Source organism: Pseudophryne corroboree, chromosome 11, assembly GCF_028390025.1.
Source record: "Pseudophryne corroboree isolate aPseCor3 chromosome 11, aPseCor3.hap2, whole genome shotgun sequence".
NCBI classification, from domain to species: domain Eukaryota; kingdom Metazoa; phylum Chordata; class Amphibia; order Anura; family Myobatrachidae; genus Pseudophryne; species Pseudophryne corroboree.
In genome coordinates, this window is record NC_086454.1 from 326,566,453 (window position 1) to 326,854,810 (window position 288,358).

Genomic DNA, 288,358 nt, shown 5'->3' on the forward strand with positions numbered 1-288,358 from the left:
CATCTCTCTCTCTCTCTTCTCTTTCTCTCGTAGTCTCTTAAACGTAATAGTATTGTATTGTATTTCATGTGTAGTTATCTGGTTAGGTAGTCTATGTTATATTGTAGTGTATGACTTGTATTGTATTAATTCTTTTGCAAGTATAACATTCAGAATATATATTAGGCGTTGGACCCTAAGCACGGTATCTGTGTATTTCTTATAGTGTTAAGTATTCTCAGAGCGTCGGTGACGCTCAAACAGCTTTTAAGTTAATAAGGTTACACTGTGTTGCATCTACACCCTATCTCGACACTAAGGTTTTACAGCATATTACATTGTTTATGGTTTAGATATAAAGGTTTAACATTGTGAGCGTCTGCGCCGCTCGTGATCTCCTCGTGGTCTCGAGCGTCCGCTACGCTGATAGCGTAGCATTACGGTAGTCGCTCACCTATAAGTGTGCCCGATACCAACAGCGTATTCTCGTGAGCGTCTGTATCGCTCGAGCAGCCCGCTCCCGATACAGCGCCCGTTACGCTATAGTGAACCATTACGTTAGTCGGCAGCCAATAGCGTGCCTGCCTGTGATCTCTTGGCCGTGAGCGAACGTGACGCTTGAGCGTCTCGACCACGGCTAAGCGATTGTTACGCAACGAGCGTACCCTTACGGTACTCCATACGTAAATAGCGTACAGTGTTCTTAGACCTCATAAAGGGTTTTATATAAGATAAATATTTAGCTTTATCAATTGGCGGCTCGTCCTGTCCTTCACATATCTCTGCTCGGTAATTTCAGCAGACATTATCCATCAGCAAAGGGCGGGAGATCATATTCTTCGCAGTGCTGACGGGATAAGCGTCTGCTTCGCTTAGTAAAGGGTGCTGAAGGAATCCGGGAACCGGAGGTAAGAACAACACGCTAGTATCTTTTAAAACTGTTTTAGTTCTGTTTTGCGTACACACGCATATAGCTGCATTTCTTTTCCGTGTATTTTCATGTCACTCTCCTGTTTGCCATTTTCACAATTCATAAACGTGCTAATTGTATTTTTGTATGGCCAGCGTACACGTGTCTCTAACAAAAGGCTGAGACTCGCGAACGCAACACAAAGGCCGACGCACGCAGCGTATATTACGCAACGGAGCGTCTGGGTACGCCCACCGAAACTCAAATCGCACAATAGCATTGTTTTAGTGGGGGCGGTATAGCATAGCCACGTGATAATAGCACAAATTGATTTCAGTTTTTCCAAAACTTAGTTTAAATACCTTACTTTACTGTAATGCCTCTGGGGACAGCTATCAGACTACGGGAAATGATTTTTCTGATCAGAAAACTATAGAATGATAGTGGGTTGAAAACGGTATGAGTGTATTGAACTCCTCTTGGTGAAGTCTTTGTGAAATCTTGGTGAAGTAAATCTTGGTGAAGTAAGTCTTGGTGAATCACGGTCAAGGTGAATACGTGATGAGCACGGTCTGAGTGAAAACGTGCAACAGAGTGTGATAAAGTTTTCGGTGTATTACGCTCTGGCTGTTTTGGAGCACAGTAGGGAGACTCCAATGATCCTACCATTTATGGGCAACAAGTGTCTATAAGTGGTACGATTGGACCGCACGGTTGTATGTGTGACCAATAACGCAACGTGATATGAGGTAGTATATCCATGCGTAAATCTTGCCCTCATACGTGTTGTAGGGAGCACATGCAAGCGTGATTTGTGTAAAGAAGGGAATTTTCACTGGTCACAGGAAAATCTCTAGAGATAGGGCCTGCAACGGTTACACGTGTCTGCTAGAAGGCGGACCGGAGATACCCGGAGCAGAAGAAGTTCAGTGGAAGAGCTTTAAGGATTTTCACCGTAGACTGTGTTTGGTGCATTTTAGGAAGTTTTTTTCTGTGTTAAAAGAGGTCCACAATGGAAGCCAAGTGCACAACACAGGGACGTTCAGCAGTCAGGGTTCAGACTGCAGAGGCTTGCAGACCCCGAGGGTCTGCTCGGTTAGTAATGTGGGGGAGATATGGTCCCCACACTGAGACCTTTTGTGATGAATGGACATGAATGACTGCGGGGGATAAAGCACCATTTCCTGGGATAGGTAGTTTTGACTTAGAGGTATTGCATAATTTAAGGCGGAGGATCTGTCTCATAAAATCCTGGAAGCAACGGATCAGACATTATGATTGTTTACAGTTATGGCAACAGGAAAGTGAAATGCAAAGAAATGTAACTTACATACCTAACTTTCATCTTGAGAGGAGAGACATGGCAATGGAGAGGATTATGGTTGCGGAGAAAGGCACAATGTTGTACGATAAAAAGGCACTTAGTAACTGTATTAAAAATGAAAGTGTAAAACATAATAAGGTTTATAAAAATGAAAGTGTTAAATGTACAACTATTAACCCATGCAAGTCGCACCCCTTGTTAAACTTTCCTCAGGAACACCAACAAGAAAGTGAGCCCAGCACAATGTCGGAGCCTTTTCCAGCAGCCATCACACAAGACATCCAGGTGGACGCGACCAAATCGGTAAAGACTGTAATCAAACCCCCTAACGGAAGGTCAGGTGAGGTCGTGTCCACAGGTACGTATGGTATTATACATCATGCACAAACAAATGTACCTCATATCGTGGAATCAATTCAGAATGACGTTACTGGACTTAATCCTGTCAGGGTAATTGCAGTACCAAATGGGAAAACTGACTCTTCAGGAGTCACTCCTGTCAGGAACATCGCCATGTACTGCCCCTTTTCCCGAACAGAATTAAGAACAATTCTGTCTGAATTTCCTGATCCCAGGAAAGACTTAGTTGCTTGTCAAAAATACATAAGAGTGCTAGGAAACACTGCAGAGCCAAATAACAAAGATTGGAGGACAGTTTTGAGGGCATGCTTACCCCCCGATGTTGATTCATTGAAATTTATTGCTGACTGTAAGCTAGATGAGGAAGTACCACTAACAGACAAGTATAACCAAGATAATGTAAAAAGAATCAATCTACAGTTGAAAGAATATTTTCCTACAGTAGTAAAGTGGAATAAAATCTTTACAATAAAACAAAAAGAAGGTGAATCCGCATCAGAGTATTTTCACCGGGCTCTGCAGGATATGGCTAGGTACACTGGTATAGATGACATTGAAACTAACGTACACCACAGAGAGGTAGCTGTGTCTGTATTAATGGACAGCTTAAAAGACACACTAAAAATCAGGGTACAAACCTCCATACCTCATTGGAGAGGCATCTCGGTGGCTGCATTAAGAGAGTCCGCTATCGAGCATGACCGCAATATCCAAAGAACCAGGGAAGCGCAGGGAGAACGGTTGATGGCGATGAGCAACCGAGCGTTTGAGGAGGCATCAAATCAACCAAGACCTCAGGTCATTGACACTTGGAGAAAACCAAGGATTTGTTATCATTGTAGAAGAGAAGGGCATTATGCCAGCAACTGTAATAACCCACATAAAGTCAGACCCCCTAGACCAAGAAATGAGCAAAATTATAACACACACAATTATAATCAGGGATCATATAGGAAGAATTTTGAGCCACACCCATAATGTGCAATCAGGAAAGGTGATCATTAGGACTGATGGTAAGCCTGAGGTTATAGTTAATGTTTGGGAGGTCATTCCCTGAAGACACAGGAATGACCGGGTGAAACGTTGTAAATGTATCTGTGAAATGTTTCTTTTTCTCTCTCCCCATCTCTGACGATTATTGGTAGGATTCAAACATTGCATATATACTTGGTCTTTGCAGAAGTCTACCAAACCCCAGCATGACCTATCCGCATCAATGTATTCTGGCCAGATACAGACAGTGGAATATGGAAGTGCTGGGGGGAGGGACTGCGCAAGGGAACCATTGGACATGTAGATATGACAGCCTGATGATCTGACAATGTTTTAGAAAACGTTTATGTTTGAAAAATGTTTTTTTCCCTGTTGTTGTTCTCTGTTGATTTATGTGATATATACATATATGAATTGTTCTCTCTCTCTTTTGTTTTTTTTTGTTTTCTCTCTTCTTTCTCATGTTTTCATGTTTTAAAGATGGTATGTCACACCTCAGTTAGACAAATGGTAATGCAAGATTTTTTGCTCCTTACAGAGAGATCGCTGGTTTGGAAGGAATATTGCATCACCGGAATGTTCGTTTGGAAGACTGAGAGACAGAACCTTTGAGATGACAGCAGAACAAGAAGAACAACAAGACTAGAGAACTTAATTATCGTAACAAGTTTCTCTCCCCCTCAAACTGTTTTCTTGTACCCCCATTACAAATTTCTTCTTCTCTCCTCCTGTAAGATGGACTTGCCTCAAGAGACTGTGATCCGGATTTTCCTGTTGACCATGATGTTGACCAGAGCAGTTTGTTCCGGCGAGAGTACCATGGAGTTCGAGAGAGGTTCTGGAATGGGTTCTGATGACAGAGATGGAGGCGTAGGTTTCCGAGAACAACATAATCAACAAGCAAAGGCGAGTATCAGAAAACGATCCGATAGCATTGACCATAGAAGGAATTGTGAAGGATTGTTAGCTGAAGAAAACTGTATCTGTAGGCTCTGTGACAACGTAGTCGAGGATGGGTGCATTAAGAAATGCCAATCCAGTTTTAATATCCACATGGACCGGCATCCCTTGAGTGACTATCACTCCTTAGTGGGTAGTGTGCTAAATCAAACAGATTGTTGGGCATGCTCTCAAGTACCTCAAGGTCATAGCAAATCAGGACTAGTACCATTTCCTTTAACGATAGGGGAGGTACTTGAGCTAAGTGGTGGGAGGCCGGTGGACAGGAGGTTTAATATCTCCAGTCCTCCTAGTTTGAAGCTCCACCAATATCATGTGGATAGATCCCTCATATGTTTTAACATTTCCAATCCCCGAAAGCCGGGAAATTGGGAAGTGTCATGGAGTAACCAAACCATGACCTTTTCATATAGAGCAGATAGAATGCCGACAGATACAGAACTTATACGCCACATAGCCAGTAGAGGAAAATCTTTCCGATATAGGTATACCCTAGGAAGTAGGATTACGAGAGTTAGAGAGGTATCACCAGGATACTGTGCACATATCGTACAAGCTGATACATGTACTAGACAGATGGGAGAATTAGGGTTAGGAGATTTCACATGGAAGATGTGTAATATGGTTATGTCCTACTCCGTCCCATATGTTCTCCCCGATGATGCGTATTTCATATGCGGGAGGAAGGCGTATAAGTGGCTTGCCCCAAACTCTGAAGGATTGTGTTATATTGGAAAAGTACTGCCTGAAGTAATGACTGTATCACATGCCAAAATGAAAGATATACACCGTGTTGCCCAAGCTCCTTATACTCACACCCATTACGAGCACGTAGTTAAACGGCACCTGATAGAAAGAACAGAGCATCCGGCCTCTGACATGATCCATGAATCCACCGGGATTCAGGTTCTAATCGCGTTAGATTTCACTCGCACCGCCAGAGGAGTGTTGAATTATAAATACATATCTGCGCTCGCAAATTTGTTAGACAATATCACAGAAATGTATGATGACACGTTTAGGTATACTGGAAGAGAACTTCAAGCTTATAAAACAGAACTAGTTCAGCATAGAATGATTCTCAATTATCTCACAGCAGTAACAGGTGGATATTGTGTCACACTGGCAACGCAGTACGGCGTGAAATGTTGCACATATATTACAAATAGTACCGAGGACCCGGTCGAGGTCATAGACCAAAAGATGGACGATATTCTCCAATTGAAGTGGGAATTTCGAAGGAGACACAATCTCACCCTTGCTGCTGTGAGTAATGAGCTGACTGGTTGGGTGTCATGGTTGAACCCGCGAAATTGGTTCTCCGGTTTAGGAGAATGGGCTCAAGGAGTCATAATGGATGTAGGGAAGTTTCTCCTATGTATCTTAGGTGTTATCATAACGATTGGCTTGATATTTAGATGCGGTCAGGCTTTAACGAAGTGCAAACGAAGTACCAGGGTGATGAGTTTAAGGAGTGAGGAAATTGTAATTCCAATGGATTTGATTTATGACCCAAATGTAGAAACAATGATGTGATGAAAATGCGATTTCTACGGTCCGTTTCTTTCACCTGTTTTTCCGTTTTCTCCAAGGTAAAAAGACCCACTTGGACGAGGAATTTGATGAGCCGATATACAGACAACAGATGGATTAAAGAAGAAGTTTTGACAACCTGATACACAGATTTTTGATGAACTTTGCCATAGATCCCCAGTTTCCCTAGAAATTTTAAAATTACGCTAGCCCAACACTTTTGTAAATCTATGGACATTGACAAAGCTTTTGCTCGCACCTTATGGGCAAAAGCACAAAGAAGACTGCATTCAACAGACACCGAACAAGACTTCAACCGACAAATGTTCATTTACCTGACATAGAATACCACTGCATTTACCGTAATTATGTCTTTTCTTCATCTCTACAACCTTCAGGTAATTACACACATAGTATAGGGAATACAGGCACAGATATCAGCAATCACATATTCCCCCATTCATGTATCATCAACTAAAATGTGCTCCCCATTTTGTTACAACCACAGCCGAAAAGAGCTCGGTAAAGTTTGACAGCCCATCCACAGACCCGTACCGCGGGATAAGAAGGAATTCAAATGTATACTTCGCAATGCCTCGAAGCTTGATTTAAAACACGTACGGCACGATGATACATGACCCCCAAACACGAATTCATACACACATCCTTCTGCTATCTCACTAGGTCATACCCTTTTCCTACCTTCTCCTCTCCTCCCCTACCCAACCATGTAAATGTATTAACCCCTGACATATATTTTTCTCGTTTTGAAATGTTTTAGGAAGTGGCAGTTATTGTTGACTGCCAAAGGGTGGACTGTCAAAGTCAGAAAAATATCACGATGCACACTGCCATATTTGCACCTCACACAGGTCTGCGCTGCGCATGCGTGCGCTCTCCCGTGCGTGCGCATACTCGCTGTTGCGGGCACCCGCGGGCGCGCGGTATGTACATTTACGGTAGAGTTCATGTGTTCGTAGCGTGCGACTCAATCGTTACATATTTTCACTATATAATGTATTTTGTAGATCATGGTCCCTTTGATAGATTCTGAAAGTTTGGTTAATGTAGAATGTTCATGAACAGAGAAATCCCCCTTTGTTTGATACGAAGGGTCAGACAGGAGTAATACAGTGGTGTTTAGTATCCATCGGAAGAATATTTAATTAGCAATATTCCGGTGTTGGTTTGAAGCGGATTAATCGCTCGTGCGAATAGTTATGGACATAAGAAGTTTATGAACATTTACTGTATTTGCACTTACTTATCCATGCGGCGGGAAACCCAGTTTCCCTCCCACCTGAGCTGTTGGGAATAGTCACAGCCCACCTGTATGAATCAACCTATGACCTTTTGTTATAATGCGAGGAGGAATTCCTGTGTCCAGTGAACAATGAGATTGTAGGGACCATTGAATTGTATTGTGTGTGGGGCATAAATAGACAAGCCGATCACATCCAGCTCTCACTCTTCAACGGTTATCATTGCTGAAAATCGGGAGCTGGATGTCCAGAGGCGCATGCGATCGTTTCCTTTGTGCGTAAGTTTTCTCCGCAATCATATGTTCTTTCTTGTTGTTATGGGCCATCTCTCTCTCTCTCTCTCTTCTCTTTCTCTCGTAGTCTCTTAAACGTAATAGTATTGTATTGTATTTCATGTGTAGTTATCTGGTTAGGTAGTCTATGTTATATTGTAGTGTATGACTTGTATTGTATTAATTCTTTTGCAAGTATAACATTCAGAATATATATTAGGCGTTGGACCATAAGCACGGTATCTGTGTATTTCTTATAGTGTTAAGTATTCTCAGAGCGTCGGTGACGCTCAAACAGCTTTTAAGTTAATAAGGTTACACTGTGTTGCATCTACACCCTATCTCGACACTAAGGTTTTACAGCATATTACATTGTTTATGGTTTAGATATAAAGGTTTAACATTGTGAGCGTCTGCGCCGCTCGTGATCTCCTCGTGGTCTCGAGCGTCCGCTACGCTGATAGCGTAGCATTACGGTAGTCGCTCACCTATAAGTGTGCCCGATACCAACAGCGTATTCTCGTGAGCGTCTGTATCGCTCGAGCAGCCCGCTCCCGATACAGCGCCCGTTACGCTATAGTGAACCATTACGTTAGTCGGCAGCCAATAGCGTGCCTGCCTGTGATCTCTTGGCCGTGAGCGAACGTGACGCTTGAGCGTCTCGACCACGGCTAAGCGATTGTTACGCAACGAGCGTACCCTTACGGTACTCCATACGTAAATAGCGTACAGTGTTCTTAGACCTCATAAAGGGTTTTATATAAGATAAATATTTAGCTTTATCACCATGGAGCTAAAATATCTCACGTGGAAAGTGGTCATGCTATTGGCCTTAGCTTCGGCTAGGCGTGTGTCAGTATTGGCGGTTTTGTCATGTAAAAACCCTTATCTGATCTTCCATATGGACAGGGCAGAATTTCTTCCTAGGGTGGTATCATCGTTTCATTTGAACCAGCCTATTGTGGTGCCTGCGGCTACTAGGGACTTGGAAGATTCCAAGTTGCTGGACGTAGTCCGGGATTTGAAAATTTATGTTTCCAGAACGGCGGGAGTCAGAAAGTCTGACTCGCTGTTTATTCTGTATGCAGCCAACAAGGTTGGCGCTCCTGCTTCGAAGCAGACTATTGTTCGCTGGATCTATAGCACGATTCAGCTGGTTCACTCTGCGGCTGGATTGCCGCATTAAAAATCGGTGAAAGCCCATTCCACAAGGAAGGTGGGCTCTTCTTGGGCGGCTGCCCGAGGGGTCTCGGCATTACAGCTTTGCCGAGCTGCTACTTGGTCGGGGTCAAACACGTTTGCTAAGTTCTACAGGTTTGATACCCTGGCTGAGGAGGACCTTGAGTTTGCTCATGCGGTGCTGCAGAGTCATCCGCACTCCCCCGCCCGTTTGGGAGCTTTGGTATAATCCCCATGGTCCTTACGGAGTTCCCAGCATCCACTAGGACGTCTGAGAAAATAAGAATTTACTCACCAGTAATTCTATTTCTCGTAGTCCGTAGTGGATGCTGGGCGCCCGTCCCAAATGCGGACTCTCTGCAATACATGTATATAGTTATTGCTTAACTAAAGGGTTATTGTTATGAGCCATCTGTTACTGAGGCTCAGTTGTTGTTCATACTGTTAACTGGGTATGGTTATCACAAGTTGTACGGTGTGATTGGTGTGGCTGGTATGAGTCTTACCCTGGATTCCAAATCCTTTCCTTGTTGTGTCAGCTCTTCCGGGCACAGTTTCCTTAACTGAGGTCTGGAGGAGGGGCATAGAGGGAGGAGCCAGTGCACACCAGATAGTACCTAATCTTTCTTTTAGAGTGCCCAGTCTCCTGCGGAGCCCGTCTATTCCCCATGGTCCTTACGGAGTTCCTAGCATCCACTACGGACTACGAGAAATAGAATTACCGGTGAGTAAATTCTTATTTTCTGCTAATTACTCCTTTACTGCACAGATGGGGCTAAACTGGATAAGGGGGCAATGGGCTGAATGGAGGGGCCCTGGTACATGACATCCAGGGTGGTAGGGGGTGCTTAATACGTAGGGTAGGAGTTGATAGTGGAGAGGGCTTAATTTTCTGGTGGGAGGGCAGCTCGCTTGACTGCAGATATCTCAAGTTCCTGAAAATAGATTTCTTAGCTTTGAATGGGATCCCCAAGTCCCCAGCACTTCCTTTCAGGAGGTACTGGGGACTTGGGGATCAGAGTTCAGTAGCCAGAGCAATCCACCAACGAAAAAACAACAACTGCATATTAGGCATGTGGAGCTGGAGCAGGGACCAGCTCCTTGAAGGCTGATATCCCTGGTTCTGGGCATAGTAGAGACAAGCTGCCAGTGTGCACCAAAGGGGAGAGTCCCAGCTTTTGGAGGAAGTCCTCAGAAAAACTCTAAGTCAGACAGAAGATATATTGCTGGGAAGAGCAATTAACAGGCTTTGATGGGGACCACTGCTTTGAAGTCGGATATCTCCGGTTCCCTAGGGCCGATTTTCAAAAAGCAGGTACCCCTGGAAAGAGGGGACCCTCAGCTATCATCCTAGGGCCCTTTTACTCCTGGGGCCCTTGGGAAAGAGCCCATTGAGCCCATACAAAAAGACGGCCCTGCAGAGACCCCGCTACTGGGTCCACAAAGTTCTGTCTACGCCCCTGGTGGGTGGCCTATACACTTTTAAGATCATGGATAGAGATTTATCATATCTTCTAAAAAGGACATAATGTCATCCCCATAGCATCCAATCAGATCCATGCTCTTGTTTATGAAAAACATCCACTTAACCTATTTGGAAGTTTTGATAAACCTCCCCAATAGTATTTCTAGGAACGACAGACAGAGAAAGATGGATGATGGTGGTGACATTCAGCATTTACTCGTCCTTGTGGTACTGGTAGTAGTTGATGTCTCTGGGGGTAATTCAGACCTGATCGTAGCAGCAAAGTTGTTAGCAGTTGGGCAAAACCATGTGCACTGCAGGGGGGGTCGATATAACGTGCAGAGAGAGTTAGATTTGGGTGGGTTATATTGTTTCTGTGCAGGGTAAATACTGGCTGCTTTATTTTTACACTGCAATTTAGATTTCAGTTTGAACACACCCCATCCAAATCTAACTCTCTCTGCACATCAGAGGCGTATCTAAGGCAGGGTGAGCAGGGCACTTGCCCTGGGTGCCATAACAGGTCCGACAGAGGGGGGCGCAGCCGGCCAATGGCTGTGTTCCCTGTGCAGTGTCTGCACTGGACTCTCTTACTACTCCGCCTCCACCTCCGAGTTTACTGCCCAGGGTGGTGTGGGACTGGGTAGCCACGCCCGCGATGCATTTGCCGGGCCAATAGGTATAGGTAAGGGCGGGGATGGGGAAGTATCCACCAGAACCAGCATCAGTGGGTGGGCGGGATGTCCGGACCACGGAGGCTTCTGCTATGTGTGTGTTTGCGACTTTGTGCTGCCGCAGTCCCAGGCAGAGGAGGGGGGGGGGGGGGGCGGCGGCCGTGCTCCTGCGGGTGTGAGTGACACCAGAGTGAGTGGCAGCGCTGTCCACCGGCCTGGTATATTTGCTGATTCAGGCGTGCAGCAGCTGCCGGATCACACCACCCGGCACACGCGCCTTTGCTCTTGACACCACCTCCTCACTCACTGCTGCGGAAATATGCTGCCGCACGTCCCAACTCCCGCTCCTCCTCCACGGCATCCAACAATGCAGGCTGCACTGACTGGGAGATTAGAGCAAGGAGCGGAATTCCTTACTGAGGAGGTGGTTAATGTTACATTGCCCATGCTCTGTCTCTCCCTGCTGTCTCTCTCTGACTCTGCTGTCTCTTTTTCTTTCTCTCTCTCTCTCTCTCTCTCTCTCTATATCCCTGTTGTCTGCCACTTTATATCCCTGCTGTCTCACTCTGTCCCCGCTGCCTCTCTCTCTCTCTCTCTCTCTCGGTCCCTGCTGTCTCACTCTGTCCCCGCTGCCTCTCTCTCTCTGTCCCTTATGTCTCTCTCTGTCCCAGCTGCCTCTCTCTGTCCCTGATGTCTCTCTGTCCCCGCTGCCTCTATCTGTCCCTGATGTCTTCCTCTGTCCCCGCTGCCTCTCTCTCTGTCCCTGATGTCTCACTTTGTCCCCACTGCCTCTCTTGTCCTTGATGTCTTTCTCTGTCCCTGTCTTTCTCTGTCCCCGCTGCCTGTCTCTCTCTGTCCTTGATGTCTGTCTCTGTCCCCACTGCCTCTCTCTCTGTCCCTGATGTCTCTCTCTGTTCCTGCTGCCTCCCTCACTCTGTCCCAGAGTGTCTCTTTCTGTCCCCGCTGCCTCTCTCTGTCCCTGATGTCTTTCTCTGTCCCCGCTGCCTCTCTCTCTCTCTGTCCCTGATGTCTCTCTCTGTCCCTGCTGCCTCTCTCTCTGTCCTTGATGTCTCTCTCTGTCCCCGCTGCCTCTCTCTGTCCCTGATGTCTTTCTCTGTCCCCGCTGCCTCTCTTGTCCCTGATGTTTTTCTCTGTCCCCGCTACCTCTCTCTCTTTCTGTCCCTGATGTCTCACTCTGTCCCCGCTGCCTCTCTCTGTCCCTGATGTCTCTCTGTCCCCACTGCCTGTCTCTCTCTGTCCTTGATGTCTCTCTCTGTCCCCGCTGCCTCTCTCTCTCTGTCCCTGATTGGTCACTCTGTCCCCGGTGCCTCTCTCTCTGTCCCTGATGTCTCTCTCTGTCCCCGTTGCCTCCCTCGCTCTGTCCCTGATGTGTCTCTCCATCCCCGCTGCCTCTCTCTTCCTGCCCCTGATGTGTCTCTCTCTATCTCCGCTGCCTCTCTCTCTGTCCCCGCTGCCTCTCTTGTCCCTGATGTCTTTCTCTGTCCCCGCTGCCTCTCTCTCTCTGTCCCTGATGTCTCACTCTGTCCCCGCTGCCTCTCTCTGTCCCTGATGTCTCACTCTGTCCCCGCTGCCTCTCTCTGTCCCTGATGTCTCACTCTGTCCCCGCTGCCTCTCTCTCTGTCCCTGATGTCTCTCTCTGTCCCCACTGCCTCTCTCTGTCCCAACCAGAGGCATTACTAGGGCGGGGTGAGCAGTGCATGTGATATAGGTGTCATGGCAGATCCAGTAGAGGGGGCCGTCGCACCGGACTACCCATAGCCGGTCCACCATGTTCACCCAGTCCGGGCTCTGCCTCCCCAGTCTTCTAAAGAATGAAATCCGCCCCTTCTGATGACGTCGCCCGCGTGCACTCCATTGTGTCAGGGGAAGAAGAACCTCGGTGGAGCTGCGGACCCATGCCATAGAATGGAGGTCACCACACAGTTAGAGGGACTGCTGACAGCTGCCTGTCCCTGGCAGAGGAGAGCGATCTAGTCACAGAAGCCTCAGATTTCAGGTGAGTATATTTTGTTATCTGTCTTTTTTTAATGATTTTTTCATTGCTCTTCCTCTCCCCACTCATGTCCTCTGCTCTGTTTCTGGTCACCCCACAGCCTGTCACCCCACTCCCACTGACCCCGCTCACAGCCTGTCACCCCACCCCCGCTGCGCTCTCCTCCCCTCACATAGAAGACAGCACAGGCACTGTGGGGCAATGTTTATCTGGCACTGTGGGGCAATGTTTACCTGGCACTGTGGGGCAATGTGTATCTGGCACTGTGGGGCATTGTATATCTGGCACTCTGGGAGCATTTGTATATCTGGCACTATGGGGCAATGTTTATCTGGCACTGTGGGGCAATGTGTATCTGGCACTGTGGGGCAATGTTTATCTGACACTGTGGGGCAATGTGTATCTGGCACTGTGGGGCAATGTGTATCTGGCACTGTGGGGCAATGTGTATCTGGCACTGTGGGGCAATGTGTATCTGGCAATGTGGGGCAATGTGTATCTGGCAATGTGGGGTAATGTGTATCTGGCACTGTGGGGCAATGTGTATCTGGCACTGTGGGGCAATGTGTATCTGGCACTGTGTGTACTGTGTAAAAAGGGGACTCTGCTGCCATAATGTGCAAAAATTGAATGAAGGTATGCTGAGAGACGACACAAGGGGTAGGTGATAGTGTGCCGAGAGGCGACACAGGGGGTAGGTGATAGTCATGTTGGCACACCCCATTTTCAGTGGCCATGCCCCTTCTGGTGCGTCGTTTTGCATATATATATATAATATATATTTTATTTAACAAAAAAAATTATTTTATTTTTTTTTGGGGGGGGGGGGGGGGCGCGCCACTCTTCATCTGGCTCCGAAAACCCTAGTTACGCCTCTGCTGCACATGTTATATCTTCCTCCCCTGCAGTGCACATTGGCCCTCATTCCGAGTTGATCACTCGCTAGCTGCTTTTAGCAGCATTGCACACGCTAGGCCGCCGCCCTCTGGGAGTGTATTTTGGCATAGCAGTATTGCGAACAAAAGATTAGCAGTTCTGCTATTAAATAATTCCCTGCAGTTTCTGAGTAGCTCCAGACCTACTCCTAGATTGCGATCACCTCAGTACGTTTAGTTCCTGGTTTGACGTCACAAACACGCCTTGCGTTCGGCCAGCCACTCCCCCGTTTCTCCAGCCACTCCTGCATTTTAGCCTGACACGCCTTCTTTTTTAGCACACTCCCGGAAAACGCTCAGTTTCCGCCCAGAAACACCCACTTCCTGTCAATCACTCACCGATCAGCAGAGCGACTGAAAAGCGTCGTTCGGACCTGTGTAAAATTGCAACGTTTTGTGTGAAAATACCTAGTGCGTGTGCCCTGCGGCCCATACGCATGCGCATTCACCCATTTTTAGCCTGATCGCTATTCTGCTAAAAACGGCAGCGAGCAAACAACTTGGAATGACCACCATGGTTTTGCCCAACTGCTAACAACTTTGCTGCTACGATCAACTCTGAATTACCCCCTCTGTTCCCGAGAATTGTCAGAGAGGGCGCTCCAACTGATCAGGATTATGCTGAACTCTAGAAAGTTCTACTTGCTCTGAAAATACCGTCTGCATTTTTTTACACTTCTCATGGGTTTGACCTGTGAATAATGCACAAACATAGCTACGTGGCTGGACAAAGGGGGTCATTCCGAGTTGATCGCTCGCTAGCAGTGTTTAGCAGCCGCGCCAACGCGTTGTCGCCGCCCACAGGGGAGTGTATTTTCGCTTTGCAGAAGTGCGAACGCCTGTGCAGCAGAGCGCCTGCAAATTCTTTTTGTGCAAAACAAGACCAGCCCTGTAGTTACTCTTCGTGTGCGTTGATTCTAATGACGGAGGGACGGCTTTTGACGTCACATACCCGCCCAGCGTACGCCCAGGCACGCCTACGTTTTTCTAAGCATTCCCTGAAAACGGTCAGTTGCCACCCAGAAACGTCCACTTCATGTCAATCTGCCTGCTTTCGGCCGTACGACTGGAATCTTCATCCCACGATGCTCATTGTACCCGTACGACGCGCCTGTGCATTGCGGTGCATATGCATGCGCAGAAATGCCGATTTTTACCCTGATCGCTGCACTGCGAACAACTGCAGCTAGCGATCAACTCGGAATGACCCCCAAAGTGCGTGAAGCCCAATCTGTCCCTTTAACTTATTATTTTGTGAAGAAGGCAACCCCCCCCCCCCCACACACACACACACACACACACCTTCCCCAGATATTTATTCAGAAAGCTCTGAGCTATCCAGACAACTCCTGAAGGTGTCCACTGCATGAGCCGAGCAACTTTGTCACTGCATACACTACATAGGGCCTGAGTAGTATGCTAACGCCATGGCTTGTGAACTGCTCCATTAGCGGGTAGCCTGCACATGCGCAGAACGGGTCCTGCATTGTTGCTCACAGTGCTCCCAACACGCAGCACCTCTTAGCGGCGGAGCAGGGGCGGCAACGGGGACTGTTTTACAAAAAGGGTGCATGTGGCCCCGGTTTTGTAGGCCGCTTGAGGCCAAGGTTTGCATCTTTCGACGCAAATTTCTTGGCCCGGGCAGAGGAACCCCAACGGTCATTCTGAGTAAGAATAGGCTTACTCAGATCGTCGGTGGCTGCGACCAGATGGTCGTGATGGTGATCTGATGCTGCATCTTCGGATGCATCCCTCGGATCACATACGCCGGCAGGAGGCATCTTGTATCTTCAGACGTCTCCTGCAGCGTTATCATATTTGTGCATCGCTAAAGGCGTCCGTCACTGAATCGCCCCATTGTTATTGTACATGAGTGTATATAACTCCATAGAGGGTAAAAATGAGAGGTCCCAGCCAATGGCTATAGAATACTAATTACTGTGAATTGAATACGTTGTAACCTTCACTCTATGGGGAAGATGTACATATTAACCCCTTCAGTGGTGGGTATTATTAAAAAAATACACACCTCCCTTGGTGTGTTTTTAAATTTAGGGAGTGCAGGTGTTAAAGTACAGGGGGGGGGAGGGGGGGCATTGTCCGCGGACTTCGCCAGCGTCAGTGCTGATTGCAAAAACCCTTACACAGTGGGTTTTTATTTAAAAAATACACACCTACCATGGTATGCTTTTAAATACAGGGATGCAGGGGTTAAAGTACCGGTGGGGAGGTGAAGAGGAGCGATCGCCTGCATGGATAGAAAGTTGATTGATAACTTTTTGATAATTACCAAATGTAGTTTATTATACATTTTTATTTCTCTCCACCGTGTAGCACCGCAGAGCCCTGAGGCACATCTTACACATCTACTACAACAATAACAATAAGTAATTTCTTATTGGGGAAAAACTGTTTATCGTTTGTTTTTCTCCTCTGCTTTGAGCAAGAATGTTATAGCTGACAAAGCAACCCTGTACTGTACAATGCTGTGCTGTACTGTACTGTGTTGTGCTGGGCTGTTCTATACTGTGTTGTACTGGGCAATACTACATACCTCCCAACTGTCCCAATTTTCGCGCGACAGTCCCGTTTTTTGGCTGACTGTCCCACCCGCGGGCCGCAGTGTCCCTCTTTAGAAAATAGGAAATTTGGGAGGTATGGTACTATACTGTGCTGTACTATACTGTGCTGTACTATACTATACTGTGCTGGGCTGTACTATACTGGGCTGGGCTGGGCTGGGCTGTACTATACTATACTGTGCTGGGCTGTGCTATACTGTGCTGTGCTGGGCTGGGCAATGCTGGGCTGTACTGTGTTGTGCTGGCAGGCCCGGCGACAGTGGTGGACAAAGGGGACACTTTTGCAGGTCCCCAAGGTACAGGGGGGCCCCAAGGAACAGGGACACAAATAACAGGACCACAGTGCCAATATAGCTTTTTTAAAGTGCATGCTCCAACTGCTCAATTTAAGTAGGAAAACAAGTAACAGGCCCTCTAAACCCTCCCCCTCCTTTTACCCCATCACTTTGTCCAGTCCCTGTGGTCCATGCTGTATTGCCTCCATTATGCATGTCGCTGCGCTGGCGCTTTTCTGTATGTCCCTGCCACCAAAGAGCCGGGTAGCCCAGCAGGAAAACCACCTGCCGAGCTCAATGTAGATGGTAAAGATCCCCTCTGCCAAGTTAAGAGGGTTGTGGGGGCCCCAGATATATCGGTGTAGTGGGCCCCAAGATTTCTGATGCTGGACCTGACCCTAACCCTAACCCAGACCCCTAAACTTACCCTAATGCCTGCAGTAAAATTCTATGTATATAGTGTATTGTAAGACAATATCTGCGAATCCAACGGTACGGTAAGTGTGGTATATACTTGCACTTTTCCCCTAATTGAATTCAGCCCTATGAATAGAGGTTGTGTGATCCCTGTGCAGCAGCCCCAGAAAGGGTTAATCTCTGCAGCCTGTCACTCAAATTACATTGTTGCATTTTTTTGCAGAAGTGGAGCATACAGCAGCTGCAATAATGAAGCTGGGTACATACTAGACCAGTGGTTCTCAAACTGTGTGCTGTGGCTCACTGGGGTGCCTCAGGACACTTGCGGGGAGCCTTGGAATGGTGGTCCAGGACCAATTCAAGTTATTTATAGTCAATGTCATAGGCAAAATCAGTGCTGGTGGCCAGAAGCGGTTCTTGGTGCAGGCAAGCAGTGCCTGCGCCCAGGGCGCCGCTGCCTGGGGGTGTGGCCAAAGTTACCCCGCAGGCCCCCGCCACCTACCTGCACTCAGCTTCCCGTTCACCGGCTGCAGCAGATGCCGTGGGCTGTGTGGGCGTCCGTTGCAGCCGGTGCACCTGTCAGACGCTAGAGGTCATTATTGACGTCTCTCCCATAGAGAGGATCCCCGGGCGGCCAGACGGAGCAGCAGCGTTCGGGAAGCAAGAGTGGGGCTGGTAAGTATTGGTTTTTTTTTGTATGTGTGTTTGTAAGCGGCTACTAAGAGGCACAGCTACAGGGGGGGCACAGCTACAGGAGGCATAACTGTGGCCACGCCCCTCCCTTATGAAGCCACGCCTTTATTACTTGACACGCGCCTTCGGCGCCACTAACTGTTTTACCACTGGGGAAGCGCCAGTAGAAACTTTTGCACTGGGCGCCACAAGGTGTAGAACCGGCCCTGCTGGTGGCTGGCAATCGTTATATATGTGCACAAACAGAAGTAATCCTGTCCCCCACCATATAACTGACCCTAAGGATGATAGAGATATATAATATACTGTTTTTCAAAGCCACCCTCTGCCAAGTTAAGGGGGGGTTGAGGGGCCTGGTTACTGGCCCTGACCCAGACCCCTAAACTAACCCTAATGCCTTAACCCAAAGGGGCAGACTGATGACGAGGTGATGACCTCAAAACGTTGAAGCAGGAATAAACTGTTTTGTCATTTTGAGCTGCAGTGCCGTGCTGTATGAAGGTGGTCATACATCATTAAAGCCACTATATATATATATATATATATATATATATATATATATTATGTAAGAAGCACTCCAATGATTCAATCCAAACTATGTTTATACAGCATGGTTTGGACTGAATCATAGGAGTGCCGCTCCTCTCATACACACTGCATCCATCTACTTGTGAGGGCACCCAGTGCTGAGCAGTTTTTAAGTGACAGTGCCGGTCCCCTGTGTATATGTATGTATGTGTATATGTATCTATGTGTATATACACTGCTCAAAAAAAATAAAGGGAACACTAAAATAACACATCCTAGATCTGAATGAAATATTCTTATTAAATACTTTGTTCTTTACATAGTTGAATGCGCTGACAACAAAATCACACAAAAAGATGTGCTCAATTGGATTCAGGTCAGGGGAACGGGCGGGCCAGTCCATAGCATCAATGCCTTCGTCTTGCAGGAACTGCTGACACACTCCAGCCACATGAGGTCTAGCATTGTCTTGCATTAGGAGGAACCCAGGGCCAACCGCACCAGCATATGGTCTCACTAGGGGTCTGAGGATCTCATCTCGGTACCTAATGGCAGTCAGGCTACCTCTGGTGAGCACATGGAGGGCTGTGTGGCCCCCCAAAGAAATGCCACCCCATACCATTACTGACCCACTGCTAAACCGGTCATGCTGGAGGATGTTGCAGGCAGCAGAACGTTCTCCTTGGCGTCTCCAGACTCTGTCACGTCTATCACATGTGCTCAGTGAGAACCTGCTTTCATCTTTGAAGAGCACAGGGCGCCAGTGGCGAATTTGCCAATCTTGGTGTTCTCTGGCAAATGCCAAACGTCCTGCACAGTGTTGGGCTGTAAGCACAACCCCCACCTGTGGACGTCGGGCCCTCATACCACCCTCATGGAGTCTGTTTCTGATCGTTTGAGTAGACACATGCACATTTGTGGCTTGCTGGAGGTCATTTTGCAGGGCTCTGGCAGTGCTCCTCCTGTTCCTCCTTGCACAAAGGCGGAGGTAACGGTCCTGCTGCTGGGTTGTTGCCCTCCTACGGCCTCCTCCACTTCTCCTGATGTACTGGCCTGTCTCCTGGTAGCGCCTCCATGCTCTGGACACTACGCTGACAGACACAGCAAACCTTCTTGCCACAGCTCGCATTGATGTGCCATCCTGGATGAGCTGCACTACCTGAGCCACTTGTGTGGGTTGTAGACTCCGTCTCATACTACCACTAGAGTGAAAGCACCGCCAGCTTTCAAAAGTGACCAAAACATCAGCCAGAAAGCATAGGAGCTGAGAAGTGGTCTGTGGTCACCAACTGCAGAACAACTCCTTTTATAGGGGGTGTCTTGCTAATTGCCTATAATTCCCACCTGTTGTCTATTCCATTTGCACAACAGCATGTGAAATTGATTGTCAATCAGTGTTGCTTCCTAAGTGGACAGTTTGATTTCACAGAAGTGTGATTGACTTGGAGTTACATTGTGTTGTCTAAGTGTTCCCTTTATTTTTTTGAGCAGTGTGTGTGTGTGTGTGTGTGTGTGTGTGTATATATATATATATATATATATATAGTTGCTAAATTCTTATAAATAAGAATGAAGGGCGGCACTCCAATAGTTGCGTAGAAAAGTATAAACTTTAGTGAATCATCTCATATCATTGTCTCGTCAACGTTTCAAGACCCGTAGGCCTTTTCATCAGGACATTTACAAGCTGTAAAAAGTGGATCAAAGTGAAGCATACAGACCTGATGTCCTAAACATACCTTTATAGGATGTGCATCCCCACAGGTGTTGGCGTCCGCCGCTCCCATCCGATCAGCACGGGTGACGCACCTCCGGAAGTGACGTCAGCCTGGCGCCTGTCCGGACGGTAACCAAGCGTCCATAGCAACCACCGCGGCTCTCCTCGTGCTTCACAGGGGTTGGTGTGCGCCCCCTTGTGGGCAGCACAATGATGTATAAGTGTGCATATCTAACACAAAAGAAGAGACCTGGATGTTACAAGTGCATCTCTTGCACTACTTGTAACTATTTAGAGCCAGGATCATATTTTAAACATCCCCATACTGGCCATAAGTACAAAATTAACCATGTGTTAACATGCACCTCCCAGTACGTAATATACCTCATTATACATTAGGAGGGACGGATGGCGCAGGAGAAGGCTTTCATAGCCCTCCCTGCACTGCGTACACAGACCCGCCGCCTCCTCCACGCACATCCAGCTATCAGCTCCCCTGCTGTGACAGGAGCAGAGTGCTGCAGTGAGATAAACTCCGGCAGCACTCGCCTCCTGTCACAGATAAGACACACACTCCAGTCTCCGGGGGCTGCCAGCATCTTCAGGCAAGCTGGAAACACCCTCGAAACGAGAGAGAAAATGCCTGTGAGGCCACACCCCTTTTACATTATGCCACGCCCCTTTTCGAACACTGCACGGTACGAGCAGGGGGAGGGGAGATTGTGTGTAATTGTAGTACAGACTGCTCTCCGACACCCGGTGACGCCTCTGGAAAGTGTACTGTTTGCCAGCCTGCAGCAGCCGCCCACAGCCTCAACGGTGAGTCGCTCCGGCCATCCTAACCACTGATTCTATGTCTGCTCGCCACTTTACACAAGTCTCCTCTTCTGGTGTCCACCCCTCCATTACTTTCCCCCCTCTCTTCATCAGCTTCCTCACTGGGGACCCTCCCTACCGCCCCACGTCTGTGTCCCCTCCCTACCGTCCCGCGTCTCTGTATCCCCACCCTACCGCCCCGCTTCTCTCTATCCCCTCCCTATCCCCCTGCCTCTCTCTATCCCCTCCCTACCGCCCCGCGTCTCTGTGTCCCCTCCCTCCCGCCCCGCGTCTCTCTATCCCCTCCCTACCGCCCTGCGTCTCTCTATCCCCTCCCTCCCGCCCCGCGTCTCTCTATCCCCTCCCTACCGTCCCGCGTCTCTGTATCCCTTCCCTACCGCCCTGCGTCTCTCTATCCCCTCCCTACTGCCCCGCGTCTCTCTATCCCCTCCCTACTGCCCCGCTTCTCTCTATCCCCTCCCTGCCGTCCCGCTTCTCTCTATCCCCTCCCTGCCGCCCCGCGTTTCTCTATCCCCTCCCTACCGCCCGCGTCTCTGTATCCCCTCCCTACCGCCCCGTGTCTCTGTATCCCTACCCTACCGCCCCGCGTCTCTCTATCCCCTCCCTTCCCGCATCTCTCTATCCCCTCCCTACCGGCCCGCCTCTCTCTATCCCCTCCCTACCGGCCAGCTTCTCTGTATCCCCTCCCTACCCCCCTGTGTCCCATACAGGGTCCATACCACCGGCTCCTGGATAACTCCCTGACAAACCCTCACCAGGAGGACAGGACCCCCCTACGGTGCCCGCCGTAGTTACCGGTATATCGGTGATGCTCCGCTCTGCCGCCTCCTCCTTATCCCTCGCACAGCAAGTGCAGGCCGCAAGCCCAGCACCGAGCACATGACCACGCTGCCTATGGCCATTGCCCCTGGGAGCAGCTCCAGGCTGCGCCCCCTCCTCCTACTGCACCTGAGGGGGGCGCGCACATAGCGCATGCAGAGGGGACTGGTGCACCTGCGGCCGCGTGGAGACCTTGCGTGCGAAACATGTCCGTGTTGCTACACCTGAAGGATGGTACGGTGTAGAGCGAGGACACAGCTGCCCCTGTTCCTCATTGTACCAGCACTCCCCTCTGTGTCTAATGACACCACATACCTCTTCATGCGGGTATGTCTATACCCACCTGCATCCACCTCCACCCTACACCCGCTACATTCTGTACATCGTGCCCTCTAGGCACCGTTCACGCCATCGCAAGGGGCTACGCCCCCTACACCATCTGAAGCACCTTCGTCGTGCAATATTTAACCACTAACAAACCTAGGAATGCAGGTAATACTCATACAAATATTGAACCCCAGCAAGGAGTGTAGGGGTTAAGGGAGCGTAGCCCCTTTAGACGGTGTGAAGAGCGCCCGTGGGGCGCGATGAAGCGCCTAGTGTATATATATATATATATATATATATATAAAATGTGTGTGTTTAATACAGCATATACTATAGACCAGCAGTCGCCAACCTGTTGCTCGCGAGCGACGGGTGGCTCGCAGCCGCAATCCGGGTCGCTAGACCCATGCTGGCCACTGCCCAACTTCGGGGGGAGTCCGTATTTGACTCCCCCCATCCGGTCCCTAGCACTCCGCCCCCACAGAGGATACAGACGCTAGAGGTCATACTTGACCTCTAGCGCCTGTCATGCAGCACAGCGCTATAGATACTCGGAAGTGCCGGGAGCGCTCAGCGCTGGCGCTCCCGGTACTTCCTTTACACCCCACACACAGCGTGTTTGGAATCGAAGGAGGCTCCCTCCGCTAGTCCTAGTGTCCCGCTTGCCTGTAGGAGTCCTGTGCCCCTTGAATAAAAATGTGTCACGCTGCAGCAGTGGTGCCGGCGGCTTCTCAGTGACAGCAGTGCCACCAATCTCACACGCTCTGGATATGGACCTCTGGCGCTGAGCAGTCCCCCCTTCTGCATGACAGAGTATTACACCCCTGGCAACGAGCATGACACGCAGACCATTACACCCCTGGCAACAAGACCCCTGGCAATGAGTATGACACGCAGAGCATTACACCCCTGGCAACGAACATTACACCACTGGCAACAAGACCCCTGGCAATGAGCATGGAACCCAGAGCATGAAACCCCTGGCAACGACCATTATACTTGTGGCAACAAGCATTACACCTCTGGCAACAAGTAGGATACCCAGAGCATGAAACCCCTGGCAATGACCATTATAACTCCTGGCAACAAGCATTGCACCCTTGGCAACAAGTAGGATACCCAGAGCATGAAACCCCTGGCAACGAACATGAAACCCCTGACAACAAGCAGGTAATTTAAAATTAATTAGAAACCTTACTGTGGGCCATAATGTGTAATGGTGATTATGGTGTGTGGCATAATGTATCAAGGGCATTGCAGTAGGTGGCATGATGTGTCTGGCATTACGGTGTGGGGCATAATGTATCACGGGCATTGCGGTGTGTGGCATAATGTGTCAGTGGCATTGCGGTGTGTGGCATAATATGTCATGAGCATTACGGTGTGTGGAATAATGTGTCAGGAGCACTGCTGTGTGAGGCATATTGTGTAAGACGCATTACTATAAGGAGGAAAAATTACAACTAATGTAAAGAGCATGAATCAAGATTTTTTTTTTTCTTCCTGTGGTGGCCAATGTCTGGGCGTGCAGGTTGCAAAACTGGGGTAAAATGTAATCTCTTCCTGCAGTGCCACACTCCTTGCAGTGAGGCCACACCCTCTTTTAGAGCACGCGCTCCTACGGTGCACTAATGCTTTACTTTTAATATAGTAATGGGAGGGGCGCCAGAAACTTTTTTGGCCATGAGTCCAGTCTTAACACTGAGAGCGCGCCAGCAACCATTCAAGTACGGCTTTTTTTTTCCAAAAACTTTAGTAGCTCCTCAGGAGGTTTAATTTTTCTCGAGTAGCTCACACCCCAATAAAGGTTAGAGACCACTGCTATAGACCATCTATAGTAATACTGTATTTCATACAGTCAGCGCTGCAAGTATGTGGGTACGGTGTACCCTTAAGAATTTAGCCATGGGTACGCCGTACCCACACCGACGGGGCCCACCGCTCCTCCCTTCCCTCCCTCTGCTGCTCACCGCCAGTACCACTGATGTGAGGGGAGGAGAGCGCAGCCTGCGCCTCTCCTGCCACTCCGTGTCTTCGTTCCATTCTGCGCCGCCCTTGATACAGTCAGAGCCCGCAAGCTTTGATTGGCTCACGGATCGGCGCTGAATTGAACTCACCTGCACCCGCCGGAGACTGAGGGGAAGGAGAGGTGCAGGCTGCACTTTCCTCCCCTCACACACACACAGGACAGCAGCAGCAACGGTGCGCAGCAGGGGGCGGGGGAAGGGGGGGGCTTCATGTACACCTGGCACTGGGGGGCATATCTAGCACTGGGGGACATGTATACCTGGCACTGGGGGCATATCTGGCACTGTGGGGGCAATGTATAGCTGACACAGTAAGGCATTTGTGTATCTGGCACTGTGAGGCAATGTGTATCTGGCACTGTGAGGCAATGTGTATCTGGCACTGTGGGGGCAATGTGTATCTGGCACTGTGGGGCAATGTATATCTGGCACTGTGAGGCAATGTGTATCTGGCACTGGGGGCAATGTGTATCTGGCACTGGGGGCATTGTATATCTGGCACTGTGAGGCAATGTGTATCTGGCACTGGGGGCAATGTGTATCTGGCACTGGGGGGGCAATGTATATCTGGCACTGTGGGGCAATGTGTATCTGGCACTGTGGGGCAATGTGTATCTGGCACTGTGGGGCAATGTGTATCTGGCACTGTGGGGCAATGTGTATCTGGCACTGTGGGGCAATGTGTATCGGGCACTGTGGGGCAACGTGTATCTGGCACTATTGGGGTCATGTGTATCTGCCCCTCCCCCATATGTGTATTACGCCCCATTTTCATTGTATTGCCCCATGTGGCATTTGGTCACACCCATTTTTGGCACACGCGCCGAAGGCACGCGCACACAGTACCTGTAAGACATTTTTTTCTACTTGCACCACTACATACAGTTTCCATTGTCTAAAAAGACCATTATGTACATTAATGTAAAGGGTCACTACTAGATTATTCTACCACTCTCCCAGACTCCCACACTTGAACCAATGTTCCGCATAGCGTGAGATTGCGGATTGCACTTGGAAACCCCCCTCTGTAAATCCTGTGTTTGCCCCTGCAGGGAGCACTTTCCCCGTGAGTGAGGGTTCGCACACTTTATCACGCCAAACAAAGTGTTTTGTTTTTTTTTGCTTGTGAAGTGCCCCAAATAATGCAGAGAACGGCCTACAATAGAGCTATTAGCACACGGCAGATTTTCATCTCTGTAATGTATCCGGAAGACTGTAATTTCTGCCTTTCATATTCCTTGGAGGAAAAGACATTTTAATAACAGGGAGGGAGAGGAGAAACACAATGGTGGCAATATATGAGGAAAATGTTTGCCGAGTGCTTGACTTTGCCTGGCAACCGCGCTGATGGTGGCACTTTGCAGAACAACCAGCGCAGGAAGATAAAGGATTCCCGCCACGCGCTGACTGTAAAGTCAGGAGCTGAATGTGTTTCCTGCAGTGACACCTCCTCAGCATCGTCAGGGAAACACTTAGGATTATAATAATAATCACCGTGCTTTGTGCAGCTGCAAATAGTCCAAATATCACTCAAATTATCTGATTTATATGCGTTCTGGAAACTACAAATGTTCCTGTAATTAGTCCTGTGAGAGCTCCATCTTTCTGGATTCTGAAAGTTGATTATAAAACAGAAGATTAGTTCTAAACCTACATGACCACAGGGGAGCAAGGTATCCCACAGGAAGAATAAATTGTGGGTGTTATACGTGCACCCAGAACCCCCCCCCCCCCCCCCCCCCCACACACACACACACACACACACACACACACACACACACACACACACACACACACGCAATTAAAAGTCCCCATACTGATATATTATGCAGAGCATTACATTATTGACCTCTCTAGTGATCTGTAGTATATTGTTCTGTTCCATCTGGTCGGGTAAAAGAGGCCGACGGTCAGAATACCGACCTGGCATCACGAATGCTTGTAATCCCAACAGGAGCAGTAGTGGTTAGTATTCCTACCCCTCCCTCCCCGCCGCCTAACCCTAATCTCCCCTCCCAGTATCTTAAACCTAACTCTACCCCCGCAGCCTAACCCTAACCTCCCTGCTATACTTACATTTGGGATTCTGGTGTCGGCATTGTGAGTGTCAGTCCGACCCTGTCTGCAGAACATTGTTCTTACATACACTATAACAACTAATTGATGTTACTATTAAAGCAAAATCAATACAGGCGCTATAATAAATTAAGAACAATAAATGTGTTCACACTAATATATTAGTACATAAACTGCAGCTCCCATATAAGGTGTCTGCAACACCTAAAAACACAGTATATTTTTCGATATAATTATAATTATAACTATATAAGAGAGCGCAAGGTGCTGAATGGATAAATACAATTTATTAAAATGTTTAAAAAATAATAATACATGCAATCAATAAACAAGAAATTAACTGATTAAGGAGCATAAGATCGACTGACCATCCTAGTAATTAATAGGAATGTCCCATCTTTTGTGAAGCATGGAGTATCCAATTGATATTAGTGGAACTATTACAGAGTATTAATGAAGAGACGTCTCACTTCAAACTCTGTTTGGAAAACAAAGTCCACCGTGGATTAAAATGCCTCCGTATAGGTTGTGCTAGAAAGGTATGTATTAAAAGGGAAATTAGACGCCACCCTTGATGAGATTGATATTGCTATCTCCAAGCCAACGTACTGCTTCACTTTTCAACCCCCACACATAACACTAAAAGCTCACCGCAGAAAAGATGAACAGAAGCCGTGTCCTGTAGCAGTCAGGAGGCCAGACAGTGCGGGAGCAGCGGTGTGGAGACGATGGCAGGTCTCAGATATCGATAACACCGCAAGTGTGGAGACGATGGCAGGTCTCGGGTGTCTGCAGCACCGCAGGTGTAATGATGGAAACAAGCTGTATCCTGTAGCACTCAGGAGGCCAGGCGATGCGGGAGCAGCGGTGTGGAGACGATGGTAGGTCTCAAGTGTGGTAATGAGCAGACGTTGGCAGGTCCCGGGGGGGGGGGAAGCAGACGCGGCTGTTGGTGGCGGAGATGGTCGACAGTCAGCCCAGTAACAATTGTGGAGATGGTCAGGACCATAAAGTTGTAGCTCCAGCCCTAATTAACGCGTTTCTCCGACTTAAGGGCAGTCGGTTTCATCAGAATGAGTTCCTGTGCTTTGGAAATAGCTGATATTTAAAGGGATCATCCTCCAATGAAAAACGCCTCTTAAGCACTTACTTTCTATTAAAAGCACCTGAATCAATTAATACCAGTGTGAACCTAGTAATATATATAATTCAATATACAGACCATAACCATTATACTTTCAAATTTATGGCAAGACCATTACCATTCATTAGATAACATCTTACAATTTTTAACTAAACAAATATAACTGTCTAATAATTAATAAATAGTTAAGTAAATAAAATCTAGCAGGCAGCACGGAGAGATAAATAGCTTACATGATTCTTATATATTGGTGAAATATACCTATTGGAAGCACTGGTTGGTAAAAGTCCCTGTGGCTCACCACACTAATCCCCCGAGCCCCCAACCGCACAGACCCGGGTTCAAATACCACCACAAAGACACTTGCAATTAATCATTATTATTTTGTTTTATAATTCTATTATTACTATTATTAACAAAAAATAAAAATATAGAACCCAAGTTCAATTAAATGAATTAAATGAATCCCCTTACAGAGTCATAATCCATTGTCCATTACAATTCAGAAAGGACACATGAAAAGGATATTTTATAAAAATGATGATGCATAGCACCTTTAAATGGATATATAATATACATGCATAACATTTGCTTAATATAATGTCCACCACATTGATACAGCTCGCAATGCAGATATATTTGAGACCTTGAAAGTTGACTGGTATTCATCCTATGGCTCCCACTCATAAATTGAGGGAAATCATTAGTATAGATACGACCAATGACAACCACTTCATCATGTTTACATATTGAATCCCTTAAATCAGATGTTATTCATTTCGATACAGTCATTTAGACCATCTGGAAAGAGAGTACCAAGCGTATGTAAACAGGTCCTCCTGAAGAGGAAGAGGCCAGGGATCTTCTGTGAGCAACTCCTGAAGATCTGGATACCAGGCTCTTCTTGGCCAATCCGGAACAACGAGTATCATTAGCGATAGGAATACTAGACGTAATTTAATTTTCAGCAAAACTATGAATGTGGCAGCTGATGCTAATCCTTTGGATATGCACCAGCTGTTTGGTAAATTAGAGATTCTGCTAAAAACTGAGACTAGACATTGGTTGGATAAAATGTTATTAAGTAAATATAAAAATGAGAGGATGATACCGAGAGGTTTAAGAGTTTTTAAATCATGCTCTTTTAAGGATGATGATGTTCTTACGCAAAAATGGAACGATACCTTAGATGAGTGCTCTTTTGCTTTGATTGATTTACTGATCTCACACCGAGAGGAAAAAGTTAAATCCACAGCTGTGGAAGTGGGTAACATTCAAAAGCTGCTTGAACCTTTCGAGGTGAGATCGGATTTTAGGAATCATGATTATATTATTAACAGTAATATTGAAGAATTTGAACAGACCTTGATTGCGACTAAAAATAAGAAATTTCAGAGGGATCAGTTTGATTACAAACAGGGTGTCACGATCCGGGTATCTGGACGCCATTTCTTACCCATCAGATGCCTCCTAAGGCTGGCTCAGCGCTCCAGGACCGGATCCCATCTGTTATCCTGATGTGTACATTCCTGTATCCTCTCCTGTCACTCTGGGACGCTGTCACAGTAAACGCCATATTACACCTGGCATGGCGTCTCCCGCGGCCTCCGCCGCCGTCCCTGAACTTCTGCATGCAGAGTGTCTGAGTGGCGATTACGTCAGCCGCGGCCTCCGCTGTGTCCGCGTGGTTGGATGTGCATCTGTCAGCCTGGCGCCTCCTGTCTCCGGTGGCCGGCGCCGCCATTACTGTTTTCATTACCACATGGATTACAAACCAAACTTCCCTCCAAGTGTCTGCATGGGCGCAGCCATCTTGGATTCTGTCAGCTGATCATTTCCACCAATCTGTTCTCAGTATTGATAATCTGCATAATTGCCTAGCCAATCCCTTCCTTGCTGCAGGTATAAATACACTGTGCCTGAGCAAGGAAGGCGTCAGTGCTTTGGTTGTCAAACCTAGTTCCTGTTTGTCTCTCTCCTGTGATTGTCTTCCAGGTTCCAGCTCCTGTCTCAAGACTTCCACCATAGAGACCCGCACCAGCATTCCACCTGCGGTGTAGCCTGACTCTCCAATCCATTGTGGATTCATCTGTTTCCAGCTACAACATTATCTGCTCCCAGCTCAGCTTCCAGCAGAGTACAGCTTCCCTTAAAGGGCCGGTGTCCTTTCTACACTTTACCACTCTCCACCGGTATTATTATTTCTCCGCTCTCAAGTTCTACATTTCAGTTCATATTTCATCGCTCCCAAGTTCATTTATTATTTAACTGGTTCCAGCCAGTATCCACTCCGTGCTAACAACAGTCTGGTTCCAGCCAGTATCCACAGCAGCTGTTTTATCTTCAGCAACCCAGCTTTTCCTGGAACACCAGCTGGCACAATCCTGGGTTATCTCCATTGCTACAGTCGGGCCTGGTAAGGACTTTCCATCTAGAAGATCATAAGAACTATCTCACACTACCAGTGCCCTGTGGCTCCTGCCATCCTGTAGTACCCAGGAACTGTATTTATTCTTTGCTGACTTTTACGTTTTCTTTTACTGCTGCTGTGTTGCGGAGTTGTCATAATAAACATCATTGACTTTTATCCAAGTTGTCGTGGTCACGCCTTCGGGCAGTTATTATTCATGTTACTTACATGTCCAGGGGTCTGATACAACCTCCCAGGTTCCGGTACATCTCAGCCCCTACAACTGAGGCTGCCTCCCGTCAGCTCAGGCCCTCAGTTGTGACAGTAAGCACTGACCTAATGAATCCAGCCGGAGACCAGGATCAAGCGGCCAGGCCGATGCAAGAACTGGCAGCCCGACTAGAACATCAGGAGGCTGCACAGGGCCACATCATCCGCTGTCTCCAGGATCTCTCTACTCGGCTGGATGGGATTCAGACAACTCTCCGTGGATCAGGCGCGTCTGGTGCGTCAACCACAGTGACTCCAGCTATAACCCCACCCACCTTACCCATTTCTGCTCCACGTCTTCATCTTCCAACGCCAGCAAAATTTGACGGATCTCCAAGATTCTGCAGGGGATTTCTCAACCAGTGTGAGATTCAGTTTGAGCTACAACCTGGCAATTTTCCCAGTGACCGTACAAAAATTGCCTACATTATTTCTCTTCTCAGTGGCTCAGCCCTTGATTGGGCATCATCGTTATGGGAGAGGTCCGACACCCTGCTATCTTCCTACACTGCCTTCGTGTCAACATTCAGGCGCATCTTCGACGAGCCAGGCCGGGTAACCTCAGCTTCATCCGAGATTCTCCGTTTACGCCAGGGGTCACGTACTGTAGGACAATATCTGATACAGTTCCAGATCCTGGCATCCGAACTGGCATGGAACGACGAGGCCCTGTATGCTGCATTCTGGCATGGCTTATCTGAGCGTATTAAAGATGAGTTAGCTACCAGAGACTTACCTTCTAAGTTAGATGAGCTAATCTCACTCTGCACGAAAGTTGATTTACGTTTCAGAGAGAGAGCAACTGAGCGTGGAAGATCATCTGCTCCAAAACCTTCTGCTCCTCCTCCTCGTCAACTGTCACCATCTAAAGATGAGCCCATGCAACTTGGCCGTTCCCGTTTAACTCCTGCTGAGCGCCGAAGACGTCTCTCCGAGTTTCTCTGTCTCTATTGTGCAGCTCCGTCTCACACCATTAATGTCTGTCCCAAACGTCCGGGAAACTCCAAATCCTAGCTCGCCAAGGAGAGGGCCGGCTAGGAGTAATGATCTCCTCTCCATCTCCTCAAGATTGTAATCTCCCAGTCTCGCTTCAAGTTGCTCAACGTTATCGGAACGTCATTGCCCTCCTTGATTCCGGAGCAGCTGGGAACTTTATTACCGAAGCCTATGTTAAACGGTGGTCCCTACCCACCGAGAGACTTCCTTCGTCCATTTCTTTAACTGCCGTGGATGGCAGCAAAATTTTTGATGCAGTTATTTCGTTAAGGACTCTACCAGTTCGTCTGAGAGTGGGAGTTCTTCATTCCGAACTTATTTCTTTTTTAGTGATTCCAAGAGCCACACATCCTGTGGTCCTGGGCCTTCCATGGCTCCGTCTTCACAATCCTACAATTGATTGGACGACTACGCAAATCCTGGCATGGGGTTCCTCCTGTGCTGAGACATGTTTGTTTAAAGTATTGCCTGTCTGTTCTTCCTCCCCCAGGTCGTCTGATGTTCCACCTCCTCCATATCAAGATTTCACGGATGTGTTCAGTAAAGCTTCTGCTGATATCCTTCCTCCTCATAGAGAATGGGACTGTCCGATTGATCTCGTTCCAGGGAAGGTTCCACCTCGAGGCCGAACTTATCCGTTGTCTCTGCCTGAGACGCATTCTATGGAGGAATATATTAAAGAGAACCTAGCAAAGGGGTTCATTCGACCTTCTTCTTCTCCAGCCGGCGCAGGCTTCTTTTTTGTAAAAAAGAAAGATGGTGGTCTGCGGCCGTGCATCGACTACAGAGGTTTGAACGACATTACCATCAAGAACCGTTATCCTTTACCCCTGATTACTGAGCTCTTTGACAGAGTTAGCGGAGCTACCATCTTTACAAAGCTGGACTTGCGAGGTGCATACAATCTCATCCGGATCCGTGAGGGTGACGAGTGGAAGACCGCCTTTAACACCCGTGATGGACATTATGAGTACCTCGTCATGCCCTTCGGATTGAGCAATGCTCCAGCTGTCTTCCAGCATTTTGTCAATGAGATCTTCAGAGACATTCTATACCGTCATGTCGTGGTCTATCTAGACGATATCCTCATTTTTGCCAACGATTTAGAGGAACATCGTTTTTGGGTTAAAGAGGTTCTGTCCCGTCTCCGTGTCAATCATCTCTATTGCAAATTAGAAAAATGCGTCTTTGAAGTCAAGTCCATTCCGTTTCTAGGGTACATTGTGTCCGGTTCCGGACTAGAGATGGATCCTGAGAAACTACAAGCAATCCAAAATTGGCCGGTACCCTTAACCCTCAAAGGGGTCCAGAGGTTCTTAGGGTTCGCCAACTATTACCGAAAGTTTATACGAGACTTTTCCACCATTGTGGCGCCTATTACTGCTTTCACTAAGAAGGGTGCTAACCCGTCCAAGTGGTCTGAAGAAGCCATGCAAGCATTTCATCTTTTAAAACAAAGGTTCATCTCTGCGCCTGTTCTGAAACAGCCTGACATCGACTCTCCTTTCATCTTAGAGGTGGATGCCTCCTCCGTTGGAGTAGGAGCGGTGTTATCTCAGAGGGCTAAAGATGGCCATTTACACCCTTGCAGTTTCTTCTCCCGGAAGTTCTCCCCAGCTGAGCGCAACTATGCCATTGGCGACCAGGAGTTGCTAGCCATCAAGCTCGCTCTAGAAGAGTGGAGGTATCTGTTGGAGGGAGCTTCTCATTCAATCACCATACTTACAGACCACAAGAACCTTTTATACCTGAAGGGCGCACAATGTCTCAACCCTCGTCAGGCCAGATGGGCACTTTTCTTTTCCAGGTTCGACTTTAAACTCCAGTTCTGTCCGGGCTCTCAGAATCGCAAGGCCGATGCCCTTTCCCGCTCATGGGAGCAAGAAAATGAGTCAGAGTCTTCAGACAAGCATCCTATTATAAATCCGTTGGCATTCTCCACGGTAGGGATGGACTCTACGCCCCCATCAGGGAAAAGTTTTGTGAAGCCGATGCTAAGGAAGAAGCTCATGCATTGGGCCCATGCTTCCCGTTTTGCCGGACATACAGGTATCCAAAAAACCCTGGAGTATATCTCTAGGTCCTATTGGTGGCCAACTCTGAAAAAGGACGTCTTGGAGTTTATTGCATCTTGCCCAAAGTGTGCCCAACATAAAGTATCCCGCCAGTCGCCTGCGGGGCAACTGGTTCCACTATCCGTTCCCCGTCGACCATGGACCCACTTGTCGATGGATTTCATTACAGACTTACCCATGTGCAACAAGTTCAATACCATCTGGGTGGTAGTTGACCGGTTCACCAAGATGGCACACTTCATTCCTCTCACCGGTCTTCCGTCAGCTTCCAAGTTGGCTCAAGTATTCATACAAGAGATCTTCCGACTCCACGGTTTTCCTGAAGAAATTATCTCAGATCGAGGAGTTCAATTCACAGCCAAATTCTGGCGAAGTTTATGTCAAGTCCTCCAAGTCAAGCTAAAGTTTTCCACGGCTTACCATCCTCAGACCAATGGTCAAACCGAGAGGGTGAATCAGGACTTGGAGGCCTTCCTCCGCATCTATGTGTCCTCCTCTCAAGATGACTGGGTTCAATTACTTCCCTGGGCCGAGTTCTGTCATAACAACCAGTATCATTCTTCATCTGCTTCAACACCATTCTTCACTAACTTTGGATTCCACCCTAAAGTCCCTGAGTTCCAACCGCTTCCAGCAACTTCTGTCCCCGCAGTGGATATCACCTTGCATCAGTTTGCCAATATCTGGAAGAGCGTACGATCAGCTCTGCTCAAGGCATCGTTCAGGTACAAGAAGTTTGCGGATAAGAAGCGTCGAGCAGTTCCTGCTCTCAAGGTGGGTGATCGGGTATGGTTATCCACAAAGAATTTGAGGTTAAGAGTTCCCAGTATGAAGTTTGCACCTCGCTATATCGGTCCTTTCAAGATCGAAAAAGTCATCAATCCTGTTGCTTACAGACTCCAGTTGCCTCCCTTCTTAAAAATACCCAGGACATTCCATGTTTCCCTGTTGAAACCGCTGATCTTGAATCGGTTTCATTCCTCACTTCCTCCAACTCCGAAAGTCCAAACTCAACGAGGCGTTGAGTATGAAGTGGCCAAGATCCTGGACTCACGTCACCGTTACGGTCAACTACAATATCTTATTGACTGGAAGGGTTATGGTCCTGAGGAACGTTCATGGACCAATGCTTCTGATGTCCATGCTCCTGCCTTGGTCCGGAGATTCCATTCCAAGTTTCCTCAAAAGCCAAAGAAGTGTCCTGGGGCCACTCCTAAAGGGGGGGGGTGCTGTCACGATCCGGGTATCTGGACGCCATTTCTTACCCATCAGATGCCTCCTAAGGCTGGCTCAGCGCTCCAGGACCGGATCCCATCTGTTATCCTGATGTGTACATTCCTGTATCCTCTCCTGTCACTCTGGGACGCTGTCACAGTAAACGCCATATTACACCTGGCATGGCGTCTCCCGCGGCCTCCGCCGCCGTCCCTGAACTTCTGCATGCAGAGTGTCTGAGTGGCGATTACGTCAGCCGCGGCCTCCGCTGTGTCCGCGTGGTTGGATGTGCATCTGTCAGCCTGGCGCCTCCTGTCTCCGGTGGCCGGCGCCGCCATTACTGTTTTCATTACCACATGGATTACAAACCAAACTTCCCTCCAAGTGTCTGCATGGGCGCAGCCATCTTGGATTCTGTCAGCTGATCATTTCCACCAATCTGTTCTCAGTATTGATAATCTGCATAATTGCCTAGCCAATCCCTTCCTTGCTGCAGGTATAAATACACTGTGCCTGAGCAAGGAAGGCGTCAGTGCTTTGGTTGTCAAACCTAGTTCCTGTTTGTCTCTCTCCTGTGATTGTCTTCCAGGTTCCAGCTCCTGTCTCAAGACTTCCACCATAGAGACCCGCACCAGCATTCCACCTGCGGTGTAGCCTGACTCTCCAATCCATTGTGGATTCATCTGTTTCCAGCTACAACATTACCTGCTCCCAGCTCAGCTTCCAGCAGAGTACAGCTTCCCTTAAAGGGCCGGTGTCCTTTCTACACTTTACCACTCTCCACCGGTATTATTATTTCTCCGCTCTCAAGTTCTACATTTCAGTTCATATTTTATCGCTCCCAAGTTCATTTATTATTTAACTGGTTCCAGCCAGTATCCACTCCGTGCTAACAACAGTCTGGTTCCAGCCAGTATCCACAGCAGCTGTTTTATCTTCAGCAACCCAGCTTTTCCTGGAACACCAGCTGGCACAATCCTGGGTTATCTCCATTGCTACAGTCGGGCCTGGTAAGGACTTTCCACCTAGAAGATCATAAGAACTATCTCACACTACCAGTGCCCTGTGGCTCCTGCCATCCTGTAGTACCCAGGAACTGTATTTATTCTTTGCTGACTTTTACGTTTTCTTTTACTGCTGCTGTGTTGCGGAGTTGTCATAATAAACATCATTGACTTTTATCCAAGTTGTCGTGGTCACGCCTTCGGGCAGTTATTATTCATGTTACTTACATGTCCAGGGGTCTGATACAACCTCCCAGGTTCCGGTACATCTCAGCCCCTACAACTGAGGCTGCCTCCCATCAGCTCAGGCCCTCAGTTGTGACACAGGGTCAAGTAAGGACCTATAATAGATCCTTTAGGAGGGAGAGATTGAGATCTAGGGATCATTCTTATGGATCTCGGTCTATCCATAGACCTAGATCCAATAATAGGTATCAGGATCAAAAAAGACAACCACGGTATGGGGAGGATTTTAACCTTGTGAATAAATCAAATATGGATTCACAATGGCAACAATCCTCTAAAAATAAGAATCAAAACATCTCCAAAAGGAGTTCCCCGGTGAGGAAAACTCCTGTAGAACAGAGGGTGAGCCCCACTACACAGTTTCAAAGTAATACACAGGGAGCAAGATCTAAGGTACAAATTAATACTAAGAGAGGTAATTCCAATCATTTTTTAGATCAAGATGTTAATCCCATATGGAAACAAAAAAACAGATTCAGTGCATTACAACAGGACTCCCCAAAGAGAAAAGAGTTAGAATTGGAGGAAGAAGAGGCGGCAGAAGAAAACGTGTCCAAGAACGCAAGAAATTCTTGAGACAAAAAGGTCTGTTTAATCTATCTTCGCGGGTACTTACAGAGAGTGAAAAAGCTATTATAGCAAAAGGCCTTAAATTCGCTCCTGCACAGAAACCAGACATGTTTGGATTATTTATCGAATTAAACCGTTACACCAGGGATCTGTGCAGGAAAAGATACTTTATTTAGAAGGATCTAAAAAAGCGTAAAGAAATAGGTACACCCATTGTATTGGATTCAAGTGATGAGGTGGGGCTGAATATGCTTATAGAATTGGAAAAAGAAAGCTCCAACGTGGGTCCCTTAATTAAAATCTATAATGTTGATAGAGTGAACGAGAGAGAGGTAAAGTTCCGGAATAAATCGGAATTTTATCCCCTCCAACACATGAGTGGTAATATTCAAGCCTTTTATGATCTTATGTTAAAAGATATTCAAACACTCTGTAATGCTCCAAAATTTGTCTCAAAGAAGCGAGATAATTTACATCCACGGGAAAGAACTGCCTTAAAGAATCTTATGAAGGATGATAGTATTATCATTAAGGCAGCAGACAAGGGAGGGGGTACAGTAATACAAGATCGCAGCGATTATGTCATTGAAGCACATAGACAATTAAAAAACAACCGATTCTGAGGGGCGTGGCCTGACGGGATATGGAGTAGGACGTGTTCTCCTAGCTCCCCAGCCGACTACATCCTGAATATATCCTGCACCCCCTAAGTGACTGCATAAGTGGCCCTGTACAGGTACCTTATTACCTGCTGCCCGTTCTGGACCTCGTTTTGGGAAGATACAGTGCCCGGTGTCATTGCTGAGACCGTTGGAAAGGGTGAGCTGTCCCAGATCTACAGGCAGCCGGCGCCATCTTGGATTGCGCTGCAGGGGAGCTTCACCATCCACCTCCCAACCGACTTGCCCCGCGGCCGGTGAGAGGATAGCGCGGGGTCCCCGCCACCCGAACAGCGCCTCAGTCTGCTCCTCTTCCCCGCCGGACGAACAAGGCGCCTGTCGCGGCCGTGCTGTAACGGAAAGCCGCCGGGCGCCATCTTGCGGTTGGCGGGCCGCACACACGGAGCTCCGCTGCCCGCTCCTGACAGCTCTGGAATCACTTTGGAAAGGCCTGAGCGCTGACTGGGGGGCACCTCTCGCTGCCTAATATAGGAGCCCTTGCACCCCTAAGGGTATAATACCAGCTGGGCTGATTGTGGGATATCCCGGGCGCCATCTTGGGGTTGGCAACAGGCTCAGTTCTGTTCCTACCCACACCCCCCCTGCTGGAAGTGCCTGGAGACTGGTGCCTATTACAGTGAAAACCTGCATTGCTTTGCCTCATGAAAGTGCTGGCTGTTAAGGTGAGAAAGTGCCTGACTCCCTGATCCTGATCACAGCTCCCGAATTCTCAGTGCCGACACGCAGCAACACAATCAAGAACACTGGTCCTTTTATATATATATATATATATATATATATATATTTGTCCCGTGCCTCTTGGCCCTCACACGGCGTGCGAGTGCCTGCGTCCCCTCTCTCAGTCTGCATTGCTTTGATACATAATTGGACGTATACGGCGGCATTGTGTTGTCCAAGATGGTGAAAGGCCGCCAACAAAACGCGGCGGCGGGCGCAATGGAGAAGTTTGTCCGTAACCCCGGTCCCCAACAACAGAGGAGGGAAACTACGCAAGCTGAGTCTTCGCCCCCCTCTCCTGCATACAGCTCTGCCTCATCTGAACCGCCTGATGCTGCGTTACAAAGAGTGTTGGATGCCGTGACAGCTAGTGAGGCCCGCTTGGCTGACAAAATTGGGCAGGTGCAGTCTGATCTCTCCATTATCCATCAGGACCTACAACGGGTGAGAGAAAGGGTGGGTGAGGCCGAAACCCGTATCTCCAATGTCGAGGATACTATCACTCCACTGGGATGGCGTACGGATACTTTGGAGTCTCAGATGACTGATGTGCACAAAAAACTGACGGATATGGAGGGACGCTTACGTCGCAATAATGTCCGTTTCATTGGTTTGCCCGAGAAGGAGGAAGGCTCATCTCCTGAGGAATTTCTAGAAACATGGCTTCGGAAGGCATTTGGTCCCGATGAATTCTCGCCTCACTTCACCATAGAACGAGCTCATAGGGTTCCGATGCGCCCATTGCCTCCGGGGGCTCCACCTCGTACCTTCATCGCCAAGTTCCTTCACTACCGGGATACTGTTCTGAAACTTGCTCGCACGAAAGGGCCCCTAAAATGGAACGGGTCGCCAATATCGGTCTTCCCAGACTTTGCGGTGGAGGTGCAGAAAGATAGAGCTCAATTTCTGCCTGTTAAGAGGAGGCTCCGGGAACTTGACTTGCCGTACGCCATGCTCTTTCCATCACGATTACGAGTGGTAGCTGATGGTGAGACTAAATTTTTTGCGACTCCTCGAGAGGCGATGGTATGGCTGGATAGACGCTTCCCGGCGAGACGGGCTCTTGCTGATCCGTGATTAATTCCTGGGACTATGGGTGCAAGAGAGTTTATGTACAGGATAAGATTATCTGCATATATACTGGGGGGATGCAGGATGTGAAAAATGTTTAAATATCTCAGTGATGCTCCATGAGGGCGTGTGGGTGGTAGGGGGGATAATTGCCTGCCCTATTTTCTATCCTGTTAATCTTCTCACGCAGGCCAATCATTATATGCATATTGCTGGGATGCTGGGGAGGGGAGAGCTGGGGAGAGAGGAGAAATATATTAGAGGCCCGAATATACTCGATCATATTTTGTTCTTAAGTCCCGGGGGGTGACTTTGTATGTTTTGCCCCCTTTTTCTATTTATGGGGGCGATTTCGTCTAATGGCTGGGGATATTTTGTTTGTGTTTTGTTCTCTCTATCTTAGGGTCATTATATATTTGGCTCCACCCAGAGTATAACTGGTTGAGTGCTCTGGGTCTGAGCCGGTGTTAGGTTAAGGGATCCAAGTATGCTGCAGGTTGGGAGTAGTGTACAGGGTGGGGGGAGGGGGGAAGTTAATAGCTACGGTTGTCTATGGTATGGATACTTAGAATTTGAGTGTGTGTGGCTTACGAATCTATTAATTGAGCGGTGGTGCCCTTTACTTATATTCAAAGAGGGTAGATCTGGCTGGCTGTGGGCTGCAGCCTCTATTATTACCAAAACGACCACTCATGGCTGGGCTTAGGATGTTGTCATGGAATGTACGGGGACTCAATGACAAGATCAAGAGATCTCTGGTGCTTCGACAAATTAAGCAGTATGCCGCTGATGTGATATGTCTTATGGAGACCCACCTGGTGGGCAGCAAGACCCTAGCCATTAAAAGGCCTTGGGTAGGGTGGGCATTCCATTCTACACACACTTCTGCCTCTCGGGGGGGTCTCTATTCTTGTAAAAAGGACTGTTCCCTTTGTATTGGAGTCAGTACAAACGGACCCATGGGGGAGATATGTTTTTTTAAAGTGTAAGATCCACTGTACCCCTTTGCTTTTGCTGTCCGTGTATGTGCCTCCCCCGTACTCCTCCGATGTCCTGAAAAAGGTTGCAGGGTTTATGGCCTTGTCACCGGGAACACCCGTGGTTTGTGTGGGGGATTTTAACAATGTGTTGGATAAAACGATGGATAGATTCTCAGCTAATCCCTCTGGTCCACACTCCTGTAGAAATGATTTTGCGGATGTCGTGTCGGGGCTGGGCCTGGTTGATCCCTGGAGACTGAGACATCCATCTGTTAAACAATATTCATGTTTCTCTCACTCCCACTCCTCGTTCTCTAGGATTGACCTGGCCCTTCTCTCGAGCGATTTGATTCCTAGGGTCCGGGATAGCAAATATGAGACTAGGGGTATATCGGATCACTCCCCTTTAACATTGATCCTGGATTTTAATTGCTCTAGAGGCCAGACAGTGTGGAAGTTTAACCCGTTTTGGCTAGTACATATGGGAGATGGCTCCGATCTGGTGGCCGCGTGGCGGGAATTTTTCGAGATAAACAAGGTTGGGCAGCCTATCTCTAATCTATGGGATGCGTTCAAGGCCTTTTTGCGGGGAACCCTAATTAAACGAGTGGCTAATTTAAAAACATTTTTCAGGCACCGGGAGTCCGAACTAGAGACCATAAGTGTTGCTGCAGAGGCACAATATTTACAGGATTGCTTGGATAGTTCCAAATCTGCATGGTTGTCAGCTCAGGGGGAATGGAGGGAATATCTAATGGAAAAGACTCAGCATAGACTTCTCTTCTCCTTTTACGCCTCCGGGGATAGGCCAGGATCATATTTAGCCTCCCTGGCACGGGGTGAGAGGTCCGCTAATACCGTGGTTGAAATAGAGGCCCCAGACGGTACCACTTTACTGCAGACCCCACAGATTGCGTCGGAATTCGTGTCGTACTATAGGAGGTTATATAGCTCTAAACTAGACTGTACCCCGATGCAATTAGAAGAATATTTACAGACTATACAGCTCCCCTTGCTGACTTGTGAGGCACGTGACTTCCTCGAGGCACCTATTTCACCGGAGGAGATTGCGACTGCGATCAACGCTGCCCCCAATGGGAAGGCTTCGGGGCTCGACGGCATACCGTCTGAGTTATATAAACGCCATTTAGATTTTTTGTCCCCCAATTACTTGAGTTATATAATCAGATATTTACACAGGAATCCCTCCCGTTATCTATGGCGGAGGCATTGATTATTGTCCTTCCGAAGCCCGATAAGGACCATAGGAAAGTTGACTCTTACAGACCTATCTCCCTTCTTCCGACCGACATTAAAATCCTGGCCAAAATCCTAGCATGTAGATTAAATCAGGTCATTACGCAGCTCATACACCCAGATCAGACGGGATTTATGCCCAATAAATCAACATCCATTAATCTCAGACGATTATTTACCCATCTCCAGATCTCCCGTGAGGCAACCTCATCCATAGTAGTTTCATTGCATGCCGCTAAGGCCTTTGATTCCGTGGAATGGGAATATTTGTGGAGTATCATGCGCAAGTTTGGTATAGGCCCCAGTTTTATCAAATTTGTCCGTTTGATGTACTCCTCTCCCCTGGCTAGGGTGGCGGTTAATGGCTTTGTGTCGCACTCCTTTCCATTATCTAGAGGTACTCGTCAGGGATGCCCATTGTCCCCTACCCTGTTTGCGATGGCCATTGAACCACTTGCTTGTCTTCTGCGAGCGAACCCTGAGATTGTTGGCTATACAGTGGGCACCAGAGAGGAGAAAATAGCTTTATATGCCGATGACATCCTGCTATTTGTAGATCGCTATGCTGAGTCTATGCCTAAGATTTTAGATATTATTAATAAGTTCGGATGTTACTCCGGGCTCCTGATAAATTGGGAGAAATCCTCCATTATCCCGCTACAGGGCGAGGTCCCGGCCTCCCCAATGGTTGCTCTTCCTCTAAGGTGGGTGAATTCCTTTAAATATCTGGGCATTTGGGTATCCAATGACCCTCATAAATTTACTACTCTTAATATTACACCGCAAATATCTTATCTCCGTAATAAAGTGAAGGTCTGGGGGAAACTGCCCCTGACAGTTACGGGGAGGGTTAACTTGGTGAAAATGGTTTTTCAGCCCAAACTCCTGTACATACTACAACAATCCCCAATATATATCCCCCAGAAAACTTTCAAACAAATAGATGGTTTGATGTCCTCTTTGGTCTGGGCTAGTAAACGGGCACGGCTGAAACTTACTACTCTGACCAGGTCCAAAACGTCAGGGGGGCTGGCTCTTCCCAACTTTCGTTTTTATTACTTTGCAGCACAATTAGCACATCTATGGGAATGGGTTAATGATTCTGACACCTCAAGTCTGCACTCGCAGACGGTGCTGCAGGAGTATCCCGGTGGCTCCCCACTGAGACTACTTCTCTGTGGAGGCGTCAAGGGGTCGGCACTACCACTTATTAAACAATATATCACTATTTGGAGGCAGGCACACCGGATAATGCAGGGGCAGGGCATTGACCCTGACACTCCGCTGGACAATAAATACGGATTGCCGGAGTTGTGTCAGCTTCAAGTCAGGGAGGTGTGGAAAACCTTGAGGAATAACTTCACTGGGACACTTATACACTGGCGGGTTTTTTAAATCCTTTCAGCAGATTCAACAGGAATTTAATGTCCCATCAGCGTATTTTTTTCGCTTCCTACAATTACGACATGCTATGACTGCCCAATTCCCCGATGGCCCGCCGGTACTCACTGATTCCCCGGTCAAATTGCTGTTGCAGACGGTGGGATCCAGTCATTTAGTCTCCAAAATATATGGCCGTTTACTCCAAATGCACCATATAGACCCCCTTGGCGCCCTCAGGACCAAGTGGGAATCTGATCTAGGTCCAGTATCGGATGATATGTGGGAGGGTGCTTTGGGATCGAGCCGGCTTTCAACATCGTCTGTTAGATATCAACAAATTCAGTTGTTCGTGCTCCAAAGAGTATACATGTCAGCTCTGAGATTGTCACATATAGGGGGATCCCATAGTTCAAAATGTCCCAAATGTGGCAGTTTGGGAGCAAACTTTTGGCACATGATATGGTTATGCCCCTTGGTGTCAATCTTTTGGGAGGCGGTTATACGTGCCATTGTGGCTACGGGTATCCCCTCTACCATACTTACACCTATATCTTGTATGTTAGCAACTATAGATGAGGAGGCTCTAGATCCACCCAGTCGACGCTATGTTGTAAACCTCTGTGCTCTGGCCAAGGTTTGCATAGCCAGACTGTGGATGGCTAATGAAGCCCCAACACTACAATCCTGGATCGCTCTGGTTAATGCCTCTGTTATACATGAAAAATTTGTATATCTGGCCAGGAATGCGGAAAAAAAGTGTATTGCTATATGGGGAAAGTGGTTGAGCTCTCGCTATTTCGCTTCACGGATGAATAATGCTGATTCCTAGATTTATTTAACTAACCGATATGGGTGTTCTCTGTGTGGGATCCTTGGGGTGGGTGGCCCATGGCCAGCCGGATTAAAAGTTTCAAAGGCATGATACTGACATGACAAAAGATAATAAGTTGTGTGTATAATATATAGAAAATTTGGGTCATCACTGCTCTGTTGCTATTTATGATTTCGAATGAGGTACATAACACCACGTCACTCTATGTTATTTATGAAATACCGTAAGCATGTTGTTTTATTACTTTCTATCTGTATAAGTGTTTAAGTCTAGGTGGGCTATGTTTGTTATAGCTGCCCTGGGCATTGTTTAAATGTTAAAGCATTGTATAAACCAATAAAAATTTATTGAATTTAAAAAAAAAAAAAAACAACCGATTCTATACAACATTGAGCGAGAATCCTACTATGAAATTTCAGTGGGAAATTAAGATACTTTTGGATTCTGCGTTGAGGGATGGGACAATATCCAAGACCGAATATGCCTTTTTATTTAATAAATTTCCTATTATCCCCACGTATTACCACCTTCCTAAAATTCACAAATCACTCCTATCACCTCCTGGGCGTCCTATTATTTCTGGTGTTGGGTCCCTCACTTCTAATTTGTCTGCCTTCATTGATTAATTTCTTCAACCCCATGTCACTACTCTTAAATCATATATTAGGGACAATTTTTAAACATGATTAAGAACGTAAGATGGAAAAGCAATTATATGTTTCTTACTTGTGATGTGGAGTCCCTGTATAGTAACATACCGCATGGTTTAGGAGTATTGGCTGTTGAATATTATTTAAAAACAGATAATTCTATGGACGATCCACTGCGTCAATTCATAATTGACGCTATTCAATTTATATTATCTCATAATTATTTCACTTTTGATGGTTTATTTTATTTACAGGTCCTCGGTGTGGCGATGGGTGCCAGGTTCGCCCCGAGTTTTGCTAATCTATATATGGGTCGTTTGGAGGAGTCCCTTATTTTGGGGGGGCCCATTCGGGGCGAACCTGGTACTATATGGTCGCTACATCGATGACCTGTTTTTTATTTGGGATGGGGATTTACAATCCACTATATCTTTTCTCACGTTTCTTAATTCTAATGATTATGGTTTACAGTTCACGAGCACTGTTCACGATTCACATATTATGTTCTTGGATATTGATCTATCTATCAACGAGGATACAATTGTCACTTCTACTTTCCGTAAGGAGGTAGATACTAATAATTTTTTGAATTATGGAAGCTGCCATTTTCGCCCTTGGCTCAATAACATCCCTAAAAGCCAATATCTCAGAATTCGTCGTAATTGTTCCCAGTTAGTACAGTTTGAGAGTCAAGCCTTAGCACTTACTTCTGCATTTAAAGACCGGGGATATCCGGATAAATTAATGGAGGATGCCTTATTGGAGACACGTTTGAGGGATAGAGATTCCTTATTAGTACCAAAGTTGGGGGATGATCACCTCCCTAAGGTTGATTTACAACAGCCCAGATTCATTACAAAATTCAATACAGGGTCAAAAGAACTTCAAACCATTATAAATAAAAATGACTCTGTGTTGAAAACAGATAGAATTTTATCCACTATATTAGATGAGAAACCGTGTATAACATTCAAAAGAGCTGCAAATTTACAAACGTATCTTGCCCCTAGTCATTTCAAAACCTTGGCCACTAATTCAATAGCTAGTAAGAATATGTGGCTACAGAGATCAAAAAGGCCTCACGAGTGCTATAAATGTAAGAAACTGAGGTGTGATACTTGCTTATTCATTATGGATAAGACTACTAAAGTTTATTCACATACTTATGGCACACAATTTGAGATACGGGGCAGCATTGATTGTAGAACGGATTATGTTGTTTATGCTATAAGCTGTATCTGTGGGGTACAATATGTGGGTTGGACGATACGTTTGTTACATATTAGGTTTTTGGAACATTAGAACAATATTAAAAGAGGCACTAGTCAACACAGTCTAGTTAGACATATTTTAGATAACCATGATGGAGATGTTAAATGTATAAGTATACAGGGTATAGAACATATTGAACCTACTACTAGGGAAGGCGATAGATATAATCGCCTATGTAAGCGAGAGGCCTTTTGGATACATACGCTTGGTACTCTCTTTCCAGATGGTCTAAATGACTGTATCGAAATGAATAACATCTGATTTAAGGGATTCAATATATAAACATGATGAAGTGGTTGTCATTGGTCGTATCTATACTAATGATTTCCCTCAATTTATGAGTGGGAGCCATAGGATGAATACCAGTCAACTTTCAAGGTCTCAAATATATCTGCATTGCGAGCTGTATCAATGTGGTGGACATTATATTAAGCAAATGTTATGCATGTATATTTATATATCCATTTAAAGGTGCTATGCATCATCATTTTTATAAAATATCCTTTTCATGTGTCCTTTCTGAATTGTAATGGACAATGGATTATGACTCTGTAAGGGGGTTAATTTAATTAATTTAATTGAACTTGGGTTCTATATTTTTATTTTTTGTTAATAGTAATAATAGAATTATAAAACAAAATAATAATGATTAAATGCAAGTGTCTTTGTGGTGGTATTTGAACCCGGGTCTGTGCGGTTGGGGGCTCAGGGGATTAGTGTGGTGAGCCACAGGGACTTTTAACAACCAGTGCTTCCAATAGGTATATTTCACCAATATATAAGAATTATGTAAGCTATTTATCTCTCCGTGCTGCCTGCTAGATTTTATTTACTTAACTATTTATTAATTATTAGACAGTTATATTTGTTTAGTTAGAAATTGTAAGATGTTATCTAATGAATGGCAATGGTCTTGCCATAATTTTGAAAGTATAATGGTTATGGTCTGTATATTGAATTATATGTATCACTAGGTTCACACTGGTATTAATTGATTCAGGTGCTTTTAATAGAAAGTAAGTGCTTAGGAGGCGTTTTTCATTGGATGATGATCCCTTTAAATATCAGCTATTTCCAAAGCACAGGAACTCATTCTGATGAAACCGACTGCCCTTAAGTCGGAGAAACGCGTTAATTAGGGCTGGAGCTACAACTTTATGGTCCTGACCATCTCCACAATTGTTACTGGGCTGACTGTCGACCATCTCCGCCACCAACAGCCGCATCTGCTTCCCCCCCCGGGACCTGCCAACGTCCGCTCATTACCACACTTGAGACCTGCCATCGTCTCCACACCGCTGCTCCCGCACTGTCTGGCCTCCTGACTGCTACAGGACACGGCTTCTGTTCATCTTTTCTGCGGTGAGCTTTTAGTGTTATGTGTGGGGGTTGAAAAGTGAAGCAGTACGTTGGCTTGGAGATATCAATATCAATCTCATCAAGGGTGGCGTCTAATTTCCCTTTTAATACATACCTTTCTAGCACAACCTATACGGAGGCATTTTAATCCACGGTGGACTTTGTTTTCCAAACAGAGTTTGAAGTGAGACGTCTCTTCATTAATACTCTGTATTAGTTCCACTAATATCAATTGGATACTCCATGCTTCACAAAAGATGGGACATTCCTATTAATTACTAGGATGGTCAGTCGATCTTATGCTCCTTAATCAGTTAATTTCTTGTTTATTGATTGCATGTATTATTATTTTTTAAACATTTTAATAAATTGTATTTATCCATTCAGCACCTTGCGCTCTCTTATATAGTTATAATTATATCGAAAAATATTCTTACATACACCACCTCACAGATACATAGTGATATATTCTGCAGATTATTACAGTGCCGACTTCTCTAGAGATCTACAGAACATTGCTCTGTCTCATCCATCCTGACAGATACATAGTGAAACATTCTGCAGATTATTACCGTGCTGAGCTCTGTAATGATCTGCAGAACATTGCTCTGTACCATCTACCCCCTGGAAGGTACACAGTGATACTGTATATTTGGCAGATTATTATATTACGGACCTCTCTATTGATCTGCAGAACATTGCACTGTCTGTCTCATCCATCCTGACAGATACATAGTGATTTATTCTGCAGATTATTGTAGTGCCGACCTCTGTAGTGATCTGCAGAACATTGCTCTTTTCCATCTACCCCCTGACAAGTGCATAGGGATATATTTGGGAAATTATTTAATTATGGACCTCTCTAGTGATCTGCAGATCATTGCTTTGTCCCATCTATCCTCTGATAGACCCGGGCATATTTATCAATATTATCTTTTACTAAAATAATGTGAAAAAGGGTGATTTACATCTACAGATTTACCACATTTTTAACACTCCTTTATATGTACAACCGTGAAAATCCAAAACTCCTGTGCGAAGAACGGGTAGAACAGCTAGTAGTGATATATTCTGCAGATTATTACATCATTGACTTCTCTAGATGTTTGCAGAACATTGCTTTGTCCCATCTAGCCTGACAGATACATAGTGATATATTCTGCAGACTATTACATTACTGACCTCTCTAGATATCTGCAGAACATTGCTTTATCCCATCTATCCCCTGACGGCTACATAGTGCTATATTGCGCAGATTATTACACCACTGACCTCTCTAGAAATCCGCAGAACATTGCTCTGTCCCTTCCAACCCCTGACAGATATATGAGATATTCTGCACTCATTGACCTGTCTAGAAGAGAATCTCTTGCCTGGATCTTTCTACATCATCACACGAATGAATCATAGTGATTAATGGTCCATGTAAACCAAAATGCTAAAACCAGATGGAGGTCATTGCTCGGATGCTCAATTTAGTCCTTACGCACCTTGACAATAACAGTTGTGACTGAGGGGGTAATTCTGAGTTGATCGCAGCAGCAAGTTTGTTAGCAATTGGGCAAAACCATGTGCACTGCAGGGGGGGGCAGATATAATATTTGCAGAGAGCGTTCGATTTGGGTGGGTTATATTGTTTCTGTGCAGGGTAAATACTGGCTGCTTTATTTTTACAGTGCAATTTAGATTGCAGATTGAACACACCCCACCCAAATCTAACTCTCTCTGCACATGATATATCTGCCCCCCCCTGCAGTGCACATGGTTTTGCCCAACTGCTAACAGATTTGCTGCTGCAATCAACTCAGAATTAGGCCCCGAGTCTCTTCTTTGATTGCCAGTAATATCCAGGAGTGCGCCCGTCCCAACCACATGTTCTGGAAACCATAATGTGACCGTTGCAAACCCGACTTCCAGCCAGCGAGCATTAAACACCTGGAGAATGAATGCTATAATGGATTGGAAAAAGGACTATTTGGCGACCATTACTATAGAGGGAAGTCTCGCATTATTCCGCAGATGTGGAGATGGTGTGGGCAGTAATGGAAGAGTCTGTGTATTAGGGAAATACTCTCTTCTATTACATCTAGTACAGGGCAGCAGGGGGGTAACACTGCACATTAGGCCTTATTCAGTATGGATCGCATCTGAGATGTAATCGCATACTCCTGAATATTGGAGGTCATTCTGACCCGATCGCAGCGTGCTTTCGTTCGCACAGCTGCGACTGGGTCACTACTGCGCACACGCGGAGGCCGTAATGTGCACACGCCTCGTTGCCCGGCGACAGCTGTTGCCGGGCAACGATGCTGACAGAAGAAAAAGCGGTCGCAGCGGCGATCGCAAGAAGATTGACCGCAGGAAGGCGTTCCGGGGCGTCAACTGACCGTTGGAGACCGTTTTCGGGGAGTGGTAAGAAAACGCAGACATGTCCAGGCAAACGGAGGGCGGATGTCTGGCGTCAAAGCCGAGTCCATCATCGCTGGATCCGTCGCACAGGGTAAGTATGTCCAGGACTGGTCTTGCTTTGCAAGGAACTTTTTTAGCATAGTAGGGATGCACAAGCGATCGCAGCCCTGCTAAGCTAAAATACACTCCCCCATTGGCGGAGATTAGTTGATCGCACCAGCAGCAAAAAGTTGCTGGCTGCGATCAACTCGGAATGAGGGCCATTGTCCCAGTGCACACGCGCAGGCAGGAAGATGTGATCGAATCTCAGTAATGCGAACGCCTCTGCCTGATTGACAGGCAGAGGCATTCACGGGATGGTTGGGGGTGGCGACGCAGCATTGCAGGGGCAGAAAAGTGAAAATTGGGGCGGTAAGGAGCCATTTTCAAGGCAGCCATTTGATGTCACACATTGCTGCTGCAATGCAAAACATGGAGGCGGTACGCCTGCCTTCGCAGCTAGGCTGTGTAGGCAGGGGGCTACCCTTGTTTTCCAGGTACAGCAATGCTATTGCAATTGAATTGCAATCGCATCGCTGGGCGGCCATTTGCATGCTGGGCGGTCTTACCAAAACTGCAACTGATACTGAATAGGGTCCTTTATCCTCTGACAGGCTGGACCTGTGTACAGAGAGATACTTCCTTATGTGGCTCCAGGCACATTCAGGTATGGAACCCCTTCCCCCTCTCTGGGAATACAGTCACATGGCTGACAGAGACCATGTCGGCATAGTGTCACACTTTGTCGACACAGTGTTGACATTTTCAGAATGCTGAAGGTCAGGCTTAGGGTGCGGGGTGGGGGGAGTTTAGGGTTAGGCTGCATGGTGGGGGGAGTTTAGGGTTAGGCTGCATGGTGGGGGGAGGTTAGGGTTAGGCTGCATGGTGGGGGGAGGTTAGGGTTAGGCTGCATGGTGGGGGGAGTTTAGGGTTAGGCTGCGGGGTTGGGGGGGGGTGCTTAGGGTTAGGTTAAACTTCATTCTTATGGGAGTTTAGGGTTAGACTGTGGAAGAAGGTTAAGGTTTGGCCAGAGCCGGATAAGGGGGGTGCCCAGGGGACACAGTACCCCAGGCCCCACTTATATTGGGAGCCCCATGTCTACCACCAAGAACTGGACGTTTACATTTATTTATTTATTTATTTATTATTATTTTTTACAAAGTTCTGCCATTGGTGGCAGTGGTGCAGAACCTCCCCTCCCCCACCTCTCTCCTACATGGACCAAATTTGTTCTCCAGAGTTGTCTCCATCTCTTCACTGGCCGGGCACACCTGAACTCATGATCACAGCCGTCGCGCATGCACGGCTGCTCCTCACTGATTGGCAGAGCTCTCTGCTCTCTGCCGCACTGGACACATTGCAGACAGCAGAGGGAGCTATTGAGTATGTGCAGCAGCAGCTCCGCTCACATGGACTCCGGCAGTGACAATCTCCTCTACTTCTCTGTTGGTATGGTTAGTGCTTTAGTGTGTGTGTGTGTGTGTGTGTATGTATGGTGTGTGTGTGTTGTGTGTATGTAAGCTACAGTGTGTGTGTGTGTGTGTGTATCTAAGCTACAGTATGTGTGTGTGCTATTTGTATGTTTATGCATGCTATGTGTGTGTGTTGTGTATATGTACAGTATGTATGCTCTGTGTGTGTTTGTAGGTATGTTGTGTGTATGTACAGTATGTACGTTGTGTGAATGTATGCTATGTGTGTGTTTGTAGGTATGCTGTGCATGTATTAAGTTTTCGTCGTGAAGTAGGGCTGTCAGAAAATTAATTTCGTGACAGGCAGATTATAAAGAACTGTACTATTGTAACTAGTGATGTGCACCGGAAATTTTTCGGGTTTTGGATTCGGTTCCGCGGCCGTGTTTTGGATTCGGACGCGTTTTGGCAAAACCTCCCTGAAATTTTTTTGTCTGATTCGGGTGAGTTTTGGATTCGGGTGTTTTTTTACAAAAAATCCTCAAAAATCGCTTAAATCATAGAATTTGGGGGTCATTTTGATCCCATAGTATTAATATTAATAATAATAATAATAATAATTAATAATTATTTATAATTAATATTATTATTATTATTAGTGATGAGCGGGTTCGGTTCCTCGGAAACCGAATTCCCCCCGAACTTCACCCATTTTACACGGGTCCGAGGCATACTCGGATTCTCCCGTATGGCTCGGTTAACCCGAGCGTGCCCGAACGTCATCATCCCGCCGTCAGATTCTCGCGAGATCCGGATTCTATATAAGCAGCCGCGCGTCGCCACCGCCATTTTCACTCGTGCATTGGAAATGTTAGGGAGAGGACGTGGCTGGTGTCCTCTCCATTTATTAATGTTGATGCAAATATTTGTGATTATTGCTTAATTGTGGGGACTGGGGAGCAGCTGTATTATATAGGAGGAGTACAGTGCAGAGTTTTGCTGACCAGTGACCACCAGTATACGTTGTCTGCCTGAAAAACGCTCCATATCTGTGCTCAGTGTGCTGCATATATCTGTGCTCACACTGCTTTATTGTGGGGACTGGGGACCAGCAGTATTATATAGGAGGAGTACAGTGCAGAGTTTTGCTGATAGTGACCACCAGCAGGGCCGGTGCAAGGTTTCTCAGCACCCTAGGCAAGTAGTTAGCCCCCCCCCCCCCCCCCTTTTCCCTCTGCCAAAATACCGTGCCCTCAGACAAAATTTAGGGATAGGATATTAGGGTTGTTTTAGTAGTTTGTGTAAAGGCAGAGGATCCCAAACGCGGTCCTCAAGGCACCCCAACATGTCCTTCCCAAAATAGCAGCAATCAGTGGCGGCGTCGGGGCCCCCGCAACCCTGCGCCTCCAGGCGATCACAGTGGCTGCGGGGCCCTAGTTTCGCCACTGATTTAGCCTTTGAGGTTTTGAGACCCAAGTGCATGATTTTGCATTTTTTTGCATTAAACTGTAGTTGCCACGTTCTTGACCATTTCTCAAGCCTACCTTGGTCATCAATCATTTGTTTTACCCCTCCCGGTGTGTCTACCCTGTTGCAAATCTTTGTATCATCTGCAAAAAGGCATACATTCCCTTCAATACCATCTGCAATGTCACCAACAAAGATGCACTGCTCAAAAAAATAAAGGGAACACTTAAACAACACAATGTAACTGCAAGTCAGTCACACTTCTGTGAAATCAAACTGTCCACTTAGGAAGCAACACTGATTGACAAACTATTTCACAAACTGTTGTGCAAATGGAATAGACAACAGGTGGGAATTATAGGTAATTAGCAAGACACCCCCAATAAAGGAGTAGTTCTGCAGGTGGTGACCACAGACCACTTCTCAGCTCCTATGCGTTCTGGCTGCTGTTTTGGTCACTTTTGAAAGCTGGCAGTGCTTTCACTCTAGTGGTAGCATGAGACGGAGTCTACAACCCACACAAGTGGCTCAGGTAGTGCAGCTCATCCAGGATGGCACATCAATGCGAGCTGTGACAAGAAGGTTTGCTGTGTCTGTCAGCGTAGTGTCCAGAGAATGGAGGCGCTACCAGGAGACAGGCCAGTACATCAGGAGACGTGGAGGAGGCCGTAGGAGGGCAACAACCCAGCAGCAGGACCGCTAACTCCACCTTTGTGCAAGGAAGAACAGGAGGAGCACTGCCAGAGCCCTGCAAAATTACCTCCAGCAAGCCACAAATGTGCATGTGTCTACTCAAACGATCAGAAACAGACTCCATGAGGGTGGTATGAGGGCCCGACGTCCACTGGTGGGGGTTGTGCTTACAGCCCAACACCGTGCAAGACGTTTGGCATTTGCCAGAGAACACCAAGATTGGCAAATTCGCCACTGTCGCCCTGTGCTCTTCACAGATGAAAGCAGGTTCTCACTAAGCACATGTGACAGACGTGACAGAGTCTGGAGATGCCAAGGAGAACGTTCTGCTGCCTGCAACATCCTCCAGCATGACTGGTTTGGCAGTGGGTCAGTAATGGTGTGGGGTGGCATTTCTTTGGGGGGCCGCACAGCCCTCCATGTGCTTGCCAGAGGTAGCCTGACTGCCATTAGGTACCGAGATGAGATCCTCAGACCCCTTGTGAGACCATATGCTGGTGCGGTTGGCCCTGGGTTCCTCCTAATGCAAGGCAATGCTAGACCTCATGTGGCTGGAGTGTGTCAGCAGTTCCTGCAAGAATAAGGCATTGATGCTATGGACTGGCCCGCCCGTTACCCAGACCTGAATCCAATTGAGCACATCTGGGACATCATGTCTCGCTCCACCCACCAATGCCACATTGCACCACAGACTGTCCAGGAGTCGGCAGATGCTTTAGTCCAGGTCTGGGAGGAGATCCCTCAGGAGACCATCCGTAACCTCATCAGTAGCATGCCCAGGCATTGTAGGGAGGTCATACAGGCACGTGGAAGCCACACACACCACCGAGCCTCATTTTGACTTGTTTTACCCCACGGAGGAGTATGGTGAGGAGGTCGTCCAGTCAGATATGGATGGGATGATGGGTGGGGTATATATTGTGGACTTGGTTCTGGGGGAGGAGAAGGCTACTCCCTGGAACATGCGAGGGCACCTACAGACTGTGATAGTGGAGAACCAGCAGGTACAGGGCCTACGATACTCTGGGGCCTCACTCACGTTGATTGAGCCAGACCTGATTCCTGCCTCCCAGGTGATACCTGGACAGTATGTGCGAATTGCCACTGCCGGGGGACAACTGGCCGATATCCCAGTTGCCAAGATACATCTGGACTGGGGAGCTGACCAAGGAATCGTGGAAGTCGGAGTACTCAAGGGGCTACCAGCCAAGGTAATCCTCGGGAATGATCTGGGACAAGGACTAGTGACACACTTCGTCCAGGTGGTAACCAGAAGCCAAACACGAAGAGAGGTGACCCAGGCTACAGATATGGACCAGAACCAGCCCACCCAGACAATGGTGAGTGACTCTAGTTCATTATCCAGTACTTTAGAGGTAGACTTGGGGGAGGTGGACCGGAGTGAGTTCCGACAGGCCCAGCGGACTGACCCCTCCCTGAGCAAATTGAGGAGCGCAGCCGAACTGGGGTTGGAAACAGCTGATGGAAGTAAGATAGTGTGGGAAGAGGAATTACTGTACCGAGTGGTCATCCCTCGGCCCGGACAGGAAGCAGTCATGCCTACTAAACAGTTGGTGGTACCTACACAATACAGAGCACAATTACTAGCTCTTGCCCACGACATCCCTGCAGCTGGCCATTTTGGCACCCGGAAAACATTGGCCCGACTGTTGCGGAATTTCTTCTGGCCACGGATTTCTAGAGACGTTAAGCAGTATCGGGACACCTGTGATACCTGTCAGAGACTGGGAAAGCCCCAACAGAAAGCTTTTCTGCACCCATTACCTATTATAGGGGAGCCCTTTGCCCGTGTTGCCATAGACCTAGTTGGACCATTAGCTATTCCCAGTCACACGGGCAAGAAGTACATCTTAACACTGGTGGACTTTGCAACACGTTACCCTGAAGCCGTGGCCCTGTCATCCATTGACACGGAACATGTTGCGCAAGCACTGACTGACATATTCAGTCGGGTCGGATATCCACAGGAAGTCGTCACAGACCAAGGGCCTCAATTCCAAGGTGAACTAATGCAAACCCTGTGGGAAAAGTGGGGGGTTCGGCCTCTTCGGACCACCCCTTATCATCCTGAGACCAATGGACTATGTGAACGATTCAATGGAACGCTGAAAAGACTCCTACAAGCTTACGTACAGTCCGAGGGGAGGGACTGGGAGAGAGCCCTGCAACAGCTTCTATTTGCTTATCGGGAAGTTCCACAAGCATCTACCGGATATTCCCCGTTTGAACTTCTGTACGGCCGGAAAGTGCGTGGGCACCTAGACCTGGTCAAAGAGAGTTGGGAGGGAACTTTCCAAGAACACCAGCAGCCCATTTTACAATATGTAGAGAACATGCGGAATCGGATGAGAAGATTGCTACAATTAACCCAAGTGCATCTCCGGGAATCACAGGAGAAACAAAGGGAATGGTACGATGCCCACGCTCAAGACCGTGAGTTGAATCCAGGGCAAAAGGTCTTGGTGCTTATCCCAGTGCGTAGAAACAAACTGCAAGCCACCTGGGATGGACCGTATACAGTGGTAAGGCGCACCGGACCGGTCAATTATGTGATCGCCCTGGATAAGGGAGGGAAGCGCCTACGCACCTTCCATATAAATAGAATCAAAGCTTATAGAGATCGTCAAGTAGCAGCCATGATGGTATGTTGCCCTCCGATGGAGACACCAGAAACTGATCCATTGCCTGACCTTTTGGGAGCTGCTAAAGAGAATAAGGGGGTGGAATCAGTCCAGGTGGGACCACAATTGAATACGACACAGCAGCAAGAGATGCAGAGGATCTTAGAGGCTGAACAAGCCCAGTTTTCATGTCAACCTGGTCGAACTCACCTGACCACTCACCATGTGGACACTGGGAACAGTAAGCCCATCCGACAAGTCGCTTACCGAATGACCCCAGATGTTATGAGACAGGTAAAGACTGAGATCAAAGAGATGCTAGCTTTGGGGGTCATTGTGCCATCTAAAAGCCCATGGGCCGCTGGGGTCGTGTTGGTTCCCAAGAAAGACGGGACTACACGGTTTTGCGTGGACTATCGCAAATTGAATGAAGTAACCATAACTGATGCTTACCCTATGCCCCGTATCGACGAGCTACTGGACCGGATTGGAGGGGCCAAGTTCGTCTCAACGCTGGACTTAAGCAAGGGTTACTGGCAAATCCCACTTACCAAAGAAGCCCAGGAGCGTTCTGCCTTCATCACGCCCATAGGACTCTTTGAGTGTACTACCATGCCTTTCGGGATGAAGAACGCCCCTGCCACATTCCAGCGAATGGTGAATGACCTACTGGAGGGATGTCAAGACTTTGCACAAGCCTACCTCGATGATATCGCCATCTTCAGCCATACCTGGGCAGACCATTTAACTCATGTGGCAGAAGTGCTCAAAAGGATCAGACAGGCCGGGCTCACCATACGCCCAGATAAATGTCAGATGGGGATGGCTGAGGTTCAGTACCTAGGACATCGGGTTGGAGGAGGATCTATTAGACCAGAACCGGCAAAGGTGGAGGCTATTGTCAACTGGCCCCAACCTGTCAACCAGAAGCAAGTGCGGGCCTTCCTTGGGGTTGCTGGCTATTACAGAAAATTCATACCACATTACAGCACCGTGGCCAAGGCCCTAACGGACTTGACCAAAAAGAGATATGCTCGGAAGATCGAATGGACTGTTGAGTGTGAGCAAGCCTTCACCATCTTAAAAGACACGCTGACTCGAGCCCCAGTGTTGGCTACCCCTGACTACGATAAAAAGTTTATTGTGCAGACAGACGCTTCGGGGTGTGGACTTGGGGCAGTGTTGTGCCAGGTGGGAGAAGATGGTAGGGAACACCCAATTGTGTATCTATCTCGTAAGCTAGCTGACCGAGAGATAGCCTATGCCACTATTGAGAAGGAGTGTCTAGCCATAGTCTGGGCCTTAAAGAAACTACAACCTTATCTCTATGGTAAAGAATTCACTGTTATTACTGACCATAACCCGTTAAATTGGCTAAACAGAACCTCAGGGGAAAATGGGAGGTTGTTGAGGTGGAGTTTGGCGTTACAAGGTTTCAACTTTTCTATTTCTCACAAAAAGGGACGAGACCATCACAATGCTGACGGGTTATCCAGACGTGAGGAAACAAATTGCAGACTTCGCAGACCTTCGGGCCGAGACAACAGTCAGGACTCCAACATTGGGATCATGTCTGTCGCCTCGATTTAAGAAGGGGGAGGTATGTGAGGAGACCAGGGAAAGGGATGTCTAGGACTTGCTTTCATGTTAAAAAGGAAAGAGTTCTTAAATTGAAGCCCTCAGTCTGCAGAAGTCACACACAGGAAGTATCCCAGAAGCAGACAGCAGGGCAGTGTTCCTTGTAGAAAATCCCTCCTCCTTCCCCTCTGGAAAGACTGACAGCATGATCCACCAATCAGAAAGGAGGAGAGAGAAGAAACCAGCAAGGGAGAATTGTGGGAGGGAGGAAGTGGCTGGGAGAAGGAGACTGTGTGTGTGTGGAGGTGATGGTGCACAGCTAGAATCACTGGAGGTTGGGGTGTCGTCCCCTCTCAGTGTCATCAGTGACCAGCCACTCTGTGTGCCCTGCTACAGCTGTCATTACTGCCCAGGCCTGGAGGAGATATACAGCAGCTGGTAAGGACTTTGCTGAACTCTGAGTGGACATTATTAGTATAACCCTGCTTGCTGTTCACTGGATTTCTGGGTCTCCCTGAATAAAGATCACCTTGTTTTCATGATAACCGGCTCCACAGTGTGATCCCTGAACCCCAGGATACCCAGGTCACCCGGTATCCTCACATCCACCCCTAATGTAGTAGTAGTAGTAGTAGTAGCATTAGTAGCAGCTGTTGTTACTTGTTGTTTTTATAGAGCGATTTACAACTGGAAATCATTCCGAGCGCTTTTGTTTGCAAGCTAGGATCCCCCTCAGTGCAGGCAAAGTGGTGTGTTTGTGCAGAGGGCACTGATTAGATCATTTGCTAATGAAATGGCTTGCCGGAAAGGAGCTAATAGAGTTTGAAAAGGGAATGATCGCAGGCTGCGCAATGTCATGTTTCCAGGACGATGCTGGACTGGTATATAAAATAATGCGGTAAGTGTAACCCGGATGGACTGGAAAGCTCAGAGCCCAGATCTTGACCCCATTGAAAACCTCTAGGACGTATTGGAGTCACGGGTACGTTCTAGACAGACTCTACCTTCTTCAGTGTCGCAGTTGGTCATTGTACTTAAGGCAGAATGGCAAAACATACCGCCTGCTGCTGTCAGGGAACTTATGGACAGTTTGCCAAGAAGGGTGTCTGCAGTAATCACTGCATGTGGCGGACCTACAAAGTACTGACGTCAATAACATCTCGTTGATCTATTTGCTGTCTGTGTCCAATCGCTTCTGTCTATCTGGACAACCCCACATTGGGCCTAATTCAGATGCGGTTGCAAAATGGCTATTGTATGCAAATCAAGCGATGTTTGCATCTGAGGTGTAGTGTACAGAGAGTGAATGCGATGGCGGTCGCTCTGAAGAATTAGTCGCAGAGTGAGTGACTGGAAGACAGCATTTGGGGGCAGTAACGGGGAGTGGTCGGGTAAATGCAGGTGCGTGTCATGGCCGTTCAGACGGCATTTTCTGGGAGTGCATAAATTAGCAGTTGCGATCTAACTTGCTACTGGAGAGCCCACAGTATTCTAGGAGAGCAGCTCAGTCTGTGCATCTACAGAGGCACTCTGAATCTGCGACATGACTGATAAGCGACGATGGTATCGATGTATCAGCACTTCTATGCCGTTGGACAGAAATTATGTGACATCAGTGTGTGTCCCTATGCTCAGGTTAGCTTCTGCCCTTATTAACATAATCGCAATTGCATGCAGCAAAGGATAGCAACAGCAGCAGCAAGAACAACCACATCTGAATCGAGACCATTGTGCATTAGGGTGCAGCTATCGCACTGGCCTAAGGCACCTCTGTTGTGTCACCATTTTCCGTGCTTTTATCCATTTTGAATCTTGTACCATATTACAACCAGCTGCTAGCGGCAGAATCATTTCCATGAAGTAATGTCTATGGCTGGAAGGTTGGTCTCATTTACACATTCCTGCGCTCCTACAAAGGTCATTCTGCTGAAATGCTGGTCCCAACCAGACGTATTCCTCGCGGGAATAGGAGGCTTTACTGACTCTTCACCGTTCCAGGAGATGTTATTGTCAACTCGTCTGTAACCCCGTTATGGGTGCATCCTCATTTCCTCACATATTTCCTGCTCCGTCCTGGTACAGAACAGCCAAATTACCCCGCCTCCGCTCTCCCATTGAAGAGCACATCATTTTTTATCATTACGTAACAACTTATGTCTGTAGGCAGCACCACCGCACACTCCGGCAGCTAGCTGTGTACCGTTCAGCTGTCACTCGCCAAATCTGAGCTGGATCATCAGCGCCCACAACTGCTCTTGTTTGTATTAGAAATCTGGTCTATGTACTAAGATATCCTGTCTTTAATTTTACATATTCCGACATTTCTCTTATCCATGTAACTACAGAGATGATGGTTCTGCACCTGTGTACTATTGTGCCGTAACTGCTGCCTGCCCGGATGGCTGCTGTAACTGCTGCCTGCCCGGATGGCCGCTGTAGCTGCTGCCTGCCCGGATGGCCACAGTAACTGCTGCCTGCCCGGATGGGCGCTGTAACTGCTGCCTGCCCGGATGGCCGCTGTAACTGCTGCCTGCCCGGATGGCCGCTGTAACTGCTGCCTTCCCGGATGGCCGCTGTAACTACTGCCTGCCCGGATGTCCGCTGTAACTGCTGCCTGCCCGGATGGCTGCTTGTATAGGGGCACAACTGTCTGGATCAGTATGAAATGCCGTCAGCGGAATCACGGCCGCCGTAATGTCAACAGCGGGGCGCGCGCTAAAAAGACCCTCGCTGCGCTCGCCACAGGTTCTATTGTCCCTCTGTGGGTGTCATGGACACCCACAGAGGGAGAATAGGCTGCGGTGCCTCAGGTGGTGGCATTTCACTGCTAGCCAGGATCCCGGTGTCAGCATTGTGACCTCCAGGATCCCGACTAGCAGTATTTTAACCGCTTCCCCAGTTGTCTATTCTCATGGAATGTGTGGGCGGTGGGCATTAACCTGCGTGGTTCCTGACCTACCTGCAAGGTAGCAGCTGGGGAGTGTGTTCTAATGACAGAAACTGTGTTATCAGACCACCCCCGCCTTGGTACATAATATGGCTTAAAACTTAGCGCCGGTATGTACAGTACCTTGAAATTATAATAATATCGCAGAGCACGGCTTTCCTGATAAGAGCTATCCAAGGATGGTGCTGCCCAACAGATCCAAGCTCCGGAATATATTGCATTACTGGATCTTGGTATACATTATCAAAGTTTTGGCCGCATTTTCAGGTTTAATACATCCCGCCCATAGGATTGTACCACAGAACACATTAATGAAACCCTGGAGTGCACTGAGGGGGTCATTCCGACCAGATCGCTCGCTGCAGTTTATCGCAGCACAGCGATCGGGTCGGAACTGCGCCGGCATATGCCGGACGGCCGAAGGCCGTCTTTGCCTAGCGATCGCCTCTGCCTGATTGACAGGCAGAGGCGGTCACTGGGCGGGAGGTGGCTGGATGGCGGCGTTAAGCCGCCGTTTACAAGGCGCAGACCGGCCAACGCAGGCATGGGGGGGTGGGCCGCGGCGGCTGCGTGACGTCACGCGCAGCCGCAGCGACCCGTTCAGCGAAGAGGTTCTCCCGGCCAGCCGCAGGAGCTGCGATGGCCGGGAGTTACTCCTCAAATGCAAAAGCATCGACGCTGTGAGATGCTTTTGCATTTCTGGGGGGGAGGGGGCGGCACTGACATGTGCTGGGTGTCCCCCCGCAATTTAGCACAGCTACGATCAACTCGGAATGACCCCCTAAGTCTCAGCTGAGATACTACATGTAATATGCAGTGAATACAATTCTCTATGTGCCTTTCCTTTTCTTACTTACACTATCTTATACTCCATACTCCCTCTGATGGCATCTAACCCCTGGTTTTCCATTCCTGTCAGGGCCGGATCTAGGAGGGGGCGAAGGGGGCGACCGCCCCCCCTAACACAGTCATAGCCACGCCCACTTTTGAGCAGAAGAGAGCTCTCCCGGGAGAGCCTGAGGCAGAACGATGTGCTGCAGCGTATACCACAGCAGCTCAGAGGAGCCAGGAGAGCAAGGGTTACAGAGCATTTGCCCCTCACTTGCTGGTGTGTGGGTACTAGGGCTAATTAATACAATTATCCCATAGCACAGTCACTTGTACATAGAACAATCACAAAGCTCTATCTCAGTCTCACTCAAAAAGTTCAGTCAGAATTGAGAGAGGAGGAGTTAGGATTGCAGATGGGAGGAGTTGGGACTGTAGAGGGAGGAGTCAAGATTAAACCGTAAACCGCCCCCCCTAAAGAAAAGTCTAGATCCGTCCCTGATTCCTGTCCTAGATTGTACTGTAAGTGCTGTTTTCTTGTTTGCCCATTTGATTGTGCACTGTGTAATGGGCGCTGCGGATCCCTTGTGGCGCCATATAGATAAAGAAGAAGAATAATAACCACAATCTGGTTTTGCTTCCTTCATTGCCGTAATGAGGAGTGTGCAACTAGTGCCGCTGCCCAGGGTTCTTCCATGATGGCACCCAGTCACAATTTGTGGGATGCTTTGGAAGACATCCCATCTACACAGAAAACTGCTGAGCACATCATATCTGCTTGCCAGCGCTTGGTGTTTGGCATCACGTGTGGGGCACGGAGTATGCTGGCAGTGAGCGCCTTTTGTAAAGCATCAATTGTCATGAAATTATGGCACTATTGGGCCTGATTTTCAATGTGACGCAATGCCGATACTGACGCAAATGGTTAGTTTCTCAACTGCGCATGCTAAGCGGCTAAGAAGTCACACAGCGCCTGTGTCCCGTGGTGTGCGCATACAAAGGCGCAGTACTGATAGATGCATGACAATGTATTTGGCATTCCTGGGTGGTGACTGGGAGGTTGCTATACGGACGTACGGAGATGTACTGTTTTATGGGCGTATTATGGGAGTGACATGGGCGTGTCAGCCTGCCCAGGTCCTGGAAATGCAGGGGTCATGGCCTAATCACGGAGATATGGCCACGTCCCCTTTTAGAAACAAAACAAAACATGAAAGACCACTGCGGGACTGTTGCATCTAACGATGCACAAAGCCGGCGTCCCAGTGATTGCACAGTCACACATGCCTTGTACGGTTATGGCTAAAACAAAGTTGGAGACAGGACCTCTGACATCAGCAGGGGGAGGTGCAAGGCCCGAACAAAGTACCCGAAATGTACCCTCATGGGCTCACCACACTTCCGGCTCGGTGGCTCACTTGCCACCGGGTTACTAAAGGGAGTAGTTGGTGGCGTGGATAGTGAAAAAACTATTGCGCCAGCCTAGCTCCACCCCCTGACATCAGAGGTCCTTTCTCCAACTTGGTTCTAACATCCTCCGTGCATGTACACTGGCTGATGCAAGCATTAACACAAAGTTACATGTAATTTACCTCACACGTGATTTTGATAGTTACAAAACATCTCCTCTTGTGATACACAAAATAATGCATCGCACGGGTAATACAGTCTGCTCCACCTGTAAATTCAGTAGAGACACGCTGTGTAAGATATCTTCCCAGGAATAGCAGTGACAGAGTTAAATTGAAAGTGACACAGTAATATAACATAATAAACCCTCTAATTAGCTGTTTTATCCTGTGGATAAGGAACATTTTCTTCGGAAGAGACGGGAAGCCTTCTGCTGTTTCTGCTGTGTCATCTGTGTGAGGGTACAGTCAGCGGCCCACGTGTCAGGTGTCTGCCACTTCCAAGACGAGATTAATAACGTGCTGGCAATGGTGGAACTACTAGTCCCAGCAAGCTGCGGCAGACTGTTGTAGTCCCAGCTGCAGTTAGGATAACATTTTTTTTTCTGTAATGCGTCCAATAAACCGGAATACGTAAAGCTGATTAGTAATGGGGCAGGTGCTGCAAGTAAGCAAAAGTAATCCCAAGCAGATGAACGGAAGCTCAGAGCAGGTTTATGTAACTGGAGAGCAGATGGGACAGATCTCGCCGCCTGCTGTATACAATTTTATATCCCAACCTAGGTCTCCTATTTTTTTTTATTCCTCGTGTATATTGTCTTTGGGGGTCATTCCGAGTTGATCGCTCGCTAGCAGTTTTTAGCAGCCGTGCAAACTCATAGTCGCCGCCCACGGGGGAGTGTATTTTCGCTTTGCAGGAGTGCGAACGCCTGTGCAGCAGAGCGGCAGCAAACACATTTTGTGCAAAACAAGACCAGCCCTGTCGTTACTTATCCTATGTGATGATTGCTGCGACGAGTGACACGGTAATGACGTCAGATACCCGCCCAGCAAACGCCCGCCCATGCCTGCGTTTTTCCAAACACTCCCAGAAAACGGTCAGTTGACACCCAGAAACGCCCTCTGCCTGTCAATCTGCTTGCGATCGGCTGTGCGACTGGAATCGTTGCTAGAACCAGTGCAAAACCACAAAGGACTTTGTACCCGTACGACGTGCAGATTAGCCGTTTTTTTCACTGATCGCTACGCAGCGAACAACTCGGAATGACCCCCTTTGTCTCCAGAGAAAAAACTTATATTCACTTTGAAAAATGAAATGAAACTTCTGGGCGTACTGTATCGCAGCATGTTTCGCTCTGATCCCTCCCCCTCAGCCCGCACTCACACATACACGTGACTCACCGGGCCAGTAACTCATTTTGCATTTAATATTCGTACTAGTTTAAATGTAGGGGTCAAAACTGCAGAGAATCAGGTCACTGGTTAGTAAATGTAGCCCCCCATCCAACCAATACTATATCTCCTTTTCATAGATTCCAATTCATTGTGTAATATTAAAATAAGAGTAAACATGTATATATTTGTTGAATACAAGGAGGAAAATGTATAATTTGGGGGCATGTATAGAGCATACTCACCTACTCTCCCAGAAGTTGCGGGAGACTCCCGGGTAGTCCCCCGCACCCCTGAAGAGTGGGCAGCAATCTTGCATTCTGACCATTTCCCAGTGAAGTTGGCAGGATGGTGAGATAAAACGGGGATTCTCCGAACCATATGGAGGGGACGGGACTAAAAAGATGCAATTTGCTTCATTTTAGTTCTGCCCCCTCAGCATGGACTCATAAATTGCAGAACGTTGCTGGGGTGGGTGGGGGAGATTTCGCGGGGTGATGACGTGCAAGTTTAGTCCCGCCCCCTGAAGTGCTATGCAGCTTCTCCTCTACGGATAATTAAATGGTAGGTAAGTATTGTATAAGGGTGAATAAAGAGAGGTATAGGTGGATCTGACTAGGTTGGGCCGAATTGGTATCTTGCCTAGGGTCCCATGGAGTCTGAATCTGGCTCTGGAGATGGTGATATGTGTTGTATTGTGGCGTGACCACAGTATGGGGGCATGCAGTCATAAATATTTCATGTTCAGTACGTTATAAGATCTATCAGGGTTTATCCAGTCCCACTTCCAGGGATATGGAATGTTCTCCCATGGAGCTAAATTTTCTGGTGGCCAGGAAACTGCTGCCTGGGGATATTGTCTGCTTATCTCTGAAGAACAAATTTGGACACAGGTGATAAGTCCCCCCTAGCAGACTCCTGGAGCAGGTTTTTGAGGGAACCTCCTTCTCCTCCAGACTTGCTGGCACCTAGGTGATTGTTATCTGTCCAGGGCCAGTATTTACTAAAAATCTGAGTTTGGTCGATTTGTGTTTTTTTTTCTAAGTCCTAATCCGGGAATTTACTAAGCACCAATCTCGGCAGTGTCTGGTCTATTCGTAATGGTTTGAATGACAACGTCCCGAAATACGAATGAATAGACCATCGGTCAAACGCGGCTGTTATTTCATACAATACGGCCATTCACTATTCATTCGTATTTGGGTGTTAGTTTCTGAGTGCTCAAGTGCGGGTCTGTTTTTTTTTGGAATCGTTAAAAAAAGCAGCAAAAAAATAGACCTGCTTTTTCCAGTCGAGTTTGGATAACCATGCACGGATCAGTGAGATCTGTGCATGGTTATTTATGGGAAAGGGTCTGTTTAGTTTAAAATCAGAAAAAAAAAATTGCGTGGGGTCCCTCCTCCTAATCATAACCAGCCTCGGGCTCTTTGAGCCGATCCTGGTTGAAAAAATATGGGGGGAAAAATGACAGGGGTTCCCCCATATTTAATCAACCAGCACCGGGCTCTGCGCCTGGTCCTGGTTCCAAAAATACGGGGGACAAAAAGCGTAGGGGTCCCCCGTATTTCTGAAACCAGCACCGGGCTCCACTAGCTGGGGAGATAATGCCACAGCCGGGGGACACTTTGATATCGGTCCCTGCGGCCGTGCCATTAAAACCCCAACTAGTCACCCCTGGCCGGGGTACCCTGGAGGAGTGGGGACCCCTTCAATCAAGGGGTCCCCCCCCTCCAGCCACCCAAGGGCCAGGGGTGAAGCCCGAGGCTGTCCCCCCCATCCAAGGGCGGCGGATGGGGGGCTGATAGCCTTTTTGAAAAAATGTGAATATTGTTTTTAGTAGCAGTACTACAAATCCCAGCAAGCCTCCCCCGCAAGCTGGTACTTGGAGAACCACAAGTACCAGCATGCGGTGGAAAACCGGGCCCGCTGGCACCTGTAGTAGTACTACTACTAAAAAAATACCCCAATAAAAACAGGAGACACACACCTTGAAAGTATAAGTTTATTACATACATGCACACCTCCAAACATACATACTTACCTATGTTCACACGAGGGTCGGTCCTCTTCTCCATGTAGAATCCATGGGGTACCTGTGGAAAAAATTATACTCACATAATCCAGTGTAGATTGGTCCTCTTCTGTTCTCTGTATAATCCACGTACTTGTCAAAAAAATAAAACGCAAACCCGACCACGCACTGAAAGGGGCCCCATGTTTTCACATGGGACCCCTTTCCCCGACTGCCAGGACCCCCCTGACTCCTGTCTAAGAGGGTTCCTTCAGCCAATCAGGGAGCCACGTCGTGGCACCCTCCTGATTGGCTGTGTGCTCCTGTAGTGTCTGTCAGGCAGCACACGGCAGTGATACAATGTAGCGCCTATGCGCTCCATTGTAACCAATGGTGGGAACTTTGTGGTCAGCGGTTGACCGAAAGTAACATTTTAATCAGCAGAAGCTGCTGGTGCCCCTAAGCATACCAAATGCCCTAGGCATTTGCCTATGCCTAAGGCCGGCTCTGCACTCACAGTGCAGTGGGTGGTGTCAATAACATATGGTTACTGACAGTGGGAGCGAATCTCTAGCAGTATTGAAGTAAGCCTACTCAGGGACAAGTAACCATGGCTGCCAAGAGAAATACTGGGCCCCGGTACCACAACTTCCTGGGTCCCCCTGCGCCCACTGGAGGGGGTGTGAACACTCCTCTTTGATGGAATGGCATGCCTCCCAGCCAAGGCAGTAGAGAGCCTGGCTGGGCCCAGGTACTTTTAAGGGGGCATGGCCTAATCACAGGAGGCGTGGACCTGGGCCCTTCTATCAGACCTGAGCCCAGGTAATTTGTACCCTCTCACCCCCCTCTCTCGGCGCCAGTGCAAGTAACCATCTTCTTTTCAAGTCAGCGGACAAATGTTATTGCCTGGCGGAGCGAAGTAATCCGGTCACTGGGGCGAAAACTCTTTCAAGCCACTGTAGACATCCATCCAGCACTGGGGGGGGGGGGACCCCAATTATTCTAGATTTAAGGATTCTGCAGAATAGTGTAGACCTTCCCACAGTAATTACCTGAATGTGTGACTCTAAGGGTGGGGTGCGTGGATGGATGTCTGTGTTTTGGAAAGATCCAGAGTTATGTATATAGGGAAGGTAGAGCAACAAGATACCTCAGGGGCCATCCACCTCCTGAGATGTGCAGGAGCTATAACTGCTCAGATAAAGTATGGTGGGAAGATAGGTCACAGACTAAGGAGTATATTTACTAAAATGACGCTTTTTAGAAGTGGTGATGTTGCCCATATCAACCAATCAGCGTCTACTTAACATTTCTCTAGCACATTCTACAAGATAATAGCTACAATTTGGTTGCTATTGGCAACATCCCCACTTTCTGCAGCAGGGTACACTGTATTCCACAGGGAATAACATCAGGATGTAGAGTTGGATCTTGATCCGAGGCACCAACAGGCTAAAAGCTTTGACTGTTCCCAGGATGCACTGCACCGCCTCCTCTATATCCCAGCCTCCGGGCACTGGAGCTCAGTTTGTCAGTTGGTGCCTGCAGTGCAGGCAGCTAACAGGGAGGGCTGCGCTAGGCAGCCCTGAAAAGAGCTTTTCTGACGAGAAAGAAGACTTCAAGGGCTGCAGCATAGGCACTTGGTGCTATATGTCATACTGACATATCGTGCTGCACTCCCTCACCTACCCCAGCGGCGCTGCATATTCTCCTGTGCCCTGGTTGCCGGGTACTTACAGCGGAGGCACTCCGGTCTCATCAGGCACACATACCGCCGCTGCTCTCCTGGATCGCGTGGCCACACGATAGGGAGGAGGTAAGAGGGTTCCCCAGATGGGACCCGACGAAATCGCGATCTGGCGCGGTCTCCAGAGATGGACCGCGCCGCTGGCATGGACACTGTGGCCGTGCAGAGACCACACTATATCCACCAGGGCAAGGGGCACAGGTCAGATTTACTATAATCCGTTTAGTAAGAAAAAAGATATACAGCGCTCATTGACACAGTGTAATCTAAAAAGGTAAGTATTTAATAATAAGTTTTCTTTAAAAAAGACAGACAAAAAAACATGCAATCTAGGATATAATGTGTCTCAATAATGACTTCAAGTGGACTTATAAATCTATTAATAGTGACACCAACTGGTGAGTTTGGCACTCATCAACATATTTTAAAACCAGCACATATACAGTCATAATAACGGACCAGATGTATAATAATTCATCCAATTGGATGTGGTTACCAAGTCTGTGTTCCGTTTAAAGAGACTCCCGTAAGATACGGACCAGATGTATAATAATTCATCCAATTGGATGTGGTTACCAAGTCTGTGTTCCGTTTAAAGAGGCTCCCGTAAGATACAAGTCCGTATGGCAACGGCGACAGTTGTTGGGGTCCTGGTTCACAGTTCACTTGGAACTCCGTGTTCCACTGTGTGGGTTCTCCTGTGGATGTAATAGGCAATGGCAATGCCGGTAGGAGTCCTGGTTCACGGAGACAAAAGGAATGCAAGGTCCTGACTGTAGATGGTGGCGTAGTGATGGTGCTAGTTGTCAGATGTCCACATAGGTCTCAACCTAACGCGTTTCGCTGCTCCAGGCAGCTTTGTCAAAAGTGATTTGACAAAGCTGCCTGGAGCAGCGAAACGCGTTAGGTTGAGACCTATGTGGACATCTGACAACTAGCACCATCACTACGCCACCATCTACAGTCAGGACCTTGCATTCCTTTTGTCTCCGTGAACCAGGACTCTTACCGGCATTGCCATTGCCTATTATATCCACAGGAGAACCCACACAATGGAACACGGAGTTCCAAGTGAACTGTGAACCAGGACCCCAACAACTGTCGCCGTTGCCATACGGACTTGTATCTTACGGGAGCCTCTTTAAACGGAACACAGACTTGGTAACCACATCCAATTGGATGAATTATTATACATCTGGTCCGTTATTATGACTGTATATGTGCTGGTTTTAAAATATGTTGATGAGTGCCAAACTCACCAGTTGGTGTCACTATTAATAGATTTATAAGTCCACTGGAAGTCATTATTGAGACACATTATAGCCTAGATTGCATGTTTTTTTGTCTAAGTCTTTTTTAAAGAAAACTTATTATTAAATACTTACCTTTTTAGATTACACTGTGTCAATGAGCGCTGTATATCTTTTTTCTTCCTCTTGTTATTGAAAGGGTTTGACTACCCCTTATTTATTCAGCTGCTAGGAAAAGCACACTCATCACAGCGCCTGTATATATACTTGATATATATAACCTTTCATAATCCGTTTAGTATAGGCTCCGCAGTACCCAATGAAGTCCAACAGAAGGGATAAGGCTCGGACTTGTAGCCCCGCCACCAGCCCCAGGCGCCATCTACAGCAGATGATCCTGCCCTGGAGCTGCAACTCTCTCCCTCACTCCCTGTCAGCGTTTGGGCGCCATTACACAAAGCAGCGCTGATTCTGGGACTGCTGGGCAATGTCTCCTCTGTAAAGCCGCCTGCCTCATCAGCGCTGTGCATTTACACGACACTTAAGTATTCTACATGTCGTTTAGACAGTGTTAGTTAAGAACAAGTGCATAACTACAGGAATATTTAGTACAAGTACCCTGTGATATACATCCAGTATTTACTGTGCATTGTTATATCTGTATATATACTTAGCTTTACTTGCTAGTCCAGTGTAGTTTTATTGTTGTTTGTAATAATTACTGCATTTAACATGTGACTGTGTGTGCCAACAGCTGCTGTGTGGTTCCTATTCCGTGTATCTCACACATAATGCTATCCCTATATTCTGTACCCTGAGGGGGGCTAAGTGCATCAGGGATAGATATATATATATATATATATATATATATATATTTTGGAGTTTCACAGGATATACTACCTTGGTATTTTTCTCGGTGTATTTCAGTCACCATATACCACTTAAATCCTCTGTTTGTGCTCTGCATTTGCAATCACACTCCATATGGTTTTTTGTCAGGTACTGTGTCTGGATATATTGTACGGTTACGCCCTAAGGCTACGTTCCCATATAATGTCTGCTACACAGGGCAGAAGATCCATGGCTGATCCAGCGTCATGCAGTGCTGACGCCGCGGATGCACCTGAGGAAAATATTCCAGCGGAGGGTCCAGGTACCGGGGGTTCAATACCCCTCAGTCAGCCTGCAGCACCGGTGGCACACCAAGTCCCACCTTGGGCTGTTTTTTTTTTCTAATCTGCTGACTATGCTAGTAACGAGACTTATGCCCGCTGTGGGACCTCTTGTGCCATTACAGCCACATATCATCCCTACAGTTAATCCGCCATGGGCAGATACTCTGTCAACTCAGTTACAGCAATTAATCAGACTTTGGTTAAACAAAAACCTAACCCTCGCCCTCCTAGGACCAAAGGGTCATCTACGGGGGCCATTACTTCCCCACAATCCACGCATGTTACAGATACTTCATCTGATGAAGATGGCATATACACTGATCCCTCAGACACTGATGCAGATGCTTCTGATGGGGAATCTATTTTTCACAGGTGGATGTTCCTGACCTCTTGGAGTCTATCAAACTGATTCTTCAGATTGATGATGAATCTGAACCTCCAGATACGTCTAAGAAACCCGATAAGTTCAAACGTCAGAAGGTCACTAAATTAGTTTTGCCCCATCCTGACCATTTAGTTGACATACGTCAGGAATCCTGGGAGTATCCAGGAAAGAAATTCTCCCCGTCTTAAGAAGATGCTAGCTCGTTATCCCCTCGCTGCAGAGTTAAGTAAAACTTGAAACACCGCCGCCGGTGGACTCACATGTCGTGCGTCTGGTGGTGTCCTCTATTCTGCCTGTCACTACCGTCACTTCTCTGAAGGAACCAACGGATAAGCGCGTGGAGGGTTGCTTGAAGTCTAGTTATACCCTTGCAGGTGCTGTGCATAGACCCACTATAGCGGCTTCTTGGGCTGCAAAAGGTATTGAAGCCTGGGTTCAAGAAGTTGAAGCGGAGCTACCTTCTAATTTTTCTGATAATGCCAGACAGTGTCTTTCATATATTATCACAGCCTCTCATTATATTCAGGAGGCGGCCTCTGATGCCGGTGTCCTGGCCGCCAAATCGTCTACTAAGTCCATTCTGGCTCGCCGGATTCTGTGGTTGCGGTCCTGGTCTGTGGATCTGGACTTTAAAAAGACCTTGGAGGTTAGCCCTTTTAAGGAAGACATCCTGTTTGGGGAAGATCTTAACAAGATTGTTGCTGACTTAGCGTCTGCTAAAACTGCATGTCTGCCGAGTACTAATCCTTCGTCTCCGAAGGCTAAAAGTACCACCTTTCGTTCCTTTCGACCTCCAAGTAAAGCAAAGGGTCAGGCGTACCTGAAACAGGCACTTACTTCCAAATCCTCTAAGCCCAAACCTACATGTTCCTGGGCTGCACGACAGCCCGCTTCCAAACCAGACAAGCCTGCTGCATGATGGGGCGGGCCTCCCTCTGGGGGATCCCAGGGTGGGAGTCTGACTTCTACGGTTTGCCCAGGTATGGCTACAGACCACTTCAGATGCCTGGGTAAGGGAAATAGTCACTCACAGATACGCCATCTCTTTCAAGAAACGTCCCCCTCGCCAGTTTTGCTTAACAAATATCTCTTCGGATCTGGTAAAAGCAAAAACTCTCCATTTGGTGGTACAATCCCTCCCGGACACAGGAGTGATAGCACCGGTGCCTCTGGCTCAGAGGGGCAGGGGGTACTATTCAACGCTGTTTTTAGTTCCAAAACCAAATGGTTCCTCCAGCCCATTCTCAACCTCAAGTCTTTGAACAAGTTTGTGAAGGTATCCAAGTTCCATATGGAAACTCTTCGCTCTATTGTTCTGGCCTTGGAGCCCATGGACTATATGGTATCCCTGGACATACAGGATGCTTACCTACATATAACCATTGCCATATCGCATCAGCAATACCTGCGGTTTGCTATTGGCAACCAACATTATCAATTCCAGGCCTTGCGTGTTGGATTGACCATGGCTCCGCGAATCTTCACCAAGGTCATGGTGGTTATGACGGCTCTGCTCCGCCATCAGGGTATCAGGATTCTGCCGTATCTGGACGACTTATTGATCCTGGAGAACTCCCCAGAGGTTCTTTTTTCTGTCGTTTGGAACTGACGGTCCAATTCCTGCAAGCCCACGGGTTGCTCATCAACTGGAAGAAATCCTCCCTGGTCCCTGCTCAGAGCATGGTGCATCTGGAGGCATTGTTGGACACACACAACCAACGGTTGTTCTTGTCCCAAGAGTAGGTCCTGAAGCTTCAGGACAATATAAAATGCGTCCTTTCTCGTCCGCGAGTGTCGATATACTCGGCGATGCAAGTGCTAGGCCTCATGGTGTCTGCTTTCGACATGCTTTAGGACATCCCCGATGTTATTCCCTGTGGAATACAGTGTACCCTGCTGCAGAAAAGTAGATTTATGGTAAGAACTTACCTTTGTTAAATCTTTCTGCGAGGTACACTGGATTCCACAGGGCGCCCACCCTGACGCACTTGGTCTCTTTGGGTTTGTATGGCATTAGCCGCTGGTACCTTCTCCTGTTGTGAGAATGTGGTTCGCTGTGGCTACTAACTGTTATCGTCTTTTACCTGCTACTGCTTTGGACTGGTTAACAAAACTGAGCTCCAGTGCCTGGAGGCGGGGATATAGAGGGGGGTGCAAGGCATCCTGGGAACAGTCAAAGCTTTAGCCTGTTGGTGCCTTGGATCAAGATCCAACTCTACACCCTGATGTTATTCCCTGTGGAATCCAGTGTACCTCGCAGAAAGAAATTTAACAAAGGTAAGCTCTTAACATAAATCTCCTTTTTATAAACCCGCACTTTAGTAAATATACCCCTAAGACACAATGGGGCCCTTTCACATCCTATGTGACTTCAAAAAGGACACTTGGGTTGGAATAATCTATGCCCCTCAGAGCACAATGATCCCTAGGCGGGAGCATACGGAGCCTGTATCAGTGGTTATGATAGTCTTCTGTGTACCACGTATCTATAGTTTAATATGTACCCGGTCTCCGCATAGTCTTTGGTGTCGTTAATCCTCACTTGGATATCTAATATTTAAAGTACAAATATTAATGGCTTCTGATTTATGCCACAATGGCCATCTTTATTCTATGTGGGGGCATCCCAGTTGGTCACATTACGGAAGAGTTTAGTTCTATTAGCCAAGTGGATCTCAGAGATATTTTATATATTCTGTCCATGTTCCAATAAAGCAACTGTTTTTGTACATCGCAAAAGCTTTGACCTGCTTATTGCATCCCACATCTTCATGGTTAAGTAATGGTACCTCCTTGCATTGGTAATTAATATAGGAACCAATCTTGCATTCATGTTGCTCGGTACTGAGAAATTCTTGTGTTCATTGGCCCTCATTCCGAGTTGATCGCTCGCTAGCTACTTTTAGCAGCCGTGCAAATGCATAGTCGCCGCCCACGGGGGGAGTGTATTTTCGCTTTGCAAGAGTGCGAACGCCTGTGTAGCCGAGCGGGTACAAGCACATTTTGTGCAGAACAAGACCAGCCCTGTAGTTACTTATTCTGTGTGATGATTGCTGCGACGAAGGTCCCATAATTGACGTCAGATACCCGCCCTGCAAACGCCTGCGTTTTACCAAACACTCCTAGAAAACGGTCAGTTGACAACCAGAAACGCCCTCTTCCTGTCAATCTCCTTGCGTTCGGTTGTGCGAATGGAATCGTTGCTAGAACATGTGTAAAACAACGATGGTCTTCGTACCCGTATGTCGAGCGTGCGCATTGCGGCCCATACACATGCGCAGGTATGCCATTTTTTACAAAGATCGCTACGCAGCGAACAACTCGGAATGAGGGCCATTATCAGTAAGGGACATACTCATCTGTAACATCCAATAGTATAATTCACTTCCTGCCGTGTTCAGCAAAGACTTTCTATCTTCTACGGCTAGGCCATTAATTACAACACAAACTGCTCTGTGCATGCAGCTGCCTTCAATGCACAGGGTAGAGTTGAGCTTTGTCATATCAAAGGGTGATGAAAGTTACATCTCTCTGCTTAGACGACGAAGGCTTTGGGGACTAAAATGCCCAAACACACCAAATGAATCCCAGCCGACATTGGCGGTGGCGGGGTGCCGGCAACAAGTGCATACACACTTGACGATGCCAGCGGGGAAGGGAGCGACGACGGGTATGTCTGTACATGTTCAGACGAGGGAGGGGGTCATTAACAATGCACGGGAGCATGCATCGTTAACGACATTGAGTGTACACACTAGACGAGATTGTCTCTTCTGAGCGAGATCTTTTACAATCTCGTCTAGTATATCTTTTACTTTCTGGTCTAGGTTGTATGGGCCTTAACCCAAAGTTGCAAGATTATAAATGTGAGTTGACTGAAGTTGCAAAACCAGTTTAAGCCGGAGATTCCAATAGTTTGAGAAGTGAAACAGCAGATGGGGTCTTAGCTGAAAACCATTGCACTGTTTTTGTTCCCACAAATCAGAAGAATCCATTGATAGCGTCGTCCGCTGAGGCTGTAATGGCCGCTGGTGGTTTTGGACGTGAACACGATAGAAACTTCAGTTTCCCAAAACCAGGGAGTTGAAGAGACCACACAGTGCAACATAAACTACAAAAAAGTCTTTATTGTAAAAAGCAGATTATAACAACTAAAGTTTAAATGACGCTTCTGTCTTTTAACATTAAATAACTTAAGATGATAGCAATATCGCTTCTTCGGATAAATAAATCTACATTTCCCCAAGTTTTTATTTCTTAAATCAAGAGAATCAAACACAGATAATAAAAATAAAGACACAATTGTTCTATGGTTCTAAATAACCGAAGCACAATGAGAGTTCTGCAAGAATTTATACAAAAATAGTTCAACTAATCCATTTTTTTTATTTTTACTTTTTGCCGGCATAAAACTACTTTACATGATATACAAACTGAGCATATTACATCTCCTACAAAGTTGGTCCAAGTTCCTGGCCGAAAAGAAACCACTATATTCTTTCAAAGAAAATGAAAAATATATTTCTTAAAAGGAAAACTTAATTTAAGTCAACTTATATACTACAGTTAAGAAATTAGTTACAAATATAATAGTTCATGACGCAGCTTGTGATTAAAATACAAAGACACTGAAATCCTTTTATCTTACCTCTCCGTACATTGTCTGGTAGCAATAAAGATGTGACACCAAGTAACCATTTAGGGAAGCTACGGACACTGGAGGGTGCGGTGAATTAGGAATGGAGACAACATGGGACGCTGTGGGCGTGTGTACGCCTATCTCTTGCTTTTATAGTCTACTAACGAGTATGAGAACAAATGGCAGATTACAGCGGGATGCGGTTATGTGACCGGTGGACAGGAGACTGATTACAATACAGACGCCGGGATCCCGAACCCTCAAATGCCCGCCGGTCTAGTGGAAAGAGATGGGGCATAGTTGCGCTCGCCCCCCCCCGGCGATCTCCCAGTCGGGATTCCGGCGTCGGTATGGTGACCGGCGGTCTTCCGATCGCCGGTAACACAAACCCAACCCATTACAGCAGAAGCTGGTAAGTCAGTGATAACAGACCTGCAATATTACTCACAGCGCTGATGTGAGCCAAGAGTGCAGAATGGCATTTGGGAGTAGTCTATAGAGTTTATGCATGGCCACTTGGCATCCAATTAGGGAGCTTTAATATATAGATATTTATTTGGAAACTGTAGATTTGCGCAGTGTCTATGACAACTGCTGTCCTGTCTTGCCAAGGTGGGGAATTTCTACACTGATATCTGATGGTCCACTGAGGACCTTCATTCTTTTCAGTGAGATAGGACATTACGAGTTGGGGGAGAGAGGTTTCTTTCTATGCCAGCTACATGAAAAATGAGCAACCAATACCTAACATTTTTGTGGCTAAGGAGGACATTTACTAAGCAGTGATAAGAGTGGAAAAGTGGCCCTATCAACAGCTCTGTATAAATTTATAGTATGCAAATTATAGATGTTTCTTCAGTGTTTGCCATGGGCACTTCTCCACTGGCTCACTTCTCTGCCCTTATCACTGCTTAGTAAATGTCCCTCTAAGTCTTGTATTTTGCATTACCAACTTCCTTACACTTGGAGAAAACCAGAATACAGCATTTAGGGAGGAGTAGCCCGCCTTGGCTATCAGTAGTGTCGGTCAGTTAGACAAGCACTAGCCTTCATCTCCATACTTGGGAATAAGAGTTTTGGGATTTGTAGAGAAAATGAGAATAAACTGGAAATGATGTTCTGGGAAACGCAGCGGCTCCTCCGGCTGGTGTCACATACGGAGCAGTGTGGGAGGGACAACGGGTGTGAAACGCGTGGGTCTCTATCAGAAGATAACGGGATGGTGGAGGAACACATACAGGTCCTGAGCTGGCGCACTTTGGAAAAGCTTTATCTGGGGGAATCGAGGCAGCCAAAGCCAATATACACATATTAAAATATACACTGAGTAGTCACGTCAGCAGCGTGTATATAACAAGGTACACATTTTAAAAGACATGGTTTATACATTTCTGCCTTTATTTCCAGTGTCTGCTCGATGTGGAAGTGCATGGAATTAAATTAGATTGTCAGCTTTGTTAGGCAAGCATCATTAGATTGGAATAAACAAAATAATGACTATTTCATACAGATGCGTTTCCTCATATTCTTGTTGACATACAGGTACAGTAAAAGGATGTATCTCTATATTAGACTATAAGACCGTACAGGATGTGTGTGCACTAAGCAGCCTCACTCTCAATGATTTGTTCAGAAGCCTGGCTCTGCTGACAGACACTAAAGTCCATCACGTCCTATCACACCCTGACATTACCGCTCTTCCCAGCATTCTCCTGGGTTTCACCTTTCCAAAACTGGCACCAAGGGGAAGATGTATCAACAGAGGACAATGGCTGAAGTTACCCGTAGCAACGAACCAGCTTCTAGCTACCATTTATCTAGTACATTTTATAAAATAGAATCTGGTTGCTATAGGCAACACCAACTTGTCCTCTTTATAGGGTTTGATAAATGTTTCCCCAACGATCTATAGATATACAGTAGTTGTATTTATTACAAGAAGGGCTGACGCCTTTATTTTGAGAGGTCATGTCCACCGTTGGCCAGGAAAGCTGGACCAGCAGCCAGGAGGCTACGGAGTGAGCATTAACAAGTGTCTACCCATTGTGACCACAGAAACAAGTGTAAATGTGTCTGGTCACCTGAATACAGTAAAGGGTACAGTACAGTAATATAACACTGCACTGACGGCTGCCCCAGGAATACCTGCGTAGGAGCAGTGTTTGTAGTACTAGGATTACAATAAGACAAGTAATACTGAGGAACAAGGCAGGTGATATCCGGACAATACATTACATGGGGTGGAATAATGGTAGCCATGGGGGTCAGAGGTCACAGCAGGCTCTGCAACCAGCACACAGATCTAGTTTTCAAATATTCCTTTTAATTGGCACTTTTTGGGATTTACCTTGGACTGTGTATGATTCTGGCTGTGCTTGCGTACGTGATACGGGACATGTGAACCCAAAGTACTGCCATCGCATTGTACTCACTGTTGCAGTTCCTTTCATCTTTGTACATACATTTATTGCAGCGACTGAGTTGTGGGACTTACTGTACAATGTACATAGGTGTGTGTCAGTTTGCATGTTTTTTTGTTACAAGGCCTAGCGGTCTTTTGTAACACTTCATTGTGATGTGATCATAGTACACTATACTGAGCGGTACCAAGTGTCCTGCCATAGATGAAAGCACAGTGTATGTCTGGCCACCACCATACATGTATGTGGTGGTAACCAAGTGACAGCGCATAATATACAGATGGGGCCGCAGCCTGTGTGCTGACGTGTGACTTTATTATGTCTTGCTGTTCTTTATTATTGTAGCTACTGACCCGTCTATTACCTGTACATCTGGTGCAGAGAGAGTCATCAATGCTAAATGTATCTTTACAGCACAATACCTCTGGGTGTACAGCTGACAGTCATGCTGCAGATCTGTAGACGCGTGTGCTGGCTGGGACATGTATGTGTAGTAGATGGCTGGGACATGTATGTGTAGTAGATGGCTGGGAACCCCTCAGTCTATAGTTTGTCCCGGTCTTGATGATACAGTCGCATGGATCACTAATTAGCCCCCTGTTGTCTGAGCCTAAGTTTTAGGAATGGGGCACAAGGTGTGGCGGACGGCTGTGCCGCGTTCTTGTAGAGAGTCAGTGGGCCGGCGCATACAGCAGACATTTATTGGGGGATTTGTTTTTAATACAGGAAATAATTTAGAATTAATGAGGGAATCTGAGTGAAATTACATTATATGGATTATTATGGGACATTATAGTCACAGTTCCAGCTGGTCTCTCACACTGGACCTCATTCAGGTCCGGTTGTATCTGCTATGCGTGTTGCAAAGTAAAGATGATCAGTACTTTGCGCATGACCCGTTCCGTATGTGTGCACATGGATCCTACACCTGATGCCGTTTGGGGGCGGCGATGGCAGGGAGATTTCCTGGCCTCTGCAAGGGGCGCTTGGGTGCTGCAAGCCACCCAAAGGTGCCAGGGAAGGTCTGATAGAGTCCTTGGGTGCAGTTCGGACTAGTAATGCAGCAGGTGGTGTGACACCTCCTGCTGCATTAACATATTAGTGCTATTGCTTCCAGGGAAGCAGCATTGATAGCACCTCCAACTACATCTAAATTTGTCCCAATTAAAGAAAACCTTTCTAAACCCACAGCTCCCAGAAAGGGATCATTTACTGACAGGGTTCCGGTTACTATGCGGCAGAAATTCTCATGGGGTCAATACCGCCGACCCAACTGGATACAGCCATGGCGATTACTGGAAAATAAAGACTTATCTATTTATATACGAGACCCGTGATGCATACATCATGGTAGATCACGGTGCTTCATAATACTGGGGTAGTTTGTGTGTGGAGTTTGTATGTTTTCCCCGTGTTCATGTCCATTTGCTTGATTAGTCCACAAACAAGTTTGCTTTCTTACTAAATTGGTGTGTAAATCCAGATTGTAAGTTCTGCCGGTGCGGGACTGATGTGATTGGACAGCGCCATATAACATTACACTGCTCTCTGCACACATTACACAGTGTACATGGATAGATGGAGTGGTAGGTAAAGGACCAGCAGGAGCGTGCAATGAAGGGGGCACATTCTTGCTGCTGCACTGGGATTTGCGGGCATGAGAAAAATAAAAAACAGTCTTGGGCGCCCTCTGGTACACCAGCTGTTGTGGAACTAAAAACCTATCGTGCCTGCACTATTGTAGATTACAGCAATACGTGTATTCCAGCTACACAAGAAGTGATGATCGGCTTTCTGATTAATCAGTAAGGGGGGGGGTTTAGTGCCGATTCAAGAAGAGCACAACTACGCTGTACCCTAGTAATAGACGGATTATTTTCTGTATACAGGATATTCACCAAACTGGCAACCAAAGCCCAGTGCCGGCACTTGGGAAAGGGATTATGTGTAGTGTGTGTGTGTGTGTGTAAGAGAGTAATGATTACACCTGTGCACCTCCTTGGTGACCTGGGAAATGTGTCAGTGAGTCATGTATACACCTGTGCAGCTGCTGGGTGACCTGGGAAATGTGTCAGTGAGTCATGAATACACCTGTGCAGCTGCTGGGTGACCTGGGAAATGTGTCAGTGATGAATACACCTGTGCAGCTGCTGGGTGACCTGGGAAATGTGTCAGTGAGTCATGAATACACCTGTGCCCCTGCTGGGTGACCTGGGAAATGTGTCAGTGAGTCATGAATAAACCTGTGCAGCTGCTGGGGGACCTGGGAAATGTGTCAGTGAGTCATGAATACACCTGTGCAGCTGCTGGGTGACCTGGGAAATGTGTCAGTGAGTCATGAATACACCTGTGCCCCTGCTGGGTGACCTGGGAAATGTGTCAGTGAGTCATGAATACACCTGTGCAGCTGCTGGGTGACCTGGGAAATGTGTCAGTGAGTCATGAATACACCTGTGCAGCTGCTGGGTGACCTGGGAAATGTGTCAGTGAGTCATGAATACACCTGTGCCCCTGCTGGGTGACCTGGGAAATGTGTCAGTGAGTCATGAATACACCTGTGCAGCTGCTGGGTGACCTGGGAAATGTGTCAGTGAGTCATGAATACACCTGTGCCCCTGCTGGGTGACCTGGGAAATGTGTCAGTGAGTAATGAATACACCGGTGCAGCTGCTGGGTGACCTGGGAAATGTGTCAGTGAGTCATGAATACACCTGTGCAGCTGCTGGGTGACCTGGGAAATGTGTCAGTGATGAATACACCTGTGCAGCTGCTGGGTGACCTGGGAAATGTGTCAGTGAGTCATGAATACACCTGTGCAGCTGCTGGGTGACCTGGGAAATGTGAACTGTTTGGGATAGAGTTGGAAAACCACTGTTCTACATTAAAGGACAATAGAGTTGGATTACACTGATCCGCTTTCCTGTTTTGCCTTTGCAGATTAAACTCCTATAGATAATTATATGACAACCTATATTCAGGCCAATGTGATATGAGGGGACTGGTTGGACAGGTGTGCTGTAGTGAAATAATTCTGTTGTACGCTGTTAACAGCGGAAATAAATTAGTTTTTCCTTTTCAGAGGAATAAGGAAAAAAATAAAGGTTAATATATTACCTACAGATGTCAGATGCTGTGTGCACCCATAGGCGATATTTACACGCAGTACGTCTGGGTCGAAGCAATATTCAGAATATCAGTGTTCAGAGGCCAAGCCCACTCCTCAGGGTAATTACAGGCTCCTGCTAATCTCCAGTCCTCACTGCTCCTTTATCCATGGTCTTTTCCATCCCAAAACTATTTATATAATAACATGGAAGTGAGGGGGGGCATCTTCTATTGCCCACATGCCTTCTGCCAGAAATCAGTTGTCACTGCTACTAGCGCCCTCCAGTGGAACACTGACAGGTTACAGTAACACCCAGATTTCCCGCAATCAAACTAACCCATGGTGCAACTGCATATACTATTTACTAATCCTCCTTGGTACTACAGTATATCAACACTGTACAGCGCTCAGAGTTCAGCCGCATGACTTTCTGCTTTGGCACTAAAGCGTGAGCATATTAACAGCTAATTACAATGCAGCACAGGTACTGTACATGTATTTACGGTTCAACTGTGATTTATATTATCAAAGCAATCTCTCCTCTCATATAACCCATATAATCAGGGTTCTAGCAGCGAAGTGACTGCCCAGATAAAGGGGGGTGCAGTGCATTGTGGGTGTTGCTGATAAACGGGGGTGCAATGCATTGTGGGTGTTGCGATTAGTCTGTCTCTTAGTGGATGTCTCTCTGGTGCTTCACACAACATCGCATAATGGAAATTGTGGAGCTCTCCAAGGTTGTACTTGCTAAGAAGGATTTAATGGTTACCTCTATCAAACACTGGATTCAGAAAAATACCTCTGAAATGGACAAGCTGAGGTTTTGCGTAAGACCCTGTCTTTGTTTTTCCTACCACCAGAAAAGTGGTCATGAATTGGTGGGGGTGGGTCCTGCAGTCTGCATCAGTAGAACCCCTCTCAGTATTTCACCTGGTTGCGGAAGCAAAGTCTGTTCACACTGGAGACGTCTTCTGAAGGGGATTACTGAACCTCCGCCTGAAGCATTTGCACCAGTCAGCCGTAGGCAAATCCTTCCGGCAGCAAATGAATTAATACAGATTAAGTGCTAAGAATGACTATTTCCACTGGTGAACCATGATTTACACACAGCGTGTGGGTTCTGTAGATTTGCAGCCACTGTCAGGACAATAAATAATTTGAAAGAAGCTGTTAAAATAAACTTAATTTTCTTGAAACTACTCTCGCTCTCTGTAGAAATGCACTATAGACACTGGGAGTGGGGGCCCGCTTTCTCTCTAGGGTGCAGTGCTGACATAACCCTTGTCCAGTAAGACATCCCAAGCAGGGAACGTGTTAAACCCCCCCCTTTGTGTACACATGGTACCAGTAGGTGTTAGAAGATGGGACGATTACAGTCTCTCTCTTCTCAATCATCGATGCAGCAGATTCTCCTGTCCCGAGCACCAGCTCAGAGTTCTGTCACGTGCATAGGGTAATTGGGGGGGTGCGCTGGTGGAATATTAACACTTAAACGCCTTAGATGACAGCTGTGGCACAGGAGATGTCCTTCCAGGGGGTAACACCGGTGGCCTTCTTCATCATTCAGCTGCAGGTGACAGTCCTACAAGGACAGGAGACTGGTTAGTGCTACGTCCAGGAAGCGTCGTCGTCACCATAAGCATAACAATCAGTAAATATCAGTATCCGTGCATAATAATGAGCAGAAAGGCAGAAAAGGGAAAGTTCTCATCAGGCACATGTACAGAACACACAGTAAGCTCCATTATCATATACATATCAAGTGGGAAACATCATCATCATCATCATCAGCGCACATGTGTAGAATAACTATATCCCTCAAACCTCACTACCACGTTAGGTATTATGGATCAGCTCACAAGATCGCATGTGCTTTAGGGGGACATGTACTAAGCAGTGATAAAAGTAGAGAAATTTGCCAGTGGAGAAGTTGCCCATGGCCACCAATCAGCTGCTCTGTATACCTTTCTAGTATGCAAATGATAAATGTTACGTCAATGCTGATTGGTTACCATAGACAACTTCTCCACTGGCTCACTTCTCCACTTTTATCACTGCTTCGTAAATCTCCCCCTTAATCACTGGGATGAGGAGATCAACAAACCATGGGTTAGGTGTATTTGCCAGTAAGTAGATTGTGGTCTCAGGCCACTAGGGCTCCTCCGCCATCTATGCCCCAGTGGCTACATGGGTCAGGAATACAGCACCATGAGGAGAGGAAAATACAATGACCAACATGAAAAGAAACTAAACAAGAACTGAAATACAACATGAACACCCAGTGTTTCCAATGGCTTGTGAGAAAAAGCTTTAATATAAAAGAACCCAAATCTTATTTTATTTATTTTTCTACTCGTCCACAAAGGAACACTGACCAACCATGGCATTGTCCCTAAAAGAGGGTACACACACAATTTGTGGTGAGTTTGTTACTCTACTCTTCGGATGCAGAAGTATTGAACAAGTAAAATTGCACTGAAGGCCAGATAGCTGCCCGACAAATGTGCTCAGTGGAGGATCACGCCAAAGGTGAACAAATTGTTACCCTTATATGCAGCTGGATTTGTCTGCTTTATCCTTTTAATCATCACCATTGATACGAATTCACAATACAATTATGCCGCTTTCAGATCGCAAATGCCGGATCCCACCCGGTAAGAGAAACATGTCCTTACAGGTGGGATCCGGCGTTTGCGCTCCTTTGCTGGCTTTCTGACCCGGCAATATACCGGGTCGGTTGCCAGAGCAGCAGGGGCGAGGGTGGAGGCGGCGCCGGGAGATGAGCTCATCTCCTGCGCCGCCTCTCCCTATGCTGTGAATGGGAGCCGTGTCGCATCGGAACAGCTCCCATTCACACTGCACCTGACCCGGTATTCAACCCGGTAATAACCCTTCTTTTTTACCGGGTCAGGCGACCCGCTAATTCAGCAAAGGAGCTTTCACATCGCACACTGACCCGTTTCGACACAGCAATATGCCGTGTCGATACTGGGTTATTTGTGCGATGTGAAAGGGGTATTATTGAAAGGGGTTCACTACGGCTGGCCGGCGGTCGGGCTCCCGGCGACCAGCATCCCGGCGCCGGGAGCCCGACCGCCGGCTTACCGACAGCTTGGCGAGCGCAAATGAGCCCCTTGCGGGCTCGCTGCGCTCGCCACGCTACGGGCACGGTGGCGCGCTACGCGCGCCACACTATTTTATTCTCCCTCTATGGGGGTCGTGGACCCCCACGAGGGAAAATAATTGTCGGTATTCCGGCTGTCGGGCTCCCGGCGCCGGTATACTGAGCGCCGGGAGCCCGACCGCCGGCAAACAGAAGACCACCCATTGAAAGTATTATCTACCCCTGAAGAAGTCCGCTTGGACGAAACGCGTAGGATTTTGGCATGCAGTTCCCACAAAACCAGCAGAATGTTATCCACCTAGTGAGCCCATACCCCTGAGGGTAATAGGTCTGATTGTAACACCCATTTCTCTGGTATATGTGGATTTATTGCAGCTTATTGTATTGTGAAGTTTTATCTTTCTGTACTTTTATGGGAAAGTAATTTACTAAAGAATAAATTTAATTTTAGGCTAATTACTGTTGGGTGAAGAATATTGGTAAAAAGGGTATATACCCTGCTTTTTAAAGAAGATTGTTCTGATTAATCTATAAATGAATCGGCTCATCCAGTTTAGGATTTTTATCTATTCTACACCGGTGCCCTCTGATACTACATCTCTTTAAAATACATTATTACATATATTTACAGTACATGGCACCTAGCACCGATAGTTCATGTGAAGATGGCGCTCCGGCACAAGGTATTAACCCCCTCAGTGTCACAGCCACCATCTTGGACGGGTCCCTGGCCAAAGAACCCTTGCCCAACTGGGCTTGGGCCTGAGGGTGTTGGTTGGGGCTGTAGAATGCTGTGGTAGTCCTTTTTGGTTCAGGGTGCAAATCACCGACTCTGGATCCACCTAAAAAGCACCAGGGCATCATGCTTCCTCCTACTTGTTTGACCGTTACGTGTGGAAGTGGTTTAATTACTTAGAAAGTCACTGTTTCCCAGCATTGTTAGGCCCGAAATGTAAAAAGTGCAAGGTTTTAATGATGGCAAGGTAAAAAAAAAAAACTAGGCAGTCGCCTGGTATCTTGACATTTTGGAGGCAGACGTGGGATCATCTAATCCTGGGTCCAGACACAGGGGGCACTCTACCCAGTTTTGCATGTAGGAGAACAATATACCCCTGGGGGGGTGAGGAGAGGAAGGGGTTATTTTCCAGCAGCAATAGATGAAGCTACAATGGGGACATATGGCCATGGCGTGGTGCGCAACACTCCCTAGGTATAATTTTGTTTTTTAAATAAAATTTCCTTTTTTTTTCTTTTTTAAATGTTTTTAACTTCATTAAATAAAAAAAAAATGTTCGTTTTCAAGGACCATTTGGAAAAGAAAAATTTGTCAGTTAAGTGGTTTAAGGAATCTGTATTTGTGTATAACATGTCATAACCCATGGGCTCCTTGTTGCTCCAGTCCCCGTGCCCAGGAACACCCAACATGGCCACTAGCAGCAGCTCAAGTCCATGAGGTAAAGTGCAGCCTTCTGAGTATGAATGGACTCGGGAGCTACTGGGAGTAACAGAATCCATCATCATGTATGGGCCTCACGGTCGCCCATACATCATAAGTGTTCAAATTGCATTTCTATTTTCCCCTCACAAAATTATGTACTTTTTGTACCTTTATATATTTAGGGAGACATTGGGGTTTATAGTGTATGGCAGGCCTGGCCAACCTGTGCCTCTCCAGCTGTTGTGTAACTACACATCCCAGCATGCCCTGCCACAGATTTAGAATTTACCAAATACCAAAACTGTGGCAGGGAATGCTGGGAAATGTAGTTTCAAAACAGCTGGAGAGCCACAGGTTGACCAACACTGGTGTATGGCACTGGCCTCACCTCCTCCACTTCTGGTGTATGTGTGTACTGTCACTCTGATATTTGGAATTGTATTAGATTTTAGTCCTGTGCATCTTAATGATAAAAGGGCACATCTCACACACAACACACACAGTAGGTCTAGGTCAGGGGTGGCCAAAGAGTCGATCGCGAACGACTGGTCGATCGGAGACATGCGACCAGTCTATCGCGATCCGCCGCCCATCCACAGGAGGCGAGGAGAACGCAGCGCGCGCCTCTCCTGCCTGCTGCCCTGCCCCTCAGTCTGGTATCCGACAGTGACGGCGGAGTGTATAGCTCAACTCAGGTGGCGGTTCGTTAGCCAATCAGAGCTCGCGGACCGGCGCCTGATTTGAGATCTACACGCTGCCGTCAGCGCCCGAGACCAGACTGAGAGGCAGGGCGGCAGGCAGGAGACGCGCGCGCTGCGCTCTCTACACAGCAAAACGGTGAGCAATACTATGAGGGCATATGTGGCACTGTGGGGGCATGACTGGCACTGTGGGTGCATATGTGTTATTTCGTGCGAGACAGTCATTACACCCTGTGCAGCAAGGCTATGTCCCCTTTTTTTTGTTATGCCACGCCCCTTTTGGGGGGGCGGCGTGCTATTATCCCGCATAGGTAGATCACAAAAGCTTTTCAGCTTTCAAAGTAGGTCACTGACTCCAAAAGTCTGGCCACCCCTGGTCTAGGTGATTCATTCAACCCATGCCAATGTACTGGGAAGGTAAAGGGTAACGGCTAAGGCTGACCTATGGGCAGGGCACAGAGCTATACATTATCCTGACACATCCACCGCACACAGTGACCAGGATTAGTACAGGGTGGCCCATAAGTGTGGAAATACTCTTATCAAAAGGAAATGAGTAAGGAAATATGAATCCAGACCCTAAACCTATGATATGAGAGTGGGGGGAAACTTTTTTTAGTGTATGCCACCTGTATGGTGGCCATCCAGGACACAACTCAAATTTATTTATTTATTTTTAAACTGGGACGGTAGTCATGTGACACATCAAACAGATGCAGAATCTCATAGGAAAAAATAAGATTTTACTTACCGATAAATCTATTTCTCGTAGTCCGTAGTGGATGCTGGGGACTCCGTCAGGACCATGGGGAATAGCGGCTCCGCAGGAGACAGGGCACAACAATAAAGCTTTAGGATCAGGTGGTGTGCACTGGCTCCTCCCCCCACGACCCCCCCCCCCCCCCCCCCCCAAGCCCCAGTTAGGATACTGTGCCCGGACGAGCGTACACAATAAGGAAGGATAATGAATCCCGGGTAAGACTCATACCAGCCACACCAATCACACCGTACAACTTGTGATCTGAACCCAGTTAACAGTATGACAAACGTAGGAGCCTCTGAACAGACGGCTCACAACAATAACAACCCGATTTTTTTGTAACAATAACTATGTACAAGTATTGCAGACAATCCGCACTTGGGATGGGCGCCCAGCATCCACTACGGACTACGAGAAATAGAATTATCGGTAAGTAAAATCTTATTTTCTCTGACGTCCTAAGTGGATGCTGGGGACTCCGTCAGGACCATGGGGATTATACCAAAGCTCCCAAACGGGCGGGAGAGTGCGGGTGACTCTGCAGCACCGAATGAGAGAACTCCAGGTCCTCTTTAGCCAGGGTATCAAATTTGTAGAATTTTACAAACGTGTTCTCCCCCGACCACGTAGCTGCTCGGCAGAGTTGTAATGCCGAGACCCCCCCGGGCAGCCGCCCAGGATGAGCCCACTTTCCTTGTGGAATGGGCCTTGACAGATTTTGGTTGTGGCAAGCCTGCCACAGAATGTGCAAGTTGAATTGTGCTACAAATCCAACGAGCAATCGTCTGCTTAGAAGCAGGAGCACCCAGCTTGTTGGGTGCATACAATATAAACAGCGAGTCAGACTTTCTGACTCCAGCCGTTCTTGAAATATATATTTTCAATGCCCGGACCACGTCCAACAACTTGGAATCCTCCAAATCGTTAGTAGCCGCAGGCACCACAATAGGCTGGTTCAGGTGAAACGCTGACACCACCTTAGGCAGAAAATGAGGACGCGTCCGCAGTTCTGCCCTGTCCGAATGGAAAATCAGATATGGGCTTTTATACGATAAAGCCGCCAATTCTGACACTCTCCTGGCTGAAGCCAGGGCCAGTAGCATGGTTACTTTCCATGTAAGATATTTCAAATCCGCCGATTTGAGTGGCTCAAACCAATGGGATTTGAGAAAATCCAAAACTACATTAAGGTCCCACGGAGCCACTGGGGGCACAACCGGGGGCTGTATATGTAGTACTCCTTTTACAAAAGTCTGGACTTCAGGAACTGAAGCCAATTCTTTCTGGAAGAAAATCGACAGGGCCGAAATTTGAACCTTAATGGACCCCAATTTGAGGCCCATAGACAATCCTGTTTGCAGGAAATGTAGGAATCGACCCAATTGAAATTCCTCCGTGGGGGCCTTCCTGGCCTCACACCACGCAACATATTTTCTCCAAATGCGGTGATAATGTTGTGCAGTCACCTCCTTCCTGGCTTTTACCAGTGTAGGAATGACCTCTTCCGGAATGCCTTTTTCCCTTAGAATTCGGCGTTCAACCGCCACGCCGTCAAACGCAGCCGCGGTAAGTCTTGGAATAGACACGGTCCCTGCTGAAGCAGGTCCCGTCTTAGAGGTAGAGGCCACGGATCCTCCGTGAGCATCTCTTGAAGTTCCGGGTACCAAGTTCTTCTTGGCCAATCCGGAGCCACGAGTATCGTTCTTACTCCCCTTTGCCGTATAATTCTCAGTACTTTTGGTATGAGAGGCAGAGGAGGGAACACATACACTGACTGGAACACCCACGGTGTTACCAGAGCGTCCACCGCTATTGCCTGAGGGTCTCTTGACCTGGCGCAATACCTGTCCAGTTTTTTGTTGAGGCGGGACGCCATCATATCCACCTTTGGTTTTTCCCAACGGTTCACAATCATGTGGAAGACTTCTGGATGAAGTCCCCACTCTCCCGGGTGTAGATCGTGTCTGCTGAGGAAGTCTGCTTCCCAGTTGTCCACTCCCGGAATGAACACTGCTGACAGTGCTATCACATGATCTTCCGCCCAGCGAAGAATCCTTGCAGCTTCTGCCATTGCTGTCCTGCTTCTTGTGCCGCCCTGTCTGTTTACGTGGGCGACTGCCGTGATGTTGTCCGACTGGATCAACACCGGCTGACCCCGAAGCAGGGGTTTTGCCAGACTTAGAGCATTGTAAATCGCTCTTAGCTCCAGTATATTTATGTGAAAAGACATCTCCAGGCTTGACCATACTCCCTGGAAGTTTCTTCCCTGTGTGACCGCTCCCCAGCCCCTCAGACTGGCATCCGTGGTCACCAGGACCCAGTCCTGTATGCCGAATCTGCGGCCCTCTAACAGATGAGCACTCTGCAACCTCCACAGAAGAGACACCCTTGTCCGTGGTGATAAGGTTATCCGCTGGTGCATCTGCAGATGCGATCCGGACCATTTGTCCAACAGATCCCACTGAAAAGTTCGTGCGTGGAATCTGCCGAATGGAATCGCTTCGTAAGAAGCCACCATCTTTCCCAGGACTCTTGTGCATTGATGCACAGACACTTTTCCTGGTTTTAGGAGGTTCCTGACAAGTTTGGATAACTCCTTGGCTTTCTCCTCCGGAAGAAACACCTTTTTCTGAACCGTGTCCAGAATCATTCCCAGGAACAGCAGACGTGTTGTCGGTGTCAACTGAGATTTTGGAAAATTCAGAATCCACCCGTGTTGTTGCAGCACTAGTTGGGTTAGTGCTACTCCGTCCTCCAGCTGTTCTCTGGACCTTGCCCTTATCAGGAGATCGTCCAAGTAAGGGATAATTAATACGCCTCTTCTTCGAAGAAGAATCATCATTTCGGCCATTACCTTGGTAAAGACCCGAGGTGCCGTGGACAATCCAAACGGCAGCGTCTGAAACTGATAATGGCAGTTTTGCACCACGAACCTGAGGTACCCTTGATGTGAAGGGCAAATTGGGACATGCAGGTAAGCATCCTTTATGTCCAGGGACACCATAAAGTCCCCTTCTTCCAGATTCGCTATCACTGCTCTGAGTGACTCCATCTTGAATTTGAATTTCTGTATGTACAGGTTCAAAGATTTCAGATTTAGAATAGGTCTTACCGAGCCGTCCGGCTTCGGTACCACAAATAGCGTGGAGTAATACCCTTTTCCTTGTTGTAGGAGGGGTACCTTGACTATCACCTGCTGAGAAAACAGCTTGTGAATGGCTTCCAATACCGTCGCCCTGTCTGAGGGAGACGTTGGCAAAGCAGACTTTAGGAACCGGCGAGGGGGAGACTTCTCGAACTCCAACCTGTAACCCTGAGATACTACCTGCAGGATCCAGGGGTCCACCTGTGAGCAAGCCCACTGTGCGCTGAAATTCTTGAGTCGACCCCCCACCGCTCCTGAGTCCGCTTGTAAAGCCCCAGCGTCATGCTGAGGGCTTTGCAGAACCCTGGGAGGGCTTCTGTTCCTGGGCAGGGGCAGCTTGCTGTCCTCTCTTACCCCTTCCTCTGCCCCGGGGCAGATATGACTGTCCTTTTGCCCGCTTGTTCTTATAGGACCGAAAGGACTGCGGCTGAAAAGACGGTGTCTTTTTCTGTTGGGAGGGGGTCTGAGGTAAAAAGGTGGATTTTCCGGCAGTTGCCGTGGCCACCAGATCCGATAGACCGATGCCAAATAATTCCTCCCCTTTATACGGCAATACTTCCATATGTCGTTTAGAATCCGCATCACCTGACCACTGTCGCGTCCATAAACTTCTTCTGGCAGATATGGACATCGCATTTACTCTCGATGCCAGAGTGCAAATATCCCTCTGAGCATCTCGCATATAAAGAAAAGCATCCTTTAATTGCTCTATAGTCAATAAAATACTGTCCCTATCCAGGGTATCAATATTTTCAGTCAGGGAATCCGACCAGACCACCCCAGCACTGCACATCCAGGCTGAGGCGATGGCTGGTCGCAGTATAACACCAGTATGTGTGTATATACTTTTTAGGGTAGTTTCCAGCCTCCTATCAGCTGGATCCTTGAGGGCGGCCGTATCTGGAGACGGTAACGCCACTTGTTTTGATAAGCGTGTGAGCGCCTTATCCACCCTAGGGGGTGTTTTCCAGCGCGCCCTAACCTCTGGCGGGAAAGGGTATAATGCCAATAACTTTTTTGAAATTAGCACTTTTCTATCTGGGTTAACCCACGCTTCATCACATACATCATTCAATTCCTCTGATTCAGGAAAAACTACAGGTAGTTTTTTCACCCCCCACATAATACCCCTTTTTGTGGTACTTGCAGTATCAGAGATATGCAAAGCCTCCTTCATTGCCGTGATCATATAACGTGTGGCCCTACTTGAAAATACGTTTGTTTCTTCACCGTCGACACTAGATTCAGTGTCCGTGTCTGGGTCTGTGTCGACCGACTGAGGTAAAGGGCGTTTTACAGCCCCTGACGGTGTCTGAGACGCCTGGGCAGGTACCAACTGGTTTTCCGGCCGTCTCATGTCGTCAACTGATTTTTGTAATGTGCTGACATTATCACGTAATTCCATAAACAAAGCCATCCATTCCGGTGTCGACTCCCTGGGGGGTGACATCACCATTATCGGCAATTGCTCTGCCTCCACACCAACATCGTCCTCATACATGTCGACACACACGTACCGACACACAGCAGATACACAGGGAATGCTCTTATCGAAGACAGGACCCCACTCCCCTTTGGGGAGACAGAGGGAGAGTTTGCCAGCACACACCCAAGCGCTATAATATATATGGGAACAACCTTATATAAGTGTTGTATCCTTATAGCAGCTTAAATATATAAAATATCGCCAAAAAAAGTGCCCCCCCTCTCTGTTTTACCCTGTTTCTGTAGTGCAGTGCAGGGGAGAGTCCTGGGAGCCTTCCTCACAGCGGAGCTGAGCAGGAAAATGGCGCTGTGTGCTGAGGAGAATAAGCCCCGCCCCCTATTCCGGCGGGCTTTTCTCCCGGAGTTTGAGATATCTGGCATGGGTTTAATACATCCATATAGCCTCAAGGGCTATATGTGATGTATTTTTTAGCCATAAAAGGTATTATACATTGCTGCCCAGGGCGCCCCCAGCAGCGCCCTGCACCCTCCGTGACCTAAGGTGTGAAGTGTGTGACAACAATGGCGCACAGCTGCAGTGCTGTGCGCTACCTTCATGAAGACTGAAAAGCCTTCTGCCGCCGGTTTCTGGACCTTCAATCTTCAGCATCTGCAAGGGGGGTCGGCGGCGCGGCTCCGGGACGAACCCCAGGGTGAGACCTGTGTTCCGACTCCCTCTGGAGCTAATGGTGTCCAGTAGCCTAAGAAGCCAATCCATCCTGCACGCAGGTGAGTTGAACTTCTCTCCCCTAAGTCCCTCGATGCAGTGAGCCTGTTGCCAGCAGGACTCACTGAACATAAAAAACCTAAAAACTTTTTCTAAGCAGCTCCTTAAGAGAGCCACCTAGATTGCACCCTGCTCGGACGGGCACAAAAACCTGACTGGGGCTTGGGGGGGGGGGGGGGGGGGGGGGGGTCGTGGGGGGAGGAGCCAGTGCACACCACCTGATCCTAAAGCTTTATTTTTGTGCCCTGTCTCCTGCGGAGCCGCTATTCCCCATGGTCCTGACGGAGTCCCCAGCATCCACTTAGGACGTCAGAGAAACAATGGTATTCTTTGCTTTAACTTCTCTTTATTCATTCTCGAGTTTTGACAGTGTTTTTTTTTATTTTTGCAGGTAGTGACATTAATAATTCCTTTGTATAAGGGTGTTTCTACACTGATGGACCAGTACCCTGCACTTCTAGAAACATTTTACCAATTTGCCAGGACTCAGTGATTTCTATGAGGCATTACTGAACTGTGAGACAGAATGGTTATAATGACTGCTGTATATAGGTGATGGTAACCCCCCCCATAATGCACTGCAGTAACTTAGGCTGGTGACAGGCCTGCATCCTGCCCAGCATGGGGACTGCTTTTATCACCACTGCCGAGTAGGTGTGGGGCGAGGAATACGCTTTATATATAAGAGGGGGGGGGGGGTATAGCAGTCCAACGCTGGCCTTATCCCATATTATTCTACAGTTCTGACACCACACAAGTACAGTCACACAGATTAGGGTCACTTGCGCACAGTGCTGCATAAAATAGATTGAAATTTCTAGGTTTCTTTTTCCAAAGTGATTATATTCATCGCAAGTTGTGGCGGTGGATACTTACTAAGTACCGATTCAGTATTAGTCTGGTGCAAGGACATCTGCTATCCCTGTGGGTATGGGTCATTGGTTAAACACAACTTAGGTCAACAGTCATTAGGTCGACAGGTCAAAAGGATGACATGGTTTTTTTTTACTGTTTTTGGCGTTGTTTTCTTTGCAAAGTGACGGGAAACCCCAATGAGTGCACCGTGTCCGCTCGCCATGCTTCGGGTTACCGTTCCAATCGTAGTTCACTTGGATGGTTAAGTATGGAAAAATCCAAAAAAATTAAAAGTGAAAAACTCACGTCGACCTAATGACTGTCGACCTAACGACCATATCCCATCCGTGTAATCCCCAACCCTGCGACAGAAGCAGCAGCATTACTTCCCACTGCCTATCCGGCCGAGCTCCCGCCTGCACAGGGCATCGGCAGACCTGAATATGCTTTACACAAGCAAACCCTGGGGAAACTTTCAGTCGTCAAACTTTGCTGATTACTAAGCGACCCCATTGGGCCCCTAATAGTGAATAGGCCTGTTCCATGAAAAGATGTATAAAACTAGTTTCCATGTGCGTAACAAGCCCATAATGAATAGTGAATAGGCCTCCTAACCACTTGCTGACATTTACTGCAGACCAGAGCCTATAACATTTACTTCACAGAAAGGGTAGTACATAGGTGGAACAGCCTCCCATCAGAGATGGTTGAGGCTTAGACAGTAGAGCAATGTAAAACACACTTGGGATAATAGGCATATGAATCTTCAAACAAATAACTAAAGGATTAAAATAGGATTTTAATACCTACCGGTAAATCCTTTTCTCTTAGTCCGTAGAGGATGCTGGGGACACCAAAAGAACCATGGGGTATAGACGGGATCCACAGGAGACATGGGCACTTTAAGACTTTGAAAGGGTGTGAACTGGCTCCTCCCTCTATGCCCCTCCTCCAGACTCCAGTTATAGGAACTGTGCCCAGGGAGACGGACATTTCGAGGAAAGGATTTATTGTTAAACTAAGGTGAGATTCATACCAGCTTAACCATGCCGCAGAACATAGCATTCAACAGAACACAGGCCAACGGCATGAACAATTGCAGCAACAGGCTGACAATAACGTAACACAACATATGTGTAACCATAACTATTAACTGCAGATACAGTACGCACCGGGACGAGCGCCCAGCATTCTCTACGGACTAAGAGAAAAGGATTTACCGGTAGGTATTAAAATCCTATTTTCTCATACGTCCTAGAGGATGCTGGGAACATCAAAAGAACCATGGGGTTATACCAAAGCTCTAGAACAGGCAGGAGAGTGCGGACGACTCTGCAGCACCGATTGACCGAACTGTCTTCATCGGCCAAGGTGTCAAACTTGTAGAACTTTGCAAAAGTGTTCGACCCCGACCAAGTAGCTGCTCGGCAAAGTTGCAATGCCGAGACCCCCCCGTGCAGCCGCCCAGGATAAGCCCACCTTCCTAGTGGAATGGGCCTTCACAGATTCCGGTAATGGCAATCCAGCCGTGGAATGGGCCTGCTGAATCGTGTTACAGATCCAGCGTGCAATGGCCTGCTTGGAAGCAGGACACCCAACCTTGTTGGGAGCAAACAGGACAAACAGAGCCTCTGTTTTCCTAATCCGAGCCGTTCTGGCGACATAAATCTTCAAAGCTCTGACCACATCCAGAGATTTTGACTCAACGAAGGAGTCAGTAGCCACAGGTACCACGATAGGTTGGTTTATGTGGAAAGAGGAAACCACCTTCGGTAAAAATTGCTGACGTGTCCTCAATTCAGCTCTATCTTCATGGAAGATCAGATAAGGGCTCTTGAGAGACAAGGTCGCTAACTCAGACACCCGCCTTGCAGATACCAAGGCCAACAGGATGACCACTTTCCAAGTGAGGAATTTCAACTCCACCTTCCGCAAAGGTTCAAACCAATGTGATTGAAAGAACTGCAACACCACATTAAAGGGCCCATGGTGCCACTGGAGGCACAAATGGAGGTTGGATGTGCAACACGCCCTTCACGAACGTCTGAACTTCTGGAAGAGAGGCCAATTGTTTCTGAAAGAAAACCGATAAGGCTGAAATTTGTACCTTAATTGAGACTAATTTTAGGCCCGCATCTACACCTGCTTGTAGAAAATGGAGAAAATGCCCTAGGTGAAACTCTTCTGTAGGAGCTCCCTTGGCTTCACACCAAGAGACATATTTTCTCCAAATACGGTGGTAATGTTTAGCCATTACCCCTTTTCTGGCCTGAATAAGTGTGGGAATTACTTCACTGGGAATACCCTTACTGGCTAGGTTTTGCGTTCAACCGCCATGCCGTCAAACGCTGCCGTGGTAAGTCCTGATACACGCACGGCCCCTGTCGTAACAGGTCCTCGCGCAGAGGAAGAGGCCAGGGATCTCCTATGAGTAATTCCTGAAGATCTGGATACCAGGCCCTCCTTGGCCAGTCTGGAACAATGACGATCGCCCAGATCTTTGTTCTTCTTATGATCTTTAGAACCTTCGGAATTAGAGGAAGTGGAGGGAATACATACACCGACTGAAACACCCACGGTGTCACCAGTGCATCCACTGCTATTGCTTGAGGGTCCCTTGACCTGGAACAATATCTCTGAAGCTTCTTGTTGAGACGAGATGCCATCATGTCTACTTGAGGAACTCTAACGACTTGTCACCTCTGCGAAGACTTCTTGGTGGAGGCCCCACTCTCCTGTATGGAGATCGTGTCTGCTGAGGAAGTCTGCTTCCCAGTTGTCCACTCCAGGAATGAATATCGCTGACAAAGCGCTTGTATGTTTTTCCGCCCAGCGGAAAATCCTTGTGGCTTCTGCCATTGCCGCTGTGCTTTTCATTCCGCCCTGACTGTTTATGTACGCTTCTGCTGTTACATTGTCCGACTGGATCAGCACAGGCAGATCTCGAAGAAGATGTTCCGCTTGTAGGAGGCCGTTGTAAATGGCCCTTAACTCCAGAACATTTATGTGGAGACAAGATTCCTGACATGACCATTTTCCTTGTAAGCTTTCTCCCATTGTGACTGCCTCCCAGCCTCGGAGGCTTGCATCCATGGTCACAAGGATCCAGTCCTGTATCCCGAACCTGCGCCCCTCTAGGAGGTGAGAGCTGTGCAGCCACCACAGGAGTGATATCCTGGCCTTGGACGACAGGATTATCCTCTGGTGCATGTGTAGATGGGACCCGGATCACTCATCCAACAGGTCCCACTGGAACACTCTGGCATGGAACCTGCCAAACTGAATGGCCTCGTAGGCCGCAACCATCTTCCCCAGCAACCGAATGCATTGATGGATTGACACTCTTGCTGGTTTCAGAATTTGTTTGACCAGACTCTGAAGTTCCAGAGCCTTTTCCACAGGAAGAAAGACTCTCTGTAGTTCTGTGTCCAATATCATTCCCAAAACCGACAGCCGCGTCGTCGGTGTCAACTGTGATTTTGGCAAGTTTAGGAGCCAACCATGTTGTTGAAGAACTGACATGGAGAGTGCAACGTTTTGGACCAACTGGTCCCTGGATCTCGCCTTTATCAGGAGATCGTCCAAGTATGGGATAATTGTGACTCCTTGCTTGCGCAGGAGAACCATCATCTCCGCCATCACTATGGTCTATCCACGGCTCCGAGGATTTTCACCAAACGGCAACGTTTGAAATTGGTAATGACAATCCTGAATTGCAAATCTCAGGTAAGCCTGATGCGGAGGATAAATGGGAACATGTAAGTAGGCATCTTTTATGTCCACCGACACCATGAAATCCTCTTCCTCCAGACCGGAGATCACTGCTCGGAAAGACTCCATCTTGAATTTGAATCTCCCTAGGTAGAAATTCAGGGATTTCAGGTTTAGGATTGGTCTGACCGAGCCGTCCGGCTTCGGGACCACAAACAGACTCGAATGAAAACCTTCCCCTTGTTGTGACTGGGGAACCTTGACGATAACTTGATTTTGACACAATTTTTGTATTGCTTCGCAAACTACCTCCCTGTCGGGAAGAGAAGCTGGTAAGGTCGATTTGAAAAAAAACGGGAGGGGGGGGGGGGGGGGGGGGGGGAGGGGGCGTCTTGAAACTCCAGCTTGTACCCTTGGGATACTATTTGTAAAATCCAAGGGTCCAGGTTCGAACGAACCCAAAACTGACTGAAGAGTTTTAGGAACCCCCAACGTCATGCGGTGCAATTGGCAGAAGCCTGGGAGGACTTCTGCTCCTGGGAGCCTGACAAGGCAGGAGAACGTTTACCTCTTTCCCCTCCTCCAGTAGCAAGGAAGGAAGAACCCCGGCCCTATCTGTATTTATTGGGCCGAAGGAAATGCATTGATAATGTTGCGTTTTCTTTTGTTGTGGAGGAACATAAGGTAAAAAGGATGACTTACCCGCGGTAGCCGTAGATACCAAATCAGCAAGGCCGTCTCCAAATAAGGCCTTACCTTTATATGGTAGAGATTCCATACTTTTCTTTGAGTCAGCATCAGCATTCCATTGGTGAATCCACAACGCACGCCTAGCTGAGACAGCCATGGCATTGGCTTTTGATCCCAAAAATAAGATAAGATTTTACTTACCGATAAATCTATTTCTCGTAGTCCGTAGTGGATGCTGGGACTCCGTAAGGACCATGGGGAATAGCGGCTCCGCAGGAGACAGGGCACAAGAATAAAAGCTTTAGGATCAGGTGGTGTGCACTGGCTCCTCCCCCTATGACCCTCCTCCAAGCCTCAGTTAGGATACTGTGCCCGGACGAGCGTACATAATAAGGAAGGATATTGAATCCCGGGTAAGACTCATACCAGCCACACCAATCACACCGTACAACTCGTGATCTGAACCCAGTTAACAGTATGATAAAACGAAAAGGAGCCTCTGAAAAGATGGCTCACAACAATAATAACCCGAATTTTTGTAACAATAACTATATACAAGTATAGCAGACAATCCGCACTTGGGATGGGCACCCAGCATCCACTACGGACTACGTGAAATAGATTTATCGGTAAGTAAAATCTTATTTTCTCTGACGTCCTAGTGGATGCTGGGACTCCGTAAGGACCATGGGGATTATACCAAAGCTCCCAAACGGGCGGGAGAGTGCGGATGACTCTGCAGCACCGAATGAGAGAACTCCAGATCCTCCTCAGCCAGGGTATCAAATTTGTAGAATTTAGCAAACGTGTTTGCCCCTGACCAAGTAGCTGCTCGGCAAAGTTGTAAAGCAGAGACCCCTCGGGCAGCCGCCCAATATGAGCCCACTTTCCTTGTGGAATGGGCTTTTACCGATTTTGGCTGTGGCAGGCCTGCCACAGAATGTGCAAGCTGAATTGTACTACAAATCCAACGAGCAATCGTCTGCTTAGAAGCAGGAGCACCCAGCTTGTTGGGTGCATACAGGATAAACAGCGAGTCAGATTTTCTGACTCCAGCCATCCTGGAAACATATATTTTCAGGGCCCTGACAACGTCAAGCAACTTGGAGTCCTCCAAGTCCCTAGTAGCCGCAGGTACCACAAAAGGTTGGTTCATGTGAAATGCAGAAACCACCTTAGGTAGAAATTGAGGACGAGTCCTCAATTCTGCCCTGTCAGAATGAAAAATTAAGTAAGGGCTTTTATATGATAAAGCCGCCAATTCTGACACACGCCTGGCTGAAGCCAGGGCTAACAGCATCGTCACCTTCCATGTGAGATATTTTAAGTCCACAGTGGTCAGTGGTTCAAACCAATGTGACTTTAGGAAACTCAACACAACATTGAGATCCCAAGGTGCCACTGGAGGCACAAAAGGAGGCTGTATATGCAGTACCCCTTTTACAAATGTCTGAACTTCAGGCACTGAAGCCAGTTCTTTCTGGAAGAAAATCGACAGGGCCGAAATTTGAACCTTAATGGACCCTAATTTTAGGCCCATAGATAGTCCTGTTTGCAGGAAATGGAGGAAACGACCCAGTTGAAATTCCTCTGTAGGGGCCTTCTTGGCCTCACACCACGCAACATATTTTCGCCAAATGCGGTGATAATGTTTTGCGGTTACGTCCTTCCTGGCCTTGACCAGGGTAGGGATGACTTCATCTGGAATGCCTTTTTCCCTCAGGATCCGGCGTTCAACCGCCATGCCGTCAAACGCAGCCGCGGTAAGTCTTGGAACAGACAAGGCCCCTGCTGGAGCAGGTCCTTTCTCAGAGGTAGAGGCCACGGTTCGTCCGTGAGCATCTCTTGAAGTTCCGGGTACCAAGTCCTTCTTGGCCAATCCGGAACCACGAGTATAGTTCTTACTCCTCTCCTTCTTATGATTCTCAGTACTTTTGGTATGAGAGGCAGAGGAGGGAACACATACACTGACTGGTACACCCACGGCGTTACCAGAGCGTCCACCGCTATTGCCTGAGGGTCCCTTGACCTGGCGCAATATCTGTCTAGTTTTTTGTTTAGACGGGACGCCATCATGTCCACCTTTGGTTCTTCCCAACGGTTTACTATCAGGTGGAAGACTTCTGGGTGAAGTCCCCACTCTCCCGGGTGGAGGTCGTGTCTGCTGAGGAAGTCTGCTTCCCAGTTGTCCACTCCCGGAATGAACACTGCTGACAGTGCTATCACATGATTTTCCGCCCAGCGAAGAATCCTTGCAGCTTCTGCCATTGCCCTCCTGCTTCTCGTGCCGCCCTGTCTGTTTACGTGGGCGACTGACGTGATGTTGTCCGATTGGATCAATACCGCCTGACCCTGAAGCAGGGGTTTCGCTTGACTTAGGGCATTGTAAATGGCCCTTAGTTCCAGAATGTTTATATGAAGAGATGTTTCCATGCTTGACCACAAGCCCTGGAAATTTCTTCCCTGTGTGACTGCTCCCCAGCCTCTCAGGCTTGCATCCGTGGTCACCAGGATCCAATCCTGAATGCCAAATCTGCGGCCCTCTAGTAGATGAGCACTCTGCAGCCACCACAGAAGAGACACCCTTGTCCTTGGCGACAGGGTTATCCGCTGATGCATCTGAAGATGCGATCCGGACCATTTGTCCAGTAGATCCCACTGAAAAGTTCTTGCATGGAATCTTCCGAATGGAATCGCTTCGTAAGAAGCCACCATTTTTCCCAGGACCCTCGTGCACTGATGCACTGACACCTGGCCTGGTTTTAGGAGATTCCTGACTAGCTCGGATAACTCCCTGGCCTTCTCCTCCGGGAGAAACACCTTCTTCTGGACTGTGTCCAGAATCATTCCTAGGAACAGTAGACGTGTCGTTGGAATCAGCTGCGATTTTGGAATATTTAGGATCCACCCGTGCTGACGTAACACTACCTGAGATAGTGCTACTCCGACTTCTAACTGTTCCCTGGACCTTGCCCTTATCAGGAGATCGTCCAAGTAAGGGATAATTAAGATGCCTTTTCTTCGAAGAAGAATCATCATTTCGGCCATTACCTTGGTAAAGACCCGAGGTGCCGTGGACAACCCAAACGGCAGCGTCTGAAACTGATAATGACAGTTTTGTACTACAAACCTGAGGTACCCTTGGTGAGAAGGGTAGATTGGGACGTGGAGATAAGCATCTTTGATGTCCAGAGACACCATATAGTCCCCTTCTTCCAGGTTTGCTATCACCGCTCTGAGTGATTCCATCTTGAATTTGAACCTTTTTATGTAAGTGTTCAAGGATTTCAGATTTAAAATTGGTCTCACCGAGCCGTCCGGCTTCGGTACCACAAACAGCGTGGAATAAATAAGAATTTACTCACCGGTAATTCTGTTTCTCGTAGTCCGTAGTGGATGCTGGGAACTCCGTAAGGACCATGGGGAATAGCGGGCTCCGAAGGAGGCTGGGCACTCTAGAAAGATCTTAGACTACCTGGTGTGCACTGGCTCCTCCCACTATGACCCTCCTCCAAGCCTCAGTTAGGTACTGTGCCCGGACGAGCGTACACAATAAGGAAGGATTTTGAATCCCGGGTAAGACTCATACCAGCCACACCAATCACACCGTACAACTCGTGATATGAAACACAGTTAACAGTATGAAACAATAGAGCCTCTCAACAGATGGCTCAACAATAACCCGATTTAGTTAACAATAACTATGTACAAGTATTGCAGATAGACCGCACTTGGGATGGGCGCCCAGCATCCACTACGGACTACGAGAAACAGAATTACCGGTGAGTAAATTCTTATTTTCTCTAACGTCCTAGTGGATGCTGGGAACTCCGTAAGGACCATGGGGATTATACCAAAGCTCCCAAACGGGCGGGAGAGTGCGGATGACTCTGCAGCACCGAATGAGAGAACTCCAGGTCCTCCTCAGCCAGGGTATCAAATTTATAGAATTTTGCAAACGTGTTTGCCCCTGACCAAGTAGCTGCTCGGCAAAGTTGTAAAGCTGAGACCCCTCGGGCAGCCGCCCAAGATGAGCCCACCTTCCTTGTGGAATGGGCATTGACAGATTTAGGCTGTGGCAGGCCTGCCACAGTATGTGCAAGCTGAATTGTACTACAAATCCAACGAGCAATAGACTGCTTAGAAGCAGGAGCACCCAGCTTGTTGGGTGCATATAGGATAAACAGCGAGTCAGATTTTCTGACTCCAGCCGTCCTGGAAACATATATTTTCAGGGCCCTGACAACGTCTAGCAACTTGGAGTCCTCCAAATCCTTAGTAGCCGCAGGCACCACAATAGGCTGGTTCAGGTGAAACGCTGACACCACCTTAGGGAGAAACTGGGGACGAGTCCTCAATTCTGCCCTATCCATATGAAAAATCAGATAAGGGCTTTTACATGATAAAGCCGCCAATTCTGACACTCGCCTGGCTGATGCCAGGGCCAATAACATGACCACTTTCCACGTGAGATATTTCAGATCCACGGTTTTTAGTGACTCAAACCAATGTGATTTCAAGAAATTCAACATCACGTTGAGATCCCACGGTGCCACAGGAGGCACAAATGGGGGCTGAATATGCAGCACTCCTTTCACAAATGTCTGAACTTCAGGTACTGAAGCTAGTTCCTTTTGAAAGAAAATCGACAGAGCCGAGATCTGTACTTTAATGGAGCCTAGTTTTAGGCCCATATTCACTCCTGCTTGCAGGAAATGCAGAAATCGACCCAGTTGAAATTCCTCTGTTGGGGCCTTTTTGGCCTCGCACCATGCAACATATTTCCGCCATATGCGGTGATAATGTTTTGCCGTAACATCTTTCCTGGCTTTAATAAGCGTAGGAATGACTTCCTCCGGAATGCCCTTTTCCTTCAGGATCCGGCGTTCAACCGCCATGCCGTCAAACGCAGCCGCGGTAAGTCTTGGAACAGACAGTGGCCCTGCTGTAGCAGGTCCTGTCTGAGCGGCAGGGACCAAGGGTCCTCTGAGATCATCTCTTGAAGTTCCGGGTACCACGCTCTTCTTGGCCAATCCGGAACCACGAGAATTGTGTTTACTCCTCGCTTTCTTATTATTCTCAGTACCTTTGGTATGAGAGGTAGAGGAGGGAACACATACACTGACCGGTACACCCACGGTGTCACCAGGGCGTCCACCGCTATCGCCTGAGGGTCTCTTGACCTGGCGCAATACTTCTCTAGTTTTTTGTTTATGCGGGACGCCATCATGTCCACCTGTGGACGACCCCATTGATTTACAATCATTTGGAAGACTTCTGGATGAAGTCCCCACTCTCCCGGGTGGAGGTCGTGCCTGCTGAGAAAGTCTGCTTCCCAGTTGTCCACTCCCGGGATGAACACTGCTGACAGTGCTAGTACATGATTCTCCGCCCATCGGAGAATTTTTGTGGCTTCTGCCATCGCCGTCCTGCTTCTTGTGCCGCCCTGTCGATTCACATGGGCGACTGCAGTGATGTTGTCTGACTGGATCAGCACCGGCTGGTGTAGGAGCAGGGATTTTGCTTGACTTAGGGTATTGTAAATGGCCCTTAGTTCCATAATATTTATGTGAAGGGCAGTCTCCTGACTTGACCATAGTCCCTGGAAATTTCTTCCCTTTGTGACTGCCCCCCAGCCTCGTAGGCTGGCATCCGTGGTCACCAGGACCCAGTCCTGTATGCCGAATCTGCGGCCCTCCAGAAGATGAGCACTGTTCAGCCACCACAGAAGAGACACCCTGGTTCGTGGAGACAGGGTTATTAAACGATGCATCTGAAGATGCGATCCGGACCACTTGTCCAACAGGTTCCACTGAAAGATTCTGGCATGGAACCTGCCGAATGGAATTGCTTCGTAGGAAGCTACCATCTTTCCCAGGACTCGCGTGCAGTGATGCACCGATACCTGTTTTGGTTTTAGGAGGTCTCTGACTAGAGAAGACAACTCCCTGGCTTTCTCCTCCGGGAGAAACACTTTTCTCTGGGCCGTGTCCAGAATCATTCCCAGGAACATTAGACGTGTCGTGGGGACCAGCTGTGACTTTGGGATATTCAGAATCCAACCGTGCTGGCTCAGCACTTCCTGAGATAGTGCTACTCCCACTAACAACTGTTCCTTGGATCGTGCCTTTATTAGGAGATCGTCCAAGTATGGGATAATTAAAACTCCCTTTTTTCGAAGGAGTATCATCATTTCCGCCATAACCTTGGTAAATACCCTCGGTGCCGTGGAGAGTCCAAACGGCAGCGTCTGGAATTGGTAATGGCAATCCTGTACCACAAATCTGAGGTACTCCTGGTGAGAATTGTAAATGGGGACATGTAGGTAAGCATCCTTGATGTCCAGGGATACCATGTAATCCCCCTCGTCCAGGCTTGCAATAACCGCCCTGAGCGATTCCATCTTGAACTTGAATTTTTTTATGTATGTGTTCAAGGACTTCAAATTTAGAATGGGTCTCACCGAACCGTCCGGTTTCGGTACCACAAATAGTGTGGAATAGTAACCCCGGCCTTGTTGGAGTAGGGGTACCTTGATTATCACCTGCTGGGAATACAGCTTGTGAATTGCCGCTAGCACTGCCTCCCTGTCTGAGGGAGCAATCGGCAAGGCGGATTTTAGGAAACGGCGGGGTGGAATCGCCTCGAATTCCAGCCTGTATCCTTGAGATACTATTTGAAGGATCCAGGGATCCACCTGTGAGCGAACCCACTGATCGCTGAAATTCCTGAGGCGGGCCCCCACCGTACCCGGCTCCGCTTGTGAAGCCCCACTGTCATGCGGCGGACTTGGAAGAGGAAGCGGGGGAGGACTTTTGTTCCTGGGAACCTGCTGTTTGCTGCAGCCTTTTTTCCCTGCCTCTTGACAGAAAAGACCCTCCTTTTCCCCGCTTATTTTTCTGGGATCGAAAGGACTGAACCTGATAAAATGGCGCCTTCTTAGGCTGCGAGGGGACATGGGGTAAAAATGCTGACTTCCCAGACGTTGCTGTGGAAACTAGGTCGGAGAGACCATCCCCAAATAATTCCTCCCCTTTATAAGGCAAAACTTCCATGTGCCTTTTGGAATCTGCATCTCCAGTCCACTGGCGAGTCCATAAACATCTCCTAGCAGAGATAGATAGTGCACTTACTTTAGATGCCAGCCGGCAGATTTCCCTCTGTGCATCTCTCATGTATAAGACTGAGTCTTTTATATGGTCAATTGTTAACAGGATCGTGTCTCTGTCTAGTGTGTCAATATTTTCTGACAGGTTATCTGACCATGCAGCGGCAGCACTGCACATCCAAGCTGACGCAATTGCTGGTCTGAGTATAATGCCTGAGTGTGTATATACAGACTTCAGGATCGCCTCCTGCCTTCTATCAGCAGGTTCCTTAAGGGCGGCCGTATCCTGGGACGGTAGTGCCACCTTTTTTGACAAACGTGTGAGCGCTTTATCCACCCTCGGGGGTGTTTCCCAACGTAACCTATCCTCTGGCGGGAAAGGGAACGCCATTAGTAATTTCTTAGGAATCACCAATTTCTTATCAGGGGAAGCCCACGCTTCTTCACACACTTCATTTAATTCATCTGACGGGGGAAAAACTACAGGTAGTTTTTTCTCCCCAAACATAATACCCTTTTTTGTGGTACCTGGATGTAAATCAGAAATATTTAAAACCTCTTTCATTGCCTCAATCATGCAGCGAATGGCCTTAACGGGCATTAAATTTGACTCATCGTCGTCGACACTGGCGTCAGTATCCGTGTCGACATCTACTTGTGCCACCTGAGATAACGGGCGTTTTAGAGCCCCTGATGACTTTTGAGACCCTTGGACCGGCACGAGCTGAAGACTCGGCTGTCCCACAGTCGGCATGTCGTCAAATTTTTTATGTAAGGAGTCTATACGTGCACTCATTTCTTGCCATAATACCATCCACTCAGGTGTCTGCCCCGCAGGGGGTGACATCTCTGCTAAAGGCATCTGCTCCCCCTCCACATCATTATCCTCCTCAAACATGTCGACACAGCCGTACCGACACACTCCACACACACAGGGAATGCTCAAATAGAGGACAGGACCCACAAAAGCCCTTTGGGGGGACAGAGTAAGAGTATGCCAGCACACACCAGAGCGCTATATATATACACAGGGACTAACTGAGTTATGTCCCTAATAGCTGCTTATACTGTATACAATGCCAATTTAGTGCCCCCCCTCTCTTTTTCCCTCTTACTGTATTGTAGAAATGCAGGGAAGAGCCAGGGAGCTTCCTTCCAGCCGAGCTGTGAGGGAAAAATGGCGCCAGTGTGCTGAGGAGATAGGCTCCGCCCCTTTTTCGCGGCCTATTCTCCCGCTTATTTTGGGATTCTGGCAGGGGTATTTACCTCATATATAGCCCCAGGGGCTTTATATTGAGGTATTTTAGCCAGCCAAGGTGTTTTTATTGCTGCCTCAGAGCGCCCCCCCCCAGCGCTCTGCACCCTCAGTGACCGGAGTGTGAAGTGTGTATGAGGAGCAATGGCGCACAGCTGCAGTGCTGTGCGCTACCTTGGTGAAGACAGGACGTCTTCATGCCGCCGATTTTCCGGACCATCTTCCTGCTTCTGGCTCTGTAAGGGGGACGGCGGCGCGGCTCCGGGACCGAACATCAAGGCTGGGCCTGCGGTCGATCCCTCTGGAGCTAATGGTGTCCAGTAGCCTAAGAAGCCCAATCCGGCTGCAAGCAGGCGAGTTCGCTTCTTCTCCCCTTAGTCCCTCGCTGCAGTGAGCCTGTTGCCAGCAGGTCTCACTGAAAAAAAACAAATTCTAAGACTATAACTTTCTAAGAGCTCAGGAGAGCCCCTAGTGTGCATCCAACCTCGGCCGGGCACGAAATCTAACTGAGGCTTGGAGGAGGGTCATAGTGGGAGGAGCCAGTGCACACCAGGTAGTCCTAAATCTTTCTAGAGTGCCCAGCCTCCTTCGGAGCCCGCTATTCCCCATGGTCCTTACGGAGTTCCCAGCATCCACTAGGACGTTAGAGAAATACCCCTTTCCCTGTTGTAGGAGGGGTACCTTGATTATCACCTGCTGGGAATACAGCTTGTGAATGGCTTCCAAAACTGCCTCCCTGTCGGAGGGAGACTTTGGTAGAGCAGACTTCAGGAACCGGCGAGGGGGAAACGCCTCGAATTCCAGTTTGTACCCCTGCGATACTACCTGTAGAATCCAGGGGTCCACTTGCGAGTGAGCCCACTGCGCGTTGAAATTCTTGAGACGGGCCCCCACCATGTCCGAGTCTGCTTGTAAAGCCCCAGCGTCATGCTGAAGACTTGGCAGAAGCAGGGGAGGGCTTCTGCTCCTGGGAAGCGGCTGCATGGTGCAGTCTTTTTCCTCTTCCTCTGCCCCGGGGCAGAAAGGAGTGGTCTTTAGCTCGCTTGTACTTATGGGAACGAAAGGACTGAGTTTGAAAAGACGGTGTCTTTTTCTGCTGATGTGAAGTGACCTGGGGTAAAAAGGTGGACTTTCCAGCCGTTGCCGTGGCCACCAGGTCCGATAGACCAGCCCCAAATAACTCCTCCCCTGTATACGGCAATACTTCCATATGTCGTTTGGAATCCGCATCCCCTGACCACTGTCGCGTCCATAACGCTCTTCTGGCAGAAATGGACATAGCACTTACTCTTAATGCCAGGGTGCAAATATCCCTCTGTGCATCACGCATATATAGTAATGCATCCTTCAAATGCTCTATAGTTAACAATATATTGTCCCTATCCAGGGTATCAATATTTTCAGTCAGGGAATCCGACCACGCGACTCCAGCACTGCACATCCAGGCTGAAGCGATTGCTGGTCGCAGTATAACACCAGCATGTGTGTATATACTTTTTTTTGTCGGGGGAAACCCACGCTTTATCACACACCTCATTTAATTCATCTGACTCAGGAAAAACTATTGGTAGTTTTTTCACACCCCACATAATACCCTTCTTTGTGGTACTTGTAGTGTCAGAAATGTTCAATGCCTCCTTCATTGCCGTGATCATGTAACGTGTGGCCCTACTGGACATTACGTTTGTCTCCTCACCGTCGACACTAGACTCAGTATCTGTGTCTGGGTCTGTGTCGACCCACTGAGGTAACGGGCGTTTTAGGGCCCCTGACGGTGTCTGAGACGCCTGGACAGGCACTAATTGATTTGCCGGCTGTCTCATGTCGTCAACCGTTTTTTGCAAAGTGCTGCCATTATCACTTAATTCTTTAATACGATCATCCAGTCAGGTGTCGACTCCCTAGGGGGTGACATCACTAACCCAGGCAATTGCTCCGCCTCCACATCATTTTCCTCCTCATACATGTCGACACACACGTACCGACACACAGCACACACACCGGGAATGCTCTGATAGAGGACAGGACCCCACTAGCCCTTTGGAGAGACAGAGGGAGAGTCTGCCAGCACACACCAAGCGCTATATAATAAGAATTTACTTACCGATAATTCTATTTCTCGGAGTCCGTAGTGGATGCTGGGGTTCCTGAAAGGACCATGGGGAATAGCGGCTCCGCAGGAGACAGGGCACAAAAAAGTAAAGCTTTACTAGGTCAGGTGGTGTGCACTGGCTCCTCCCCCTATGACCCTCCTCCAGACTCCAGTTAGGTACTGTGCCCGGACGAGCATACACAATAAGGGAGGCATTTTGAATCCCGGGTAAGACTCATACCAGCCACACCAATCACACCGTACAACTTGTGATCTAAACCCAGTTAACAGTATGACAACAGAAAGGGCCTCTTAAAGATGGCTCCTTAACAATAACCCGAATTAGTTAACAATAACTATGTACAAGTATTGCAGATAATCCGCACTTGGGATGGGCGCCCAGCATCCACTACGGACTCCGAGAAATAGAATTATCGGTAAGTAAATTCTTATTTTCTCTATCGTCCTAAGTGGATGCTGGGGTTCCTGAAAGGACCATGGGGATTATACCAAAGCTCCCAAACGGGCGGGAGAGTGCGGATGACTCTGCAGCACCGAATGAGAGAACTCCAGGTCCTCCTTTGCCAGGGTATCAAATTTGTAAAATTTTACAAACGTGTTCTCCCCCGACCACGTAGCTGCTCGGCAGAGTTGTAATGCCGAGACCCCTCGGGCAGCCGCCCAAGATGAGCCCACCTTCCTTGTGGAGTGGGCTTTTACAGTTTTAGGCTGTGGCAGGCCTGCCACAGAATGTGCAAGTTGAATTGTGCTACAAATCCAACGAGCAATCGACTGCTTAGAAGCAGGTGCGCCCAACTTGTTGGGTGCATACAATATAAACAGCGAGTCAGATTTTCTGACTCCAGCCGTCCTTGCAATGTATATTTTTAAGGCTCTGACAACGTCCAACAACTTGGAGTCCTCCAAGTCGCTAGTGGCCGCAGGCACCACAATAGGTTGGTTCAGATGAAATGCTGATACCACTTTAGGGAGAAAATGCGGACGAGTCCGCAGTTCTGCCCTATCCGAATGGAAGATTAGATAAGGACTTTTATAAGATAAAGCCGCCAATTCAGATACTCTCCTGGCAGAGGCCAGGGCTAGTAACATAGTCACTTTCAATGTGAGATATTTCAAATCCACCTTTTTCAATGGTTCAAACCAATGGGATTTGAGGAAATCTAAAACTACATTTAGATCCCACGGTGCCACCGGAGGCACCACAGGAGGCTGTATATGCAGTACTCCCTTGACAAAAGTCTGGACCTCAAGGACAGAGTCCAATTCTTTTTGGAAGAATATTGACAGGGCCGAAATTTGAACCTTAATGGATCCCAATTTGAGACCCATAGATAATCCTGATTGCAGGAAATGTAGGAAACGACCTAGTTGGAATTCCTCCGCCGGAACCCTCCGATCCTCGCACCACGCTACATATTTTCGCCAAATGCGGTGATAATGTTTCACGGTGACTTCCTTCCGTGCCTTAATCAAGGTAGGAATGACTTCTTCTGGAATGCCTTTCCCTTTTAGGATCTGGCGTTCAACCGCCATGCCGTCAAACGCAGCCGCGGTAAGTCTTGAAAAAGACAGGGACCCTGCTGTAGCAGGTCCCTTCTCAGAGGTAGAGGCCACGGTTCGTCCGTGAGCATCTCTTGAAGTTCCGGATACCAAGTCCTTCTCGGCCAATCCGGAACCACTAGTATTGTTCTTACTCTTCTTTGCCGTATGATCTTCAATACCTTTGGTATGAGCGGCAGAGGAGGAAACACATACACTGACTGGTACACCCAAGGAGTTACCAGTGCGTCCACAGCTATTGCCTGTGGATCTCTTGACCTGGCGCAATATTTGTCCAGTTTCTTGTTGAGGCGAGACGCCATCATGTCTACAATTGGTCTTTCCCAACGGTCTATTAACATGTTGAAGACTTCTGGATGTAGACCCCACTCTCCCGGATGAAGATCGTGTCTGCTGAGGAAGTCTGCTTCCCAGTTGTCCACGCCCGGGATGAACACTGCTGACAGTGCTATCACGTGATTCTCCGCCCAGCGAAGAATCTTGGCAGCTTCTGCCATTGCACTCCTGCTTCTTGTGCCGCCCTGCCTGTTTACATGGGCGACCGCCGTGATGTTGTCCGACTGAATCAACACCGGCTTTCCTTGCAGGAGAAGTTCCGCCTGGCTTAGAGCATTGTAGATTGCTCTTAGTTCCAGAATGTTTATGTGAAGAGACTTTTCCAGACTCGTCCATACTCCCTGGAAGTTTCTTCCTTGTGTGACTGCTCCCCAGCCTCTCAGGCTGGCGTCCGTGGTCACCAGGATCCAATCCTGAATGCCGAATCTGCGGCCTTCTAATAGGTGAGCCTTCTGCAACCACCACAGAAGTGACACCCTTGTCTTTGGTGACAGGGTTATTCGCAGGTGCATCTGCAGATGCGACCCTGACCATTTGTCCAACAGATCCCTTTGGAATATTCTTGCATGGAATCTGCCGAATGGAATTGCTTCGTAAGAAGCCACCATTTTTCCCAGGACTCTTGTGCATTGATGTACTGACACTTTTCCTGGTTTTAGGAGGTTCCTGACCAGATCGGATAACTCCTTGGCTTTTTCCTCTGGAAGGAAAACCTTTTTCTGAACCGTGTCCAGAATCATTCCTAGGAACAGCAGACGAGTTGTCGGGATTAAATGGGATTTTGGAATATTCAGAATCCACCCGTGTTGTCTTAGCACCTCTTGAGATAGTGCTAAAGCTGTCTCCAGCTGTTCTCTGGACCTTGCCCTTATTAGGAGATCGTCCAAGTATGGGATAACTAATACGCCTTTTCTTCGAAGAAGAATCATCATCTCGGCCATTACCTTGGTAAAGACCCGAGGCGCCGTGGACAATCCGAACGGCAGCGTCTGAAACTGATAGTGACAGTTTTGAACAATGAACCTGAGGTACCCCTGGTGTGCGGGGTAAATCGGAACGTGTAGATACGCATCCTTGATGTCCAAGGATACCATAAAGTCCCCTTCTTCCAGGTTCGCTATCACTGCTCTGAGTGACTCCATCTTGAACTTGAACTTTTTTATGTAGAGGTTCAAGGACTTCAGATTTAGAATAGGCCTTACCGAGCCATCCGGCTTCGGTACCACAAATAGAGTGGAATAATACCCCTTTCCTTGTTGTAATAGGGGTACTTTGACTATCACCTGCTGAGCGTACAGCTTGTGAATGGCTTCCAACACCCTCTCCCTTTCGGAAGAGACGGTTGGTAAGGCAGACTTCAGGAAACGATGAGGAGGATCCGTCTCTAATTCCAACCTGTACCCCTGAGATATTATCTGCAGGATCCAGGGGTCTACCTGCGAGTGAGCCCACTGCGCGCTGTAATTTTTGAGACGGCCCCCCACTGTCCCCGAGTCCGCTTGAGAGGCCCCAGCGTCATGCTGAGGTTTTTGCAGGAGCCGGGGAGGGCTTCTGTTCCTGGGAAGGAGCTGCCTGTTGGTGTCTCTTCCCTCTTCCTCTGCCTCGTGGCAGGTACGACAAGCCCTTTGCTCTCTTATTTTTGTAGGAGCGAAAAGGCTGCGGTTGAAAGGTCGGTGCCTTTCTCTGTTGGGGAGTGACTTGAGGTAAAAAAGTGGATTTCCCGGCAGTAGCCGTGGCCACCAAGTCTGATAGACCAACTCCAAATAACTCCTCCCCTTTATACGGCAAAACCTCCATGTGACGTTTTGAATCCGCATCGCCTGTCCACTGTCGTGTCCATAAGGCTCTTCTGGCTGAAATGGACATAGCACTCATCCGAGATGCCAGTGTGCAAATATCCCTCTGTGCATCACGCATATAGATAAATGCATCCTTTATTTGTTCTAACGACAGTAAAACATTGTCCCTATCTAGGGTATCAATATTTTCAATCAGGGATTCTGACCAAACTACTCCAGCACTGCACATCCAGGCAGTTGCTATAGCTGGTCGTAGTATAACACCTGCATGTGTGTATATATTCTTTTGAATAACTTCCATCTTTCTATCTGATGGATCCTTAAGTGCGGCCGTCTCAGGAGAGGGTAACGCCACTTGTTTGGATAAGCGTGTGAGCGCCTTGTCCACCTTAGGGGGTGTTTCCCAGCGCGCCCTAACCTCTGGCGGGAAAGGGTATAATGCCAATAACTTTTTTGAAATTATCAACTTTTTATCAGGAGCAACCCACGCTTCATCACACACGTCATTTAATTCTTCTGATTCAGGAAAAACTGTTTGTAGTTTTTTCATACCATACATAATACCCTGTTTTACGGTATCTGTAGTATCAGCTAAATGTAACGTCTCCTTCATTGCCAAAATCATATAACGTGTGGCCCTACTGGAAAATACGTTTGAATTTCTACCGTCGTCACTGGAATCAGTGCCCGTGTCTGGGTCTGTGTCGACCGACTGAGGCAAAGGGCGTTTTACAGCCCCTGACGGTGTTTGAGGCGCCTGGACAGGCATTAATTGATTGTCCGGCCGCCTCATGTCCTCAACTGACTGTTTAAGGGAAGATAAACCATCACGTAATTCCACAAATAAAGGCATCCATTCTGGTGTCGACCCCCTGGGGGGTGACATCTGCATATTTGGCAATTGCTCCGCCTCCACACCAATATCGTCCTCATACATGTCGACACCACGTACCGACACACACCGCAAACTCACAGGGAATGCTCTAATGAAGACAGGACCCACTAGCCCTTTTGGGGAGACAGAGGGAGAGTCTGCCAGCACACACCACAAAGCGCTATATATACAAGGGATATCCTTATATTAAGTGCTCCCTTATAGCTGCTTTAATATATATATATATAGCCATTAATGTGCCCCCCCTCTCTGTTTTACCCTGTTTCTGTAGTGCAGTGCAGGGGAGAGACCTGGGAGCCGTTCTGACCAGCGGAGCTGTGACAGAAAATGGCGCCGTGTGCTGAGGAGATAGGCCCCGCCCCTTTTTCGGCGGGTTCTTCTCCCGCTATTTTTCCAGTCAGGCAGGGGTTAAATATCTCCATATAGCCCCTATGGGCTATATGTGAGGTATTTTTAGCCTTGTATAAGGTTTATATTTGCCTCTCAGAGCGCCCCCCCCCAGCGCTCTGCACCCTCAGTGACTGCCCAGTGAAGTGTGCTGAGAGGAAAATGGCGCACAGCTGCAGTGCTGTGCGCTACCTTATGAAGACTGAGGAGTCTTCAGCCGCCGGTTTCCGGACCTCTTCACGCTTCAGCATCTGCAAGGGGGTCGGCGGCGCGGCTCCGGAACCGGACTCCACGGCTGGGCCTGTGTTCGATCCCTCTGGAGCTAATGGTGTCCAGTAGCCAAGCAGCAAATCCACTCTGCATGCAGGTGAGTTTACTACTTTCCCCCTAAGTCCCACGTTGCAGTGATCCTGTTGCCAGCAGGACTCACTGTAAAGAAAAAAACCTAAACTAAACTTTCTCTAAGCAGCTCTTTAGGAGAGCCACCTAGATTGCACCCTTCTCGTTCGGGCACAAAATCTAACTGGAGTCTGGAGGAGGGTCATAGGGGGAGGAGCCAGTGCACACCACCTGACCTAGTAAAGCTTTACTTTTTTGTGCCCTGTCTCCTGCGGAGCCGCTATTCCCCATGGTCCTTTCAGGAACCCCAGCATCCACTTAGGACGATAGAGAAATATATATATATATATATATATATATATATATATATATATATATATATATACAGGGATAACCTTATATAAGTGTTATTCCCTTATAGCTGCTGTTTATATTATTTTTAGCTGCCAATAGTGCCCCCCCTTCTCTTTTTTACCCTGATTCTGTAGCAGGTCTGCAGGGGAGAGTCAGGGAGCCGTCCTTCCAGCGAAGCTGTGAGGGAAAATGGCGCTTGTGTGCTGAGGAGATAGGCTCCGCCCCTTCACGACGTCCTTATCTCCCGCTCTTTTCTGTAAAAATGGCAGGGGTTAAAATACATCCATATAGCCCAGGAGCTATATGTGATGTATTCTTTTACCAACCTAAGGTATTATCTGTTTATATTGCGTCTCAGGGCGCTCCCCCCCCAGCGCCCTGCACCCTCAGTGACCGGAGTGTGAAGTGTGCTGAGAGCAATGGCGCACAGCTGCGGTGCTGTGCGCTACCTTAGTCTGAAGACAGGACCGTCTTCTGCCGCCGATTTCACCGGACCTCTTCGCTCTTCTGGCTCTGTAAGGGGGCCGGCGGCGCGGCTCCGGGACCCATCCAGGCTGAACCTGTGATCGTCCCTCTGGAGCTAATGTCCAGTAGCCTAAGAAGCCCAATCCACTCTGCACGCAGGTGAGTTCGCTTCTTCTCCCCTTAGTCCCACGATGCAGTGAGCCTGTTGCCAGCAGGACTCACTGAAAATAAAAAACCTAAAATACACTTTTATTCTAAGCAGCTCAGGAGAGCCACCTAGCCTGCACCCTTCTCGTTCGGGCACAAAAATCTAACTGAGGCTTGGAGGAGGGTCATAGGGGGAGGAGCCAGTGCACACCACCTGATCCTAAAGCTTTTATTCTTGTGCCCTGTCTCCTGCGGAGCCGCTATTCCCCATGGTCCTTACGGAGTCCCAGCATCCACTAGGACGTCAGAGAAAGACCAATAACTCTCACAGCTTCCTTAAGGTATGCTGCAGCGTCCTTGATATAACCCAGCATCAAGAGGACACTATCCCTATCTAGGGTATCTATATCAGATGACAAGTTATCTGCCCACTTTTCGATAGCACTACTTACCCACGCAGACGCAATGACAGGTCGGAGTAGTGTGCCTGTGGTCACATAAATGGACTTCAATGTAGTTTCCTGTTTACGATATGCAGGATCCTTCAGGGCCGCTGTGTCAGGTGATGGGAGAGCCACCTTTTTAGACAACCTAGATAAGGCCTTGTCCACAGTGGGGGGTGACTCCCACTTTTCCCTATCCGTCGAGGGAAACGGATAAGTTGCCATAATTATTTTGGGAATCTGAAACTTCCTGTCAGGACCTTCCCAAACTTTTTCAAAAAGCATGTTTAGTTCATGAGAGGGAGGAAACGTTATCTCAGGTTTCCTTTCTTTATACATACAGACCCTTTTATCAGGGACAGCCGGGTCCTCAGTGATCTTCAATACCTCTTTAAATCGCCACAATCATGTACTGAATGCTCTTTGCCAATTTTGGGTCTAACCTGGAATCGCTATAGTCGACGCTAGAATCAGTGTCCGTGTTGGTATCAGTGTCTGCCACTTGGGCCAACGTACATTTTTGTAACCCTGAGGGGACCTGACTTTGCAATAGCATATCTTCCACAGATTTTTTCCATGCCTGGTCTGCGACTCAGACTTATCTATCCTCTTACTAATAAGAGCCACATTAGCATTCAAGGCGTTTAACACATTTACCAAATCAGGTGTCGGCGGTGCCGACAGGGTCACCCCCGCAGCCGTCTGCGTCCCCAATACAGTCATGTCCTGGGAAGAGCCTTCAGCCCCAGACATGTCGACACTCGAGCACCAAACACCCATAGACACACCAGGCATATAGGGGACAGACCCACAGTAAAGTCTGTCAGAGAGACACAGAGGGGATTTGCCAGCTCACACCCTGCGCTGAAAAAAACGGGTAAAAAAAATTGCCAATACAATGCCTCAGACCTATAGCGCTTTTATCACATATACACTGCACCAATTATATGCCTCCCCCCTCCGCTTTACACCCCTGGTACTTGTCAGTGTGTGTGGAGGACCAGCGTCTCTGCAGCCTGAGGAGAGGAAATGACGCCGTGAGCTGTGAGGGAGAAGCTCCGCCCCCTTAATGGCGCGCTTCTGTCCCGCTTTCTAGATGTTATACTGGCGGGGGATGGGACAGAGCCGCGGTACTAATGTCCCCTCTTGCCACTGTGTTAAATGAGGTAGTTTTTAGCTGCCCAGGCCCCCCCATCCCCTCCCACCCCGCAGTGCTGTGTGAGTAGGAGCTTGGCGCGCAGCGTCTGCCCGCTGTGTGGTACCTCGTGAAAATGCAGTCTCTGAAGAGAAGTCTTCTTTTCTTCGGTTACTCACACGTCAGGTGACGGCAGGCTGTGGGAGCGAGCATCTGAGCGTACCCAGCGATCAAACCCTCAGGAGCTAATGGTGTCCTGTCAGCTAGAAGCAGAGCCCTTGAACTCACTAGAAGTTGGTCATACTTCTCTCCACTAGGTTCCACGAAGCAGGGAGACTTGCCAGCAGCCTCCCTGAAAATAAAAAACCTAACAAAAAGTCTTTACAGAGAAACTCAGTAGAGCTCCCCTTAGTGCATCCAGCCTCACTGGGCACAATTCTAAAACTGGAGTCTGGAGGAGGGGCATAGAGGGAGGAGCCAGTTCACACCCTTTCAAAGTCTTAAAGTGCCCATGTCTCCTGTGGATCCCGTCTAAACCCCATGGTTCTTTTGGTGTCCCCAGCATCTGCTAGGACATATGAGAAATAGGGTTGAGGTTACCAAAAGCTTAAAAAGGGGCCAGACAAGATGGGCCCAAGTGGTTCTTATCTGCAATCAAATTCTATGGCTGCTTCTATGTCCCTCTATCTGCTGTGGAACTACATATCCCAGCATGCCCTAACAGCACAACTGTCTCAGAGCATGCTGGGATGTGCTGCATGTTGAATACCCCGATGTAGGAGGAATATAACATTATGGGCCTAATTCAGCATGGATCGCTCTTCAGAGAAACTGCAGTTGTCTGCGAGTAGAAAGGCGCAGCCTCAACAGGAAGTAAAACCGCCCTGTGCATAACTGCGAATACAGCGCAGATCGCTAGGCACCCGGAACACCAAAGAATCTTTACCGTCTGAGCAAACGTGAGTAGATCTGAGGCTGCCAATAAGCTGCGACAGAGGGGGCCTGGAAGTGGTCTGTGCTGACATCAGACACCCTCCCCAAAAACGCCTGGGCACGCCTGCACTTTTTCTAACACACTCAGATAACGGCAGGTTTCCACCCAGAAACGCAGGCTTCCTGTCAGTCAAACAGCGGCTACATTGCGATTACGATGATTTTCTGTCACTATTACCCCTTGTGCAGTCGTTCAATAATCGTTCGATTTGCGGTTTCTCTGAATAGCGATCCATGCTGAATTAGGCCCTAGGTCTCATTTACCTGTACTTTTGCCTAATAAAATTACATTGGTTTTATTTATTTTCCTATATCATCAATTCATTCAAATTCCACTTAGTGCAACTTCCTGCAGGTATTTTATGTACATGATTCAGACAAGCAGCACCACAATGATGATGTCACAGGGGGGAGGCGGCACTGCGCAGTCATGTGATCGCCTATTAGAACTGCATGTTGGATTGAGATAAGACGAGGATTTCAAGAAACCTCTATCATTGTGATCTCTGGGGTCACAATGCTAGAACCAGGACACAGATTTATGCTGTGCCATACTGTAACCTGTAAACACGATCTGCGCTCAGTACAACGTAGCAGGACGAACCCTACATGAAAAGCACACGATAGAGAAGAGGGACAGGCGGAGCCCGGGACTTACCTCACAGTGATAACACTCCACGTGGTAATCTTTGTCCATGGAAACAACCCTGATCGTCTCCTCCGACCCCTGTGAGGGAAAGGCAGGTAACAGAATGACAACCTGTCCGTCCCAAACCACAGCTGCCTCCTGCATTCCGCTGGGTCTATTTTTAGCCCCCATGACTGATTTCCTCGCTGGAAGGACCCACGCTGCCCCCCTCCCCCCAGTGCCCCCCGGCAGTACAGAACAATTAAACATGTCAGGCTGCTGTAAGAATATGAAGATCATGCAAAGCGGTGACTGAGGCTTGCGGAACGCTGTGATCTGTGAGACTTGTCTACACTAGTGCTGGGAATGCTTCTCACACTGCTCCTAAAATACCTATATCTAATCCCGAAATACGCAGCTCCTCTCCCCAGACCAATTACCAAGGCCTGACATGGCCGGGACCAGTAACTGATATCATCGCTGCGCTCGCCACAGGTTCCGTTACCACTCTACAGTGGTCATGGACACCCACGAGTGGGAATAGCCCGTTAGCCGGGATTCCGGCTGGCGGCATTGTCAGTGGTCGAGATTCCGGCGTCGGTATCCTGAACGGTGGGATCCCAACTGCCGGCAACATAACTACATCCCGTATGTAGTGAGGTGGAGGGGACATGTAGGCTCGGTCAGTAGGAAGCGGAACGTTACACTCCTGGTGGGAGGGGTGTAAGTGGGAACATGCGGAGTACAGCATTACACACCAGGGGCTAAATTGACTAAGATGGGAGTTCTATTTAAGATGGGATGTTTCCCATAGCAACCAGATTCCAAGTATCTTCTAGAAGGTGCTAGATAAATGAGAAGTAGAATCTGATTGGTTGCTATGGGCAACATCCCATCTTCAATAGAACTCCCATCTTAGTAAATTTACCCCCAGGTCGGAAACTCAGGAGCAGGGCATTATATACCACGTGGAAAGCTTAGGAGCAAAACATTGGTACCAGGTGGAAAGGAGTGTTGGAGGATCTGTAAGTGGGAAGTTCAGCAGTGGACTATTACGTAGCTGGTGGGAAGGATCATTTTGGAGAATCTGTAAGTGCAAAGATTCTGAAACCTAGTCCTCAAGGCACCCCAAAGTTCCAGGTTTTAGGTAAATCCATGGCTCAGCACAGATCGTTATATCAAATCGACTGAGGTGCTAATCAAGTCACCTGTGGCCAAGCATCTAGACCATTGGGTGCCTTGAGGATCACATCTGAGAACCTCTGTGTAAGTGGGAAGTTCAAAAGTGGAGCATTAGATAACACGCAGGAGGGATCACGTTGGAATATCTGTAAGTGAAACGTTCAGGAGTGGAGCATTATGTAGTGTGTCGGAGGATCGGTAAGTGGGAAGTACAGCATGGGTCGTCAACCTGCGGGCCTCAAGCTGCTGTGGAACTACACATCCCAGCATGCCCTGCCTCAGTTTTAGCATACCTTAATAGCAAAACTGTGGCATGGCATGCTGGGATGTGTAGTTTCACAGCAGCTGGACGGCTACAGGTTGAAGACCCATGATGTAGCGGGTGGAATGGGTCATGTTAGAAGGCCTGTAAGTGGGGAGTTCAGGGGTGAAGCATTATGTAGTGGAGAGGTTAGGAGCAGAGCATAAGTTGCCTTGTGGAAGGGGTTATATTGGAGCAGAGCATTATGTATTTGGTGGAAGGGGTATGTATGGAAATATCTAAAGCAGGATTGCTGTAATGGGTGTGGTTCATTAGGTCGACATACACTGGGTCGACATGCATTAGGCAGACATGATCGCTAGGTCGACATGGTCATTAGGTCAACATGGAAAAAGGTCGACGTTATTTTATTTTATTTTTTTACATGTTGTTTTCTTCAAAAAGTGACGGGGAAACCCAATTAGTGCACAGTGACCCCTCGCTTCGCTCGCCATGCTTCGGGCAGGGTGCCTCGCTGCGCTTGGCACAGGTCACCACTCCCAGTTTTAGTCCACGTGGATTGTGAAAAAGGTCAAAAAATAAATAAAAAATATTGTGAAACTCATGTTGACCAAACCCAATGTAAGTCGTACTAACTCATGTCGACCTAATGACCGCCATCCTGCCGTAATATCCCTTTAATTAGGTACACATGAACTACGGCTGTGGCTGGCTAAGTCTGCAATTCAGCATACTGAGTAGAGAAAAAGAATCAAGGGGGGGGGGAGGTGGGGGGGGGGAGTCGGGTGTTCCGCTTTTATATAAATGTAAGTCTTTTTGTATGCGTCACAATAGGAGGTACAAAATATCACAGGTAGATAATTCCACAAGAAACATAAATAGTACATATTGTGACATTAATAAAGGATAAGTTTTACATACTTTGATAAGAGCGTCTGTGGTTGTGAGTCTTTCCTTACTCCAGTACACTAACGTGTTACTCACTGGGGAACACTGTCTCTTACCATACAGGATAATTGTGTTCTTTTCTATTATAACAGTGGGATCTATTCTGTATGATCATTTAGCTAGTCCCTGTTGCCTGGCTTTAATCACACACAGAACCTGTGTAATTAATGCGAGTCCCTAATTAAAGGGATATTAGAGCAATTCCAATCACAAAAGGAGATTTCCACACGTAATAATCTAGAAGACACTGGGGATCATTCAGACCCGTTCGCTGCTTTGCGTTTTCACACAGCAGCGATCGGGTCTGAACTGCGCATGCACCGCAGTGCGCCGGCGCATGCCAGACAGCCGACGGCCGTCTTAGGCTAGCGATCGCCTCTGCCCGATTGACAAGCAGAGGCGGTCGCTGGGCGGGACGGCTGCCGTTTAGGGGGCGTGTTCCGGGCAACGCAGGCATTCGATGCTTTTGTACTTGTGCGACGGGGTACGGCCTGACATGCGGGGCGTACTAGCCCTGTGCTGGGGGTTTCCCCGCATGTCAGGAAAGTTGATCGTAGATGTGCTAAATTTAGCACATCTACGATCAGGTCTGAATCACCCCCCACTATTCAGTCTGCACCGGATGTTCCATGGCAGCTCTGGTAAGAAGTGTAACGGAGTATACATGCCCACCCCACCACAAGGATGTGAAGAGACACGGTGTTTTTGCCTATGATCACCATACACTGAACCCATCTGAGCAGGTCTGTGATTAATCCCTGTGTGTTTCTGGGGGAGATCCATATAACGTTTGCTGCTGCTGAAGCGCAAGACCCCAATTCCCTTCCTGTTACTGTGACATAACTACGCACTTATACTGATCAACGGTTCCCATTACCAGGAGACGCGTAACTGTCCCTCGCTGTCCACAAGAGATGTATGATGGCAGCTCCCATTTCATAAGAAACATTTTTTTTGGTGGGATAATGGCATCGGTCAGTAAATGTGTGGGTGGGATTCATTTTTTGAGGTCTTAGGTATATGTATACTTTGCTTCCTAATACCCAATGCTCAGTAGAGAAGTTACTTGCTGCGTGTAGGGAGGCCAGCACTACTATAACACCAGGCTGCATATGAAGGAGGCAATAACTACCCTACTATACATTATATGGTTATTACAGGCCATCTAGAAAATACACAGCAGAGAACCCGCAGGCATCTATTACACATATACACTGACCAGTCAGAAATATAATCACATACCCCCATCTGGGCCACATTCACTAAATAGGGCAGTGGTGAGCAGGAGCTAAGGTTTGCATGGCCATCGATGGGCCTTTGAAGGAGGGGAGAAGGTAAGAAGAAGCTGCAATATTGGGAGGTATGTATTATACACCGCTGTATGTAAAGCAGGAGTGAGGCCCCACCAGACATCATTATCCTACAATTCACAGACATTACATCGTTCTAGACCGTGGCGGCTGCAGCGCCGACCACACATAGCAGGGGGGAGGCGGTCAGCACACATATTACATACATACATGTATGTTTATATGTGCCTTCAGCACTCTGCTTGTCTATCATCTTCTGTAAGCCTGCCCCATGACTCCCATTGGCTCACAGGAGTCAGGGGCAGGCTTACAGAAGATGACAAACAAGCAGAGTGCGGTCTCCCGTGCCTCGTCAGCTCAGTGATACAGCGGCAGCTGCTGATCCCGAGTAAGGCAGCCAGCACATATATTACATACATCATCACATGTATGTAATATATGTGCCGACCGGCTTCCCCCCCTGCAATGCGTGGTCGGAGCTGCAGCCCAGGGCTACTGGTTGTAGACCTTCTGCTACTAGTTATAGACGGCACATTCCGGACGTTACCTGCGCTGGAAGAATTGGCTGGTTGCACGAGGCACATTTAGGTGCAAAGACTCTGAAATAGAACAAAGGAAAAAAATATATATTTAATAAAAGTGTGATTTCCGTCGTGGGCACAGGATTCACTGAGATTAGACCGCAAGTGAATGGGGGGGGCGCTGCGGCAGTAATATTTGCTGTAAGGCGGAAGAAGCCCATTGCAGCATCCCACATTTCTCTACTCAACATATGTAACAATGAGAGGGGTGTAGAAGTATTTATGTTTCCCATATTGTTCATTATTTACAGAACTGATGTTCTTGGTGTAAAATGTTTTCCCAATCATAACAAGTAGCAGCTAGACTGTGGAGCTAACACTTCAAGAGAGAACACTTAGGAAGTGAGAAGAGGGGTTTAACGTTATAAAAGTTTAAAACAAAGCAGCATTTCCTCAATTCATTCTAAACCCCTGGAAACGTGGTGTATAATCACCAGGGAAAATAGGCTGTTCTTACGTGTGGTAATCTTTCACGCAGTAGATGTTGTTTTCCACGTCTACGGTGAAGGGGACACCGTCCAGGCACTCGTTACATACCACGCAGCGAAAGCAGCCAGGATGATACGACTTCCCCAGAGCCTGCAAAATCTTACAAGAGACAGACAAATGAATGCCGGCAGCAGACACCAGGGTTGTCCTTACATTTATCTGTTCCATAAGCATTTAAATGCCATCTCAGCTGGAAATGCAACAGAGAGGAAAGGCCGATAATCTGGAGGGGCCGGTGAATTAACCAGATATTATAGATTACATAGCGCACACATATTCCGCAGCGCTTTACAGAGACTATTTGGTCATTCACATCAGACCCTGCCCCAGTGGAGCTTACACTCTATATTCCCTATCACATGTACACGCACACACTTTCACACTAGGGTTAATTTTGTCAGAAGCCAAGTAACCCAACAGTGTATTTTTGGATTGTGGGAGGAAACCGGAGTACCCGGAGGAATCCCATGCAAGTACGGGGAGAATATACAAACTCCACACAGTTAGGCCCATGAGCTTAGTGCTGTGAGGCAGTAATGCTATCATTACACCATCCGTACTGCTCAGATACGATACGCTTGGACTCTAAGCTCAAGCCACGCGTAACTGCAGACAAGCTCTTTGTGTCTAACAGAGGCTGCAACAAGGACAGTCTTTACAGAACACACACTTCCATATATCAGGGCTGGCATTCGTTGTACCTTCCATATATCAGACGTGTCAGTTGTTGTACCTGTAGTGCAGGGATGGGGAACCTTCGGCCCTGCAGCTGCTGTTGAACTACACATCCCAGCATGCCTTGCAACAGTTTAAGCATGGCCAAATAGCAAAACTGTAGCAAGGCATGCTGGTATGTGTAGTTAAACAACAGCTGGAGGACCGAAGGTTCCCCATCCCTGCTGTAGCGTGTTCCATGTATGATTCCACACACGCATGAGCTATGCAGAACGAGGAAGTTCGTCCTGCATGCTACTCTGAGACCTGTACATGTCTGCACACACAGGCAGAATATTTGAAAAATGCGTCTATGTTCGGGTGCCAGGACATGACGACATCAGACAGAGATTAAGGTGTTGTTTCACTTATTCCCAGCTTGTTCGGGCAGACGTTTCTCGCCCGTAGAAATACACATTACTATACGTCTACTATTTACACACGTCTCTGTTTGCCCCGCGGGCAGGTTCTTCTGAAATTCTGTTTAATGTTTTCTTACGCTCCGGCGGTGAAGTATAAATAAGCCCTTATAATAGGGACAATCTATCTACGCTTCGTCCCACAGGAGGCGGCCAGCTTTTTTGGAAAATGTGGGAAAAGTGGTTTAGGAAATATTTAAAGTTGACCCATCGCCTACACAGAGCGGAGGGAGGCATTGTGTGGGCGGGGCCAGTCAATGAGCTAGAATGCCGTGGTGCCACTAGTCACGAGGGAATGGATACCAGTTACGCCCACAACTTGATACCACCTGCTGCTTATACACGTTGGTGCATTTTTATTTTCAAATCTAAAATACAGGACAGTGTCAGATGGACATTACTACTGCCGCCCTCTGCAATGCAGGAAACTACCACGCTCACCATTTCCATTATAAGATGACCGCACACAAAACACTTGTCTGCCGTTTGCTGGAAGCCGGAATACTGAAATGAGAAGAGAATATCAGGTTATAGATACACCATCCATACCAAGCTCAGTGTCTTCTCACATTCTGTCATACGGTGCTAATGCCACGGGAGCCTCCTACACCCCTAGGAGAACATTTAACGTACAGTCCTGTATTCCAGCGCGATCAAGTACATGGAAATAGCGCAGGGACAATCGTTTTGAGAGTATCTATTCACGGAATCACTGTCATACATACTTATTAAAACTACCTGTACGTTAGATGTTCTGTTGTACGATGTATTTTTGAGGTTTAGGAACTCAATCCCTGTTATTCCTTAGACCGGAAGTGATGTAGTATACGTCTCAAATGCGTTCCATTCCAGATTTCTTTGTTTCAGAGCCATCCAATTCGTTTATTAATCGATTAACAGGAAATTGTAGAAGAGAGATGATATAGTAATTGCCCCAGTCTCTTTTTTTAATCGTAGAAACACGAAAACTAAGCTATTTCAAATCACTTCCTGGTAGGAATGAGAGGAAGTGAGGTCACGTTGTTTGCTCCACATGCCCCCTCCTTTTTCATTGCAAGGGGTATAAATACTTCTTATTGTACCTTGAATAGTGTCCCCATGATGAAGTCTTGTTACTGAAGACAAAACGAGTTTGGAAACTACCCTGGATCCTCTTATGATGGACAGATCAGCTTTTAAATATTTATATTCTTGTACGTTTGTTACCTGCTCAATTTATTGTGGATTTTGAGGTACTTTTTAATAAAACTGTGCATTACCTATGCCAAAGTATTGTGGAGTGTGATACATCAGGAATGCTATATAGCCCAATAACACTCTTTCTAGCAAAGTGAAAAATTTGTTATGCAGGTTTAATATATATATTTATATATTCTATCTATATATACTGTGCAGTGACCATCCAGGAAATCTCAAGGATTGGAACACCAATTTTATAATAAGAATTTACTTACCGATAATTCTATTTCTCATAGTCCGTAGTGGATGCTGGGGACTCCGTCAGGACCATGGGGAATAGCGGGCTCCGCAGGAGACAGGGCACATCTAAAAAAGCTTTTAGGTCACATGGTGCGTACTGGCTCCTCCCCCTATGACCCTCCTCCAAGCCTCAGTTAGGTACTGTGCCCGGACGAGCGTACACAATAAGGAAGGATCTTGAATCCCGGGTAAGACTCATACCAGCCACACCAATCACACCATACAACTTGTGATCTGAACCCAGTTAACAGTATGATAACAAAACGAAGTAGCCTCTAAAAAGATGGCTCACAACAATAATAACCCGATTTTTGTAACAATAACTATGTACAAGTATTGCAGACAATCCGCACTTGGGATGGGCGCCCAGCATCCACTACGGACTATGAGAAATAGAATTATCGGTAAGTAAATTCTTATTTTCTCTAACGTCCTAGTGGATGCTGGGGACTCCGTCAGGACCATGGGGATTATACCAAAGCTCCCAAACGGGCGGGAGAGTGCGGATGACTCTGCAGCACCGAATGAGAAAACTCCAGGTCCTCTGTAGCCAGAGTATCAAATTTGTAAAATTTTACAAACGTGTTCTCCCCTGACCACGTAGCTGCTCGGCAAAGTTGTAATGCCGAGACTCCTCGGGCAGCCGCCCAAGATGAGCCCACCTTCCTTGTGGAGTGGGCCTTTACAGATTTAGGCTGTGGCACGCCTGCCACAGAATGTGCAAGTTGGATTGTGCTACAGATCCAACGTGCAATCGTCTGTTTAGACGCAGGAGCACCCATCTTGTTGGGTGCATACAATGTAAACAACGAGTCAGTTTTTCTGACTCCAGCTGTCCTTGAAATATATATTTTTAATGCTCTGACAACGTCCAGTAACTTGGAGTCCTCCAAGTCGCTAGTAGCCGCAGGCACCACAATAGGCTGGTTTAAGTGAAATGCCGAAACCACCTTAGGGAGAAATTGAGGACGCGTCCTCAATTCTGCCCTGTCCGAATGGAATATCAGATATGGGCTCTTGTATGACAAAGCTGCCAACTCTGAAACTCTCCTGGCAGAAGCCAGGGCCAACAGCATGGTTACCTTCCATGTAAGGTATTTTAATTCTACCGATTTTAACGGCTCAAACCAATGAGATTTGAGAAAATTTAGAACCACGTTCAAATCCCACGGTGCCACTGGAGGCACTATTGGGGGTTGTATATGTAGTACACCTTTGACAAAAGTTTGTACTTCAGGCACTGACGCCAATTCCTTCTGGAAGAAAATTGATAAGGCCGAAATTTGAACTTTAATAGACCCCAATTTTAGGCCCATAGACAATCCTGCTTGCAGGAAATGTAAGAATCGACCCAATTGAAATTCTTCCGTTGGAGCCTTCTTGGCCTCACACCACGCAACATATTTTCGCCAAATGCGGTGATAATGTTGTACAGTCACTTCCTTCCTAGCCTTAATCAAGGTAGGAATAACTTCCTCTGGAATGCCCTTTTCTTTTAGAATCCGGCGTTCAACCGCCATGCCGTCAAACGCAGACGCGGTAAGTCTTGGAACATACAAGGTCCCTGCTGAAGCAGATCCCTTCTCAGAGGTAGAGGCCACGGATCCTCCGTGAGCATCTCTTGAAGTTCCGGATACCAAGTTCTCCTTGGCCAGTCCGGAGCCACCAGTATCGTTCTTACTCCTCTTTTCCGTATAATTCTCAGCACCTTTGGTATGAGAGGCAGAGGAGGGAACACATACACTGATTGGTACACCCACGGTGTTACCAGAGCGTCCACAGCTATTGCCTGAGGGTCTCTTGACCTGGCGCAATACCTGTCCAATTTTTTGTTGAGGCGAGACGCCATCATGTCTACCTTTGGTTTTTCCCAACGGTTCACAATCATGTGGAAAACTTCTGGATGAAGTCCCCACTCTCCCGGGTGAAGGTCGTGTCTGCTGAGGAAATCTGCTTCCCAGTTGTCCACTCCCGGGATGAACACTGCTGACAGTGCTATGACATGATTCTCCGCCCAGCGCAGAATCCTTGCCGCTTCTGCCATTGCACTCCTGCTTCTCGTGCCGCCTTGTCGGTTTACGTGGGTGACTGCCGTGATGTTGTCGGACTGGATCAACACCGGCTGACCCTGAAGCAGCGGTTTTGCCAGACTTAGAGCATTGTAGATCGCTCTTAGCTCCAGTATATTTATGTGAAGAGACGTCTCCAGGCTTGACCACACGCCCTGGAAATTTCTTCCCTTTGTGACTGCTCCCCAACCTCGTAGGCTGGCATCCGTAGTCACCAGGACCCAGTCCTGTATGCCGAATCTGCGGCCCACTAACAGATGGGCAGTCTGCAGCCACCACAGGAGAGACAACCTTGTTCTTGGTGACAGTGCTATCCGCTGATGCATGTGCAGATGCGATCCGGACCATTTGTCCAGCAGATCCCACTGAAATGTCCGTGCATGGAATCTGCCGAATGGAATCGCTTCGTAAGAAGCCACCATCTTTCCCAGGACTCTTGTGCATTGATGTACTGACACCGTTCCTGGTTTTAGGAGGTTCCTGACAAGTTCGGATAACTCCCTTGCTTTTCCCTCCGGGAGAAACACCTTTTTCTGAACCGTGTCCAGAATCATTCCCAGGAACAGCAGACGAGTTGTCGGGGTCAATTGAGATTTTGGAAGATTCAGAATCCACCCGTGTTGCTGGAGCACTACCTGGGTTAGTGCTACACCGACTTCCAGCTGTTCTCTGGACTTTGCCCTTATCAGGAGATCGTCCAAGTAAGGGATAATTAATACGCCTTTTCTTCGTAGAAGAACCATCATTTCGGTCATTACCTTGGTAAAGACCCGAGGGGCCGTAGACAAACCAAACGGCATCGTTTGAAACTGATAATGACAGTCTTGTATCACGAACCTGAGATACCCTTGGTGTGAGGGGTAAATTGGGACATGCAGATAAGCATCCTTTATGTCCAGGGACACCATGAAGTCCCCGTCTTCCAGATTCGCTATCACTGCTCTGAGTGACTCCATTTTGAACTTGAATTTCTGTATGTACAGGTTCAAGGATTTCAGATTTAGAATAGGTCTTACCGAACCGTCCGGCTTCGGTACCACAAATAGTGTGGAATAATACCCCTTTCCCTGTTGTAGGAGGGGTACCTTGACTATCACCTGCTGAGAATACAGCTTGTGAATGGCTTCCAAAACCGACGTCCTTTCTGAGGGAGACGTTGGTAAAGCAGACTTTAGGAACCGGCGAGGGGGAAACCTTTCGAACTCCAGCATGTAACCCTGAGATATTATCTGCAGGACCCACGGGTCCACTTGTGAGTGAGCCCATTGATTGCTGAAAATCTTGAGTCGACCCCCCACCGTTCCTGGGTCCGCTTGTAAAGCCCCAGCGTCATGCTGATGGCTTTGTAGAAGCCGGGGCGGGCTTCTGTTCCTGGGCAGGGGCTGCGTGCTGCCCTTTCTTACCCTTTCCTCTGCCTCTCGGCAGATAAGACTGTCCTTTTGGTCGCTTTTTATAGGAGCGAAAGGACTGCGGCTGAAAAGACGGTGTCTTTTTCTGTTGTGAAGGGGTCTGAGGTAAAAAGGTGGATTTGCCGGCAGTTGCCGTGGTCACCAGGTCCGAAAGACCGACCCCAAACAATTCCTCTCCTTTATATGGCAATACTTCCATATGCCTCTTGGAATCCGCATCACCTGACCACTGTCGCGTCCATAAACTTCTTCTAGCAGATATGGACATCGCGCTTACTCTTGATGCTAGAGTACAAACATCCCTCTGAGCATCTCGCATATAAAGAAAAGCATCCTTTAATTGCTCTAGAGTCAATAAAATACTGTCCCTATCCAGGGTCTCAATATTTTCAGTCAGAGAATCCAACCACACTACCCCAGCACTGCACATCCAGGCTGAGGCTATTGCCGGTCGCAGTATAACACCCGTATGTGTGTATATACTCTTCAGTGTAGTTTCCAGCCTCCTATCTGCTGGATCCTTGAGGGCGGCCGTATCAGGAGACGGCAACGCCACTTGCTTTGATAAACGTGTGAGCGCCTTATCCACCTTAGGGGGTGATTCCCAGCGCGCCCTAACCTCTGGTGGGAAAGGGTATAATGCCAACAACTTCTTTGAAAATAAGAATTTACTTACCGATAATTCTATTTCTCGGAGTCCGTAGTGGATGCTGGGGTTCCTGAAAGGACCATGGGGAATAGCGGCTCCGCAGGAGACAGGGCACAAAAAAGTAAAGCTTTACTAGGTCAGGTGGTGTGCACTGGCTCCTCCCCCTATGACCCTCCTCCAGACTCCAGTTAGGTACTGTGCCCGGACGAGCATACACAATAAGGGAGGCATTTTGAATCCCGGGTAAGACTCATACCAGCCACACCAATCACACCGTACAACTTGTGATCTAAACCCAGTTAACAGTATGACAACAGAAAGGGCCTCTTAAAGATGGCTCCTTAACAATAACCCGAATTAGTTAACAATAACTATGTACAAGTATTGCAGATAATCCGCACTTGGGATGGGCGCCCAGCATCCACTACGGACTCCGAGAAATAGAATTATCGGTAAGTAAATTCTTATTTTCTCTATCGTCCTAAGTGGATGCTGGGGTTCCTGAAAGGACCATGGGGATTATACCAAAGCTCCCAAACGGGCGGGAGAGTGCGGATGACTCTGCAGCACCGAATGAGAGAACTCCAGGTCCTCCTTTGCCAGGGTATCAAATTTGTAAAATTTTACAAACGTGTTCTCCCCCGACCACGTAGCTGCTCGGCAGAGTTGTAATGCCGAGACCCCTCGGGCAGCCGCCCAAGATGAGCCCACCTTCCTTGTGGAGTGGGCTTTTACAGTTTTAGGCTGTGGCAGGCCTGCCACAGAATGTGCAAGTTGAATTGTGTTACAAATCCAACGAGCAATCGACTGCTTAGAAGCAGGTGCGCCCAACTTGTTGGGTGCATACAATATAAACAGCGAGTCAGATTTTCTGACTCCAGCCGTCCTTGCAATGTATATTTTTAAGGCTCTGACAACGTCCAACAACTTGGAGTCCTCCAAGTCGCTAGTGGCCGCAGGCACCACAATAGGTTGGTTCAGATGAAATGCTGATACCACTTTAGGGAGAAAATGCGGACGAGTCCGCAGTTCTGCCCTATCCGAATGGAAGATTAGATAAGGACTTTTATAAGATAAAGCCGCCAATTCAGATACTCTCCTGGCAGAGGCCAGGGCTAGTAACATAGTCACTTTCAATGTGAGATATTTCAAATCCACCCTTTTTCAATGGTTCAAACCAATGGGATTTGAGGAAATCTAAAACTACATTTAGATCCCACGGTGCCACCGGAGGCACCACAGGAGGCTGTATATGCAGTACTCCCTTGACAAAAGTCTGGACCTCAGGGACAGAGGCCAATTCTTTTTGGAAGAATATTGACAGGGCCGAAATTTGAACCTTAATGGATCCCAATTTGAGACCCATAGATAATCCTGATTGCAGGAAATGTAGGAAACGACCCAGTTGGAATTCCTCCGTCGGAACCCTCCGATCCTCGCACCACGCTACATATTTTCGCCAAATGCGGTGATAATGTTTCACGGTGACTTCCTTCCGTGCCTTAATCAAGGTAGGAATGACTTCTTCTGGAATGCCTTTCCCTTTTAGGATCTGGCGTTCAACCGCCATGCCGTCAAACGCAGCCGCGGTAAGTCTTGAAAAAGACAGGGACCCTGCTGTAGCAGGTCCCTTCTCAGAGGTAGAGGCCACGGTTCGTCCGTGAGCATCTCTTGAAGTTCCGGATACCAAGTCCTTCTCGGCCAATCCGGAACCACTAGTATTGTTCTTACTCTTCTTTGCCGTATGATCTTCAATACCTTTGGTATGAGCGGCAGAGGAGGAAACACATACACTGACTGGTACACCCAAGGAGTTACCAGTGCGTCCACAGCTATTGCCTGTGGATCTCTTGACCTGGCGCAATATTTGTCCAGTTTCTTGTTGAGGCGAGACGCCATCATGTCTACAATTGGTCTTTCCCAACGGTCTATTAACATGTTGAAGACTTCTGGATGTAGACCCCACTCTCCCGGATGAAGATCGTGTCTGCTGAGGAAGTCTGCTTCCCAGTTGTCCACGCCCGGGATGAACACTGCTGACAGTGCTATCACGTGATTCTCCGCCCAGCGAAGAATCTTGGCAGCTTCTGCCATTGCACTCCTGCTTCTTGTGCCGCCCTGCCTGTTTACATGGGCGACCGCCGTGATGTTGTCCGACTGAATCAACACCGGCTTTCCTTGCAGGAGAAGTTCCGCCTGGCTTAGAGCATTGTAGATTGCTCTTAGTTCCAGAATGTTTATGTGAAGAGACTTTTCCAGACTCGTCCATACTCCCTGGAAGTTTCTTCCTTGTGTGACTGCTCCCCAGCCTCTCAGGCTGGCGTCCGTGGTCACCAGGATCCAATCCTGAATGCCGAATCTGCGGCCTTCTAATAGGTGAGCCTTCTGCAACCACCACAGAAGTGACACCCTTGTCTTTGGTGACAGGGTTATTCGCAGGTGCATCTGCAGATGCGACCCTGACCATTTGTCCAACAGATCCCTTTGGAATATTCTTGCATGGAATCTGCCGAATGGAATTGCTTCGTAAGAAGCCACCATTTTTCCCAGGACTCTTGTGCATTGATGTACTGACACTTTTCCTGGTTTTAGGAGGTTCCTGACCAGATCGGATAACTCCTTGGCTTTTTCCTCTGGAAGGAAAACCTTTTTCTGAACCGTGTCCAGAATCATTCCTAGGAACAGCAGACGAGTTGTCGGGATTAAATGGGATTTTGGAATATTCAGAATCCACCCGTGTTGTCTTAGCACCTCTTGAGATAGTGCTAAAGCTGTCTCCAGCTGTTCTCTGGACCTTGCCCTTATTAGGAGATCGTCCAAGTATGGGATAACTAATACGCCTTTTCTTCGAAGAAGAATCATCATCTCGGCCATTACCTTGGTAAAGACCCGAGGCGCCGTGGACAATCCGAACGGCAGCGTCTGAAACTGATAGTGACAGTTTTGAACAATGAACCTGAGGTACCCCTGGTGTGCGGGGTAAATCGGAACGTGTAGATACGCATCCTTGATGTCCAAGGATACCATAAAGTCCCCTTCTTCCAGGTTCGCTATCACTGCTCTGAGTGACTCCATCTTGAACTTGAACTTTTTTATGTAGAGGTTCAAGGACTTCAGATTTAGAATAGGCCTTACCGAGCCATCCGGCTTCGGTACCACAAATAGAGTGGAATAATACCCCTTTCCTTGTTGTAATAGGGGTACTTTGACTATCACCTGCTGAGCGTACAGCTTGTGAATGGCTTCCAACACCCTCTCCCTTTCGGAAGAGACGGTTGGTAAGGCAGACTTCAGGAAACGATGAGGAGGATCCGTCTCTAATTCCAACCTGTACCCCTGAGATATTATCTGCAGGATCCAGGGGTCTACCTGCGAGTGAGCCCACTGCGCGCTGTAATTTTTGAGACGGCCCCCCACTGTCCCCGAGTCCGCTTGAGAGGCCCCAGCGTCATGCTGAGGTTTTTGCAGGAGCCGGGGAGGGCTTCTGTTCCTGGGAAGGAGCTGCCTGTTGGTGTCTCTTCCCTCTTCCTCTGCCTCGTGGCAGGTACGACAAGCCCTTTGCTCTCTTATTTTTGTAGGAGCGAAAAGGCTGCGGTTGAAAGGTCGGTGCCTTTCTCTGTTGGGGAGTGACTTGAGGTAAAAAAGTGGATTTCCCGGCAGTAGCCGTGGCCACCAAGTCTGATAGACCAACTCCAAATAACTCCTCCCCTTTATACGGCAAAACCTCCATGTGACGTTTTGAATCCGCATCGCCTGTCCACTGTCGTGTCCATAAGGCTCTTCTGGCTGAAATGGACATAGCACTCACCCGAGATGCCAGTGTGCAAATATCCCTCTGTGCATCACGCATATAGATAAATGCATCCTTTATTTGTTCTAACGACAGTAAAACATTGTCCCTATCTAGGGTATCAATATTTTCAATCAGGGATTCTGACCAAACTACTCCAGCACTGCACATCCAGGCAGTTGCTATAGCTGGTCGTAGTATAACACCTGCATGTGTGTATATATTCTTTTGAATAACTTCCATCTTTCTATCTGATGGATCCTTAAGTGCGGCCGTCTCAGGAGAGGGTAACGCCACTTGTTTGGATAAGCGTGTGAGCGCCTTGTCCACCTTAGGGGGTGTTTCCCAGCGCGCCCTAACCTCTGGCGGGAAAGGGTATAATGCCAATAACTTTTTTGAAATTATCAACTTTTTATCAGGAGCAACCCACGCTTCATCACACACGTCATTTAATTCTTCTGATTCAGGAAAAACTGTTTGTAGTTTTTTCACACCATACATAATACCCTGTTTTACGGTATCTGTAGTATCAGCTAAATGTAACGTCTCCTTCATTGCCAAAATCATATAACGTGTGGCCCTACTGGAAAATACGTTTGAATTTCTACCGTCGTCACTGGAATCAGTGCCCGTGTCTGGGTCTGTGTCGACCGACTGAGGCAAAGGGCGTTTTACAGCCCCTGACGGTGTTTGAGGCGCCTGGACAGGCATTAATTGATTGTCCGGCCGCCTCATGTCCTCAACTGACTGTTTAAGGGAAGATAAACCATCACGTAATTCCACAAATAAAGGCATCCATTCTGGTGTCGACCCCCTGGGGGGTGACATCTGCATATTTGGCAATTGCTCCGCCTCCACACCAATATCGTCCTCATACATGTCGACACCACGTACCGACACACACCGCAAACTCACAGGGAATGCTCTAATGAAGACAGGACCCACTAGCCCTTTTGGGGAGACAGAGGGAGAGTCTGCCAGCACACACCACAAAGCGCTATATATACAAGGGATATCCTTATATTAAGTGCTCCCTTATAGCTGCTTTAATATATATATATATAGCCATTAATGTGCCCCCCCTCTCTGTTTTACCCTGTTTCTGTAGTGCAGTGCAGGGGAGAGACCTGGGAGCCGTTCTGACCAGCGGAGCTGTGACAGAAAATGGCGCCGTGTGCTGAGGAGATAGGCCCCGCCCCTTTTTCGGCGGGTTCTTCTCCCGCTATTTTTCCAGTCAGGCAGGGGTTAAATATCTCCATATAGCCCCTATGGGCTATATGTGAGGTATTTTTAGCCTTGTATAAGGTTTATATTTGCCTCTCAGAGCGCCCCCCCCCAGCGCTCTGCACCCTCAGTGACTGCCCAGTGAAGTGTGCTGAGAGGAAAATGGCGCACAGCTGCAGTGCTGTGCGCTACCTTATGAAGACTGAGGAGTCTTCAGCCGCCGGTTTTCGGACCTCTTCACGCTTCAGCATCTGCAAGGGGGTCGGCGGCGCGGCTCCGGGACCGGACTCCACGGCTGGGCCTGTGTTCGATCCCTCTGGAGCTAATGGTGTCCAGTAGCCAAGCAGCAAATCCACTCTGCATGCAGGTGAGTTTACTACTTTCCCCCTAAGTCCCACGTTGCAGTGATCCTGTTGCCAGCAGGACTCACTGTAAAGAAAAAAACCTAAACTAAACTTTCTCTAAGCAGCTCTTTAGGAGAGCCACCTAGATTGCACCCTTCTCGTTCGGGCACAAAATCTAACTGGAGTCTGGAGGAGGGTCATAGGGGGAGGAGCCAGTGCACACCACCTGACCTAGTAAAGCTTTACTTTTTTGTGCCCTGTCTCCTGCGGAGCCGCTATTCCCCATGGTCCTTTCAGGAACCCCAGCATCCACTTAGGACGATAGAGAAATTAGCATTTTTCTATCGGGGGTAACCCACGCTTCATCACACACATCATTCAATTCCTCTGATTCTGGGAAAAATACAGGTAGTTTTTTCACCCCCCACATAATACCCCTTTTTGAGGTACCAGTAGTATCAGAGAGCTGCAAAGCCTCCTTCATTGCCGTGATCATATAACGTGTGGCCCTATTGGAAAATACGTTTACTTCCTCACCGTCGACACTAGATTCATCTGTGTCGGTACCCGTGTCGACTGACTGAGGTAAGGGACGTTTTACAGCCCCTGACGGTGTCTGAGATGCCTGAACCGGTACTAACTGGTTTGCCGGGCGTCTCATTTCGTCAACTGACTTTTGTAATGTGCTGACATTATCACGTAATTCCATAACCAAAGCCATCCATTCCGGTGTCGACTCCCTAGGGGGTGACATTACCATCATCGGCAATTGCTCTGCCTCCACACCAACTTCGTCCTCATACATGTCGACACACACGTACCGACACACACAGCAGCCACACAGTGAATGCTCTATTGAAGACAGGACCCTCCTAGCCCTTTGGGGAGACAGAGGGAGAGTTTGCCAGCACACACCAAAAGCGCTATACAGTATATAACAACCCTAGAAGGTGTTGTTTTTATATATGCGCTCTCAATATATATTTATATCGCCAATTTATGCCCCCCCTCTCTTTGTTACCCTGTTTCTGTAGTGCAGTGCAGGGGAGAGTCGTGGGAGCCTTCCTCACCAGCGGAGCCGTGCAGGAAAATGGCGCCGAGTGCTGAGGAGAATAAGCTCCGCCCCTTTTCCGGCGGGCTTTTCTCCCGGTTTTTCTAATAAACTGGCCTGGGTTAAATACATACATATAGCCTTAATGGCTATATGTGATGTATTTATTTGCCTCTAAGGTACTCTATATTGCTGCCCAGGGCGCCCCCAGCAGCGCCCTGCACCCTCCGTGACCGAGATCCGTGAGCCGTGTAGCAACAATGGCGCACAGCTGCAGTGCTGTGCGCTACCTCTATGAAGACTGAAGTCTTCTGCCGCCTGTTTCCGGACCTCCGTTCTGCCGTTCTTCAGCGTCTGTAAGGGGGATCGGCGGCGCGGCTCCGGGACGAACCCCAGGCTGACCTGTGTTCCGACTCCCTCTGGAGCTCAGTGTCCAGTAGCCTAAGACTTCAATCCTCCTGCAGGCAGGTGAGTTGCAAGTCTCTCCCCTAAGTCCCTCGTTGCAGTGCTCCTGTCGCCAGCAGGAGACACTGATTAGAAACCTAAAAAAAACTTTTCTAACTAGCTCTTTAAGAGAGCCACCTAGATTGCACCCTCTCGGACGGGCACAAAAACCTAACTGAGGCTTGGAGGAGGGTCATAGGGGGAGGAGCCAGTACGCACCATGTGACCTAAAAGCTTTTTTAGATGTGCCCTGTCTCCTGCGGAGCCCGCTATTCCCCATGGTCCTGACGGAGTCCCCAGCATCCACTAGGACGTTAGAGAAAATATTATATATATATATATATATATATATATATATATATTATATATATACACACACATATATATATATATATATATATATATATATATATATATATATATATATATATAGATATTAGAGAGTGAAGAGGGTGCGCTCATAGTGCAGATCAATTTTTATTCAAAAACACAAATGAAAAATAAAAACATCAAGTAATTCTACAGGACTCGTACCCTGAACAACCCACACCGTGGGCAGGTTAGCAGATGGTATAATACATTCCACAATGGCAAAACTGCATACCGCTGACACATGGACCCGGGACCTTACACCGCGCCGGCTGAATATTTTCCAGACCGTACCAGTCAGGACACCGCGTCATGAACTCAGGGAGCCTGTGCAGTGCGAGTGGAGAAGATCAAGCGTCTGGCAAGCACAGCATCAACATGTAGATTACTTTGTCAGGAGAGTTTTTAAATAAAAATGGATCTGCACTATGAGCGCACTCTCTTCACTCTCTATTCAGCTATTTCATGTTCATCAGAGTCCTGAGCCTTCTAAGGTGTTTATGTACACCTGTGCTACAGCCCAGAGTGGATTACCTGTGGACTGAACTATTACCAGCGCACCTGTACACACTACTTTGCTTTTTGTATATATATATATATATATATATATATATATACATACATCCACCAGATCCGGCACTCCTATTGTCCCAGTGTAGAAACTTGCCAGGTGCCCTCCGTGACGGCCGTGTTGCAACGGCCCACAATATCCACACACCACTCGGCGGCACTCCGGACAAATAAATGAAGACTACAAAGTCATCTTGGATTAAATCGACGTTTCAGTGCTCGGCGGCACTTTTATCAAGATTATCAGACAGCATAAGAAACCATTGTGTATACACCATATATATAGCATCAGTGAAACCACACATTGCACGTCAGGTCCCACCCCACTACCAATCAATGTGGTGTCGGGCGTGGCGTGCAGGCAGCTGAATCAAGTTCACAATTACAAGAAATGCACATTATAAACATCACAGTGATCAAAAATGTATAAATCACAGAACTCACACATACATGTGAAAAAACATCTAGATAAAAAAGGTGAAAAAATGACCATATTAAAAACCAACAACAAGCACTAGACTTTTTAGAACAAGTATTTCCTCATGTAGCTATATACAAAAGTAGCTACATATCCAACAGAACGGAATGCCTGTGCTAATAAACACTCCATAGTCTAAGACAATTCCTTACCTGGAGATAGCTTATAAAGTAACATGCTGTGTGTCCATCTATACTAATGTATTAAAGATGCAACAATCTTATTATCACAAGAAACAGTGTAACCCTAGTGATTCATTTAACCCTCGAGGGGAAAGTGTACCAAGCCTTTCAATCCACTGTGTCTCCCGCTGTAAGAGCAGTTTTTTTCTATCACCTCCTCTGCTAAGGACAGGAATATGATCGATCATTCTATATTTAATTGCTGTTAAGCTATGTTTAGCAGTAACATAGTGGCGAGCTAAAGGCTGATCACTAGTGCCTTTAAGAATTGCGGCTTTAATCGCCGATCTATGAAGTGCCATTCTCTCTTTAAATTGGCGCTCCGTTTTCCCCACATATTGTAAAGAGCAAGGGCAAGTGATCACATAAATCACATATTGGCTTGAACAGGTAAGGTGGTGTCTAATGAAAAACTTTTTTCCAGAATAGGGATGATTGAATACAGCACCTGTTTGTAAAAAGCCACACGTCGTGCAGTTCGGGCAACGAAAACAGCCATGTTTAGGGGATCCCCAAAAGGTTATGCCCCGTACTGTATCACCTCCCATACCTGTAATATCCGTCCGAACCAGAAAGTTTTTAAGATTCTTGCCCCTGCGATAACAAGGCATTAATGAAGAATCAGACAGATTTAAATCCCTGTCAGTCTGGACAAGAGGCCAAAGTTTCTTGGCAGTTTTAGTCACAAAAGGACTTAAATGAGTATATGTGTTGGGCCACGCAAAGGGTATTTTCGCTATATAGATGACGTGCTCATTTTGTGGCAGGGTTTGGAATGTGAATTTGTGGCTTTAATGGAAGAACATAACCAGTCTAACAGCCCTGTTAAATTTACTTACCAGATTAGCAGAGATACAGTCAATTATCTTGATGTAACCATCACAAGAAAGGGTGACGTTTTGGATACGTCATTATTTACTAAATCTACTGACAGAAATAATCTTTTGTTGGCTTCTAGTGCACACCCTAAGGCGTTAAAAGATTCTTTGCCTTATAGTCAATTTTTAAGGGTGTTACGTATTTCCAGCAATAGAACTGAAGCTCTGATGCAGGTTGATCTAATGTATAAAAAATTCTTGGAGAGAGGTTATTGTCCCAAGAACCTTGAGTTAATGAAACGTAAAGCTTTAGCAGTACCTATTGATAAGCTACTAGTGGGCAATAAGAAGGCAACTAAGGCCACTAAACCCTTTGCGTGGCCCAACACATATACTCATTTAAGTCCTTTTGTGACTAAAACTGCCAAGAAACTTTGGCCTCTTGTCCAGACTGACAGGGATTTAAATCTGTCTGATTCTTCATTAATGCCTTGTTATCGCAGGGGCAAGAATCTTAAAAACTTTCTGGTTCGGACGGATATTACAGGTATGGGAGGTGATACAGTACGGGGCATAACCTTTTGGGGATCCCCTAAACATGGCTGTTTTCGTTGCCCGAACTGCACGACGTGTGGCTTTTTACAAACAGGTGCTGTATTCAATCATCCCTATTCTGGAAAAAAGTTTTTCATTAGACACCACCTTACCTGTTCAAGCCAATATGTGATTTATGTGATCACTTGCCCTTGCTCTTTACTATATGTGGGGAAAACGGAGCGCCAATTTAAAGAGAGAATGGCACTTCATAGATCGGCGATTAAAGCCGCAATTCTTAAAGGCACTAGTGATCAGCCTTTAGCTCGCCACTATGTTACTGCTAAACATAGCTTAACAGCAATTAAATATAGAATGATCGATCATATTCCTGTCCTTAGCAGAGGAGGTGATAGAAAAAAACTGCTCTTACAGCGGGAGACACAGTGGATTGAAAGGCTTGGTACACTTTCCCCTCGAGGGTTAAATGAATCACTAGGGTTACACTGTTTCTTGTGATAATAAGATTGTTGCATCTTTAATACATTAGTATAGATGGACACACAGCATGTTACTTTATAAGCTATCTCCAGGTAAGGAATTGTCTTAGACTATGGAGTGTTTATTAGCACAGGCATTCCGTTCTGTTGGATATGTAGCTACTTTTGTATATAGCTACATGAGGAAATACTTGTTCTAAAAAGTCTAGTGCTTGTTGTTGGTTTTTAATATGGTCATTTTTTCACCTTTTTTATCTAGATGTTTTTTCACATGTATGTGTGAGTTCTGTGATTTATACATTTTTGATCACTGTGATGTTTATAATGTGCATTTCTTGTAATTGTGAACTTGATTCAGCTGCCTGCACGCCACGCCCGACACCACATTGATTGGTAGTGGGGTGGGACCTGACGTGCAATGTGTGGTTTCACTGATGCTATATATATGGTGTATACACAATGGTTTCTTATGCTGTCTGATAATCTTGATAAAAGTGCCGCCGAGCACTGAAACGTCGATTTAATCCAAGATGACTTTGTAGTCTTCATTTATTTGTCCGGAGTGCCGCCGAGTGGTGTGTGGATATTGTGGGCCGTTGCAACACGGCCGTCACGGAGGGCACCTGGCAAGTTTCTACACTGGGACAATAGGAGTGCCGGATCTGGTGGATGTATATGGAACTTTCTCGCCAATATCTCAGGATCGTGAGTATGGGAGAAGTTTATTGATCAAGGCACCGATTCCTATATTGCCTGTCATATCAAGGCTCAGTGAACTGCATCTTTTAGTATCCACTTATATTTTCACTTCACGCTTTTATTGTGGGGGAACAGAGACACCTGCACTCATCACAGCGATTAAGCACTTCTGCACTTTTTGGAATTGTTCTACACTGACCTGTGCAACTTAAAGGATGTTTATGCTGTAATTCCTACCTGGCTTGTTTTTGTGACACAGTGAAAATGTCCAGCAATAAACCAGAGAAACCTGAAGTGGTTCATCAGCGTGTAGTACTAACACCCGGTAAGCTGTTTAGCTTTTCAGAATCGGAAGCGGAGAATATTCTTTTTACTGATAATGGGGAAGTTCATACAGGTAAAGCCAATACACAAGATCTTTACAGAGACCTTTTCAAATTGAAAAAACGTGAATTAGATTTTTTCTTTCACGGGTTAACACTTTCTAATTATTATCGTGATAAACGCATTCCACGGGGCTTTAGAATTAAAAACATTCCTACGATTGGAAGATATGACCCAGATTTTTGTATTAAATGGACATCAATTTTGAACAAATGTTCTTTTGACCTTTTACTTTTGGTCATAGAAGAAGCTAGACGGGAGATGGAATTGGCTAAAAGTAAAATTAAAATCTTTGAAGAGGCACATTTAGAGAAACTTTCTGGTGATAAGGATGGTGATTGGATCAATAAATTGGAGAAAGATGTTGAGAATTATAAACAAGATCTTATTAAATATAAAAAGGAGAAACGTGTTAAAGTCGATTTGGACTATGATCAACAGAGGGTCTATGGTTGGCTAACAGGGTCTTATGGGGATGAGCGAAGCAAACCACATTTTAGAAAACGCTTCACCAAAAGGGGTAATAAATTCCAGTCAGATTTAGCCACGACTGGGAGCGATAGTGATTCCTATAATGAAGGGGCTTTTTCCAGACGTCTCCCTTTAGGGATGCAGACGAGAGCTCAACTCCAAAACCCAAATGGGGATACACCCGCCGCGGCAGGCAAAACACGCGGCAGGGGAAGAACAAACAACAAAAAGCCACCAGTCAAACGCAGGACTTAATTTTTAATTTATCGTCACGTTCATTTTCTGAAGATGAAATGAACGTTCTGCAGAAAGGTTTATCCTTCGTCCCCACTACTCCTTTTGACAATTTGCAATGGAAGGTTGATCTGTTTAAACTTAACAGAAATATTAAACTTAAAGAACACTTTGGTAAAATGACTTGTTCTTTTGAAGCAAGTATGGTACCACCCCACCTTATGACATTCAGAACACGCTCTAAATTTGACCCCATCAGTAATAATCCATCTTTAAAGACATTTACCAGGTTACTTAACCATGAGGTAATGAGTAATCCAGGAGCGTTTAAACCTAATTATTGGAATTTACATAAAAATGAAAAATTGGCTCTAAAAACACTTTCCTCCTATGATGACATCATCATTCGTCAGTCGGACAAAGGTGGTTCTATTGTCATACAGGAAAAAAAGTGAAAAAAGTTTTTCATTAGACACCACCTTACCTGTTCAAGCCAATATGTGATTTATGTGATCACTTGCCCTTGCTCTTTACAATATGTGGGGAAAACGGAGCGCCAATTTAAAGAGAGAATGGCACTTCATAGATCGGCGATTAAAGCCGCAATTCTTAAAGGCACTAGTGATCAGCCTTTAGCTCGCCACTATGTTACTGCTAAACATAGCTTAACAGCAATTAAATATAGAATGATCGATCATATTCCTGTCCTTAGCAGAGGAGGTGATAGAAAAAAACTGCTCTTACAGCGGGAGACACAGTGGATTGAAAGGCTTGGTACACTTTCCCCTCGAGGGTTAAATGAATCACTAGGGTTACACTGTTTCTTGTGATAATAAGATTGTTGCATCTTTAATACATTAGTATAGATGGACACACAGCATGTTACTTTATAAGCTATCTCCAGGTAAGGAATTGTCTTAGACTATGGAGTGTTTATTAGCACAGGCATTCCGTTCTGTTGGATATGTAGCTACTTTTGTATATAGCTACATGAGGAAATACTTGTTCTAAAAAGTCTAGTGCTTGTTGTTGGTTTTTAATATGGTCATTTTTTCACCTTTTTTATCTAGATGTTTTTTCACATGTATGTGTGAGTTCTGTGATTTATACATTTTTGATCACTGTGATGTTTATAATGTGCATTTCTTGTAATTGTGAACTTGATTCAGCTGCCTGCACGCCACGCCCGACACCACATTGATTGGTAGTGGGGTGGGACCTGACGTGCAATGTGTGGTTTCACTGATGCTATATATATGGTGTATACACAATGGTTTCTTATGCTGTCTGATAATCTTGATAAAAGTGCCGCCGAGCACTGAAACGTCGATTTAATCCAAGATGACTTTGTAGTCTTCATTTATTTGTCCGGAGTGCCGCCGAGTGGTGTGTGGATATTGTGGGCCGTTGCAACACGGCCGTCACGGAGGGCACCTGGCAAGTTTCTACACTGGGACAATAGGAGTGCCGGATCTGGTGGATGTATATGGAACTTTCTCGCCAATATCTCAGGATCGTGAGTATGGGAGAAGTTTATTGATCAAGGCACCGATTCCTATATTGCCTGTCATATCAAGGCTCAGTGAACTGCATCTTTTAGTATCCACTTATATTTTCACTTCACGCTTTTATTGTGGGGGAACAGAGACACCTGCACTCATCACAGCGATTAAGCACTTCTGCACTTTTTGGAATTGTTCTACACTGACCTGTGCAACTTAAAGGATGTTTATGCTGTAATTCCTACCTGGCTTGTTTTTGTGACACAGTGAAAATGTCCAGCAATAAACCAGAGAAACCTGAAGTGGTTCATCAGCGTGTAGTACTAACACCCGGTAAGCTGTTTAGCTTTTCAGAATCGGAAGCGGAGAATATTCTTTTTACTGATAATGGGGAAGTTCATACAGGTAAAGCCAATACACAAGATCTTTACAGAGACCTTTTCAAATTGAAAAAACGTGAATTAGATTTTTTCTTTCACGGGTTAACACTTTCTAATTATTATCGTGATAAACGCATTCCACGGGGCTTTAGAATTAAAAACATTCCTACGATTGGAAGATATGACCCAGATTTTTGTATTAAATGGACATCAATTTTGAACAAATGTTCTTTTGACCTTTTACTTTTGGTCATAGAAGAAGCTAGACGGGAGATGGAATTGGCTAAAAGTAAAATTAAAATCTTTGAAGAGGCACATTTAGAGAAACTTTCTGGTGATAAGGATGGTGATTGGATCAATAAATTGGAGAAAGATGTTGAGAATTATAAACAAGATCTTATTAAATATAAAAAGGAGAAACGTGTTAAAGTCGATTTGGACTATGATCAACAGAGGGTCTATGGTTGGCTAACAGGGTCTTATGGGGATGAGCGAAGCAAACCACATTTTAGAAAACGCTTCACCAAAAGGGGTAATAAATTCCAGTCAGATTTAGCCACGACTGGGAGCGATAGTGATTCCTATAATGAAGGGGCTTTTTCCAGACGTCTCCCTTTAGGGATGCAGACGAGAGCTCAACTCCAAAACCCAAATGGGGATACACCCGCCGCGGCAGGCAAAACACGCGGCAGGGGAAGAACAAACAACAAAAAGCCACCAGTCAAACGCAGGACTTAATTTTTAATTTATCGTCACGTTCATTTTCTGAAGATGAAATGAACGTTCTGCAGAAAGGTTTATCCTTCGTCCCCACTACTCCTTTTGACAATTTGCAATGGAAGGTTGATCTGTTTAAACTTAACAGAAATATTAAACTTAAAGAACACTTTGGTAAAATGACTTGTTCTTTTGAAGCAAGTATGGTACCACCCCACCTTATGACATTCAGAACACGCTCTAAATTTGACCCCATCAGTAATAATCCATCTTTAAAGACATTTACCAGGTTACTTAACCATGAGGTAATGAGTAATCCAGGAGCGTTTAAACCTAATTATTGGAATTTACATAAAAATGAAAAATTGGCTCTAAAAACACTTTCCTCCTATGATGACATCATCATTCGTCAGTCGGACAAAGGTGGTTCTATTGTCATACAGGACCTTTCGTCATATCGGGCTGAGATCTACCGACAACTGTCGGACACTGACACTTACAAATTGTTGACGCAGGACCCGACGGCTATATTCAAGAAAGAACTGGATTCTGTCTTGGACAATGCTGTAAAAGAGAATTTAATTTCTGACCATGTTAGGAATTGTTTAGTGACTACCTGTCCCATTAAACCGATTCTATACACGTTGCCTAAGGTGCATAAGCACCCCACTAGACCACCGGGGCGACCTATTATATCTGCACGGGGATCGATCTTCCAGCCGGTATCAGTTTATTTAGATGGTTTTCTGCAGCCACTAATTCAATCTAAACCTACTTTTCTGAAAGATACCACGTCATTGCTTATGTCGTTGAGAAAGTTACCCTCATTACCTACTGATTTGTTGCTTATTTCTGTTGATGTATGTAATTTATACACATGTATTCCCCATACACAGGGGCTGTTGGCTGTGAGGTTGCTGCTGGCTAATAATGTGAAATATGTGGGTCCAGATATAGAGTTATTTATGTCTTTGTTAGAAATGATTTTATCCAAAAATTATTTCTATTTTGATGGGAAATATTACCTGCAGACATCCGGTGTGGCGATGGGGTCCTCAGTGGCTCCGTCGCTAGCAAATTCTTTTATGTTTATGATTGAGCAGGATGTATTTTTCACCAACCCCACAGTTGCTAGTAAAATATTTGCATATTTTCGCTATATAGATGACGTGCTCATTTTGTGGCAGGGTTTGGAATGTGAATTTGTGGCTTTAATGGAAGAACATAACCAGTCTAACAGCCCTGTTAAATTTACTTACCAGATTAGCAGAGATACAGTCAATTATCTTGATGTAACCATCACAAGAAAGGGTGACGTTTTGGATACGTCATTATTTACTAAATCTACTGACAGAAATAATCTTTTGTTGGCTTCTAGTGCACACCCTAAGGCGTTAAAAGATTCTTTGCCTTATAGTCAATTTTTAAGGGTGTTACGTATTTCCAGCAATAGAACTGAAGCTCTGATGCAGGTTGATCTAATGTATAAAAAATTCTTGGAGAGAGGTTATTGTCCCAAGAACCTTGAGTTAATGAAACGTAAAGCTTTAGCAGTACCTATTGATAAGCTACTAGTGGGCAATAAGAAGGCAACTAAGGCCACTAAACCCTTTGCGTGGCCCAACACATATACTCATTTAAGTCCTTTTGTGACTAAAACTGCCAAGAAACTTTGGCCTCTTGTCCAGACTGACAGGGATTTAAATCTGTCTGATTCTTCATTAATGCCTTGTTATCGCAGGGGCAAGAATCTTAAAAACTTTCTGGTTCGGACGGATATTACAGGTATGGGAGGTGATACAGTACGGGGCATAACCTTTTGGGGATCCCCTAAACATGGCTGTTTTCGTTGCCCGAACTGCACGACGTGTGGCTTTTTACAAACAGGTGCTGTATTCAATCATCCCTATTCTGGAAAAAAGTTTTTCATTAGACACCACCTTACCTGTTCAAGCCAATATGTGATTTATGTGATCACTTGCCCTTGCTCTTTACAATATGTGGGGAAAACGGAGCGCCAATTTAAAGAGAGAATGGCACTTCATAGATCGGCGATTAAAGCCGCAATTCTTAAAGGCACTAGTGATCAGCCTTTAGCTCGCCACTATGTTACTGCTAAACATAGCTTAACAGCAATTAAATATAGAATGATCGATCATATTCCTGTCCTTAGCAGAGGAGGTGATAGAAAAAAACTGCTCTTACAGCGGGAGACACAGTGGATTGAAAGGCTTGGTACACTTTCCCCTCGAGGGTTAAATGAATCACTAGGGTTACACTGTTTCTTGTGATAATAAGATTGTTGCATCTTTAATACATTAGTATAGATGGACACACAGCATGTTACTTTATAAGCTATCTCCAGGTAAGGAATTGTCTTAGACTATGGAGTGTTTATTAGCACAGGCATTCCGTTCTGTTGGATATGTAGCTACTTTTGTATATAGCTACATGAGGAAATACTTGTTCTAAAAAGTCTAGTGCTTGTTGTTGGTTTTTAATATGGTCATTTTTTCACCTTTTTTATCTAGATGTTTTTTCACATGTATGTGTGAGTTCTGTGATTTATACATTTTTGATCACTGTGATGTTTATAATGTGCATTTCTTGTAATTGTGAACTTGATTCAGCTGCCTGCACGCCACGCCCGACACCACATTGATTGGTAGTGGGGTGGGACCTGACGTGCAATGTGTGGTTTCACTGATGCTATATATATGGTGTATACACAATGGTTTCTTATGCTGTCTGATAATCTTGATAAAAGTGCCGCCGAGCACTGAAACGTCGATTTAATCCAAGATGACTTTGTAGTCTTCATTTATTTGTCCGGAGTGCCGCCGAGTGGTGTGTGGATATATATATATATATATATATATATATATATATATATATATATATATAAAAAAAAAATGTAATCTATATATACTGTGCAGTGAGCATCCAGGAAATCTTAAGGCTTGGAACACCCAACTTGCCCCATCACTCTATGGAGCAGATGTACTGGGACATCCAGAGTGCTGCATCCGTGCAGCCATCTGTGTGTGGTGTTGGGAGCACGTGGAAGCAGGGAGTCAGTAGCATCAGGATGGGACCATCTGGTCGTCGTACGATAAGAAATCTGAGGCTTGTTATTGATTACCAAATCAATTGTATCCCCAGAACACAAGAGAGAGAATAATGTCATGTGTGTGTTGGAGCAGTTAGTAACTCAGCGGGTGACATGTGCACAGACAATGACATCATTGTACTCAAACAGCAGCTAGGAGACCAGCCCAAGCTGCAGTCTTAGTGTAATGCCAGAAATAGCCAATATAGGGGCAGATGTATGAAGCCTGGAGAAGGGATAAAGATGTGATAAATGCAAGGTGATAATGCACCAGCCAATCAGCTCCAACTGGCATTTTTCAAGTCAGTAATGATTGGCTGGTGCGTTATCACCTTGCTCTTATCACTGCTTTATCCCTTCTCCAGGCTTAATACATCTGCCCCGTAGTCACATAGCATGTGCTGCTCCAAGGAGCAAACACAGCCTCCATCACAAGTGCACAGATATCCTGCTTTCCATTCACTGTAGTGACATAACCCCTCACTGGGGTCGTTCATCAAATCAAAAAGAGTAACTATTGTAGTATACAGCAGAAAGACATTGCCGACCCGACCCCCCCCCCCCCCCCCCTCTCAGATGCTGCATGTCACCAGTTTCAACTCCAATCCTCAAGTACTCACGAACAGGTCATGTTTTCTGGCTATCTTTAGCCATGCACAGGAGAACAGCAATTGAACACTCTGGGGCAGATGTATTAACCTGGAGAAGGCATAAGGAAGTGATAAACCAGTGATATGTGAAGGGGATAAAAGCACCAGCCAATCAGCTCCAATATGTAAATTAACAGTTAGGATCTGATTGGCTGGTGCCTTTATCACCTTGCACATATCACTGGTTTATCACTTCCTTATGCCTTCTCCAGGTTAATACATATGCCCCTGAGTTCTTGAAGATCATGTGTAGGAAGCAGGAAAATTGGGCAGGTATAAGGATCTGAGTGACGCTGATAAATCCCAAAATTGTGAGGGCTAGACGACTGGGTCAGGGCATTCCCAAAATGGCAGGTCTTGTAAGATGTTCCCGGTATACCTACCAATAGTGGTCCATAAAAGTACGAGCTGTGGACAGACGACAGGGTCGCAGGTGTCTAAAGGTGGGTACACACTGGAAAGATATATCTGCAGATCAATTGATCGGCAGATATATCTATGGACGGATCGGGCAGTGTGCTGTGCATACACACTGCCCGATCTGTCGGGGACTGACGTCATGAACTGGGCGGGCGTGTACACACGCCCGCCCAGTTCAGCTATCAATCACCGCCGGCCGCCGCAGCATGTGTACGGGCGGTCGGCCGTACACACACAGCGACGCGCCAATATATTGTTAGATATATTGGACATCGGCTGTGCTGCGGGACCAACGCGATACGTCTGTGAACGACGGGGTTCACAGACGTATCGGCCGTACACACTGGCCGACGGACCCAAGATATATCGGCCGTTTAAGAGAACGTCCGATATATCGGCCAGTGTGTACGGGCCTTAAGGCTACCTGATGCAAAGGCTGGTCTCTCTGGTGTAATCTACCAGAAGAGCTACTGCAAGAAATTGCTGCAGACCGCTCAGTTTGTCCAGGCTGACTCGTCTGCCGAATGCACTAACAATGGGCATGTGAACGCAAGAACAGGACCATGAATCAATGTGGCCTGGTCTGATGAATCGGGTTCTCATCAATTAGGTGGACGGCCGGGTGTGTCCCCGTCCTTTACCTGGGGAGAGATGGCACCAGGACGCACGGTGGGAAGAAGGCAAGCCGGCGGTGGCACTCTCATGTCTTTGTATATTTGTATTTGTTACCATACACTGGGCAACACTATAATGAAGTACCTGCTAGAAAATACAATATAATAGGGAGACAAGTTCTCATGACACAAGGAGGTTTCTGCTTTCTTTTCCCATGAAACGATATTTTACAAGTTACCATCCCCTTAATAACAAAAAAAAATAAGATTTTACTCACCGGTAAATCTATTTCTCGTAGTCCGTAGTGGATGCTGGGACTCCGTGAGGACCATGGGGAATAGCGGCTCTGCAGGAGACTGGGCACAACTAAAGAAAGCTTTAGGACTACCTGGTGTGCACTGGCTCCTCCCACTATGACCCTCCTCCAGACCTCCGTTAGGATACTGTGCCCGGAAGAGCTGACACAATAAGGAAGGATTTTGAATCCCGGGTAAGACTCATACCAGCCACACCAATCACACCGTATATCTCGTGATACTATACCCAGTTAACAGTATGAAATATAACTGAGCCTCTCAACAGATGGCTCAACAATAACCCTTTAGTTAGGCAATAACTATATACAAGTATTGCAGACAATCCGCACTTGGGATGGGCGCCCAGCATCCACTACGGACTACGAGAAATAGATTTACCGGTGAGTAAAATCTTATTTTCTCTGACGTCCTAAGTGGATACTGGAACTCCGTAAGGACCATGGGGATTATACCAAAGCTCCCAAACGGGCGGGAGAGTGCGGATGACTCTGCAGCACCGAATGAGCAAACTCTAGGTCCTCCTCAGCCAGGGTATCAAACTTGTAGACTCTTGCAAAAGTGTTTGAACCCGATCAAGTAACAGCTCGGCAAATTTGTAAAGCCGAGACCCCTCGGGCAGCCGCCCAAGAAGAGCCCACTTTCCTTGTGGAATGGGCTTTTACAGATTTAGGGTGCGGCAGTCCAGCCGCAGAATGTGCAAGTTGAATCGTGCTACAGATCCAGCGAGCAATAGTCTGCTTAGAAGCAGGAGCACCCAGCTTGTTGGGTGCATACAGGATAAATAGCGAGTCAGTTTTCCTGACTCCAGCCGTCCTGGAAACATATTTTTCAGGGCCCTGACTACGTCCCGTAACTTGGAATCCTCCAAGTCCCAAGTAGCCGCAGGCACCACAATAGGTTGGTTCACATGAAAAGCTGATACCACCTAGGAAGGAATTGGGAACGAGTCCTCAATTCCGCCCTATCCATATAAAAAAATTAGATAAGGGCTTTTGCATGATAAAGCCGCTAATTCTGATACACGCCTGGCCGACGCCAAGGCCAACAGCATGACCACTTTCCACGTGAGGTATATTAGCTCCACGGATTTAAGTGGCTCAACCCAATGCGACTTCAGGAAATCCAACACCACGCTGAGATCCCACGGTGCCACTGGAGGCACAAACGGGGGCTGACTATGCAGCACTCCCTTAACAAAAGTCTGAACTTCAGGCAGTGAAGTCAGTTCTATTTTGGAAGAAAATCGATAGAGCCGAAATCTGGACCTTAATGGAACCCAATTTTAGGCCCATAGTCACCCCTGACTGTAGGAAGAGCAGAAATCAACCTAGCTGAAATTCCTCCGTTGGGGCCTTCCTGGCCTCACAGCATGCAACATATTTCCGCCATATGCGGTGATAATGGTTTGCGTTCACTTCTTTCCTAGCTTTAATTAGCGTAGGGATAACTTCCTCCGGAATGCCCTTTTCCTTCAGGATCCGGCGTTCAACCGCCATGCCGTCAAACGCAGCTGCGGTAAGTCTTGGAACAGACAGGGCCCCTGCTGCAGCAGGTCCTGTCTGAGCGGCAGAGGCCATGGGTCCTCTGAGATCATTTCTTGGAGTTCTGGGTACCAAGCTCTTCTTGGCCAATCCGGAACAATGAGTAGCCAATCCGGAACAATGAGTATAGTTCTTACTCCTCTCCTTCTTATTATTCTCATTACCCTGGGTATGAGAGGCAGAGAAGGGAACACATACACCGACTGGTACACCCACGGTGTTACCAGAGCGTCCACAGCTATCGCCTGAGGGTCCCTTGACCTGGCGCAATATCTTTTTAGCTTTTTGTTGAGGCGGGACGCCATCATGTCCACCTGTGGCCTTTCCCAACGGTGTACAATCATTTGGAAGACTTCTGGATGAAGTCCCCACTCTCCCGGGTGGAGGTCGTGTCTGCTGAGAAAGTCTGCTTCCCAGTTGTCCACTCCGGGAATGAACACTGCTGACAGTGCTAACACATGATTTTCCGCCCATCGGAGAATCCTTGTGGCTTCTGCCATCGCCATCCTGCTTCTTGTGCCGCCCTGTCGGTTTACATGAGCGACCGCCGTGATGTTGTCTGACTGGATCAGCACCGGCCGGTGTTGAAGCAGGGGTCTAGCCTGACTTAGGGCATTGTAAATGGCCCTTAGTTCCAGAATATTTTTGTGTAGGGAAGTCTCCTGACTTGTCCATAGTCCTTGGAAGTTTCTTCCCTGTGTGACTGCCCCCCAGCCTCGAAGGCTGGCACCCGTGGTCACCAGGACCCAGTCCTGTATGCCGAATCTGCGGCCCTCTAGAAGATGAGCACTCTGCAGCCACCACAACAGCGACACCCTGGCCCTTGGAGACAGGGTTATCCGCCGATGCATCTGAAGATGCGACCCGGACCACTTGTCCAACAGATCCCACTGGAAGATCCTTGCATGGGACCTGGCGAATGGAATTTCTTCGTAAGAAGCTACCATCTTTCCCAGGGCATGCGCGCATTGATGCACCGACACCTGTATTTGTATTAGGAGGTCTCTGTCTTAGAGACGACAACTCCTTGGACTTCTCCAGAAGAAACCCTTTTTATCCTGTTCTGTGTCCAGAACCATACCCAGGAACAGTAGACGCGTCGTAGGAACCAGCTGCGACTTTGGAATATTCAGAATCCAGCCGTGCTGTTGTAGCACTTCCCGAGATAGTGCTACTCAGACGAACAACTGCTCCCTGGACCTCGCCTTTATAAGGAGATCGTCCAAGTACGGGATAATTATTTCGGCCATTTACCTTGGTAAATGCCCTCGGTGCCGGGGACAGACCAACGGCAACGTCTGGAATTGGTAATGACAATCCTGTACCACAATTTTGAGGTACTCCTGGTGAGGAGGGTAAATAGGGACATGCAGGTAAGCATCCTTGATGTCCAGTGATACCATGAAATTCTCCAGGCTTGCAATAATCGCCCTGAGCGATTCCATTTTGAACTTGAACCTTCGTATATAAGTGTTCAAGGATTTCAATTTTAGAATGGGTCTCACCGAACCGTCTGGTTTCGGTACCACAAAAATTTTGGAATAGTAACCCCGGCCTTGTTGAAGGAGGGGTACCTTGATTTCACCTGCTGGAAGTACAGCTTGTGAATTGCCGCCAGTACTACCTCCCTTTCTCCGAGGGCAGCAGGCAAGGCTGATGTGAGGTAACGGCGAGGGGGAGTCGCCTCGAACTCCAGCTTGTATCCCTGTGATACTACTTGCAGAACCTAGGGATCCACCGGTGGGCAAGCCCACTGGTCCCTGAAGTTCCCAAGACGCGCCCCCACCGCACCTGTCTCCACCTGTGGAGCCCCAGCGTCATGCGGTGGACTCAGAGGAAGCGGGGGAAGATTTTTGATCCTGGGAACTGGCTGTCTGGTGCAGCTTTTTCCTTCTTCCCTTGTCTCTGTGCAGAAAGGAAGCGCCTTTGACCCGCTTGCTTTTCTGAAGCCGAAAGGACTGTACCTGAAAATACGGTGCTTTCTTAGGCTGTGAGGAAACCCGAGGTAAAAATTTTTCTTCCCAGCTGTTGCTGTGGATACGAGGTCCCAGAGACCATCCCCAAACAATTCCTCACCCTTATAAGGCTGAATCTCCATGTGCCATTTAAAGGCAGCATCACCTGTCCCCTGCCGGGTCTCTAATACCCTCCTGGCAGAATGGACATTGCATTAATTCTGGATGCCAGCCGGCAAATATCCCTCTGTGCATCCCTCATATATAAGACGACGTCTTTAATATGCTCCATGTTAGCAAAATAATATCCCTGTCTAGGGTATTAATATTATCTGACAGGGTATTAATATTATCTGACAGGGTATCAGACCACGCTGCAGCAGCACTATTTATGCTGAGGCAATTGCAGGTCTCAGTATAGTACCTGAGTGTGTATATACAGACTTCAGGATAGCCTCCTGCTTTTTATCAGCAGGCTCCTTCAAGGTGGCCGTATCCTAAGACGGCAGTGCCACCTTTTTTGACAAACGTGTGAGCGCCTTATCCACCCTAGGGGATATCTCCCAACGTGACCTATCCTCTGGCGGGAAAGGGTACGCCATCAGTAACTTTTTAGAAATTACCAGTTTCTTATCGGGGGAACCCACGCTCTTTACACACTTCATTCACTCATCTGATGGGGGAACAAAACACTGGCTGCTTTTTCTCCCCAAACATAAAACCCCCTTTATGTGGTACTTGGGTTCATGTCAGAAATGTGTAACACATTTTTCATTGCCGAGATCATGCAACGGATGTTCCTAGTGGATTGTGTATATGTCTCAACCTCGTCGACACTGGAGTAAGACTCCGTGTCGACATCTGTGTCTGCCATCTGAGGTAACGGGCGTTTTTTGAGCCCCTGATGGCCTTTGAGACGCCTGGGCAGGCGCGGGCTGAGAAGCCGGCTGTCCCACAGCTGTTACGTCATCCAGCCTTTTATGTAAGGAGTTGACATTGTCGGTTAATACCTTCCACCTATCCATCCACTCTGGTGTCGGCCCCACAGGGGGCGACATCCCATTTATCGGCCTCTGCTCCGCCTCCACGTAACCTTCCTCATCCAACATGTCGACACAGCCGTACCGACACACCGCACACACACAGGGAATGCTCTGACTGAGGACAGGACCCCACAAAGTCCTTTGGGGAGACAGAGAGAGAGTATGCCAGCACACACCAGAGCGCTATATAATGCAGGGATTAACACCATAACTGAGTGATTTTTCCCCCAATAGCTGCTTGTATACACATATTGCGCCTAAATTTAGTGCCCCCCCCTCTCTTTTAACCCTTTGAGCCTGAAAACTACAGGGGAGAGCCTGGGGAGCTGTCTTCCAGCTGCACTGTGAAGAAAAAATGGCGCCAGTGTGCTGAAGGAGATGGCCCCGCCCCTTTTCCGGCTGACTTCTCCCGCTTTTTCTGGAATTCTGGCAGGGGTATTTTTACACCTATATAGCCTTCCTGACTATATATGGTGTAGATTTGCCAGCCAAGGTGAATTATATTGCCCTCAGGTCGCCCCCCCCCCAGCGCCCTGCACCCATCAGTGACTGGAGTGTGAGGTGTGCATGAGGAGCAATGGCGCACAGCTGCAGTGCTGTGCGCTACCTTGTTGAAGACAGAAGTCTTCTGCCGCCGATTTTCCGGAACACTTCTTGCTTCTGGCTCTGTAAGGGGGCCGGCGGCGCGGCTCCGGGACCGAACATCGAGGTCGGGTCCTGTGGTCGATCCCTCTGGAGCTAATGGTGTCCAGTAGCCTAAGAAGCCCAAGCTACCACCAGTTAGGTAGGTTCGCTTCTTCTCCCCTTAGTCCCTCGCTGCAGTGAGTCTGTTGCCAGCAGATCTCACTGTAAAATAAAAAACCTAAAATATACTTTCTTTCTAGGAGCTCAGGAGAGCCCCTAGTGTGCATCCAGCTCAGCCGGGCACAAGATTCTAACTGAGGTCTGGAGGAGGGTCATAGTGGGAGGAGCCAGTGCACACTAGGTAGTCCTAAAGCTTTCTTTAGTTGTGCCCAGTCTCCTGCGGAGCCGCTATTCCCCATGGTCCTTACGGAGTCCCAGCATCCACTTAGGACGTCAGAGAAAACAAAAAAAGGGACATAAAAATACACAACGTCCCTTTAAGAGTTAATGAATGTGAATTACATAAATACATTTTCCCTATGAAAGGCTAAAATTCCTGCTCACGGCTGGATAAGGTGTAAAAATAAACAAGCTTGTTACGTCGCAGCGTTGCGTTACTGCTGGAAAATGGGTCAGAGTGATGAATTAATGATCTGATAATGAGGAAGAGAGGGATTTCTGCTGCCTGTGATACATCCCTATAGTGTGCGGCACTGTCAGGAAATAGGGCAACTCGCAGCAGCTGGAGTACTTCTGTTCCCTCAGCGGAGGGCTCCAACATCAGGGAAACAGATGGAAGAAGATGTAGCCGCATAACAGGAAGTCCACTCACTACGTCATTACCTCTATTACAACTATTGATTATGGGTTTGGAAATGTTAAACTAGTACTTAGTACAGACATTTACAGCTAAGGTGACGGATATGCTGCTCAGACAGTAACACAGCTACACACACACGGCTGGATAGTAGGGTGGCGTTTCTCTTATCTTACATCATGCAGAGGAAAACCACAGCCTGCGTCACTGGCTTGCTAGTCTCCTAGGTAACAAATACATATACTGCAGATGTATTCATGCTGCATAAAAGGTCCCTATATACGCTTTTAATAAAGGGTCAGAAATAAGAGCCACAGAGGCAACACATAACATTTTACACTTTCACGTTTAGTGTTACCTGTAAATCAGAAATCAATACATAGGGGTGTATTCAATACCTGTAAAGGATCCGACAGGTCAGTATTCAATGCCGGGCCAAACCCGTCAGATTTGGCCCGTTTCCACCAATGGCAATCTGACTTTCTTTAAAGTCGGATTGACATTGTTGGAAACGGGGCTAAAACCTGTCTGTTTTGGCCGCGCTTCCGACAATCCATGTGATTCCCAACGGAATACAATTAGCAGTCATTGAATAAGTCGGAACCCCTTCCGACCTAAACCTGTCGGAAGCTGCCGTCTTTCCGACAAGATGGCAGCTTCTGACAATGGGGCTAACTCAGACATGATCGCTGCTGTGCGTGTTCGCAGTGGCTGTCTGTGACAGGCAGAGGCGGTCGCTGGGTGGGCCGGGGTGTGGTTGTGGCAACGCAGGCGTGCCCGGATCGTTGGGGGGGCAGCGACAGGAGCTGTGCTGACTGGGAACTACTCCTATAGTACAAAAGCATCTCCGCTGTGCGATGCTTTAAGTACTTGTGCGGCGGGGTAGGGCCTGACATGTGGGATGGGCTAGCCCTGTGCTGGGCGTCCCCCCGCATGTCAGGGAAGCTGATTGTATATGTGCTAAATTTAGCACATCTACGATCAGGTCTGAATCACCCCCAATAATTTAATACACCCCAAAGTAACCGTTTTTTGTTTACTGCATTTATAAATGGAGACACGTGTCGCGCTGCGCAAAACTCCCACAGTCGCGATAAACCACTAATGTTGAGTACACACCTAGCAGACATCTTCCCCGACCGAGCGGCTAATTTAGGTACGCAGATACACTTTAGTGTTCAGTCTAGGGTGAATGTAGGGCGCCAAAGAGGAAAGAGGGCACCTCTGTGCGGGCCGAAACCATGTGTACTTCTGAAAAGGGGGTAAGACCAAACAAGGAGGAGGTGTAGTTTTTGTGATACGCCCCCTATTTGGCACTCTAGGGGGGCATGCCCAGCGGCGAGTGCAACTCCACCCAAGCGGGACACTACAGTCCGCAGGTGGTGACAGCACATGGTAGGCCGTTTCAGCGGAGGGCATTTTATTATTTATAAAAGCAGGCAGGGCAAGAAGCAGCGCCACATGAAACAGCCTAGGAGGAACACTACACTGTGCCCAGCTGTGACGGCAGTTCCTACAGCAAGTATACAGGCAGTCCGCCAGATGCGCCGATATATAGCTGCCATTGGGTGTGCTGCACAGCCGACGTGACATGTCAGACATATTGGGTGTGCACCCACCAGCGATATATCGTTCAGTGTGTACCTAGCTTAACCGTGGTCAAGCAAGAGAAGACTTCACCTGTGGGAAAAATAACGAGCAATACAGTGAGTGTGATCACCTACCAACACATGCCAGCGATTTACATGAGGTTATGGCGGTAACTTGCATGTCACCAGCTCACAGTAGTTGCGTCACGTATTGGGTCATTGACCGTCAAGAGGCCGCCGCATCATCAGAACTTACCAGGAAATCTTCCTCGCAGTAAACTTTCCCATTGACGTTGTAGAACGCTTTCCCTCGCAATCTTCTCCCTGATGGGAGAAACATATAGTGGGTCAGTGTCCGGACTAATCACACACGCATACTGTACGTATCACTACACCCTGTATCATCGCCCTAAACCCCTGTACTAGCACCAATGCACTACATTATTATGTCTGCCAGACCCTGTGCATAAAACGGTACTCTATGGTTAATAGGATTTCCAGAGTATTTCACTATAGGGGGCGCTGTTCTACCGCAGCTTACAGCTTTCACTGAATGCAGGGCATATTTTGTGAGGGCGGGGAGAGTTGGTTATTTGTGTCCCTCCCATCACTTACAGCATCTGCTGATCATCATGTGATTGCAAAAAACAAATAAAGCAAGTTGCTCAATCATTGCCAGCTCCCAAAAAGGTTAATAAATGCTATATAAGCCGAGATAAGGACACTCTTGTGATCTGAGTCATTAATAGAACACGCAGCCTAACGGGCTGTCGCTGCTTCTGACTGTAACGATAATGACTAGTATAGAGAAGCACCCAGCATGGAAAGAAGCAGGGGTAAATCCTCCCCGTATAACGTTCTGCTGCCCCCCAAACGGCCATGGTGCCCTGCTCATATATACACACACGGTTAAAAAAAAAAAAATTGGTGTCATTTTTTCCGTAAAGTGATGGGGAACCCCAATTAGTGCACTGGGGTCGATTCAATTCAGCAACAGTTGAATAGCGCCGGGAATTAGCTCCCGGCGCTATTCAACTCAGCTCCAGTTAAGTCGGCGATGGCCCGTTCTCGCGGACTTAACAGGTTGAATTGTCGGGAGAACGGGCATTCTCCGACTTAGAATCAGCCTCGCGCCGGCCGTGCTTTTGTCGGGTTTCTTCTCTCGTCCCCCGGGGGTGAGAGAAGAATTCCCGACAATTGAGAGCCACTTGTCGCTGTATTGAATAGTGCCGGGAGCCAACTCCCGGCGCTATTCAACTGTCAGTGAATTGAATCGACCCCACTGTGTCCCCTCACATGGCCCGCTTCGCTAGGTTACTATTCCCAATCGTAGTCCACGTGGATCATAAAGTATGAAAAAAAAAAAAAGTGAAAAACTCATGTCAACTTTTTTCCATGTCGGCCTACAGACCATGTCAACCTATGCATGTCAACAATAGTTTTCCACCTAAGTGTGGTCGACCTAGAGACCGGATACCCTCGCGGAGTACAAGGAGTGTGGGCGAGACCTCCTAAGGCAGCGCGCACGCCGTCATCCAGCTTTCTCGTCCTCTCCAATTCCTCCAAAGACGGCTCGTTAGCCTGTTTTGAGAGGCGTATATGGGATCAGTCGCTGGAGAAAATGCTGGTACTTGTCATGTCACATAGGAGGATTTATGGGGTATCTCCTGGTAAGTTCTCATCTTAAAAACATATGACTAATAGATTAGGACCACCCTTAGCAGAGATGCCACGACGCAGCAGCCGGCTTATCATTATACTATTTACAGTATAATAATATATAGACACCCGTGAGTCTATTACATTATATTTACATGTATGTGCAGGCTTTTTACTGGTGGACTGCAGTGCGCTGAGGGGGAGGGGGGGGCTTTTTTGTGCCTTTTCTTGCCTAGATCCACCCCTCTGTAACTAGTACAGGTGTACGCCAGTAACCTGCATTCTATCACTGTGAGCCTGACCGACGCGGTACCTTGTGTATTACAGAGACGGTACACCCTGGCATCCTAAGAGACCGAAGAAACACAGCACAGAATGAAAGCCACTCTGTGCCCTCCACACTTATGTGTGACTATAACCAGGGTGGCAATGCCAGGGCCAGACAAGGAACTTCCAACCAAATCCCACAATTAAAACCTTCTGCTCAGCCCAAATGGAAAATAAATCCAACCTACATCTACATAAAAGGAAATAATCAGCCATTCCGCTGCACAAGTGACATTGCAGGAACCACAAACCACCTCCACATGACACATCCGTCCGCCTCTTCCTACTTCTCCAAGACTGGCGGAAAATCCCCCTCTGGTGCCATGTGCAGAACTTTCCACTACGCCAACAAGTCACCCCAAAAAAATGGAATAAACTGATCATGGAAATAAACGGGCTTGTGTTCTGCACTCCGTATATAACCACAGCCATGTCTCACTGCTAGGCAGGATACACAGCGTACAAGCTCCCACACCGGCAACACTACGTTTTGGACTAAAAGACTTTGCAGTTTGTCTGCGGTTTCTCCTTAAGTTACCTTACTAATCACTCTAGAAAGGATCAGACAGGGACGCTCCATAGTGCGTTATCAGGACTCACACCAGATGGATTGTGTGCACCAAGACGCGCACAGTACATAAAAGCAGTGATGTGGATCCTTCAGAATGCAGCGACAGACAGGTCTCTGGCTGGTCACTGCTGCCAGACAGAATGATTATCCAATGCTGCTACTTGGTGCCTCTAACGGAACATCTCATCGATAAAAAAAAAGTGAGATTAGATGTAGATTATATAATGCCGACATGCAAGCGAGGCCTCTAAAGAGGCAATCCAACTGCTAAACGTGCCTCCTGCTCCGCCATGCAGCGTGCACCTTCCTGCAACATTATATGAAGACAGGACTCATTATACCGTGCGGGAGATCGGACATGCAGCCAGACAGATTTATACTGGGAAACCTTCGGGCTGCCAGGATTCCCCTTCCGCCTCACAGAGACAGGCTGCTGCAAAATACGCTCACTGTTCAGCCATCCCTGAGACGGAGCGCATTCATTCCACGGATTCCAGGCCTGAACGGGTGCCTGGTGAGGAATTAGCCAGGGAAATAAATCTCAGATTCCCTTCTGCACCGATGAATGAAGCCATTATTCTGTACAGGCCGCAAGGTACATTGGTCGCTGCTAGGACTGCGGTTATTTCTCCTGGCGGGATGCTGAAACGCCAGCCCAATACACATTCCTCCTTCACACCATCACGGTGACCAGTTGCCGTAATCAGGGCTACCCCATAAGATTGGTCTGGATATTTTCTGAAGCTCTCTAACTATATTCAGTATATTAAGTCTGCCATAGTTCTCATGTGTTATCCCCCCATCAGCACAATCGGTATTCCCAACAGGGGAGTACCCACGCTTCATGCTAGAGACGTATGGGGTTAGATGTATTAAGCCTGGAGGAGTGATAAAGCAGTGATAACGCACCAGCCAATCAGAACCAATATGTAAATTGCAGTTGGGAGCTGATTGGCTGGTGCGTTATCACCTTCCATTTATCACTGCTTTATCACTTCTCCGGGCTTATTACATTTGACCCTATGAAACCAGATATATTACAGCTTTGTGCGCACTTTTCAGCGCAATCTGGTCCCCGTATCCTACTGTACACCAAGGGGCTCTCCTCTGACCGAGGCCTCTAGACAACAGGGTCACACACGTAATCAGAGCACACAGGCTGATAACGGCATCTCTCCACACACCCAGTAATGATTCTATCGCCATCACACACTGGGGTCAATTCAATTCGGCAACAGATGAATAACGCCGGGAATTAGCTCCCGACACTATTCAATTCAGCTAAAAAGTTGGCGAATGCCCATTCTCGCCGACTTAACAGGTAGTTTTGTTGGGAGAACGAGCATTCTCCGACTTAACTACCCGCGGCGATGCCGATTCCCGACAGAATCAGCCTCGTGCCGGCCGTGCAGCAGCACTTTTGTTGGTTTTCTTCTCTCACCCCCCCGTGGGGGGGTGGGGGGGGGGGGGGGGGGGGGAGTATAATGAATGACAGTAGTAATTGTGACAAGTGAATGAGGAACTTCCCGACCTGTACTGTGCAGGATAAGCACACTGACAGCAGGCCACAGCCCCACCATTCCGCTTCCTTCCTCCGAGCTTCCTCAGCCAGACAACATCCGTCCAGCGCAGGCTCCCATGGGAGGAGGATGCGACGACAGCTCCAGGTTACAAGAGACCCGGGAAGGGCCAATGAGACAATGGGGGTAATTCAGACTGGATCGCTGCAACGATAGCTGTCTGAATTACTATGCGCAGGGCGTACTGCGTATGTGCAGCCAGTGAGATGCGAAAGTCTCTCACTGGTGCGATCGCGCCTGACTGACAGGCAGAGGAGGTTGCGGGGCAGGAGGGGCGTTAGAACGCCGTTGGCAGGGCGTGGTCCGGACAATGGGGGCGTGTCCAGACTGTTGGGGGGAGGCGGGCGGGCTGCGGCAGCTGCGTGATGTCACAAGCAGCCGCTGCGTCCCGGAACTCGTTGGGTAGCTCCCTGCCAGTGCGCAGGAGCTGTGCAGGTGGGGAACTACTTGCCAGGTACAAAAACCATCACTGCTGCGCGATGCTTTTGTATGTGTGCAGGGGGGGGGGGGGGGGGGGGCAGGGACTGACATGCGGGGCGGACTACCCCTGTGCTGGGCGTCCCCCCACGTCAGAGTAAATGATCGTAGATGTGCTAAATTTTGCACTTCTACGATCAACTCTGAATTGCCCCCAATGTTTTATACATAGCATGAAGCCAGAAATACAGCACTCTATCTGTATCGCACTCTCACACCGGGGAGTACCAACCATGCCAAGTCACTTTTACCGACAAATGTTACTAAAAAGGTTTACCCACGTGCTCTCTACACCGCCACAAAATTCCCAAATCCTATCTGCAATAAATAAGAATTTACTTACCGATAATTCTATTTCTCGGAGTCCGTAGTGGATGCTGGGGTTCCTGAAAGGACCATGGGGAATAGCGGCTCCGCAGGAGACAGGGCACAAAAGTAAAGCTTTTACAGGTCAGGTGGTGTGCACTGGCTCCTCCCCCTATGACCCTCCTCCAGACTCCAGTTAGGTACTGTGCCCGGACGAGCGTACACAATAAGGGAGGATTTTGAATCCCGGGTAAGACTCATACCAGCCACACCAATCACACCGTACAACCTGTGATCTAAACCCAGTTAACAGTATGATAACAGAGGAGCCTCTGAAAGATGGCTTCCTAAACAATAACCCGAATTAGTTAACAATAACTATGTACAAGTATTGCAGATAATCCGCACTTGGGATGGGCGCCCAGCATCCACTACGGACTCCGAGAAATAGAATTATCGGTAAGTAAATTCTTATTTTCTCTATCGTCCTAAGTGGATGCTGGGGTTCCTGAAAGGACCATGGGGATTATACCAAAGCTCCCAAACGGGCGGGAGAGTGCGGATGACTCTGCAGCACCGAATGAGAGAACTCCAGGTCCTCCTTTGCCAGGGTATCAAATTTGTAAAAATTTACAAACGTGTTCTCCCCTGACCACGTAGCTGCTCGGCAGAGTTGTAATGCCGAGACCCCTCGGGCAGCCGCCCAAGATGAGCCCACCTTCCTTGCGGAATGGGCCTTAACAGATTTAGGCTGTGGCAGGCCTGCCACAGAATGTACAAGTTGAATTTTGTTACAAATCCAACGAGCAATCGACTGCTTAGAAGCAGGTGCACCCAACTTGTTGGGTGCATACAGTATAAACAGCGAGTCAGATTTTCTGACTCCAGCCGTCCTTTAAATGTATATTTTTAAGGCTCTGACAACGTCCAACAACTTGGAGTCCTTCAAGTCGTCTGTAGCCGCAGGCACTGCAATAGGCTGGTTCAGGTGAAACGCTGATACCACCTTAGGGAGAAAATGCGGACGCGTCCGCAGCTCTGCCCTATGTCGAATGGAAAATTAAATAAGGGCTTTTATAAAACAAAGCCGCCAGTTCAGATACTCTCCCGGCCGAAGCCAGGGCCAGTAACATAGTCACTTTCCATGTGAGATATTTCAAATCCACATTCTTTAGTGGTTCAAACCAATTGGATTTAAGGAAATCTAAAACTACATTTAGATCCCACGGTGCCACCTTAGGCACCACAGGAGGCTGTATATGCAGTACTCCTTTGATAAAAATCTGGACCTCAGGGACTGAGGCCAATTCTTTTTGGAAGAATATTGATAGGGCCGAAATTTGAACCTTAATAGATCCCAATTTGAGACCCATAGACAATCCTGATTGCAGGAAATGTAGGAAAACGACCCAGTTGAAATTCCTCCATCGGAGCACTCCGCTGCTCGCACCACGCAACATATTTTCGCCAAATACGGCGATAATGCTTCGCGGTGACTTCCTTCCTTGCCTTTATCAAGGTAGGAATGACTTCTTCTGGAATGCCTTTTCCTTTTAGGATCTGGCATTCAAACGCCATGCCGTCAAACGCAGCCGCGGTAAGTCTTGAAAAAGACAAGGACCCTGCTGAAGCAGGTCCCTTCTCAGAAGTAGAGGCCACGGATCGTCCGTGACCATCTCTTGAAGTTCCGGGTACCAAGTCCTTCTTGGCCAATCCGGAGCCACTAGTCTTACTCCTCTTTGCCGTATAGTCCTCAATACCTTTGGTATGAGAGGCAGAGGAGGAAACACATATACCGACTGGTACACCCAAGGTGTTACCAGCGCGTCCACAGCTATTGCCTGCGGATCTCTTGACCTGGCGCAATACCTGTCCAGTGTTTTGTTGAGGCGAGACGCCATCATGTCCACCATTGGTTTTACCCAACGGTTTAATAGCATGTGGAAAACTTCTGGATGAAGTCCCCACTCTCCCGGGTGAAGGTCGTGTCTGCTGAGGAAGTCTGCTTCCCAGTTGTCCACGCCCGGGATGAATACTGCGGACAGTGCTATCACGTGATTCTCCGCCCAGCGAAGGATCCTGGCAGCTTCTGCCATTGCCCTCCTGCTTCTTGTGCCGCCCTGTCTGTTTACATGGGCGACTGCCGTGATGTTGTCCGACTGGATCAACACCGGTCTTCCTTGAAGCAGAGGTTCCGCCTGGCTTAGAGCATTGTAGATTGCTCTTAGTTCCAGAATGCTTATGTGAAGAGACTTTTTCAGGCTCGACCACACTCCCTGGAAATTTCTTCCCTGTGTGACTGCTCCCCAGCCTCTCAGGCTGGCATCCGTGGTCACCAGGATCCAATCCTGCATGCCGAATCTGCGGCCCTCCAATAGATGAGCCTCCTGCAACCACCACAGAAGGGATACCCTTGTCCTCGGCGACAGGGTTATCCGCAGGTGCATCTGAAGATGCGACCCTGACCATTTGTCCAACAGATCCCTTTGCATGGAATCTGCCGAAAGGGATTGCTTCGTAAGAAGCTACCATTTTTTCCCAGGACTCTTGTGCATTGATGTACAGACACCTTTCCTGGTTTTAGGAGGTTCCTGACCAGGTCAGATAACTCCTTGGCTTTTTCTTCGGGAAGAAAAACCTTTTTCTGAACTATGTCCAGAATCATCCCCAGGAACAGCAGACGAGTTGTCAGCATTAATTTGGATTTTGGAATATTCAGAATCCATCCGTGCTGCTTTAGCACCTCTTGAGATAGTGCTAAACCCATCTCTAGCTGTTCTCTGGACCTTGCCCTTATTAGGAGATCGTCCAAGTATGGGATAATTAATACGCCTTTTCTTCGAAGAAGAAATATTATCTCGGCCATTACCTTTGTAAAGACCCGAGGTGCCGTGGACAAACCAAACGGCAGCGTCTGAAACTGATAGTGACAGTTTTGTACAACGAACCTGAGGTACCCCTGGTGTGAGGGGTAATTGGAACGTGGAGATACGCATCCGTGATGTCCAAGGATACCATAAAGTCCCCTTCTTCCAGGTTCGCTATCACTGCTCTGAGTGACTCCATCTTGAACTTGAACTTCTTTATGTACAGGTTCAAGGACTTCAGATTTAGAATAGGCCTTACCGAGCCATCCGGCTTCGGTACCACAAAAAGAGTGGAATAATACCCCTTCCCTTGTTGTAGAAGAGGTACCTTGACTATCACCTGCTGAGAATACAGCTTGTGAATGGCTTCCAAAACCGTCTCCCTTTCTGAGGGGGACGTTGGTAAAGCAGACTTCAGGAAACGGCGAGGTGGCTCTGTCTCTAATTTCAACCTGTACCCCTGAGATATTATCTGCAGGATCCAGGGATTTACCTGCGAGTGAGCCCACTGCGCGCTGTAATTCTTGAGACGACCGCCTACCGCCCCCGAGTCCGCTTGCGAAGCCCCAGCGTCATGCTGAGGCTTTTGTAGAAGCCGGGGAGGGCTTCTGTTCCTGGGAAGGAGCTGCCTGTTGCTGTCTCTTCCCTCGTCCTCTGCCTCGTGGCAGATATGAATAGCCCTTTGCTCTCTTATTTTTAAAGGAACGAAAGGGCTGCGGTTGAAAGGTCGGTGCCTTTTTCTGTTGGGGAGTGACTTGAGGTAGAAAGGTGGATTTCCCGGCCGTAGCCGTGGCCACCAAATCCGATAGACCGACCCCAAATAACTCCTCTACGCATCGCCTGTCCACTGTCGTGTCCATAAAGCTCTTCTGGCCGAAATGGTTTGTTCTAACGACAGTAAAATATTGTCCCTGTCCAGGGTATCAATATTTTCGATCAGGGACTCTGACCAAACTACCCCAGCACTGCACATCCAGGCAGTCGCAATAGCTGGTCGTAGTATAACACCTGCATGTGTGTATATACCTTTTTGGATATTTTCCATCCTCCTATCTGATGGATCTTTAAGTGCGGCCGTCTCAGGAGAGGGTAACGCCACTTGTTTTGATAAGCGTGTTAGTGCTTTGTCCACCCTAGGAGGTGTTTCCCAGCGCTCCCTAACCTCTGGCGGGAAAGGGTATAAAGCCAATAACTTCTTTGAAATTAGCAGTTTTTTATCGGGGCACCCCACGCTTCATCACACACGTCATTTAATTCTTCTGATTCGGTAAAAACTACTGGTAGTTTTTTCACACCCCACATAATACCCTGTTTAGTGGTACCTGTAGTATCAGCTAAATGTAACATCTCCTTTATTGCCAAAATCATATAACGTGTGGCCCTACTGGAAAATACGGTTGATTCGTCACCTTCACCACCGGAATCAGTGCCTGTGTCTGGGTCTGTGTCGACCGACTGAGGCAAGGGACGTTTTACAGCCCCTGACGGTGTTTGAGGCGCCTGGACAGGCACTAATTGAGTGTCCGGCCGCCTCATGTCGGCAACGACTGCTTAAGCGAGTTGACGCTATCCCGTAATTCCACAAATAAAGGCATCCATTCTGGTGTCGACCCCCTAGGAGGTGACATCCTCATATTTGGCAATTGCTCCGCCTCCACACCAATAACGTCCTCATACATGTCGACACACACGTACCGACACACAGCAGACACACAGGGAATGCTCTATACGAAGACAGGACCCACTAGCCCTTTGGGGAGACAGAGGGAGAGTCTGCCAGCACACACCAAAAAGCGCTATATATGACAGGGATAGCCGTATGATTAAGTGCACCCTTATAGCTGCTTTTATATTAATATATTGCCATTTATTTTGGCCCCCCTCTCTGTTATACCCTGTTTCTGTAGTGCAGTGCAGGGGAGAGACCTGGGAGCCTTCCTGACCAGCGGAGCTGTGACAGAAAATGGCGCCGTGTGCTGAGGAGATAGGCCCCGCCCCTTTTCCGGCGGGCTCGTCTCCCGCTATTTAGTACATTTAGGCAGGGGTAAATATCTCCATATAGCCTCTGGGGCTATATGTGAGGTATTTTTAGCCTTTTTAAAGGTTTTCATTTGCCTCCCAGGGCGCCCCCCCCCCCAGCGCCCTGCACCCTCAGTGACTGCCGTGTGAAGTGTGCTGAGAGGAAAATGGCGCACAGCTGCAGTGCTGTGCGCTACCTTAAGAAGACTGCAGGAGTCTTCAGCCGCCGATTCTGGACCTCTTCTTGCTTCAGCATCTGTGAGGGGGCCGGCGGCGTGGCTCCGGTGACCATCCAGGCTGTACCTGTGATCGTCCCTCTGGAGCTTCATGTCCAGTAGCCAAGAAGCCAATCCATCCTGCACGCAGGTGAGTTCACTTCTTCTCCCCTCTGTCCCTCGTTGCAGTGATCCTGTTGCCAGCAGGAATCACTGTAAAATAAAAAAACCTAAGCTAAACTCTCTAAGCAGCTCTTTATGAGAGCCACCTAGAATTGCACCCTTCTCGGCCGGGCACAAAAATCTAACTGGAGTCTGGAGGAGGGTCATAGGGGGAGGAGCCAGTACACACCACCTGACCTGTAAAAGCTTTACTTTTGTGCCCTGTCTCCTGCGGAGCCGCTATTCCCCATGGTCCTTTCAGGAACCCCAGCATCCACTTAGGACGATAGAGAAAACCATTTTATATAAAGCTGCTGAAACATGAACCGATAAAGCTATAGCGTCTCATTTAGTGCTGGGGCAAATTTGCTCTGAGACAAAGCGCGTTTTGATGCTCAGATGTGTCCACATACACCTTTCCCCATTTAAGCCACATGGGCAAATTACCCATACAATGTAATCTGCAAAGTAGCCACACCTTTTTCTTACGACATACTACTTTATCCAAATTCTTTTGCGGCAAAAAAAAAATTGGGAATCCATCCAATCGCTACTCATGGTGGAACGTCTTAGCGCTGCTAAGCATTTTGTGTTAAAGGAAGCAAAAAGGGACAGGAGTATTAGGACACATCTGTAAGAGGTACAAATGAAGGTACCCCAGCTACTGCATGTAGCACACAACTCTATTTTAACAATATCAATTCTATAACAATCAATTTGTTGCATCGCTATTCTCACCCCTAAGGCACACGTAAAATAACATCATTATAATATAATGGGTGATTCTCCAGAAAGTGAACATTCCTTTTACACTAATTTGTTAAATTGTTCTTATACGAAAACTTAATTGCATAGAAGAAATACCTTCCCATTAAGACCCACTAAAATCTTGGTATTTTGGAGAAGTATGTAATTTGAATTTGTGTAGTTGTCACGTGCATCACGGAGAATATCCCTAATAAGTGCAATCAGTAGTCTTCAGAGATCGCAAAATGAATTGCTGGACACATGCATTTGTATAATTAAAGTATTTCACTCTGAATACAGCTGTCTGTTTCAGGGCACAATGTTGGCTTGGGCATATCGAAACAAAAGCTTCATCATGAATATCAAAACATTGAGGAAATCTGAGAAAACCTTGAAAAGCATCAATCAACATAAAAACAAAAAACATCAAAGATGACACATTCCTTATGTCCGAAGGGACATTAGGGAGGACACCAAGGGGCATATGTGAGATTTACAATAGCCTTGGCACTTTGCATATCTGCACTTTATGAGGGGTTGGGTGCACACAATACCTCTCCTATAGGCTGCCAGAAAAAAGACAGGACCCTCCTACCAAGTGACTCAACATTAGAAGCTACGTCTGACACACTGACATTGCACCATCATCCCAGTAATGTGTACCCTATCAGCACGGTGGATGGGGCATGATATAGAGAACCTGCTTCTGGGACCAGAAAACTGTTGAAAAAAGGGAGGGGGGGCAGGCAAAGCAAGACACAGACAAACCTTGGTGGAGAATGTGCTGCCGCAGTAGAGGGATTATATTATTATATTACAGCTGGACGGTGATCCAACATGGGAATTTGTCACTAACAAAATAATGGAGTGGTCCCAACAGAGAATCTGTGCAGGTTTATGCCCCCCCCCCCCCCACCCACCGATATCACTTGTTGTTAGTTACTTTCTGCTGATCAGTGGTGATAATTCCCCAATAACTATCGTGACTCCATGATACCAGCCAGGGCAATTACAGGTCTGAGAGAGGATCCCTCTACATCAGGGTTAGGTAGCATGCAGCTCTCAAGCAGTTGTAGGACTAAAAGTCTCAGTGTGCTCGGACACCTAATGGCTGGTCTGGTGAGCTGGGACTAGTAGTTCCACAACTGCCTATCTACAAATGCAGAATTCAGCAGCGCGTTCACTTTAATTCAGCAGCAACAATAAAGAAGCGATTCGGACTCTCACAGGAACATACAAGTCTCTGGCAAACTTCACATGTTTTACCCTTTGACTCCAAAGTTTATAGAATATCCTGTCCCACACTGGCGTGCAAAAATAGACAGCCCCCACCCCCAGACTCACAGCTCAATGTTTCCTGCCAAGTTGCAGAGGCATTCCAATGTTATGACCCAGAACAAGGCTGGGGGGCCAGGGGGCAAGTTAAATGCATCCGAATTTGAGAAACACGTCTTTAGGGAGGAGTACGGTCCAGAGGTTACCCATACGGGACATCACATGGGAGGCAGAGAGACATTGGAGTAGAGAGCCACTATCGCAAACAGGAGAATCATTTGGTCACAATTCTGGAATTTCCAAATCCATTTTCACTCTGCTTCACAGCCAGTCTCAGTCACTGCGGCTCATTATACGGGACTCTGCATAGTTCTTTCATTACAGCAAATGTTTAGTCATGGGAAGTTTCCAATGTGCGAAGTCTTAACATGTCCTTATCAAATGCAGACAACTCTATGGCTTTACCCAGCACAGCTACCTAGCAGGACGTGCAATATGTGACATAAAACAAATTTATCCATGCACCACAAGCCGTGTCAATAAAGCAGGTACATAAACAGAATAAAGAATTTGACGGCAGATAGGAACCACTTGGCCTGTTAGCCTGCCCATGTATACAGGTGCATGGTATGACAAAACAGGGGTCCTTTCACACAGAACAGTTCTATAAGGTGTATGCATACTATACTCCACAGACCAACATCCACAGCTCAGTCTCTAGCTAGAGCTCTACCAAGTCACTGGTTACAGCTTCCTACAGGTAGCGGTGATTGGCCGCAAGACAGTGCAGGGGGGGGGGGCGGGGGCGGGAAGGGATCAGTGATTGATGCAAGACCGTGCGGGGGGTTGTGGTAGGCAGTGATTGGCAGCAAAACAGTGCAAGGGGTTGGGGAGCTGTGATTGGCTTCAAGACAGTGCATGGGGGGCAGCAGTGGTTGGCTGCAAAACAGTGCAAGGGGGGGGAGGGGAGCTGTGATTGGCTTCAAGACAGTGCAAGGGGGGAGCAGTGATTGGCTGCAAGACAGTGCAAGGGGGGGAGCAGTGATCGGCTTCAAGACAGTGCAAGGGGGGGGGGGGGAGAGCAGTGATTGGCTGCAAGATAGTGCGGGGGGAGGGAGCAATGATTGTCTGCAAGACACTGCGGGGGGGGAGCAGTGATTGTCTGCAAGACACTGCGGGGGGGGAGCAGTGAACTGCTGCAAGACAGTGCAAGGGGGGAGCAGTGATTGGCTGCAAGACAGTGCAAGGGGGAGCAGTGATTGGCTGCAAGACACTGCAAGGGGGGGGAGCAGTGAACTGCTGCAAGACAGTGCAAGGGGGGAGCAGTGATTGGCTGCAAGACAGTGCAAGGGGGAGCAGTGATTGGCTGCAAGACAGTGCAAGGGGGGAGCAGTGATTGGCTGCAAGACAGTGCAAGGGGGGGAGCAGTGATCGGCTTCAAGACAGTGCAAGGGGGGGGGGAGCAGTGATTGGCTGCAAGATCGTGCGGGGGGAGGGAGCAATGATTGGCTGCAAGACACTGCGGGGGGGGGGGAGCAGTGATTGTCTGCAAGACACTGCAAGGGGGGAGCAGTGATTGGCTGCAAGACACTGCGGGGGGGGGGGGAGCAGTGATTGTCTGCAAGACACTGCAAGGGGGGGGAGCAGTGAACTGCTGCAAGACAGTGCAAGGGGGGAGCAGTGATTGGCTGCAAGACAGTGCAAGGGGGAGCAGTGATTGGCTGCAAGACAGTGCAAGGGGGGAGCAGTGATTGGCTGCAAGACAGTGCAATGGGGGGGAGCAGTGATTGGCCGCAAGACAGTGCAAGGGGGGAGCAATGATTGGCTGCAAGACACTGCGGGGGGGGGGGGGGGGGAGCAGTGATTGTCTGCAAGACACTGCAAGGGGGGGGAGCAGTGAACTGCTGCAAGACAGTGCAAGGGGGGAGCAGTGATTGGCTGCAAGACAGTGCAAGGGGGAGCAGTGATTGGCCGCAAGACAGTGCAAGGGGGGATCAGTGATTGGCTGCAAGACAGTGCAAGGGGGGAGCAGTGATTGGCTGCAAGACAGTGCAATGGGGGGGAGCAGTGATTGGCCGCAAGACAGTGCAAGGGGGGGAGCAGTGATTGGCCGCAAGACAGTGCAAGGGGGGGAGCAGTGATTGGCTGCCAGACAGTGCAAGGGGGGAGCAGTGATTGGCTGCAAGACAGTGCAAGGGGGGAGCAGTGATTGGCTGCAAGACAGTGCAAGGGGGGAGCAGTGATTGGCTGCAAGACAGTGCAATGGGGGGGAGCAGTGATTGGCCGCAAGACAGTGCAGGGGGGGGGGCAGTGATTGGCTGCAAGACAGTGCAAGGGGGGAGCAGTGATTGGCCGCAAGACAGTGCAATGGGGGGGGGGAGCAGTGATTGGCCGCAAGACAGTGCAAGGGGGGGGAGCAGTGATTGGCCGCAAGACAGTGCAAGGGGGGGAGCAGTGATTGGCCGCAAGACAGTGCAAGGGGGGGAGCAGTGATTGGCTGCAAGACAGTGCAAGGGGGGGAGCAGTGATTGGCTGCAAGACAGTGCAGGGGGGGCAGTGATTGGCTGCAAGACAGTGCAGGGGGGGGGGGGGGGCGGGAAGGGATCAGTGATTGATGCAAGACCGTGCGGGGGGTTGTGGTAGGCAGTGATTGGCAGCAAAACAGTGCAAGGGGTTGGGGAGCTGTGATTGGCTTCAAGACAGTGCATGGGGGGCAGCAGTGATTGGCTTCAAGACAGTGCAAGGGGGGAGAGGGGAGCTGTGATTGGCTTCAAGACAGTGCAAGGGGGGAGCAGTGATTGGCTTCAAGACAGTGCAAGGGGGGAGCAGTGATCGCCTTCAAGACAGTGCAAGGGGGGGGGGGAGCAGTGATTGGCTGCAAGATAGTGCGGGGGGAGGGAGCAATGATTGGCTGCAAGACACTGCGGGGGGGGGGGGAGCAGTGATTGTCTGCAAGACACTGCAAGGGGGGGGAGCAGTGAACTGCTGCAAGACAGTGCAAGGGGGAGCAGTGATTGGCTGCAAGACAGTGCAAGGGAGGAGCAGTGAGTGGCTGCAAGACAATGCAAGGGAGGAGCAGTGATTGGCTGCAAGACAGTGCAAGGGGGGAGCAGTGATTGGCTGCAAGACAGTGCAAGGGGGGGAGCAGTGATTGGCCGCAAGACAGTGCAAGGGGGGGAGCAGTGATTGGCCGCAAGACAGTGCAAGGGGGGGAGCAGTGATTGGCCGCAAGACAGTGCAAGGGGGGGAGCAGTGATTGGCCGCAAGACAGTGCAAGGGGGGGAGCAGTGATTGGCTGCAAGACAATGTAAGGGAGGAGCAGTGATTGGCTGCAAGACAATGCAAGGGAGGAGCAGTGATTGGCTGCAAGACAATGCAAGGGAGGAGCAGTGATTGGCTGCAAGACAATGCAAGGGAGGAGCAGTGATTGGCTGCAAGACAGTGCAAGGGAGGAGCAGTGATTGGCTGCAAGACAGTGCAAGGGAGGAGCAGTGATTGGCTGCAAGACAGTGCAAGGGAGGAGCAGTGATTGGCTGCAAGACAGTGCAATGGTGGGGGGGGGAGCTGTGAATGGCTGCAAGACAGTGCAAGGGAGGAGCAGTGATTTGCTGCAAGACAGTGCAAGGGAGGAGCAGTGAATGGCTGCAAGACAATGCAAGGGAGGAGCAGTGATTGGCTGCAAGACAATGCAAGGGAGGAGCAGTGATTGGCTGCAAGACAGTGCAAGGGAGGAGCAGTGGTTGGCTGCAAGACAGTGCAAGGGAGGAGCAGTGAGTGGCTGCAAGACAATGCAAGGGAGGAGCAGTGGTTGGCTGCAAGACAGTGCAAGGGAGGAGCAGTGATTGGCTGCAAGACAGTGCAAGGGAGGAGCAGTGGTTGGCTGCAAGACAGTGCAAGGGAGGAGCAGTGGTTGGCTGCAAGACAGTGCAAGGGAGGAGCAGTGATTGGCTGCAAGACAGTGCAAGGGGGGGAGCAGTGATTGGCTGCAAGGCAGTGCAAGGGGGGGGAGCAGTGATTGGCTGCAAGGCAGTGCAAGGGAGGAGCAGTGACTGGCTGCAAGACAATGCAAGGGAGGAGCAGTGAATGGCTGCAAGACAATGCAAGGGAGGAGCAGTGATTGGCTGCAAGACAGTGCAAGGGAGGAGCAGTGATTGGCTGCAAGACAGTGCAAGGGAGGAGCAGTGATTGGCTGCAAGACAGTGCAAGGGAGGAGCAGTGATTGGCTGCAAGACAGTGCAATGGTGGGGGGGGGGGGAGCTGTGAATGGCTGCAAGACAGTGCAAGGGAGGAGCAGTGATTTGCTGCAAGACAGTGCAAGGGAGGAGCAGTGAATGGCTGCAAGACAATGCAAGGGAGGAGCAGTGATTGGCTGCAAGACAATGCAAGGGAGGAGCAGTGATTGGCTGCAAGACAGTGCAAGGGAGGAGCAGTGATTGGCTGCAAGACAGTGCAAGGGAGGAGCAGTGATTGGCTGCAAGACAGTGCAAGGGAGGAGCAGTGATTGGCTGCAAGACAGTGCAATGGTGGGGGGGGGGGAGCTGTGAATGGCTGCAAGACAGTGCAAGGGAGGAGCAGTGATTTGCTGCAAGACAGTGCAAGGGAGGAGCAGTGAATGGCTGCAAGACAATGCAAGGGAGGAGCAGTGATTGGCTGCAAGACAATGCAAGGGAGGAGCAGTGATTGGCTGCAAGACAATGCAAGGGAGGAGCAGTGGTTGGCTGCAAGACAGTGCAAGGGAGGAGCAGTGAGTGGCTGCAAGACAATGCAAGGGAGGAGCAGTGGTTGGCTGCAAGACAGTGCAAGGGAGGAGCAGTGATTGGCTGCAAGACAGTGCAAGGGAGGAGCAGTGGTTGGCTGCAAGACAGTGCAAGGGAGGAGCAGTGATTGGCTGCAAGACAATGCAAGGGAGGAGCAGTGGTTGGCTGCAAGACAGTGCAAGGGAGGAGCAGTGATTGGCTGCAAGACAGTGCAAGGGAGGGGAGTAATGATAAGCTGGGAAATTGTCACATAAAACATCTGATATAACGACCCTGCGTTCCTTTCAACCGGGCCAATTAACATCCATCCTGCCTACAATATGCCCCCCTGGGTCAGCAGATGCTCCATCCCGTGCAGAGGGTGGCACATTGCTTCCTGCCAGGGTTTCCTTGGGACGTGTGATTGCACACTCCAGGAGCTGAGCAGGATGCTCAGGAGCTGAGGGTACCTACCCCGACAGATCAATGGTACGCTGGACTTACCACAGGAGCAGCACGTGAAGCAGTTGGTGTGGAACAGGTTGCCCATGGCTTGGCAGGCCTGGCTGGCTCCGTACACCCCCTTCCCACATTTGATACAAATTCCTGTGGAGACAAGAGGAGAGTCATCAGCATGGAGGACCCAGAGACACACCCGAAACCCCATTCTACATAAGCCACAATAACACATCAGGCACCTACATGTTCCGTGGGGAGAGCCAATACCAGAGATAACGGGACTTGGTGCCTCAGTGAGGTCACTAGATAATGGTTTGAATTGGTTAAGCCCAATGAATAAGCAGTAAGCGGGGGTATCGGGATGTAGTTAATATCCCGGCAGTCAGAATACCGACAGCTGCGCCAGGGCTATTCCCCCTCGTGGGTGTCCACGGCACCCATAGAGTGGTAATAGAACCTGTAGCGAGCGCAGCGCGCCCGCAAGGTGCTTTGTATCGCTTGCCCCGCTGCCGGCATTCTGACAGCCGGGTTTCCGGTGTTGGTATACGGACCTCCGGGATCCCGGCTGCCGGGGATTCCATCCCCAACCCGGGGTAACATGTGCAGATTACTACAGGGGGATGCATAACCAGGGCTATCTGTAATATGTTATCCCACAGTATTTCTGTATTATACATATATTAGAAGCAGATATCAGCACAGTAGCAGTCTCATACAGAATATTACAGCCATATATCAGTCTTCTACAGTATATAACAGCAAAAGATCAGACTTATACACTGCAGAAAGTGCAGCAAGTGACATGGAGCAGAGCACTCCTCACCCGTCCTCACACGTGGGAGATGGTAGGACGCAGTCTGTTCCATCCTTCATGTTCTCATTTCCCAACTGACAGAGGAGCGCTTGTATAAGTAGCGGAAAAGGTGTCAGACATCAGGGATGAGAAAGACATGTCCGGACACCGCTCGAGTGCAGAGTCACCTGTAAGACTGGTGCACAACTCTGCAGAACGTGCCGCACTGGTGACAGCTGGAAGGCGCTATATGGATCCGTGACGGCTGAGCAAAACATTACCACTAAACGGTGCAGGAATATACCATATAGAACATACAATACATACGTCTCTGACAGAGATTCACCTGCAAACCTTTGTTATGGGGCCTAGTGCAGGTTAGACAGTAAGTGTGAGTGGGTGGGGACTCCATTGATTCTCCCCGCAGCCACCATTAGATGGTGCCCAATGGAGCAATTCCATTGTTGCTCTGTTAGGGCGCGCTGAGCCATGGGCAGATGAATGGCTGCCAACCCCCCCCCCCCCCCCCCCTCCTAAGTGTGAGAGTAAACTAGTTTGGCCACTCGTAAAGCAAGATGCTTCCAGGACACTCCTCATCTGCCACTGATCAATCACATTTCCACATTTCTCGGATTACCATTACAAGAATACACGGGGGGGGGTGATTCAACTGTTTGCACCGGTAGATGTCAATGCAGGGCGCCCGACGGAGCAATTCAATGGTTACTCCGTTCAGGCGTGAACAGCTGCCAGAGCTTTCATTTCTGCTCAGCCAATTAAGCTACATCTGCCAAGTTAAGGACAATCCGAAAACTTGGCCTGCTGGAGACACGGGAGGTAAGAAATTCAGCCCTGGATCACAGCAGCCTGAGGTGTGGGTGCAAAACACATGGCAGATATTGCAAAGCCTGTCCTCATCTCCTGCTGGAGTCCCCCAGTATCTGTCATACAGGATTCTTTTCTTTATTTTCTCTTAATGCAACCCAATACTGTGGAACGGTTACATCACATAGTTACCTTGTGACACCTGGCGGACATAAGGTGTGGGCGGCGCAGCCATTTAATGGTTCCGATACAGCTACTGCAAGACGTCCATTACAGATAATGCTGTATATATATGCGGTCCTGCTTTGGGTGGGGGGGTTTAGGGGTCTGGTCACCACATCTGAACCCTTTGTGGTCTCATTGATTTATCTCAGAGACAGAAATGCTCTCTAGTAATCACCCACAGCCATCTGCTGCTAATCACCGTCTGTATCCTCTCATCTGGCAGAGAGACGAGCCAACCTGACCTGTAGAGACCTCAATATTAAAGATTTTTGCAGTCTGAAACGGAACGGAATGACCAAAGGCCACAGGTATAGTCAAATAAGGTCACCCAGCAATACTGGTGGACACATGCTAGAGCAGAGCGGAGACTGGCTGCGGATCTCTTACACCTTGCTGAACAAAAATCGCCAAATGTTGAACTTTCATATACAACTTGTAGACTTCATGGATGGGTCATCAAAGGCGCCTGTGCACCCTGCAGCATGTTAACAGTGGTTTTGGCCTTTTTGACACAAGCTATAGCTCCCTTATTTCCAAGGGTGTACAGACCTGGACTAGAGGCCTGAGCCAGACTCTGTAGCAGGAGTTCGGAATCGGTCAGAATTTGCTTTGCCTCCCACTTTGGGAAAGCACCAATGCTCCAATACTACACAACCAGCAGAGGGAGGTGTAAGTGATTGCACAACAGCAACTTAGCTCCAAAACTTGCAACCACAGCAGGGAGAATGGGGCCCTCCCCTAGGAGGCCCCCAGGAAATGGGGAAGTTTCCCTGTCACTGTCAGAGGTCCCCAGGATGGCTCAGCAGTTTGAAGACAGTATCGTTATGGCCCTGAAGGAACCAATGGACTTTAAGTTCATCATGTTGGGGAAATATGACGCCTTCTATAGACTAGCACTCCCGCTCAGACAATCATTCATACAAATACTGCCAGATGTCATAATTACACTGATCTCCATCCGTGTACACTGTCTCATCCAACACGTATGTACCACCATGACTGCACCAACATGCAAGTACCACCATGACTATTCTCCATCCCTGGACACTGCTTCATCCAACACGTATGTACCACCATGACGGTTCTCCATCCCTGCCTCATCCAACATGTATGTACCGCCATGACTGTTCTCCATCCCTGCACCATCCCTCAACCAACATGCATGTACTACCATGACTGTACTCCATCCCTGCACACTGCCTCATCCAACACGCATGTGCCATATTGCCTGTTCTCCATTCCTGCACACTGCCTCAACCAACACACATGTACCACCATGACTGTTCTCCATCCCTGCACACTACCTCATCCAACATGTATGTACCACCATGACTGTTCTCCATCCCTGCCTCATCCAACACGTATGTACCGCCATGACTGTTCTCCGTCCCTGCACACTGCCTCATCCAACACGTATGTACTACCATGACTGTTCTCCATCCCTGCACACTGCCTCATTCAACACATATGTACCACCATGACTGTTCTCCATCCCTGCACACTGCCTCATTCAACATGTATGTACCACCATGACTGTTCTCCATCCCTGCCTCATCCAACACGTATGTACTACCATGACTGTTCTCCATCCCTGCACACTGCCTCATTCAACATGTATGTACCACCATGACTGTTCTCCATCCCTGCCTCATCCAACACGTATGTACCGCCATGACTGTACTCCGTCCCTGCACACTGCCTCATCCAACACGTATGTACCGCCATGACTGTACTCCGTCCCTGCACACTGCCTCATCCAACACGTATGTACTACCATGACTGTTCTCCATCCCTGCACCAGCCCTCAACCAACATGCATGTACTACCATGACTGTACTCCATCCCTGCACACTGCCTCATCCAACACATATGTACCGCCATGACTGTTCTCTATCCCTGCACACTGCCTCATCCAACACGTATGTACCATATTGCCTGTTCTCCATTCCTGCACACTGCCTCAACCAACACACATGTACCACCATGACTGTTCTCCATTCCTGCACACTACCTCATCCAACACGTATGTACTACTATGACTGTTCTCCATCCCTGCACACTACCTCATCCAACACGTATGGTACTACCATGACTGTTCTCCATCCCTGCACACTGCCTCATCCAACACGCATGTACCACCATGACTGTTCTCCATCCCTGCACACTGCCTCAGCCAACACGCATGCTCTGCATAAGAAATCAACATGTAGAAACGGATTTGCTGCTGCTAAATATATGGGCAGGGCTGCGCATGTTATTGGGGGGGATGGTTGCCAGTGTGCAGAATTGGGAAAGCTGGAATACAATCTGCCCGATTATGCTGCTCTAAGCATGTTGTATGTAGTGAGGACAACCTACGGCTGGCTGTAGCAACGTGTGGGAATTGGTCACATCCTCCATCACCATGTACCACTGCCCATTTTGCAGTACTTACCGCCAACAACTCTTATTGGGGTCAGCCTTTCCTACAGCTAGCCGATACACCCGCTCAGCCGGTCAGGTGTCTGCACCTGGCAATGCACTAAGTGGACCCACCACATACAGAATGCACTATAGGAATGAAAGGGCCAACTGCGCATCAGTCAGCTCATGCGCGGATACAGGAGAATACTTCTAACCAACAATAAAAAGAAGTCAGAAATACTGAGCAAAGCATCTTCTAAGCACGGGGACACCAGACCCTCCACAGATAATATACATGCTATATAGGAGTTCCAGTATAATTTCCTTCTAAAGGTTTGTAGCTATATGTGCAGATGGTTTACCTGGCTGCTTACTTACATTACAAACTCTGCATCTTTCAGTAAAAATAAAATCTAGAAACCCATACACGAGATCTTACTGAGCCGAAATCTACAAGTCACATTACAGCCACAGGAAGGATTGGGAGGGGGGGGGGGGGGGACACTGCAAAAACACGCCAGTAATGTGCAATTACAGAATGCGGCACAACCATGCCCATGTGCTGCCTTCTGATAACGTGGCAGAATATCGGCGTTTAACCCCTGATGGGAAACGCTGGTTATCTCCACAGAGCATTTCCTTGACACTTGCAGCCATTGGAGAAAGCACATTCCTTACATATCAGACAGTGTTCCAGGATCTCTGGGCAGCTTAATCCTGGCAAATGGACTGCTGGATGCATACACCTGATCGGCGGGCTGGAGAGGGATCTTAGTGGATCCTCCTAGAACAAGCCGGAGGCAGTCTATGGATGATTACAGGGTGATCCGGGAACGGAGCGAGCGCCATCCTGACACAAGCATCATGGGAGGATTACAGGTCACACACATTGAAAGACATAGCTGTGCAGCGCTTCTTTCTTGTCTGACCACGAAATCGGCCTAAACCAAGACCCTTCACTCACCAGAGAAGCCAACAAGCATTTGTATTGAACTGACCACTGGGTGGCACTGTTCTATTGAAGTCTATGGTTGTATACCAGCAAACTGCCAGTACACAAGTCCCATTCATAATAAAGGCAAAACGTAGATAAAAGTCTATTTGACTCTAAACATACTGAGCGAACACAGTTATCACACTGAGACACATCTAAGTGACCAGATGGCCAAGGTCGTCAGAATGCAGTGTACGCTGCCCAGTTACTGCAGATATCCGTACACACCGGCAGACTGTAATCTGTGGAAGGAAGACGTAGGACGGGATTCTAGGCTCGAAAAACAACAGTTTGGGTCACCTTAGTTTTAAAGTACCATGGGCAAATGCAAAGAATACTAACTGGGTTTGCGTCGGTAATATCAACGCACCAGAATAGCGTGTGCCGATTCGGAAATTGGCTTATTTCTACCAGCAATCATCACACATAAAAACACTGACAAAAGACTAGGTGAGGATCTGATCAATCTACCCAGGGGACGTGCCAGAGCTAGAAGGGGCTGTGCTGCAACAGCTTCCCCCAGACTGGACTCAATCATTCTTTCAAGTACATTTAGTTGCTACAGGGCGCAGAGGGACGGCAGTCCCCCTAGACGATAAATGACAAACTAGGGAACAAAAAGCTTGTGAAGGAACGATAACCGCAATGTTTAGTTGTGTATTTGCTTGTCTTGGAATGTGATTATGGAAAAATGTGGGCGGCCGGGGAGGTGACTGGCGATGGGGGTGAGAGTGTTTGGGAAAATATTTTCACAAACCAAGCGTTAACCCTTTGCGGGGGCGTAATCTCTGCTGGTATAAGAGGAATGACATAAGAATGCGGAGGTTTAGTCGAATGCATGCCGAGATTCAGTATGTTCCCATTATTAACCCCCATTTATATGACGGCTACATAGTACACAGCACTTTACTGTCTCCATCAGCCCCTCCACCAATGGAGTGTGCAGTATGGATTCCCTACCCACCCGCTAGGGACCACCCCATACAAAGACCAATAAACTACCAGTCTATATTTGTGGACCGTAGGAATAAAACTGTACACGGACGGTTCCCTAATGGGAATAGAGGCCATGCCCCAGGGATGAGAGACCACAGTGCTACTCACCAGGCCATCCTGTTCCTTCACAGGAACTGCCACCATCACTGAGCAAGTCAAGAGTTCCAATGTATGGAAAGAATCAAATATACTGTAGATAAAGGGCTCGATTCAATTCGATGACCGTTGAATAACGCTAGGGAATTAACTCCCGGCGCTATTGAATACAGCGCAGTGGTAAGTCGGAGAATGCCCATTCTCCCAGACTAAACAGGGTGTTGTGTCGGGAGAACAGGCATTCTCCGACTTAGGTGCCCAGCGCTACGCTGTTTCCGCCGCGCTAAGGGCAGAAATCAGCATCGTGTCGGCACTTTTGTTGTACTTCTGCTTTCTTCTTGCACCTCCGGGGTGCAAGAAGAAATCCTGTCGTTGGGCGTCACATAGCACTGTATTGAATAGCCCCGGGAGCTATTTCCCGGCGCTATTCAACGGTCTATGAATTGAATCGTGCCCACGGTGTCTGTAAATGTATACCAACAGTGCAGCACATTCATGGGTCACCAAGGTAAGTTACTTGTAGAAAGCTAAATTTTGGGTGTACAGGCTGATTTCCCCACTCACCCCCACACTTAAGTGGGTATTACCAGCCAGAATCACCATGCAACCACAATAACCGTTTTCCCAACTGAACTGCACATAAAATAGGAGTGTGCACACACTGTAAGTGAAATTACAGAACGATTCAAGCAGCAATAAACAAAGATTTTACCGTGGCTAATTGAATCTGTCCAATAGTCTCTATTTACAGCCACTGTGTAGCAACATCTCTGCATTACACAATGTGGGGAAGGTGCGGACGGAGGACATTATTCCAGAGTTTCCCAAACTCTGCCATTACCATGCTTGAGCAGAGGTGACTTAAAGTAGCCCCGCAAATTTGATTTAACCATCTGGACTCAAGCATGATTATCCTTAAAACCTGGTTTGTAATGGCAGAGTTTGGGAAACTCTGCTCTATTCTATTAGAATAAAATCCTGTAATATGGTAATACATTTGTCCCATATACAGTCAGCACTCTTGAGTACTTCGGTTTTACTATGGGGGAAAGAGTTGGTGATCAAAACCCATTTAAGGGAGAAAATAAATAAATACATTTTACCTATGAAGTACATGTTACCTGAAGGTGCAGACGTGTTCTCTTCCATGTTGCACGGGATTGAGGCAATCTCCCTCTAAGAACGCCGCATAGTCCTGTTTGGACAATCGCATCGAAGAACCCTTATGACCCAGCACCACCGGCAGGTAAATAGGTATAGCCCATAATATGGCACACAGACGGCAGCGACTTCTCGTTCTGCCGAGACATGTCCTGACAGAGATTACAACCAGCGGCTACACAACCGTTAAAGAGAAAACACTTAGACTAGGAGGAGACCCAAGCCATCGCGCCTGTGGTTTAACTGCCCTTTAATTAATTGCTCAGTAAACAAAACGGGTCATTACAACCTTCTAAAGACACATTCATTTGACTCATCCCCGCTCCGTGCCATAGACTGGAATTAAAACGGCAAACTGTGCAGTAATTAAACTACTCTGCAACGTGCTGCTGTACGGCAGCAATGCAGAGACAGCCAAATGGGCTTTCCCCTCACAGACCAGGAACACGCAGACTGATGACTAAACCGCCACCAGAACCCAATTACTACAGCGAGCTTAGCCATCCGTTCACAGAACGTTACGTATTCCTCTCTACCCTACACATACCCCTCACGTATATGTTTAGTGGCAGATGTGACTGGAAGAGACGAGTAAATCTATCCCCATACACGGAGTTCTAAATTCACTAGGATGATGGATCTAGCCACTTCACCAAGTGCCTCATCTCTCAGTAAAGAGACCAACTTCTAGTAAATAAGACTAGTTCAGGCCTCAAAATGACAGAATCTCTATCTCGCCCTTTGCTGTACAGGAAATATAAAGTTACACCCCAGTTACGGACGCCAGTACACAAACACGGTCTACTGGATTTCTAGATCTCATATGTGCATTATGGTCTGGAGAGGGCATCCTGTGCCTTGAACGGTATACATCATTAGGTCGACCACTATTGGTCGACATGAGTTTTTCCACTTTTAAAATGTTTTGAACTTTTTCATACTTTACGATCCACGTGGACTACGATTGGGAATAGTGGCGAGCCATGCGAGGGGACACGGTGCACTAATTCGGGTTCCCAGTCACTTAACGAAAACGACATCAACATTTTTTTTTAAACACTCAGTTCGACATGGAAAAAGGCCGACATATGTCAGGTGTCGACTTAGTCAGTGTCGACCAATAGTGGTCGACCTAATGACTGTTGACCTAAGTATGGTTGACCGTATTGACCCATACCCCCTTGAACAAGAAAATAATTCTGTTTATTATATCATTAGGCAGTTTGTATTGTAGAGGTGATGGACATATATAACCTACAAAGCTCAATTTTAAATATTTGTGGTACAACTTACCCTACTAAAGCCTGGACTGTTCACAAATAATCACTGCCTACTGTTATATAAAGCAGCCTGTATTTTCTGTATTCATTATTTACTTCTCGCTATCCTGCCCCAGGGACCCACTGAAAGTGCACAAGTGAGGAGACCATCTGGCCCAGTCTGTTATGCTTACTGGCAAAGCGCCGGCGTTATCTCCCCACATCAAAGTTCCAACGTGGGAAAGTTGCGGCAGGGGCTCGGGATCCGTTGGGCTGGGAAGAAAGGAAGAGATTAGGGGGAACACACAGACGTGTACCAGGAGCCGGCCATTTATGCGTAGGACGCTCTGAACGTTTCCGCATTATGCATGCCGGGCAGACGGGGCTCAGATCTGCACTATTATTACAGGGGGGACACATGTTTGTGTAAGAGCTTTTCCTGGACCTCTTCCCACGCACGGAATACTCCTTATCCCAGACATATTACAGCCCAGACGCTCCTTAATCGGGAAACGCGGGATAGAGATGCAGCAAAGCGCAATGATTATTACCCCAAAGAAGGATGTTCTAGCGTTACTCGTCCTGGCAGCAAGAGGCGATAATGGGAACAGGTGTGAGAAAGTCTCCCGATTCTGGAGTGTGAGCAGAGTATCACCCCGACAGAGGGGGAGCCTGCCTCCTTTGCCGCAGTGAGACCGTAACCATGGAGGTCATTTGCGGTTATTGCAATTATGGGGATCTGTCTGTTCGCTTTTTCTCTATGGAACGCCTGACCTCCGGGTCTTCATGGAAACATTCCCATCTCTCACCCAAAATGACAAGTGTAAAAGGAGATCTAGTCCGGGATCGGCCCGTTAGTTTGGAGGTCCGTAACCATGGAGGTCATTTGCGGTTATTGCAATTATGGGGATCTGTCCGTTCGCTTTTTCTCTATGGAACGCCTGACCTCCGGGTCTTCAGGGAAACATCCCAATCTCTCCCCTAAAATTACAAGTGTAAAAGGAGATCTAGCAACACCGGTGACACGTAAATTACACGTCACCATCATGTGTGTGTACATGCATCTGCTCTATAGGAGGTGCTAAATGCACGCCTCCTTACAGGCATATACGGCAGTATGGCTCCATACACAAAGGCCTGCACAGATGTGCTTTGAGAAATAACGCCAAGTTCCGCTACACACATGGCGTGGGTTGTTGCACTGTACCCGCCCCTATATTAGTAAGCCATACTGTATTAGATATACAGCTCCTTCCAGGCAGCATGTGCATCTACCATGACCTGCGGCTCTAACACTAACGGACAAGCATTACCTATCCCGTTGCAGCGACTGGATAAATAATAAAGTCTCCAGCTATGACGAGTCTCCTCATGGGAATAAGCACACCAGGGACAGGTTGGGGTGGACACAGCTATTCTATAGCCTGACAATATTCAGGGGAGCATATAAAGTACCAAGCGAGAACGCTGGTCTACCCCCACTAAAGAGCAGGAGCTGAGATAACACAAGCCGGCAGTAACTGTTCACACACTGCATGGATGGAAGTAAATGCGGATATTCTCCCATATACAGAGTTGGGAGTATTTCTGCGGCCGGATTACCCCTATCCATACCATTGGTTTTATACCAGTCATCATTAGTTACGCACACATGCCCCAGTCCTGGGCAAGGTAAAATAGATCCATCTGACAACAGGCGCATTTATGTGTGCACATAGCACTGCATAACCCACCATTCTGCCCTCACTAAGCGTAGCCTGTGTGCGAACACCAAATTATAGCCGGTTACACCCCTCCATGCACAGAACGTGGTTTCTAGTCTACTCAGCTACACTCAGATGTGCTCCACAAACAGACAGCGCTCAGCTCTGCTCCGACCCCCAAATGTCTGCACTGCAGAGGGTTAGAGGAAATCCCAAGCTGGAGGCAGAATGTGGGAATACCAGCTTATTTCAGTGTAATGACCTATTCTGTTGCATCATTAAACGCTCCTGTATGAGAAACAGACCGAGTCTGACAAAGAGGATTATATTTATAAAATAGTTCCACCATGGATGAACTCACTGCGAGTCTCCGGAGCCCTGGTGCAAGTCCCGGTACTATGGATACACTTACTGCGAGTCACCAGATCCCTGGTGTAAGTCCCGGTACTATGGATGAACTCACTGCGAGTCACCGGAGCCCTGGTGTAACTACCGGTACCATGGATACACTCACTGCGAGTCATCGGAGCCCTGGTGTAAGTACCGGTACCATGGATACACTCACTGCGAGTCACCGGAACCCTGGTGTAACTACCGGTACTATGGTTACACTCACTGCGAGTCACCGGAGCCCTGGTGTAACTACCGGTACCATGGATACACTCACTGCGAGTCACCGGAGCCCTGGTGTAACTACCGGTACCATGGATACACTCACTGCGAGTCACCGGAGCCCTGGTGTAACTACCGGTACTATGGATACACTCACTGCGAGTCACCAGAGCCCTGGTGTAAGTCCCGGTACTATGGATACACTCACTGCGAGTCACCGGAGCCCTGGTGTAAGTACCGGTACTATGGATACACTCACTGCGAGTCACCGGAGCCCTGGTGTAAGTACCGGTACTATGGATACACTCACTGCGAGTCACCGGAGCCCTGGTGTAAGTACCGGTACTATGGATACACTCACTGCGAGTCACCAGAGCCCTGGTGTAAGTCCCGGTACTATGGATAAACTCACTGTGAGTCACCGGAGCCCTGGTGTAAGTACCGGTACTATGGATACACTCACTGCGAGTCACCAGAGCCCTGGTGTAAGTACCGGTACTATGGATACACTCACTGCGAGTCACCGGAGCCCTGGTGTAAATTCCGGTACTATGGATACACTCACTGCGAGTCACCGGAGCCCTGGTGTAAGTACCGGTACCATGGATAAACTCACTGCGAGTCACCGGAGCCCTGGTGTAAGTACCGGTACCATGGATACACTCACTGCAAGTCACCGGAGCCCTGGTGTAACTACCGGTACTATGGATACACTCACTGCGAGTCACCGGAGCCCTGGTGTAAGTCCCGGTACTATGGATACACTTACTGCGAGTCACCAGATCCCTGGTGTGAGTCCCGGTACTATGGATGAACTCACTGCGAGTCACCGGAGCCCTGGTGTAACTACCGGTACCATGGATACACTCACTGCGAGTCATCGGAGCCCTGGTGTAAGTACCGGTACCATGGATACACTCACTGCGAGTCACCGGAACCCTGGTGTAACTACCGGTACTATGGTTACACTCACTGCGAGTCACCGGAGCCCTGGTGTAACTACAGGTACCATGGATACACTCACTGCGAGTCACCGGAACCCTGGTGTAACTACCGGTACTATGGTTACACTCACTGCGAGTCACCGGAGCCCTGGTGTAACTACCGGTACTATGGATACACTCACTGCGAGTCACCAGAGCCCTGGTGTAAGTCCCGGTACTATGGATACACTCACTGCGAGTCACCGGAGCCCTGGTGTAAATTCCGGTACCATGGATAAACTCACTGCGAGTCACCAGAGCCCTGATGTAACTACCGGTACCATGGATAAACTCACTGCGAGTCACCAGAGCCCTGGTGTAAGTACCAGTACCATGGATAAACTCACTGCGAGTCACCGGAGCCCTGGTGTAACTACCGGTACCATGGATAAACTCACTGCGAGTCACCGGAGCCCTGGTGTAACTACCGGTACTATGGATAAACTCACTGCGAGTCACCGGAGCCCTGGTGTAACTACCGGTACCATGGATAAACTCACTGCGAGTCACCGGAGCCCTGGTGTAACTACCGGTACCATGGATATACTCACTGCGAGTCACCAGAGCCCTGGTGTAAGTCCCGGTATCATGGATAAACTCACTGCGAGTCACCGGAGCCCTGGTGTAAGTCCCGGTACCATGGATAAACTCACTGCGAGTCACCGGAGCCCTGGTGTAAGTACCGGTACCATGGATAAACTCACTGCGAGTCACCGGAGCCCTGGTGTAAGTACCGGTACCATGGATAAACTCACTGCGAGTCACCGGAGCCCTGGTGTAACTACCGGTACTATGGATAAACTCACTGCGAGTCACCGGAGCCCTGGTGTAAGTACCGGTACCATGGATAAACTCACTGCGAGTCACCAGAGCCCTGGTGTAACTACCGGTACCATGGATACACTCACTGCGAGTCACCGGAGCCCTGGTGTAACTACCGGTACTATGGATACACTCACTGCGAGTCACCAGAGCCCTGGTGTAACTACCGGTACTATGGATAAACTCACTGCGAGTCACCGGAGCCCTGGTGTAACTACCGGTACCATGGATACACTCACTGTGAGTCACCGGAGCCCTGGTGTAAGTACCGGTACCATGGATAAACTCACTGCGAGTCACCGGAGCCCTGGTGTAAGTACCGGTACCATGGATAAACTCACTGCGAGTCACCAGAGCCCTGGTGTAACTACCGGTACCATGGATACACTCACTGCGAGTCACCGGAGCCCTGGTGTAACTACCGGTACTATGGATACACTCACTGCGGGTCACCAGAGCCCTGGTGTAAGTCCCAGTACTATGGATAAACTCACTGCGAGTCACCGGAGCCCTGATGTAAGTACCGGTACCATGGATAAACTCACTGCGAGTCACCGGAGCCCTGGTGTAAGTACCGGTACTATGGATACACTCACTACGAGTCACCGGAGCCCTGGTGTAAGTCCCGGTACCATGGATAAACTCCTTACCTTCGGAATAGCATGCTCCTGGAAGAAACGTCAGTGAATTTTAAGCATCACTAAGGCCCATTCACCCCAGCAGTGAAAAACGTATGCTTTGGTGCAGTGTGCGATTTTCAGTCCACTGACAGAAGTACAGACATTGTGCCTCGCCACTGAAAGGAATAGACTCTAGGGGGTGATTCAATTATTCTAACCCAGTTGCCACTAGATGGAACTGAATGGAGCAATTCAATTGTTGCTCTGTTCAGACATGAATAGCCGCAGGGGGGACACATTTCAGCTTGCAGCATCCTGAGGTGCGAGCTGAAAAGTACAAAAAAAAATAAGAATTTACTTACCGATAATTCTATTTCTCGTAGTCCGTAGTGGATGCTGGGGACTCCGTAAGGACCATGGGGATTAGCGGCTCCGCAGGAGACTGGGCACAAAGGTAAAGCTTTAGAACTACCTGGTGTGCACTGGCTCCTCCCCCCATGACCCTCCTCCAAGCCTCAGTTAGGATACTGTGCCCGGACGAGCGTACACAATAAGGAAGGATTTTGAATCCCGGGTAAGACTCATACCAGCCACACCAATCACACCATATAACTTGTGATCTAAACCCAGTTAACAGCATGATAACAGAGGAGCCTCTAGAAAAGATGGCTCACTACAGCAATAACCCGATTTTTTGGTAACAATAACTATGTACCAGTATTGCAGACAATCCGCACTTGGGATGGGCGCCCAGCATCCACTACGGACTACGAGAAATAGAATTATCGGTAAGTAAATTCTTATTTTCTCTGACGTCCTAGTGGATGCTGGGGACTCCGTAAGGACCATGGGGATTATACCAAAGCTCCCAAACGGGCGGGAGAGTGCGGATGACTCTGCAGCACCAATTGAGAGAACCCCAGGTCCTCCTCAGCCAGGGTATCAAATTTGTAGAATTTTACAAACGTATTTGCTCCTGACCAAGTAGCTGCTCGGCAAAGTTGTAAAGCCGAGACCCCTCGGGCAGCCGCCCAAGATGAGCCCACCTTCCTTGTGGAATGGGCTTTTACAGATTTTGGCTGTGGCAGGCCTGCCACAGAATGTGCAAGCTGAATTGTACTACAAATCCAACGAGCAATAGTCTGCTTAGAAGCAGGAGCACCCAGCTTGTTGGGTGCATACAGAGTAAATCACGAGTCAGATTTTCTGACTCCAGCCGTCCTGGAAACCTATATTTCCAGGGCTCTGACAACGTCTAGCAACTTGGAGTCCTCCAAGTCCCTGGTAGCCGCAGGCACCACAATAGGTTGATTCAGGTGAAACGCTGAAAACCACCTTAGGGAGAAACTGAGGACAAGTCCTCAATTCCGCCCTGTCCGAATGGAAAATCAGATGAGGGCTTTTACAGGATAAAAGCCGCCAATTCTGACACGCACCTGGCCCAGGCCAGGGCCAACAGCATGACCACTTTCCATGTGAGATATTTTAACTCCACATATTTAAGTGGTTCAAACCAATGTGACTTTTGGAACCCAAAAACTACATTTAGATCCCAAGGTGCCACTGGAGGCACAAAAGGAGGCTGTATATACAGTACCCCTTTCACAAACGTCTGAACTTCAGGGACTGAAGCTAGTTCTTTTTGGAAGAAAATTGACAGGGCCGAAATTTGAACCTTAATGGACCCCCATTTCAGGCCCATAGACACTCCTGTTTGCAGGAAATGTAGGAATCGACCTAGTTGAAAATTCCTCCGTCGGGGCCTTACTGGCCTCGCACCACGCAACATATTTTCGCCAAATGCGGTGATAATGTTTTGCGGTTATATCTTTCCTGGCTTTGATCAGGATAGGAATGACTTCATCCGGAATGCCTTTCTCCTTCAGGATCCGGCGTTCAACCGCCATGCCGTCAAACGCAGCCGCGGTAAGTCTTGGAACAGACAGGGTCCTTGCTGGAGCAGGTCCCTTCTTAGAGGTAGAGGCCACGGATCCTCCGTGAGCATCTCTTGAAGTTCCGGTTACCAAGTCCTTCTTGGCCAATCCGGAGCCACGAATATAGTGCTTACTCCTCTCCATCTTATAATTCTCAGTACCTTGGGTATGAGAGGCAGAGGAGGGAACACATACACTGACTGGTACACCCACTGTGTTACCAGAGCGTCTACAGCTATTGCCTGAGGGTCCCTTGACCTGGCGCAATACTTGTCGAGTTTTATAAACATGTGGAAGACTTCTGGGTGAAGTCTCCACTCTCCCGGGTGGAGGTCGTGTCTGCTGAGGAAGTCTGCTTCCCAGTTGTCCACTCCCGGAATGAATACTGCTGACAGTGCTATCACATGATTTTCCGCCCAGCGAAGAATCCTTGCAGCTTCTGCCATTGCCCTCCTGCTTCTTGTGTCACCCTGTCTGTTTACGTGGGTGACTGCCGTGATGTTGTCCGAATGGATCAACTCCGGGTGACCTTGAAGCAGAGGTCTTGCTGAGCTTAGAGCATTGTAAATGGCCCTTAGCTTCAGGATATTTATGTGAAGTGATGTCTCCAGGCTTGACCATAAGCTCTGGAAAATCCTTCCCTGTGTGACTGCTCCCCAGCCTCGCAGGCTGGCATCCGTGGTCACCAGGACCCAGTCCTGAATGTGCGGCCCTCTAGAAGATGAGCACTCTGCAACCACCACAGGAGAGACACCCTTGTGCTTGGTGACAGGGTTATCCGCTGATGCATCTGAAGATGCGACCCGGACCATTTGTCCAGCAGGTCCCACTGGAAAGTTCTTGCGTGGAATCTGCCTAATGGGATTGCTTCGTAGGAAGCCACCATTTTTCCCAGAACCATTTTATTGATGTACTGAGACTTGGCTCGGTTATAGGAGGTTCCCGACTAGCTCGGATAACTCCCTGACTTTCTCCTCCGGGAGAAACACCTTTTATGGACTGTGTCCAGGATCATCCCTAGGAACAGAAGACGAGTCGTCGGAATCAGCTGCGATTTTGGAATATTGAGAATCCAATCGTGCTGCCGCAACACTACCTGAGATAGTGCTACACCGACCTCCAACTGTTCCCTGGATCTTACCCTTATCAGGGAATCGTCCAAGTAAGGGATAACTAAAATTCCCTTCCTTCGAAGGAGTATCATCATTTCGGCCATTACCTTGGTAAAGACCCGGGGTGCCGTGGACCATCCATACGGCAGCGTCTGAAACTGATAGTGACAGTTCTGTACCATAAACCTGAGGTACCCTTGGTGAGAAGGGTAAATTGGGACATGAAGGTAAGCATCCTTGATGTCCCGAGACATCATGTAGTCTCCTTCTTCCAGGTTCGCAATCACTGCTCTGAGTGACTCAATCTTGAATTTGAACCTCCGTATGTAAGTGTTCAAGATTTTAGATTTAGAATCGGTCTCACCGAGGCGTCCGGCTTCGGTACCACAACAGTGTGGAAGAATATCCCGTTCCCTGTTGCAGGAGGGGTACCTTGATTATCACCTGCTGGGAATACAGCTTGTGAATGGCTTCCAAAACTGCCTCCCTGTCAGAAGGAGACATCGGTAAAGCCGACTTTAGGAAACGGCGAGGGGGAGACGTCTCGAATTCCAATTTGTACCCCTGAGATATCACCTGAAGGATCCAGGGGTCTACTTGCGAGTGAGCCCACTGCGCGCTGAAATTCATTGAGACGGGCCCCCACCGTGCCTGATTCTGCTTGTAAAGCCCCAGCGTCATACTGAGGGCTTGGCAGAGGCGGGAGAGGGCTTCTGTTCCTGGGAACTGGCTGATTTCTGCAGCCTTTTTCCTCTCCCTCTGTCACGGGGCAGAAATGAGGAACCTTTTGTCCGCTTGCCCACGAAAAGACTGCGCCTGATAATACGGCGTCTTCTTATGTTGAGAGGCGACCTGGGATACAAACGTGGATTTCCCAGCTGTTGCCGTGGCCACCAGGTCTGGAAGACCGACCCCAAATAACTCCTCCCCTTAATAAGGCAATACTTCCAAATGCCGTTTGGAATCCGCATCACCTGACCACTGTCGTGTCCATAACCCTCTACTGGCAGAAATGGACAACGCACTTAGACTTGATGCCAGTCGGCAAATATTCCGCTGTGCATCACGCATATATAGAAATGCATCTTTTAAATGCTCTATAGGCAATAATATACTGTCCCTATCTAGGGTATCAATATTTTCAGTCAGGGAATCCGACCACGCCAACCCAGCACTGCACATCCAGGCTGAGGCGATTGCTGGTCGCAGTATAACACCAGTATGTGTGTAAATACATTTTAGGATACCCTCCTGCTTTCTATCAGCAGGATCCTTAAGGGCGGCCATCTCAGGAGAGGGTAGAGCCCTTGTTCTTACAAGCGTGTGAGCGCTTTATCCACCCTAGGGGGTGTTTCCCAACGCACCCTAACCTCTGGCGGGAAAGGATATAATGCCAATAACATTTTAGAAATTATCAGTCGTTATCGGGGGAAACCCACGCATCATCACACACACCTCATTTAATTTCTCAGATTCAGGAAAACTACAGGTAGTTTTTCCTCACCGAACATAATACCCCTTTTTGGTGGTACTTGTATTATCAGAAATGTGTAAAACATTTTTTATTGCCTCAATCATGTAACGTGTGGCCCTACTGGAAGTCACATTTGTCTCTTCACCGTCGACACTGGAGTCAGTATCCGTGTCGGCGTCTATATCTGCCATCTGAGGTAACGGGCGCTTTAGAGCCCCTGACGGCCTATGAGACGTCTGGACAGGCACAAGCTGAGTAGCCGGCTGTCTCATGTCAACCACTGTCTTTTATACAGAGCTGACACTGTCACGTAATTCCTTCCAACAGTTCATCCACTCAGGTGTCGACCCCCTAGGGGGTGACATCACTATTACAGGCAATCTGCTCCGTCTCCACATCATTTTTCTCCTCATACATGTCGACACAAACGTACCGACACCCAGCACACACACAGGGAATGCTCTGATAGAGGACAGGACCCCACTAGCCCTTTGGGGAGACAGAGGGAGAGTTTGCCAGCACACACCAGAGCGCTATATATATATATATATATATATATATATATACACACACAGGGATAACCTTATATAAGTGTTTTTCCCCTTATAGCTGCTGTATTTTTAATACTGCGCGTAATTAGTGCCCCCCTCTCTTTTTTAACCCTTTCTGTAGTGTAGTGACTGCAGGGGAGAGCCAGGGAGCTTCCCTCCAACGGAGCTGTGAGGGAAAATGGCGCCAGTGTGCTGAGGAGATAAGGCCGCCGAGAAGGGGGCGGAGCCTATCTCCCGTTTTTCTGTGTATTCTGGCAGGGGTTAAATTCATCCATATAGCCCAGGAGCTATATGTGATGCATTTTTTTTGCCATCCAAGGTGTTTTTATTGCGTCTCAGGGCGCCCCCCCCCCAGCGGCCTGCACCCTCGGTGATCGGAGTGTGAAGTGTGCTGAGAGCAATGGCGCACAGCTGCAGTGCTGTGCGCTACCTTGTTGAAGACAGGACGTCTTCTGCCGCCGATTTTCCGGACCTCTTCTGTCTTCTGGCTCTGTAAGGGGGCCGGCGGCGCGGCTCTGGGACCTATCCATGGCTGGGCCTGTGATCGGTCCCTCTGGAGCTAATGTCCAGTAGCCTAAGAAGCCCAATCCACTCTGCACGCAGGTGAGTTCGCTTCTTCTCCCCTTAGTCCCTCGATGCAGTGAGCCTGTTGCCAGCAGGTCTCACTGAACATAAAAAACCTAAAACTAAACTTTTCACTAAGCAGCTCAGGAGAGCCACCTAGTGTGCACCCTTCTCGTTCGGGCACAAAAATCTAACTGAGGCTTGGAGGAGGGTCATGGGGGGAGGAGCCAGTGCACACCAGGTAGTTCTAAAGCTTTACTTTTGTGCCCAGTCTCCTGCGGAGCCGCTAATCCCCATGGTCCTTACGGAGTCCCCAGCATCCACTAGGACGTCAGAGAAATAAATATATCAGCAGTTTGGGCGCCCAAAGGAGTACTTTAGACAGGTTTCGTGGTGGCCATGGGGTTGGGGGGGGTCAGACGACCGTTGGACAGGATCCCGGCAGTTAGCATACAGACGCCGGAATCCTGGCCACCAGGGGGACGAGCGGAACGAACCACAGGTTCTATGGTGTCGTGGACACCTATGAGTGGGAATAGCCCGGAGCCCCCTGCCGGCATCCTGGTCGCCAGGATTCTGACCGCCAGTCACCCGACTACATCCCGTGGCCATGGCATGAGTTATGGGTGGCAAAGGCGTGTTACTTGTCCACAGATCTTCACGGTCTGATTCGCTCAGTATAAATAAAAACTCTCCTTCGTTATGCAATACTGATTGTATTTGCTTAATCTTTTATGGCTAGTATATTTGCTATTTCAATATATTACCTCTGTTTATGTACTATGGGGCAGATGTATTAAGCCTGGAGAAGACATAAGGAAGTGATAAAGCAGTGATAAGCGCAAGGTAATAAAGCACCAGCCAATCAGCTCCTGTCATTTTTCAAATCCGTAATGATTGGCTGGTGCGTTATCACCTTGTGCTTATCACTGCTTTATCCCTTCTCCAGGATAGTATGTCTGCCCCTATGTTTTATATGTGGCTCTACCATTACCCCGCCCCCTTTACATTATTTAATTAAAAATTTTTTTTCAAAACTGTTAATGCAAAACACAAAAACAAAAAAAACCCACTAAAATAAAAACAGTACTGATGGGCGCACACATGGCACTCACGCCCGACGAGGGTGGGGGGTGTTTACAATAATTGAATGGGCGCCACAAAACAACTGAATTCCCCCCTTGGGATGTCTAAATCCATTGCTGCAAAATCATTGGTAAAAATCAAGAACGTTCATGGACAGTAACATTATAAGTGACAGTTAATAGAAGCATTTCTGGGGGGGGGGGGGAAGAAAATAAAAAGCCAGATCCGCTTATTGCTTATGCATGCGGCAGACAGGGGGTTAATACGGAACACACTGTGGAGAATGAATGGCCTGTTGGTAATCAGGCTGGCTGCATACTCTGGAATGTGTATTGTTACTTGGCAGGAACCAGAATTTACAAAGCAAACAGTTGCTTTCTGTTCCTCCGCAGTGCTTCCGGAGCCGATCGCTCAGCGTTGCAGCTTCCTGTTTCAAACCTTTATACCTCTGCAATGAACTTACACCAATCAAACAGCTCCAGATGTATTACAGTATAATCCATGCAGCAGTGTCACAGCCGAAGCATCTGCACCCTGCTAGAGGCACTCTGTATCTACAGCCTGGCCAGGGGGTAAGCAGGGTGTAACAATGGAACCATGCTACAACCCAAAGAGGGTACTTAACCAGTGAGCCTGGCAATCCTGTGACTACCGCTCAGGTAATATAGTAACAACAGCATCACTGTTCCCTGCAGTACACACAGTGACACAACACAAACACTGTGGGTGTAGACCCTCTGTAATGCGACACATTTAGGAAATACACCAACGCTCATTTCAGTTACCTGGACCGAGTACAGGTGAAGCTGCACAGAGTACCATGTGCTGTCCCGTTCACTTAGCGCTGTGTATAATCTGGGTTTAGTCCGTGTGGGTCCCAGCAGAGGAACGGACGAAGCTGGAACCTATGGGTGCAGAATATCCTGTGTATCAGTCTTCCAGCAACGTAACTTTCCTATTGTCAGCTGGACATCCCGATGCTCTATCTCCAATCCTCCCCGCCCCCCCATTTTCTGAATTCTTTATATCAGGATGTCTGGGGAATTCAGGATCAGGGACCCTTCTGTGGGAAAGCAGAGGTTCCCGGGCTGGGACCCGCAGATATTGGTGGTCATTCAGAGTTGATCGCTCGTTAGCAGTTTTTAGCAGCAGTGCAAACGCTATGCCGCCTCCCACTGGGAGTGTATTTTAGCTTAGCAGAAGTGCGAACGAAAGGATCGCAGAGCGGCTACAAAATAATTTTGTGCAGTTTCAGAGTAGCTTCAGACCTACTCAGCGCTTGCGATCACTTCAGACTGTTCAGTTCCTGTTTTGACATCACGAACACGCCCTGCGTTCGGCCAGCCCGCCTACGTTTCCCCAGCCACGCCTGCGTTTTTATCTGGCACGCCTGCGTTTTTCCGCTCACTCCCTGAAAACGGTCAATTGACACCCAGAAACGCCCACTTCCTGTCAATCACTCTGCGGCCAGCAGTGCAACTGAAAAGCTTCACTAGACCATGGGGTCGATTCAATTCAGCAACAGTTGAATAGCGCCGGGAATTAGCTCCCGGCGCTATTCAATACAGCGACTAGTTACCCTCAATTGTCGGGAATTCTTTTCTCAGCCCCGGGGGGTGAGAGAAGAAAACCGACAAAAGAGCTGCCGCACGGGCGGCACGAGGCGGATTGTCGGGAATCAGCATCGCCGCGGGTAGTTAAGTCGGAGAATACTCGTTCTCCCGACAAAACAACCTGTTAAGTTCGCGAGAATGGGCATTCTCCGACTTAACCTTAGCTGAATTGAATAGCGTCGGGAGCTAATTCCCGGCGCTACTTAACGGTTGCTGAATTGAATTGACCCCCTTGTGTGAAACTACGTCGTTCGTTGTAATAGTACGACGCGCGTGCGCATTGCGCTGCATACGCATGCCCAGAAGTGACTTTTTTTGCCTGATCTCTGCACTGCGACCGAAATCTGCTAGCGAACAACTCGGAATGACCCCCATTGAGCGCCCAAAGAATTCCACAGCTCACAGAGAATAACACGTCACATACTACATTAGGCACAGACCTATTCCCTGCAGCACAGGCTATTGAAGCTCACAACGTGCAACATATAGAAGAAAAAACTCCCAAGGGAATGTACATCCATCACTATTATACTTTGTATCCAATTGCTGTGGACAGGTGTAATCCAAAGTTATTGGAGAATGGAAAACAGAAACATACAACCATGCAGCCTTGTCAATGGTAGGGAACGTGTGGTTGGAGATCCTGTGTACAAATCTAGCAATGATATCATCGGGGCGGACCAGCAGCTTACTTGTGTATACATTTCATACACAACACTCAGTGCTTGTGTGGTGGGTAATGGCCAGGAGAGAGTGCAGAAGTGATTGGTGGAAGCGCTCGGTGGACAGGCTGAAAACCACTGCGGCATTGGGGATCAGTACGGGGTCCTGCGTGGTCTCGGCATTCATTGTGGGTACCACTTGTGGCTCACACGGGAAGGTTTGCAGGCTTGCTGGAAAGACGAAGATTTATGACCAGGTTTATACTCCAGAAGGAGCAAAGAGAGGTAGCGAGATCTAGAGACAATGCAGGAAAGGACTAGACATTTGGAAATTCCATTTAATACATTGATGTGTAAAAGATACAATGCGGGATCAATGATCTAAAAGTTAGTCACAGAATAATACTAATAACACAGGAGAGGCACAGCGCAGTATGGTATCAGATAGGACAGTATAATACCATAGTATACAGTAATACTAATAACACAGGAGAGGCACCCCGCAGTCATGGTATCAGATAGGACAGTATAATACAGTAGTATACAGTAACACTAATAACACAGGAGAGGCACCCCGCAGCTATGATATCAGATAGGACAGTATAATTCAGTAGTATACAGTAATACTAATAACACAGGAGAGGCACCCCGCGGCTATGGTATCAGATAGGACAGTATAATACAGTAGTATACAGTAATACTAATAACACAGGAGAGGCACCCTGCGGCTATGGTATCAGATAGGACAGTATAATACAGTAGTATACAGTAATACTAATAACACAGGAGAGGCACCCCGCGGCTATGGTATCAGATAGGACAGTATAATACAGTAGTATACAGTAATACTAATAACACAGGAGAGGCACCCTGCGGCTATGGTATCAGATAGGACAGTATAATACAGTAGTATACAGTAATACTAATAACACAGGAGAGGCACCCCGCGGCTATGGTATCAGATAGGACAGTATAATACAGTAGTATACAGTAATACTAATAACACAGGAGAGGCACCCTGCGGCTATGGTATCAGATAGGACAGTATAATACAGTAGTATACAGTAATACTAATAACATAGGAGAGGCACCCTGCGGCTATGGTATCAGATAGGACAGTATTATACCGTAGTATACAGTAACACTAATAACACAGGAGAGGCACCCTGCGGCTATGGTATCAGATAGGACAGTATTATACCGTAGTATACAGTAATACCAGGGGCCAGGTAGCCATGGCCCCTAGATTTTGCTGTCTGGCTACCAGATTTTGGAGGGAGGAAATATCCTCTTCAGCTCCAACATCCCCAGCGGAGATTTTTGGAGGCGTGTCTGTATCGCGGCAGCCATTTCTTGCGCAGGAGTGCATGTGCTGAGTGTCTGTCCCGGCCTGCGCCGACTGCCCCATCCTGCTCTGTCTGGTGTCTCCAAACTCCGGCTGCATAGAGCTCCAATAAGAGGTTCTATGTGTGGCCAGGGATTGCACAGAGGAAAGGCACATCACACTACACAAGACGTATATTCTATATAATCACACGTGTAATAGAGTATACAATACACACTTGGGGGGTCATTCCGAGTTGATCGCTCGCTGCCAATTTTCGCAGCAATCAGGTGAAAAAACGGCATTTATACGCATGCGTATGGGCCACAATGCGCGCGCACGACGTACGGGTACAAAGCCCTTTGTAGTTGTGCTCAGGTTCTAGCTAAGTTTTTCTTCGCACTGGTGGCCTCTAGAAGATTGACAGAAAGGGGGCGTTTCTGGGTGTCAACTGACCGGTTTCAGGGAGTGTTTGCAGAAACGCAGGCGTGTCTGAAAAAGCGCAGGCGTGGCTGGGCGGGTGTACGACGTCAAATCCGGACTCTAATAGGCTGAAGTGATCGCAAGCGCTGAATAGGTTCAGAGCTACTCTGAAACTGCACAACCTGTTTTTGCAGAGCTCGGCTGCACAAGCGTTCGCACTTCTGCTAAGCTAAAATACACTCCCCAGTGGGCGGCGGCACAGCGTTTGCACGGCTGCTAAAACTAGCTAGCGAGCGATCGACTCGGAATGACCCCCTTGGTTAGAGATTATCCCATGTGATAACACTACTGCTGCCTGAAACATCACTGCACATACAGGAAGGACACCGCTTTGGTAAATGCAGACAATGGTCACTACAGACCAACCCCACCCCCCCACCTTCCCCCGGAGAAAACGTGACCCTGCACAAGCCTAATATTATACACCGTATCACAGGTGCCCTCAGGATAGACACCTCCAAGCATTCCGCACTCCCAGGTGTGGCCCCACACCTGCACAGTTAGTGGCCCTGAGAAGTGACTCAGAAAATGAATGGATGAGGAGACCCCACAGACACAGCAGCTGCAGGGGCCACACGGTCACACGCAAAGAGTGTCGTCAAAATCAACTACTCAGCGATGAAACGTTTCAAGAGCGCGAGTGGAAAGTTAACTTCAAAGAGACGGCAGCAATTTGGACGTGTACCGGCACGATACAAGGCTCGCTGTGTCTCTGTTTATTCTAAGGAGAAGCAGCTAATTTCAGTCTTGTGACTCCAGATGTCAGGCATAATGATGGCTTTCTGCAGGATAAATGAGGCTTTGTGGCTCGTGAATTACAGACAGTGGGCTCCGCAGTCAAGACACGAAGATTCGCGCACGCCCAGTGGTCACACACGCTGCCAACTAATATTTTATTTTAACTAAGGCAGGGCTACATAATTACAGTAGGGCCGAGTGCTGCGGAAGGAGGAACTGTGCAGTGGTTGAATGTGGGCGACCGTCCTTTCACATGACATACGGAATCAGTTTGGGCCTCAGTCGCATTCTCTGCGAGTAACAGCAACCAGTTTTATCACAGAAGAACAGAGTCCTCTTTTCAGCACATTATCGCTGCAACCTCTGGTTACAGCGGCCAGCGAGACTACGCTGGGCAATGTCTTGCGTATTATACAGATATATCCCACTTTAGGCCTGATCACGAAGGAACTATTCAATTGAAGTCGGAAATGCCATCTAGTCGGAAAAGACGGCAGTTTCCGACTCTTTTAGGTCGAATAATGATTCGACCTATTCAATGGTACGGCCGTTTTTCCAACTTGTCGGAAAACACGCGGATCGGCGGATTAGCCGCGGATCCACGTGTTTTGTCGGATTTGCGGCCAGATCAGACAGGTTTTAGTCCCATTTTCGACAATGTCAATCCGACTTTAAAATAAAGTCGGATTGGCCTAGTCGAAAACGGGCAAAACCAATCGGATTTCCCCGCAAACTGAATACTGCGTTGTGGGATCTTCTCCGTCCGAGAGGATCAGACATGCATTAAATAGACCCCTGGCTGTCCTCTTTCTCACATAGCGCACCTGTCGTCCACTCACACGGCAGGAGGTCAGTTTCTGGGTGAAAACATTAATCACGAAAACGTGGCTTATGAATTGACTGGGAAATAATGACATAATTGAGGCACGAGACACTCGGGAGCCTCATGACTCAATTAGATGCCAGTGAGTGGACGGGCATAATATCAGGTCAGCAAACACAGACGGCTGCAGATAGTTTAGCAGACGGGGTGAAAAAGAGGCTTCCCAACCAAACTTTATATGCAAGCTCTGAGAAGTATCATGTACAAGGACACCTGAATTAAGATATGGGTCATCCTGCAATACCAGAGAACCCCAACACCACCTTGAATCCTGGGGGGGGTCATATCACGGATGAGGCCACTGAGTACACTTGCACAGCAACATCACACTAAGGGGGGAGAATCCAGAAGCAATAAACCATATTAGTAACAGTAAGGTGGAGGCTATTCCCCTGCTAATCAGTTCTATTCACCAGCCCCCATCATTGTCACGTCCTCTAAGGAACAAAGGAATGGTGACCCCACAGCTCAGGACGATTCTAGGAATTCCTCACTCTTGTGTCAATGCCACAGGTGTTTGTGAAAAGAAAGAAGCCTCAATTGGGAGGACAAAAGGTAAACGCAGTCTCTGGCTCTAGAATAGGCCCTGCAGACAAAAGGGTGACATTCTGCACTACATCCAGCGGGGTCCCATTACTGCTCAGTGCCGAGACTGTTTCCCGTCTCCAGAGAGGACATTGGATATAACGCCCCCCCCCCCCCCCTACACCCACACAGCCAGACGGGTAACCCACAACTTCCCCCATGTTCTCAGTAACATCCACGTGTTGTCTTTAAGTCTATAACAACACGCAGGCAATTCGTAAATTCCCAATAATGCCAACTGCAACAAAATGTGATCTCTTCTCCTCCATACGTTTAATTATACGGAATTTGTGCATTAACAGATCTATATACAGCGGCCCCACAGCCAAGCCTAGCTCTGTGACCCCGATATAACAAAGTTTTCATCCCAGCCACATCCTCATACATTTACACCATACAAGGTTATAAACGTGAAATATGGCAGCATCTAGCGAGCAACCAGAAGTCATTTCCAGAGTAAACAAGGACAGGTAAAGGCAATACTTCTAGACTGGACGGAGGTTATGGATCAATTATGAAATCTGCCCTGTTTTTTTTCCCAGGCAGAGGCCACATGTGTGACATTAGCACATACGTGTCCATGTTTTCTCTTGGGTAGAAAAACAAGTCCAGGAATCTTAGCAATCCTGGTCGGCACAGATTCCTGGACAGGCATGACCTGTAGCCGTGGAGGGGTTAACGCGGCGGGCACAGCCGGCTGGAATGCACTCACTGAGGCTTTCCATGGAACCGGGAATGTGGAGCCATTGTGTTTGCCCCCAGCCCGGCTGAACGTGCTCTTTGTGCCGAGTGCGCCTTGAATTCCCCATTGTAGACAGATCTCATCCTATGACCTCAAACAGCTCAGTGACTGAAAGGAATTTTCAGAAAAAAAAAAAACCCTCTATCAGGTCTGAGCGAAAGAAAAACCTTCTCAAGCCTAGAGATTAGGCCTGGCTGCAGCATTCTACGTGGCGTGTTATTAAACATTCTGTACGGCACAGAACGCTCCGCACACAGCCAACTAATGAAATAGCCTCACATCACGGGTTTAATTTACCCAGCAAGACCAACGCAGCCACTCACTACTGTCCCATAGAATATTCCCCAATCTCTAACACCTTACAGTGGAACCTAAGCAACTAGCAGTTTTTGGATTTAGAACGCGGTGGCACCTCCGACAACTACCTGCAGCTGGATGAGGAGAGAGGTGAGTGGGTGGAAGAATTTTGGGTACGGTTGCTGGCAATCTATTAGGAACGGGTTGGATTCCTTGCGGTAGTCCAGGGCTAGTTCCAGTGAAGAGCTGCAGGCTGCCTACATCTGCCTCACAAGCAGCCCATAAAGGCTCCTGCTGGTACAGATTACTGGGGCTTGTAGTTCCACAACAGACAGGACGGATCATTCCACGTTTAATAATCCTGGTCACTAGGCCTCTGAACATTTACTCAGAACATGGAATTTCTTGTACAGGGGGAAAAAAACAAAAACACAGCAAACAGCATTTGGCAGCTTCCCCCAATGAACATACAGTGACGAGGTCCGATAACCGAACAGTAATCCCCCAGATTACGGATCACAAGGCACCGCAGTACCATGCACACAGGGAAGCAGCCATACTGTGTACGGACACCACAAACGTGATGATGCAGCTAATGCAATCTGAGGGAAACAGGGCGTCATGAAGTGGCACTACAAATGGCCACTCTATATATCTCACATGTGCAAATATACGCTTTATTAGGCGTCAAGTTATTCCTCTGTGAAGTGGAGGAAGAATTCTGCAATGGATGACAATAAAGCCGCCATGCTCCGACTCTGATATTTTATAGAGGTCCAGGCGTCCACATGGTGTTGGAACTTTATACCTTCACTACGTGCCTAGTTTGATATACTCAGCCACGCACTATTCTTCCACCAGCCCACAGGTGGCAAAATACCGGCCAATGGGGCAATAAGGGTTGGTCTTGTACACAGAGCATTTCCTGACATGTCTACTCACATTGTCCACAAACCATCTGTTGTCTCAACCACACAAGACTAAATGTGTGACGGAAGCAGAAGTCACTACTACGCGTTATTTTTGTAGCGCCAACATATGCAGCAACACTGTGCAAACCCAGACATTAATAAATATACATCTCTCACACACACACACACACACACACACACCAGAGACAGCTCAGGGACAAACCAATGAAGCTGCTGTTAGACGTTTGGCATAGCGGGAGGAAACGTTACATTATCATTGGCTCTGGGCCTCATGTTTGCAGAATATCCTGGAAAACGTATGGACCAGCAGAAGCTCAGGTCTGTAGCAGTCTGATACCTAGATGTTCCATTACTCAAACACAGGCTACAGTCTGCCCAATACTGTGCAATCAGGGAAACCAATTTCATCCTAGACTGGCTTAAGCTAGTGTCACACAAGCTGTAAAGTGTAAGAGTTGTTCCAGGGGACAGCAAGGCAGCATAAACTACCTCATACAATATACGCGTTCTAGATACCCCCGTCATACACAGGTTTACTGTAGCTGAGAAATACTGCAGCTCGTGTGACAATACCCTTAGTCTGCACCTGTGTAACTGTACAGGATATGAAATGTTGTCCATTACATATTATACCCGAATGCAACCAGGATACATGTGCGGGACATCAAATGGAAACTCATCCGTCAGCCGGGTGCCGCTAAGGATGCTGCACGGTGAGATGTGTTTAGGAGGTTGTACAGGTCCAGTGACAGGTGAATTCTTCCTTTTCTAATAAGTGCATCAGAGGCAGTAATATGGTTCTAGCCTTTGGAATGGAGGATCCGCTGAAATCCATCTGTACTGCTAAGTGCACCAGTGGCCTACACACATTGCACATATATTCCGTTTATGGACTAGGTTCTGCCCTCCTTGTGCCTCAGTGATGTCACTGGTTCCTTGTGAATTGATTTGCTGCGTACTCAAGAAATTCCTCTCGGCCATTAATATGGCTGCCTCCATGGTGTGTAGGTCCAGACGGACAACAATGCACTACAGGTAACATCTATATAAACATAGACTTTGACGGCAGATAGGAACCACTTGGCCCATCAAGCCTGTTCTATACACAGGTACACACACACACACACACACACACACACACACACACACACACACACACACACACACACACACACACACACACACACACACACACACACACACACTAGGGTTCATTTGTCAGGAGCCAATTAACCTACCAGTATGTTTTTGGATTGTGGGAGGAAACCCACACAAGCATGAGAAGAACATACAAACTCCACACAGTTAGGGCTGTGGTGGGAATCAAATCCATGACCTCAGTGCTGCGAGGCAGTAATACTAACCATTACACCATCCGTAAACACGCAAAATGTATACTTGGCATTGTATGTATGTATGTATGTATGTATGTAGGTATCATGTGCCCTGTGCATCATATGTATGTAAGCAGGTGACATGTACATTGCAGCGTAAGTCTATCTGTCTACTGTGCATCATATGTCTGTATAAAAGCAGATGACGTACACTAAGCATCATATGTATCTATCTATCTATCAAGTACATTGTGCACTGTATGTATGTATGTATCTATCTAGTACATTGTGCACTGTATGTATGTATGTATCTATCTAGTACATTGTGCACTGTATGTATGTATGTATGTATGTATGTATGTATGTATGCATCTATCAAGTACATTGTGCACTGTATGTATGTATGCATGCATGCATGCATCTGACATGTCGGCTGTGCATATGCATGGTATGTATTTATGTATGCAGGTCACATGTAAAATACAGTAAATGTAGGTTCGGAGTTTACCTTTTTTGGGCCTAAAATAACTTTTTCAAGTTACATTCCTAAATTTTACAGTATCTTCTGACCTAGCAAACAGGACCACAATCTGCAATGTATAACGCAGATAACCCATTCTTGCTCATCAGAGCCAACATTCTAATCTACGCAATATGAAGGTACAGTAAGTATCAGGTACTGACGTCTAACAACCAAGAGAAAAAAAAATCCAAAATTCATGGTGTATTGTGACTCTGCCCTATCACCATAACGATGACACGCCTGAAACTAGAGGGGTCTAATAACTTTCCCATATGGTTTCTCTACTGAAATGGGCAGGAGCATTAATTATTCCGGGAAATCACACCCGACTTACGCGTTACCAACCTGAGCCAACTATTAGGCACCAGAATAGTCACCAGTCCATTCTGTCCCCACTTCAGAGGTCAGCATCACCTGCACAATTCTACCAAAGGCTCTTTCTTGCATCCCATGCCAATGATATGAAGGCATGCCTGGCACACCTACGGTTAAAATCAGGAGATATACATTGTAGCAATCCAGGTTGCAGAACAGAGCCCCTATTGTCCTGGTCACTACCCCAAAACATTAACCCTTATTAAGCTGGAGGGGGCTGGCCTGCATGACGGATACCCAGGATGTGGAATACAGAATAGTACGGTTAGCAGAGGTTTGATATGACAAATATGGACCAGAGTTATATATTAATAACTGATATCTACACACAGAGCACATCATTACTGTATATGTATAACGCCAGTGTGCTATCCAGCATTTAATTCCAGACACCATTTCATGTACGCAACATACGTGATTCCAAAAGCATATGACCCCCTCAAACCACTAAGTCATGGTGAAAGAGGGGGTACAGAGCACAATACGGGTGGAATATATATATATATATATATATATATATATATATATATACACATATATATATACATACAGTCAGATATATCATACAAAGCTCCTCAGAGACACGGCTCCAGTCCCGTAACCACAACATACAGGTAATGAATGCAACTCACCAAAGTATTCCTTCTTCATGTGCATCTCCAACTCCTTCTCCAACTCTAGGGTGAGAGCCTCCAACCTCTTCTCTGCCTGGCTGGGTCCACTCTCCTTGGACGGGGTGACCTGGTAAGGAACCTTAAACCTGTGCACGGTGGCAGAGCCCTTGGCGGAGCTGAAGCTGTAGGATGCCCCCAAGTTGGGCTCAGGATTGGGGGGCAGCGGCGGTGGCTGCTGCTCCTGTCTCGGTGGAGACTGGGTGAGGACTTTGTAGTGACAAGTCTCTCCAGGATCCTGCATGAGGGTCTCTTCCTGTACGCTGGGCCCAAGCATGGAGGACCTGGGGGAGGGTACTGGGAGATCAGTGTATGCCCCCATGGACCCCCTGGAGCTTCTGGAACTGCGGGAACTGTGGCTGGAAATGCTGGACCTTGGGCTGACCACAGAAGGGTTGCAGCTCCCCAGGGTGGCAGCTCTCCCGTCCTGTAGGCACATACTGGACCTGGGACTCACCAGGGTACCGTGACCCACCATTCCATCTAGATCAGGGTTCCCGCTGGGCACGTAGCGTGAGTCTGAGTAACTGGACCTGGGGCTGGCGGTGCTGGACCTGGGGCTGATGTGCCTCTGGTCGTATCCCATGCTGATGCCACTGGTGCGGTTACTGCTGGTGAGGCTGGCACGGGGGCTTGAGTGCTTGCTGGTGTCACTGGCAGTGCTGGCATAGCTGGACCTGGGGCTCAGCACTGCCCCCTCATACTGCCCCAAGCTGGGGTACTTCTCCCCCTGGCCTGGCACCACCAGGCTGGACCTGGGGCTGGAGAACCTGTCCATGGAGAGGGTATTACTGTTGCTGCTGGCACAATGCCCCACCATGCTGGCACTGCCCATCTTACCCCCTGCCCCCTGCTTGGCCGCCAGGGGGACCCCGTCGTAGCTGCCTCTATAGAACTCTGCCGAGTACCTCTTGTTCCTGTCGGGCAGGCCGGAGTAGCAGGGCAGGGCCACCTCCGAGCGGCAGATGCCCCCGTCCCTCAGCTGGCCGGTGTCGGAGGGGCAGTGGGGCAGGTACTGGCCATTCACCCTCCGGGACCCTCGGCTCTCTCCCAGGCACAGGCCGTCATACAGCGCCAGGGCCACGTCCTCCTCGTACTGCTCCATGCCGCCGCTCTATGGCCGGGCCCCGGGGTGCAGGGGCCCCCACACTCGCCTCATCCCAGCTGCAGCACCGGGCTCTGAGTGGCGGCTGCGCGGACGGATTTCCGAGAGGTGGGTGAAGAGGCAGCGGACTATTTTCTGCCGCCGCCGCAGCTTTATTCTTCCCGGGAGGAATGTGCGGAGGGAGACAGCAGTGGTGTGGCCGTTAGGAATGTGCTCTGCAGCCAGACTGTGCTACTCCGAGCGAGGGTGCATTCTGTTGTTCAGCACTCACTGTCTGAGGGTGCATTCTAATTTACTCCACTACACTCACTGAGGGTGCACTCTGCTCTACCACACTTACTGAGGGTGTACACTGTTCTGCAGCCAGACTACACTCACTCTGCTGTATCACAGTCACTGAGGGTGCACTCTGCTCTGTGTCACACACACACACTGAGGGTGCACTGTTCAGCAGCCAAACTACACTCACTCTGCGGTGTCACACTCACTGAGGGTGCACTCTGTCACACTCCCTGAGGGTGCACTGTTCTGCAGCCAGACTACACTCACTCTGTGGTGTCACACTCACTGAGGGTGCACTCTGCTCTATCACACTCACTGAGGGTGCACTGCTCTATCTCACTCATCCCTGAGGGTGCATTCTGCCCTATCACACTCACTGAGGGTGCACTCTGTTCTATCTCACTCATCCCTGAGGGTGCATTCTGCTCTATCACACTTACTGAGCGTGTACACTATTCTATCTCACTCATCCCTGAGGGTGCATTCTGCTCTATCACACTTACTGAGGGTGTACACTGTTCTGCAGCCAGACTACACTCACTCTGCTCTATCACACTCAGGGTGAACACTACTCTGATCAAACATTCACTTAAAGGTGCCCTCTACTACACTCATTGAGGGTGCACTCTGCTCTATCGCACTCTCTGAGGGTGTACACTGCTCTGCTTCTAGGATCCCTTAAAGGTGCACTCTACTACACTCATTGAGGGTACACTCTGTTCTGCTGCCAGACTACCCTGAGGGTACACTCTGCTTTGCTCCACTCACTGAGGGTGTGGTGAGCTCTGCTACACTCACTCAGGGTGTACTCTGCTTTACAGCCAGACTATCCTTAGGGTGTGCTCCACTAACTAAAAGCTGCACTCTGCTCTGCTTCTACTACACTTACTGAGGATGCACTCTGCTCTGCATTCAGACTACTCTGAGGGTTTACTCTGCTCTGCTCCACTAACTTAGGGTGCATTCTGCTCAGCTTCACTCACTAAGGGTGCACTCTGCCTCACTCACTTAGGTCCATTCTGCTCAGCTCCATTCACTTAGGGTGCACTCTGCTTTGCAGCACTCACTAAGAGTGGACTGCTATGGTTTACTGACTGGGTGCACTCTGCTCTGCAGCCAGACTGCTACTTTGAGGGTGCACTGCTCTGATACATTCACTGAGGGTTCACATTTCTCTACTCACTGAGGATGCACCCTGCTGTTTAGCACTCACTGAGGGTGGAGTCGGCTCTGCTACACTCAATCAGGGTGTACTCTGCTTTACAGCCAGACTATCCTTAGGGTGCACCCTACTAACTGAAAGTTGCACTCTGCTCTGCTTCTACTCTCACTGAGAGGAGCACTCTGCTCTACTACACTTACTGAGGATGCACTCTACTCTGCTTCCAGACTACTCAGAGGGTTCGCTCTGCTCCACTCACTTAGGGTGCACTCTGCTCTGCTCCACTCACTTAGGGTGCTCTGCACTCTGCTCCACTCACTGAGGGTGCACTCTGTTCTGCTGCAACCACTAAGGGTGCACTCTGCTCTGCAGCACTCACTAAAGGTGCATACACACTGGGCGATATACTGTAGTAAGCAATATTACTCAGGAGGGTAAAAATCAGCGATATCGCTTACTATATCACCCAGTGTGTATGGGCTCTCCAGCCAAACAGTGCCCAAGCCACCACTCACTGGGAGTGCACCATGCCTGGAATTTAGCACTCCCTGGGAGTGAACTATGCTCTGCTCAGCTACACTCACTGAGGGCACTCTCTGCTCTGCAGCCAGACTACTCTGAGGGTGCACTCTGCTACACTCACTGAAAGCTGAGCACTGCTCTGCATCACTCACTAAGGGTGTACTCTTATCTGCTACACTCACTGAAAACTGCACTCTGTTCTACAGACAGAGAGTACCCGAGTGACCACTCACTGAGAGTGCACTCTGCTATTTAGCACTACCTGAGGGTGCACTCTGCACTACAATATACATACTTAAGTCTGCACTGTGCTGTACTGTACTCACTGAGGGTGCACTATGTAATATAACACTGGAGTGTGCACTATGAAATATAACATTAATTGAAGTCTACGCTGTGCAATATAACAACACTCACTACAGCGTGTACTGTGCAATATAACAATACTGGTGTGTCCATTATGCAATATGACAGTCACAGAAGTGTATAACACTGAGTGTAAACTATAGACATATATATATATTTATATATATATATATATATATATATATATATATATATATATATATACACTGCTCAAAAAAATAAAGGGAACACTAAAATAACACATCCTAGATCTGAAGGAATTAAATATTCTTATTAAATACTTTGTTCTTTACATAGTTGAATGTGCTGACAACAAAATCACACAAAAATTATCAATGGAAATCAAATTTATTAACCCATGGAGGTCTGGATTTGGAGTCACACTCAAAATTAAAGTGGAAAAACACACTACAGGCTGATCCAACTTTGATGTAATGTCCTTAAAACAAGTCAAAATGAGGCTCAGTAGTATGTGTGGCCTCCACGTGCCTGTATGACCTCCCTACAACGCCTGGGCATGCTCCTGATGAGGTGGCGGATGGTCTCCTTGAGGGATCTCCTCCCAGACCTGGACTAAAGCATCCGCCAACTCCTGGACAGTCTGTGGTGCAACGTGGCATTGGTGGATGGAGCGAGACATGATATCCCAGATGTGCTCAATTGGATTCAGGTCTGGGGAACGGGCGGGCCAGTCCATGGCATCAATGCCTTCGTCTTGCAGGAACTGCTGACACACTCCAGCCACATGAGGTCTAGCATTGTCTTGCATTAGGAGGAACCCAGGGCCAACCGCACCAGCATATGGTCTCACAAGGGGTCTGAGGATCTCTTCTCGGTACCTAATGACAGTCAGGCTACCTCTGGCGAGCACATGGAGGGCTGTGCGGCCCCCCAAAGAAATGCCACCCCACACCATTACTGACCCACTGCCAAACCGGTGATGCTGGAGGATGTTGCAGGCAGCAGAACGTTCTCCTTGGAGTCTCCAGACTCTGTCACGTCTGTCACATGTGCTCAGTGAGAACCTGCTTTCATCTGTGAAGAGCACAGGGCGCCAGTGGCGAATTTGCCAATCTCGATGTTCTCTGGCAAATGCCAAACGTCCTGCACGGTGTTGGGCTGTAAGCACAACCCCCACCTGTGGACGTCGGGCCTTCATACCACCCTCATGGAGTCTGTTTCTGACCGTTTGAGTAGACACATGCACATTTGTGGCTTGCTGGAGGTCATTTTGCAGGGCTCTGGCGGTGCTCCTCCTGTTCCTCCTTGCACAAAGGCGGAGGTAGCGGTCCTGCTGCTGGGTTGTTGCCCTCCTACGGCATCCTCCACGTCTCCTGATGTACTGGCCTGTCTCCTGGTAGCGCCTCCATGCTCTGGACACTACGCTTGACAGACACAGCAAACCTTCTTGCCACAGCTCGCATTGATGTGCCATCCTGGATGAGCTGCACTACCTGAGCCACTTGTGTGGGTTGTAGACTCCGTCTCATGCTACCACTAGAGTGAAAGCACCGCCAGCTTTCAAAAGTGACCAAAACATCAGCCAGAAAGCATAGGAGCTGAGAAGTGGTCTGTGGTCACCACCTGCAGAACAACTCCTTTATTGAGGGTGTCTTGCTAATTGCCTATAATTTCTACCTGTTGTCTATTCCATTTGCACAACAGCATGTGAAATTGATTGTCAGTCAGTGTTGCTTCCTAAGTGGACAGTTTGATTTCACAGAAGTGTGATTGACTTGGAGTTACATTGTGTTGTTCAAGTGTTCCCTTTATTTTTTTGAGCAGTGTATATATATATATATATATATATATATATATACACACACCCTGGAGTGCACACTGGGCCTAATTCAGACCTGATCGGTGCTGCAGCCGTTCAGGTCTAAACTGCGCCGACGCCACAGTGCACCAACGCATGCCAGACAGCCGACGGCCATCTCAGCCCTGTGATCGCCTCTGCCTGATTGACAGGCAGAGTTGGAAGTGGGCTGCCGGCGACCGCCTTTTTAAGGAGCGTGGTCTAGGCAATGCAGGCGTGCTCGGACCGTGCGGGGGGCGTGCTGCGGCGGCTGCGTGACGTCACATGCAGCCGCTGCGACCCTCACAACGACGAGTGTTCCCTGCCAGCACGCAGGAGCTGCGATGGTTGGGAGCTACTCTTCAAGTACAAAAGCATCGCCACTGTGCGATGCTTTTGTACTTGTACGGGGGGTAGGGCCTGACATGCGGGGTGGACTAGTCCTGTGCTGGGCGTCCCCCCCGCATGTCAGGGAAGCTGATCGTAGATGTGCTAAATTTAGCACATCTACGATCAGGTCTGAATTAGGCCCAATGTGCAATATAACAATCACTGGACTGTGAACGGCACATTATAATAATCACTGGGATGCGCACCGTAGTATTTATTACTTTTTTTGACTATTATATATTACATTTATTTTTCCGCACTGCTTTACAGAGAGAATATTTTTCCATTCACATCAGGCTCCAGTAGAGCTTATACTCCCTACCACACAAGGCATGGGGAGAAAATACAAACGTATATTCCGGCCATGGTGACAATCGAATCCGTCACTTTGGTGCTGTGAGGTGATAATGCTAACCACTACACCATCCATGCTGGCGATAAGTGTAACAGCACTCACTGATAAGTGTAACAGCACTCACTCAGTTGATCGCAGCAAATTTGTAAGCAGTTGGGCAAAACCTTGTGCAGTGCAGGGGAGGCAGATGTAACATGTGCAGAGAGAGTTAGATTTGGGTGTGGTGTGTTCAATCTACAATCTAATTTGCAGAGTAAAAATAAAGCAGCCAGTATTTACCCTGCACAGAAATAAAATAACTCAGCCAAATCTAACTCTTTCTGCACATGTTATATCTGCCTCCCCTGCAGTGCACATGGGCCCTCACTCCGAGTTGTTCGCTCGTTGCCGATTTTCGCTATATTGCGATTAGTCGCTTACTGCGCATGCGCAAGGTTCGCAGAGCGCATGCGGTTAGTTATTTTACACAAAAGTTAGGTATTTTACTCACGGCATAACGAGGATTTTTCATCGTTCTGGTGATCGTAGTGTGATTGACAGGAAGTGGGTGTTTCTGGGCGGAAACTGGCCGTTTTCTGGGCGTGTGTGAAAAAACGCTGGCGTTTCTGGGAAAAACGCGGGAGTGTCTGAAGAAACGGGGGAGTGTCTGGGCGAACGCTGGGTGTGTTTGTGACGTCAAACCAGGAACGAAACTGACTGAACTGATCGCAATGGCTGAGTAAGTCTGGAGCTACTCAGAAACTGCTAAGAAATTTCTATTCGCAATTCTGCAAATCTTTCGTTCGCAATTCTGCTAAGCTAAGATACACTCCCAGAGGGCGGCGGCTTAGCGTGTGCAATGCTGCTAAAAGCAGCTAGCGAGCGAACAACTTGGAATTAGGGCCATGGTTTTGTCCAACTGCTAAAAAATTTCCTGCTGCGATCAACTTGGAATTACCCCCTATATACTAGTCACTGGAGTGCACACTGTGCAATATAACAACACTCACTGGTGTGTGTACTGCACATCGGCCCTCATTCCGAGTTGTTCGCTCGCTAGCTGCTTTTAGCAGCATTGCACCCGCTAGGCCGCCGCCCTCTGGGAGTGTATCTTAGCTTAGCAGAATCGCGAACGAAAGATTAGCAAAACTGCTACTAAATAATTCTTAGCAGTTTCTGAGTAGCTCCGGACCTACTCACAGGTTGCGATCAGCTCAGTCCGTTTAAACCTGGTTTGACGTCACAAACACGCCCTGCGTTCGGCCAGCCACTCCCCCGTTTCTCCAGACACTCCCGCATTTTTCCCTGACACGCCTGCATTTTTTAACAAACGCCGGGAAAACGCTGAGTTGCCGCCCAGAAACGCCCCTTTCCTGTCAATCATTTACCGAAAAGCAGTGCGACTGAAAAGCGCCGCAGAAGCCACAGCAAAACTGCTAAGTTTTGTGTTAAATGACTAAGCGCATGCGCCCTGCGTGCCTTGCGCATGCGCAATTTGCAACAAATCGCAGCATAGCGAAAATCGGCAACGAGCGAACAACTCGGAATGACCCCCTATATACTAATCACTGGAGTGCTCACTGTGCAATATAACAACACTCACTGGGTGTGTACTGCACAATATAATAATCACTGTAGTGCGCACTGTCCAATATAACAATCACTGGGGTGTGTACTGCACAATATAATAATAAATGAAGTGTGCACTGTCCAATATAATAACATTCACTGGGGTGTGTGCTGTACACTATTAAAGTCACTGAAGCGTGCACTGTGCAGTATAATAACACTCACTGGGGTGTGTACTGCACAATATAATAACTGGAGTGTGCATGGTGCAATATAACAACACTGAGTTGGGTGTGTACTGCACAATATAATAATCACTGGAGGGCACACTGTGCAATATAACAGCACTCACTGGTGTGTGTACTGCACAATATAATAATCACTGGAGTGCGCACTGTGCAATATACCAACACTCACTGGATTGTGTACTGCACAATATACTAATAACTGGAATGTGCACTGTGCAGTGTAACAACACTCACTGGGGTGTGTACTGCACAGTATAATAATCACTGGAGTGCACCTGTGCAATATAATAATCTCTGGAGTGTGTGTACTGCACAATATATAAATACTGGACTGGAGTACTCACTGTGCAATATAACACTCACTGGGGTGCGTACTGCACAATGGGGGTCATTCAGACCCGTTCGCACGCAGCCCCATAGACGAGTTGATCGCACGAGCAGCAAAAAGTTGCTAAGTGCGATCAACTCTGAATGACCACCAATATAATACTCAAGCGCGCAGTATGTAATATAACAATCACTGGTGTGTGTACTGCACAATGTAATAATCACTGTAGTGCGCACTGTGCAATATAGCAACACTCCCTGGGGTGTGTACTGCAAAATATAATAATCACTGGAGTGCACACTGTGCAATACAATAATCACTGGGGTGTTTACAGCACAATATATAATCACTGGGGTGTGCACTGTGCAGTATAACAACACTCACTGGTGTGTGTACTGCACAATATAATAATCACTGGAGGGCACACTGTGCAATACAACAACACTCACTGGGGTGTGCACTGCACAATATAATAATCACTGGAGTGCACACTGTGCAATATAACAACACTCACTGGGGTGGGTACTGCACAATATAATAATCACTGGAGTGTGTAATATAACAACACTCACTGGTGTGTCGTGTGTACTGCACAATATAATAATACTGGAGCACGCACTGTGCAGTACAAAAACACTCACTGGGGTGTGCACTGCACAATATAATAATCACTGGAGTGTGTAAAATAACAATACTCACTGGTGTGTCGTGTGTACTGCACAATATAATAATACTGGAGTACGCACTGTGCAGTACAAAAACACTCACTGGGGTGTGCACTGCACAATATAATAATCACTGGAGTGCACACTGTGCAATACAATAATCACTGGGGTGTGTACAGCACAATATATAATCACTGGACTGGAGTGCTTACTGTGTAATATAATACTCACTGGGTGTGTACTGCACAATATAATAATCACTGTAGTGCGCACTGTGCAATATAACAATCACTGGGGTGTGCAGTGCACAATATATAATCACTGGACTGGAGTGCTTACTGTGTAATATAACACTCACTGGGGTGTGTACTGCACAATATAATAATCATTGTAGTGCGCACTGTGCAATATAACAATCACTGGGGTGTGCAGTGCACAATATATAATCACTGGACTGGAGTGCTCACTGTGTAATATAACACTCACTGGGGTGTGTACTGCACAATATAATAATCATTGTAGTGCGCACTGTGCAATATAACAATCACTGGGGTGTGCAGTGCACAATATATAATCACTGGACTGGAGTGCTCACTGTGCAATATAACAATCACCAGGGTGTGCAGTGCACAATATAATAATCACTGGGGTGCGCAATGTGCAATATAATAATCACCAGGGGGTGTAATGCACAATATAATAATCACTGGCGTGCGTACTGTGCAATATAACAATCACTGGGGTGTGCAGTGCACAATATATAATCACTGGACTGGAGTGTTCACTATGCAATATAACAATCACTAGGGTGTGCAGTGCACAATTTATAATCACTGGACTGGAGTGCTCACTGTGCAATATAACAATCACTGGGGGGTGTAATGCACAATATAATAATCACTGGGGTGTAATGCACAATATAATAATCACTGGAGTGTGCACTGTGCATTATTGATTGTCTATGTCTACGATCACCCCCACTGCTTTGTCCACTACCACTGACTGTGCCTGTATATTAACGCAGCTGAGCAGAACGGGAGACTGCTGCTGCTTTGCAGCACTTCAAGTAGAAGTTTGTTCAGTACCTGAGCAATATAATAATCACTGGAGTGTGCACTATACAATATAATATTCACTGGAGTGTGCACTATACACTATAATACTCACTAGAGTGTGCGCTATACAATATAATACTCACTGGAGTGCGCACTGTACAATATAATATTCACTGGAGTGTGCACTATACACTATAATACTCACTAGAGTGTGCGCTATACAATATAATACTCACTGGAGTGCGCACTGTACAATATAATACTCACTGGAGTGCGCACTGTACAATATAATACTCACTGGAGTGTGTACTGTACAATATAATACTCACTGGAGTGCGCACTGTACAATATAATACTCACTGGAGTGTGCACTATACAATATAATATTCACTGGAGTGTGCACTATACACTATAATACTCACTAGAGTGTGCGCTATACAATATAATACTCACTGAGTGCGCACTGTACAATATAATACTCACTGGAGTGCGCACTGTACAATATAATACTCACTGGAGTGCGCACTGTACAATATAATACTCACTGGAGTGTGTACTGTACAATATAATACTAGAGTGTGCGCTATACAATATAATACTGGAGTGTGTACTGTACAATATAATACTGGAGTGCACACTGTACAATATAATACTCACTGGAGTGTGCACTGTACAATATAATACTCACTGGAGTGCGCACTGTACAATATAATACTCACTGGAGTGTGTACTGTACAATATAATACTAGAGTGTGCGCTATACAATATAATACTGGAGTGTGTACTGTACAATATAATACTGGAGTGCACACTGTACAATATAATACTCACTGGAGTGTGCACTGTACAATATAATACTCACTGGAGTGCGCACTGTACAATATAACAATCACTGGGGTGTGTACTGCACAATATAATAATAAATGAAGTGTGCACTGTCCAATATAATAACATTCACTGGGGTGTGTGCTGTACACTATTAAAGTCACTGAAGCATTGCTGCCACACAGAGTGCAGGGCTAGCGGGCAGCACCAACGCTGTACAGGTACCCTGCAGCTACTAGCGCCACTGCAGAGCCGCACGCACCATCCACCATCCTTAGGAGGCTGGCTGCATTGTCGGTGGACCCAACCTCTGCCCAGCGACAGTGTCGCGCGCCCGTCCCCTAGATGTGACTTACAGATGGCACTGGTGTGTAGGCCGGCATAGGGCGCAGTGTCGCCTTCTTACGGCACTGCACGGGAGTGGGCACTGGGCAATACAATAATTACTGGCGTGTGTACTGTGCAGTATAAAAACAGTGACTGGGGGAGTGGTCAGTCCCTCCGCACTTGCGATCTCCATACATACGTCTGATATGGGGCATGCACAGTATTCCGAAATCCACGTGATCTGTCGCAATATCACTCAGGCCTTCAGTGTGTAAAGTAGTACTGTGGTTAATAATGGCCACAGATCCGGAACTGGCTCAGTGAGGTATTGGCAGGATTCTCCGACAGTCCTCTATGCCGTGACTCCTGGCTCTAAGCAGTTGCACCTACAGTAGGCATGTGACTGTTACAGTATACCAGCAATGCGGATTGCATGTGCAGGAGTGGGTGCTGAGAGCCGGGTGCCTGTGTACAACAGAGTACTTTTTTTTTTAACTAAGCATTGGGTTCTAATACCCAGAGCTTCTGAGTGTGTTTATGCCCAAAATTTAAAAGGGCAATGTTTTTACTGGCCGTGTTTTGCTAACAAAAGCATTGCCTTTTTAAATATTGGGCATAAACGTTAGGAAGCGCCAGGGTTTTATAAACCCTTATGTATGATTAGGAGACCGGGGCAGTATTGGACATGAACAGTCACAGGGCGTGGGCGTACAGACCCAGCCGTAGTACAATAAAGGGGTGGCGTAAGTGTATAGTTGCGAAATGCAACTAAATTGACCGTCAAGAAGTCGATAAACCCTAGTATAAGTTGTACAGTGATAATGATGACTGCTTACCCAGTGGCACTGGCTGTAGGGTGCCATTCCAGCCAGATGCAGGGATCGGTGGGCTGCAGCACTGTCAGTAGTTCCGCCCCTTATGTTACATGTACTGTGTGTTAGCACTGTGTAATGGACCTAATTCAGATCTGATCAGCAAATTTGTTAGCTAATGGACAAAACCAGGTGGGGCAGATGTAACATGTGCAGAGAGAGTTAGATTTGGGTGGGGTATGTTCAAACTGAATCTAAATTGCAGTTTAAAAATAAAGCAGCGAGTATTTACCCTGCACAGAAACAATATAACCCACCCAAATCTAACTCTCTCTGCAAATTTTATATCTGCCCCACCTGCACTGCACATGGGGGGTCATTCCAAACCTGTTCGCACGCTGCTGGTTGTCGCAGCGGTGCGATCGGGTTGGGACTGTGGCTGCGCGCGCCCGCAATGCGCACGTGCATCATTGCCCAGCGACAGCTGTCGCCGGGCAACGACCAGAAGAAAGTGATCGCTAGCGCGATCGCAAGAAGATTGACAGCGGGGAGGTGTTCCGGGGCAGATACTCACCGTTATCGGGGAGTGGTGAGTCCAACGCAGGCGTGTCCAGGTGTTTGGAGGGCGGATGTCTGACATCAATTCCGGGACCTGCATCGCTGGATTCATCTCACAGGGTAAGTAACTCTTTCCCTGGTCTTGTTTTACAGGAATATTTTTTTGCATAGCAGGGCTGCACAAGCGATCGCAGCCCTGCTATGCAGAAATACACTCCCCCATAGGCGGCGTCTAGTTGATCGCACGAGCAGCAAAAAGTTGCTACGTGCGATCAACTCAGAATGACCCCCATGGTTTTGTCCATTAGCTAACAAATTTGCTGCTGCGATCAGATCTGAATTACCCCAATATCTTCCAATTCTTACGTCTACAGGTCAGCCTCTTCAGGCAGCTATATATATTCATGAGTTGTAAGAGTGTGACCATCCCATGTACTAGCAGGAGCATGCTCAGTGTGTTTCTGAGAAACATCCTGTGACATCATCACAATGCCAGCCTTTAGGACATTGGATCTGAATGGTCACATGAGTTTAAAATATTAAATAATCAGGATAGGGGGCAAGCGCGTGTCATAATGAAGGCCTGGCCATGTCCTGATGGAGGCATGACTGAACACACCTTAGTGTCCCCAACCATTCTTTCAAATCACCAAGTCATTGCCGCATAGAATAGTGGGACAAACCGGCAAGGTCAGGTCCCCTAATCGGGACTGTCCCACCTAAGCGAGCCACTTGGGAAGTAAGTTTGTGTTAGAAGAGAGCAGGGTTTCCAGGTAAAGGTTAGCGTCGGAAGCTGCACGGTACAATCCAATCGATCTATTCTGGAATTCTTATTATGTTGTAAATGTTCCGGATATCTGCAGGAGAGAACACACTTTGCTTCGTTCTGCAGCCAGAACATACCATCAGGTCCCCAGGCAGGTTAAATATTAAACGGGCAGCAAGTGAGGCACGAGGCCGGGATAAAGGTCCTATCTCCAACAAATAGGAATTCCAGGAATTCCTGGCAATCCCGGATATTTATTTCACAAACAGAATCGCGATGCACAGAATCTTCCGCACCGATGGACGTCACATTTATGCAGAAAGACTGGTTCAATCCCACGTCCAAACTACAGATCTCATTTTCTGTCCGACCACTCAGCCATAGTCACCTATTTATTCACAGTCTAATTGTGTCAAAGGAAAATATTTGTATTCTGCCTCCTACCGCAGAACCCGGGAAGTTGGTTGTGCAACTCCCACTATATGATTGCAAACACAACATACTTAGGGTCGCATCACATGTACATTTATTACCATGTTGGGAAACATCACCATTTATACATCGAGGATGAGACAAGTAGAAATTTGTCCTTTCAAAAAAGAATTTGCCGCACCCACATCAGAGACCAGTTGCCAAACCACAGGACTCCTCTTTCCTAATATAGCCAGTGTATGTTTTACGATGCAGAAGTCTGTGCGGGAAGGTCTCTGCGCAACTGCGTGGCAATAATTTGGAGCACACACATTTCAGGATGGGCAAAGAACGGACCATTAAACCATCAGTGGTTTGGAAAATATGATATATGATAATTAGATCTGAGCGGTCCGGACTGCTCTGAACATTGGGGATCCGAGTGCACCCAAATGTCATCCTCCTGGTGTTGGATTTTTGTGGGACTTTAGATTTTATATAAGGCCCCACTGACGGGACTCTGTGCCATTTCACTGATGCGCGCTGAACGCTGCGCTGTACTATGCTTTACTTAAAAATTACTGTGTATAGGGGGCATGCTGCTGTATGCCTTGCTAAACTCTGCTGTACTGGCTGTGCTGTATACGTGACTGTGTATAAGGGGCATGCTGCTGTATGCCTCGCTATACTCTGCTGTACTGGCTGTGCTGTATACGTGACTGTGTATAAGGGGCATGCTGCTGTATGCTGCACTATACTCTGCTGCCCTGGCTGTGCTGTATAAGTGTGTATAGGGGAACGCTGCTGTATACTGCGCTATACTCTGCTGTATTGGCTGTGTATAAGTGACTGTGTATAGGGGCATGCAGTTGGAATGCCAATGCCAGAATCCCGACAGCCATCAGAAATCCCGACAGCCATCGGAATCCCGACAGCCAACATCCTGACCGATTGTGTAGCGGGTGGGTTAGGGCTGGAGAAGTGGGGGTAGGTTTAGGCTGCGTGTGTGTGTGTGTGTGTGTGTGGGGGGGGGGGGTGTATAGGCACTAAGGGAAGAGGTTTAGTGTTAGGCTGGGTGGGTTAGGATTAGGTGCCACCAGGGGGTGGTTAGGTCAGGCAAAAGCCCCCGAGCAGCAAGTTAAAAAAACATATATAGTTAGTTAGATAGATAGATAGATAGATAGATAGATAGATAGATAGATAGATAGATAGATAGATAGATACTGTGTTCTTCTACAGAGGGGTGTTCCTCAACCCACTCCCAATGCTGAAAGAACAGGCGGCACTCCGAGGACTGGTGAAGAACAAGTGTATTGAGCAAATAAATCAAACAGGTGGCATAACTCCGCCAACGTTTCAGCACCGGGCAGGGCGTTTTTCTCAAGGCTGTTATCTGCATACAGCCTTGAGAAAAGCGCCCTACATCTGATCAAACCTTATTTGGTGCATATTGAAACTGGGTTCTGCATCTGATCAAACCTAATTGGTGTATATTGGAATCTATACATGTCTGATTGAATATCCATCCTGTATGGTGATACTGTTATTGACATTATGAAATGGAGATAGCATTCTGTTTTATGAATACATTTTTAAATCATTGTGATTGTTTGTAATAGATTGATTAGTCATTAGCGCCTTCAGATTTGATGTGTATGTATTATTTTTGAATCTTTGCTGACGAGGGATTCTTCTAGAGGTGCTGCTTATATATATACCCTGAGCGCAATTGGGTACCATCTTTGTATATATATATATATATATATATATATATATATATATATATATATATACTAGGTGCTTCATCGCGCCCTACGGGCGCTCTTCACACCGTCGCGAGGGGCTACGCCCCCTTAACCCTTGCATGCCTTTCTGGGGTTCAATATTTGTATTATATGGAGTATTACCTGCATTCCTTTGTTAGTGGTTAAATATTGCACAATGAAAGGGCGTGCGATGGTGAAGGAGGCGCAGCCCCTTGCGACAGCGTGAACAGCACCTGCAGGTCACGATGTACAGAATGTAGCGGGTGCGGGGGGGACTGCGGAGGGGGGAGGGTGTCTGTAGATGCTGCGGGTGGAGGGGGGGGGGGGCGGAAGCGGGGGGGGGGCCCGGATGGGGAAGGGTCAGGAGGTGCTGCGGGTGGGGGAGGGGCAGAGGAGTGGGGGCTGCAGATGGGGGAGGGGTCCGGAGGCACTGCAGGTGGGGGAGGGGCAGGGGTGCCACGGGTGGGAGAGGGGCAGGTGTGGGGATGTTGCGGATGGGTGAAGGGTTCCAGAGGTGCTGTGGGATGGGAAGGGGCGGGGGTGCCGGGGGTGGGGTAGGGGTTCGCAGGCACCGTGGGTAGGGGAGGGGCAGGTACGGGTGGTGCGGCGGATGGGGAAGGAGGTCCGGAGGTGCTGCAGGTGGTGGAGGGGCAGGTGCAGGGGTGCCATGGGTGGGGGAGGGGTGGGCGAGGGGGGGACCGCGGATGGAGGGTGTCTGCAGATGCTGCAGGTGGTGGAGGGGCAGGTGCAGGGGTGCCATGGGTGGGGGAGGGGTGGGTGAGGGGGGGGGACCGCGGATGGAGGAGGGTGTCTGCAGATGCTGCGGGTGGAAGGGGGCAGGTGTGGGGGGAGACGTATATGGGGGGTGGATGGTGGAGGGGGTCTGGAGGTGCTGTGGATGGTGAAGGGGCGGAGGAGTGGGAGCCGCGGGTGGTGTAGGGGGTCTGGAGGCACAGCGTGTGGGGGAGGGGTGGAGTGCTGCATGTGGTGGAGTGGAAGGTGAGGAGGTGTGGTGCATTGGGGAGGGGTCTGGAGGCGCTGCGGGTATTGTACCTGCCAAAAAGGTAGTTGGAGGGTATGCAGTAACAGGGCCAGGACAGGGGTGACAGGGTCAGAACAGGGGTGACGGGGCCAGGACAGGGGTGACGGGGTCAGAACAGGGGTGACGGGGCCAGGGCAGGGGCGATGGGGCCAGGATAAGGGTGACAGGGCCAGGGTAGGGGCGGCAGGACCAGGACAGGGGTGACAGGGCCAGTATAGGGTTGACAGGGCAAGCACAGGGGTGACAGGGCCAGGATAGGGGTAACAGGGCCAGGATAGGGGTAACAGGGCCAGCATAAGGGTGACAGAGCCAGGATAAGGGTGAAAGGGCCAGGATAAGGGTGACAGGGCAAGGCCAGGGGTGACAGGGACATGACAGAACACAGGGCACGGGAGAGATTGGTATTAGGGACAGGACAGTGGTGACAGACAGATGTGTGTTACCAGAGTCACTGCTGCTGGCTGCTGCTGTTCCACTCCAACCTGTTGGGATCTGCTGCTGCTGGAGACTTGGCATGGCTGACTCTCTCAGGCTGGAGTCCTGCTTCCTCTGCCCCGTCCGCATCCCTCCCCCCCTCCTCAGTCACACACCGCAGACCTCGCGCAGCTGCCGGGCACTGTGGTAAGGGGAGACTGGGAGTGACTGGTTAGCCCCCAGGAGATGCTGCGGCTGGAGGGAAGAGGGGGTCATAGCATGCACGCGGCGCGGACCTTGCGGCTGCTGGGCACTGTAATAAGGGGAGACTGGCAGTGACTGGTTAGCTCCCAGGAGACGCTGCGGCTGGAGGGAGGAGGGGGTCGGAGCCTGCAAGCAGCTCGGACTTCTGCAGCGCTGCCCGCCAGCTAAAGTGTGTGAAGGAGCTGGGCGCACCTCACTGCGGGCGGCAACGCTGCAGCTAGCAGTGGGGTTGCCGGGGCTGGAGATAACAGAAGCAGTACGGAACCTGCACAGCGGCAGGTGCCCCACAAAACTGCAGCTAAGAAGCGTGGAGTGTGGCAGAAAGTGACGCTCCTCCGCGCCAGAGAGACCCTGCTGAGTATGCTGATGTGGGGGGTCAAGCACACAGTGAGCTGGTGCCCGTCTGTCTGTACGGCATACCCCCTCACACACCCCCATACCTCCCAACTGTCCCAATTTTCGCGGGACAGTACCATTTTATGGGGTCTGTCCCGCTGTCCCACCCGCGGGTCGCAGTGTCCCGCGGTGGGGGGGGCAGTTGGAAAGCTCCTGTACTCGCTGTTCTGCTTAGCAGAGCAGCGGTGAATAGTGGAGACAGAGGGAGAGGGGGCATCAGGGGGTACGGATTAAAGGGGGGTTCCAGCAGCAGAGCCGGATTAAGGGGGGGAGCAGGGGGTACGTACCGTTGGCCCCACAGTTTTAGTGGGCCCCCCGGCTCGAATAGCTCTGTCCCAGCACAGAAGCTTCCCCGTCCTGCCAGCAACAGCGGCAGCATTGTGCTACAGTCAGCACACGCTGCTGCGTGTTGGCAGGTCTGTGGTGTTGCAGGGAGGCAGCAGTCTCCCTGCTTTCTTCTGCCTGTGCGGGTGTGTAGGGGGGAGCAACCACCTCCCCTGGATTTAGCCCTAGCTGAGGGGCCAAAATTCCATTAAAATAAATAAAAAAAAATCTGGAATTTGCATAAGGGGGCGTGGCCTCACGGGCGCGATTAGATCACGCCCCCAACCCCACAGCAGGCACAGCAATGAGATAGGGCTCCCCTGTCTCAAGTGCCCTGGGCCCCCCGAACTCATAATCAGCCCCTGGGGGCATGCCAGCAGCTCACAGAGCGCTGGGCATGCCCCCTCACTGACGAAAACGGGGGCCCTCCCGTAAAGCCACGCCCCTTTTTCATTGGCCACGCCCCCTTTTCGCCGCTTGTGTGTCCCTCCTTCTGCCTGAAGAAAGCTGGGAGGTATGAACCCCTGCAAGAAAAAAAGGCATTTGTTTCCCCCAGCACCCTGAATGATAACCGTAACCAGATATAAATTCCACATGATAATAGAATTCAGAGATCTTCGTTACACATATTTGCGCAAATGTGTGAATAAGCCCCAAAGCCGCATCAAGGCGTCTCTGTATATTAACACTTTTCACTTATTAATTTTTTAACACTATTTCTCTATTTTAATTGCATTTAATTTTTGTATCACTTTCTCTATAGCTTCGGCTTCCTAAATACTAATTTATTAACACTATAGTTTTTTCACTGGTATGCTACGCTGGGCTTTCTGGCTTATGCTGGTGTTTTGGGGTGCCACACCCTGCACCTAGATATAGCGCTAGGGACCCCAAATATACAGAGACGCCTTGATGCGGCTTTGGGGCTTATTCACACATTTGCGCAAATATGTGTAACGAAGATCTCTGAATTCTGTTATCATGTGGAATTTATATCTGGTTACGGTTATCATTCAGGGTGCTGGGGGAAACAAATGCCTTTTTTTCTTGCTTAGAAATACCCCTCCCTTTCGAGCACCTGAATGATATCACTAAGCTAATTGAGCATCTACCAATATATATGTTAGGTATGAACCCCTGCCTGTGCCATGCCCATACTATCTGCTCCTGCTCCTAGTCTCCTATAGATGTGGCCAGATCTGTGACTCATTTGACTAACTCCGCCCAGTGTTGTGACTCCGCCCAGCGTTAGCAAATGAGTCACAAAGTCAAAGATCTGGGCTATTATATAGGAGATATATATATTTCTCTTACGTCCTAGAGGATGCTGGGGTCCACATTAGTACCATGGGGTATAGACGGGTCCACTAGGAGCCATTGGCACTTTAAGAGTTTGAGAGTGTGGGCTGGCTCCTCCCTCTATGCCCCTCCTTCCAGACTCCGTTTAGAAAATGTGCCTGGAGGAGCCGGTCACAGCTGGGGGAGCTCTACAGAGCTTCTTTAGTAAAAGTTTATTTTAGAGTTTTTTATTTTACAGGGAGGCTGCTGGCAACAGCCTCCCTGCGTCGTGGGACTAAGGAGGGGTGTAGTGTCCGCCTTGCGGAGTCTGAGCCACTATCTCCGCTGACAGGACACTGAGCTCCTGAGGGGATCGGACGTTCCCCGCCACAGGGGATCGCTCACCCCGGCAGCATGCCGCCACCCCCTTACAGAGCCAGAAGTTTGATGGCGAGTTAGTCACCGACCCCCTAGCAAGCAGGGAGCCGTTGTGAAGATGGCGGCAACAGGGTATGGAGCGCAGTACTAACTCGCTCCGGGGCTCAGCGGTACATAGTGCGGCACTGTGAGGGGCGCCCTGAGCCAGCGCCTACACCTTACACTGGTCACACAGCCCGTCGGGGTCCCGGGATCTCTGCCAGCATAAATCCTCAGCACAATATAATCCTATGAAGAGCGGGAAGACAGCGCCATTAAGGGGGCACAGCTTCTCCTCAGAGCGGACCCAGCAGCGTTCAGCGCCATTTTCCTGCCTGCAGAAATGCTGTCAGTGATGTGCAGTCCCTCCAGAGCAACTCCAGCTATCTCTCACTGTACCAGGGGGTTGTAGAAGGGGGGGGATGGGGGGGGGGGGGGGCGGTGTAAAGACTGTGTAACCTATTAAGGTACACAGTCAGCGCTGGGTTAGGGTCTCCCTATGACTGGAAAGTGCTGTGTGTGGGTTGGATCCAATCTCTGTGTCTCTCTTGCCATTCTTGGGGGTGAAACTCTGTCTATCCTCCCCTGTGTGTGTGTGAAGTGTCTGTGGTCTCCATTAGCTATGTCCAGGGACTCTGTGTCATATGCTGCAGAGGATATGTCCACTCAGGATGATCCCATTCCATGTAATCAGGATTGCACTGTTTTAGCACAGATACCAGCAAGGGAGCCTGAATGGTTATCCTCTATCAAATCCATGATTTCTCAGATTTCTACTAGGGTTGCACAGAATGAATCCGCAACTCAGGTTTTACAGAACTCTATGGAAGTTTGGTCCAGTTCTGTTACCTCAGGAATTTCCCATAAACGTGCTCTTGCACAGATTATGCAGGATGACACGGATACCGACTCTGACACGGCAGACGGTGATGGGGACGTGCTTAGGGGGGCCGCATCTCTTGCTAAAGGGGTGCAGTTGATGATAGAGGCTATAAGGGATGTGTTGAATGGGTAGTGTTCAGTTTGCCGGCTGTCGAGATCCCGGCGCACAGTATGCCGGCGCCGGAATCCTGACACCCGGCATACCGACACTTTTTCTCCCTCTTGGGGGTCCACCCCCCCCCCTGGAGGGAGAATAGATAGCGTGGTGCGCGTAGCGCGCCACCGTGCCAGCAAGGGGCTCAGTTGCGCTCGTCCAGCTGTCGGTATGCCGGCGGTCGGGATTCCGGCGCCAGTATGCTGGTCGCCGGGAGCAAGGCCGCCGGCATACCATACTACACCCGTGTTGAATATTGCAGATACAACACCGGAGCAGGTTGAGGAGGCTTACTTCACTGATAATAAGAAAGCCTCGCTAACCTTCCCTGCGTCCAAATAATTAAATGCTATGTTTGAGAAAGCAAGGGAAAACCCGGAGAAAAAATTCCAGATCCCTAGAAGGGTTCTGGTAGCGTTTCCCTTCCCTGAGGAGGATAGGAAAGAAATGGGAAAACCCACCCATAGTGGACGCGTCTGTATCCAGACTCTCAAAAAAGGTGGTTTTACCTGTTCCAGGATCTACCGCTTTAAAGGAGCCGGCTGATCGCAAAATTGATACTACGCTCAAATCCATATACACCGCTTCAAGGGCGATACTACGGCCCACTATTGCCTGTGCATGGATTTCCAAAGCTATAGTAAAGTGGTCAGACACGTTACTTGAGGATTTGGATACTATGGATAAAAGTGACGTAGAATTGTTTTTACGTAACATTCAGGATTCTGCAGGATTTATGGTGGAATCCATGAAGGTTTAGTTAAAAGATAGTCCTATAGCGGAAAATCAATACAGGCGCTTTAGTATATAAAACCACACTATTAGTAATTAATAAAATGCTGCTCTCAGAAGGTATTCTGTTATACCTAAAGTACCAAAATTATTTATAGACAACTCTAATAGAGAGCGCAAAAGTATATAATAATAATAATAATAATAATAATAACAACAATTTATTGTTCTACACAACATATATTTATATTTAATTAAACATATACATCAGAGCTAGAGAGCCACAACCCAATCAAAAGAAATTTTAGACCATATGGTATATACCATGTAGTTGATAAATAATATATTGGGATAGATATGTTAATAAGGTCCCTTTTAATTCCTGTGATTATAAATCCAGTAATGTTCAAATGAAAAAAAGAGTTCCTTAATGTCCAAGACAAGTATTGTATCCCGGTTATTGCGTAAAGTGCCTATTATGCTGTATATATAATGCCCATTCAATGGTGCCAGTTTTGGTGCAATGATGCTCAGTATTTCACCAAAAGAAAAGTGCCTCCTACTTCTTTATCAACGTAATTATAACACCTCTCTGTCGTTGTTAGGGTATATTCTCACCATGCGTGTTGTTCCTATTGCCGTGTCCTATTGCACAAGGACGAAGCGGCTGCAGCGGCGGTGGATGTTTAACGTTGGTGCCGGGTCCTATTGCACAAGGACCGGACGGCACTTGAAGAAGCGACAGCAAGCCGGGCTGTAAATCACATTCCGTGAGGCGCACCTGTATCAGTGCTGGCAGTCTTTTTAGTACAGCTGGATAAAGATGTCCTGGGTATATAGAAAAATGGTATTGCGGCTCCATATCTCAGACCCTTGACGCGTTCCTCCGACTTAGCTGGTGTCGGTTTCTTCAGAAGGTATACGGTCTTTTGGTGAAATACTGAGCATCATTGCACCAATACTGGCACCATTAAATGGGCATTATATATACAGCATAATAGGCACTTTACGCAATAACCGGGATTCAGCTGTTTAATACTTGTCTTGGACATTAAGGAACTCTTTTTTCATTTGGACATTACTGGATTTATAATCACATCAATTAAAAGGGACCTTAATAACATATCTATCCCAATATATTATTTATCAACTACATGGTATATACCATATGATCTAAAATTTATTTTGATTGGGTTGTGGCTCTCTAGCTCTGATGTATATGTTTAATTATATATATATATATATATATATATATATATATGTTGTGTAGAACAATAAATTGTTTTTATTATTATTATTATTATTATTATATACTTTTGCGCTCTCTATTAGAGTTGTCAATAAATAATTTTGGAATCCATGAAGGACCTGGGTTCAATGGCTGCAGGAATTTCTTCCATGTCTGTCTCAGCTCGTCGAGGACTGTGGTTGCGCCAGTGGTCTGCCGACGCAGAATCCAGTAGAGGTGTGGAGACCCTACCCTACACAGGTCAGGCTCTCTTTGGGGAAGCATTGGATGCGTGGATCTCCATGGCTACAGCGGGTAAGTCACCCTTCCCTCTGCTGCACCTGCTGGGAAGAAACCTTTTCCTTCAGCGGCATCACAGTCCTTTCGTGTTACTCAAGGCCAAATCGTCCAACACCTTCTTTAGAGGGGGTTGGACAAAATCCAAGAAACCTGCTGCTGCATGTTCCCAGGAACAGAAGCCTGCTTCTGGTACACCAAAGTCCCCAGCATGACGGTGGACTGTGCGGCCTAGAGGTAGGGCCGGTGGGAGCGAGACTCAGATATTTCAGTCACGTCTGGGTGTCGTCTGGCCTGGATCCCTGGGTACTAGATATTGTGTCTCAGGGGCACCGGCTGGAATTTCAAGATCTCCCTCCTCACCAGTTCTTCAAATCAGGCTTGCCAGCTTTGCCGGCATTCAGGGCTACCCTAAAGGGAGCCATCCAGAAGCTGGTGGAGGCACAGGTTATCGTACCAGTCAGTGGCGTGCAGTGAAGTCAGTGGCCGGGGAGGCACTGCCTAATTCACGCCAAACCCCCTCCCCCCCCCCCCCCCCGCGCCCCCTCGGTGTGGTGTTCCCCTGCAATCATATTAAACACCCCCCCAAACCAGTCGGCCCAGGGATAGAATTTATCTGAAAGTGGGAAGCCCCACCACCCCAATCACCTCCGTTCCTGCTCACCGCCGGACGCCGTCCCGGGACTCTGTCGAGAATGGAGGTGATTGTAAGTGTAAATTTGTTTTTCTGCACTTGAATTTGTTATCCTGATGATGGGGTATCATTCCCCGAAACGTTGACGTGTTTGCACTGATGTGTGTGCACTAAAGTATCTCACCGTATTACGGGGGTCATTCCGAGTTGTTCGCTTGTTGCCGATTTTCGCTGTGCTGCGATTTGTTGCTAATTGCGCATGCGCAAGGCACGTAGGGCGCATGCGCTTAGTTATTTAACTAAAAACTTAGCAGATTTGCTGTGGATTCTGCGGCGCTTTTCAGTTGCACTGCTGATCGGTGAATGATTGACAGGAAAGTGGCGTTTCTGAGTGGTAACTGAGTGTTTTCCGGGAGTGTGCTAAAAAACGCAGGCGTGTCAGGGAAAAACACGGGAGTGTCTGGAGAAACGGGGGAGTGGCTGGCCGAACGCAGGGCGTGTTTGTGACGTCAAACCAGGAACTAAACGGACTGAGCTGATCGCAATCTGTGAGTAGGTCTGGAGCTACTCAGAAACTGCAGGGAATTATTTAGTAGCAGTTCTGCTAATCTTTCGTTCGCTATTCTGCTAAGCTAAGATACACTCCCAGAGGGCGGCGGCCTAGCGTGTGCAATGCTGCTAAAAGTGGCTAGCGAGCGAACAACTCGGAATGAGGGCCTACATGCCTTGGAGTGCCGCCTCATTTTTTGCATATGTGAAGGGGGTCGCTACACCTCAGGAGGGCAGACAAGCCAGGTTACAGATTGGGGTGAAGGCTGCCCTATTGGTATGCCGGGTTCGTATCGTTATATAGTGTATCCAACCAGAGTCAAAGTGTGCTGGGACTTCTAGTTCCACAGCCAGCTGCAGTGTGACATTATGTGGGACAGGTATAATTTCTATCTGAGAATGGTCAGTTACTTGCATCTCCCAGTACAGACGGGTAAGTGCCGGAAGGATAACCCCTAATGTAGCTGACATCTGGTCACTCCCCTGAGGCTCTTAGTGGTACAAGAGCGGTCTGTAGTGGTGCATTAGCTGCCATGCCTGCTTGGATCCGAGCACTGAGCTGCGGGGAGAGACCCTTCGCTTAAGTATGACAATACTATCAGCCCCATGCTGGAAAGATACAGGCAGACAGAGAAAACAATCTATTTGCTCAATAATGTTGTGTAATCCAGTAGCCGTCTCAGAAAAAAAATAACTCTGGTTTATAAAACAACAATTAAATAAAACTTCAGAAAAGGCTGTGCTTTTAATATATAGAACATAATAAATCACAATGTTTCACTTGAAGCCAGATACTATAGGAGGAACATTGTACCAGTAAATACATTATGCTAGAAAGTGCAGTGATTCTTTCACACAGCTGCCTGGATAACACACACTCACTATATTATTTTTATTACCAGTTATTTATGTAGCGCACACATATTCCGCAGCGCTTTACATATATATTTATTTATATATATATATATATATATATATATATATAACATTAATACACCCCACATTCAAAGATAACATTAGTAGACACCCTGCCACCCACAACAATAATACTGTATATCACCACGACACATAGCATTAACACATCTACATACTGTACCACAGTAACTCTCCTAGAGAACATTAATACTCCCCCACATCACACTATTCCCTCCTAGCAAACATAAATACACCCCCACAGCATAATACCCCACCCTAGAGACACTTCAGTACACCCCACAGCACAATACCCCACCCTAGAGACACTTCAGTACACCCCACAGCACAATACCCCACCCTAGAGACACTTCAGTACACCCCACAGCACAATACCCCACCCTAGAGACACTAAGTTCAGTACACCCCACAGCACAATACCCCACCCTAGAGACACTTCAGTACACCCCACAGCACAATACCCCACCCTAGAGACACTTCAGTACACCCCACAGCACAATACCCCACCCTAGAGACACTTCAGTACACCCCACAGCACAATACCCCACCCTAGAGACACTTCAGTACACCCCACAGCACAATACCCCACCCTAGAGACACTTCAGTACACCCCACAGCACAACACAAGTTAACACACCTCCTAGTTAACATTAATACACTGCCTCCACGGATACTTAACCTTGAAATGAGATCTCAGGTCAGGAGGCAGGTGTCAGAGGAGAAAGAAGGGGAAAGGTTTTGGGACAGCAGGGAGCCAGAGCACATCCTCACTGCAGTGTATCCAACTGAGAGAGGGAAAACCCAGCATACACCAAGCAGCAATGTATCAGATGCCAGGCCAGACCCCTCCCCCCCAAAAAAAACAAAAATAAAACCAGCCAGCTCCTCAACTCATGGCTTTCCTTCCCCCACCCACAGCTAGTACTGTGCTAAGCTTCCTCAGTACCATAGTGTACTTACAAAGCATGACTGTCTTCTTTCTGCTGTCATGGCTCCTCTGAGGCATCGTCGCTTCATCCTTACAACATGAGTGCGACACTGCCAAGAGCCGGATGCAGAGCTGCCTGGACTGTGGAGAACATTGCAGGGGTCATCTGCGCCGGCCCTTTGCAGGAGGAAGAGCACCGGGCACTGTCTTCACCTATGCTGAATGCAAGTCAGTATTGGCAGCGTGCAGCGCCCTCTAGTGGCCGGACCTGACTGAGGCACTAATACTAGTGCCGCTTCTCATGCTTTTTTTAATGGGATTTTACAGCCCGGAGCTTGGCCCCGCCCCCCACTTCAGCTCCTTCAATATTGTCAGTGGGAGGCAGTGCTCTTTCTGCCTCCCAAACATATTTGTCTGCATTTGCACTGCTATATGATTAGAATAATACAAAACAGATATTAATGACACAGAATATGTGTTAAAAATATCTTCTTTGTATTTTTTTTTTAATCATTAATGACAGGGGAGGCACTGCCTCCCCTGCCTCCCCTGACTGCACGTCCCTGGTACCAGTTCCTCCGCAGATGCAAAACAAAGGTTACTATTCAAACCTTTTCGTGGTACCGAACCGGATGGTTCGGTCAGGCCCATTCTGAACTTAAAATCACAAAACCCCTTTCTGAGGGAGTTCAAGTTCAAAATGGAGTCTCTAATGGCAGTGATATCAGGTCTGGAGGATGGGGGAATTCCTGATATCCCTGGATATCAGGGATGCGTAACTCCACATTCCGATTTGGCTGCTGCATCAAGCTTATCTTTTATTTGCACTGTTGGACTGTCATTTTTAGTTCCAGGACCTGCCATTCGGCCTTTCCACAGCACCGAGAGTATTTACCAAGGTGATGGCGGAAATGATGATTCTCCTCCGCAGGCAGGTGGTGAACATAATTCCATATCTGGACGATCTACTGATAAAAGCATCGTCCAAGGAGAAGCTGTTACGGTCCATAGCTCTCACGACCCAGCTTCTCAGGGAACATGGTTGGATCCTGAATCTTCCAAAATCACATTTGGAACCAACCAGGAGGTTGTCCTTTCTGGGAATGATCCTCGACACGGAAGTGCAGAGGTCGTTTCTTCCAGAGAAAAAAGCGTTGGTGATACAAACAATGGTCCAGGATGTGCTGAAGCCAACCCGGGTGTCGGTTCATCAGTGCATTCGCCTTCTGGGGAAAATGGTGGCCTCTTTCGAGGCTCTGCAGTATGGGAGGTTTCACGCTCAGTCCTTCCAGCTGGATCTCCTGGACAAGTGGTCAGGATCCCATCTACACATGCACCAGAGAATACGTCTGTCGCCAAAAGCCAGGATTTCACTCCTCTGGTGGCTGCACTTACCTCACCTTCTGGAGGGCCGCAGGTTCGGGATTCAGGACTGGATCCTTCTAACCATGAATGCAAGTCTCCAGGGCGGGGGCGCAGTCACTCAAGGGGAAACCTTCCAAGGAAGGTGGTCAAGTCTGGAAGCCGGCCTGCCGATAAACATTCTGGAACTAAGAGCCGTCTACAACGGTCTTCTTCAAGTGGCCCATCTTCTGAGAAATCGGGCCATTCAAGTGCAGTCGGACAATGTAACGATGGTGGCTTACATAAACCGACAGGGCGGAACGAAGAGCAGAGCTGCAATGTCAGAGGTAACAAGAATCGTCCTCTGGGCAGAAAAACACGCGTTGGCGCTGTCAGCAATCTTCATTCCGGGAGTAGGAAAACTGGGAAGCGGACTTCCTCAGCAGACACGATCTCCATCCAGGGGAGTGGGGTCTCCATCCGGAGGTGTTCAAGGATGTAACAGATCTTTGGGGCATACCCCAAATCGACATGATGATAATGATAATAATAATAATAATAATAATAATAATTTTATTTATATAGCGCTCTTTCTCCAATAGGACTCAAGGTGCTTAACAGATACATAGCATAATATAGTACACAAAATAATGAAGTACATTTTCATAAAATACAGAAGCATGGAGATACTAAAAGGGACATTATTGAAATGCTTGAGTAAACAAGAAAGTCTTCAGTCTACTTTTGAAGCATTCTATAGTTGGGGCCTCTCGCACTGTGCGGGGAAGGGAGTTCCATAGAGTGGGAGCCGCATGACTAAAAGCTCGACCCCCAGATGAATTACGGGAGATTCTAGGTACTCTGAGATGATGGCCTCTCGTCTCAACAAGAAGCTTTGGCGGTATTGTTCCAGGTCGAGGGACCCACAAGCACGGCTACGTTTGACGGCATGGAGGTTGAACGCCAGATATTAGCTCGGAAGGGCATTCCGAACAAAGTTATTCCTACCCTGATACAGGCTAGGAAAGGAGTACTGTCAAAACGGGTGGTCTTCAGTATGCCGGCGGTCGGGCTCCCGGCGACCAGCATACCGGCGCCGGGAGCCCGACAGCCGGCATACCGACACTTATTCTCCCTCGTGGGGGTCCACGAACCCCCTTGAGGGAGAATAGAATAGTGTGGCGCACGTAGAATGGCGAGCGCAGCGAGCCTGCAAGGGGCTCATTTGCGCTCGCCACACTGTTGGTAAGCCAGCGGTCGGGCTCCCTGCGCCGGTGTGCTGGTCGCCGGGAGCCCGACCGCCGGCATATCGTAGTGAACCCGTCAAAACATTACCATCGTATTTGGAAAAAATATGTATCTTGGTGTGAGTCCAAGAAGTTTCCTGCGGTGGAGTTTCAACTGGGACGGTTTCTCCTCTTCCTGCAAACAGGTGTGGATATGGGCCTGAGGTTAGCATCCATAAAGGTCCAAATTTTGTCCCTATCCATTTTCTTCCAGTTGGCTGCCCTCCCTGAGGTTCAGACTTTTTTGAAGGGAGTGGTGTTGCAGTTCCTCTAGTCGGACTGGTTTGAGCCTCTACAGGAGGTTGAGGTCAAGTTTCTCACGTGGACGGTTGTCACATTGTTGGCCTTAGCTTCTGCTAGACGTGTCTTGGAGTTGGGGGCCTTGTCATGTAAAAGCCTATACTTGATCTTCCATGAAGTTAGAGCTGAGCTTCGTACACGTCAGTAGTTTCTTCCGAAGGTTGTGTCGGCATTTCATATCAACCAACCTATTGTGGTGCCAGTTGCGACTGACTCCTCAAGTTCATCAAAGTCCTTGGATGTTGTAAGTGCTCTAAAGATCTATGTGAGGAGGACTGCTCGTCACAGAAAGTCGGACTCTCTGTTTGTCCTGTATGATTTATTTGTTTATGTACTCTGTAATTGGGCGCTGCGGAACCCTTGTGGCGCCATATAAATAAAGGATAATAATAATAATAATAATAATAATATGATCCAAAGAAAATTGGGTGTCCTGCTTCTAAGCAGACGATCTCTCACTGGATCAGGTTCACCATCCAACATGCGTATTCTACGGCAGGCTTGCCGTGTCCTACGTCTGTTAAGGCCCACTCCACTCGTAAGGTGGGTTCTTCCTGGGCGGCTGCCCGGGGTGTCTCGGCATTGCAACTCTGCCGAGCATCTGCTTGGTCGGGGGTCGAACACGTTCGCAAAGTTCTACAAGTTCGATACTTTGGCCTCTGAGGACCTAAAGTTTGGTCAATTGGTTCTGCAGGAGCCTCCGTGCTCTCCCTCCCATTCTGGGAGCTTTGGTACATCCCCATGGTACTAATGTGGACCCCAGCATCCTCTAGGACGTAAGAGAAAATAGGATTTTAATTACCTACCGGTAAATCCTTTTCTCGTAGTCCGTAGTGGATGCTGGGCGCCCGCCCAGTGCTTCGTGTTCCTGCAGTGGTTATTTAGTTCAGTACTGCTCAGTTCTTGGTAAGTACTGTTTTGTTACTTGGTAAGTAATCCTGTTCAGCCGTTGCTGATGTTCAAGCTAGTTAGCTTGGTTTGCCTTGTGTGTTAGCTGGTGTGAATCTCGCCACTATCTGTGTAAAATCCTTCTCTCGAAGATGTCCGTCTCCTCGGCCACAGTTTCTAGACTGAGTCTGGTAGGAGGGGCATAGAGGAAGGAGCCAGCCCACACTCTCAAACTTTTAAAGTGCCAATGGCTCCTGGTGGACCCGTCTATACCCCATGGTACTAATGTGGACCCCAGCATCCTCTACGGACTACGAGAAAAGGGCATACCGGTAGGTATTTAAAATCCTCTTATATGGATATATATATGTATGTATTGTTTTCAATGTTTAGTGCGCTTTATCCTATTGCGTTTTGTTCGCATGCATCTATAAGCTCTGTGAGCCAGGCAGTTTGAACCGAGCTTCAAGTTGAATATATATATATATATATATATATATACATACATACACACACTATATGGACAAAAGTATTCGGGCACCTGAACATTACACCAACAGGGACTGTAATGACTGTCAAAGTCAAATTGCATAATTCGATATTTAGAATACACTATGGCATTTACTAATGGACGCATCATACAACGCATGCTATAGGTAATACGGTAGGGCGCGAATGACTGTAACGACGAGTTACTGTGCACATTACGGTAGAAGACGCATTTGTTAATAAATATCATACTGTAACACATAGCAAATATTTCTTACTTACAGATAATATACACATGGGCACCATCTACCCAACACACCATTTACATATATTGTAACACATGTGTAATATTGACAATTGCGCAATAACCCTTATAGACACGCAGGGACATATCATCTCCCCATGTCTGGTATCAAAATGATCTTCAGTTCATTAGTTAATATCCGGAAGTAGCGAAAAGACCGTAGCATGTGGCATGTGCAAGATATTAGCAAGTATCAGAAATGTGAACATAATATGAATAAGTAATTAGGTACACAAAAATTAGTTGTCTAGTGAAACCCTTTGGACAGTAACAGTCACATTCCTGAAGACAATACCTTTGAAGGGGACCAATGGACTATCAAGATTTGAAACTGTGTACTTTACTGACCAATCGTAGCAGTGCATCCCCCACTGCACGGTGGGGATTAGAAATTCTGTATAAATATAGTACAGGCCACAGTAAGCATTAGATCTCTAATCTCAAATCATCGCGGTTATCTGCTGACGACTGTGGCCTGGATCCAGGGGCGCCTGCGTATGTATTTGGTCTGTTACCTGTAAGTCCTTATTGGTGTATTTTACTGTACTTGCATTTCTCTGTGTACCTGTGTTTATTGTTTGATCAATTCTTACTGCATTCTGTATCTGTTTTCCCCTTTTCTCTTTATTAAATGTTTGCGGGTTGGAGCGCAGTACACTTGTAACGTGTTTATTTAAGGTTAAGTGCTGCACTTCTCCTCATCGGAGTTGCGTCCATACGCTCACAGGTTTGAGCTTGCGTATTCATAGCACCGGAGGTGCCGTACGCTAATTGACACAGAGTTGTGTCCGGTTACATTAACGATTGCACTGGTTTTGAATATTGTCAACTTTTACATGACATTGTATTCAAATACATACACTGTAATATGGAGTTGGTCCCCCTTTTCCAGCTATAACAGCTTCCACTCTTCTTGGAAGGCTTTCCACAAGATTTTGGAGTGTTTCTTTGGGAATTTGTGCCCATTTATTCTGTAGAGCATTTATGAGGTCAGACACTTATGTTGGACGAAAAGGCCTGGCTCTCAATCTCCATTCTAATTCATCCCAAAGGTGCTAGATGGGGTTGAGGTCGGGGTTCTGTGCTGGCCAGTCAAGTTCTACCACACCGAACTCATCAAACCGTCTTTATAGTCCTTGCTTTGTGCACTGGGGCACTGTCATGTTGGAATAGAAAAGGGCCTTCCCCAAACTATTGCCACAAAGTTGGAAGAATAGCATTGTTCAAAATGTCTTGGTGTGCTAATGTATTGAGATTGCCCTTCACTGGACACAAGGGGCCTAGCCCAAAGCCTGAACAACAGCCCCATACCAGGATACGGTCATTAGGTCGACCCAACTTAGGTCGACACACATTAGGCCAATTACTGAAGGTCGACATTGCCATTAGGTTGACATGTACTAGGTCGACAGGTCAAAAGATCGACATGAGTTTTTCACATTTTTTTTTGTTTGGATTTTATCATACTTGACAATCCACGTGGTCTACGATTGGACTGGTAACCTGTGCCAAGCGAAGCGAGCCATGCAAGGCGACACGGTGCACTAATTTGGGTTCACCGTCACTTTACGGAGAAAACGACACCAAAAACAGTAAAAAAACTCATGTCGACCTTTTAACCTAGTACAAGTCGACCTAATGAGTGTCAACCCAACGACCCATACCCCACATACCATTATCCCTCATCCACCAAACTTCACAATTGGCATAATGTAGTCAGGCAGTTAATGTTCTCCCGGCATCCACTAAACCCAGACTCGCCCATCTGACTGCCAAACAGAGAAGCGTGATTTGTCACTCCACAGAACACGTTTCCACTGCTCCATAGTCCAGTGTCGGTGTGCTTTACACCACTCCACCCGACACTTGGCATTGGACTTGGTGATGTGAGGCTTGCACGCAGCTGATTGGCCATGGAAACCCATTCAATTAAACTCCCAATGCACAGTTTTTGTGCTTACATTAATGCCAGTGGAAGTTCGGACATCTTCAGCTATGGAATCAGCAGAGCGTTGATGACTTTTACGCACTATGCACCTTAGCAGTCGTTGACCCCGCTCTGTGATTTTACGTGGTCTTCTGCTTCGTGGCTGAGTTGCTATTGTTCCTAAGCACTTGCACTTTCTAATACTATCACTTACAGATGACCGTGGAATATCCAGTAGGAATGAAATTTCAGGAGCCGTCTTATTGCAAAAGTGGTATCCTATCACAGTACCACGCTTGAAGTCACAGATCTCTTCAGAATGACCCATTTTGTATCACAAATGTTTGCAAATGGAGGCTGCATGACCAGGTGCTTCATTTTATACACCTGTAGCAACAGGTCTGATTGGAATACCTGAATTCAGTAATTAACAAGTATGCCAAAATATTTTGTCCATATAATGTATATCTTTTGTTTGTACTGCTTGGTGGGTGCTTTACCCTAGTGTGCTTTGTTCACATGCATCTATAAGCCCTTTGACTACATGCAGTTTGAACCGAGCTGCAAGTTCAAAATAGGAAAATATCTATCTATCTATCTATCTATCTATCTATCTATCTATCTATCTATCTATCTATTGTTTGTACTGTTCTGTGCACTGTACCCCAGTATGCTGTGACAATGGGCCTAATTCAGAGTTGATCGCAGCAAATTTGTAAGCAGTTGGGCAAAACCATGTGCAGTGCAGGGGAGGCAGATGTAACATGTGCAGAGAGAGTTAGATTTGGGTGGGGTGTGTTCAATCTGCAATCTAAATTGCAGTGTAAAAATATAGCAGCCAGTATTTACCCTGCACAGAAACAAAATAACCCACCCAAATCTAACTCTCACTGCAAATGTTATATCTGCCCCCCCTGCAGTGCACATGATTTTGCCCAACTACTAACAAATATGCTGCTGCAATCAGGTCTAAATTACCCCCAATGTTTCATGGATGTCCTATAAACTGCCATGTGCTAATGCTGCTACTCTTGTTTAGTAACCATCCAGCTCGTTGCAGCCTTTAGCCAATATTGGTGAAAACAATATTGTGAGCTTTGAGTCAAAATTGACTGAAAATTACTGGCAATTAAAGATATAGAGGTTAGTAATAATCTATGGACAAAAAACTCACAAATTATGTGATTTTAACTTTTTTTGTAAATATTTTTTAACAAAAAAAATGCAAATCCAAATTCAAACCAGTCACGGCGATTTGACAAATCCAAAGCCGGAATGAAGTGAAATCCAAATCCAGCAAAAATGGTCTGGGCGGCGGCGGCGCACATCTCTAATAATAATACAGTTCACACAATAACTGCAATGCATGTGTGATGAAGACCGGTATCCCCAGTCAGGGCCGGCAATAGAAATCTTGGGGCCCGGGTATAGGAGTATCTCTAGGGCCATGCACCCCCTCGACCCAACCCTATTTGAAGCAGAGGGTGGCTTTAGAGTATATATATATATATATATATATATATATACAGCATATATTTATATATATATATATATATATATATATACTGTATATATGTGTGTGTATAATAAATATATATATATATATATATATATATACATACAGTATAAGATTCTGTGATAGTGTAGGACCTGCATGGAGGTGGGATGCCTTGGCGAGCGGTTTGCAGGCTTCCGTGCATTGGCCAATTCACCAACTAAACCCCCATCATTTATTTATTGATGTTGTGAGGATAAGTGAGCTTGCTTTGGTGAGTGCTGAATTTTCTGTTTGTATATATTTAAGTAGGTGGCCATGGGCTGCATGCACCCCACCCTATGAGTGGTGAGTGCAGACACTGCACCCCGCTTCTGGGGTGGCGAGTGCTGTGGTTTTATATTTGTTTTCAAATATATAAACAATTATGATGTGAACAGCTCTGTATATTGTTAGTGGATCGACCACCACAGCATGTAATAAATAGAGGGAGAATGATGACATATATATATATATATATATATATATAACATTTATATATATACACACACACACACACACAGTGGGGCAAAAAAGTAATTGGATTTGGACAGCCACTGATTGTGCAAGTTGACCCACTTATAAAGATGAGAGAGGTCTGTAATTTCCATCATAGGTACACTTCAACTGTGAGAGACAGAATCTGGGGAAAAAAAAAAATCTAGGAAATCACATTGTAAGATTTTTAAACAATTTATTTGTAAATTCTTGCGGAAAATAAATATTTGGACAATCAAAAAGTTTAACTCAATACTTTGTAATATAACCTGGTTGGCAATTACAGAGGTCAAACGTTTCCTGTAGTTCTGGACCAGGTTTGCACACACTGTGGCAGGTATTTTGGGCCACTCTTCCATGCAGATCTTCTCTAGATCTGTCATGTTTTGGGGCTGTCACCGGGCAACACAGACTTTCAACTCACTCCACAGATTGTCTATTGGGTTGAGGTCTGGAGACTGGGGCCACTCCAGGACCTTGAAATGCTTCTTACGGAGCCACTCCTTATTTGCTCGGGTTGTGTGTTTGGGGTCATTGTCATGCTGGAAGACCCAGCCTCGTTCCATCTTCAATGCTCTTACTGTGGGAAGGAGGTTTTTGCCCAAAATCTCACGATACATGGCTCCATTCATCCTCTCCTTAATACGGATCTGTTGTCCTGTCCCCTTTGCAGAAAAGCAGCCCCAAAGTATGATGTTTCCACCCCCATGCTTCACTGTGGGTATGGTGTTCTTGGGATGCCATTCATCATTCTTCTCCCTCCAAACACAGCGAGTGGAGTTTTTACCAAAAAGTTCGATTTTGCTCTGATCTGACCACATTACATTCTCCCAATCCTCCTCTGGATCATCCAGATGGTCCCTGGCAAACTTTAGACGGGCCTGGACATGTGCTGGCTTAAGCAGGGGGACCTTTCGGGCACTGCCGGATTTCAATCCATGACGACGTAGTGTGTTACTAATGGTAACCTTTGTGACTGGTCCCAGTTCTCTTGAGGTCATTGACCAGGTCCCCCCATGTAGTTCTGGGCTGATTCCTCACCGTTCTCAAGATCATTGATACCCCACGGGGTGAGATCTTGCATGGAGCCCCAGGTTGAGGGAGATTGTCAGTGATCTTGTATTTCTTCCATTTTTTAATAGTTGCGCCAACAGTTGATCTCTTCTCACCAAGCTGCTTGCCTATTGTCGAGTAGCTCATCCCAGCCTTGTGCAGCTCTACAATTTTGTCCCTGGTGTCCTTAGACAGCTCTCTGGTCTTGGCCATGGTGGAGAAGTAGCAGTCTGACTGTTTGAGGGTGTGGACAGGTGTCTTTTATACAGATAACCAGTTCAAACAGGTGCCATTAATACAGGTAACGAGTGGTGGATAGAAGAGCTTCTTAAAGAAGAAGTAACAGGTCTGTGAGAGCCAGAAATCTTGCTGCTTGGTAGGTGTCCAAATATTTATTTTCCACAAAAATATACAAGTAAATTGTTTAAAAATCATACAATGTGATTTCCTGTGTTTTTTTTTTTTTTCAGATTCTGTCTCTCACAGTTGAAGTGTACCTATGATGGAAATTACAGACATCTCTCATCTTTTTAAGTGGTTCAACTTGCACAAACAGTGGCTGTCCAAATACTTTTTTTGCCCCACTGTGTATATATATATATATGGCCTTGTATAAGCATCTTGTAACCTTTTACATGCTTCAGTAAAAAATCTTTATTTGGATTTGAGTGCCGCAGTCCCTTTGTCTGCTATTCACCCTTTTCACTGAAGGCACCTACAAGTTATTGTTCCAGCACAGAGTGACGGTTCGTATTTCCATTATATATATATATATATATATATATATATATATATATCTCCTATATAATAGCCCTGTGCTTCTGTGCCTGGGTCTCTAACGCTGGACGTGACTAGGAGCTCTCATTGGGTTAGTGGCAGGTCTATCACACCCAGTCCACAGCTGATTGGGCGAGAAACGCCCTCCCACACAGGTTACATCCAATGGGAGGCTCTGCCTTTGGCTGCTGTGTTTTCACAGAGCAGGATTAGCAATGGGACTGATGGAGCTGCAGCTCCAGTCCCACACCCCAAATAGTCCCACTGCATCTGCAGCAACATACCCTCCAACACTTTACACATAAAAATAGCGGCAATTTCGAAAAGGGGTCATGGCCACGGGTACAGCGGCGTGACCACGCCCCTTTTCCTATACTTGCAATGGAAGCTTGGAGGGTCAAAAAACAGTACAGACCATAAAAAAAAGGGACTGTACCTGCCAAAAAGGTGCAGCTGGAGCAAGTCTCTGTGCTGTAGATTGGGAAAAAACAATCCTTTTACTGCAGCGTCCTATGTCCTGCTGCCAGTCCGCCTGACCCCTCCGGCATCAACAATCCCCACTCCATAGCAGCAGCGCAGGTGGAACAAAAGCTGCTGCGGCCACCAGCATAGATGTGTATGAAAACGGTGCAGCGGAAGGCTTTCATAGCCCTCCCTGCGCCGCATACTCTCTGAGCCCCGGAGCCTCCTCTGCGTGTGATGTCACAGAAGTGCCTCCCCGCCACAACCGCACCCAGATCCCCAGAGACCCTGACTCCGCAACACAGCACCTGGCCTGCCGGCCTGGAAGCCCCGATATGGTTAATGTAACAGATAGAGTGGGTGATATCACGGAGGGTAATGTCTGGACGCTGAATCAATGTAAAAGGTGACAGTGCAGTGCAGTGCAGTGGGTGTGCAGTCAGGGCCGGTGCTAGAGTGTTCGGTGCCCCCCTGCAAACTATAAATTTGCACCCTCGCATACTTTACAAAGGCACAGCGCACATAATACCCACCGTAGTAGAGACACTTACACATGTAATGCCCCCTGTACCAGAGACGCTTACACATGTAATGCCTCCTGTACCAGAGACGCTTACACCAGTGGCGGAACTAGCGAGCGGTGGGCCCAGGTGCAACAAAATGCTTTGCCCCCCCCCCCCCCCCCCTAGCCCCTTCATCCCGTCCAAGTCCACCCCCTCACCCCTGGAGAGGATCTGGTGAGGGGGACCTGCTCAGTTCCAGGAAAATGGACACCTAGCAACATTGCCGTAACTAGACATTTCAGCGATGTGTGCAAGAAACGGCATTGGCACCCCCTCCTTTATGTAAAATAGGGGCAGTGCGCGCCATAGGCGCGCGCCAAAAATATAGGGGCGTGGTTTCATGGGGAAGGGGTGTGGCCACAAAATAATACCAATTCATATAGCGGTGCACAGTCTCCATTATTCAAATTACGCCGCACAGTAGCACCACTACACCAGGTAGAGCCCCTTTTACACATTACGGCAGACAGCATCCCCTTTTACACATTACGGCGGACAGATTCCCCTTTTTACACATTACGGCAGACAGAGTCCCCTTTTTACCATTGCGCAGACAGCATCCCTTTTTTACACATTATGGCAGACAGCGTCCTCCTTTTTACACATTACGGCAGACAGCGTCCCCCTTTTTACACATTACGGCAGACAGCGTCCCCTTTTTACACATTACGGCAGACAGCATCCCCTTTTTACACATTACGGCAGACAGCGTCCCCTTTTTACACATTGCGGCAGACAGCGATCCCTTTTTACACATTACGGCAGACAGCGTCTCCTTTTTTTACACATTGCGGAAGACAGCGTTTCCTTTTTACACATTACTCACCCCGCACTGTCACACATATCCACTCATCCCGCACTGTCACACATGACCACTCACCCTGCACTGTTACATATTCCCACTCACCCCGCACTGTCACACATGACCACTCACCCTGCACTGTTACATATTCCCACTCACTCCGCACTGTCATACATGACCACTCACCCTGCACTGTTTACATATTCCCACTCACCCCGCACTGTCACACATGACCACTCCCCCTGCACTGTTACATATTCCCACTCACCCCGCACTGTCACACATGACCACTCCCCCTGCACTGTTACATATTCCCACTCACTCCGCACTGTCACACATGACCACTCACCCTGCACTGTTACATATTCCCACTCACCCCGCACTGTCACACATGACCACTCACCCCGCACTGCCACACATGACCACTCGCTGCAACACATTTTCACTCACCCGCACTGTGACCCGACTACAACCACAAAGAAAGTCATGTTTCTCATAGAGATGAGCGGGTTCGGTTTCTCTGAATCCGAACCCGCCCGAACTTCATGTTTTTTTACACGGGTCCGAGCGACTCGGATCTTCCCGCCTTGCTCGGTTAACCCGAGCGCGCCCGAACGTTATCATCACGCTGTCGGATTCTCGCGAGGCTCGGATTCTATCGCGAGACTCGGATTCTATATAAGGAGCCGCGCGTCGCGGCCATTTTCACACGTGCATTGAGATTGATAGGGAGAGGACGTGGCTGGCGTCCTCTCCGTTTAGAAATTAAAATAGATAGGAGAGTGAGAGTGAGACACTTCATTTACTTACTGGAGCTTAGGAGGAGTTATACTAGTGACTGATGACCAGTGACCTGACCACCAGTGCAGTTTTATAATTTATTATTATTTAATAATCCGTTCTGTTCTTGTTCTCTGCCTGAAAAAAACGATACACAGTGACTCAGTCACACTCACATACCATATCTGTGCTCAGCCCAGTGTGCTGCATCATCTATGTATAATATCTGACTGTGCTCACACAGCTTAATTGTGGGGGAGACTGGGGAGCAGTTATAGGTTATAGCAGGAGCCAGGAGTACATATTAAACAGTGCACACTTTTGCTGCCAGAGTGCCACTGCCAGTGTGACTGACCACTGACCACTGTGACCAGTGACCTGACCACACTGACCACCAGTATAGTATATTGTGATTGAATGTCTGCCTGAAAAAGTACACTCGTCGTGTGACTTGTGTGGTGTTTTTTTATTCTATAAAAATTAAAAAACTCATTCTGCTGACAGACAGTGTCCACTCCAGCAGGTCCGTCATTATATAATATATACCTGTCCGGCTGCAGTAGTGATATATATATATTTTTTATATCATTATTTATCATCCAGTCTACTAGCAGCAGACACAGTACGGTAGTTCACGGCTGTAGCTACCTCTGTGTCGGCACTCGGCAGTCCATCCATAATTGTATACCACCTACCCGTGGTTTTTTTTTTCTTTCTTCTTTATACATACTACATCTCATTATCATCCAGTCTATATTAGCAGCAGACACAGTACAGTACGGTAGTCCACGGCTGTAGCTACCTCTGTGTCGGCACTCGGCAGTCCATCCATAATTGTATACCACCTACCCGTGTTTTTTTTTTTCTTTCTTCTTTATACATACTACATCTCATTATCAACCAGTCTATATTAGCAGCAGACACAGTACGGTAGTTCACGGCTGTAGCTACCTCTGTGTCGGCACTCGGCAGTCCATCCATAATTGTATACCACCTACCCGTGTTTTTTTTTTTCTTTCTTCTTTATACATACATACTACATCTCATTATCATCCAGTCTATATTAGCAGCAGACACAGTACAGTACGGTAGTCCACGGCTGTAGCTACCTCTGTGTCGGCACTCGGCAGTCCATCCATAATTGTATACCACCTACCCGTGGTTTTTTTTTTCTTTCTTCTTTATACATACTACATCTCATTATCATCCAGTCTATATTAGCAGCAGACACAGTACAGTATGGTAGTCCACGGCTGTAGCTACCTCTGTGTCGGCACTCGGCACTCGGCAGTCCATCCATAATTGTATACCACCTACCCGTGGTTTTTTTTTTTTCTTTCTTCTTTATACATACTACATCTCATTATCAACCAGTCTATATTAGCAGCAGACACAGTACAGTACGGTAGTCCACGGCTGTAGCTACCTCTGTGTCGGCACTCGGCAGTCCATCCATAATTGTATACCACCTGTCACGATCCGGGTATCTGGACGCCATTTCTTACCCATCAGATGCCTCCTAAGGCTGGCTCAGCGCTCCAGGACCGGATCCCATCTGTTATCCTGATGTGTACATTCCTGTATCCTCTCCTGTCACTCTGGGACGCTGTCACAGTAAACGCCATATTACACCTGGCATGGCGTCTCCCGCGGCCTCCGCCGCCGTCCCTGCTCTTCTGCATGCAGAGTGTCTGAGTGGCGATTACTTCAGCCGCGGCCTCCGCTGTGTCCGCGTGGTTGGATGTGCATCTGTCAGCCTGGCGCCTCCTGTCTCCGGTGGCCGGCGCCGCCATTACTGTTTTCATTACCACATGGATTACAAACCAAACTTCCCTCCAAGTGTCTGCATGGGCGCAGCCATCTTGGATTCTGTCAGCTGATCATTTCCACCAATCTGTTCTCAGTATTGATAATCTGCATAATTGCCTAGCCAATCCCTTCCTTGCTGCAGGTATAAATACACTGTGCCTGAGCAAGGAAGGCGTCAGTGCTTTGGTTGTCAAACCTAGTTCCTGTTTGTCTCTCTCCTGTGATTGTCTTCCAGGTTCCAGCTCCTGTCTCAAGACTTCCACCATAGAGACCCGCACCAGCATTCCACCTGCGGTGTAGCCTGACTCTCCAATCCATTGTGGATTCATCTGTTTCCAGCTACAACTTTACCTGCTTCCAGCTCAGCTTCCAGCAGAGTACAGCTTCTCTTAAAGGGCCGGTGTCCTTTCTACACTTTACCACTCTCCACCGGTATTATTATTTCTCCGCTCTCAAGTTCTACATTTCAGTTCATATTTCATCGCTCCCAAGTTCATTTATTATTTAACTGGTTCCAGCCAGTATCCACTCCGTGCTAACAACAGTCTGGTTCCAGCCAGTATCCACAGCAGCCGTTTTATCTTCAGCAACCCAGCTTTTCCTGGAACACCAGCTGGCACAATCCTGGGTTATCTCCATTGCTACAGTCGGGCCTGGTAAGGACTTTCCATCTAGAAGATTATAAGAACTATCTCACACTACCAGTGCCCTGTGGCTCCTGCCATCCTGTAGTACCCAGGAACTGTATTTATTCTTTGCTGACTTTTACGTTTTCTTTTACTGCTGCTGTGTTGCGGAGTTGTCATAATAAACATCATTGACTTTTATCCAAGTTGTCGTGGTCACGCCTTCGGGCAGTTATTATTCATGTTACTTACATGTCCAGGGGTCTGATACAACCTCCCAGGTTCCGGTACATCTCAGCCCCTACAACTGAGGCTGCCTCCCGTCAGCTCAGGCCCTCAGTTGTGACAGTAAGCACTGACCTAATGAATCCAGCCGGAGACCAGGATCAAGCGGCCAGGCCGATGCAAGAACTGGCAGCCCGACTAGAACATCAGGAGGCTGCACAGGGCCACATCATCCGCTGTCTCCAGGATCTCTCTACTCGGCTGGATGGGATTCAGACAACTCTCCGTGGATCAGGCGCGTCTGGTGCGTCAACCACAGTGACTCCAGCTATAACCCCACCCACCTTACCCATTTCTGCTCCACGTCTTCATCTTCCAACGCCAGCAAAATTTGACGGATCTCCAAGATTCTGCAGGGGATTTCTCAACCAGTGTGAGATTCAGTTTGAGCTACAACCTGGCAATTTTCCCAGTGACCGTACAAAAATTGCCTACATTATTTCTCTTCTCAGTGGCTCAGCCCTTGATTGGGCATCACCGTTATGGGAGAGGTCCGACACCCTGCTATCTTCCTACACTGCCTTCGTGTCAACATTCAGGCGCATCTTCGACGAGCCAGGCCGGGTAACCTCAGCTTCATCCGAGATTCTCCGTTTACGCCAGGGGTCACGTACTGTAGGACAATATCTGATACAGTTCCAGATCCTGGCATCCGAACTGGCATGGAACGACGAGGCCCTGTATGCTGCATTCTGGCATGGCTTATCTGAGCGTATTAAAGATGAGTTAGCTACCAGAGACTTACCTTCTAAGTTAGATGAGCTAATCTCACTCTGCACGAAAGTTGATTTACGTTTCAGAGAGAGAGCAACTGAGCGTGGAAGATCATCTGCTCCAAAATCTTCTGCTCCTCCTCCTCGTCAACTGTCACCATCTAAAGATGAGCCCATGCAACTTGGCCGTTCCCGTTTAACTCCTGCTGAGCGCCGAAGACGTCTCTCCGAGTCTCTCTGTCTCTATTGTGCAGCTCCGTCTCACACCATTAATGCCTGTCCCAAACGTCCGGGAAACTCCAAATCCTAGCTCGCCAAGGAGAGGGCCGGCTAGGAGTAATGATCTCCTCTCCATCTCCTCAAGATTGTAATCTCCCAGTCTCGCTTCAAGTTGCTCAACGTTATCGGAACGTCATTGCCCTCCTTGATTCCGGAGCAGCTGGGAACTTTATTACCGAAGCCTATGTTAAACGGTGGTCCCTACCCACCGAGAGACTTCCTTCGTCCATTTCTTTAACTGCCGTGGATGGCAGCAAAATTTTTGATGCAGTTATTTCTTTAAGGACTCTACCAGTTCGTCTGAGAGTGGGAGTTCTTCATTCCGAACTTATTTCTTTTTTAGTGATTCCAAGAGCCACACATCCTGTGGTCCTGGGCCTTCCATGGCTCCGTCTTCACAATCCTACAATTGATTGGACGACTACGCAAATCCTGGCATGGGGTTCCTCCTGTGCTGAGACATGTTTGTTTAAAGTATTGCCTGTCTGTTCTTCCTCCCCCAGGTCGTCTGATGTTCCACCTCCTCCATATCAAGATTTCACGGATGTGTTCAGTAAAGCTTCTGCTGATATCCTTCCTCCTCATAGAGAATGGGACTGCCCGATTGATCTCGTTCCAGGGAAGGTTCCACCTCGAGGCCGAACTTATCCGTTGTCTCTGCCTGAGACGCATTCTATGGAGGAATATATTAAAGAGAACCTAGCAAAGGGGTTCATTCGACCTTCTTCTTCTCCAGCCGGCGCAGGCTTCTTTTTTGTAAAAAAGAAAGATGGTGGTCTGCGGCCGTGCATCGACTACAGAGGTTTGAACGACATTACCATCAAGAACCGTTATCCTTTACCCCTGATTACTGAGCTCTTTGACAGAGTTAGCGGAGCTACCATCTTTACAAAGCTGGACTTGAGAGGTGCATACAATCTCATCCGGATCCGTGAGGGTGACGAGTGGAAGACCGCCTTTAACACCCGTGACGGACATTATGAGTACCTCGTCATGCCCTTCGGATTGAGCAATGCTCCAGCTGTCTTCCAGCATTTTGTCAATTAGATCTTCAGAGACATTCTATACCGTCATGTCGTGGTCTATCTAGACGATATCCTCATTTTTGCCAACGATTTAGAGGAACATCGTTTTTGGGTTAAAGAGGTTCTGTCCCGTCTCCGTGTCAATCATCTCTATTGCAAATTAGAAAAATGCGTCTTTGAAGTCAAGTCCATTCCGTTTCTAGGGTACATTGTGTCCGGTTCCGGACTAGAGATGGATCCTGAGAAACTACAAGCAATCCAAAATTGGCCGGTACCCTTAACCCTCAAAGGGGTCCAGAGGTTCTTAGGGTTCGCCAACTATTACCGAAAGTTTATACGAGACTTTTCCACCATTGTGGCGCCTATTACTGCTTTCACTAAGAAGGGTGCTAACCCGTCCAAGTGGTCTGAAGAAGCCATGCAAGCATTTCATCTTTTAAAACAAAGGTTCATCTCTGCGCCTGTTCTGAAACAGCCTGACATCGACTCTCCTTTCATCTTAGAGGTGGATGCCTCCTCCGTTGGAGTAGGAGCGGTGTTATCTCAGAGGGCTAAAGATGGCCATTTACACCCTTGCAGTTTCTTCTCCCGGAAGTTCTCCCCAGCTGAGCGCAACTATGCCATTGGCGACCAGGAGTTGCTAGCCATCAAGCTCGCTCTAGAAGAGTGGAGGTATCTGTTGGAGGGAGCTTCTCATTCAATCACCATACTTACAGACCACAAGAACCTTTTATATCTGAAAGGCGCACAATGTCTCAACCCTCGTCAGGCCAGATGGGCACTTTTCTTTTCCAGGTTCGACTTTAAACTCCAGTTCTGTCCGGGCTCTCAGAATCGCAAGGCCGATGCCCTTTCCCGCTCATGGGAGCAAGAAAATGAGTCAGAGTCTTCAGACAAGCATCCTATTATAAATCCGTTGGCATTCTCCACGGTAGGGATGGACTCTACGCCCCCATCAGGGAAAAGTTTTGTGAAACCGATGCTAAGGAAGAAGCTCATGCATTGGGCCCATGCTTCCCGTTTTGCCGGACATACAGGTATCCAAAAAACCCTGGAGTTTATCTCTAGGTCCTATTGGTGGCCAACTCTGAAAAAGGACGTCTTGGAGTTTATTGCATCTTGCCCAAAGTGTGCTCAACATAAGGTATCCCGCCAGTCGCCTGCGGGGCAACTGGTTCCACTATCTGTTCCCCGTCGACCTTGGACCCATTTGTCGATGGATTTTATTACAGATTTACCCATGTGCAACAAGTTCAATACCATCTGGGTGGTAGTTGACCGGTTCACCAAGATGGCACACTTCATTCCTCTCACCGGTCTTCCGTCAGCTTCCAAGTTGGCTCAAGTATTCATACAAGAGATCTTCCGACTCCACGGTCTTCCTGAAGAAATTATCTCAGATCGAGGAGTTCAATTCACAGCCAAATTCTGGCGAAGTTTATGTCAAGTCCTCCAAGTCAAGCTAAAGTTTTCCACGGCTTACCATCCTCAGACCAATGGTCAAACCGAGAGGGTGAATCAGGACTTGGAGGCCTTCCTCCGCATCTATGTGTCCTCCTCTCAAGATGACTGGGTTCAATTACTTCCCTGGGCCGAGTTCTGTCATAACAACCAGTATCATTCTTCATCTGCTTCAACACCATTCTTCACTAACTTTGGATTCCACCCTAAAGTCCCTGAGTTCCAACCGCTTCCAGCAACTTCTGTTCCCGCAGTGGATATCACCTTGCATCAGTTTGCCAATATCTGGAAGAGCGTACGATCAGCTCTGCTCAAAGCATCGTTCAGGTACAAGAAGTTTGCGGATAAGAAGCGTCGAGCAGTTCCTGCTCTCAAGGTGGGTGATCGGGTATGGTTATCCACGAAGAATTTGAGGTTAAGAGTTCCCAGTATGAAGTTTGCACCTCGCTATATCGGTCCTTTCAAGATTGAACAAGTCATCAATCCTGTTGCTTACAGACTCCAGTTGCCTCCCTTCTTAAAAATACCCAGGACATTCCATGTTTCCCTGTTGAAACCGCTGATCTTGAATCGGTTTCATTCCTCACTTCCTCCAACTCCGAAAGTCCAAACTCAACGAGGCGTTGAGTATGAAGTGGCCAAGATCCTGGACTCACGTCACCGTTACGGTCAACTACAATATCTTATTGACTGGAAGGGTTATGGTCCTGAGGAACGTTCATGGACCAATGCTTCTGATGTCCATGCTCCTGCCTTGGTCCGGAGATTCCATTCCAAGTTTCCTCAAAAGCCAAAGAAGTGTCCTGGGGCCACTCCTAAAGGGGGGGGTGCTGTCACGATCCGGGTATCTGGACGCCATTTCTTACCCATCAGATGCCTCCTAAGGCTGGCTCAGCGCTCCAGGACCGGATACCATCTGTTATCCTGATGTGTACATTCCTGTATCCTCTCCTGTCACTCTGGGACGCTGTCACAGTAAACGCCATATTACACCTGGCATGGCGTCTCCCGCGGCCTCCGCCGCCGTCCCTGCTCTTCTGCATGCAGAGTGTCTGAGTGGCGATTACTTCAGCCGCGGCCTCCGCTGTGTCCGCGTGGTTGGATGTGCATCTGTCAGCCTGGCGCCTCCTGTCTCCGGTGGCCGGCGCCGCCATTACTGTTTTCATTACCACATGGATTACAAACCAAACTTCCCTCCAAGTGTCTGCATGGGCGCAGCCATCTTGGATTCTGTCAGCTGATCATTTCCACCAATCTGTTCTCAGTATTGATAATCTGCATAATTGCCTAGCCAATCCCTTCCTTGCTGCAGGTATAAATACACTGTGCCTGAGCAAGGAAGGCGTCAGTGCTTTGGTTGTCAAACCTAGTTCCTGTTTGTCTCTCTCCTGTGATTGTCTTCCAGGTTCCAGCTCCTGTCTCAAGACTTCCACCATAGAGACCCGCACCAGCATTCCACCTGCGGTGTAGCCTGACTCTCCAATCCATTGTGGATTCATCTGTTTCCAGCTACAACATTACCTGCTTCCAGCTCAGCTTCCAGCAGAGTACAGCTTCTCTTAAAGGGCCGGTGTCCTTTCTACACTTTACCACTCTCCACCGGTATTATTATTTCTCCGCTCTCAAGTTCTACATTTCAGTTCATATTTCATCGCTCCCAAGTTCATTTATTATTTAACTGGTTCCAGCCAGTATCCACTCCGTGCTAACAACAGTCTGGTTCCAGCCAGTATCCACAGCAGCCGTTTTATCTTCAGCAACCCAGCTTTTCCTGGAACACCAGCTGGCACAATCCTGGGTTATCTCCATTGCTACAGTCGGGCCTGGTAAGGACTTTCCATCTAGAAGATTATAAGAACTATCTCACACTACCAGTGCCCTGTGGCTCCTGCCATCCTGTAGTACCCAGGAACTGTATTTATTCTTTGCTGACTTTTACGTTTTCTTTTACTGCTGCTGTGTTGCGGAGTTGTCATAATAAACATCATTGACTTTTATCCAAGTTGTCGTGGTCACGCCTTCGGGCAGTTATTATTCATGTTACTTACATGTCCAGGGGTCTGATACAACCTCCCAGGTTCCGGTACATCTCAGCCCCTACAACTGAGGCTGCCTCCCGTCAGCTCAGGCCCTCAGCTGTGACACCACCTACCCGTGTTTTTTTTTTTCTTTCTTCTTTATACATACTACATCTCATTATCATCCAGTCTATATTAGCAGCAGACACAGTACAGTACGGTAGTCCACGGCTGTAGCTACCTCTGTGTCGGCACTCGGCAGTCCATCCATAATTGTATACCACCTACCCGTGGTTTTTTTTTCTTTCTTCTTTATACATACTACATCTCATTATCAACCAGTCTATATTAGCAGCAGACACAGTACAGTACGGTAGTCCACGGCTGTAGCTACCTCTGTGTCGGCACTCGGCAGTCCATCCATAATTGTATACCACCTACCCGTGGTTTTTTTTTCTTTCTTCTTTATACATACTACATCTCATTATCATCCAGTCTATATTAGCAGCAGACACAGTACAGTATGGTAGTCCACGGCTGTAGCTACCTCTGTGTCGGCACTCGGCAGTCCATCCATAATTGTATACCACCTACCCGTGGTTTTTTTTTTCTTTCTTCTTTATACATACTACATCTCATTATCATCCAGTCTATATTAGCAGCAGACACAGTACAGTACGGTAGTCCACGGCTGTAGCTACCTCTGTGTCGGCACTCGGCAGTCCATCCATAATTGTATACCACCTACCCGTGGTTTTTTTTTTCTTTCTTCTTTATACATACTACATCTCATTATCAACCAGTCTATATTAGCAGCAGACACAGTACAGTACGGTAGTCCACGGCTGTAGCTACCTCTGTGTCGGCACTCGGCACTCGGCAGTCCATCCATAATTGTATACCACCTACCCGTGGTTTTTTTTTCTTTCTTCTTTATACATACTACATCTCATTATCAACCAGTCTATATTAGCAGCAGACACAGTACAGTACGGTAGTCCACGGCTGTAGCTACCTCTGTGTCGGCACTCGGCAGTCCATCCATAATTGTATACCACCTACCCGTGGTTTTTTTTTCTTTCTTCTTTATACATACTACATCTCATTATCATCCAGTCTATCTTAGCAGCAGACACAGTACAGTACGGTAGTCCACGGCTGTAGCTACCTCTGTGTCGGCACTCGGCAGTCCATCCATAATTGTATACCACCTACCCGTGGTTTTTTTTTCTTTCTTCTTTATACATACTACATCTCATTATCAACCAGTCTATATTAGCAGCAGACACAGTACAGTACGGTAGTCCATGGCTGTAGCTACCTCTGTGTCGGCACTCGGCAGTCCATCCATAATTGTATACCACCTACCCGTGGTTTTTTTTTCTTTCTTCTTTATACATACTACATCTCATTATCATCCAGTCTATATTAGCAGCAGACACAGTACAGTACGGTAGTCCACGGCTGTAGCTACCTCTGTGTCGGCACTCGGCAGTCCATCCATAATTGTATACCACCTACCCGTGGTTTTTTTTTCTTTCTTCTTTATACATACTACATCTCATTATCATCCAGTCTATATTAGCAGCAGACACAGTACAGTACGGTAGTCCACGGCTGTAGCTACCTCTGTGTCGGCATTCGGCAGTCCATCCATAATTGTATACCACCTACCCGTGGTTTTTTTTTTTCTTTCTTCTTTATACATACTACATCTCATTATCAACCAGTCTATATTAGCAGCAGACACAGTACAGTACGGTAGTCCACGGCTGTAGCTACCTCTGTGTCGGCACTCGGCAGTCCATCCATAATTGTATACCACCTACCCGTGGTTTTTTTTTTTTTCTTCTTTATACATACTACATCTCATTATCATCCAGTCTATATTAGCAGCAGACACAGTACAGTACGGTAGTCCACGGCTGTAGCTACCTCTGTGTCGGCACTCGGCAGTCCATCCATAATTGTATACCACCTACCCGTGGTTTTTTTTTTCTTTCTTCTTTATACATACTACATCTCATTATCAACCAGTCTATATTAGCAGCAGACACAGTACAGTACGGTAGTCCACGGCTGTAGCTACCTCTGTGTCGGCACTCGGCAGTCCATCCATAATTGTATACCACCTACCCGTGGTTTTTTTTTCTTTCTTCTTTATACATACTACATCTCATTATCAACCAGTCTATATTAGCAGCAGACACAGTACAGTACGGTAGTCCACGGCTGTAGCTACCTCTGTGTCGGCACTCGGCAGTCCATCCATAAGTATACTAGTATCCATCCATCTCCATTGTTTACCTGAGGTGCCTTTTAGTTGTGCCTATTAAAATATGGAGAACAAAAATGTTGAGGTTCCAAAATTAGGGAAAGATCAAGATCCACTTCCACCTCGTGCTGAAGCTGCTGCCACTAGTCATGGCCGAGACGATGAAATGCCAGCAACGTCGTCTGCCAAGGCCGATGCCCAATGTCATAGTACATAGTACACAGTGTCGGCCACTAGGGTCGCTTATCTTACTCACACAGCTACCTCATTGCGCCTCTTTTTTTCTTTGCGTCATGTGTTGTTTGGGGAGGGTTTTTTGGAAGGGACATCCTGCGTGACACTGCAGTGACACTCCTAGATGGGCCAGGTGTTTGTGTCGGCCACTAGGGTCGCTTATCTTACTCACACAGCTACCTCATTGCGCCTCTTTTTTTCTTTGCGTCATGTGCTGTTTGGGGAGGGTTTTTTGGAAGGGACATCCTGCGTGACACTGCAGTGACACTCCTAGATGGGCCCGGTGTTTGTGTCGGCCACTAGGGTCGCTTATCTTACTCACACAGCTACCTCATTGCGCCTCTTTTTTTCTTTGCGTCATGTGCTGTTTGGGGAGGGTTTTTTGGAAGGGACATCCTGCGTGACACTGCAGTGACACTCCTAGATGGGCCCGGTGTTTGTGTCGGCCACTAGGGTCGCTTATCTTACTTACACAGCTACCTCATTGCGCCTCTTTTTTTCTTTGCGTCATGTGCTGTTTGGGGAGGGTTTTTTGGAAGGGACATCCTGCGTGACACTGCAGTGACACTCCTAGATGGGCCCGGTGTTTGTGTCGGCCACTAGGGTCGCTCAGCTTAGTCATCCAGCGACCTAGGTGCAAATTTTAGGACTAAAAATAATATTGTGAGGTGTGAGGTATTCAGAATAGACTGAAAATGAGTGTAAATTATGGTTTTTGAGGTTAATAATACTTTGGGATCAAAATGACCCCCAAATTCTATGATTTAAGCTGTTTTTTAGTGTTTTTTGAAAAAAACACCCGAATCCAAAACACACCCGAATCCGACAAAAAAAATTTGGTGAGGTTTTGCCAAAACGCGGTCGAACCCAAAACACGGCCGCGGAACCGAACCCAAAACCAAAACACAAAACCCGAAAAATTTCCGGCGCTCATCTCTATGTGCCTCCCCTCTGCCCGTCTATGCTGCATCTAGGGGTCTCATCTCCTCCCCTCCACAACCAAATCCACTCCAGCCAGCAGCAGGTATTTGCTATGGCTGTAGGCTGCTGGCTTTTAGTTTCAGTGAACAGTCGTGGGGGAAGGCATGGGTCAAAAGATCCCTCTCACTCTCACCTTGCACAGGATAGACAGAGATCCCCCTTCTCCTGCAGCATGCTTGCAGACATAGGGCTCTGGAGAGCGGCACAGTCACAGTCTCAGCGCGGCGTTTACACTGCGTCCCGGCCGGCTCCTCTCTGCATGCGTGTGATGTCATGCGCACGTGCATCATGATGTCACACGCACAACACATTTAATGTACAGTGACAGGTGAGCACTAGAGGATCCGGCACCCGGCAGCTGTCTAATAACGGACAGCGTGCCGGGACCATGAAAAGCCCAGCACTCGTCCAGTTCAGCCGTGCCCTGTCGGCGGGGCCTTGCTGTAAAACTGGCGGCAGGCGGCATGTAATGAGCCAGTTTGACTCATTACAAGGCACTGCTTGCACTGGCGGTAGTTCCGCCACTGGCTTACACATGTCACGCCCCCCTGTGCCAGTGACGCTTACACAAGTAACACCCCCTGTAGCAGTGACGCTTACACACATAACGATTCCTGTACCGGTGACGCTTACACACGTAATGCCCCCCTGTACCAGTGCCGCTTACACATGTAATGCCCCCTGTAGCAGTGACGCTTGCACACATAACACTTCCTGTACCGGTGACGCTTACAGATGTAACGCCCCCCTGTACCAGTGCCGCTTACACATGTAATGCCCCCTGTAGCAGTGACGCTTACACACATAATGCTTCCTGTACCGGTGACGCTTACACACGTAATGCCCCCCTGTACCAGTGACGCTTACACACGTAATGCCCCCTGTACCGGTGACGCTTACACATGTAACGCCCCCCGTACCAGTGACGCTTAGACACGTAACACCCCCCTGTACCAGTGACGCTTGCACACGTAACGCCCCCCTGTACCAGTGACGCTTACACATATTATGCCACAGTCACACATACACTAGTGATGTGCACCGGAAATTTTTCGGGTTTTGTGTTTTGGTTTTGGGTTCGGTTCCGCGGCCGTGTTTTGGGTTCGAACGCGTTTTGGCAAAACCTCACCGAATTTTTTTTGTCGGATTCGGTTGTGTTTTGGATTCGGGTGTTTTTTTCAAAAAACCCTAAAAAACAGCTTAAATCATAGAATATGGGGGTCATTTTGATCCCATAGTATTATTAACCTCAATAACCATAATTTACACTCATTTCCAGTCTATTCTGAACACCTCACACCTCACAATATTATTTTTAGTCCTAAAATTTGCACCGAGGTCGCTGGATGGCTAAGCTAAGCGACACAAGTGGCCGACACAAACACCTGGCCCATCTAGGAGTGTCACTGCAGTGTCACGTAGGATGGACCTTCAAAAAAATACTCCCCAAACAGCACATGACGCAAAGAAAAAAAGAGGCGCAATGAGGTAGCTGTGTGACGACTAAGCTAAGCGACCCTAGTGGCCGACACAAACACCTGGCCCATCTAGGAGTGGCACTGCAGTGTCAGGCAGGATGGCCCTTCCAAAAAATACTCCCCAAACAGCACATGACACAAAGAAAAAAAGAGGCGCAATGAGGTAGCTGTGTGACGACTAAGCTAAGCGACCCTAGTGGCCGACACAAACACCTGGCCCATCTAGGAGTGTCACTGCAGTGTCACGCAGGATGGCCCTTCAAAAAAATACTCCCCAAACAGCACATGACGCAAAGAAAAAAAGAGGCGCAATGAGGTAGCTGTGTGACGACTAAGCTAAGCGACCCTAGTGGCCGACACAAACACCTGGCCCATCTAGGAGTGGCACTGCAGTGTCACGCAGGATGGCCCTTCAAAAAAATACTCCCCAAAGAGCACATGATGCAAAGAAAAAAAGAGGCGCAATGAGGTAGCTGTGTGACGACTAAGCTAAGCGACCCTAGTGGCCGACACAAACACCTGGCCCATCTAGGAGTGGCACTGCAGTGTCACGCAGGATGGCCCTTCAAAAAAATACTCCCCAAACAGCACATGACGCAAAGAAAAAAAGAGGCGCAATGAGGTAGCTGTGTGACGACTAAGCTAAGCAACCCTAGTGGCCGACACAAACACCTGGCCCATCTAGGAGTGTCACTGCAGTGTCACGCAGGATGGCCCTTCAAAAAAATACTCCCCAAACAGCACATGACGCAAAGAAAAATGAAAGAAAAAAGAGGTGCAAGATGGAATTGTCCTTGGGCCCTCCCAAAAACCCTTATGTTGTAAAAACAGGACATGCACACTTTAACGAACCCATCATTTCAGCGACAGGGTCTGCCACACGACTGTGACTGAAATGACTGGTTGGTTTGGGCCCCCACCAAAAAAGAAGCAATCAATCTCTCCTTGCACAAACTGGCTCTACAGAGGCAAGATGTCCACCTCATCATCATCGTCCGATTCATCACCCCTTTCACTGTGTACATCCCACTCCTCACAGATTATTAATTCGTCCCCATTGGAATCCACCATCTCAGGTCCCCGTGTACTTTCTGGAGGCAATTGCTGCTGGTGAATGTCTCCATGGAGGAATTGATTATAATTCATTTTAATGAACATCATCTTCTCCACATTTTCTGGAAGTAACCTCGTACACCGATTGCTGACAAGGTGAGCGGCGGCACTAAACACTCTTTCGGAGTACACACTGGAGGGAGGGCAACTTAGGTAGAATAAAGCCAGTTTGTGCAAGGGCCTCCAAATTGCCTCTTTTTCCTGCCAGTATACGTACGGACTGTCTGACGTGCCTACTTGGATGCGGTCACTCATATAATCCTCCACCATTCTTTCAACGGTGAGAGAATCATATGCAGTGACAGTAGACGACATGTCAGTAATCGTTGGCAGGTCCTTCAGTCCGGACCAGATGTCAGCATCAGCAGTCGCTCCAGACTGCCCTGCATCACCGCCAGCGGGTGGGCTCGGAATTCGTAGCCTTTTCCTCGCACCCCCAGTTGCGGGAGAATGTGAAGGAGGAGATGTTGACGGGTCGCGTTCCGCCCCTGTCGTTTTTTAAATAATTCTGCACCACCAAATTCAAGGTATGTGCAAAACATGGGACGTGCTGGAATTTGCCCAGATGTAATGCACGCACAATATTGCTGGCGTTGTCCGATGCCACAAATCCCCAGGAGAGTCCAATTGGGGTAAGCCATTCTGCGATGATCTTCCTCAGTTGCCGTAAGAGGTTTTCAGCTGTGTGCGTATTCTGGAAAGCGGTGATACAAAGCGTAGCCTGCCTAGGAACGAGTTGGCGTTTGCGAGATGCTGCTACTGGTGCCGCCGCTGCTGTTCTTGCAGCGGGAGGCAATACATCTACCCAGTGGGCTGTCACAGTCATGTAGTCCTGAGTCTGCCCTGCTCCACTTGTCCACATGTCCGTGGTTAAGTGGACATTGGGTACAACTGCATTTTTTAGGACACTGGTGAGTCTTTTTCTGACGTCCGTGTACATTCTCGGTATCGCCTGCCTAGAGAAGTGGAACCTAGATGGTATTTGGTAATGGGGGCACACTACCTCAAGCAATTGTCTAGTTCCCTGTGAACTAACGGCGGATACTGGACGCACGTCTAATACCAACATAGTTGTCAAGGCCTCAGTTATCCGCTTTGCAACAGGAAGACTGCTGTGATATTTCATCTTCCTCGCAAAGGACTGTTGGACAGTCAATTGCTTACTGGAAGTAGTACAAGTGGTCTTCCGACTTCCCCTCTGGGATGACGATCAACTCCCAGCAGCAACAACAGCAGCGCCAGCAGCAGTAGTTGTTACACTCAAGGATGCATCGGAGGAATCCCAGGCAGGAGAGGACTCGTCAGACTTGCCAGTGACATGGCCTGCAGGACTATTGGCTTTCCTGGGTAAGGAGGAAATTGACACTGAGGGAGTTGGTGGTGTGGTTTGCGCGAGCTTGGTTACAAGAGGAAGGGATTTACTGGTCAGTGGACTGCTTCCGCTGTCGCCCAAAGTTTTTGAACTTGTCACTGACTTATTATGAATGCGCTGCAGGTGACGTATAAGGGAGGATGTTCCGAGGTGGTTAACGTCCTTACCCCTACTTATTACAGCTTGACAAAGGCAACACACGGCTTGACACCAGTTGTCCGCATTTCTGTTGAAATAATTCCACACTGATGAGCTGATTTTTTTTATTTTGACCAGGCATGTCAATGGCCATATTCCTCCCACGGACAACAGGTGTCTCCCCGGGTGCCTGACTTGAACAAACCACCTCACCATCAGAATCCTCCTTGTCAATTTCCTCCCCAGCGCCAGCAACACCCATATCCTCATCCTGGTGTACTTCAACAGTGATATCTTCAATTTCACTATCGGGAACTGGACTGCGGGTGCTCCTTCCAGCACTTGCAGGGGGCGTGCAAATGGTGGAAGGCGCAAGCTCTTCCCATCCAGTGTTGGGAAGGTCAGGCATCGCAACCGACACAATAGGACTCTCCTTTGGAATTTGGGATTTCGAAGAACGCACAGTTCTTTGCTGTGCTTTTGCTGCAAGTCTTTTCTTTTTTCTAGCGAGAGGATGAGTGCTTCTATCCTCATGTGAAGCTGAACCACTAGCCATGAACATAGGCCAGGGCCTCAGCCGTTCCTTGCCACTCCGTGTCGTAAATGGCATATTGGCAAGTTTACGCTTCTCCTCAGACGCTTTTAATTTTGATTTTTGGGTCATTTTTTTACTGATCTTTTGGGTTTTGGATTTTACATGCTCTGTACTATGACATTGGGCATCGGCCTTGGCAGACGACGTTGATGGCATTTCATCGTCTCGGCCATGACTAGTGGCAGCAGCTTCAGCACGAGGTGGAAGTGGATCTTGATCTTTTCCTATTTTTTTTAACCTCCACATTTTTGTTCTCCATATTTTAATGCGCACAACTAAAAGCCACCACAGGTATACAATGTAGATGGATGGATAGTATAGTATTATATTACTTATGGAGGACGAGTGACTGACGACACAGAGGTAGGTACAGCCGTGGCCTACCGTACTGCTATATATATATAATATACTGTATAATAATAACAACGGACCTGGTGGACACTGTCAGCAGACTGCTAAACTAGTATGAAGAAAAAAAAAACACCACAGGTAGGTATACAATGTAGATGGATGGATAGTAAGTATAGTATTATATTACTTATGGACGACGAGTGCACTGACGACACAGAGGTAGGTACAGCCGTGGCCTACCGTACTGCTTATATATATAATATACTGTATATAACGGACCTGGTGGACACTGTCAGCAGACTGCTAAACTAGTATGAAGAAAAAAAAAACACCACAGGTAGGTATACAATGTAGATGGATGGATAGTAAGTATAGTATTATATTACTTATGGACGACGAGTGCACTGACGACACAGAGGTAGGTACAGCCGTGGCCTACCGTACTGCTTATATATATAATATACTGTATATAACGGACCTGGTGGACACTGTCAGCAGACTGCTAAACTAGTATGAAGAAAAAAAAACCCACCACAGGTAGGTATACAATGTAGATGGATGGATAGTAAGTATAGTATTATATTACTTATGGACGACGAGTGCACTGACGACACATAGGTAGGTACAGCCGTGGCCTACCGTACTGCTTATATATATAATATACTGTATATAACGGACCTGGTGGACACTGTCAGCAGACTGCTAAACAAACTAGTATGAAGAAAAAAAAAACCACCACAGGTAGGTATACAATGTAGATGGATGGATAGTATAGTATTATATTACTTATGGACGACGAGTGCACTGACGACACAGAGGTAGGTACAGCCGTGGCCTACCGTACTGCTTATATATATAATATACTGTATATAACGGACCTGGTGGACACTGTCAGCAGACTGCTAAACTAGTATGAAGAAAAAAAAACCCCCACCACAGGTAGGTATACAATGTAGATGGATGGATAGTATAGTATTATATTACTTATGGACGACGAGTGCACTGACGACACAGAGGTAGGTACAGCCGTGGCCTACCGTACTGCTTATATATATAATATACTGTATATAACGGACCTGGTGGACACTGTCAGCAGACTGCTAAACTAGTATGAAGAAAAAAAAACCCACCACAGGTAGGTATACAATGTAGATGGATGGATAGTAAGTATAGTATTATATTACTTATGGACGACGAGTGCACTGACGACACAGAGGTAGGTACAGCCATGGCCTACCGTACTGCTTATATATATAATATACTGTATATAACGGACCTGGTGGACACTGTCAGCAGACTGCTAAACTAGTATGAAGAAAAAAAAAACCCACCACAGGTAGGTATACAATGTAGATGGATGGATAGTATAGTATTATATTACTTATGGACAACGAGTGCACTGACGACACAGAGGTAGGTACAGCCGTGGCCTACCGTACTGCTTATATATATAATATACTGTATATAACGGACCTGGTGGACACTGTCAGCAGACTGCTAAACTAGTATGAAGAAAAAAAAACCCACCACAGGTAGTTATACAATGTAGATGGATGGATAGTAAGTATAGTATTATATTACTTATGGACGACGAGTGCACTGACGACACAGAGGTAGGTACAGCCGTGGCCTACCGTACTGCTTATATATATAATATACTGTATATAACGGACCTGGTGGACACTGTCAGCAGACTGCTAAACTAGTATGAAGAAAAAAAAAAACACCACAGGTAGGTATACAATGTAGATGGATGGATAGTAAGTATAGTATTATATTACTTATGGATGACGAGTGCACTGACGACACAGAGGTAGGTACAGCCGTGGCCTACCGTACTGCTATATATATATATAATATACTGTATAATAATAACAACGGACCTGGTGGACACTGTCAGCAGACTGCTAAACTAGTATGAAGAAAAAAAAAACACCACAGGTAGGTATACAATGTAGATGGATGGATAGTAAGTATAGTATTATATTACTTATGGACGACGAGTGCACTGACGACACAGAGGTAGGTACAGCCGTGGCCTACCGTACTGCTTATATATATAATATACTGTATATAACGGACCTGGTGGACACTGTCAGCAGACTGCTAAACTAGTATGAAGAAAAAAAAACCCCACCACAGGTAGGTATACAATGTAGATGGATGGATAGTATAGTATTATATTACTTATGGACGACGAGTGCACTGACGACACAGAGGTAGGTACAGCCGTGGCCTACCGTACTGCTTATATATATAATATACTGTATATAACGGACCTGGTGGACACTGTCAGCAGACTGCTAAACTAGTATGAAGAAAAAAAACCCCACCACAGGTAGGTATACAATGTAGATGGATGGATAGTAAGTATAGTATTATATTACTTATGGACGACGAGTGCACTGACGACACAGAGGTAGGTACAGCCATGGCCTACCGTACTGCTTATATATATAATATACTGTATATAACGGACCTGGTGGACACTGTCAGCAGACTGCTAAACTAGTATGAAGAAAAAAAAACCCACCACAGGTAGGTATACAATGTAGATGGATGGATAGTATAGTATTATATTACTTATGGACAACGAGTGCACTGACGACACAGAGGTAGGTACAGCCGTGGCCTACCGTACTGCTTATATATATAATATACTGTATATAACGGACCTGGTGGACACTGTCAGCAGACTGCTAAACTAGTATGAAGAAAAAAAAACCCACCACAGGTAGTTATACAATGTAGATGGATGGATAGTAAGTATAGTATTATATTACTTATGGACGACGAGTGCACTGACGACACAGAGGTAGGTACAGCCGTGGCCTACCGTACTGCTTATATATATAATATACTGTATATAACGGACCTGGTGGACACTGTCAGCAGACTGCTAAACTAGTATGAAGAAAAAAAAACCCACCACAGGTAGGTATACAATGTAGATGGATGGATAGTAAGTATAGTATTATATTACTTATGGACGACGAGTGCACTGACGACACATAGGTAGGTACAGCCGTGGCCTACCGTACTGCTTATATATATAATATACTGTATATAACGGACCTGGTGGACACTGTCAGCAGACTGCTAAACAAACTAGTATGAAGAAAAAAAAAACCACCACAGGTAGGTATACAATGTAGATGGATGGATAGTATAGTATTATATTACTTATGGACGACGAGTGCACTGACGACACAGAGGTAGGTACAGCCGTGGCCTACCGTACTGCTTATATATATAATATACTGTATATAACGGACCTGGTGGACACTGTCAGCAGACTGCTAAACTAGTATAAATAAAAAAAAAACCACCACAGGTAGGTATACAATGTAGATGGATGGATAGTAAGTATAGTATTATATTACTTATGGACGACGAGTGCACTGACGACACAGAGGTAGGTACAGCCGTGGTCTACCGTACTGCTTATATATATATAATATACTGTATATAACGGACCTGGTGGACACTGTCAGCAGACTGCTAGACTAGTATGAAGAAAAAAAAAACACCACAGGAGTGTTTTTCAGGCAGACAAACGTATACTGGACTGGTGGTCACTGTCAGCAAAACTGTGCACTGTACTCCTGCTATAACTGCTCCCCAGTCCCCACAATTAGGCAGTGTGAGCAGTGCACTCAGCACAGATATATCATGCAGCAGTGCAGCACACTGAGCACAGATATGGTCGAGCGTTTTTTTCAGGCAGAGAAACAAAGGATTAAACTAACTCACTGGTGGTAAACCCTGCACTGTACTCCCTAACAGCTGCTCCCCGTCCCCAAGCCTCCCCACATAACTAAGTCACTCAGTTTACTCTGTTCTTTTCTAATATAACGGAGAGGACGCCAGCCAAGTCCTCTCCCTATCAATCTCAATGCAGGTGTGAAAATGGCGACGACGCGCGGCTCCTTATATAGAATCCGAATCTCGCGAGAATCCGACAGCGGGATGATGACGTTCGGGCGCGCTCGGGTTAACCGAGCAAGGCGGGAGGATCCGAGTCGCTCGGACCCGTGTAAAAAAAAGGTGAAGTTCGGGCGGGTCGGATCCCGAGGATCCGAACCCGCTCATCACTAACATACACACACACAACAGACACATATATATATATATATATATATACACATACACACACATACATACATTACACACATACACAGTCACACATATATACAGTATACACAGACACTGTATATACACACACACACACTCTCTTTTTCGACACTTACCTAAAGAAGTCTGGCTGGCCGAAGCTGTAGCAGCTCATCCTCCTGCTGCAGCATGGTCCCGTGTAGCTCCGCCCCTTATTCCCATCTAGCTCCGCCCACTTTGGCTCCCGCCCGCCACTGAATGTCACACAGGGGAGGGGGAGAGGAGGCTTTGTGCTGCCTACGCCAAGGGGAAGTGGAGGTTTTGTGCTGCCGCCGCCGCTGCATGTGTGACAGCAACCGGCAGCAGCAGGGATAGCAGCAGCAGCTTAGCACAGGGATGCAGAGCAGGGAGAACGCCTCTCCTTCCTGGTGCCTCCCTGCACTGCATCCCTTTGCTGAGTGGCTAGCGCCGGGCCTGTGTGCAGTGTCACTGACAGTGACACTGCACAGCACTCTTACATTTTACATTGATTCAGCCAGTCAGCCAGTCAGTTCTGCCAGCCAGTCACTATTGTTAGCACCAGTGTCCCAACGCGCCGCATTACAGGGAAGTAGACGCACTAAATAAACTACAGCTCCCAGCAGCCCTTAGCGCTGAAGCATTCCGGCCCTTAGGGCTGCTGGGAGCTGTAGTTTAATGAGTGCATCTTCTTCCCTGTAATGCGGCGCGTTGGGACACCGGCGCTAACAATAGTGACTGGCTGCTGTGCGAGTCTCCGGGAGAGCCACTGCCAAAGGGAGGAGAGCAGGTTTGCTGCTTCCAGGAGGAGAAGCAGGATAAGAATTACTCGCCCCTCCCCCACTCAAGTACCTCCGGGCCCCATCTGCGGCACCCCCACACACCCCCTCCAGCACCCGCGGTAGCTCCGGACCCCCTCCCCCACCCGCAGCAAACCATCACCCACCCCTCCTGCCGCACCACCGCATCCGCCCCTCCCCCACCCGGGGCACCCCCAAAACTGCTCCTCCCCCACCCGCAGTGGCTCCGGACCACCACCCGCGGCACACACGCACCCTCCCCCACCACTGCACCAGCCCCTCCCCCACCTGCGGCACCACCGCAACCACCCCTCCGGCGGCACCCCAGGATCCCATCTGCATCTTCCCCGCACCCACCAGTCCCCCAACCAAAGCACCTACTAGGTGATTCATCAGGCTCTCCGTACACTGTTCACGCCGTTGCAAGGGGCTTCCACCCCTTAACCATTGCACGGACAATATTTAACCACTCACACAATTATGTTGGATGTAATACTCCATATAATAAAAATATTGCACGCCAAAAGGGTGTGCAAGGGTTAAGGGGGCGTAGCCCCTTACAAAGGTGTGAAGAGCGCCCGTAGGGCGCGATGAATCACCTAGTATATACGAAAAACGCAGGCGTGGCTGGGCGAACACTGGGCGGGTTCGTGACGTCAAATCCGGAACTGAATAGTCTGAAGTGATCACAAGCGCTGAATAGGTTTTGAGCTACTCTGAAACTGCACAAAAATTTTTGTAGCCGCTCTGCGATACAACTGTTCGCACTTCTGCTAAGGTAAAATACACTCCCAGTGGGCAGCGGCATAGCGTTTGCACGGCTGGTAAAAACTAGCTAGCGAGCGATCGACTCGGAATGATCCCCAATATACAGAGCTGTTCACACCATGATGTATATATATATCTCTCTATATAGGCACTCTCCCTCTTTTTTTTTACATGCTGCGGTGCCCGATCCACTACTGCGGCATGCATACACTCACATACCCGCCAGCTGCACCTTTTTAGCAGGTACAGTACCTTTTTTTTATGGTGTGTACCGATTTTTGGCTCTCCAAACTTCCATTGAAAGTATAGGAAAAGGGGTGTGGCCACGCCCCCTTTACCCTTGGTCATGCCCCCTTTTCTAATTTGTACCGGTTTTTATGTGTAAAATGTTGGAGGGTATGCACTCACCACAGCCAGGGTCGGAACTCGGTAGGGTGCGGTGGAGCTACAGGCGGCTCTTGTATGCGGCCCGGCTCTTCGTCATCCGCGGCGGCAGGGACAGGTGGTGACGGCTTCTTGGCGAGGACCGGACCAAGTGACTGGGTAAACAGGGGTGGGGGAGGTTTTGGGTTGCTGCAGCCTTGTAATTGATTCATTTGAGGGCACGTTTTCAGCAGCATTTTTAGTCACTGCAACCCCATATATTTCGTGCCCATGACCTTAGGGGCCCCCCTGAACTACGGGGGCCCCGTACGGGTGTCCCCTTTGACCCCCCCTGTCGCCGGGCCTGTCCCCAGTGATTGCGCAGCTTACACGAGCAGACTCTGGGTCTGATTTATGTTTGTCAGTAAAGCAAAAAATGCAAGTAACTGGGCAGAACCGTGCTGCACTGCAGGTGGGGCATATGAGTAACATGAGAGAGTTAGGAGGGGGCGGGCCGGCGGCAGACCACGCCCCCAAAATTGTGACCAAATGCCGCCGGCCCGCCCCTCCTGCCCAGCGAACGCCTCTGCCTGTCAATCAGGCAGAAGCGATCGCTGGGCTGAGATGCCGATAGCATCTCTTGCATGCACATGCGCACTGTGGGGGGCAGGCCACGGCAAGAAGCTCCCTGACAGCGCGCAGGAGCTGTGCAGGTAGGGAGCTGCTTGTCAAGTACAAAAGAATCGCCGCTGTGTGATGCTTTTGTACTTGTGCGGGGGGGGGGGGGGGGCTGACATCTGGCATGCTGGGCGTCACCCGCATGTCAGAGTAAAATCGTAAATCGTAAATTTAGCACATCTACGATCAACTCTGAATTACCTCCATGGATCAGGCCCTCTGTCTGGATGACAATGAACTGGGAATTAAATCACACACTGGCAGTGGAAATCAGCCTGTCAGCGTTTCACATTGACTCAAGAGATGATATATTACAGACGACTTACCGGCCCTTACTAGTCTGTATTGACCTACAGCGCACCCAGACTGCAGGGATGTGTGACATCCTTATGATCTGAATGAGATGTGAAGGTAACAGCCAGATGGCACCAGAAAATGATCCTCCATTGTCTGAGCTTTCCAGGGAGAAACTCAGCCAGGTGGATTTATATAAGATCAGGTTGCTGAGTGTCAGACGAGGGGCTATATCCTCTCTGCCATCTCCCTGGCTAGTGCGGGGGACACAATCCCATGCTCCGGACGGTGTTTCTAAGTGAGTTACAGCCACAGACAATTACAGTAAAGTGCTGAGCTCCACACATATTGCACTTATTTCACTACATGGCAGAATTGGCAGGAATTGCGCAGCCGTATGTTTATGTCTGCAACGTACATTCATTGGCCAAATATTCTCTGTAAAGCGCTGCGGAATATGTGTGCGCTATATAAATAACTGGTGATAAATAAATAAATATTTGTAGAGGATTTAAAAACCAAAAACAACAACATAATAAATTGGCTGATTGAAGTAAAAATAGTTTTGGGTTTGGCTTAACTAGAATTTCCCTGAACGCATCAGATGTTTAGCAGACAGAAAACTGCTATTTAACTCAGGGGTCATCAGTGTGCCAGCTAAAACCAAGTTAACCCCATGTGCCAATTCTAATTATACGTATATGTGTATATATATATATATATTAGAGATGAGCGGGTTCGGTTCCTCTGAATCCGAACCCCCCCCCCCGAACTTCACCCATTTTACACGGTTCCGAGGCAGACTCGGATCCTCCTGCCTTGCTCGGTTAACCCGGGCGCACCCGAACGTCATCATCCCGCTGTCGGATTCTCGCGAGATTTGTATTCTATATAAGGAGCCGCGCGTCTCTGCCATTTTCACTCGTGCATTGGAGATGATAGGGAAAGGACGTGCAGCGTTCTTTCAGTTGTGTTCAGTGTGCTGCAAATATCTGTGCTCAGTGTGCTGCAAATATCTGTGCTCAGTGTGCTGAAAATATCTATGTTCTCTGTCTGAAAAATGCTCCATATCTGTGCTCAGTGTGCTGAAAATATCTACGTTCTCTGCCTGAAAAACACTTCATATCTGTGCTGCATTGTAGTATATAGTAGGAGGACAGTGCAGAATTTTGCTGACCAGTGACCACCAGTATTATATCAGTACGGTACAGTAGGCCACTGCTCTACCTACCTCTGTATCGTCAAGTATACTATCCATCCATACCTGTGGTGCATGTTAGTTGTGCGCAGTATATATAGTAGGAGGACAGTGCAGAATTTTGCTGACCACCAGTATATAATATATAGCAGTACGGTACAGTAGGCCACTGCTCTACCTACCTCTGTGTTGTCAAGTATACTATCCATCCATACCTGTGGTGCATTTTAGTTGTGTGCAGTATATATAGTAGGAGGACAGTGCAGAATTTTGCTGACCACCAGTATATAATATATAGCAGTACGGTACAGTAGGCCACTGCCCTACCTACCTCTGTGTCGTCAAGTATACTATCCATCCATACTTGTGGTGCATTTTAGTTGTGCGCAGTATATATAGTAGGAGGACAGTGCAGAATTTTGCTGACCACCAGTATATAATATATAGCAGTACGGTACAGTAGGCCACTGCTCTACCTACCTCTGTGTCGTCAAGTATACTATCCATCCATACCTGTGGTGTATTTTAGTTGTGCGCAGTATATATAGTAGGAGGACAGTGCAGAATTTTGCTGACCACCAGTATATAATATATAGCAGTACGGTACAGTAGGCCACTGCTCTACCTACCTCTGTGTCGTCAAGTATACTATCCATCCATACCTGTGGTGCATTTTAGTTGTGCGCAGTATATATAGTAGGAGGACAGTGCAGAATTTTGCTGACCACCAGTAAATAATATAAAGCAGTACGGTACAGTAGGCCACTGCTCTACCTACCTCTGTGTCGTCAAGTATACTATCAATCCATACCTGTGGTGCATTTTAGTTGTGCGCAGTATATATAGTAAGAGGACAGTGCAGAATTTTGCTGACCACCAGTATATAATATATAGCAGTACGGTACAGTAGGCCACTGCTCTACCTACCCCTGTGTCGAAAAGTATACTATCCATCCATACCTGTGGTGCATTTTAGTTGTGCGCAGTATATATAGTAGGAGGACAGTGCAGAATTTTGCTGACCACTAGTATATAATATATAGCAGTACGGTACAGTAGGCCACTGCTCTACCTCTGTGTCGTCAAGTATACTACAAAAGTTCAGTAAAATGACCCAAAAATCTAAATTAAAAGCGTCTGATGAGAAGCGTAAACTTGCCAATATGCAATTTACGAGATGGAGTGGCAAGGAACGGCTGAGGCCCTGGCCTATGTTCATGGCTAGTGGTTCAGATTCACATGAGAATGGAAGCACTTATCCTCTCGCTAGAAAACTGCAGTGCCACTCCTAGATGGGCCAGGTGTTTGTGTCGGCCACTTGTGTTGCTTAGCTTAGTCACACAGCTACCTCATTGCACCTCTTTTTTTCTTTGCATCATGTGCTGTTTGGGGACTATTTTTTTAATTTGCCATCCTGTTTGACACTGCAGTGCCACTCCTAGATGGGCCAGGTGTTTGTGTCAGCCACTTGGGTCACTTATCTTAGTCACACAGCTACCTCATTGCACCTCTTTTTTTCTTTGCATCATGTGCTGTTTGGGGACTATTTTTTAAATCTTCCATCCTGTCTGACACTGCAGTGCCACTCCTAGATGGGCCAGGTGTTTGTGTCGGCCACTTGTGTCGCTTAGCTTAGCCATCCAGCGACCTTGGTGCACCTCTTTTTTTCTTTGCATCATGTGCTGTTTGGGGACTATTTTTTAAATCTGCCATCCTGTCTGACACTGCAGTGCCACTCCTAGATGGGCCAGGTGTTTGTGTCGGCCACTTGTATCGCTTAGCTTAGTCACACAGCTACCTCATTGCACCTCTTTTTTTCTTTGCATCATGTGCTGTTGGGGACTATTTTTGAAGTGACATCCTGTCTGACACTGCAGTGCCACTCCTAGATGGGCCAGGTGTTTGTGTCGGCCACTTGTGTCGCTTAGCTTAGCCATCCAGCGACCTTGGTGCACCTCTTTTTTTCTTTGCATCATGTGCTGTTTGGGGACTATTTTTTTAATCTGCCATCCTGTTTGACACTGCAGTGCCACTCCTAGATGGGCCAGGTGTTTGTGTCAGCCACTTGGGTCACTTATCTTAGTCACACAGCTACCTCATTGCACCTCTTTTTTTCTTTGCATCATGTGCTGTTTGGGGACTATTTTTTAAATCTTCCATCCTGTCTGACACTGCAGTGCCACTCCTAGATGGGCCAGGTGTTTGTGTCGGCCACTTGTGTCGCTTAGCTTAGCCATCCAGCGACCTTGGTGCACCTCTTTTTTTCTTTGCATCATGTGCTGTTTGGGGACTATTTTTTAAATCTGCCATCCTGTCTGACACTGCAGTGCCACTCCTAGATGGGCCAGGTGTTTGTGTCGGCCACTTGTATCGCTTAGCTTAGTCACACAGCTACCTCATTGCACCTCTTTTTTTCTTTGCATCATGTGCTGTTTGGGGACTATTTTTGAAGTGCCATCCTGTCTGACACTGCAGTGCCACTCCTAGATGGGCCAGGTGTTTGTGTCGGCCACTTGTGTCGCTTAGCTTAGCCATCCAGCGACCTTGGTGCACCTCTTTTTTTCTTTGCATCATGTGCTGTTTGGGGACTATTTTTTTAAAGGCCATCCTGTCTGACACTGCAGTGCCACTCCTAGATGGGCCAGGTGTTTTGTCGCCCACTTGTATCGCTTAGCTTAGTCACACAGCTACCTCATTGCACCTCTTTTTTTCTTTGCATCATGTGCTGTTTGGGGACTATTTTTTGAAGTGCCATCCTGTCTGACACTGCAGTGCCACTCCTAGATGGGCCAGGTGTTTGTGTCGGCCACTTGGGTCGCTTAGCTTAGTCATCCAGCGACCTCTGTGCAAATTTTAGGACTAAAAATAATATTGTGAGGTGTGAGGTGTTCAGAATAGACTGGAAATGAGTGGAAATTATGGTTATTGAGGTTAATAATACTATGGGATCAAAATGACCCCCAAATTCTATGATTTAAGCTGTTTTTGAGGGTTTTTTGTAAAAAAAAAACACCCGAATCCAAAAAACACCCGAATCCGACGAAAAATTTTCAGGGAGGTTTTGCCAAAATGCGTCCGAATCCAAAACACGGCCGCGGAACCGAATCCAAAACCAAAACACAAAACCCGAAAAATTTCCGGTGCACATCACTATTATATATATATATATATATATATATAGAGGCATTAAAAGTTTATTTTTATCAATTAAAATGCAAAGTGAATGAACAGAACAGAAATCTAAATCAAATCAATATTTGGTGTGACCACCCTTTGCCTTCACAACAGCATCAATTCTTCTAGGTACACTTGCACACATTTTTTGAAGGAACTGAGCAGGGAGGTTGTTCCAAACATCTTGGAGAATTAATCTCTGATCTTTTATGGATGTAGGCTTGCTCAAATCCTTCTGTCTCTTCATGTAAATCCAGACAGACTCAATGATGTTGAGATTAGTGCTCTGTGGGGGCCATATCATCACTTCCAAGACTCCTTGTTCTTCTTTATGCTGAGGATAGTTCTTAATGACATTGGCTGTAAATTTGGGGTCATTGTCCTGCTGCAGAATAAATTTGGAGCCAGTCTGACGCCTCCCTAGTATTGCATCATGGATGAGTACCTTTTTATTATTATTCTTTATTAAGTAAAATGTAATACTTCGGACACTTAATTTCAGTATAATTTTAAATATACATGTAAGAGTAACCCTCCCATTCTATTATATATATATATATATATATGTGCCAATAGAGGAATGGGCGCACTTGGGTTGTTTTTCCACCCAATATTCAACGGGGAAAAACAGCAGTCTCCCTAAGATATTTACTCCTAATTTGTGAGCATAAAACCACATTTAAGATGTTCCATGTAAAATTTATTACAACATAAAAGCAATGATACAAAACGGTATAGTATCTCTTCTTGCAGATAACACCATATAGTACAGAGGACCAGTTGAAATAACTTTGATAGATTCCTCCTTCTCCTTTGACAATTCGGAGATTTGATGTTTATGAACAAATAACCCGACGCGTTTCGTCTTACTCTAAGACTTCATCAGGGGTATGTCTAAAAATATATATAAAATATTTATATCAGAATCTTATCCTGATTAAAACAATAATATGAGGGAACATGTCAATGAACGAGGAAAAATGCAAGACAGAACTTAAAACATGGGCAAAATATACAAATATATATATAAATATGTGAGGAAAAAATATACATACACATATGGTTTAACATACAAGGAGGATGATCTTAACATATCCATGGAAAACAATTATGTGATACAATCTCAGAACAAAGAATTCACAATTATACCAAAGAGAAAGAAATAGACATATAAAGAGGAGTTCATCATCACAAGAACATAATAATTACATATGGCATACCTCTAGTGCTTGATAAATACTGTTAGTGCATCAATAAAATGGCAATTACGTATTCTGGATACTTGAAAAAACCACACACCGGTGGGGTACACAGGTGAAAGTTAGATTAAGCCTAATTGGGGAAATATAAGTTTTTAGTACTAACAACAATTAATAACATATTCTGCATAATACTGGGCTCAATAATAACAAATAAATGAATATATCTGTACATTGAACACATACCTTATGGTTAAGTGCTTGAATAACAAGTTCAAACGCATAGGCCTGAACGCAAGTTCAAATAGGTATGTGACCTAACAAAAATTATTAATATTCACTAATTAGAGATATATAACGTAACAGCCTTTATATAAATTGGTTAATGTGCTAGTAGATTGAAACACATACCTTATGATTCAGGGATTTGGATAACAAGTTCAAATACACAGGTCTACCACAATTTCATATGCGTGTGTAACCTGGTAAATTAGAGGAATATGATTCTTGAGACAGAGAACTTGCTCATATACCAGGTGTGAGAAGTTTTAATTTAATAAACTCCCTTTAGAAAGGGGGGGTGAAGGATACACTAGTTTCGAAAATTCATTAATTCGATTAAATCTTACGTGAAATTGGTTCCCCAAGGGGGTATAAAACGTATTAAAAATATCGATAACCATATGTTATCCTTGAAATTCAGAATGTTGAGTTAATTCTCATCATCTCATAAGATAATATTAATAAACTTTCATATTGTTACTAATAGTCATAATAACACCCCCTATTTACAAAATAAGCAGGACATAGTGAAAACAAGGGATTCCATTCACATAAAGTGCTAAATGGAGCCATATTTAAAAGCGGTGTTCACAAATAATAAATAATAAATCTTACCTTGCCAGCAGCTACAATAGCTTCAAGTCACAACCAGTGTAATGAGGCTGTGTGCTGAGACTTACCCTTAAATAGGAAACAGAAGTGACCTCACTTCCCCTAATGCAGTGATTGGGGTATTAAAAACCTTAAATAATATTGGAATAAGTCCTATGTTACTAACTGAAATCGTTACAGTGATTAAACATTAAAGTGAGAAAATTAATGGCCTTAAAGTGAACTTTTATAATACACTATAAGGGATAAAAAAACCTTAATAGTAAACACATCCCATAATGCATCTGGTCGTTACAGACCAAACTGACATGATTGACAGGGCTATTCACCAATAAAACTGGTTCAGTGAAAACAGACCTAATCTCTATCCCATACTTCTGTTTCCTATTTAAGGGTAAGTCTCAGCACACAGCCTCATTACACTGGTTGTGACTTGAAGCTATTGTAGCTGCTGGCAAGGTAAGATTTATTATTTATTATTTGTGAACACCGCTTTTAAATATGGCTCCATTTAGCACTTTATGTGAATGGAATCCCTTGTTTTCACTATGTCCTGCTTATTTTGTAAATAGGGGGTGTTATTATGACTATTAGTAACAATATGAAAGTTTATTAATATTATCTTATGAGATGATGAGAATTAACTCAACATTCTGAATTTCAAGGATAACATATGGTTATCGATATTTTTAATACGTTTTATACCCCCTTGGGGAACCAATTTCACGTAAGATTTAATCGAATTAATGAATTTTCGAAACTAGTGTATCCTTCACCCCCCCTTTCTAAAGGGAGTTTATTAAATTAAAACTTCTCACACCTGGTATATGAGCAAGTTCTCTGTCTCAAGAATCATATTCCTCTAATTTACCAGGTTACACACGCATATGAAATTGTGGTAGACCTGTGTATTTGAACTTGTTATCCAAATCCCTGAATCATAAGGTATGTGTTTCAATCTACTAGCACATTAACCAATTTATATAAAGGCTGTTACGTTATATATCTCTAATTAGTGAATATTAATAATTTTTGTTAGGTCACATACCTATTTGAACTTGCGTTCAGGCCTATGCGTTTGAACTTGTTATTCAAGCACTTAACCATAAGGTATGTGTTCAATGTACAGATATATTCATTTATTTGTTATTATTGAGCCCAGTATTATGCAGAATATGTTATTAATTGTTGTTAGTACTAAAAACTTATATTTCCCCAATTAGGCTTAATCTAACTTTCACCTGTGTACCCCACCGGTGTGTGGTTTTTTCAAGTATCCAGAATACGTAATTGCCATTTTATTGATGCACTAACAGTATTTATCAAGCACTAGAGGTATGCCATATGTAATTATTATGTTCTTGTGATGATGAACTCCTCTTTATATGTCTATTTCTTTCTCTTTGGTATAATTGTGAATTCTTTGTTCTGAGATTGTATCACATAATTGTTTTCCATGGATATGTTAAGATCATCCTCCTTGTATGTTAAACCATATGTGTATGTATATTTTTTCCTCACATATTTATATATATATTTGTATATTTTGCCCATGTTTTAAGTTCTGTCTTGCATTTTTCCTCGTTCATTGACATGTTCCCTCATATTATTGTTTTAATCAGGATAAGATTCTGATATAAATATTTTATATATATTTTTAGACATACCCCTGATGAAGTCTTAGAGTAAGACGAAACGCGTCGGGTTATTTGTTCATAAACATCAAATCTCCGAATTGTCAAAGGAGAAGGAGGAATCTATCAAAGTTATTTCAACTGGTCCTCTGTACTATATGGTGTTATCTGCAAGAAGAGATACTATACCGTTTTGTATCATTGCTTTTATGTTGTAATAAATTTTACATGGAACATCTTAAATGTGGTTTTATGCTCACAAATTAGGAGTAAATATCTTAGGGAGACTGCTGTTTTTCCCCGTTGAATATTGGGTGGAAAAACAACCCAAGTGCGCCCATTCCTCTATTGGCACATATTTGTATCTTTTTAGTCCCTCCTAACAAGGGACTTAGTGGAATTTGGCAGCCTTAACCCAATACTTTCTCACTTTCTGTTTAATAGCGCAAAAGGGAGAGTATCTGTTTTGTTTAATATATATATATATATATATATTTATATATTTTTTTTTCCAGAAAAAATGAATAATATTGCGCCACGTGTGAAGGGAACAACGTATCAGCTATGTTGTCTTGATTATAATATAAAAACCATATAAAACAACACTACCCAAGACTAAATTAAGGGGCGTCAGCTAACTCCCTCAAATAGTAACAGAGATGGTACTTTCCCTGAAATAAAATAGAACTGGTAAAATCGGAATGAAGGATATAGCGACCAATGGTGTATAACAATAAGGTGATATGCCCAGTTGATAAAAGATATATACAATTTATTAGACAATTAAGTTGAAAAAATGGGACAAGCATATACAAACACAAATGAACTATAGTACTTAGGTCTACCAACGCGTTTCGTCACATGGACTTCATAATGGTGAAGTCCATGTGACGAAACTCGTTGGGAGACCTGTACTGACCTCATATCCAGATAAGGAATTATCTTTCATTGATTTTAATAGTCTTTTAATTTCGATTTTTACTATAGATCATTTGTGTTTGTATGTGCTTGTCCCATTTTTTCAACTTAATTGTCTAATAAATTGTATATATCTTTTATCAATTGGGCATATCACCTTATTGTTATACACCATTGGTCGCTATATCCTTCATTCCAATTTTACTATATATATATATATATATATATAAAATAAATCAAAAGCGGTGCTTCATAGTGCAATACAGTTTATTCTTAAAACAATTCCACACTCCAGAACCATCGTACAGTTAGCACCAGTACCTATATGTTCCTCAGAGTGGGTTTAAAATACCACTTGGCATGTTCTAATATTCACGGATACTCATCTCCACTAGCCTCCTGTGTGTATGCTGGGACCTTCACCACGCGCTGTGAACTTGTACCTGCTTATGTGCGTCGGGACACTGTCACTCAAGGCTGAGGAAGAGGGAAGCGATCCAGCAGATTACGTCACCAGGCCACACTTCGTTATCGAAGTGCGATGAGGGTCCACCACACCATATCTCGCAGAGACCTGTGAATGTGCAGAAGACTCTGGCACAGTGCCAGAGTCTAGTGGTGCTCAGAGCGGCACTGCAGGCCACAGAGGAGGGGTCCCGGACGGAGACTGCACACGGGCCCCCTCCTCGCTTGATACGCCGTTGCTAAGTGGCCTTACTTTCCCTCTCTCCGTTAGTAACTGCCTATTACTGACTCCTCCCACTGCACCATGGGCGGATAACTCACTACCACTACCAAGCTGCTACATCGGCAGCTGGAACCGCTTCTCCCAGGCTCCTACACAGGCACCCGGAACCAATTATTTCTGGGTATGTGTTGACACGCTGCTGCAACACCTTCTTGCTGGGGTCTGTTAAAGGGCCCCATACAATAGAGTGATAATGCCCGATTTCATCCGATTTCGGGCATCCGGCCCGATGTATCACAACAACCCAATCAGGCATTTTGGAGGCGTTTCCAATCCGATCCGATGCGCGTTCCCGTGAGATTCGGATCGGATCCTCCAGATTGAATGTGCTGCACATTCAATCTGGTCCGACCCTGCAGGTGTGGCTGGGCTCGCCCAAGATACATCGTATGCAAAAAGACAGCATACGATGTATCGTGGGCGATCCTGCCCCCCGGGAGGCTGCTAGGGGTGATCGCCCGCGATATTTGTCCATCTGACATGTCACAGTAGTGTATGAGGCCTTTAAGTCCCACTGCTCCCTCACTATGGACCAGTCTGCACTGTGTAGCTAGCTGGCAGAGGGCTTCAACTTGGGCTCAATCCATAATAGCCAGAGAACCAATATAGCATTTGGCGCTATACTGGTGGTCACAGGATACAGCAGATGCAGGCATCTTATAGCAAGTGGGTGTTTATTGCTGCAAGGATATCTCTTTAAGACAGTAACTCCATAGTATACAAGAAGTTCTCTCCTCTCAGATAGTTAGAGGACATCTATCCTTACAGAGTCACATCAGCCTTTTATAGGAGGGTACAAAACAGCAGGTTGTAATCTTGTCCACATATACTACTAAGACTAGTAAACAAATTAGGAAATGGTCTCCCAAAATTAAATATAACCTGTCAGCCGACAGGATTCTATTAATTATGTTCATACTTTGTATTTGCCACACAGAATCAAATTATGATCTATGTGGGTTAAACTAATATAATTACCATATGACTTAAATATGCAGAAAATTCTAAGAAAAAAAACAAAAACACAGCAAACTGCTGTTTCTCCAATTTACCTGCTGTCTAGTACGGACTACACATAAACACACAGGAGGACCCTAAGTGTGCATGTCGTTAGCATTATTCCTCAGGAAACAGCCATTAAAATAGGGCTTCCTATGTGAGAATGACCCAAGACAAATCTGTTCCTAAATGGTAATGCCTTATAAATCAAATACTAAACTATGTTTCTACAAGTGAGAGCCCCATCCATTTAAACGTTTCTACAATTCTACAACTGCGCACAGGCCATTAAATAGAACACTTTGAAATGCAATACAACATTTCCCTAGGCCACAGAGAAGTCGAATAGGGATACGTACAACCAGGGTCGGACTGGCCCACAGGGGAACATGGGAAACCACCGGTAGGCCCCACTGCCTGTGGGCCCTCCTCCTCCTCTAGGGATCGGGTTCCAGACTCTATCCTAGTGCACTTGAATTATGCATTATACTTATGTTACATTATACTTCAGAAGAATATGGGTTATTATATACAGTATTTACCAAGGGGAACAGAACATATACTCTGTAATGGTTAGCCAAACCTCTGTGGTGGTTGGCCATACCCAGTGGAGCCTGGCCACACCTTTAAGCAAGGGCCCCTACAACAGCATCCTCCGGTGGGCCCTTCGTGCCCCAGTCCGACACTGTGTCCAACGAAGGCCATCAGGACCAGGTACATATTGAAGATACTGCCTGAAGGAGTTACCTATACCCAATTTACACAATACACAATTAATACAGATATACCTACCTTGCACCACCAACAGCTGCCAACAGGGCATGCTATCCTAAACTATTAAGATCCATTTACAGAGAACACTGACTCTCATTTTAGTAATAAACGTTTTAAATGTACATTGGTACCCTGTTATTCTTATCACACACAGACACCACCATCCATACACCCAACCAAGAAGGAGAGACACCCTCACACATTTAAGGTGCAGCGCTCTAGCAACACTAAAAGTAATTATCCAGATATAGGAGACTGGACATCAAGAAACTCCCAATAATATTGGCGCACCACCACAGAGCGCAGGATAATCCACCGCACTCACAACAATGCAGGGTTCTGGTGGTTCCTTATATCGCTGCACATATAGGCCATACAGCGTAGCCCGTCTCATTAATTATTGTTTTCTCCACTACTTGTAGATTCATTCATTATTGCAACCATGTCCATATAAACTGCAGAGTCAATGTTTTCTAAGCTTGCCAGCAGGTCTGTATAAGGAAAGTACAATATGAAGACTGAAGTCCCAGAACATTGGAGACTTAAGTTTCTGCTGCGGGGTACACTGGGCTCCACAAGGATAGACATTGGGGTGTAGAGTAGGCTCTTGATCTGAAGCACCAACAGGCTCAAAAGCTTTGACCTTCTTCCCAAGATGCATAGCGCCGCCTCCTATATCACCCCGCCTCCGTGCACAGGAGCTCAGTTTGGAGTTGGTGCTTGCAGTGCAAGCATGTAACAGGAAGAGCTGCTCACAGCAGCTCTATAAAAGCTTTTTCTGAGGAAAAAAGAAGACTACAAGGGCTGCAGCAGAGGCACAGATTGTGTTAGATGTCAGTAGACATCACCTGCTGCAGCTCCATCTCTCCCCCAGCGGCGTTGTACACTCCTGTGCCCTGGTTGCCGGGTACCTACAGCAGGAAGCTCCGGTTTTCTTCCAAGTTAGTCACACACGGCTGGGGCTCTCCAGGATCGCGTGGCCGCACTTCGGGAGGAGGTAAATGGGTCCCGCTCGCGGGACCCGCACTTTATCGCGTTCCTGCGCGGCCGGTGGGAGGCGGGCCGCGCGCGCTGGACACTGTGGCAGTACAGGCGATCCCACTAGATCACCAGGGCATGGGTGCAGGTCAGGTTTTCTCTCTAAACCTTTTTACAAGTAGCCCGCAGTACCCGGTGGTTTTGCCAGCAGAGGGGATAAGGCTTAGACCTGGAGCCCCTCCCCCAGCCCCAGGGCGCCATTTCCAGTAAATGTTCCCGCCCTGGAGCTGCATATCTGTCTCTCCCTCACTCCCTGTCAGTGTCTGGGCTCCATTTCTCTCAGCTACACTATTCCTGGGACTGCTTGGGCAAATCCTCCTGTGTAAAGCCGCCTGGTTGTCAGCGCTGTGACTTTACATGACACTTTAGTATTCTACATGTCAATTAGACAGTGATAGTTAAGAAAAAGTGCATTTAGTCAGGGTTCTCTGGAACAAGTACCCTGTGATATACATCCAGTTCTTACTGTGCAGTGTTATATCTATTGACTTCATAGCTATATATATATATATATATATATATATATATATATATATAAGCTGGTCCAGTGCAGTATTATTGTTAGTAATAACCTCTGCATTGTATAACTGTGACTATATGTGTGTGCATTAGCTTGCTGAGTAGTTTCCATTTCGTGTCTCTCACTCAACTTGCTATCCCTATATTCTATAACCTGAGGGGGCTTGGTGCGTCAGGTTTTATAATTATATAGGATTTTCACAAGATATACTTTAATACGTATTTTTCTTTGTGATTTTAGTCACCGTATCTCTCCTTTATCTCTGCTTGTGCTGACTACACTGCGCAGGGGTTTGGGCAAGAGGTATTGTGCTGCTAACAATTGGACTGTGTTACCTGATACTGCAAGTTGTATCATGTCTGCTTCTGAGGGTAACGGTTCTGGGGCTGAACACACTGCCGGTGTTGCTGAAGCCACAGATCCCTATGAGGAGACTATAGCAGCTGTGGGCTCTGGTTCTGGGGGCTCCTTGCCCCCCAGTGGGACTGTAGCAACGGGGGTACATAATGACCCACCGTGGGCTACTTTCTTCACGCTTCTACATACGCTAGTTACTAAACTAACACCCCTTATGGGACCTCCTATGCCGGTGCAACCGTATGTGGTCCCCGCAGCTAACCCGCCGTGGGCGGATAATTTGTCTGCTCAATTGAAGAAGTTGAACCAGTCCTTCACTACTAAAAAGTCTGACCCTCGCTCGCCTAAGACCAAGGGGTCCTCTAAGCGAGCTCTTATCTCCTCACAATCCATTGCTGTCACTGACACCTCGTCTGATGAAGATGGCGCTTACACTGACCCCACAGATTCTGACACAGATACTGCTGATGGGGAGGGTAGTTCAATGTGGATGTTTCTGATCTTTTGGAGGCTATTAAGTTGATTTTATTTTACAGATTACGGATGATCCCGAGCCATCAGTCCCTCCTGAGAAACCAGATAGGTTCAAGCGTCAGAAGGTGGTTAAACAAGTTTTACCTCACTCTGACCACCTAGTGGATATATGTCAGGAACCCTGGGGAAACCCGGGAAAGAAGTTTGTGCCTCAAAAGAAGATGCTGGCTCGCTATCCCCTCGCGCCAGAGCTGTCTAAAAATTGGGAAACGCCTCCTCCAATAGACTCACATGTGGCTAGGATGGTGGTTTCCTCAGCTCTACCTGTCACTACCGTCACGTCTCTAAAATAGCCTATGGATAAACGTGTGGAGGGTTGTCTTAAAGCGATTTACACCCTCACGGGTGCTGCACAAAGGCCCACTATTGCAGCAACATGGGCTGCAGGGGCTATTGTAGCATGGGCCTAGAGTTGGAAGCTGAAATCTCTTCTGACCATGCTAGACAATGCTTGTCATATATTGTCACAGCTTCTTACTATATGAAAGAGGCGGCTTCTGATGCCGGTATTCTAGCAGCCAAGGCCTCTACTACATCAGTCCTGGCTCGCCGGATATTGTGGCTGAGATCCTGGTCTGTGGATCTGGACTCTAGAAAAACCCTGGAGGTACTCCCTTTCAAGGGAGATATTCTGTTTGGGGAAGACTTAAATAAGATAGTGGCTGACTTGGCTACTGCCAATACTGCCTGTCTGCCAATTACCGCTCCTTCTGTGTCGAAGGCTAAAGGTACTTCCTTTCGTCCTTCAGGTAAAGCAAAAGGTCAGGCGTACAACAAGCAGGCCCACACTTCCAAACCTTGTAAGCCGAAGCCCAAAAGAGCCTGAGATGCCCGTCAGCCAGCGTCCAAGACAGATAAGCCTGCCGCCTGATGGGGGAGGCCCCCCTGGGGGATCCCAGGGTGGGGTGCCGGCTTCTAGGGTATACCCAGGAATGGTTGAAGACCACTTCAGATGCCTGGGTACGGGAAGTCGTCACTCGAGGTTACACCATAGCCTTCAAAAACCGCCCCCCTCATCGATTTTGCCTGACAGACAAAGACAAAGGCAAACACTCTACATTCGGTGGTACAGACCCTCCTGGATACAGGAGTCGTAGTACAGGTGCCTCTTGCTCAGAGGGGCCGGGGGTACTATTCTCCGCTGTTTCTAGTCCCGAAACCGAACGGGTCCTCTCGGCCCATTCTCAATCTCAAGGCATTGAACAGATTTGTGAAAATTTCCAAGTTCCGTATGGAAACCCTTCGCTCTATAGTTCTGGCCTTGGAACCTGAGGACTACATGGTCTCTCTGGACATACAGGATGCTTACCTGCATATTCCTATAGCAGTGTTACATCAGCAATACCTGAGGTTTGCGATTGGCAACCTCCATTACCAGTTTCGGGCGTTACCTTTTGGTTTAACTACGGCTCCGCGAGTCTTCACCAAAGTTATGGCGGTGATGACGGTGGTACTCTGCCGTCAAGGGGTCAGGATACTGCCGTATCTGGACGACTTGTTAATCCTGGCAAATTCCCCAGAACTTCTCCTACGTCATCTGGATATGACTGTCCAGTTTCTACAAGCCCACGGGTGGCTCATCAACTGGAAGAAATCCTCCCTGGACCCTGCTCAGAGCATGGTGCACCTGGGAACGCTATTGGACACTCACAACCAGCGGTTGTTCTTGTCTCAGGAGAAAGTCCTGAAGCTTCAGGACAGGATTCGTTGCTTCCTTTCTCGTCCGCAAGTGTCGATACATTCGGCGATGCAGGTGCTGGGCCTCATGGTATAAGCATTCGACATGGTGGAGTATGCTCAATTCCATTCTCACCCCCTCCAGAGGCTGATTCTGGCCAAGTGGGACGGCCTGCCTCACCGGATCAGGTCTCACATGATCTCATTGACTCCGGAGGCCCGTCTGTCGCAGCACTGGTGGCTCTAGGCCCAACGATTGTGCAAGGGCCGGCACTTCTGGATATCCGACTGGGTCCTGTTGACGACAGATGCCAGTATTAGAGGTTGGGGAGCGGTGCTGGAGTAACACTCCTTTTAGGGTCGGTGGACCAAGGAGGAATCTCTCCTCTCGATCAACATTCTGGAATTGCGGGCGGTCTTCGATGCGTTGAACCTGGCCCAGCATTTAATTCAGAACCGTCCTGTTCAAGTACAGTCGGACAACGCCACCACAGTGTTAGGCGCCGAGGGTCCGCCCGTCAGTGCGGCCCGGCGCCTAGCAACTAGGGACGCCGCAGGCACACAGCCGCCAGCTCCCTAGCAACGCCGGGCGCACGGAGCCGCTCAGACCATAGCAACGGGGACGCCACTGTCGGACCGCGTTCCCCGTTGCTAGGTCTAGATAATGAGTTCATTTGTATCCTGGCCGTGCAGCATGCAGCTGCACGGCATGATGTTTATTATCCTGTCTGGATCCTGATTGGAGGGTTCCCAAATAAAGGCACTCTCAGGACTTCTTACAGACGCCGGTGATAGCTTCCTGTTTGCTGAGTCTGTTACAGAGAGTTTCCAGTCCTGCTCTATCCGGTTGTTCCTGTCCTCAGTGATCCAGTACTCGGAATTTGTCATCTATTCCTGGAGTCCGACCGAGCACCTTTAACATCCTGTGGTGTTCGTGAGTCGCGGCGTAGCCGTGTGTTGCGGCCTGACCGCTTACTATTTATTATTTAGTTTCTTTGTGTTCCGGAGTATTTGCGGAGGATTCCGCTCCCACAGATTCACTCTGGTATCCAGCGGTGCTGGATAGGAGTAACGGATCAGGGGATCTTTTGGTTGTCCTTTTCCCTGGCGGTTTGTCCGCACATACTTTTGGTTTAAGTTAGATAGCTTGTAACCCCTGGCCTGGTTGCTTAGTCAGAGGGCCCCTTGTTATCACCCTGTCTCGGATTTCCCTTTGTCTCCCATTAAGACCTGAGGGGGCATCGGGGTTGGGCAGACATAATCCGCCCTTCGAACGCGGCTGCCATGGGCTCAAGCAACCATAGTCTCGCAGGGGATTTCTGACAACACGGGCGAGACAACGGAGTTAGGGCGCCAGGGGTTACTAGGCTTTCCTGCTCCCGTAACCAGCATATCTTTCCAGTACCCAGACCTCTGCCATAAGATCTCCTCTGGTCTGGAGTACGGGAATCATAACATTATCACCGGCCAGACTAACATTTAAAATTAAACAGGAGTTAATTTTTTCCTTTATTCTGTTGGGAGATTTGTCAGCCTCATGAATCCCACCGGTGTTGGGCCAAATCCTGGCCAGCTTTTAGTTAGCCAGATTCAAGAGCTTACTCAGATGGTTCAGGATCTGTCCCTTCGGGTGAGGTCACAGGAAGATCTGTTACGGACTTCCCCGAGGGTCATTCCTGAACCAAAAATGCATCTGCCTGACCGTTTTTCTGGGGATAAAAAGCAGTTTTTTAATTTTAAAGAGTCTTGTAAACTGTATTTTCGTTTAAGACCAGTCTCCTCAGGTACTGAATCTCAGCGGGTAGGAATTATTATTTCTTTGCTACAGGGGGATCCTCAGACCTGGGCTTTTGGTTTAAAGACAGACGAACCGGCTTTATTGTCTGTAGACGCCTTTCTGGGGTCTTTAGGGCTATTGTATGACGACCCTGATAGAGAGGCATCCGCCGAGAGTCAGTTGCGTGCTCTCAGACAGGGTAGGAATCCCGCAGAGATTTATTGTACGGAGTTTCGCCGTTGGTCGAACGACTGTGGATGGAATGACCCAGCCCTGCGCAGTCAGTTTCGCCTCGGCTTATCCGAGTCTATAAAAGACAGTCTCCTTCAGTATCCCGCTCCTGAGACGCTCGATAAACTCATGGAGCTCTCTATTAAGATTGATCGTCGTCTCAGAGAGCGGAGGGCTGAAAAAGGAGCATCTGTCGGGTCTACTCCTTGTGTTTTTTCCATTCCTGTGGACATAGAGGAGCCCATGCAGATAGGCCTCTCCAAACTGTCTCCTGAAGAAAGAACCAGAAGGCAAAATTCTGGTCTTTGTTTATACTGTGGGGGTAAGGGACATTTTGCCCGTAGTTGTCCGAACAAGTCGGGAAACGCCTCGACCAAGTGAGTTGTGAGGGGGTTCACTTTGGTCTGCAGCTTATCTCCTCAAATAATTCACTGTTGGTTCCAGCTAAGGTTTCCTTTGGCAGCCTCTGTTCCTCGGTCTCGGCTTTTGTGGACAGTGGAGCTGCTGGGAACTTTATGGATTTAACATGGGCCAAGGCCTTAGGTATTCCTCAGTTAGCCTTGGGTAGGTGTATCACCATGCATGGTTTAGATGGGAGTCCCTTGTCCAATGGGGTTATTTCTCTCTGTACACCTCCTGTCCTACTTTCGGTAGGAGCTCTGCATTCTGAAAAGATTGAGTTTTTCCTTACCCATTGTCCAGCAGTTCCTGTGGTTCTGGGTCACCCTTGGCTGGCCTTTCATAATCCCATCATTGATTGGCAGTCGGGGGAGATCTTACAATGGGGTACCATCTGTAATAAGGAATGTATTACGCTTCCCATCAGAATAGCTGCTGTCATTCCCGCACCCATTCCTGTGGAATACCAGGATTTTGTTGATGTATTTTCCAAAGGCAATGCGGATATTCTGCCTCCCCATAGGCCTTATGATTGTGCTATTGAGTTAATTCCTGGTGCCATTTTTCCTAAGGGAAGGTTATATGCATTGTCCGGACCTGAAACTGTGGCCATGAATGAGTATGTTAAAGAAAGTCTAGGGAAAGGATTTATCAGGCCATCTAAATCCCCTTTAAGTGCAGGCTTCTTCTTCGTGGAGAAGAAGGATGGATCACTCAGACCTTGCATTGACTTTAGAGCCTTGAATAAAATCTCAGTAAAGAATACTTACCCTTTGCCGCTGATTTCTGTCCTCTTTGATCAGCTACGTTCGGCTGTGATTTTTTCTAAGATTGACCTGAGAGGAGCATATAACCATTAACCTTATCAGAATCAAGTCAGGGGATGAGTGGAAAACGGCATTCAGTACTCAGTCAGGCCACTATGAGTATCTGGTTATGCCATTCGGCCTGTCCAACGCTCCGGCAGTTTTCCAGGATCTCATTAACGATGTGCTCCGTGAATTTCTTGGAAAATTCGTTGTAGTCTACTTAGACGATATTTTGATATATTCTGACTCTATAGAACAACATGTTACCCAGGTGCGTCAGGTTCTAAAGAAATTACGTGAAAATCACCTATATGCCAAGCTGGAGAAGTGTGAATTTCATGTCACGGAGGTATCCTTTTTAGGGTACATTATTTCCCCTCGGGGATTCTGTATGGAACCAAAGAAGCTCCAAGCCATCCTTAGTTGGGCGCAACCCACCAATTTAAAAGCAATTCAGCGCTTTTTAGGGTTTGCGAATTACTATAGAAGATTTATTCACTCTTTCTCTGACCTAGTTGCTCCCATTGTGGCACTGACTAAGAAGGGAGCAGATCCTACCAACTGGTCACATGAAGCGGAGTTATCTTTTCAGGCCTTGAAACAAGCCTTTGTCTCAGCCCCTGTCCTCAGACATGATTCCCAACCCAGATTTGCCTTTCATTGTTGAGGTTGATGCCTCGGAGGTTGAAGTAGGGGCCATCCTATCTCAGAAGGATCCGGATTCCCTAGAATTACATCCCTGTGCCTTTTTTGTCCAGGAAATTCTCGTCTGCTGAATCCAACTACGATGTTGGTAACCGGGAATTACTGGCTATTAAATGGGCTTTCGAGGAGTGGAGGCATTGGCTTGAAGGAGCCACTCATACCATTTCAGTTTTGACTGATCACAAAAATCTTCTATACATTGAATCAGCTAAACGGCTGAATGCCCGGCAAGCTCGTTGGGCTTTATTTTTTACTCGTTTCAAGTTCATTATCACCTTCAGGCCAGGTTCCAAGAATACCAAGGCAGATGCCCTGTCACGCAGTTTTCTTCCAGTTCAAGACAACAGTCCTGTTACTCCCATACTTCCGTCTTCAGTCATTCGGGCAGGCCTCACACAAGATTTATTTACCCAGTTAAAGCAGCTTCAACATCAAGCTCCTGGAAATACTCCTGCTGGTCGTCTTTATGTCCCCGAGTTTTTGAGAGCAACAGTTTTGACGGAGTTTCACGATAGCAAAGTTGCCGGGCATCCGGGGATCGCTAAAACCTTTGAATTAGTTTCCCGCTCGGTATGGTGGCCTGGTCTTTCCAAAGACGTTAAGGAGTTTGTTTTTTCTTGTCAGGTCTGTGCACAGCATAAGGTTCCCCGTTCCTTGCCTATCGGTCAACTTATGCCCTTGAATGTTCCTCTTAGGCCATGGTCTCATATTTCCATGGATTTTGTGGTGGACCTCCCTCTGTCAGCCGGATGCCGAGTCATATGGGTGGTAGTGGACCGTTTTAGCAAAATGGCCCATTTCATTGCTCTTCCCCGATTGCCATCTGCCCAGGGATTGGCAGTTTTGTTCCTCCGCCATGTTTTCAGACTCCATGGGTTACCCACTGATATTGTTTCTGATCGGGGTCCACAATTCATTGCACAATTTTGGAAGTCTTTTTGTGCCTCATTAAAGATGAAATTATCTTTAACGTCTGGCTACCATCCCCAATCCAACGGGCAGACTGAGCGAGTTAATCAGTCATTGAAACAATATTTGCGTTTGTACTCGGCCAAACTCCAAAATGACTGGTCTGAGTTTCTTCCGTTAGCAGAGTTTGCTTACAGCAATGCCTGTCATTCCTCCACCAATGTATCTCCATTTTTTACAGTTTTTGGTTTTCACCCCAGAGCTAATTCCTTTTTTCAACATTCCTCTGTTTCCTCACTGACCTTGACCTCTCATCTCAAACTCATTTGGAGAAAAGTGCACCTGGCTCTCAGAAAAGCGGCATTTCGGGAGAAAAAATTTTCTGACAGGCTCCGGCGGCCGTGCACTTTTAAAGTTGGAGATAGGGTATGGTTGTCGACTCGCAACATTAAACTTCGACAAACCTCAGCCAGATTGGGTCCTAAATTTATTGGACCATTTCATATTATCAAAAAAGTCAACCCAGTTGCTTTCCGGTTACGTTTACCAAAAACTTTACGGATCGGGAATACCTTCCATTGCTCCTTGTTAAAACCATATGTTTCGTCCAGTAGATTTCCTCGCAAGATCCCTCAGGGGAAATCACCAATAGATGTACAGGGTCAGCAGGAGTTCTTGGTGGAGAAGGTTCTCGATTCCAAGTTGTCCCGGGGTCGGCTTTATTTTTTGGTGCATTGGAGAGGTTATGGTCCAGAAGAAAGGTCTTGGGTCCTGGATGAGGATCTCCATGCTCCAAGGCTTAAAAAGGCATTTTTTCGAGAATTTCCTCAGAAACCTGGCTTTAGGGGTTCCTTGACCCCTCCTCAAGGGGGGGGTACTGTTAGGCGCCGAGGGTCCGCCCGTCAGTGCGGCCCGGCGCCTAGCAACTAGGGACGCCGCAGGCACACAGCCGCCGGCTCCCTAGCAACGCCGGGCGCACGGAGCCGCTCAGACCATAGCAACGGGGACGCCACTGTCGGACCGCGTTCCCCGTTGCTAGGTCTAGATAATGAGTTCATTTGTATCCTGGCCGTGCAGCATGCAGCTGCACGGCATGATGTTTATTATCCTGTCTGGATCCTGATTGGAGGGTTCCCAAATAAAGGCACTCTCAGGACTTCTTACAGACGCCGGTGATAGCTTCCTGTTTGCTGAGTCTGTTACAGAGAGTTTCCAGTCCTG

The 288,358-nt window shown here is 47.6% G+C and overlaps 1 protein-coding gene across 4 annotated transcripts; it reads right to left on the minus strand.

The window, feature by feature from the left end:
- Nucleotides 1–73,780: 73,780 nt before the first annotated feature.
- On the minus strand, nucleotides 73,781–230,047 carry LOC134969640 (Wilms tumor protein 1-interacting protein homolog). 4 transcript variants are annotated; one of them, XR_010189512.1, is made up of 9 exons: nucleotides 204,050–205,399; nucleotides 172,759–172,860; nucleotides 155,570–155,637; nucleotides 122,778–122,840; nucleotides 121,172–121,302; nucleotides 120,681–120,732; nucleotides 116,462–116,530; nucleotides 78,872–81,420; nucleotides 73,781–78,823 (listed from the first exon to the last, which is right to left on the minus strand). XR_010189512.1 is itself a non-coding variant. In XM_063945726.1 (8 exons), exons 2-8 carry the CDS (start codon nucleotides 172,802–172,804, stop codon nucleotides 81,268–81,270), a joined length of 582 nt encoding a protein of 193 aa, XP_063801796.1. In that variant the 5' UTR covers nucleotides 172,805–172,860; nucleotides 229,882–230,047; the 3' UTR covers nucleotides 73,781–81,267. The 4 variants fall into 4 exon arrangements, 3 of the variants coding, with proteins under 3 accessions (XP_063801796.1, XP_063801797.1, XP_063801795.1); XM_063945726.1 differs by lacking the exon at nucleotides 204,050–205,399 and adding an exon at nucleotides 229,882–230,047 and having other exon boundaries at nucleotides 73,781–81,420; XM_063945727.1 differs by lacking the exon at nucleotides 204,050–205,399 and adding an exon at nucleotides 229,601–229,721 and having other exon boundaries at nucleotides 73,781–81,420.
- Nucleotides 230,048–288,358: the final 58,311 nt, after the last annotated feature.

Bases quoted from the DNA above. Each gene is read 5' to 3' on its own strand.
- LOC134969640 (XM_063945725.1), bottom strand. From the start codon at position 205,193: ATGGAGCAGTACGAGGAGGACGTGGCCCTGGCGCTGTATGACGGCCTG. The intron at 120,733-121,171 runs GTAAGAACAGCC...GTTCTATTTCAG, and splicing joins TGCGTGAAAGATTACCACAC to AGTCTTTGCACCTAAATGTG. The intron at 116,531-120,680 runs GTAACGTCCGGA...TTTCCCTCACAG, and splicing joins AGCCAATTCTTCCAGCGCAG to GGGTCGGAGGAGACGATCAG.